We start from the raw sequence: 288,358 nt of genomic DNA on the forward strand, positions 1-288,358 counted from the left end.
CTTAGCAAAAGTGTATTGAATCTTTTTTATTGCTGACTTTTTAACTGCTTACTTTTTCAAAAGTCTTTTATTTATTACTAGCCGCCTGCGGCGACCAGCTGGTTCACCTTCTTACGCCATTCGCCTTTCTGTGCAAGCAGCCAGCTACAGCGGCTGTTTGGCTAACTTGTCATCTACCTTTTTACTTCGAGTTTGCCGCCTCTTCCTCGGCTGTTTAAATTAAGCAGCAGTATTAATCAATCCATCTCTATCTTTTTTTTGTGCCATTCACATTTTTACGCAAAGATTGCCGCCTTCAGCGGCTATCTACCTTTACGATCTATCTCTAAATTTTCTTATCCATCTCTACTTATTTTAACCTTCCGGCCATTTCCTAATAAAAACAAACATCACTCAAAAACCCGATTTTTTTTTTCATTTAAGTAGAACAAAAAAAAAAAAAAAACCCGTAGTGTGCAAAAAGTAGCGTTTGACAAAGATGAAAAAATCTCGCTGTTTTTATTGAATTAAATGCGCACAACTGTGAAATGTAACGTAATATAGATACAGCAAAAGGTCCAGCTTGTGGAGGGGGGGGGATGGAAAAGGAAATAAATGCAATCCCTAACTAAAACAAAAAAGGAAAGAAAAAAAAGCAAGCGCTGCTGGAAAAACACGTGGTCATCACGTCATAAAATGTAGAAGTAAGCTATATAGTAAAAAAAAAAAAAAAGATTAACATTGCTTTCGATTAAGATTCCATCGTAAATATCGAATCGAAATCCAAGTTGACGTCACAAGCATAAGAGATTGAAGAACGCTTTTTTTCGACCGATGCGTGAGGAGACATGATGTGTTCAGCATTAAAAAAATTGTAAAAAAAAAAAAAAACTATTGCGTATTTTTAAGAATTTTTTTCTTCTGAAGAGGGCGAAATGTTTTTACTATTACTAACTTACATTTTAGAAATGAGGCTTTAATACTTCTCGCAGGATGATATTAGAAAAAAATAAAACTCAGGAAAAACTGCAAATTAAAGGTTTTTTCAAAAATTCGTAAAAAATACAAAAAATTGCTCTGTCTTCAAATTTTTTTTCATTAATCATATTTAAAATTAAATTTCCTTCCCTACAGTACAAAAACTATTTGTGTGGTGCGATTGGTTTGGGGTCTGTGAGGTAAAAAGAACAAAAAAGTGCTAAAAATCACATAAAACATTAAATAACTTTTTTTCTAATCAAAATATCAAAAATCGAAGCCCGAGGTGCACATCTTCAGCAAAAACTACACCTGTATACCAAATTTCATCTTTCTAGGCGTTACCGTTTTCCCGGGATGCGCGCCACACACACACACACAAACATCTTATTTTATTATATGTATAGATTATTATTACTATTATTATTATACAGTCAAATCTCGATAACTCGAAGTCCCGAGAAACAGATTAAAACGTGTGAGTTATTTGTGGTTCGAGTTATAGGAAGTTTCCAAAACAGTTTCAAGAGTTTGAGACCCAATGAAAACTTTGAGATAAAAAAAATTCGAGTTATAATCTTCGAGCTATCGAGATCCGTTTGTATTTATTATTATTATTATTATTATTATTATTATTATCCGTATTATTACTTTTACTATAAATATTATTATTAAAAATAATATTTGATCTACAGAATTAAGTAAAGAATGTAATTACCCGGACATGAGAAGTAAAATGCCATCTGTGTATCGTATAAATTACAATATTATTTGCATATTTTAAAATAGGAGAGCAAGTATGTGTCAAAAGGAAAACTACACCTTCTGGAAATATTTAAGTCTTATACTATGAGGAATAATAAAGTTTTGCATCTTTAAACCAATTAGTGTCACTGCAGAAAATTCTACTTAAAATTTTTATTTCGTTATGAAATTTCTTTCCTGTCAAAGTTTTGGTCCTCTTTTGTAAGTGATTCAAAATTAATTATCTTCTATTGTGGCATGAATAACATTAATTTTGGCTTGCAACGCGACTCAAACAACATTTTTCCTTTAATACTTTTTTCAGAGGCACAGGGTAGAAGAAATATCTTTGCTCTTAGATATGCTATTTCACACGCCATAACTTTCTTTATTAATTATGTTACTTAGTGTTAATTAACTAAGATTCATTACATGCAATGTCACCTTTAAAAATACATCCTGTGTGTCGTCTTCAACCCTGGTTTTGTTTGTAATCTGCGAATGAAATAATGAATAAAAACTAGCGCGAAATTTTTATCTAGAAAATAATTTGAAGGATAAATAAGTTTTTCGCTTTCATCATAGGCTTAATTATATTTTATTTCATGTATGTGTTATTTTAATCACATATGCTCATATGTGTGCATGAAAAGTCAATTTTTGAAAACTTTAACTAAAAATGCTATGTTTATCTGAAACGTATACATCTGGTTTTATCTCACCAACTCTTAAAAAAAATCAAGCATTTATTTAAAAGCATTTTTATTTAATATATAACTTTTATGACATCATAAAAAAGAGAGTAGAAAAAATGTATACAAAGAAAGAATATGGGAATGTTTAACATCTTGAATTCAAATTATCTTTCTCCATGATGAACATGTGTGCAGCATATGAGTGTATATAGCGTGTGTGTAGACGTGTGTCTGTATATGTGGGTAGGTATGTATGTGTGTGCGTGTAGGTAGACGTGTATGTGTACGTATATGTGTGTAGGCATGAATCTGTGTGTATTTGTGCAGGCGTGTGTTTGTGTGCGTGTAGACGCGTGTGTGTGTATGTGTTTGTGCAGGTGTGTGTGTATGTGGGCGTGAGTATGTGTTTGTGCAGGCGTGCTTGTGCTTGTGCAGGTGTGTGTGTATGTGTGTAAGGATGTATGTTTGTGTAGCGCATAGACGCCTCAGCCCTGGTGTACTCTGGCTTGCGGAGGCCGATGAAAAGTGGGGTTCACAGAGTTAAGTTTCATGTACAGTTAAGTTACTATATTCAAGTGTATATTAATACTTGAACTAACGCAACCGCAGGGTAAAATTTGTCCTTAAAAATACAAAGACAAAATTTAAACTTATTCTTGTCGTCATGATAATCTCAAAAATGAGAGCAACATCAATATTTTGCAAGTGAGGATAATAAGCAATTCGTGATTGTTCAATACATTGAGGGCCCTATCGTTACAGTAAGGAAAACAAATTTTTACTCTGGTCACACAATGATTACTTTAAAAGTGTTATAAAGATGATTAAACTTAAGAAATATTTTAGCGCAAACTGCATATTGATGTGACTGATTTTATAGGAATTTTACATATGTATCAATGACTTTTTTGACACCATAGATTACTTTATTGGACTCTACTAGCTTTACTTAACATGTAAACTTATTTTTCCTTTCGAAAATAAATTAAGAACAAAATAATTGTGAGAAATGCATAAGTGAAACATTAATATATAATATTTTTCTTTGAAATAATAACCATGTTTATTTAGTCTAATTGACAGTATAAACACGTAATAACTGTTCGGTTTTTGATTTTTTTGATGAGGGACAAGATTAATTATTTTGCCTTACTACATCTTAAAAAGGAAAAAAGGTAATTGAATAAGTTCTGCACAATATTTCCCATACATCCTTTGCGTAAACATCTTAAACATGTCTTAAGTAAACTCTGATTTTAACCAGAACTTAATTTTAAACAAAACTACAGCAAAAAGCCTATAGCCCCTATAAAGCAGTTTAATGAGTAAATATTCTGAGTTCTAAGCAGTAAGTTTCCGCCTCCACTGCATGGTGTGGTACAACTCAAAAATGCAAGGCAAAGCTTGGGCATCAAGCACTAAGGTACCGCTCCTAAACCAGGGTTAAGGCAGAAATGCAATAGTCCGACTGCCCGGTTGATCCTTCCTGACGCTGCAGAACGTTTTTGCTGTGGAATAAGGAAAAAATTGCTTAAGAGGCAGATGTTATCTCATTGAAGCTGAGAGTACCCAGAAACTGGTCGGTAAAATAAATTTATCTCGCAAGTGAGAGTCCGCAGACGTGGTAAGGTTCAAGGCGTAAATTGAGGGAAAAGCCTGGGTATTACGCAGTGAGTTAGAACCTTTAAGTCAGGGTTAGGGCAAAACTACGTGCAATATGCAGACAGCCCGGTTGACCCTTCCAGACGCTGCAGAACGTCTTTGCTGTGGTGTACAGAAAAAATCGCTTAAGAGGCAGATGTTATCTCATTGAAGCTGAGAGTACCAACAAACTGGTGGGTAATATAAATTTATCTCACAAGTGAGAGTCCGCAGACGTGGTGAGGTTCAAGTCGTAAATTGAGAGAAAAGCCTAGGTATTACGCAGTGAGTTAGAGCTTTTAAGTCAGGGTTAGGGCAGAACTAAGTGCAGTAATCCGGCAGCCCGGTTATCCCAACCAGAGTCTGCAGTTTCGTCCACGTTATGGACTCATTAGAACGTAGTAGGGAATAACCAAGCCGGATATAGATGTAATCCGATTCAAGCTAAGAGTGCCAACGAACTGGAAGATAAAGTACATTTAACTCCCCATCCAGAGTCCGCAGACACGCGCATCACGTTTTTTCAATGTCTTATTCCGCATTTTCATCATTTATCTGCCATGAATGTATTTTCTGAAGTATTTAGATAGACTGCTTATCAATTTTGCAAGCCATATGCATTTTCTTCGTTGAAGAAAGAGTGATGTCGAAAGAGTATTGTTTGCTACTCATGGGAAAAAATATAAAAAATTCTGTGTCTGCTCAAGATTAATATTGCTTTAAACTTCCCCGAATACTTTAATATTTAAATGTTTTCAATTGTTTGTATTGAACTCTCGTATTTAAACATGTTTAATGTCAAGAGCTTTTTGCGATAAAGTTTGTTTAAAACTAAACCGCCTTTTGCTTTAGGATGTATGTTTGCTTTAAATTTTCCATAGGCGCTAATGTTGCTCTGTTTTGAAATGCTCAAATTTGAACTAGGAGCATGTCAAAGTCGTGAAATGAAACATTAAAAGAAAGTATCCATACCGATATTTTAAGTAATCTCTCTTTTGATCATAATTCCAAAGATATTTTCACCCATTCATTCCCAAAATATAACACAAAAAAGTTTGTTTGAACTACCTCCTCAAAAGTTATTACGCCCCACCCCCACAATAACTTTTGAATAATATAGGGACCGGGGATTAAAAAAAAAAACATACCGACAGACACATTTTTCTTATGTCAAAACTGTACTATCCTAACCTAACTTAATTCTGTGTCAAGAATGAGTGGTGAAGTCAAAACTTTCCTTAAAATTTTGTCTAGAGATTTATCATTAAAAGCAAAGTTTTTACTGTAATTTGTGTTAAATTTTAACATATATTTTTACGCTGATTACGCAGTGTGTCATATCTGGCAACATTGAATAGCACTCAACAGATAAAATGAAGAAGTGAACTGAATGAATCGGCCATGTTGAATCTCACTTGTGTACTTGTTGCGTGTCTTGTTCCAGGTTTCTTGTTCTTGTTAATGTTTTTATTTTAACTACCTTTGAGAATAAATGTAATGTTATAACCAAGTGTCACCTCTCTCTCCATACAAACTACAACATTGGCGACGAGTAAATTGGAAAATATTACAATAAGATGCCGAACACTGGTATTGCTCATTTGCAAAGTTTTGTCGAAGGGGACAACTTTGTGGAATATCTCATGAGAGCGGAATTTTTCTTCGAGGCCAACAAAATCACGTCCGACGACGAAAAGCGTGCCCTTTTGTTGACTGCAATTGGAAAGAAGACGTTCTCATTGCTTCGCAACTTACTTCAGCCGAAAGAAATAAAAGATGTAAAATATGCCGACATTGTGAAAGTTTTAACGGATTACTATTCCCCGGCTTCTTCAACCATTATGGAAAGGTTTCGCTTCTACAATCTCAAACAAGGTAATGAAGATATTTCAACATTCATTGTAAAAATAAAGGAACTCGCCAGCAAGTGCAACTTCGGTGCATTTCTAAACGACGCACTTCGAGATAAATTGGTTTGTGGATTACAGCCCGAACAAATTCAAAACAAATTACTCAGTGAAAAAGACGTTGATTTCGCTAAAGCTTCTGAACTGGCTCTTGCTATGGAAACAGCATCTAGAGAGACCAAGTCACTAAAAGAAGAAAATCAAACCGTCCTCAAAATTCATGAGTATAAGAAAGTAAAACCAAAAGATTCGACACGGAAGACTTTTGGAAAGCCAACATATCCTCATCAAATTATAAAAGTAATAAAATCGTGCAAGCACTGTGCTAAATTTCACAGAGGAGAGTGTAAATTCAAGAATGCTACGTGTTATCAATGTGGTGTAAAGGGTCACATTAAGCCTGCATGTAAAGCTTCAAATACGAATTTTCTTGAAGGTGCTGCAAATGTAAGTGATAAACCAGAACCTTATTTGAATAGCATTTTTTCTAAAAATTCGGGTAACGTAAGTGTGAGTGAACAATCAGAACATTTGAATAACATTGTTATGTCTAAGAATTTGGGTAGCGTTAACCCATACACTACTAATGTTCATATCAATGGGGTGAAAGTGAATATGCAAATTGACACTGGCAGTGAATATTCAATTATTTCGTTAAATAAATTTAAAAAATTGAAATTAAATTGCATAGAGTCAAAACCAGCCCCAATATTGAAATCTTACACTAACAATGATTTAAAAATTGTAGGAAATTATGATGTACCTGTAATTTATTTGAATAAGTGTTACAGTTTACCATTAATTGTGGTTGATTGTGATAATGATAATAAGCCTATTTTGTTAGGTAGAAAATGGATCAAAATATTGAAAATTAAGATTGATGATTGTATAAATATGGTATTTGATAAAAATGTATATTTTGATAATGTTTCTTCTACTGTTGAGTATTTTAAACATAAATATCCAAATTGTTTTAATTTAAATGATACAACTGATATTTTGGGTGTACCTATTAATATAGCAATGAAATCGGAAACTATTCCCATTTTTTGCAAAAGTAGACCAGTCCCTTATGCTTTAAGAAATCTTGTTGATAAGGAGTTGGATACTCTTATTAACAATGGTGTTTTGTACCCTGTTGGTCATTCCAAATGGGCAGCACCAATAGTTGCTGTTCCCAAACTTGATGGAAATGGTAGGGAAGCTGTTAGAATTTGCGGGGATTTTTCGCTTACTGTCAACAAGTTTTGTGAAACTCAATTTTATCCTCTACCATCTCAGGAAGAAATTATAACTAGTATGGGAAGTGGGAAATATTTTTCTAAAATAGACTTATCAAAAGCTTTCCATCAGATTCAAATTAGCCCTGAATCACAGGAATTGTTAACATTAAATACCCCCAGAGGTTTACTCAGGTATTCTAAACTTCCTTTTGGGATCAAATCAGCTTCTTTTCTTTTCCAACAAAAGATGGATGAAATATTGAAAGATTTTTCGTATACAAATTGTTACATAGATGATTTATTTATAAGGGCAAATACAAAAGAAGAATGTATAAAAAGAACTGAAATTGTTTTGGATAGGCTAAATTCTTACAATGTTAAGATAAATCTTTCTAAATGTGAATTCTTTAAAGACAGTATTAAAGTTCTAGGGCATAAGAAAGATTTCACCGGTGTCCATCCTTTAGATGAAAAGTGCAATGATATATATCAAGCTTCGGTGCCTACAAATTGTACTGAACTGAAAAGCTATCTTGGATTATTAGGGTATTATTCTCATTTTATTCCAAATTTATCTAATACTCTTCGTCCGCTTTATAAATTACTTGAAAAAGATGTTAAGTGGAAATTTGATAAAAATTGTGTAAAAGTTTTTGAACATAGCAAAACTTAGTTAAAAAAGCATAATATCTTGGTTCATTTTGATATGGCAAAACCAATAGTTTTGCAATGTGATGCATCAGACTATGGCGTGGGGGCTGTCTTGTGTCATGAATTTCCTGGCGGTGAGCTTCGACCAATTTTTTTCGCTTCCAAAACTTTGAGTAAAGCTGAAAGAAATTATGCTCAAGTGCATAAAGAGGCTTTGGTCATAATTTTTGGTATAAAAAAGTTCAATAAATTTTTACAAGGTCAAAAATTCACCATCGAGACAGACTCTAGGCCATTGTTAACATTATTTGGTCATAATAAACCTGTACCAACTATGGTTAACGCGAGAATGCAAAGATGGGCCATAATCCTTTCAAATTATGATTATGTAATAAGGCATAAAAAGGGTACAGAGTTGTTGCTCGCTGATGCACTATCTCGATTACCATGTAAAGATGATGAACCAATTGATGAGTTCACACATTTCATATGTTTCTTTTCTGATTTTGAAAATTTAAAGATTGATGATATTCAGAGAGCAACATCTCTTGATCCTTGTTTATCAAAAGTGTTGAATTACACTAAGTTTGGTTGGCCTACCGATGTTGAAGAAAATCTTAATGAATTCAAAAAGGTAAAGAATGAATTAAGTGTTGAAGGAAATTGTTTACTTCGAGCAAATAGGTTAGTGGTTCCTGAAATATGGCAAAAAAAAGTACTGGAGCTTCTTCACAATGAACATCCAGGTATTTTTAGAATGAAACAGTTGGCTAGAGCTTATTTTTGGTTCCCAAAAATTGATCAGTTTATTGAAAATTTTGTAAATAAATGTATACCTTGCCAACTCACAAGACCTTCAGCTCTAAAAGTAAAATCAAATTTTTGGCCTTTAACTGGCAAGCCTTTTGAAAGAATACACATAGACTTTGCGGAATTTGAGGGTAAAAATCTTTTAATTGTTAAAGATTCCTATTCGAAATGGATCGACGTATCTGTAGTAAATAGCATTGATTCAAAGTCGACAATAACTCAATTACGAAAATTATTTACTTGTTTTGGCTTACCAAGTGATGTAGTATCTGATAATGCTCAGCAATTTAAATCTGACTTAATTTTAAAGTTTTTTAAATCCAATGGGATTAATCCAGTAAATTCTCCACCATATCATCCAAATTCTAATGGTGCAACGGAAAATTCAGTGTCTATTGTTAAAAATATGTTGAAAAGAAACATTTTCTGATCGTAAATATGATAATTTTCAACATAGATTAGATTCGGCACTTTTTGCTTATAGGAATACTCCTTCATCAGTAACGCTAAAAACTCCTGCAGAGTTGATTTTTGGCTATTTGCCACAAACTGCTATTACGAAGGTTAGAAGTAATAATTTGTTAAAAGAAAAAAAGTATCAGGATTATCAAAAATCTTATTTCAATCGCAACGCTACTAAAAGAAATTTTGAAATAAATGAGAGGGTGTGAGTTAAATCAACTAGAGGTGATGTAATTAAATGGTTCCCTGGTAAAATTACTAAAGTTATAAGCCAGAATACATTTTTAGTTAAAGTTAATAACAAAACACGATATGTTCATTCTGATCATCTTAGAAAGTCTGCAATAGACGAAGAAAAATTTAGTTTTTCAAATTTAACTAATATGAACCGTGATGTTAATATACCATCCATTAGGAATGCTATTTTACCTGCATTAGATATTGCTAGCAAACCTAATGAAGAAAATGCTCAAAATAATTGTACAAATGAATCATTACCTAATGCAGAACCGTCAATAGTTAAGCCCGAAAATCCTCCGAATGCTGAATCTCAAAAATCACCGATACGTTCTACCAGACCAAAGCGAAACGTAAAACCCATTCAAAGATATGGCATTGATTCATGAATGTATATATTACTTTGTAATAATTTATTTTGTACATCATTGTGTATTTTTATTTGTTTACTAAATAACAAATAAGGAGGAGAGTGTCATATCTGGCAACATTGAATAGCACTCTACAGATAAAATGAAGAAGTGAACTGAATGAATCGGCCATGTTGAATCTCACTTGTGTACTTGTTGCGTGTCTTGTTCCAGGTTTCTTGTTAATGTTTTTATTTTAACTACCTTTGAGAATAAATGTAATGTTATAACCAAGTGTCACCTCTCTCTCCATACAAACTACAACACAGTGTAGTATATAAATTTATGTACATAAAATTAACTTACTGGTGGCGTTTCAAACCCTTTCATTAAATAATTTTAGAGCTTGGCTTATAATTTTGTGCCTCACTGTAGCAATGAAATCAGATGAACGGTCTTCCTTCTATCTCTAAAGAGAAATAAAAATATCTTCCCATTGACGTGAACATTTTTCACAAAGAGTACTTCTAAGCCTGACACCTCGAATAAAAATTTAGTGTCAAGGTTGAAATATAATGGAAAAAGGAAACATCTTGGATTTTAAACAACGATACAGGTTTTTCTAAGACAAGTTTTTAAAATACCCTGTGGAGTTTCAAGCAGAAATGAACATTCAGAGAAATTCAGTTGGAAAGCAAAAGCCAAACAAAGCTGAAATCCCATCAGACTTTGTATTCCTGCAGGATTTGGTGTGTCAGTCCCTGTGTCAGTCAATTCATCAGACGTCCCTCGGGCACATATATTTCTTTTTTGGCTTTCAAAGAACGAAAGACTCTTTATCAGAAAAACCACCTAACTTCTTTTCTTGAACGGTTAAGATTTTTATTTAGAGATTGCTTGTTTATTTAAGTGAAATACAGTAGCCAGTTCGAAACAGTTTTTAGTTTATGGTTAGTTTTTTTTTTTTTTTTTTTTTTTTTTTTAATATGTTTTTATGATTCTACATATTTAAAGTATTTGCGCGCTCTACTCTTTAGATCAACGAGACTTCAAGTTTAATTTTATACTACTATTAAAATTTAAAATTTATTTTCTCTTGAATTTTGGATCCAGTCACAATTTGATACACTCGTAACAGGAATTAAATTGATGTCCTAACTGTGTTTACTCGACACTCTACCGATTTTTCTAAACAAAACCGCTACTAAGATTGGCATATTGGGTAAAAACAATTGCAAGTAGCGTTTGAGCATGGATGCAACATTTCTCTAGATTTATCGACAGTTCGCTGTTTTACCACTGCAGACTAAAATACTAATGTACGTGAATGTACGTGACTAACTAATGTACGTGACTAAGGACGTATAAAAGTTTGACAGACTTGATCCATTAAGAGAGACGAATTAATAGTTCAAAAGTGTTGAGCCTCATTGAAGTGGGTGAAAACAACAAAAGAATGAAAGACGACTGCAGAACCGCGTAATCTGATAACTGTGTTATAGTGAAATTTATGATTTCGATCTAGGCATCGTAAACCTCGTTTTATACCTTATCGAAATTTAGTGTGAATATTAGAGTGGGTCGAAACATTTTTTTTCTGATATTGATGATATGAAGTGCGGGAAATATGTCATTAGTTGACTTTTTTTTCATAGTAAATAGCTGATTCAAAGATAGAGTAACTTTAACATGATTTAAAGGGGTCTGGGACACAAAAATCCTCAAACTTTGCAATTTTTTTATTATTTAAAAAACTTCTCCGTTTTTTTTCTGCTGAAAAGAACGCTTGCGTCTTGTTTCTATCTTAGTTAGGCAGAAAGATATAATTATTTTTGTTGCATGCATTTAAACATTATTATACTTAAATATAAAGTTTTAAACGCGTTTTTCTCCATGATGCAAATTTTTCCGATTTTTTGCATTCAAACTATCGAGAGCTCTGATACGTCGAGAACTGATAAATGGTATGACGCTATGAGAATATTTTTTTCAAACACTTTACTTTTTAATCGGAAAATTTGAAAAAAAAAAAAAAACAATTCTGTATAGGGAGATGAAATGATTTTAAAAAAAGTATCTTTGAACTTTTCGAAATTTTTCTTCAAATATTTTCTATTTTTATTGAAATAATATGGTTTAAATCGCCAAATAAAAATTAAAGCTTAACTTTTTGAAAAACATATTGAAAATTGACCAAGAATATTTTGAGTTTTAGCGATTTAAAGCAACCCGAATTTTTAACAAATTAAATTTAAATTAAAAAAAATATATATTAGTCACGGCATTGCTTATTACATAGATGGTAAACCAGTGCAAAAAATTTCAAAAACCTGAACTGTGTAATATTTTATTTTTTAAAAAACATTTGATTAGATCTATATTAGTTACAAAAAAAAACAGTGTTCTTTACTGAGAATAAATAATAAAAACAGTCTAAACAAAACCTTAAATTAATACAAAACTTAAATTAGACCATATGCCCAACTCATTCAAGAGTTTTGATCAATATCATAAACTGCACACTAATGCTGAAAATTTCCTGAGGCTGCATGAAGTTATAATGGATTTGAACACATTTTAGTGCTATTCACGCAAACATGGCGTCTACATGAAATCAATATTAGAAGTTGAAACTATGAAGCATTGGATTGTAAATTTGCGCTGAATACATTCCTCATTTAATAATATGATATATCTTATTCGATGACAGATTTAGTTAAAAATAATTTACACCTTAATTAAAAGCCGGTTTCAATTAAAGTAACATTAAAAGCAAAATATATGTACTGTAACTAAACAATAACTAAATTTAATTATTTAATGTTTTGAGAAAACGATATCATTGACTAAATACAAATGAAAAAAATGTAAATTTATTAAGGAGTACGAACCAATTATTTATTTATTTATATATTTATTTATTTATTGGACATATCTTTTTCATTCTCTTGGAAATGGCCTGTGGTGATTTGGATATGAAAATTTACTAAATGATATTAATGTGATTATAGGAAAACTATATATAATGTATTTTGCCATACAGTAAGTAAAAGAGGGGAATTTCGTTTCGAAACAAACGTGTTGAAGAATCTTCGGATGACAGTATTTAGGAAAACATTGAAATAAGAATAAAAATACCACTACTGTCTACCACTAGTAAATCCAGTGTGAAAGTAATTACCACGGCCATGATGTATTCAAATATTAGTATTTAACATGAATCTTTCACAAATGTTTATATTAAAAAAATTAAAAAAAACTTTGAAACTACGTTTCGGTGGCATGCGAACAACAAAACAAAAGGCAAGTGGTAACAAAGTTCGTACTATTGATTAAGAAAAAAAAAAATAAGCGCCTAGTATACTTAAATGAATTTTTCATTTTCTCCTCTTGTGTCTCTATTTTTTTTATAACTTTCAACACAAAAAATATGCATTCAGGGTTAAATTATTCTAAAATTTAATGTTTATATAATAAAATTAACAAATGAAAAATTATGTATTTGCATTTAATAACACAATTACCGTCCTAAACGCTATACGTAAAATTTGAATTCAATTAATGAAGTTCGTTGTCTCCCAAAACACGTCAAAGTGCTCTTATCATAATATTTAATTGCATCTAATGTTTACAAAGGGTTAATTTTGAGCGCTCGTGTAATGTTGAATTCTCTAAAGCAGATGACTTAGATGGCCATTGCGGTAAACTATCTACAAGGGAGTGCGTAATTACGTTGAATAGGTAAACACAAACTAATGATTGTGCAATCCAATCGTGAGCCGGAGCATGTACCTTTGTTAGACAACAGTCAGCTAAAACACATCATTTCTCCATTATTAATTATTGTTATTTCCAATAAAGCTCACTCCCCTAACGTTTGAATACTGACAGCAAAGTTGCTTTCAAATCCTCTTCAAGTCAGTCTACTCTCTATGCGGCTGCAGCTAAGGAACTTGTATTTGATTATCACCAGAATATTCAGCATAGCTTTATGCTAATTATAGATCATTTTCAAATGTTCTATTCCTTTGAATTGTTAGATTATTGATGTAGATTTAGCTATTTAAGACACAGATGCAACTCTACCTAAAGATGATGTTTCCTTAATTGGGTCGTAAGGAAGCTAAGGACAAGTTTCCAATATACGTGAATTCGGGAAAGTAGTTTATTTAAAAGTTTTAACCAGAGGAAAAAAATTTCGTTAAGTGTCAAACATGTAACTTTGAAAACAAATGTTGAAAAACATTTAAAATATTATTCAGTATGCCATTGGATTATTCTTCAAACAAGTTGAAATAAAAGACGACTTTTTGAAGAACTTCAAACATTTCAGATATTCTACCTTTATATATTTTTCTAAATTTTTGGCCTCAATTTCGGAAAAATATTACATACTAACAAATATTCAAGGAATAATAATCGAATGACTTTGCAATATTTTGTGCATAAGCATTCAAAATAGCTTAGTATAAACCGCTGAAAAAGTTCGAATTCGTGTTTTTTTTTTTTTTGAGCAATCACGATTGCTTATTGCTTTTATTTGACCGTTTTTGGCGTCCGTGCCTTTTTCAACTTGGACCAGAAGCCTTTGCAGCACCACCGCCCACCGTCCTCCGCTGGCGGCGCGGCGCGGCTGCTCCGGTTTTGAGCTATCCGCTTCTCCTGGTCGGAGGCGTCCATTTAGTACACACACGCACATTCACACACATACACACACACGACTTCACACACATACACTCACACGACTTCACACATATACACTCACACACGTAGGAGGAGTGGCAGGTTTGGGGGGGGGGGGACAGGAGCCGTTTCTAGAAACAATAACTCCAATGAGTAGGGTCCTGCCTCAGTTCGTGATTGCGAAAAATATAATTCAAATTCAAAATTTCAGAAATCAAATAAATTTTCTTTTTTTTTTTTTTTTTGAGGAGGGGCACTACAAAAAGCCTAACGAAGTAGAAACAGGGATTGTATTTATTTATTTAACAAATAAAAATTCATATACAGCTGATTAACGATTTTGGATTTCTTGTGTATGAAAACTCATAAGGATCTATTCTAGCCCAATATAAAGTATGTTTTAGTATGATATACTGCCACGGGGAGGTAGATGGCAATATCTGCAGAAATTGGCATTCGAGATATTTGTAGAGATTTGTGTTGGATTCAATAACAAACAATAGGGAAATATATAGGTTAAACGTTTGTTCGCGCCTTTTTTTTTTCAGCGGAAACCAAATAAACAAACTAGTACAATAAAGCTAGTATACAACCTATGAGGTAGTAAGAAAAAAAGGGATGCAAGTGACAAAATTTAAAAAATGGAGATAACTAGTACAAATGGTAGGTGAACCTCTCATCTGTCTTGGGACAAGATATGGTACTAGTAAGCCCTGGTAGGTGCTGATGTATAGCATGATTTTAAAATAAATTTAATGAAAGCCTACCTAGGATCGGATCTTTAAACGCGTTTTACTCGAAACTTAAAAAAAAAAAAAACCCATAAAATTTGCAGTTACTGCCTTTTTATCTGCCCATGGCAGTATGCATCTTGCAGCATAATGATGCCAGTTGCTTTTTGCAAGAAGAAGGATAAAGAGGCCATGAAAACTTGCAGAACAATATTAAAAAATGATTTTTTTTAGATGTTACAAAAAGCTTTCCTGAAATCGAATAGTAACCGAGTGGCTTTAACAGCTCTCCATTTTTCTTTACGTGCAAGGTTTAAATTATTCATTTCTGCCTTATTTATCGCCGTCTCTTAAATGTAAGATTTTTTTAAACGAAATATGGTTCTTATGATTTTTTTTTTTTTGAAAAACCTGCATTAAAACTTCACCTATATTACGCATATTTATATAAGATGGAAATTAAGATTGCGACTACTCTTTCTTCACTAGCTTAGCAGTAGAATAGCGCATTAAATAAATTCCATTACTTTCAAGTTAATAAGACTAATCAAAGTCAGCATTTACATAACAATTCTGAACAATTGACAGCAATTGCAATACAGACAATGCAGTCTTAACATAACAAATTTCTTAATAAAGAAACAGCATTCAAACTAAACAAAGGATTTAGTGGCAGCATTGCTTTAAGCAACAATACAGATTTTCAACCAATTCTTCAACAAACAACTATAACAATACATTTTCTAACATCTTCATTGTTATACCATAATAGCATTTCTTAGATTTAGTCAAATCAGATTCTCATTCTTACGAAAATCAAATACAAATGTCTCATACACATCCAAATTTTAATCACTTAGCTGTGGAATGGCATGCAAAGAAATGTGAACTGCGTTGATTTTAAAAATTAATGAATTGATCAATTAGAAAACAACAGAAATACGCAACTGTTAAGTTTAACTACAGATAATACCGTAACCAGGATCCCCCTTTTTTTGTATGATTGCTGATTTAATTAAATTGCGATTTTTAATACCAAACTTTTTCAATTCATTCAAATTCTCTTAATAGCTGTCCTTTCCTAAAAATACGTATTTGGAGGAAACATTAAGAGACAAGGATAATTTAAAACGACAACTGTAAAGAAAGTGAATTATATGGATTGAGATATTAATTATTTATAAACTCGCCAAGTGTAACGCTAAACAGTGTCGTACCGCCCGTCTTGAAGCAAATGATGCGTAGACATGGTTCAAGAAAAGCACATATAAGTAAAAATTCTGTGGTAATTCAAAAATCCGTTCGGCAAAAATCCGAAACTTCCGAATTCCGAACGCACTTCCATGAAGTCTTAATAAGTTTCCCTTTATGTTCATTAAAAGAGAGTTAATTTTTGTTTAAAATGCAATCACATATTGTATAGTATTAGCATTTTATTCTATGTTACAATAACACATATTGTATAACTACTTTATTTGATAAAATACAGACTATTTTTCTTAGCAGAATTTTCGTTGCTTTTTATCAAAATTCGAGCAGTTTGAAAAAACGAACTACCTATGGTACCAATTTCTTCGAGTTTTTGATGAATTAAAAAGTGATTTATCATTTTGCTAATAAAGCAACGATCTATTTTAATTTTGTAAAACCTTTATAAATTTCCATGTATTAGAAGTACTTTTTATTTTTAAGTATATTTGGCAGTTTTATATTTGATTTCATCATTCTGATGCATAACATGCTTGCTGTTAATGTAAATTTCTTAAAACAACGTTTACTTTTCTGTTGCGACAATGACTCCCCATACTACGTATGTCTTTTCGCTTTTAGTTCTGATTGTTTTTAAAACGTGACGTTGATAATTGGTTTAGTTGTAAACTTATTATATTTTTTAACACATCCTCAGTGAATGTTTTTATTGTTTCGATTGTTTGCAATTCTTACTTGCCCGAAACAAGGCCATGGTTTTAACTCAAATCTTCATAAGACAAGAAAGGCTACACATCATTAAGTCTTCAGTCTAGCTTATGAGCACTGATCCAATTGCAGCGTAAATTTTATTCTCCGTTGTGGCTACCTTCACTGTCACAGTTCGTTTTTACTGGACTACAAAATACAAACAAATCACAAAATAAAATGCAAACAAAAATACAATATCTTATTACACACTTACTTTACTTCGTACATTTAAACATGTAATCTTATCTTTTGCTGGATGACAAGAAGTATTTTAGACCCACATGAAACTCTATAACTTTAATACTAATGAAAATATTACGACCAAACTTCGAAATAAATATGGATACATTATTTCGTCTAATGTATTTACAAATGTTTAATGTGGCTATCTTTAGCCTTAACACAGGTAGTTATACATGTTACGAAATTTTCTTCTATGAGCTGCAACTCACTTACTGATGTTTTATACCAGGGTCATTCCGTGTCAAATCAACACAGTGATCAGACCTCACCCTCTCAGATTTTGATGAAATTTGGTACAGAGTTTGTCTTTATGTAGACATAATAAAATATAATTTTTTTTTTGAAAAATATTAAACGGATTTGAAGATACAGCGCTGTAAAGCTACCAAAAAGGGGTCGAAAAACGTGAAAGAACCAATTTTCAAAATGACCTAGAATCTTTTCTAATTAAGATAGAGAGTTGAAACAAGTTTCATTTGAAAGCATTTTTAATGACCTTTTCAATGATATGCAACATGATTAGGTCGAAGAAAAAAATATTTTAGTTAAATTTGAATTAAATTTTAAAATTTAAATTTCACAAAATGCGCGTCTTCAATTTTTTTCAAATTTTTTTAAAAAAATGCTTATACACTACTCAAATGGCTGTAGAAGTTTCAGGATGGGCTTATAATGGGTTCATGTTTAAAAAAATCATTGAATAAACAACTGTTGGATCTACAACACAATTATAACATATAATATAACATGGTTTTAGTTTTAATAAAATATTTATGCATAAAAAATAAATAAATTATTATAAATGTTTATTCAGTGCTGACTAAAATGTCTGAATGAATTTGAAAGTGGGCTTATAAGTGTTTCATATTAAAATAAATCATTGAATAAAGCAGTGATAGCACAAAATAGGTATTAGATAACATGCTTTAAGCTCTAAGAAATAGAAGGAACAAATTAATAAAACCTATTGTAATTATTTTTCTAGCAAATAATTTATTTTGTATTAATTTTAAATATAATTATTACCAGAGCATACCTTTACTTGAAAGTTTTGAATATTTCAATAACTTGTAGAGTTTCAATTTCTGGCAGTGTGTATGCTCTACCTGTTGGAGTCATTGGGTTTACTTTACATAATATTTGAGTGACTGATACCCATAGTGTATCTGGCTGTGTTGGAAAAGAAAAAGAAGATGAAGGTCCTGCTGGATGAAGGAAAGTTACTTTGACTTCATCAGTATCTTCATTTTTCTCAAGCACATATGCAAGCCACCAGTTATGTTCATATATTACACATACATAACCTTGTATTTCTGAAAGTTTGAGCCTATCTTCTGAAGAACTTACTCTCTCAATAACAAATTCTGCTGAATGAGAAAATGTTTTGACTTTGACTTTTGATGTACTAGACGCTACGGGAATAAATCCATGTAACTTCTGTGTTCCTTTAATGGTTATTGACTTATTGAAACGATTTACAAGGAATTTTTCAGTGTTCATGTATTCATTTGGAGTGACATAAACGAAATTGACAGATGGAACATTTTGTACAGCCCATTCATACAATTGTACTGGTGTTGTAATTTGATTATCATAAGGTCTCTGTAGACTTGCCTTTGCTGCTAACCTCTTTACTGTACCACCAATACCATCACATGGTCCCTTACCATGTGCAGTGGCTGAAAAGTGCCACTCAGCTTCTATATTAAAATCCTCTTTGTGGAAACACAGGTTGGTAAAGTTCTTCTTGTTTTTGTACTGAGCTGCTGAACCGTCTGAAAAGTAAAAAATCTTCCTAATCTTGTCATCAAATTTTCCTTTTAGAAAATCAATCAGCTTTTTCTGAAAGCAATACACTGTCACTGTATTATGTTCTAAACATTCAGTTATAACAACTAAACTAATGTGTTCAAGTTTTCCTGCACTAATATAATAAATTATGAATGGGTGAATTGTGGTTTGTTCACTTGCCCAGTGGTAACTTTGAGCTTCATCTTGTAGGACAAATTTATAGTTTTCAGAAAAGTCGCACATTACTATAAATTCTGCATCTACTAATTTACTCTTAATTTCATTCAAAAATGAACTTTGCTGCTTTGCAATAAAATCATGCCGAGCAAGAGCAAAAAGCTTTTCACAAAATAAATCTGTGAAGTCTGTTGCAGATTTCTCTATAGTTTCCAGGTTGCAACGATCAACTGATATCCATTGACGAAAAGTTATTTTTTTCTATCATGTTTTCATCAAACGAATATTCCAGCATATCTTTGATTTCTTTAGTTCCTGGACAAAAAGAGCATTTTCCCAAATAACATTCTATCGATGCAGGATTACATATAATTTTAGCTATGCAATGTTTATAAGTCTTCAGCTTACCATCAGTTAACAAATCAAGTTTTGCATTTTCAATCATCAGCTTTACGTTTTGATGGGTGGTGCATACACAAACCGTGTGAGTTCCACTCTGGCCAGCAAGTACACAATTTTTCGGCCTTAGTTCAGCAAATTTGGAGAAACTTATCTTAAAGTTGGGATATTTATCTTCATAAGATCTATACGCCTCCATCAAATTACAGAGAATCAACCGTTTGGATATTTTTGCTTTATCCCCATTTTCGGTGCGAATAGATATACAATCTTTCATTCCTGGTAATATTCTACTAATTTCATCACTTTCATAGAAAGCTCTTATATTATCTGCAACTTTAGGAGGAAGACTTTTCCCTGGTTTTTGATTCGGGCTGGCCAGAATACCTTTATCTTGTAAGAGTTTTTTTGATTTTCTTACCATGTAATTAGGAGCATTGAATTCCTGCATAATTTTTCGTATACTCCATGACTCAGGCAGGCAGGTAAGTATCATCAATTTGTTAACATTAGAAGAAGAATTTGTGAATTTAGTTTTCAAATTATTTAAAAGTGTTTCTTCAGCTGTTTCAGGCTCACTCTCAGAAGATGTTTCAATATTAGTAAACAGTTTGCATTTTAATGCAGTACTAATCTTTTTCATCTTATTTGCTGAATAACCTTTGTTTTCTGATTTCCTTTTATCAATCGGAGACTCTCCCAATTCTTGTAAAGACACATTTAAGGTTTCAACAATTTCTGACTTAGGGGCAAAATTTGGATCACAACTTTCAGAACATCCACTGTCTTCAATATGCTGGCCTGAGTCTTCATTTTTCCTTAAAAGAGACAATTCTTTTCTGCAAGTATGGCAAATTTTAGCATTTTCTGGAACTCCACTCAAGTATTCTGTCATCCAGCCTGCAACTTCACGTAATTTCTTTTTGTCTCTAACGCAGTGATTATCCTTTTTAAATGGATTAAAACACTGTGCAGTCAAGTATCTTTGATCAGCCATATCTTAAATTTTACATAATATTTACATTTTACCCTATATTTACAAAAACTTAATACTTAAACAACTTTTGTGATTACTAAATATATTAAATTTGGTATGTACAAAATAATAAGAATTTAAAAATAATAAGAATTTTAAACTAAAATTTCCTTGTATTCACTATAATACTGCAGTCACAACAAAAACTCAATATATTCCCTATCTCTTTAACACACTCCAATAAAACACACATCTGACTTGAGGCTGATCAGAATTGACACTGAGCTTAAAACAAGGAACTGTGGTGATATACAAAATCTATCCAGACATGCGCATTATAATGAAGCCCATATGTCAGACCTACATATGCCAGATGTAGCTTAATATAAACAAAGTTCTACTCCTTCTTGCTTGGTTATGCCTAATGAAACCTTATGGAGATCTGGTAACTAAATTTATTACTTTTTTCATCTTTCTTTCTCAACTATGTGAGGTCATCTTAATGACTACCAAATAGCTCACACACTCCCCCCCCCCCTTTTTTTAAATCTAGCAAGTTAACCATTCAAATAATTGATAACTTGGTTTTAATCAGTTGTATATATATTTTTTTAAATAATAAGCAAGCATGCCTCAAAATTAATTTCATTACATTTCATAAGGTTTATTTATATTTAAAAAAATTTAAAAGCATAAAAAATACTTAGAACAAAATATTTATTGTCTAAATTTCTTACATTCATTTATTTTAAAAAATGAAGTAATGATAGATTTAAAATTTGAGGTTATGCGACTGACAAACTTTTACCCACGTTTACCAGTTCAAGTATGTTTCAACAGGCAGTCCTGCCATTTAGGGAAGGTTGGAGCGGAGTGATATTCCTGAAATAGGAAGATTAACCAACTTATATGAAAATGGATGTGGTTTTTGCTGTTTCTTGGTGTAATTTACATTGAGTATCAAAATGAAGAACCTGACAAGTAAATAAATAAAAAAATACAATTAAATGGACTGCAAAAACCCTTAGAATCAGCTACTTGACATTTAACTAGCAAGTAAAACCAAATTAGTTTCATCCCTTTAATAAATATTTTCTGGTTCTAAAACCATGCTATATTATACGGTGTAATTGTGATGTAGATCCAGCAGCGGTTTATTCAAATATTTTTTTCAACATGAACCCATTGTAAGCCCATCTTGAAACTTCTACAGCCATTTGAGTAGTGTATAACCATTTTTTAAAAAATATTTGAAAAAAATTAAGGACGCGCATTTTGAGAAATTTAAATTTTAAATTTTAATTCAAATTTAATTAAAATAAATTTTTTTTAAACCTAACCATGTTGTATATCATTGAAAAGGTCATTAAAAGTGCTGTCAGATGAAACTTGCCACAACTCTTTATCTTAATTAGAAAAGATTCTAGGTCATTTTGAAAATTGGTTCTTTCACGTTTTTTGACCCCTTTTTGGTAGCTTTACAGCGCTGTATCTTCAAAACCGTTTAATATTTTTTTTAAAAAAAATTATATTTTATTATGTCTACATTAACACTACCTCTGTACCAAATTTCATCAAAATCTGAGAGGGTGAGGTAAAATTTTGTCAAAAATTGTGTTGATTTGATGTGGAATGACCCACCATTCATTCCACGAGGATTTCTTTTTGGATGGCACATTTTTATTGAAGTTTCACACACACCCTTGTCTCCAAGACCTTCTTGCATTGTTAAACGGTGTCGACGACCCCAAGCTGTAATGGTGTGAAGTGGAATATGTGCTAGAAAAGGAATATTTAAGATACGTATCACAAACTCATTTTGGAAGATAGTGTCTTACCTTGGTCACAAAAGCTCCTTGTAAACAAAAGATAGACCTTCCAACAGGATTTCATACCAGCACACAGAGCTAAAGGCATTTAAGATGAGTGCAAGGTTCATTTCCCGGACCACATTGACGCTCAAGAATGTCCACCGTATTCCCCAGATTTGAACCCGGCAGAATGATCTTCTTAGCCCATTTGGAAGACAAGGATGATGACTAAACCTCTTAAAAATTGGCATTCCTAAAGAAATCCTCATGCAAAGGGTGGAATGAAATATTAATAGTGAGTGCGGCCCATACCCGAGAATCTTGTGACATGTTTTAAGCTCTATATTAAGAATTAAGGTAGCCACTTTAAAAATTTGTAAATATATTAGACGAAATAGTGTACATTCATATTTATTTTGAAGTTTGGTCGCAATGTTTTCATTAGCATTAAAATTATATTGTATCATGTGTGTCCAAGTTTTTTGTTGTCACCCAGTAAAATCCAGATACATTATTGCGTTGATTATGATGAAGATAAAGCATGCAGTCACGCCTCAACACAATTCACTAATAAATTCTTGGAGAAATTTGTAGCGTCGTACGGGTATGAGGACCATTCGCTTCAGCAATATCTCAGCTAAATGTTCTGAAATATTGTGCTCAACTTTCCATTTATTTTGACTTTTAATTAAAATCACGTTATCTAGACGAAAACTTCGTAGACTGTGGGTTCATTGATTATCCTTAATTTTATGAGGTACGTCCATGAAACATGTACATCCTGAAGTGGGGTAGGACAAACTACTTGAGACGACTAAACATAATATTTTGTCTGTAGAAAACATTATAAAAACGGTAGTTAAAAATAATGTTTACCAAAGGAACAGTTTGTAATAGAATTTTTTTAGGCATACTACGTGTGTAATGAAAACTTACGTGAAGATCACATAAAAATATTGGTAAAGCCACTGTAATATGTGAGGTAGTTTATAAATATATTAATTTTCACAGGTTTTTATTATTATTTTTTTTCATTTTACTTCCATTTTGGGTCGGAGAGGGAAGGTGAAATTTAATTCAAACTTAATCTTAGTTTGATTTTTACAAAAAACTAATATTTGACTGTTACATTTTATAAGTTTGAGATCAATAGCAAATATAAATAAATAAATAAAAAATCTTGAGGTTTCAGATTTTTTTTTAAAATTATTTTTCCCTCTTTTGGAGATGGTAAGAGTAAAAAAATAATAGTGGATTGAAAAGTTATTTTAGTTAATAAATGCTTAGCACTAATAGCTTTTTTTTTAGGTGTTGATAATACTGAAAATCACACAAAATAGCCACAATTATATCATAATGTACATAATGTTTTAATATAAATAAGTTGTTGATAATTCAGAGATATTTAAATAAACGTAAAAATAAACTAATGTCAACAAAGTTTTGTCAATATGACCCACAACTGCATAATGTCGCACATAGCAGGGTGATGAGTTTTAAAAAAGTTAACAACTGACACATACAATTTACACGAGGTTTATAAAAGTAACAACCGTTTCGAAATAAAAAAGAACAAGTACAGATAGAGGAAAGGAATTTATTGAACAAAAATCAACCTGTCGTACGCTATTTTTCGACATTGCTACCTTGATTTTTCAAACCATAAAGTAAAATGTTCTCTGAGCTCATCATTCATGTTGTGCAATTGACTGCCAAGGAATGCTTTCGATGCCAAAACAAAGGAAAGTTGATGCAAGCGAAGTCGGGGCAGTTCGGAAAATATTCATAGACGTTCCACCCAAAGCCCTGTAAAAATCCTCATGTTTAACTACACAGGCGGCAACTTTCTGCAAATAGGTGTACTAAAACTTGTACAACGCTATGACAAATGCTCGGAAAATCACGAGAGCAATGTCAAAAAAAGCGTTAGGGTGGTAGATTTTTGTGCATTAAATTTCTTTGCTCTATCTGTTCTGGTTCGTTTTTTATTTCAAAATGATACTTACCTTAAAACATTCCTTGTATATCGTTTTTAATTGGTAAATACTTTGCTAGGTAAATTGTTGTTATAAAAAAAAGACTAGCTAATAGTGCATACATTTAGTTCAATTCAAAAACGTGTTCATTGCTTATTGCTCTATAGATGGGGCGAACCTAACCTGTTAACGTGTAACGCTGTGATTAGGCTCTACGTAGCCTTTACAAAGCGGTCAAGTTAGTTTTACCCAAACTATAATTGCAGAAGATTATGCAACAGTAGATAGCCTTTATCTACTTCTTCATAAGTACATATAATTTTTCTTGCGTAATAAAATTACTTTATCAATAATAAAAAAATGCTTAGCATTTTCAGTAACAACTTATGTTTACATATTGTGTTTCTGGTTGTTAAATTGAAATTTAAATGAGAAGTAGTGTCGTAAAACTGTATCAGAAACAATCTTACACTAAACCCGTATGTGCAATTGTGTGTGTGCACACAATAAATATCCCCCTATTGTTTTCCATAGTTCAATAAGTTTGTTTTAGCAATCACATTATATGTATTTAATGCTTGCATTATCAATGGTGCGAACAAAAATCCTAATTTGGTTAATGTTAAGTAAAGACATTCTGTTACAGCCATTAATCATTAATTACCGAAAGGATGACTGAGCATATCTCATCAATTTTGTGTGAGAGTTGTTCGACTAAGTAATGAGAATGACAGGTTATTAATGGCATTGTTAGATAATGGTTATTCAATAATGCGTTAACCTTGTGTTACTTCAAACGTTATTTTTAAATTTCGGTAACTTGATGCGGCAATTAAAAAGATGAAAAAATGCAAAGTTTTCACAAATTGCGAAACATTTTTGTCGTAATAAATGTGATGAAAGTTTTCGGAGTGGAAACTTATTTTAGCTAATATTTCACTTTTTTTAGCCATATAAATGTAAATGTCTACATTACTAACTTTTGTAATTTAGATAGATTTTGGATTACGAGGAATATTGTTACATGTTTAAAATTGCCGCAAATCATTTTTGAAACTTGTTAAATTCCTTGAATTTTAAAAGTATTCATGGTTTACATTTTATACTACTGAATTTCATGTAATGATTTATATTAATGATATGTGGTACATTAGACTCAAATAAGTTGAAGTACGAGCATTTAATTTAGTTGTAACACCGTTATAACTAATGCCTTATAAATGCGGTTTAGTTTTAGCTTATTATTTGTTGCTAAGAGCTATAATATGTGACTGGTAAGTAGACTTAGAAAACGCAATACACATTTCGAAGATACATTTTGCATTAAGAATTACAACACAAAAACATTTTCATCATACACCTTATCATACATTCTGCATTTTTTTAATTGTTATATTTCTATGCAGAAGACATATAGTATTTCAAAAATTAATTGTTTAAATAATTAAACTATTACGACTTTGCGTTTTAGTATTAAATAGTGAAGACCGGATACACAATTCGTGTATCGTAGTTGACAGGCATGTCGATTTGGAATGTATAGTTTAGAATCAGTAGACTTTTATTTTGCAATATGTTACGTCATAACTCATACTGAACCAGGTGAGCTTTTATTTCAAACAAATTACCTAAATTATTATGTTTACAATGGAAAAGACTTTCATACGCAGTTTATTGCATTGAAAATAACCAAATTGCCTTCGAAAATAAAGGAAAGACAAATGTACATTATTTGCTCTAATTTAAAAAAAAATCCCATAAAAATTTTCCTGTTCGATTCAGACACTTTTTGAGGAGTACTTACTTTACTATTTCTCGTTATAAAAAGAAGTTAATGCATAAAATGTTTCATTTTACAAGTGCTTTAATAGAAATAATGCACTGTGCTGTAAATTCAAAACAAATAAAAATGTAATATAACAATCGTACAAAAGGAATCTTAGTTAATATTTGCAATAAATAAAGATTAAGCAATTTACTTTGATTCATGCACATTCATCAAGCCGTATTCTTTATTTATTTGTCAAAATACACTTGTATATTTTAATTGATCATTTTATAGAAAGTGATTTGACAATTTTTTTTCATTACTAGCATGGAATCGAAAATAAACAGGTAAATAAGTAATAACTTTTAGCTAACTTGTACCATCAAGAAACATTTTTTCTTATCTTCTGTAAGTAATTAAAAATTGTCCATTAATGAAAAATTGAAAGTATATTTGATAACTTAGTTTTTTTCAACATAGTGCTCTTAGAGTAGAACAGTGTCTAAACACAAGTTATGACGCTATTCAAAATTTGAGCAACAATGCTAAATTCTTTTAATATCAACATAAATGAGTCTTTAAAAAGAAAAAGCTTAATGACAACTGCATTATATCTTGCTTAAAAGACAACTGCTTGATGTCTTTACTTGATCTTTGCCGTTGTTGATCTTTGAGCAAGCTTTATCGTATTTTAATGCTTAAAGTCATTCTTAGTATATGAAGCTTCAAGAAAAACTTTATGCTAAGTTTCAGTAAGTATGTGCTCCAATAAAAATTTTGTTAGAAGTTAAAAGCTCAAATTCTATGTGACTACTTAGTTTTTGAAATCTGGTGTTCTTGAAGTAGAAAAGAGTCTAAATACAAAGTATAATGTACTCCAAAAGTTACACAACAGTGGTAAAATCTTTTAATATCAATTTATATAGGAAATTTAAGAAAACAAAAAGGCTTAAAGACAACTGCATGATATCTTGCGTAAAGACAAGTACTTAAAGACATCTTTGAGCAAGCTTTATTATTTTTTGATGCTTAAAGACACATTTTAGCATATATGTACCTTCAAGAAACACTTTATGCTGAGTTTCAGTAAGTATGTGCTCCAATAATTTTTTTTTAAGTTTTTTTTTTTATTAGACACAAAAAGAAACTCCCTATGCACCACATAGTATCACATAGGGCCAGAAGGTAAGAGGCACAACAGTACAAAATACACAAAATAAAATGCAAACTCTATGTGACTACTTAGTTTTTGAAACATGGTGTTCTTGAAGTAGACTAGCGTCTAAATACAAAAGAAGGTAAGAGGCACAACAGTACAAAATACACAAAATAAAATGCAAACTCTATGTGACTACTTAGTTTTTGAAACATGGTGTTCTTAAAGTAGACTAGCGTCTAAATACAAAGTATAATGCGCTCCAAAAGTTACACAATAGTGCTAGAATCTTTTAATATCAATTTAGATAGATATTCTGAGAAAAAAATGCTTAAAGACAACTGCATGATATCTTGCGTAAAGACAACTGCATGCTCAAAAACATCTTTAAGCAAGCTTACTCATATTTTGATAATTAAAGACACCTTTTATCATACATGTACCTTCAATAATCACTTTATGCTGAGTTTCAGTAAGTATGTGCTCGAATAAAAAAATGTTAAAAATTAAAAGTTAAAATTTTTTGTGGCAACATGATGCGCTTGAAGTAGAATGGTGTCTAAATACTAAGTATGTTATGGTTCAAAAGTTACGCAACATTGCGAAACTCTTAAAAAAAAAAAAATACAGCATTATACTTAAGCACTAACATTTAACATGCATGCAAGGAAAAAAAAGTACAATTTCTTATTTTATTCATTTCAGGAGTTAAATCAGAAAGTATCCTCAGTGCTCCCGTATTTATTGAAGAACCACCCAATCGAGTTGACTTCTCCAACTCAAGTGGATCAGAAATAAACTGTAAAGCAGATGGGAGACCTCTCCCATCTGCACGATGGGTGAATCAAAATGGTGACGTTTTACAAGATCTTCCCAGGCTAAGATATACACGCCAAGATGGAACTCTTGTGTTTCACCCATTTGCTACGGAAGATTACAGAGCGGACATACATGCTGCTGTCTATAGATGTGTTGTGTCCAATGTTGTCGGAGTAATAGGAAGTAGAGATGTTCATGTCAGAGCAGGTAAGTTGAAACTTTTTTAATCAGTTTTGAATCAATAGTGAGTATTTAAATCAATTTTTCGTTCGAAACAAAGGCTTCCAGAGGAACAAAAACAGTTTCGATTACCGGCATCCTTTGGATGCTTAACATTTTCTCACGGCCATCATTGTTTATCTGTACTATATTCTCTCTTTTATCTTCTCTTAAAATTCATTTTCTTCTACATATGTATTTATTTTAAACGCAAAATAAACTTTCAGAAATTTGCAAGCTGAAAAATACAAGCAGTAAAGTAGGTAATTGGCGCTAAATATAATTTTTTTCTCTTTTGCAATATTTCAGTCTCTCACATATAGTTGTTAAAGATATGGGTTTTTTCAAGTTTAAGTTACATTTTTCATTTGAAATACAGTATTGTTTTATTATTCGTTTGCAAATGTTGATTTGTTAATAATTTTTGAAATCAGTACTTATTTAAATTTATTTGTATTGAAAAAATAATAAATTTAAATAATCAGTTTTTTGAAGAAAATTATAAATTTTAGTCTTCTTGCTAGACTCTTTTTTTGTTTTTTAATTTACCAAAAAAATATTTTTGTGGTACATGCGGGGGTGTAGAGCCAACGTTTTGTCAACATGAAATTTCGACCTTCCAAAAAAATCGATTTGACCTAGAATACAGTGCTGGTTTACACTTTAGGAGCAAGTCGACAGGGTTGACCTTGTTCAAATTATATGATTTTTTTAAGCAATTCGTTTGATTTAAAAGAAAAAATATAAGAGGGTGTGTGATTTGAAAACCGACTTTTATTTTTTTAGGACACCCTAATATACACTTATTTGCAGTATTCATCCCGAGCTCAAAAACGTTTTAATGTTAATGCTTACTTTATCATGAAGATTTTTATAAACATTTTTTAGTTGATTTGCTTTTTCTGGATGTAGCATTCTTTTTGTGAACGTCACAGTGTTTCGTAAATCTTATGCTTCAATCCACATTGATATATTTTGAGCTGTCAAATTTGACAACCTGTTTTGAAATAGTGAAACAAAAGTATAAATATTGACGTGTGGCGTCAGAACAAACTCAGAATGAATTTCCTTCACATAATGGATTTAAAACTGCAAAGGAGAACATATATATATATATATATATATATATATATATATATATATATATATATATATATATATATATATATATATATATATATATATATATATATATATATATATATATATATATATATATATATATATATATATATATTTCAATCATTCCCTTAAAAATATGTTCTTTATCACTATTAATTTGCATTTTTTTAAGTTCATCTGACTTAATCTATTGCATGCCCTTTTAATAATGCGATGTTTGAGCAGTTTTGAAGAAATTATATTCGGACGAAGTATATTCGGTCAAATCGCATAGCATGTGTGTCTAGTAGGTATGATTCCACCAGAATTTTTAATATAAAATCCTTTACGGTTAGTTAGACCTATAACAGTGCACGTAAACAAAGTTTTTAACTTTTATTAATGAAATAGCTAGCCGACCTTATAGCCAACTCACGTGTTTTTTGAATCCGCATAAGAGAGATGTAAATATAGATTCTCAAATACCATTTACTTTTTTTTAAAACAGTCCATTTATCATCAAAAGTAAGAACTCAGTTTGCATGCTCAAGTAAACAATGAATTATTGTCGTAAACTGAAAAACCCTACGTAACTAGTGGTCTAATTATAGCAACTAGTCTATTTTTATCGTCTTTCTCTTCTGGACGGTAGGATATCTCAAATATTCTATTGTTTATCTCGAAATTTTAGAAGACCCTTCTGTTTTCTGTAAATAATGTCATCATCAGATTCGAAAATGTAAAGAAGGGAACAGTGGAAAAATGTAATTAAAGCATTCTTTAAAGGAAATTAATTAATGCTGTATTGTGTTTACAAAATGCTTAAACTCGAAGCTGCCGTCCCTCTTGGATAATTTAATATAAGATATTTTAAGTAGCTTTATGGAAATAAATGAAATAAGTTTTTTTCGTAGCATTTTTGTAACATAACAATTTAATTAAATTCTAGATAAATATTTCAGTAATAAATTTCAAACATTCTATTTTACTTGGTTCTTAAACAAATGCTTCAACCTTTGACAAAAATGTGTTTATTGTTGAAAAATCTATATTTTTATTCATAAATACATTGTATGATAGTTATTACTTCCAAAATTGCTAAGAAATAAATATTATTCTCAAAAAAAAATAACTATAGCGTACTAACTAAAATGGTTCTTAATTAGATGAATAAAATATGTTTTCTTTCTTAAAAACTTTTGATTAACTGATAAGAAAATACGCTGACGTAAAATCATATACATCTTGTATATAATTCCATTGAAAATAAGATTGACGTTTGTAATTGTTGAAAATAGGATTGACGTAAATAAAACGTTTTGAAGCTTATTGTGAATGAATAATACTTAGTTAAAAATAAACAAATACATAAAAATTAGATGAATTTTATCCTTTTCTGTGAATTGTATTTGCACGAGGAGAAAATTTATTTGTTGCACGTTAAAATTTTGTTGCACGTTAAAAATAATTCCAAAATTGGCGACGGTGCACGTTTACGCATTTTCATCGAGGCACATTTACGCAAGTTCTTACCATTTCTTACTACCCAGTACTACTTTTAAACGAGTCCCGGACGCTTTTTTCACCCCGAAATGACTCAAAACATTTTAGTTTTTTAGGTTATTTAGTTTTGAAAAGCACCATTCATTTTTAATTAAGTAACATAATCGTATCTTATAGCTAACAAATACAAAGTGCGGTCTTCATGCCTGTTCAGCTTTAACTTTATACACTGTTCAGCCTGTAATACATTTTCTTCATTTTAAAGATGGAGAGACATTACGTTCAGAACACGGACAGAACCACGTAAGATGCCAAAATAATGAAAAGGCTTATCCATAATCCAAGTATTTCTCCCACTCAGGGGCGTGCACAGAAACGTTGGGACCCACCACTAATAAATTTTCCGAGCTCCCCTCCATATTGTTAACCCCTATATTTCACGCCTAGTTTTAAAGATATTTTACCCCTTTAGACTCGGGCCTAGGCGAACAGGTGTCCCTTCTCTCCTCCCCCCCCCCTCTGTGCAGAAAGGAAACTTTTGATAAGCAGCTTCTATTAGCAAAAAAAAAAAAAAAAGTTGTTTATCGCCATCTTAAACATGGGAAAAAAAAACTTAAAAAAAAAAAATATGTCTTCAGATCACGCATTGACAGCAAAGTTTGAAAAATAAGTAAAAAGTAGTCACTTTTCAAATATTTTTTTGAATCAAATTTTCAAAATTTTTGTTCCAATCCCGTTTAAATGTTTCTTTTTAATAGTCTTTAAAAATCTTTGAAAATATTTACGTTCCTTTACGGTTTTTAGTTCGTGCAAAGTTACGTGAAATCAACCAAAAAGCAACGTTTTTAGCTTATTTTGTATATAGCAGTATTTCTTCTTTTAAATCCCAGTTGTATATATTTTTGTACAGTAAATGTGCACTATACAGCTCTTTGCTGGATCTGCAGTTAAATTATAATGCATTAACAACCCAGAACCTACCCCAATTTGGTGGTTGCACTTGGTTTTCCACCTGCAGTTCCCAAGAAGAATGGTTATTGAAATGAATCATACATTTGTAAAGCAAACTTACAATAATAATAACTATTTGGTTTCAAACAAGTTTCTAAGTTTCGATCAAGGTTTGAAGTTGGAATTGTGACGCAATTTTTGCATTGAGGATCGCGAGCGTAAAGGTTTTCACATTGATCCATGCCTTGTAACATCCCAAAAACACCCTACCTACCAACTCACTAACCAGTTTAATAACCCATTTTACAGCCGGTTTGTAAAAGAAGAACATTTACTGATTTATGAGTAAACAATCAATTGTTTTTGTAAAATTAAACATTATTAACTTAGAAAGAACTTGGTCGAAAGAAATGGAAGTTTTGGAAACTGACTTAAAAAGCGAGCAAAAGTATTTGATGGATATTGTTATACAGAAAGGAAAATATGACTTTGATCTCGCTCCAAGAAATCTAAAACGTTTAGTAATTAGCTTTCGTTAGAGTGAGCTAACGGAGTGGGGGGCTGTATAATATTTAAACTAAACTACTAGTGGAATGAAGGCACTCGTGAATAATATCTTTAAAAATTAAGCTTCTATGGTTTAATATAATTAAAATTTTAAAGAAAAGACCAAACTTCCGTGAATCATGGACCTGTACACTTATTTAAAGTTACAAAATCTACAAGCCAGATGTGTGGTAATCTTCCATACATTGTGGATCCTGTGATTCAATGAAATGCTTACTTTGTTATTTTTGAGAAATTAGTATTGGTCATGGCAATGCACTAAAGCATAAATATAAAGGAGTTGGATTACAGTAGAATATCTATACAACGCAAAAAACTACCAATCAAGAAACACTTCAAAAGCAATAAGAGAATTTCTTACATCAATATTAAGATTTTAAAATTTGATCTACAGCAGTTAGTTGACAGGTCAAGGTGTTTACTTCCTCCGCTTCAGTGATGATGTGAAAAACAGGGATATTTTATCCTTTCTAGAAACCACACAAGGCAGTGGGATGTATTGTAGAACTGTTCAGTGAATCTGCGAAATTCATTTCAGGTATTAGACGAAAGAGATGGATTTATATGAAAACCTTTACATTTTTCAAGCATCAGTGCCAAAACTGAGTCGTAAGTCCAACTTCACACCTTGATCGAAAAGTAGAAAAGTGTTTAAAACCATAAAGTTATTATGAAAGTTTCTTTACAAATGTATAAGTCTTGTCAATAAGTCCAATCTTTTTGGGAATATCAGGGTGGAACACCACTTGCGCAAGTGCAACCACCAAGTGCATGAACACCAAGTGCAACTACCTACTTGGGGTGGGTTCTAGGTTGTTAATGCAAAACAATATAATTGCAGTTTCAGCAAAGAGCTGTATAGTGCGCATTTACTGCAAAAAATAGCTAACTGTGATTTAAAAGAAGAAATACTGCAATATACAAAATAAGCTAAAAACGTCTATTTTTAGTTAATTTCTCGTAACTTTACGGCTTATGCGCGAACTATAAACTGTAAAGGAATTAAACATCTTCAAAGATATATTAAAAGGCTATTAAAAGAAAGCATTTAAACGGGATTTGAACAATAATTTTAAGCAGTTGCAATTTTATAAAAATATTTGAAAATTGACCATTTTTTACCGTTTTTTTCAAATTTTGCTGCCAATGCGCGATCTTAAAACATAAATATTATTCTTTTAATTATTTTTCCCATGCTTAGGATTACAATACATAACTTTTTTTAGCTGTTAGAAGTTACTTCTCTAATCTCTATTCTTTTTTTGGCCCACCCTACTGTGCAGGACCCTGCTCTTAGTGAGTCTTTCACATCGTCACATATGGACTACCCCAACTGGGACCATTTGAAAACGTAGGATCAAAGCTTAGGGACCAGGAAAGGCAAAAAATGGGATGCTTGCAGTTCTAACAGATACTCCGGCCTCAGACAAGAGCAGTTAGAAGCTACAAAGAAAAGAACATAATCAGCAGAACAAAACAAAAAGGGTAAATTACTTAAACATTTACAAGTTTCTATTGAAGCAGAAATAGAAGATATCGAAAAAGAAAGTCTAAATCCAAAACCTGTGACAGAGAAAAAGTTAGTACGATATGTGAAAAGGAAATTAGCGAACGATTGTGTTTACGAAGTAGGAAATTGTGCTTGCATTTATTGTTTAAACGCGCACAATTCAATAAAAAAAGACAAACAGGGTTCAATGTCTTAGAAGTCAAAACGCAGAAGAGTGTGCGAAAAGAAATATTTTATTTTTGTTATTAACAGTGATGAGGAAGATATGACTAATCAGTTTCTGTTTTTAATTAGCAGTAAGCCTTATGATTTTAGCTTAGCCTATAAAATGCTCTTTAGTTAATTATTTGTGATTTTCTTATTTTTAAGCTGTTTTCAGATATCTAAAATATTTAAATTTGGTTAAATATATATTTTACATACTCCTTGGTTTCAATTATAATCTGCGTAAACGTGCCCCACTTGATACGTAAACTTGCCCCGAGTTCGGGGCAAGTTTACGCAACCGACTTGGACTCAAAAAACATTTTTTACTGTCAAAAAAACTGAGCAACAACTGAATATGTAATTTTTAACTTCATTAACTACTTCTTAAAACCACAGTGTCTAAAATTTCCTAGGTTAAAACACAAAAATTAGAAAAATCATTGCAAAAAAATCCACACAAACGTGCCCCGGTCTACCATATTAGTTATTTCGTACAAAAAATGTGCTTTTGTATTGGAGAAGAGTGAATACAGAAAGACGCAAAAATCCAATCACATTTTTTATTATGAAAAAACGTTGAAATCAATTTGTTTTAAATTCCATAACATGCGCTAGTGTAATAGGTGTTATAAAAGTTTGCTTAGAAAAATCTGCGAATTCACACTAAAGAAAAATAAAATAAAAACGCAATACAATTTTGTTTCACTGTTCCGTCAATGGGTGGGAACAGTAAGACTCTAGGAACAGTGAGATACACATTTATCGAGCTAGCGAACATTGAAAGCATCAAAATTGACCTGAAAAAATATGGATGCTTGTTGCCGTTTGGTTTTACTCTGGGTTACGGTCTTGATCAAGTCACATTTTAAACAAAAAAAGTCAGAATCGAGATTTTCGTTTATGGCTCCATTGCACATGATGAAATATGCGGATCTCATATGACCTCAGGGCCGTACGTTGACCAAACTTAGATAAAAAAGACACTCTCGATAAAACACCTTTCAAACAAAGAAAACATATCAAAACCGGTTCATCCGTTAGGTACCATTGGTTAAAATGAAATAAAATAAGATAGGGGCTGCGATACCAAACACTCACTGCTACAGTTACTTAATAAGCTTATATAGTGAAATCCTGTTACAACAAACCTCAATCGACCGATAAAAAATTTCGTTGTAACGCTATCGTCTGAAACCTTTCTATATTTATATAAATGTTTTAATTTTGCAAATATACACTCTAATATAATTAAACCTGCATTTTAATCGTTACTAATTATATAAAATATAATTAAACTCATTATTTATTCTGCAAAAACGAAGAAAAAAATATTGAGCACTGAACTTTTACTCATTTTCTTTTTTGCGAGAAATTTGATCCCAAAGAACATTACAAAAGATTTTAACTTATGGACGCATTTTATACTGACCACAAGAAAAGTTTAAATCTTGGTGCCTTAGGAATTTGCAAAGTACCTCACGTTAGGCGCGCAGAAATGACTGCGCACGGCTAGCCACTGGCTTTGGGTGTCTTACATCAACTTACGTTTCAGCATTAGTGGATTTTCACCTTAAATGGCTCTGTATCGAAGGTATACAAACGGTGATTCTTCGTTATGACTTGTGAAAATTGTTTTTAATGTCCGAAAGCAGCATCAAGTAAAAAATGCTCAAACTGACGCAGAGACAAAATTTCGTTGTAACAATTTTTGGAGGATTCGTTTCGTCAAAACGTTATTTTTATACATTATATTATTGGGTTTTAAAACGGGGCCGAGCGTTTGGTTCATTGTAACGATATTTTTTGTATTGTTTTGGTTACAGTGGAGTAGACACCCAAATGCATTAATAAAAGCATGCATACAATGTACAGAAACACATGAACATACAGGTATATACAGACTGACAACCATTTATGAAAATAAATGTGTGTTAACCCAGACCCATATTGATTTTTATGAATGTATTTTGATGAGTATCTCAACATATTGTTTTAATATTCCTACATGGTACAACACGGATGCATTATTTTCTCACACACACACATGATTTTAACTAGTATTTAAAATCATACTTTTAAGTTGTTAGGTCACTGAATCTAATTTTCATGCACTGCGCTCTAACTGTTGTTTACATGTACCATCAAAAACTTATGTATCTAAAAAGAGACAATAAAGAAAATAAAACGTCGAAATAAATTTGAAGTATGTATATGCAGTTTAAATTGGAAGAAGTTATTGCACGTCGTAAGTCAAAAAGGGGTGATATAAAAAGCCTCTGTCAAAAATTTCGAGAGTTGATTTCTTTGTTGCATGGACAATTTCCAATATATTTCTGGGATCCTTTTGAATATTTGATAAAACGAATGACTGGTTTATTTGTTGGAATGCATCTCGATTTTAACAACTGAATAAGTCATCATTTAAACTTTAGATTTGGGCTCGTTTTATATCTCTGAAGAATTAACCACCTGACAAATCATCCATTTTGTTTTTCAGAATACATGTGCATAGTAGGAGTTTTATAGAAATTTTAAATTGCGAAATCGACCTGTTTGTAAACCTTCTGCTAAAACAATAATTTTCATTATTTAAAACATGTTGAATTCTTGAATTTCATTACAAATTCGTAATTTCACGATACTTACTAACGCCAATTTGAAGATGTATTATGATCACTTTTTCTTTCAGTATTATGATCAATGCTTCAGCATTTTGTTCATTGCGCTCGATACTCCTCCTTAAAATTTTAAGAAGGCCCAAGGCCAAGAGAGTACACCCAACAGTTTAAAAAACGCTGTTGTAAGTACATTTGCAAGAGTAAATAATTTTGGGGAAACTTGGAAGAAAGTCTAGATGGTTAACGGAAAAATTGATTCTAAAAGAGATGTTTATCTATGCCTTTTTTAAATCAGGATTTAGATAACTGAAATGAATGGATATTTTTTGTAACTTTATTTTTCGTCTAAAATCTCTTTGACTGAGTTTTAATTATATAATATTGCGTGGCATAACGCGATTTAAACAGCGTGCAATTCCTGCTTAGTTTTATGAATTAGAAGTACGTTATATAATGTAATGCCGCATTGGCGGTTGGATAACGAAGGTTGGTATATTACGGAAGTTATCGAATTTTTGTGGAAAATGAAAACCTTACGTCATTTATGAACATTTTTAGAACAAAATGTTTGGGAAGCAAAGCCTTTTTTTTTTCAATTGTCTCATGATTTTGATTACAACTTTTACGGCCATTTTATATTTTTTTCTTATAATCATAAATTTTCAATCATCGCATAACCAGATATTTTCTTGTTTTACCCATAGTTAAAGGATATATCGCAACATTTTTTTGGAAGATGAGAAATTCTCAATTTATTGAAAGAAGTTCGGAATTTTACCGAATGATAAAAAAACATAACATGCATATAAAAGTACATTGTAAGAGAAGTGACAATCAATCCACTAAAATACTATTGCCATATTTTAATGTCTTCAAATTTTCCGAAATATTCGAAAAAAATTTGGAAAAGAAAAAAAAATTGGGAGATCACAATGTCCTCCCATGACCTCTCATTAGGTCTCTCTGGTAGCTGTGATTTTTTTAATTATAAATCGGGTTCTTAGATATGATGAAATTGTGGATTAGTGATAACCTGCGATCCGCCGAGTTCAGTAATTTAAAATGAAAGTTTGAATTGTTAATAACTATATACAAAAATAATGGTTGGTTGGTTTGTTTGTTTTTAATGGGTTTTTAAGAGACTTTGAGGGCTATACTGCGCCAAACGATTTTTTAGTACCAATTATATACATAAGTATAAAGTCAAGATATGTTAAAAGTAAAGCGTGTTTTGAGAAGAAAGGTATAAATATGAGTAGTTTAAAATAAGTAATCAAAACATGCAAACATTAAGATAACGTATGAAAAAATATGTTGACAAAAACTTTGAATAACAAGAAAAGGACAAAATCACATTTTGACGAAACCAACCAACGATGACCAACCAACAACCAACCAAATATAATGAACTTTTTTGTCTGCCCCTCAGATGAAACTATGATACTCTGCAGCAAGAATACAAGTTTGATTGGTTTACCAAAGAAAAACTGACCCGTACCACCGTCTTTGTGGAAAACACACTTCTCATACGAAAAAAGAAGCAGACTGGAATGTTAGACAGGCTTTATTTCTTACTTCTGACAATTAATTTTCTAACTCTAAAACATGAATGAAGTAATTTGTTTGTTTGGTGAGAAAATTCCTTCTTTTGGTGTACATTTATTATCCTCATTTAGATTGCTGAGTTCGATATTCAGATTCTCTCTCTGTTTTCATGCAGTTGATCAGATCAGTTGCGTTGAGAATTTTATCAAACAGAATTCGATGTAAAATGAGGGAAGTGAGGACCAGTTCAAATTCTCAAGTGGTTCTTAAGAATTTTTTTTCGATGTCAGGATTGAGATTTTTCTTGCAGATCACATTTTAGAGGTCGCTGCTAATTTATTAAGATAGAAACAAATGTTATGCTTCTTTGAGAAAACAGTGCTTGATAAATCGAAAGAAAGAACATGTTCTTTATTCGTACCCAAAAATATAAAATAAACAAACATTTGAGTTTTGATGACAATTTTAACGTTGCTTAAATTATGGCTAGGTAGGGGAAAAGGGGGTGCATGTAAAAATTTTTTTCATTTATTTACTTTTCACAAAATATTATCAATTTCGCTATGCAAAAGCGTCCCCATGATTGAATACACTTTTCTTAGTGTCATGATTTTTTTGGGGGATTAAAAAAAAATATTTCTTTCCTTTATGATATTAAAAAAAAAAGTCTGCAGTTGTTCACTTGTGCCTCTAGAGGGGGAAGCATGTGAATAGGCTTGGGGCACATATGAATACGGGTAAAAAATGCAGGAGAAGCATCATATTTTAAAGGAAAATTCTTCAATATGGAACATGTATCTAAATAATAAACACGTCGAAGGGTTTGTAACTTATACTGTGTCCATTTGAATTGTACGCAGTAATTGTTCCACTAAGAAAATATATTTTCCTGAACATATAAATGCTCATTGTCGAATTCTAAAGTCTGGTAGCCTATTCCGATCACTGAATATACTAGTAAAAACTTATATGACTACATAATACAAATAATGTTTAATTATGTAAGGGTTATTCAACATATATTTTGCTTTTAAGCTTCACACATTGTTTGATAATGTATTTTAAAATCATTTTGAGCTTCAGTTTTCAACTAACTTAAAATATTTTGTGTATTATTATGTTCTGTAAGAATTATATATAACTAAATTATTGATCAACTATTTAGTAATAAAGTAAATAAAAATAATAAGCATGAATAAATTAATATTTAATAATATTAATATTAATAACAATCAGTAATAAGCTTGCAGACTGATTATAGGAACGTAAAAATTATGAGTATTTACACATTTTTTAACACTCACAATATCCTATACTAATAATAATATTACGGAGAGCGGCTATGGGATATGTTTGTTCACATGTGCCCCTAGATGTTGTGTGTTCACAAGTGCCCAATCGTCTACATTAGAGCTAACTCGAAAAAATAAAAATAAAAATTATTTAATAAAAAAAAATAAACATTGTCCTAAATTTACTTGAGTGTTCATACATTGGTTCGTAATACTTAGATTTAGATTAACAGTTAGTTTAAAAAGTTATCACGTGAAGAAGACAGTGATAAAAATTTTTCAACACCTGCTAAAACAAAGAAATTGCCACTACATAAACATAAAATGGCGCACTGCTCTAATTGTTTGCCATAAGGTTCAACTACTCCTTATTTGAGAAATTTTCCAGATTTTTTGCATGAAGTGATCTTAGTAAAACATATTCCGTTCACATGTTCCCCGTGGTTATATGAGCCCCCTTTTCCCGAACATAATTTTTAGTTTTAACTCAGAGTTAAGGAAAAACAGTTTCAACAAGGTTGCTTTCTTTGTAACAAAAATGACGTTGTGTTTTAATCATGCGTGAAATACTTACATAGTTTGTGTCAACTTTTGTTAAAAGTAAAATATGTAACAAGGAGCTATTATTAAATGAAAATATTTATCTTAAAGGGGACTCAAGCGTATTATCAGTTTTCTCAAAAAATGTTAACCGAAAATGTAAGTTATTATTATAAGGAATAAAAATGAATACTGTTTGAAAAGGATGTACGTGTTTCTCCCACAATGAAACGCGGTTTAATTAAAATATTTTAATGATGAAAAATGTCTAAGACTCAACTTAAATTTTTCTTCTAAAAGTATATACAGCTCAACCTTCTATTCCTAAGATTATACTTTTTATTTAAAACTTTGCTTAAAAAAGGACCTTGTTATAGATATATCATTAAATTATCCAAACATCATTAAATTAAACCACATAATGAAAGGTCTTTAAATACGGACGGAAAAATGTAAGGCAAACATAATTTATTTTGAAAAATGGAGAAAAAATGATGTGTGTGGTGTGTGTCGTAATTGGAAGCATCCTTTTATCATTCAAAATTTCTATTCCGCGTCGTCAAAGAAAAAAACAAATCATTACTTTTTGTACCCGTTAAGTGGTTTTTCCGCATTCTTTGAATATCATTAAAACCATTTCTTGAGTATCCCTTGATTGATTTCTTTTAGAGATTTCATTTTCATTTCCTTTAAGAATTAAAAAAAAAAGTTCCTTAGCATCCTTGCATGAAGGATTTTGTTAAACACAAAATATTTATAGAATTTGTAATTTAGAATTTAATCTCTTTAATTTTACGAAAAATAATTTCAATGAAAATAATTTTCGTTTATGTTTTTTATTCATTTTATTGGAACTAAACGACATTTAGATTTGCAAAACTAGTTAAAGTTTTTTTCAAAAGACATGAACTTCAAAATAATAAGTTGAGGGAAACCATAATGTTCCTACCGACGAAAAGTAGGTTTACCGAACGAAGGGCAAATCGCGAAAGCTTAAAAGAAACTTTTGCAATATTTTAATTATCGCAGAACGTCTTTCATTATGTTTAATCCTGTTACTTTTTCTAACACAATAGAACAATGAACACTTTCGAGATTTCGTTGAGGAAATATTAGGGTGCACAGGCATTCTGTACGGCTTCAACTATAGTGTTAAGGCAAACCTCCCTGCAGCAATGTAAAATCTACACAGATTCTTATCACGGCGTTACAACGCTGCCAGGTTAGATTTGCTACAAATAGATATTACTTAGTTGTGGGAAATTTGTTTTCAACCATAGCTTCTCGAATTATTAAACCGTAGCTTCTTGAGTAGACAAATCTAAAAATAAATGGAAAGAAATTGTTTGTTCATTAAAATTTGTAAATAATATATCGGAATATGGAGGCACTAATGGAAGAATAGAATAAACATCTTACCAAAGACGAAGAACAAAAGCAGTACTTGTTGCTGATAGCGAAACAGTTCAGAAGCAAATATCCGGACTTAAAAAAAACACCTTACTGTCTTAAAAGCAATATGCTGTGATTTAATGTTTTTTTAATGTTAATTGAAAGAATTTCTAAAATCTTAATAGATATATTTATTTATAAATTGCAAGAGATGTTTAATAAATACTGTTGATTTAACTGAAAATACGAAATTTTGAAATTTTTTGTAAGAATTCAAAAGCTTCAACTGCAGTAGCGACCTCTAAAACTTGTCTTAAAAATCTCAAAAATTACCGTAATTATTATATATAAATATATATATAAATATATATATATATATATATATATATATATATATATATATATATATATATATATATATATATATATATATATATATATATATATATATATATATATATATATATATATATATATATATATATATAAATATATATATATATATATATATATATATATATATATATATATATATATATATATATATATATATATATATATATATATATATATATATATATATATATATATATATATAAATATATATATATATTATTTTTCTATATATTCTCAGCATCTTATGAAAATAAAAGAAAGAATACTTCTTTGTAAGAGAAAAATGCTACATCGTATTGAGGAATCCAATGTGGAATGTTTGTTTGAAAAATTCGCTTCGTTACGCAACGAAACATTCACGAGGAAAAAACTAAAATACAAGAAGAACAAATTCTGAAGGAACATTGGTGAATAAGTTGGAAGAGCACAAAAAAAGTATTGGAAAAAAAGACAAGAAAAGAAAAAGTTCTTTAGAACTTTTCGATCAATCAGTTTTTATCGAAAAACATGCATAAGACATATAAATATGTCAAAAATGCTAAAAGATTTATTTTCAAACTCTTACACTAAGCTGTTTAGGATTTGTCATTAAATCTGGCCCTTATTTTTGAGAGGTGGGGGGGGGGGGGCTCTAGCATATAAGATCAGTTTAACTAAGTCTCTGGTCATTTATTAAGAATTCTGTGCTATTTATTAGCGGCTATATGGCCATTAGGGTGTCCCAAAAAAATGAAAGTCGTTTTTTTTTAAACGCATACCCTCTTATTTTTTTCCTTTTACATCAAAACCGTTGTAAAAAAAGTTTCATGCAATTTGAAGCACGGTAACCCGTGCCGACTTGAGCCTAAAGGCCTAAACGTGTAAATAGTACGTGTTTTCATAAGCAAGCGAACGCTGGCGACGCGATACTTTGCGAAGCTCAAAACAGCTGTAAATAATGACAGAAAACAAATGAAAACAGAAAAAAAAAATATATGTGTGTGTGGGGGGGGGGGGGCTTATCCGTGGCAATTCGCAAACCGTCAAACGTGTCAGTACGAATACATTCCGGTCAGCGAGCGAAGTATAGTCGTTCCATAGGGAACGAAACATGGCAGTGGAATTCCAAAGTTCGAAAAAAGAGATATTTTTAATAGGAGTCGTGGAAAACACCAAATTACGGGCTTGAAACTTCCCTCTAACGGACAAGTTCTGTCTGTTTTGTTTTATGACATTCGAGAAATAAATTTAACTATCAGTGAAAGTGCAAATCTCGCTATTCAGGAATGCATCATCTTTTGGGAAAAGGCACGCATTCCCACCAAGTCGTTGCCAAATTGTGTGAATAAACTTAAAAACCTGTATCAAATTTGGAGAGACTTACAAAAAAAAAAAAAAAAAAAGCAAAAAAAACTGCAAGAAGTATTCAGGCAGTGCCAACAAGAATTTGAGAGTAATTTAAACAATTTATTCAATATTGCACATGCTGATGCACTTTGGTTAGTCAAAATAGAGGAAGATGGGATTTCCTTGTGACTCCAAAGAGAGCCCGGCCGATGTGGTCACTTTAGGTGGAGTGGATAAAAAACTGGCCGACAAAGAGGAAAGGGCTCGACTTTGAGCTGTCGAAGAAGAAAACAGGCGCATGAAATACGATTCCGCTTCAACATCCTCGGAATTGCATGAATCTGTACAAGAAAATTCCTCTTCGAGCTCTAGAGAAAATATTAATTCAGAAGATTTCCCTGAAACATATAAAGCAGTACCTGGAACAAGTTTATCAGAACCTGGAACAAGTATATTAGAACCTGGAACAAGTATATTAGAACCTGGAACAAGTATTCCAGAACCTGGAACAAGTATTCCAGAACCTGGAACAAGAATTATCAGAACCTGGAACAAGTAAATATGTAATGGGGAGCGATTTTATTACTTAAAAGTCAGTTGCTGCATTGGACAGGTGTCCAAGTATACGAGATTATGTGTTTATTTTTGAAGCTACTATTGACGCACTTGGGTGTAACATTGATGAATTTCCCATAGATATCTTCAATTCAAAGAATTTGAACCGAAAAGCGGAAGGAGCACGAGGAAAGAATAAAAATTGGTTTTCAGTGCAAGGTACCACATGTAGTGAATAAACTGTTGCCTGCTTTGAGTGCTCAAAAATCAAAAGAATATCACTTATTTATAGTTATTTCATAAGGATGTGACAATCAACTCATTGTCGAGTCTAAACTGGATAATTCTACAGGAAAAGAACAAACACAGGCTGTTTGAAAGGATGTTTTAGATTGGAATGTCGAAGACAAAGTACAAAACTCTTTGTTGTGATACTACAGCTTCCAAAACAGGTCCTTTAAGTGGCTCTTGCGCTATTCTTGAGCAAATATTTGATAGAGAAATGCTTTCCTTTGCTTGCCACCATCTTATATATGAACTGATCTATCCCACTAAAATACAATGCTATGCAGGAGCTGCGGAGTTGTTACAAACTGTAGCCTAACTTGGAATATTTACTTGACTTTTACCGTGCTGAACTCACTAATATTATGGTCAGGGATGACTATCAAGAGTTGATAGAACTGCCTATCATATTTGTAGGTGGAGATACAAAAAATGAATTTAAATTAAGACCATCGGGAGCCATGCACCAAGCTCGATGGACGGCTCGAGCGATTTACTCCCTAAAACTATTACTATTTAGTTCACAACTAAAATTAGATACGAAGGAAAATGAAACATTGTTTGATGTCTGCTTGTTTGTAGTAACAATATACTTGAAACCATGGCTTCAATGCATTTTGGCAGTCAAAGCACCCAACAAAGGTTTGTGCTTTTTGAAAAAGTGTACGAAAATGTGGACCCAATCATCTCAAAAGCTGCTCTACAAAAATTCATCCAGCTTTTATGGTATGATCAATAATATTTTATTCTTTGATGTGAAAAAGACTGTTTCAATGCTTAGAGCAGTAAACGATGCAGCTGAAAGAGCGGTAAAAATGATGCAAGATTTCCATGGTTTGCTTACAGCTGATGAGGAACAAAAACAATTTGTGTTCCGTTGCGTTCAAGAGCACCGGAAGCTCTATCCTGACTCCAAAGAGCAAACATAGAAATTAAAATATGTACAGTAATGTTTCTTGTAGTCTGATATTGTTGTAAATATCTGCTTTAAAAAAACTGATGTCACGTGTAGTAAGGAATTATACAGTTAGCAATCTTTCCACTGTAGTCGCAGTACAGGATTTCAGGTCCAACTTTGACCTCAAGTCGGCACGTGTTCCCGTTATTTTATTGCAATAAATTTTTTTTCTCATGTTTCTGAGGTGAAAAGGAAAAAAATTGGAGGGTACGCGTATTCGATTTCACAACTTTTTTTTTCGCAATTATATCTTGGGACACCCTAATGGCCATGTTCACACGTGCCCCCTTTTACCTATGTGTGTAGGGATTGTATGTTTACCTTATGTGTGTAGAGATGTATGTTAGAGATGTATGTGTGTAGGGATTGCAATACCGGACCAAAAATTCACTACCGGTATTCGGTATTTTTAAAACGTGATACCGGAATACCTGCATTAATACCAGGATTTGAAATTTCTCAAAAATTGCTTGAAAACATATTGTTTCGTTGCCACATTTCAGAATTTTGTACACAAATTGTATTATCATGCAAACGTATTGCAAACAATATGAAATGAAGGAACAAATGTCATAATAAAAAATAAATACTAGTAAAAAATATAATGCATCTATTGAATTGTCTCTAAGCCTGGAACTCATTTTAGTGCTCAACTTTCCTACAGTTGAAACTACTCTTTCTGAATTCACGCATGTCGATGGTACTCTTAACAATGCGTGATACATCTCTTCTAATGTAATTGCCTAAAAGTATTTTATCTTCAAAAAAAATTCGCTCTGTTGCATGTCATTTTTGGATAGTGTGTATGTTTGTTTCGTATTGTGTGTATTTTTATTATTTTTTTAATTTAAAGCTAGATGAAATTTCTTTCCTGAGAGACGATACTTTTCCAGTATTAACATTATTTTCTCTTGTTGTCTGTGTTTACTTTTTATTAGCTCTTTGAATTGAAATTTACGATAAACTTGACTAAATTTGATCTTGTTGATTTCTCTCATTCGTTTTAGCTTTCTTTTTAAAATTCTAAGCAATTATAATTATGTAAATATCTGAAAATAACTTTGAATTCGTGGAACATATTTATGCTTTTCCTCTATGCAAATTTTCAAGGCAATATAAATTTTTAAATACTATCTTGCCAAGTGTAAAGCCAAATAGCGAGACGGCACAACAAACCAATACTGGTGAGAACAAATTGCCAGTTGTAATGATAACAGGAAAAAGTTTTTGTCAAAATGTAGTACAGTTGAGACAAATATTTAAGAAAATAATAATCATAAAGCATTCCTGTAATTGACGGTTTGAATAAACTGTTCATCGAACGAAGAGGGGGGGGGGTTAAAAATTATCCTCGAAATTAACTTTTCCAAAAGGGAAAATAAGCGATCAGGTAAATAGAAAAAATAAATACATGGTGCACAAAATACTTTTGTTTAATGATGTTCCATTAGTTCATTCTTTTGAAGCTAAGTTTTTACATAAATAGATTGATTTCGGTTCTGTATCATGGGAAAAAAATGTTTATTTAAAATATAAGTAGATATTTAATAAGAGTTAAACTTAAAATTCTTTAATATTAAAACTATTTATTATTTTCATCTAATACCGAACATACCTGTATTTTCCTCAGCAAATACCTGTTTAACTAAATTGCTAAATTGCTCGAAATACCGGTATTTAGTTTACAGGTATACCGGCATTGCAATCCCTATTGTTAGCGATATTTCATTTTTTATCTGCAAAAAGTCCTTTCGCGTCCTAGCGTAATTGGGATACGTTTTTATCAGAAAATGCATTTGTTCTATTTCATTTATTTATCTTGCTTAATCGCTGTCTTAAGTCATGACTAAGGAAATAAAAGTTTTAAAAACAGAAAATTAGTTCTTTGAATACGTTTTTATGTATTTTTTAAAAAGTCTAAAAAGTCTCAGGTTTAGTTGGATTTGCCACATCTACATGTTGTGCAATCTAATAAATTTAAATCTCTTTACGGTAGTCGTACTCTTCCAGAATAAAATATTTCGCTTAAAATTTATCCCTCTATATAACAAACAATCGAACTCGCAAATTTATGCCCATGTTCAGAATGCGAAACACACATCCAAGAAATAAACAAGAATGATTCTATTCAATTTGTTTAATGTTATTATTGTTCGATTTTAACGTAGCATGGGTTCAAATCGAAATTCAAATTTTACTTTTCCCAATATGAAATTTTCCTTTGACTTTTGAGCACGTATTCCTAGAATTTATGTTTTCATTTTTACATATTCTACAAGCCTGAAAGTGCATATTCAAATAAACATTGCCAATATTTTCATTCATGCGTTCCCGAGCTCAAATTTCGATTTTGAATTTCATCGTAAAACTTCCGCAAGGATTTGAGTTTACATATTTTAAACTCAAAAGCTAGAGGAAAAAGGAATACCCAAGATTCTCGCATAAAGCTCCACACAAAGAGTTTAGTTTTACTTACCGCTTTTTATTGAAAAAGTTCAAATCTCTTGGGTTCCAAAAACATATAATCTGGTTTAAAGGTGTTTATCACAATTATACCGCATTATATAAATTAATTTAATTTTAATTGAGGAGGTGGAAACATATTGCTACTGAGACATCGTTTCGTTGATTTATACAAGATCGAGCAACAAGGAAGGCTATATAGAGAAAATGAAGAAAAAGTTATTGTATTAAAAAGTTGGTTACAAAAGGAAAATAACGTAATTTGTGAATATTGGGGGAGAAAATCGAATATATAAGGAGAGGAGGGGGGGTATTCCTTAAAATAAAATTGTTTTTAATGAAGAGTATAGTTTGACCAAAGGGCCAGAAATGCTGAAATGTTTTGAGGCATGGAGTCAAAACGGTTATTATTGAGGAAATCTTTCGATCTTCTAGAAACTCTTTTGAGGTACAGGAGAATGGGTGGGGTCGATCGGTAGCCCCAAAACTTCTACTTCACTAAAAGCATTTACTTTAAATGTAAAAAATAATTAATGTGCTCAAATGTTTTTTGTTACCTTCTTTAGTGTTCCAAACAAGTTAGAAGAAAATAGTTTAAATAAGTGTTACTTTTATTTTAGTCAATCTTTTCTTCAAATATAATTGCCAAAAAATGCATTTTTTTAAAAAAATACATTCCTTTAAATTAAAAAAAAATACTATGCGGCATAAAGTCCTAGAAGAAAACTTGAATAGTTCCAAGTTATATAAAACAGAAACATTTAAAGAAATTTGTTTTTGAATACAGTTGCCATTAGTGGTTTTGTGAAAAAGAAAAAAAAACAGACATTGATTCTTTTAATATGGGTTTATTAATGATACGTAAGAAAAAAAGCTATACCGCAATTTTAAACAGGATTATCATGTACTTATTTAAGAATGTCTTTTAAAAAGAGGATTAAAATAATCTCCTTTTATTGAGCTTTGTTGTCCACGAGGAATGTTCATTTTTGTATTGAAATCCCTTTTACTGCTGATTATTTTTATGTGGAATATTTTTTTTTTCATTTACTACCTTTATTTTAATCCGTGTTTTATGGCGGAGGAAGTTTTTGCTATGATTATTCGGCTTAGTGAATGGATTTTCAATTTCAAAGTATTTTTGTTTTTGTGCATGGAAGAGGAGTTCTTTTTATTTAAAACTAAATCAATATAAATGCTAAGCAAAGAGCATGCATGTGAAATGTTCTTTCAGACAAAGTTAAAATATATCACATTAAACAGTCTACTGAAAGCTAGATGCCACAAGATACACTAGGGTTCTCTTACATTACCTGGTTATTATGTTTCTCATTTTTACTTGTATTTAGTAATGCGAAAGCGGTTTTTTTCTGGTGGATTCCCAGTGCTCCGTTTAAAACCTTTCCATTAACTCTCAAACCTATTGTAAGAGATCACTGAGTATGGGAAAAAAGAGAACTATTTGCTGTGCCTGAGTGCACTCTAAAGTCTCAATGGATCTTGAGCCATGTTACCATCATTGGTACTGGAATGGCTGATAGGCTGACTAAGCAAAGGACAGTTCTTCCAGAACTCAAACAATCAAGCACTGTCAATTCAGTCAAGAATCAGCAAAAATCAGTTTAAAGGTAGAAATGTTAGCGGCTGGACAGGCTGTCCCGCAGCACGGATTGGTAGAGCTTTGTTTTCGAAGGACACTTTAGTTACAACCTACCCTGGGCGGTTAGCTAGGCAGTTTTCAGGATAAGGACATGAAATGATTATCTTTCTCCAAATTTCCACCTTATTAATGTCCTGCCATCACCCGAAGCCTGCTATGTGGCAACGAAACTATGAATGCTGTACACCTGAAGGCTTACTCTGCGGTGGGTCATAGTTAAAAAAATATCTAAATAAAATTTTCACGAAAGACCATCTTAACCAGTCAGTTCGTCACTAATGGTCAAAAGGTGGTGAATGTTAGTTGAGAAATCAGAAGAAAAACCCAACAATTTTCTAATCTGATTAAAAAAATCTGATTCTTATATCATCACATTTAAACTACCTCAATTTATTTACAATGCCTTCATAATGATGTTAAAAAATGGTTCATTACCTTAATATACCAATCCAAACTTTATACTATTCCGGGGGACTGTCAGACATATGACAATGTTCTGTGATGAATGTTTCCGAACTTGAAAAAGCAACCGAAATGTGCCAGAAAATATTTGACAGTTGCGAAAAAAATAAAATATCTCTTCAAAAGTGAATTTCATTGTTGTAAAAAAGTGCAGTTAAATATCAGTCTATGTGCAAACGTGCGAAGAATATTATGCTAAATGTTTAACTATTAAACATGCGCCAGTAATGAAGAAGTACATGTTTTGTGCAACTTATTTACACTATGGTATGTTAAAAGTTTACTTTTTTAGAGCTCAAAACTTTTTTTTTAAATTAAAGTACTATTGTACTTTTAAAAATCTTTCGTGTAGTTTAAATCATTTTATCGTCAAAAGATATAATCCAACCGATATGTATGAAAAATGTGTATGTAAATGAATTTAACAGCTTTACACCGCGTATATATAGTAATTACTTGCATACAACTTTTGAAAATAACTACGAATGTTTCAATAAACAAGGTAACACAAATTAATAAAGACATTTTAAACTAGCTTAATTAATTCTTCCGCTTTTAATGCACCTCTCTGATAAATTTACGTAATGTTAATAATAACTTTCTAACACTGAAATAACACAAAATCCAAAAAGGGGAAAAGCATTCATACATATTACGCAGATATTGTTTTATTTTAGTTTTAAAAGAATACCTTTTACCTCATTTCTTTTATTGCATTTTAAAATTTTAAATTGTATTGGCAGTGCGATTTTCATTCCAAACTAAATATTCACTGTGTTCTGTAAATCCTTCAAAGTGAGTTTAGTTTTTAGTAACTATCCAAACGGTGGAAGATCTGTGTCTGCAACGAAAATTGTAATCAATTGTTTTTCGGTAAATTAAGAAGACATAAGGTCATGTTTTAGGCAAAATAAATGCATGAGACCAATCTAATTCGCAACTTCAACAAACATTAGATGGCACTGCAGCCACCGTCTAATGGCGGATGAAAAAGTTAAACAAACGCACGCCGTAGCATAGAAATTGCTAATAAGCATAGTAATTTTTGTTTGTATGCATGACTTTTTTTTTCTTTTTGAATTAGTTTTTAAAGTATTGTGGATATTCTGGTCTCCGTAAAAAGGAATGAGAATTCAAGAAACATTACTAAACGTTAGAAATTATAGCAAATTTCGTAGTTCGTAGTTGTACTAAGCCATTTTCCGATGTTGAATTCGATATTTATCAATTCTGGATGAAACTACATTTTCATTGAGGCCATAAGAACACTAAAAATATTTCATGTAACAAAAACTTTGTTTACCAGTGTTAGAAAAAGAAGAAGATGATACTTGTTTGTCGTATTTGGCTCGCGCAAATTGTTTTACATTTGTAGCTGAGTTATTTCTGAAATTGCTGAATCGGTAAATTTTAATATTTTTTGTTTCGTACGTTTCTAATTTCTGAATTATGATTTAATTCTGTCATGCATCATCAATAAAATTCTCAAGGATACATGGTGGTAGTTTTCTTTTTTATTGATATTCCGATATTTCTATAAACTTATCGAATTCTGTAATTTTTCCACTATTTTAATTCACACGTGATAAAAAATAAAAATGGTTTACAACTGACGTGTGAAATCTCGCCAAGGGTTCTTTGTTCACACAATACTAAAACTATAACCCTAAACTATAATCGCACTATTTTGGCTATGAAAATTCTCAGCGTTAAACATTTCTAATTTTGTTCTACGAAAATATACTTTAAATAACAAAAAAAAAAAAAAATCAACGCACCAAGAAGCAATCTTCCGATTGCTTTGAAATGTCGTATGCATCAGTGTTTTCACCAGATTCATTACGAGCAATTGTCGGGTTATCATTGGACTGAAAGAGGCCAGTTGGACAAACCGGTGAATCGCTCGTCATTAAGTCGAAGCGATGTTGTGATTTGAAGATGCTGGCAAGGATGGGTGGAAAATGGCAGATTTCAGCGTCAGGATGGTAGTGGTCGACCTGGGCCACAACAGATTGTTAGAACATAGTGATTGTCCGATTAGCTGTCACAGAGCTTTATTCATCTCTATGAACCATCAGACGTTCAACCCACACACCTGTATCCATCATGACCATTTACATATGGTTGGGACAGCGAAATCTGCCCTCGCGCCGACCGTTACGACACCTGCCACTTACGCCTGCACACTCCCGAGCCAGATTACAGTGGTGCATAGCTCAATCAGGTTGGAATGATATCAACTTTGGAAGTATAGTCTTTAGCGACGAGTCCCACTTCCAACTGTGTCCTGACAATCACCGAAAACGTGTTTGGAGACACCCAGGGCATAGGGGGGATCCTGCTTTCACCATTGCACGCCACACCGGTCCTCAACAAGACATTATGGTATGTGGTGCCATTTCCTTTGATAGCTGGACCCCTTTGGTATTAATTATATGTACACTTACTGCACAGCGGAGCGTTGTCGACATCCTAATACCTGTTTTGCTACCGTTCCTTTTGCAGTAGCCTCGGCTGGTTTTTCAGCAGGACAATGCCAGACCACATACGGCACGTCTAAAAGTTTGTCAAACACTTCCTTGGCTTGCCAGATCGCCAGATCTCTCTCCCATCGAGCTTGTCTAGGATATGATGGGAAAGCGATTGCATCTGGGACAACATTTTTATGACCTCGTTCGACAATTGGAGTGAATTTCACAGGAAGTACTGCAGGACACCATCCAGGAGCTTTATTGGTCTATGCCACGCCGTGCTTCAGCTTGTATCCAGGCTAGAGGCGGGTCAACATCTTATTGAAGTTGTTACTGTAACTCTGAAATAAATTATGCAATTTTTCTAAGATTTTAATCATTTACTATTCTGTACATTTCCTTCCTGTCCACTAATTTTCGTCTCAATTGGACAACTTCTTCTTGGCGTGTCGATTTTTTTTTTTTTTTTTGTTATAGATTGTATTCAAGAAAATATTTTGCATACTGTCCATTCCAACCAAATGCTGCAGTAAAATAAGGTTAGTTGAATTAATTATTTTTAAACTAGGCGGAGATGAAAACCCTAATTATTCTGATTATGTTATCAAATTTTTCTTTCGAGCTTAATATTAAAAAATAAACCCATATTCTTATAAATTCTCACAAAACAATAAAACATTTACCTGGTATAGCGTTATCCTTTTTCAATAAATAAATAAATAAATAAAAATAAATGTATCTAGCAGACGAGCGTATTCGTTGTTAATTTCATGCCAATGCGAAGTTTTGTTAATCCAGAATCTCCTTGTGTTTACGCTTTCGCCACTTACGACATTCAACTCACTTTTTAGAGGGAAATAATGAAAACTAACATTATTTTGAGAAGATCGAGAATACCATTAGGGGACGAAACATTCTGTTGGTGAAAGCTATCTAAGACACATCGAGTGCGTTAATTAACAAACTGCCTATGTGTATCAACAAACACACGTGGAATACAATGGTTTACCTTTTTCTTTAATTCCATAAATCACCGCAAGGTATCGTATTCGAGCGCTGGAGTTAAGAATATCATTTTTTTATAGTGTGTATGAAAAACGTATTACATATAGCCGTGAGTCTAGATGACGACCTGTGTATTTTCATTAATATATAGTATAAGTTCTACCGATGAAGACAAAAATTCCTCTAAGATCAGCACTTATGGCTGGACAGTCAAGAACGGGGTTCAGTGTCAGTATTTAACGATATATTAAAATATTTTATCAGTTATAACTAAAAATTTATAACATTTATTTGTAAGCAATAACTTTTCTACTACTACTACTAATAATAATAAAGCTGAAAGTCTGGATGTCGGGATTTCTGTCTGGATCTCTGCTACGCACATAGCACCTAGGCTGCTTTTCATGAAATTCTGACCAATATTAATTTGTAGCATGGGGAAGGTTACGTGGAAGCGATTTTTCGAACATTTGATTGTTCTCTTTTTTAATTAGAGTTACAAGCTCATTTTTTACATAAATTTGGAAGTATGGGGGGGGGGATATTTTATTCACATTTTTAAATTTTAAGCCGTGCTAGAGCATAGAATTTTTTGCATAAGATGAAGTTTGTTCAAAGTTTCTAAGAACACTAAAAGTGTTCAAATCGTTCAAAGAAATAATTCAAAGAGAACCAAATACAAGACTTACCTTAAGCAAACCAACCGATTCTAAATGATTAAGCTCTAGAGTCAAGTCAATGATAAAGATAAATGAATTTTTTTTCGAAATGGAAATCAACTTTTCAACTTAATAATCAAGAACTTAAGAACGTTTCTGTTAGAGTCGCCCTTAAGCGGATGCTTTGTATTATTAGGTATATAACACTGGTCAATCACGATGTAATGGAGCGTCAATTTAGGCGTCTTCTTAGCAATTAGCATTTAAACTGAATCTAAATTTAGTTTCTTGACTTTTTAATTTCTTTTATCCAGTCCATCCGCTTATATTCATTACCCTATTGGCTCAACATATGATATCAAATCAGCATAGATATCAATGCTCGTCACATCCGTGACGTCACGTATATGTACAAAGATATGACGCGACACAAGAGTCACAATGTATCGCACTTGTGAAATATTTCAAGGGACTTCACTGTGATCACTTTAGCGCCTTTTTGCAACTTGGTCATGGATTGATATTATTTGTAAGTTGATTCATCCTGCATATGATTCAACAGTGACGTTTAGTGGCCGTCAAACAATGGGGATCCTTGTTTAGTGACCGTCACAAGACACTCACATAAAAGAGTCATTTTGTTAATTGATCTATTAGGACACTTACTTAGTTGCTGACGAAGACTAAAATGTACGCTTGTGTTATTTAGCATGAATCGTTTTAAGAAATTATAAGGACATCACTGCAACATCATTTTGCTACGTTGCCGCGGATTGACATTTGTTAATTGATACATCCTGCTGATGAATTAACAATGACTGTTAATGACCGTCAAACAACGAGATCCGCTTTTCTAATAAGCCTTGCAAATAAGTTTTTAAACCTTCGATTCAAAAATAAAGTAGTTTCGAGCACTAAAGTGTTCGAAAGCTTTCTAAGTGTTCGAAGAATCTTTGTATTTTTTTTTAATCCTTTGGATATAGTTAAATATTCATGTGTGCATTCAAAAATCAAAACGTTCCTTTAAACTGCTTTTGTACATTCTGAGATTAAAGCAGAATAAACCTATTTTCATTCAGCGATAAAAGATGCGCATTTTTCATTCTCTTTAAAATATTTTCAAAAATATAAAGCTTAATTTACGTTTGATCTTTAAAATGAAATTTTCAAACTGATATAAAAACATAAATAAAGAGATTACAGCTTCATATAAATTATGCTTTTGATCTATATACATCGAATTCCTTTGATCCAAACAAAATAAAATATTTAAAATGTTTTAAATCAAATCAATCAGCTAATTGCTTCTTTAATAAATGAATATTCATGACTAAACAACGTCAGTCTTGAGCGCGTCGCTGATTCATTTTATAAAGTGCCTCCCGATTTTTTTTCAGAAGATGTTTAGTTTTAAAAAACATGATGAATGAGATTTAGACAAGTACAGCTTCCAGAAATGTCATTGCCTTTTCATCTAGCTTTAAAAGGAAAAATCGCGTTGCAATAAATTAACTGTCATTCAAAATTTTTAAATATCATAAAGCATTTTGCATTGTAAATGGAATAAATGTTGATTGTTCTTAAATGCAGTTATCCTTTATAAAATAAAAAAAAATAGTAGAGCAGTGTATGTGGTACATTTCAAATGCTGCAAGTTTAGAATAATTTGCTATATGGGATAAACTCCACTTTGTATATAAAAGATCATGGGTTCGATTCCCACCGGCGCACAGTGGTCGATTTATTGAATCTAGCTGGACAAAAATCAAAATTGCATCTTTGTTATTTCGCGATAAGTAATATTTTATTAGAAACTTAAATACCTATAAATCAGGGAACCATGTCTAATTTGGACGGGAAGTTCCTGAATTTTTTCCTGTAATGGGTTAAAGTTCGCATTTAGCAAAAGTGCATTTTGTGGCCTTTACATGGAAGATAATCAATTATCGTTAAAATTTGTCTGCTTAATTTTAAATTATTTATGTTTATATATTGTCATTGTGTTATCCAATATTAATATTATTTATCAGTTTCATTAATTAAATACGAGTTTTAAATGAATTTTTTTCCAAGATAAAAAGTGACGAATAATACACCATTTCATCAAAAGTTATTAGAGCAGCAAAAAAATTCTCCACGAGCCTCCGCCTTCTAATTTACGTTTTTATGTACCTGGTATATCTAAAAACATCTGGGCAAAATACTATAGCCGGATCTATCCGGCCATACGAGTATTATCAATTTTCATGAATCATGGTGCCAAAAACTAAATTTCTATTCAATAAAGATGATCATTTTTTGATTTCCTTTTCCCTTCAGTAATGTTTTTTTAACTATCGTCTGCTGTTGAATGTCGTCTGCTGTTTATTTTTTAAACTTTTTTTTTTTTTTTTGCCTTTGGCAACTACAAGTAATTTTTATAACTATTCTAAAGTTTTTTTTTGGAATGCAGTGCAGATGGTAGGAATAACGTTCGTCTCTGCATATGTAAGTGAAACAAATATATTTTCCTATCATTAATTCATGTGACTTTATGCTGATTTAAACTTTTCATTAAAAAAGCAAACTCTTTTTGATGTTTGGCTTCTAAATAAGGACTCGAATAGTGTATATAGTTTTGTGATTGAAACTTTAAACTTGAATGACTGTAAGAATGATATTAAGCTAAGTGTTGTAAATACTGTAAATAATTTTTGTGTACATGTAAAAGACAAATGGAAGCGTTGCTCTTCCTCACAGAAAACTTTCTTGCGAAAACATTCTAATTGGTTGAAAAGTGATATTATATTTGATGAAAGAGTTGTTAAAGAAGCTGTCATAAGACTTCCAGGATCTTCAAAAATACAGCAAAATTTTGCAGCTCGCGGTCGACCAACAACAACTTTTGAAAATTCAAGCCTTAAAACTAAAAAACGCAAAGTCGCATCTGTTATTCAAGATAGTAGTCCAGAGCAATTAGTTTCTGCCGCTCAAATTAGTCTTCGTTCTTCAGGAAAACGAGATGCTGCAGAACTCTTACAACAAGTAAATGTGTCACCAAAAAGAGCTACTAGAATTAAAACGGCTTTAAAAAGAACCGTAACAAATAAAGTTGTGAAACTAACTCCTGACCAAGCTTTAGCCTACTATGTAAATACAAAACTGACAAAAAGTCAGTACATTGAAACACACAAATTAGCTAAAAATCAGAATGCAAATATATATCCATGTTATGAAAAAATATTAGAATCAAAGAAAAAATGTTATCCAGATGATATATATATAACTGACATTTCTGCCGAAATAAATCTTCAGTCGCGTACAAATCATACAATATTGCGGCTTTTTCAAAGTGAATGGGAAAAATTCGAGGAACTTTTAACGGTAGATACTTCTTCCATAAATATGATTTTTAAATGGGGATGTGACGGAGCTTCTGGTCAAAGCACTTATAAACAGCAATTCGAAAGCACTGAAGTCTCTTACGATGATTCATCTGTGTTTACTATTTCATTAGTACTACTTCAATTAAAAAGTCAAGAAAAGGAGCTCTGGAAAAATCCTCGGCCATCTTCAACCAGATATTGCAGACCAATAAAAGTAATTTTTGAAAAAGAGACTCCAACATTAATCAAGAAAGAAGTTGATAAAATAGAATCTCAAATAGCAAGCCTTTGTCCTTCAAAAATAAAAATTAATGATAGAGAATTTTTGGTGGGACAATCATTGGTAATGACTATGGTTGATGGGAAAATTTGTAGCATTCTAAATGAACAATCTAATCAAAAATGTTACATTTGCGGAGCCTGTCCTAAAGAAATGAATGCGCTTGAGAAACATACTCAAAAATCAATAGATCCTTCAAAATTCAGATTTGGATTATCAGGTTTACATGCTTGGATCAGATGCTTCGAGTGTCTTCTTCATTTGTCATATAAACTTGAAGTGAAAAAATGGCAAGTAAGAAATCAAGAAGATAAGGAAACGGTAAAAAGGCGTAAAAATTATATTCAAGACAGATTTAGAAAAGAAATGGGCCTTTTGGTAGATATGCCGAAACAAATTTCTGGAACAACAAATGACGGAAACACTGCTCGCAGATTTTTTGCTAATCCGACTTTGTCATCCGATATAACGGGATTAGACATTGAACTTATACAGCGTTTTTCAATAATTTTACAAGCTGTTTCTAGTGAACAAGAAATAAATGAAGACGAATTTGAAAAGTTTACTTTTGACACTGCGAAACTGTATGTTCAACTATATAACTGGTATTTTATGCCGGCTAGTGTACATAAGTTGTTAATTCATGGAAGACAAATTATTGAGCATGCCATTCTACCAATAGGACAACTTTCTGAAGAAGCGCAAGAGGCTCGAAATAAAGATTTCAAAACTTTTCGAGAATATTTCTCACGAAAATATTCAAGGCAAAAAACTTTGGAAGACATAATACATATGTTACTTATTACGTCTGACCCTTTAATTACAAAGCTGAGAAGCAACTCTAAAAAACATGAGAATTTACTATCTAAAGAAGCTGCATTGTTGTTGATAAACAATCAAAAGATAAACTACAGTTCCTCGGACAGTAGTTCTGCTGAAGATGACGAAAATTTTAGTTACTGACGCTTTTATTTTATGTAGTTTTATGTTTACTATCAATATAACGACCGAATTAAAACTTTTAACTCGGTTTGACAAACCAAAGTATTTTTGTCCAGCTAGATTTGTGAAATCGACCACTGTGCGGCGCTCTGGATGTTATTTCCGTCATTGTGTGTTGGAAATATGTGTTGTGTTGCGTTGTATTTAAATAAAAAAGTCCAAACTCTTCGGGAACTAAATCTCAATCTTTCCTTAGTAATTGCTAAACTAGGGACAGGTCATCAGCAACAGTTGCTCAAGTTTATTCCGAATTTATAGAAAATCACAATAGTTTGGCTTTTCTGTATACATGTTTTTTTCAGTATGATGGAAATAGTAAACTCTATAGTTTTTTGATATAGTTTTGAATGGAAGTAGCATTTATCTGCAGGTCTTTCACTTTGCATAGAAACACTAAATACATGGCCATATACCTCTAAATGAGTACATATCATGTAAAATATTATCATAATTTTTCAGCATTTTCGAAACGACATGCAAGTCTTCCACTACTTCATTTTTATTGATGAGATGTTTTTGTATGCAAATTTAAAGAACATGGCCAAATCACAGAGGATTTGATGTGAAAGTTCAAAGTTTTCTCCTCGACATCACAAAATATAAAAGGGCAAAATAATGCATAAATATTATAGCGATGCTCAAACTTTTGGCTGTTTGAATAGGCATCGAGAGCAGACTTATTTGAATACATAATTCGAAGCATTGTTGAAAATTTGAAAATAAAAATTTCAACCTTCTTGACTGCGTTAGAGAAAGTGAGCAAAAGAGTCATTCTGAATGGAGAAACTTTGAATTTCGATTGCTTGTCATAAGAGCGCTATAAATCGTGCCATAATAATGTGAGAAGTTGTAGATGACATGATTTCTCTGCATTCGATTCTTAAAAATCGTTCTTTAAAGACAGTCTATAGTTTTTTTTCGATAGAAATGCTGAAAAACCATGCATTTATAAATAATAATAATATTAACTTCCGACGCATGCTGAAGATTGTAATTTTGTTTAGTAGAACTTGTAAACGTGCACCATTTGAAAAAAAAACAAAAGGAAAAGTTTCTAAATTTCTAAGAAAAAAAAACATTTTTTTTTTTTTGAAAAACTGTATTACAGATACGAGCAGAATAGTTTTATTCCAATTTAGTATTGATACTCAAAAAGTTTATACTTGACTCATTATTTAAGTGAGAGTTTAAAAAAATGAATTTCAGCGTTTCTTGACTCTGTAAATATTGCTTAAGTTTGATTGGCAGATTCTTAAATGCTCCCTGCTTTATGATTTTTTAATGTGTTATATTTAGCGTACTTCAACTAGATAAGGTAATGAAACCAATCTTTTTAGTCAACTATCGATGAGAACATTTTAATTGCATTTTTAATGAAATGTCATGGAAAATACAAATATTAATTACCTTACCGAAAAAAGATAATAGCACATAATTTGCTAAAAAAGCATTTGACTGTGTTAAGCAGGTCATCATTTTTCATTTATTTTTTTCAGTTCATTCAACTAACTATTGGATGTCTTCAGATTTCTGTCCGTCTTTTAGCAAACTTTTTTAGTGTGTAAGTTTAAAATTCACCTCAAAATATTCCTGTAAATATTTTTCCTTAATTATATGTTTTTTAAACTAAAACATTTGCTTTTATTTCCATTTGAATTATTTCAATATTTTATAGCTAAATGGTTTGGGCAATCTGTTTTCAAATTGTGGACCGCTGGCTACATGAAGCTGTCAAACTTTTGTTAGTGATCATAGTCGGTAACGGGAGACAATATTTTAATGTTACCTCAGGGTTCCCCATAACAACCACTTATGGTTTACCAGTTTAATATGACCCTGAAGACATTTTCGCCATTTGACTATAGATACAAACATACAAACAATATACAAACACAAATGAACAAATACAGCTAAACAATGTAAAATATCAACATTATAAAATTTATTTAAAATTTCAGTTACCAGTTTACATTGACATTGTCTTCTTTATTAACAGGCATACCGATAAAAATGTTCATAATACGACTAAATTCAGAGAAATATTTCTTTTACGTGATAACTGCAATCGACATTGCCATTTTCTTTGCAGTTCAGACACGCATTGAAGGATCCTCTGCTGTAGCTAGAGCATTGGACTTAACATTTTATATTCAGCGAATCATCTTTGTAAAAAATGCAGGCTTCATTTTCGCGTTGATCAACAGCTGAGTTGTCACGTTCAGAGACGTTCGTGCAGGACATTTTGACTAAATAATCTTTGCTTTTAGCAATGCCTTCGATATGATTATTTTATTCATTTATTTATTTCATTTTGCTCTGCCTTTGTTTTTTTTTTCTAGTTTAATTTTTCTTTTATCTCTTTGCCTTATTTTCTTTTATCTTTTTTTCTTCTGTTCGACTTCCATTTTCAAATTTGAAGTTATGGTGTTAACACTGCAGTTTTCCCTGCTTTTAATCACATATCCTTTTTTTAAGCTGTGTAACTTTCTTAGAGCCGACAGAGTGGTGTAGTGGTTAGACGCTCGTCTCTTACGCCCAAAGGTACAGGTTCAGTCCTCGTTTGCCTTAAATTATTCTTGGCAAAATTAAACCCCTAGAGCAATTTCGCAGCAAATAGAGTCCAGGTGCATCCATCTGGTGGGAGCACTGGGCGTCAAAATTATCGAGGTAAAAGCATCCAACGGTAGTGGTGCTACATAAAAGAATGGCTGTTTTTTTTTTTTTCTTTTCTTTTCTTTTTTTTTTCTTCCCGGGAACGCTCTAGGTCTGCAAAAGGTAGTGCTCCAAACGCAGCCCCAAAGAGAAGAAAAATATCCTTAGTGAAAGCCCTCTAACTGTATTTGATGCGGTTTATTACAAATTTCACTTCTTATTATGATTTTTGTCTAGACTCTCAACGCTTGGTTTTGGAGTTAATAACAAGCATGCAGTTTCAACTGTGTTAAATAGTTTTTACCTCAATAGTTGATGTTGTTCTCTCCACAAATCAACAACACAAAAACGAGAAGATTTGTCTTGCTCCAAAATAAGAGTTGTGTTCCACTTCACCGTGAGGAGCGATAAATAATGACTTGGTGATAATAATTTTCCCTTTCAGATGAATTTCTCTCGATGACTCTAATCCAACATTTGAACATGAAGACACGTGAACACGTGAAAAACACTTGATTTTACTTAACAACGAAATCAGTTCTTTAATATAAAATCTACTTAAGTTAAGCCCTGAAAAAAATAAAATAAATAAAAACAAACCGCAAATCAATTTGAAACATAACGACAGAAGGGAGTCCCTCAAAATAAATATTAAAATCAAACAGATAGACTTAATCTCATCGTCGTGGTAATTTGAAAACCAAAGGAAGATCAACTTCGATAAGTAAGTTGTCGAAGTAAGGATAATAAGCAACTCATGATTTCTTAAACGTGTACTGTTCCTATTTTTTTAGTTTAAGAGTGATTCGATGAAATTGTTTTATCATCTAGTACATTTTACTTCAATTTTGATATAGGTATTTTTGCTTTTAATAATCTCGATGAAGAACAGTGCCATTTTTTTTAAAGGAGAAGAGGAGGGGGGGGGGTATAGACAACATTCAATCCCTAGAGGAGGGCGACGGATTTAAAAGTGTTGGGAAACACTTTATTAGGTGGACCGGAAGGTGGTGGTAGCAGATAATGGAACAATACCATAAGTTTTTGTACAAAGTAGTTCAAATTCATAAATGTACGTTGATCTGCTAACAATAATCTTCTATGATTCGGTTATGAAATTTGTTGTATATTTATTAATCGCTCATTGAAACTGGTATTTTTTCTGTGATAATGTGTTCCCCACCCCCTTTTTTGGTCACAAATTTAATTTATAATTTTCCTTTCCAAACGGTACCTTAAGAGCTTACACTTATAATGATAAAAGTAAAGGCCAACATTATTTTTTCGCACTTCCCCACGCATGCTCTAATAAAAAATAACTTTTCTTTAATATACTAAAGTGCACTATTTTATTTGTTGTCCAAATATGTCCAAGGCGCCCAGTTTTCTATAAATACTTTTAACAATTTAAACACGAATATGATAGCTGTGTTGTTTTTTTTCTTTTGTATTTCATGTCTCAAGAATTTGTAAAGCTATTATGCTGCTAAAAAAATAAGTCAGAACAACTTTCCGTTTTGAAAAGAACATGTTTTCTTCAATTTTGATTCTGCAATGACAAATAACGAACAAATCTAAAAACTTTCCCCAGCAAAATCTTCAAAAATCTGTCAATGCAAACATCACGAATGTAGGACATCAATTGAAAAGAATACAGACATTTGTAGGAGAGTTTTCCAGCGCCATTACGTATTCTAAACGCTCGCAGCAAAAAATTCGGAATTCGTTGTTTATTTGAACCATTCGCTTCGTTTCTCATTTCAAGTTCCGGCGGGAAGAAAACTCCTACATTCTAAGTCCGCTGAATACGTGACTAAGAATGTAAAAAGACTAAGCAAAAGTCTAAGAAATGATTGAGCAAGCAAAGTTTATTTTTGGTTTTAAAAAAGTTTGAAATTCAAGCAGATTGCAACGGAATTCGTTATTTATATTATAGAAATTCCCTTCGGTTGCCATGGGTACAACGGATGTGTTTCATGTAGCATTGTGATATGCCTGCGTCGGAGCTTCGAATCCGTACTTCATTTTAATGACTGTACTGCATTTTGTTAATTCTTAAGACTGTTCGGCATGGTGATGAAGTATTAGATAAAGTTGCATCACTGATGGAGTTTAAAGTTAACTACTATAAAAACAAATGCCATACTTCCACATGCAAAAAATGGAATAATTAACTAAAAGCAGCAAGATTCAAAATTTTATATATGAGGAAATATCAAGTTTTGAATTGCATTAGAAAACTAATTTTTGTTGAAAAAGCTAAATTTTCCACGGCCCTTGAACGTTCTAATCTTGAATGTGCGACTAGTCAGATATGTTAACATTTAAACGTCGTAAATAGATAAAACTACTAGTGTAACAAATGTTTATGTAACACCCATTATGATATTCAAAAATATGGCTAGTCATATATGATAATTTTTTTTTTACAAAATTAAACTTTCACACAAAATTATATTTACGTATGAATATGATTTAAGGTTTTGTATTTCAGGAACTAAATCATGTCCCATTTTAATAGAGAACATTGAACGCGTTTTGGGGATTATTTTTATGTTGATCTGGAGCTTGTTGAATACACACAGTTTATTTATTCGAAACGGCTAAATGTGTTTAAAAGTTTGTTTTCTCTGGTATTCTTTAACCACGGATTGTATGGAAAGGTAAACATCCGGTTTACACGCGGAAATGGAAGCATCTATTAGATTTTTAGGGATGTCAGAGTTTGCAGATGTATGTTAGTCTCTAAATTAAGCTGAGTCTTGTTCAAATGAGCGGAATACGCCCATAAAATTAATTATTTATTAATTAATTTATTAATAAATAATTAATTTATTTTTTCCCTCATTCAGATGGAGTCGCCCCAACTGGATGTTTGCCAATTCCATACAATCCGTGGTCAAGCAGCATAAAGGTTATTAATGAGACAAAAATTGGCAAAAGAGTCCCACGTGAAGAATATATTTCATTTCTTTATTTATAAATATATTTTCAATTTCTTAGAGAAAAAATGTCCCCATGATTAACTAGTGTTTTCTTTGTATCATAGGATGTTTTGAGATTCTTTTGTTACTTTTTTAAACTTAATGGTATTTTTAAAAATGTCTTCTACTGTTCATATTGTGTCCGTATAGGAAGGTACGCACATGTGAAAAAGCCTGAAACACACACACGAGGCAATGTGAGGCAAAGAGACGTGAGTGGACATTTTCAAGATTTGAATAAAATATGTATAAAGATAACGTCCGAGGTAGATTTTCAGTTATTTTTTTATCTTGATAATGTTGTGTAGCAGCACCTTAAAGGACTACTAACAGTATCCCTTGCCTCGGAACGGGAGATTCACCTAACATTTGTTCTGATTTTCTCCAATATTTTTACTTTCTTCTATATCTAATATAGAAGAAAGCATTGTATTCATGCAAATTTTCGAATTTCGACTTATTCGAACATTTTGAGGTGTGCTGAGTCCATTTCAACCATTTTTGGAAAATGTGTGTCTGTGTGTGTGTGTCTGTGTGTGTGCCCGTGTGTGTGTGTCTGTGTGTGTGTCCGTGTATGTGTCCGTGTGTGTGTCACGTATGCGTGTGACCAGTTTTTTGTGGTCGCTCTACAGCAAAAACTACCGCATGAAATCGAACGAAATTTGGTACACATATGTGCCCCTATGTAAACTTGTGCCCATTGGTTTTTGGCTATAATTCCTTCAAGGGGGGTAGTTTACTACGACGTTTCTTGAGTTATGCGAGCTCGCTTTTCCCCAGGAAGTAACTGGCGGAATCAAACAAAATTTGGCCCATATATTTTACCTAACATGTATAGGTGCTGATTAAATTTTAATGTGAATAGCTCAAACGGGGGTTGAGCTATAGAACGTTTCTTGCCGTTAACTGTGACTGCTGTATCTCAAGAAATAATGAATGGAATCAGACAAAATTTAACCCTTAGAGGGTATAAAAGATTATTCTATTTTGGCGTCAATAGCTAAAAAGGGGGTGGCGCAATCGAACGTTCTTATTTTTTCACTGTGAGTGCCAGATCTCAAGTAGTAATGTTTCGTTCAGAATGAAATTTGTAATAAATGTGAATCCACATGAAAACAGGCGTTGGTTCAATTTTGGCGCCAATCGCTCCATGGGGAATGATTTTTTTTTTTTTTTGTGAATAAAAATAGCTTTTTAAAAAAACAATAAGGAAGATAAATCGTAATGAACTGTCTTCTGCGTATTTCATGTGATTTTAATTGTTAAAAAATGACCAGAAAATTGCGGTAATTTAAACTTTTTAAACTGTTGCCATCTTGTGTTTGTTAGCAAATAATTGTTTGTAATTATTTTAAGTAAGGATTTTAAAATAATTGCCAATTTTCATTCTTTGCTTTGCTATTGAGATAAACCGGAAATGGGGATGGTCGTCAAGTTTTGGCGTATGTATTTTTTTTTTTTTGGGAATATTGCTTCCTCGTCAAGCATGAGGAGGGATCAGAATTATAAGAAATATATAGAAGAAAATTTCGTGATGGCCACAACATACTAGTTTATATTGGCTCTTACATCCACCTTTGCTTCTCACTGCCTCATATGGATACGATTTTAGAGTACAGGAGACGCATCATGTGCAATGAGCCCTTTAATACGAAACGTATGCGATTTTCACAATTGAATTGAAATGCTTGTAACCTATGCGGTTCCAGCTAAATTGTACAGCATATGTGTCACTAAGAAAATATTTTTTGCCAAATATATAACTCTGCTCAGTATCACATTTTAAAGTTTCGTAGCCTGTTTTGATCACAGGAGAGACAAGAAAAATTTTATAGCACCATCTAGTGCTAGGAATATTTTGTTATGTAAGGATTATTCATGTTATATATTGCTTTTAAGCTTCATACCGAGTATGGCATTGTGTTTAAAACTCATTGAAGTTTCAATTTTTAACTAAACGGAAATATTTTCTTTTTATTTCCTGTGAGTATTGTACAACACTAAATCTTTGATCAACTATTTCGAAACAAAAATAAATAAATAAATAAATAAATAAAACATAAAAAAAGGAAAAACAAATCTATAATTATATAATACATAACAGATATATTTATAGGAAAAAAAATATTTACACATCTTTAACATTTTGAATACCCTACTTTAATACGGAGAGGATATGGGAATTCTTTACGTGCCCCTAGATGTTGTGTTCAAATGCTGCATTCTCTAACTTAGAAGTAACTTGAAATTCTGCATCCTCTAACTTACAGAAGTGTGAAATTTATTAGACTCAAGGAGTAAAAAACGGGAAAATCGAGTATTCCGGTTAAAAAAAAACTCTAAATCCTCTCAGAGCCTAATCATGTATTTTTCAGAATATTCGAAGTACTATACTGCCGTGTGCAGGTAAACGGCAGTAACTGCAGATTTTTCGATTTTCATTGTTTTGCATTTTTGAAATCTTTATTACTATAGTTTTATGGTACAAACACTTTTATTTGGCTGCCGCAGAAAAAAAAAAAGCATTTTTTTTATCAGTGGTAATTAGCAGTAACTGCTTTTTTAGGAACATTTTGCGGGAAGTCGGCAGTATGTACTTACTGCTCTTTACCTGCCCACGGAAGAACGAAAACTTTCTTCCGTGGTCTGGTAAACGGCAGTAACTGCTTTTGTCGCTTCATTTTGCAGGTAATTGGCAGAATGCACTTACTGCTCTTTACCTGCACACGGAAGAACGGAAACGTTAGCGCTAAATAAAAGCATTTTTTTTATCAGTGATGATAAGCAGTAACTGATATTATCGCTACATTATGCGGGTAATCAGCAGTATGTACTTACTGCTCTATACCTGCCCATAACCATTGTCCGGAGAATGGAACATAAATGAAACTTGAACCAAGACGCATAAACGGTTTTCGTGATTTCTTTTTAGCTCAACTAAGCGCAAACAGTAACGCCCCGATAAGAGGTCATTGTGTGACCTCTCGAAAATGTCCCTGATTTGGCAAATCTAGAGAAAATATTGCATTTTTAAAAATGATTCCTAGTCGCTTCTCATTCGATGTAGGTATGCGTGCCAGGTCGTATTTTATCTTTCGGCAGAATTTGGGAATTACATCTCTCGTCCTTGAGCGAAAGAGATAATTAAGGGGGGGGGGATATACTTGGGAAAAATAACCATACTTTATTTCAAATAAAAACGAAGAAAACGTTTTGTAATTTCACAGCCCTCAAACATTTAAAAAAACAAATTTTGTTCTTCATATCCGTGTTCTAAAAACAATAAAACAAAACTATTTTTTACTAATGTACAGTTATAGAATATAACATACGAGTAAACACAAGTAATGCTTGGCAGACGATGAATAAACGTGTAGCAACAGAACGATTCTGTTCCATTTGTTTTGTTCTGTCGCAAACTTCATTTTTCACAATTTTTAATATATACTAGCCTGCGTGCCCGGCGTTGCACGACTACTTAAAAAATGAAAGAGCTGTTAAATTGATGTTTTTGTATTATTCTGACATCAGTTTCTAAAGCGCTAAGGAGTAAATAATTACGCGTAATGCAAGGTTTGCAAAACACCAGTAGAGAATATTTTTAGCAAAAATATCTTTAACGTTAATCATAGTTATCAATGATACAAGTTACGAGTATTTTCAATTAGCACAAAAGATGAAAATATATGCATTATCAACTATAATCTGTTCTCACGTTAAAATGAATTACATCTGATAGACTATATCTGAATTATTTACGTACAATTACAATAAGCTTTTTACATAGAATGACACATACTTTTTGGTTGATTACGTGAAACTAAAGCACCAAGACTAAATAACTACCAATAAGCATTAATTTAATACCAAGTGATCATTTCAATTTAGCTTTAGTTAAAATCCTTAAATACAATCTTTTTTGTTTAAATCTGTTTCACAAAGAAATCCAAAATATCTTAAGTTAACATGTTCTTTTAACGATATAAACTGTATTTAAAAAATAGAAACAGGAAGAAAAAAGAGTTATTACAATTCGAAAACTCACCCATGTGACGGGAAATGTCCAATAAAATAAACATAATTAGTCGTACATTCTAAGTGTACCAAAATATGAGGCCAGTGAATGATAAACTTACACTACAATCAATAAACATAGCTAAAGAAACAGCTTTCATATGCTGAAAAGAGTTAAGAACGTTGAATGTAAAAATAAAAAAGGACAGACGATAAAATAAAGGCTATGTCCGAATAGGACAATAAATTTTAAACTTATTTAAAATGAAATTCTAAATGGAAACGTTGTTTTAAGATTTGGACAGCAGCCAAAAAAATCTCTTAAAACAATTATTAGAATTTTATTTGCTCACGCATATGCAAAATGGCAACAGGAAAGAAATAAAAATTCCTGAATAACGTTATGTTAATTAACGTTTTGATTAATATCTCCGCTAATTAAAGTCGCACAATTACGAGATTGGTCCTATTGTTTTCTTTGGAAAATTTCGAATTGATCGGTATCTCGTTCGACTCTCGATTCGCAGCGGTTCTCGAGTAGATAGATCTTCAGACAGACAGACAGACAGACGCGAACAGATTTTAATATTATAGTGGACTAAGCTGCTGCACTTTTAGTGGTTCAATGAGAGCCATTGTTAACACTCGAAGCATTTCTGTCGCCTACGATTTCATGTATATTTATTACTTTATTGCAAAGTGCGGAACATCAAGCGATTTGTCGTAGTTTTAAAAATGCCTAAAGTATCTTCCAGTTGCCAAGCGACAACGCAGGAACCTTAAAGAGTTTTCGACAATGCCGTAAGCAATCAAAACATATGCCTTGTCGACTATTCGTTGTCAGTATTTGAATTTTGAGTAAATGTATTTGATTTTCATGATTTTGAACATGTTGTGACTTCCTCCAACAACAACAAATTGACTGTCATCAGCATGACTACAGATGACATCCGTGGTTTCCCTGCAGAACTATCTCAGTGGAAGCTGAAATCCTTGTCAAGACCGTACATAGAGGACACCGTCAAGGTTGAGTTTCGCCGAGGTTCCCGGAATATCTTTTATAAAATGGATCATGAAGATAATCATTTTAAGGAATTTTATTTCCTAAAAAATAATTTTCATCTGAACACTTCTATGTCTGATCCCCCCCCCCCCCTTCGTTCGCAATTTTTAGGTATTCCAATTAAGAAAAAACATGACAGAAGATTTAGTAGATGCGCAAAAAAAAAGAAAAAAATCTACTGAAGTTTTTTTCTATTCAGAGTTTTTAAAAAGGTAAAACGCAAAAATGAGTTCGTTGTAGCAAGAACTGTTTAAATCAGTAAGTATATCTGGTATCTGAGGAGGTACGTAAATGTGTTTTGAAATAAATTTATATCAAGTGGATGTAGGTCGATACCCTATTTAAATTATGTTCTCTTTAATAATAAATGTACAACCAACATATATATATATATATATATATATATATATATATATATATATATATATATATATATATATATATATATGCATGTATATTTTTTTATTTTATTTTTAAATTACATTTAATTTATTTATATTAAATTTATGTCAAGTGTATACACGGTATTTATTTATTTTTTAAAATAAAATATATTATTAACATTGCAATAAATATACTTCGTAATGACATATCTACTCCGTATTATGTTGAATTTATAATTATTGGTCATTCAATAGTACATTGTGCAGTTACTGCTGATTACCAGTAAAAATGCATAAAAATTACTACTGCGAAGAGCAGGTAAACGGCAGTATCTGCTTTTACTAAAATTTTGATTGCAAAATCAAAATGATACAAACTGCCCAAAAAATACTTCGATATAAACATATAGAATAGCCTAAAATCAAATTTCAATATTTTATTGATGTTTGTGGGAAATCAAAAACGCGTTTCTTCAATATCTCAAAAACTATTTTTTGTAGATACTGCCGTTTACCTGCACACGACAGTATACATTATCTCTCCTTAAAATTTCCTGTTTTACTTGAGTTCCCCTTCCCTGGTCCTATATGATGACATCCGCCATTATGTATGGCTGTTGTTTTCAAAACTGTTTCTGCAGCTGTGAGTGGCGAGAAGTTTTTTTTTCCATGTGTTTTTGCACTAGGACCATCAAAATAATAAGTTTATGAGTGATTTTGTGTCGCACATTTGTTTTCAGGAACATTTTTAGTGATCTTTTTACGTTTTCCCCGACGAAAATTGATTTTGGTGAATTTTGTGAAATGGATAAGCTGCCTGACCTCTCACCAAGCAAGAAAGCAGCATACTACGCCAAAATAACTTTTCACAAAGAGAAATTGCGAAAAAACTTAATATTTCCCGAAAAAACTCTCATCAGAATCAATTTTTCTGTCAAAAAAAACATACCAGTTGTCATACAAAGGGGCAGGAAAAATGTGGCAGAAAATGCAAAATGTTTTCAAGAATGGAAAGAAAACTTATTTGGATAATCAATGCCAACAGAAGAGCAACTAGTAAGGACTTGCAAACAGTCTGAAGCATTATGGTGCTACGGGCAAAGTCGTGCTGGTACCACTAGTAATTAATAATACTAAAGAAAAACGAACATAGTTGTTTTATTTTAGCTAAGGATTGCTTAAGTAGTAGCTAGCAATATCTTGATATTTTAGAAAATCGTAAATATATTTTATCGTGTTTTTATAAATTTGTATCGTAATTATATACTACGGGACGAAACATTTAGTGATTCAAGTATAGACTTTTTGGATACTTATGTGTGCAGAAACATGTTACATATCATTCGCAATTTATCTCATGTGGGTCAGGAATTTCATGAAATAGCGTATCTCTGACAAAAAAATGCCATAAGTCTTGATCAATCTTTATTCCTACCTAATGGAATTGTTTCCAACAGTCAAATGAACTACTTTTAGTCACAGAAGTTGATAGAATAAGGAAAAAAAATCTGGAGGAGGGACAACTTTTATTTTCAAAACGTTTAATTTTTAATTACTTTTTTAAGTGTCCGAATTTTCAAATAAGACTTGACGTCACAAGTGATTTATGACGTCACAAGTGATGAACTTTGGCACGCACTCCACTGGCACGCTTTATATTTATGCTTGCTGTCTAACGCGTTTCCCTTTAATGATAATTCAGAAGCGAATTAAGTGTTGCACTCTGCGCAAATGACATCAGTGAACGGCATTTCATCACTTGTGATGTCATGTGCAGAAGCGTAAAAAAGGAAAGTATCTTCGCACCGGTTAAAATATTTTTTTTAAATATTAATTTTTATCAAATTATTTTAAAAATTGTCAACTCCTATGCTTTTAAGCACGCTCTTTCATAAAAAATACTTTTAAATTTTCGAAAACGACCCCATTCTAATCTAAAATTATAATCTCTCCAGTATAAAAACTCAATTCCAAATTACTGAACTAAACAATAAAGAAAACACAGCTACTACTCGTATGAGACTAAGAATGAAAAATCATAAGAATTCTGCAAATGATATTAAAAAGTATGAACATTATAATCACTGCCAGACTGAGAAATAGTTGGTTCAGATTAAGGCAGTGGTGTTATATTTCCCAGTATATCTTTTCCGAATATGTAACGGACATTAAAAAATTACCTATTTTTCATCATAATTTATTTTATTTTATGGTCTACGACAACAACAACATATGATTCGCACATCAATAAAGGCGGTGAAAGCGTGTGTACAGACCGAGGTTTTTTTTTTCTTTTTTTAATCATTATTTTTTGTAAATTTAAATAAAAAAAAATAGCTGGAGTTCAGACGGTAATTTTTATAACTTCAAAGAAAACCGCATAAAATGCATGCAAAATATATACAAAAAGGATTTCCAGAAGTAGTTTTTCAAAGTCTGAGAAATTTAATTCCCGACTAACGCTCTTTTTTTAGAACAGAACATAACAAGATTAAGTCTCAAACCCATCCCTTTTCAATCATTCTTCTGCTTAAGAAAATAGGTTTAGCAAACTTATTAAACGAGTTACCTATGTTCCTGTCTTTATGCAGTATGTCTGGAACTGAATTAAACCGTTGTACTATTTTGCTCTTCTTTAATTATTTAGTGCAGTAGTTGTATTTTTTACTGGAATACAATGACGAAATAGGTTAAAATGAGTTTTTTTATTAACAAAGATGATGCTATGTCTTTATTAGTTTAAAGTCCCCCCCCCCTTTTTTTTGCCTTATTCCTTATTTAATCTTGAATTTTTTCTCACCCTAAGTTACTAAAAAAAAATCGAATTTTCAAAATTAATTTGAATTCTGAAATTTTGAATTCAAATTATGTTTTTCGCAATCAAGAGTAGCGACAGACTCATTGGTTATCATCCCTCTCGCTTGTTTCTTGAAACGGTTCCTGTCCCTCCTCTTGAGCGTTTATGTGTGAATAGTTGTGTATGTGTAGGCTTGTGTGTGTGCGTAAGCCTGTGTGTATGCACGTTGGCGTGTGTGTATGCGTGTGAAGGCACGTGTGTGCGTGTGTGTGAATGTGTATGAGCGTGCGTATGTCTAAGATATGGACGCCACCGACCAGGAACAGCGGCTACCGGGAGGAATCGCGCCTGCAGAGGACGGTGGGGTTGAAAAAGGAATCGGACATCAAGGACGGTCAAATGAAAATAATTAGCAGTCGTGATTACTTAAAAAAAACATCAGCAGTAGCAAAATCATTATTTAAATATATATTTGTTTTAATTTGCATAAATATTTTTAAAATTGTATCTCACGTGTAACTAAGCAAGTATGGTTGAATACCTTTTAACACTTATCAAAAAGGTAAAATAATACACCTTTGTGCGAATTAATGGAATCAAGTTCGGAATTTTTAATTTTCGATTTTTTTAGGTTGTTCAATCTTTGTTTATAACAGTGTTTAGCCTACCGGTTGATTAGGCGCTATAACCTCACGTTTTTCTTTTTGTCATAAATATTGTGTTTTGTTTAAGGGCATGTCTATGAAACTAGGGACATCACAGCAAAAAAAAAAAAAACTTCGTCGTATCAGTAATTTTTTTTTTTTTCGTATGAGGTAAAAAACTATGCAAAAAAGTTATAAACACATTTTTCGTAAGTTGCATAGGCAAATTTTGACAACACTACTCAGTAACCATGCGTCGTTGTATTGTGCCCAGTTGTATGCCCATGTGTCGTTGGTTCAAAAAGTATTTTTTTTTTACTTAGGAAATTAACTATTAGGTCTACAATCTTATTTTTCATTGCAATTTAGTTTACATATTGAGAGATTAGATCAACAAAGAAACTTTAAACTGTTATAATTGTCTTGTAACAATTGTTTTTAAACTAGACTTATACTAATGAAACATCAGTCACAAAATTGTACAGAAGTTTGCATTGCTTAAACAGAAATAAACATAAGTTTATAAAAAGTCATATTCTCTTCATTTAGGATGATATCTTTAATATTAATACCTTAAATATTTAGAAATTGTTGCATTTAATTATTTAAAATTTACTTAAAATATGTAACATCAGTCACAGTAACATCAGTCTCATTTCTCTCTTCGTTAAGAAATCTCAAACAAATTGCACAAAAGGCATTAACTGATTCAGAAACGCTAAAACGGAATCGAGATGAATTAAGAAAAAAAGGAAAACATAAAAATTACAAAGAGTGAAACATAGTAGAAGTTAAACAGAGCGGATGATAAGAAATAAATAAAATAATTCTAAAAAACTTAGGAAGATTACCAAACTTAGTTCAGAATAAAATTAAAAAGAGAAATTAGGTGAAGAAGTAGAACAAGAGTAGAACAAATTTAAAGTTTTGAAGTCCCAGGTTTAAATTAGCAGCTGCATTATCCCTCTTTGAAATAACAATATATTGGTAAAATCTGCTAGTCTTTTGTTACATCTTCACAAAAAAAAAATTGCAGTAAAAAGGTTTTCCAGCATGAAATTTGACAAACAGATACTCCTAGTTCTTCATAACATATGAATAAAAGTGCTACATCATCGATACAGAAATATTTCTAAATGTCACATCCTCATGTAAATTTCAGAGTTATCACCATCGGACTTGCAATCATGTTATAAGGAGTTACATTTGAGTAATACTTATTTTTAAATTCAGAAGCTGTAGCAAGTGTTTAGCAACAACCCTTCTTCTTTACAGTAAAGGAGGGAATCACTTCCAGCAGAACATGTTCCAAAATTGTTGACTGCAACTGGAGAACGGGATCTTGAAGAATATGACAAACAACTGCATCGCTACAAGTTAGATGCATTGAAATTGAAAACTAGGATTATTTAGTAATTTTCAAGATTCAAGCAGTAAAACAATGAAATAGTCTGTTAATATGAAATGAAATTTATTATTCACATGAGAACGGAATAAAATAATTAGTGCACTAGATGTAATAAATGCAAAAGGACTTTTTATTTTATGAAATACATCAAAAATATAACTTTTAAAACTTTATAAATGTACTTTTCTTGTAATTCAAATTCAATTTTAGTTTTACACAAAACATATGCTAGCTTTTTTTTCAAGGGGAAATATTTTATAATTGCAACAATTTATTGTAAATGTAACATCAGTCGCAAAATCTTTGTATCATCAGTCACAGGTGTTAAATAATTTTTATACTTCCAGTTTTTAAGTTTTTTTCCATAAAACAAAGTGTTTTCATCTAAAGTCTGTATTTTAAGGGAAATAAATCTGTTTTGATTTAACGTTATTATTTTGAAGAGAATTTCAAATCATACATAAGTCACTTTTTTCAATGTATCTTCTGTGTAATATCAGTCACGTTTTTTTACTCCCCTTAATTTCGTACAAAAAAGGCCTCAAGTCTGAAAACAAGTGTGGGGGCAGTGATGTACCGTATCATGATATTTTAGATCAATTTCAGAAGAAACAAAATTTAATTTCAAGACAGTGCTGAATTTATAAGTTAAAAATTGAGTCAAATAGTAACGTCAGTCACTGTGGACAGACCCTTAAGTGTTATAAATTTCTACATATTTTGCTGTTTTTCTCAATCCGGTCATATTTTTTATCTCTTTGTTATGCGTGGATATTTTTCCACGGAAGGGGCAGGCCGTTGTGATATTGAGTAAAAATCTGATTGCACAACAAAAGAAAAAATGATTTGTGCTTTGCGAAAAATATGGCTTAGAGATCAAGAACTCAGAGAAAAGTGCAAACTCTAGTTGAATCTCTGCCCAGTAGAGTGAAAATGCAACTACAGAAAAAGGAACGACTGCGTGCTAAGTGGTGATTTTGATTTTATAATTAAATGATTTAAATAAAAGTGATTTTGTAAAAAAAATAGCTTGATTCCATTAATTTGCACTAGGGTGTACATTAAAAGTCTGTTATTTTTTGTTTTTGACTTTCTTTTAATTATAGAAGTTTGTAGAACTGGAATTACTTGTAGGTATTTATAGGCTACTTAGTACTGGCATGATGTCATTTTTATAATGAAAACATTAAGTAATTTTTCATTGAAAAGTAAATTTAATTTACTAAATTTAACCTAAGTAGTGATATATATATATATATATATATATATATATATATATATATATATATATATATATATATATATATATATTAAATTATCATTTTACTCGTATTCTTGTAAATTACTACTTACCTGTAAGATGATTGCTCTTTCTGTCATAGATATACACACAATTCATAAAAGTTTGCATCATAATTAGTGGGAGAAAATTTCCAAGATATATAAATAAATGCCAACTGTTTTTCTTTTATTTTTTCATTTCAATATCTTTCCTGCTGAAACCTAAAGCAGTTTACTGTGTAATTCTATATCTTTAACAACAACTTTCTCATTTAAATTTATAATCTTAAGTTACGCATTTTCAGTAAATGCACAATTGTTTTAGAAAACATTATCTACTCATTACAACTTGCACTATATAATGAACTTTCCTAGTATTCAACTGAATACATTCACAAACAACATAAAACTTATCAGGAAAAATTCCCGAATTTTTACCAACAAAAAGGAACACCCAAAACACAGTAACTGGAAAAGGACATAGCATCTAAAAATAATGCAATGCCCTTTTGATGCTAAAAACAGATTTTACTTAGCTGCCAATTCCGTTGTGGCAGAAATCAATACTTGGTTAAACTATATCTTCGTACTCAATTTAAAACTCAATTTGCTGTTTTTAATGTTTGTTTCCCATTATTGAATTTAATTAAGCGTTGAAATCTAACCCACTTACCATATCTATCTACTACCACTGCTTCCAAACCTAAATATGCTATTTGCACCCTTTTATCTCAAAACACTGAGCAGCTCTATGTTTACTAATTTATCCCCACACTGCAAAAAAAAAGCTGTTTTTACAGTAAAATACTGGCAGCTCGCATTCCAAAGAAAAACTGCAAAAATTACAATTCTAAACTGTAAAATTTGCAGTAATATACTGTTTTATAACAGACTTTTACTGTGAAATTTACAGCGATAAACTGTAAAATTAGCAGTAATATACTGCTTTTTAATAGAACTGCCCTGTAAAACTTACAGTATCTAACTGTAAAATTAGCAGTAATATACTGTCTTTTAATGGAATTGCCCTGTTAAATTAACAATGATTAACTGCAAAATTAGCAGTAAAATACTGTTTTTTAATGGAACTGCCCTGTAAAGCTTACAGTATCTAACTGTAAAATTAGCAGTAATATACTGTTTTAGGAATGACTTAACCTGTAAATTTAACAGAGATAATACGTAAAATTAACAGTAATATACTGTTTTTTAACGGAATTGCCCAGCAAAATTAACAGTATGAAACTGTAAAGTTAGCAGTATTATGCTGCGGAATCAGCTAAATTGCGCCATAAAAGCAGCAGTAGTATACGGTTTAAAAAATGATTTGTACAGTAAAATTAACAGCAGTAAACCATAAAATAAATAGTTATCAATTTTTATGCAAAAGGGTTTTTTCACCCTATCATTGTTTCTTTTCATAGTCGAAATCACTGCTTTTACAGCTGAAGAACAATTTAGAAAAGTAAAGCAATTGATTTTGTATGTAAGTAGTAGAAATCAGCCTACATACGAAATCGGTTCCTTTTCTAAAGTTTTTCAACAAAAAAAAAATAATGTTTTAGGCTATGAAAAGCGACAAGTAAAGAAATATAAAAGCCTTTTACATAAAAATAATTAACTGCTGTTAAATATGTGTTTTATTGATATTTTCCTTGCACACAAAACAAATACCTGTTAAAGAAGAAAAAGTGGCGCATTTTCATTTATACAAAAAACTTTTAGCTCTATTGCAAACTTAAAAATTTACAAATAGAAGGAAATTGCAAAATATGGTCTGAAGCTTTATTTTCAGAACAGTTATAGCGTTTTCATAAAACAAACCTTTTTGATCCATGAAGGTATTAAAAATTAGAAAGTTTTTTATACATAACTGAAAATACTATACATCGTATCTTCACTAAAAGTACTTTTTTCACTTCCAGCATTGAGTTGCTGAAATGTGCAGCATAACGTGGGAAATGTTTTGCTGTATGCAATCCATTAAACTTTTAAGCTTATTTTAACTTTATACATGCAATTCAGTGCATTTATTTTTCTTTTTCTGGTAAAACAGAATATTTTTATGGTTTTCTTTTTTTAATGTTATAAGTTGCATATGGACCTACTGTATTTCAGAAATACTAGTAACAAATCAACTTCTTTTCACACCATATGTGCAGTATTGAGACTGCACAGAATGGTTTTTATTGTAAACTGATTATTATAAATTAGATAATACTTTATCCTATTAGCCTTTTAAAATTTTCATAGATGAAAACAAATATATGACGGTTCAAAATTCCAAAGCAGAACAAAACAGAAACAATTTTTCACTTAGTATAATAAAATCTGTCAGGTTTATCACTACTAGTATTAAGTTAAAAATTGGTTTTACTACTCCAAAAATTATATAACTTTATATTCTGTTATAATGTTTTCATGAGAAAAAACGAAACATTCACACCAATAAAAATTGCCAAATTATTTTATTTCGTATACATCACCTTTGAATATCGATTAGTAGTTTTTACAGTGAAATTGCAGAAATTCATTTAAAATCGAATGCTAATTTTTTCAAGGTCAGCGTTTTTACATCACAAACTTGCTTCTTCTTTGCGACACCTTAGCCGACTTCGGTGCCATCATTAGAACTTATATTATGAAAGCATCTGTCAAAATAAAAAATTGTTAGAATCTCATAAAACTTGTAGACATCAAAAAACATCCATGGAAAAATCAAATTACGTAGGTATAAAAATACGCCCTAAAATGATTAAAATTATGACTCTGAATGATCTGAAATTGCCTTGGGAGTTGCTTTTATTTTGAAACCTCTCAACATATACCTAAATTGTAATTGAACCTTTTATTTCAGGAACCAGTTAAGCACTTATGCTGTTTTAAGGAGAGAAAAAATTTTTTGGCAGCAATTTGCAAGCTAAGCATTTGTAACGGTGATTATTAATGTCTAATTAAAGTAGACTTAATCTGGATACTTTACATAAGAACTCAAAAAAGAAAGAAAATAATATCTTACAGTTTTTTTCTTCCATACAAAGAAACGCACTTGTACTGGTTTCTGAAGTACAATTTAAAGAAAAATCCTTTTAATTTTCGGCATTTTTGAAGGATTTTTAATTACATATGAGACTGTTGATTAAGAATAATGTTTATTTTATTTTTTTTTTTGATCGGCTAACTGAAGTGATCGGGAGAGTAACTCCTTCTATAAGTGAAGAATTAAAAAAAAAAGCAGCGGAAAGTTTTCCGAAATGGGACTAACATCTTGGCCTAAAGAAAAAATTAAAATGTTTTAAGGACGATACAACTTGAAACTAGTCTCTTCTTATAATAGGCTCCAGATTATCGAATTGCAATATGTTTACTTCAAAACGAAAATAAGGATAAGGTAGAGAAATATTTTTTTAGAAAATTTAGCAAGGTCGAAGTTTAGGACAACCAATTGGGAAATATTGGGGTATTCATTCAAAACAATGAATACTGTATCTAGCCTCTTTTAGTCCCCCCCCCCCCCAAGTTGCTACAGTAGCATTGAAAACCGTAGATGTTTTTACTTTCTTTTTTTTTTTTTTTTTTTTTTTGTAACCCATATTCCGTTCCAACACTTGTTAACAACTCGAGGTATGTTCAACTGATACCAGCTTCATTTTCTTTTTCTTTGACAGCTGCCCATTATTAGAAATTTAATTATATAAAAGAAATTTAATAGCATTTTAATCCATAATTGTGTTATTATATTGTTAAAATTTAATTTTTTGGAGATTTTTCCTTAAGTTCAAAGAAATCACATTGAAGAGTCATTTGAGTTGAAATAAAATAATATCGTAAGAACATTCTATCTTATATATGTCTTAATATTTAAGCATAATTTATGATGTTTCATGTATATTCTATGTCTTTCAAAATGGGGAAGCCCCCCGCCCCGACACCCGTTTTGAACAACTATCGATGTCCCCATTTAAGCCACCAGCGGCTTTTTTTTTAAGTGGCACTTTTTTTTGCGAGGATTTAGGCAATTTATCTTTAAGTTTTTCGGAATGTACCTGAAATCTGGAAGAAACAATTCTATATTCCCAAAATCAAAATGGCTTAGTTAAAGTAAATTCAGCAAAAAATGAAAATTCGGTCAGAAAAGTTTAAAGTTTTCAACAAAATAATAAATAGTCAAACATGTCAAAATAGAGTAAATCTGGTAGGGCCAGTTCTAATGATTAAGGAATTGCAAGTCCACATTTGGCCCACCGTCCTTGTTATAAACAATGCTATCCTTCTTGAAAATGCTTTGCCGGAAGATCGCACCACTTTTAACTGTAGATTTAAACATGTTCACATTTGCAAGTCTGAATATGCGAAGAAAGTTTCATACGCTGTAATACATCGTACTTTTAACATTCTGTTTTGGTTCCTTCGATTTTAATAACATGTAAAAACAAAGAATCAGTGTTCCAAAATTTACTGGAAAATTAAAAAAAAATAATAATGAAAGAAATTTACGTCTAATTTAGCTCTAGCAACAGAAATTTCTATATTCCGGTGATTCTTGAAGTGATAATATTCAATTACCCGTAAAATATAATATTGAATTACAAATTTAAAAAATTCAGAATTAAATAAATTGTATGACCGATCACATTTTAATCAAAACAAAATAAAATTGAGTTTAACTTCTTCCAAAAGATAGTTCTTGATTGTAACATAGAACCTGACAACGGGCCACAAAAATCAGCTTCAGGTGTCCAATATGGCACGCAGACCGTCGAATAGGCTTACGTGGCTAAGAACGCTTTAAAACTCAAAAGCATTGGTAATTACAAACTACATCCGAAAACACAAAAATATAAATGAAAAGAGATACTTATAAACTTTCGTTGCCGGCATTCATGTCACTAAGTGAATTATCGCACATCGTTCAGACTAGAGGCTTATTTGAAATTCCAAGCGGAGCACAACCGCGAACTGTTATCTTGATAAAATGAGACAACCATTATTCCATTCAGTTCTGGTCACAAGTTACGTAGTTCTTTACATTTGCATACCACTAAAAATAAAGAAATGATTTTGCATTAGTGAATAAATTTAAATGAAGTAAATTCAGGCGGCTAGAATGAAATTTATAGTTTAAATTTTTCCGAAATACCTAACCGCAACCATATCACCAGGCACAAATTCAAAATGAAATCAACTACAATTGTTTTTCCTTCGTGCGCTGGAGGGACAGTAACAAAATATTCGCTAGCAAATCTCCCCCTTCTTGGCACGCCAGCACACCGAAAAAAGGAAATACATTAAGACATGAATAAAAAATTAAAAAATATTATAGTCCATCCGTTTGTGTGCACAAATTATAGCTTAAACATAATGGAATAATTGAGACATTTCAAAAAAAAAACTCTAGAAAAATATGTCATTGCAATTCAAGCTTTACGTAAATTTTCAATACAGAAAGGTTTTGTGAAACAATCAGCTAAATTATTTTTAGTTTCTCAACAAAATTTATTCCAAATTCATTTTCATCAATCAAATTCCGTAGGAAATGGTACCCCACATCAATCTGCTTAGTTCTGCAATTTTTTCTTGCAGAACTAGAAAAATCGATCGCAACTAGATTAATAGCACTCTATACTGTGACAATCAGTCTAAAATACTGAATTCTTTTCGTGGCATTTAAAATTCTTTTTATTCACATAACTTCCTTAGATTGTTCACTAACTGAAATATACTCTGCTTCTATCGTTGAGAGTGCTACGTATTTTTGTTTGAATGTACACCATATTATTCGTACCCTATCCAAAAACATTACAAGCGCCCCTCCCCCCCCATTATATTCCAGTCGTCTTGATTTGAGGCGTAATCTGTATCAGAATAAAAATGATTTATTCAGTTTACGGACAAAATTTATATTTCAGGGACCGACAAACCCTTCAGGTTGTCTCACAAATCTCTTCTTTTAAATCCGCATATAGATACGCATTGCAGACATCTGCTCGGAAATGGACCCAATGTAACTTATACACAAAAATTGAAAAGAAAGCCTGAACCAAAGGAAAGGAAATTACTGAAGAGAACACTTGCGAAAAGTATCCCCCCCCCCCCAATAGCTGGTTGTTACCTAAAATTACCAGTCTGGCCTTGAAGCGAATTATTTCGTTCTGCTCATCTGTTCTGTTGCGTTTTGCCAATCTTCCCTTTCTGGCATTCTCAAACTTTGTTTCAAATTCGAAGGAATTACATCTTCGGAAATGTTAGTTTCTAGTTTACTTGAATTATCCCCCCTATCTTCATCAGAATCTGATACTTTTCTTGAATTATCATCAGAAATGAAATCAAAATATTTTGGATCATATTCAATGTTATTTTCAGAACAATTAACCTCGGTTTCACGATTCGGACTTTAGAATCGTCGTGTCAATATATGCTTTGCCTTGGTATTTCTTCAACCAATTTAATTCTCATAACATGCTATTTCATGATTTTCAGGATATTCTTCTTCTACTTCAGATTTACTCAGAAGTGAAATAAAACGGTATACCTCTGTTTCCCGTTCCTATTTTTTTCCCGCCCAGAATTTATTTTCATCGAATTTAACATTCAGCATTTCTGTCACTTCACTATTTTCGAGATCCCAAATTCTATAACCTTTCATATAAAACGCATATCCTACCATGACTCCCTGTTTAGCTTTCATATCCAATTTGCTTATTTTCTGTTTTAGAAGTGCAATATACGAAATACAGCCAAAAAACACGGGAGTGTTTAATAGATGGCTTTCTTCCCTCAAATAGTTTTAAAAAGGTTTTGGTTCTTCCTTTTAAAACCGCTCTAGTCCGTAAGTAGTGGAAGCACATAGCTGATTCGGCTCAAAACTGCTGAGGCAAACCCGATTCATTTAAAAGTGTTCTAATTCCATTCATTAATGTTTAGTTATAATGTTCTATGACGCTACTTTGTTAAATGGAGGATTTGTTGGTTTTTTTGATTCTTATGCTTTGGTCGCTAATTTAAATTTCAAACCGGGTGTTCAGAAGTTTCTTTTTGAAATCGAATCTTTCCCGTAATTTTCTCTGTTCTCTTTTGAAACCTGACAAAGTATTCGAAAACCTCACTTTTTTGAAAAATCGTCTATTATTGTGAAAATAATCCCCCCCCCCCTAAAGAACTCAACTGCTAAGGAACCCATCGCATTTAAATGCAAAAGATCTTACCCGGCTTTGGCTTGAATCTCCGTTACAGGTTTAAACGAAATTCTGCAATTTTTCTTTTTACGGGGATAACAATCTGACATATTTTTACTTTTTATATCCAGTGAAAGACAGTGAAGTACAGAATCACATTTTTCAGTATTTATAATATAGTTTTTGTCTTCATCATAAACGCATTGATACCAAACTTTAAGACTCAAAGGGTTCTTAAAGTTAAAACATAAGGAAACTGACGATTTCAAGGTTAAAAGAGTTTCAAATTCTACTGTAGTTCTAGGTATCTACTTTTCTAAATGAGCATGTCCTTCAAGGCGAAGAAAATATGACAAATCTCAATTTGTCGAACGGAACTTACATATTTGCCGATTAATAAAATACTGGTGCATGCACAAATTAAGTACGCACAATTAAGTACAATATCTAATGAAATTTGGACATTCGAGAATTCAAAAATTTGAATCGTTACAATTATGTCCCCAAATTTTCCGAATCGGCAGACAAAGTGTTCCCAATATGGCAGTTTTGGGGAGGTCATAGTGACTTCCCGTGACCTCCCATCGAGTGCCATTGAATATGGTTTCTAAAATTATTTTTAAGTTGACAAGTTTCAATGCTATTAGTGCATTTTTCCAGAAGTAAAACTTTAATTTCTTACTGACGCAAATATAAAACTTTTAAAACACAAGGGTTTCGTGTTTGTATCTAAAGATGCTTATTTTTATTTATTTATTTTTTTTTTTTTGGAGTGCTTCATTGATGATTATTTTTAATTATAATTATTTTAGTTTTGTTAGATAAGTATGAAAGCTGGCTCCAGATTTCAGAGAATTTTGAGTCTTTCAGAATGGCAAATTCTTCAACAAAAATATCATTAAACTTGATACAGTTTGCATGTCTCTCGGTCACGTTGTTATTTTATTTATTTACATTGCTATAACGTAAAGTTTATCAATAAAATGGTTAAATGCAAACTGTTAAAGAATTTAAAACTGAACATAAGAAAGAAAAAAAAACCAGAAGGAAGAAGTCAATCGCGATTCGCTAAAAATTTACTAGAAGACATAAGAATTTAAATTTTAAGTACTCACATGCTATATAACACAAAATATTATCGTAAACAAAATCTAATGTTCTAATAACTTTAAAAACGATAAAGAAAGGAACTGATTTATTTTTAAATCAAATTTGAGTTTCAGAAAATGTTTAAAAACTATCATATGGGCAGTAAAATATTCAGAATCACAACAACTACTCGGATTTTTGCTATAAAGCAATCGCTACAACTTAGCAACTAAAAGAAATTGCAAAGTCAACGTCAACGAATATTGGAATACGAATTATGATTTCAAAATAAATACTGTTATTTTACATACATTATCGATGATAAAAAAAACTACATTTTGAGAAAAGGGAATGAATAATATTACTAGCACTTACCTTTAACTTGGATTACAGCTGAGCAGTCCTGTCTCAGCACACCCGAAAAATAACTAACATGGCTGTCGATACTTTGAATTCATTAGTTTCTCGCCTTTTGCGCACCGTTTTGCGCAATCTAAAACAGTTTTACAGTTTTTTTCTGTTATTTAGAAGAGCAGTATTAAACTGTAGGAAAAAGCAGTATATTACTGTAAAAACAACAATTATTTTTTGCAGTGCATTGGTTGTACGGGTACCTGCAAATAATGTCGACAGAATCGAAGAGATGAATATTTGCTCTCTTCGAATGGTGTTTAGAGATTTTAAACTGATACTATAATGACAGAGCATTTTTCTATTTTGTCTCTTAGGAATATCTTTGCTTGATCAAATAATTCCTCAATTCGAAATTATTCTGAACAATTAATTTAAGACGCTTCTAATTATTCACTTGGACTAATCTACCGAAATTCCACGGGTTACTGACTCATAATCAAAGCAAAATAAGTAATTTGAAATATGCAGCACCTGAACTCAATATTTCAATAAAATTCCGAGAACAAAATTCAGATTATTCTCGAAAAAATATTACAAACAAGGTAATTGACTGACATGAATAACACCTATGTGAAAAGTTGTATCAATCAGAAATTCTTCTTAAATTCACTGTAAAAAAATTCCTATACGTTACTGAGTATTTCCATGTAACGTTTCAAGATTTTAATGGTTTTTATCCACCTTCTGAAAAAAATCAAGTACCATTGGCAAAAAGTTTCCTGAATTGCTACAAGTTGAACAAATGCAAACTTCTCACTGTTGTGAAAAATACTTATAACTCCCAGTTTAAAGGTTAACTGAGCGTATTTATAAAGTGTATCGTCTTCAGTCCGATTACGGACCGTTCAAACTGATTACGAATAAGTCCAAGGACTACGTATGTGTGCAAGAATTGCAGGCGATTAAAATTCTTGATACTTACTTACAATTCTGCCTTAGCTTTAGCCATGCTTACACAACTGCTTTCAGTGGAAAAAAATGAGTAACCATACTCTGTAAATACGGTGGCAGCATTCTGCACTTTGTGTAACCTAAATCTCAGCAAAAGCAACCTTGTTGTAAAAATTTCCCCGCCAAGAAAACCTTTAACTGTTCCCCACAAAAAATAAAGCCTTTATCCTAAACAATAAAAAAGAACTCAGCCTTAAAAAGTCATAATATCTAGTTTATCCGCCAAGTATCTGTCAAACTATCATCCTCCCTGTTCTCCTCTTTCATCACACCTACTTCAGTTAGATCCTCCTTCCACCTTCAACTCCTCAGAAATATGGATAGATCCTTTAAATAGTTTATCTTGTTTGGCGGGAAGCTTTTCTAGTTGAGGTGGTTGCTTGGTGAGTAAAAAGCTTCCCGCCAAACTAGATAAACAATTTAAAGGATCTATCCATATTTCTGAGGAGTTGAAGGTGGGAGAAGGATCTAACTGAAGTAGGTGTGCTGAAAGAGGAGAACAGGGAGGATGATAGTTTGGCAGATACTTGTCGGATAAACTAGATATCATGACTTTTTAGGGCTGAGGTTTTTTTTTTTTTGGTTTAGGATGAAGGCTTTATTTTTTGTGGGGAAGAGTTAAAGGTTTTCTTGGCGAGGAAATTTTTACAACAGGGTTGTTTTTGCTGAGATATCACATCTTTTTGCATTGATATTATTACTTTGTCTGTATTTTAGAATTCAGAATTTTAAGTCATAAATATTCAATTGAAACAACATTGTTTTGTGTTTTTAAGGAACAATAATGGCAAGCCTAATTTTACGTCATGTTATCTTCTGACCAGTAAGATTCAATGTTCGTTTGGTAAAAAATTGGGTCGTTTAAATTTTATTGCAATCCTTGTATCCTCTCTGCTGCAAAGAAAACTGATTGGATAATAAAATACTATATCTTTAATTATATTGTTTTCAAGTATTTTACAAGTACAAAAATTCTATTACAGTTTTTTTTATTTGGTGGATTATTCAACATTTTCATGAAGTTTTTTTTTTTTTTTTTTAATGTTTTACAACTTGCGGTTCATACCAATCTAGCTTTTATTTAATGACTTATTTTCTTAAATCGCGGATTATTTTACGTTTTATGGGATAATTTTAATTGTTGGGTAACTTATCTTCCTTTTGATGGAACTCTTTGTCTTGTTTAATACCTAGTTTTGTTTAGAAGTTAACTAAAAAGACAAAATAACGTACGTTACTACCAAGCCAAAAAATAAAACAAAACAATCAAGTCTTTAAATATTTTAAATTTGAATGAGTCAGAAGATGTATGCAACTGTACTCTACGTCAAATCGCGGATATCACAAATTTGCCACAGCGATTGCGCATGCGCGTGGACTTAGCTCACTTTAAAAGTCTTCTTAAATTAATTGCAAAAAATTTGTCTGTTAACAAATTACTGTAAAACACGGATATCCACACACATATATCATACATTTCAATTCATAATGTGTTATGTTTGTGAAAAATGCATTAGTTTAGAAAATAAGCAAACCAATAATTAAGTGCTAATTCTTCGCTCTCAATTATAAAGTTAGATGTATCATATACATATGCGTATAGTTACATATAATATGTCACGCAAAATATTTTCATGGTTTAGCACCACTTTCGCCGACATTTAAAATTTCTTCCCTCTTAAATATATCAAAACTAAAAAACAGGAAGAAAAGAAATTCCGTATCAGCGAAATTGGGGTTGGGGGGGGGGGGGACTGTATTTTAATCTTATTCTTTAATGTTTCTCCGCTTAAATATAAACAAACTACATAGAATCTTAAAACAGAAAGCCCATTAAGCTAAGTCTGCGCGCATGCGCAGTCGCTGTGGCAAATTTCTGATATCCGCGATCTAACGTCTAGGATGGATTGTGGATCCGTTTTATTAGTCTTGATTAAATTTCATTTCCAAAGACAACTTTTGAATAATCGTTAGATCTTAGATCTGTTCTAGCCTTGCAATTGCAGTCACACATTAACAAACCCTATAAGCTGAGGGTAAGTACATATGAATTTAGGGGAAATTAGTGATTTTCAAACTTTAAGTACTCCGGCCCATGATGTCCATGGGGTTCAAATTTTTGTATATGTCCTCAATGCCCCCCAAAGAATATGTATACAAAAAATCATTGCCATAGCCCCCCGGGGGCTGCTGCAGAACCCCGGGAAGGTGCGATTTGTGGGGTAAAAACGAGGGGGGAGGGGGAGGAGGTGAAATGACACAAAAGGCACATCAGTAGGGCACAAGGAATCTGTGTGCGAAATTTCAGCTTGATTCCTTTATTCGTCTGGGCTGTAGCCCTGCCAAAGAAAGTGAAAACTTTTTTGAACAGCTATTTTATAACTTTAATACCTCCTCCCCTTGATGATCCAGGGGATTGTATTTTGGTTTACGGCGTCAGGGGCCACTAGAGATTGAGTGTACCAAAAATCAACTCCGTGGGTCTTCATGGGGCTGAGATACAGAGGGGTGAAACCCCCCCCCCCAAAGAAAACCCCAACTGGTTCTGTCGTGTAAACTTGTTCTTGGTCGCTTTTATTTTCTTTCGTCTTTGGCGATGGATTTGCTACTGTTGGCTGCTGACGTTTGGTTCCCTTAGCGATGCGGAACGCTCCCGCGTCCCGTGATCCGGCGGCTAGCTTCCTATAGCAATTAAGTATTTTTTACAGTGTTTGGAACTTCCTTGATAAATCAGGAAGGTATCAAACTGTTATATTATACGTACCAAAGTTTACTCTTATGTTCCAGAGACACGACTGGCTTTAAACGGGAAGGTTACTGAATTTTGGCGGAAAACGTTCCTGATTTTTGCAAGATATGTTACTGGCAGAAACTTCCAGGAATTCTGAATCGATTTTACAGTGTTGAAAATATTACGGAAAGAGAATCAAGGAACATTAAATACCCTTGAGTTCGAAAATGATGCTACAATAAAGCACTATGGTAGTTTGACAGTTCAGTAAATGACTGACAGCAAGTAAATGACTGGTAATTTTAAATCACTTATTAATGCTTAAGGCAAAACATTCAGAAGTGATCAGTTTAACCTAAAAATGAGTGTTCTGTTCACAAAGGTGGAAATGAGAAGCAACGGCTATCATTAAATATTTTTTCCTAAGTAATGCAATATCGCAACACTTAACGGAACTACTTGAACCATCTCTTGCCACATAACAGAGGAAAGGTTCTCTTACCATTTGCACTGGTTAGCTCCATTTTCAAGGCCTGATTACCGCACAGGCCAACTAGGCCTGGGCCTGCGGTCTCACCTTCCTAAGTTGCCCCAAATTTTTTAAAAACTTATACATAGCATTAAAAAATCATGTATTTTTGTGAAAATAATAAACAGTAACGATTTATTAATTGAAAACATATCTCTTTTAAATAATGTTGAACATTATTTTACATTAACTTTAAAATAACAGAATAAAGAGAGGGGCCTCCAAAGCATTGTGGGCCTTGGGCCGGCCTCACTTTTAGTTAATCGGATCCTGTCCATTTTTTAAATGACTTTATTACTTACATCCTTGTGCTTCCCACTACCTTAATTTCAGAACTTTATTTGATATTAGGGTTAGACTACGGGATATCAGTTTAAAAGATAATATAAAATACAGAGCATTATAACAAAATATATCTCTAATTTGTTGAATATAATGAAAGAGCGGTAGATAAAAATAATAGTTGTGCTACTCACAAAATTAAAAAAAAAATTTGAATTCTTAAATTTTGAATTCAAATTATGTTTTCCGCAATCACGAGTTGCGACAGGACCCTACTCATTGGTTACTACTCTACTCACTTGTTTCTAGACACGGCTCTTGTCCCTCCAAGTCTACCCTCCTGTTGAACGGAGACGTGTGTATTAGTTGTGTATGTGTAGGCTTTTGTGTTTGCGTAGACCTGTGTGTATGCATGCTGGCGTGTGTGTATGTGTGTGAGTGCGTATGTGTATGAGCGTGCGTGTGTCTAGGACATGGATGCCACCGACCAGGAGCGGCTACCGGAGGACGGAGCCGTACTTGCGGGTGGCGGTGGTGGTTGAAAAAGGCACGGAACATCAAAGACGGTCAAATGAGAACAATAAGCAATCGTGATTGCTCAAAAAAAAATGTCGTGTTTGTGTCGTATGATAATTTGTTTAGATAGTAACTACTGTCAGTGTACTCTAGCTGTAGCAAATGAAACGACTAAAATTTATAAAATTATGCACCACACAAAATATATTTATTGAAAAAAAAAGAAAAAGGTTTTTCTTTTTTTTCTACTGGCGACTTTTTCTCAGAGATGTTTTCCCTAAAACTTTAACATTATTCCCCCCCCCCCAATAAATTAAAATGCACCACAGCCTTGTAAAATTATTGAGTAGTAAAATAAACTCGCTTTCTACTTCTTCTATTTCAGTATTCTTCAACCTGGATTCTGCAGAGACCTAGGTTGTGCTAGAAGTTCCTAAAGTCGGGTTGCCCTTAAAATCAAACGTAAACATTTTGTGGATAAGATAACATTTTTAAAATCTTAAAAATGCATTGAGATAAAGCACAATCAATGCCAATACTTTAAAAAATATATGATTTCTTATTATTATGCAGAATTAAAATTACTGTTGTTTTTGCTTATTATTCATAGGAGATTATAGATGACTAAAAAAAAGGATTCAATACTTACGTTAAATTTCATTTTCTTTTGTTTTTTGTAGTAGGGTTGACCGGGGCTCATTTACGCGGAATTCTTTCAATGAATTTTCTAATTTTAAGGTTTTAGCTTAGAAAATTTCAGACATTGCGGTTTTATGAAGTAGTTAATTGAGTCAAAATTGGTATATTCAGTTTCTGCTCAGTTTGTGTTCTTAACAGTTAAAAATATTATTTTTGAGTGCAAGTCGCTTGCGTAAACTTGCCCCGGACACAGGGCACGTTTGCGCGTATTTATTTTGACACCTCACGTGGTTTTGTTAGTGTTTTAAACATAATGTCTAACCATCGTTAAGTAAAAGCAAATTTATTACAGATTGAATAGGTATGCGAAAATTAAGGACGAGACGGTTTTTTCAATGTAACTTTGTACAAAAGCTTTCCAAATCAACACATTTAATACCGTAAGATCCCCAATACGTAAGGACATGTGTAATGTAAGCAACACTTACTAGAAGAGAAATCAGAGGGATAAAAAGAAGCTTTATTGAAAAAGTAGCATGGAGCGCAATGCGAATGAAGGCCGAAACATCCCTATGATTGGTGTCCAGCAAAAAAAATCCTGATCTCCCCGGACTGCTAGGCAGGTTTCACAGCGTCTGCCCATGCTGAAAATAAGGGTGTCAATGAGGCATTGCTGTTTATTCGTCTTGCAGCGCCAATTGAAGCTCCCGAATCGTTACTGGTGGTAAGGTACGAGCTGCCAAGCGTCTGCCTAGAAAATCCCATACATGCTCGATGGGATTGAGATCCGGAGATCGTGCCGACCAATCCATATGTTCAATATCTTCACTCTCTAAGAGCTGTTCGGCAGCTACTGTGCGATGAGATGGTGCATTGTCGTCCATGAAAAGGAACTGCAGACCCATAGCGCCTCTAAAAAGACGCACATATGGAAGAAGAATCTCGTTACAATAACGGGTCCCGTTGACTGAACCTGCGTCGAAGATGTGAAGGTCTGTACGACTACCACGCATGATGCCTCCCCAAACGAGAACACCGCGACCCCCATACCTGTCCCTTTCAATGATGTTCGAGGGATGATTGCGGCTTCCCCGCTCTCTCCAGATGAGTAAGCGATGAGAATCGCTACTCAGACTGAATCTGCTCTCATCTGTAAAGAGTACTCGTCCCCATTCATTGTCCCTCCAATGCCGGTGTTCCCGGCACCACAGAGAACGCCTTTCCGATGGACAGGCGTTAGAGGTACACACCGTATAGGGCGTCGTGCAAACAGACCACCACCGTGCAAGTCTTCTGGTCACGGTAAAACGCGATATCGGTCGTCCAGTCGCCTGTGTCTAGCGATTTCTTCCGCTGTCTGCCGCCTGTTTCTTCTGGCCTGTAAGACAATATACCAGTCATCTGAGGGTGGGGTTCCTCGTGGACGACCACTACTGAACCCCCGGATAGCTGTTCCTGTAGTTTGAAATTGTCTCCAAAGTCGTGAAATGATGCTGTGAGCAATTCCGAACTCTGCAGCCACACTTGTCACACTGCGGCCTTCCTCCAACTTCCCAATGATTCGACATCGAGTAAAAGCATCCAGATGTCGTCTAACAGATTGATTATTCGCCATTTCTCGCTGAGGCAACAACTCGGTGTGATTTTAACTGCTATACGGCGTGCAATCTCTTTGCCAGAAATACTGATCTTACACCGACATCATGCTTTATACTACTCAGACACTCCCCCATTACGTCTGCCTGCATATCTGCGCATGTGCTACCGTACATCACCTTACTTAATCTCCTGATTGGTCTTTCTGTCTGCTCTGCCTCTTCGTTCAGCTGATATGCTAATTTTTCGACTTCGTCCTTAATTTTTGCACACCAGTGTATAAAGTTAAAGCTGAAGGGGCATGAAGACAGCACTACATAATTGTATGCTTTAAGATAAGAATGTGTAACATAATTTAAAATTAAATGGTAATTTTTTTAACTAAATAGCCGGAAAATACTAAAAAGGTTCGAGACAGTTTGAAGTGAAAAAAAGTGTCAGGGGCACGTTTAAGTAAGACACAGAAGGAACGTGCATAAAGGTACTCCGACATCATCCTGCCCCGTCGCCAGGTTTGGATTTTTTTTTTTTTTAACGTGCAGAAAAAAGTAATAATATTTCAGTTAATACAATTACAATACTAAAAAAAGTATAAAATTCTACTAATTTTTATTTATTTTTTTCTCTTTAAACTAAGTATTATTCGTTCAGAGAGCATCAAAACGTTCAACACAAAATATACTCAACTTGTTAGAAAACAGTTTATTCTTCCTGCATACTAGCCCGATGCCCGACTGATGCTCATAAACTTGTAAGAATATTTGCTAGCATAAATCTGTTATGGATGTTGGTTCTCCAGTTATAATTTGTTTTGAAAAAAAGGCACTGGGTAAGCGTGCCCCGGTCTACCCGACTAAGCATTTACTACGAAATTATGACCTACCCTGGTCTACCCTATGTGAAGCAAAGATGCAAAAGTATTTTTGTAAGTTTCAAAACAAGATAACAGCGATATCTTTTAAGATAACAGTAATCTCAAAGCTCTTATTGAAGTGTAAAATGTTAAATACTTTTGTCCTGCATCATTAAATGTCTGCCAGTTATGGCTAACCAAGTAGTTTTTTGAATAATATCAGATTTACAATTTTCCCCATTATGATATTTCATTATTCCTTCAAAACATTGTGAATTGCCGAAAATTTAAAAGAAAATATTTCTTTACTAACAGCCACTTCCCATAATTCTGCATTTTTTCCTTGAAAGTTGAAATTTGTATTTTTTTAGTCTAACTATAGAAACTCTGTATATTAACTGTTAAAAATGTTCTTTTGCTGCTTTAAAATGATCCGTTTTTCGAATGTTAATGGTGGCTCAAACATCAATAAATAAAATAAAAAATACTGGAGGATAAAAATCTGCTTTAAAAAATGTTATCTTTCTTGAAAATTAAAAGGATTCGTATAGTTTATAATACACATAAAATTAAAACTAAAATATTTTTCAAGTGAAAGTATTAGAAATAAATTGCATTTATTTTAGAGCTAAACAGAATGTCAGTCAGTTACCGAGGAGTTTTGTGTGTTCCAGATGCAACTTTCAAAATCAACCCATTTAGTGTTTAAATACTGTTGAAGTAGGCAGAAAACATGAATTTTTGACAGTTTTCACGAAAACTTTTCTCGGCTTTTCCCGTCGTAAATTTTAGGATGACTGTGGTGCAGTTAACTTAAGTTAGTTTGAAACAACATACAAGTAACTTTTCATAAAAGTTGATGCATAATTGAGAAAAAATGAATCCCTTTGAAAAAAGTAGATATTATTTTTAAGTTCAAATGTATGCATTGCTGGTTTTGTTGCAGTTTCTTTGTTGACAAAAAAAAATTTAAAAAAAATCATTAACTCGAAACTGCGTTAGGATTACGTGTAATAATGATTTTTTTTTCTTGCGTCTTAATAAATAAGTTCACAGTTAGACATACTCTTAAGCCGTTAAGTAAATGATTTCAGTACATCATCATAATTGGTACTAGAGATAAAACCATTTTAGGGTTGTAACTGGTAGCTTTTTCAAATATTAAAAATGTAATAACCAAGAGAAATGTGTGGCTAACATTCTTCACGCATATTGTGCCGAAGTTCAAAAACGAAAAATATGTAAAGGTTCTGTGGGACGAAAAAATCAAATATTACTTTCTATAAATCATGTTCATTCAGCTGAAGTGAAAAATACTTCGTTTTTTTGCAGAAGTCATTCTTGTTCATATATCAGGATATAAAGAACAGAAAACACTTTCCTATATTGTCAAAAGGCATGTGATGAAAAATAAGGGTACATCAATATGAGACGAAATTTCATTTCAAAATTCCAGAAACTTTCTTCTGAAACAGCGCTGGATTGGAACATAGTATCTGTTATCTTTTGATATATTTTGTCTCGTTTATATATATTTATATACTAATACTCTATTATTTAAAGAAATAATAATTTAAAGGAAATATATGACATGTTTGTTACTTTAAAAGCTGTATCTTCTAGGATTCAACAAAATAGTAATTATAGGGAATAACGGATTCGTGGGTGGAGATAAAACAAGTTTTTCAATGTAGTTTGTTTAAAAATATCTATAAAAATAAACGCATTTTTTTTTCTCTGTTACAAAAATATATCTGTAATATGTTCGTATGATTTTTCCCAACTAGTAATCACTTCGATATTTTTCTTTTAACTCAAAAATACTTGTATCAATTTTATTTAACGCATTGTGTGTAAGCTAAGCAAACCATAAAAAATAGTATGAGAAAAAGGGGTTCATTGATTACGGGGCACATCTGAATATGTTGAGTTTTACTAAGATCGCTTCAAGCAAAAAATCTGGAACATTTCTCAAACAAGGACAGTAGCAGTTGTACTTCTTGGACAAACATTTAGAGCAATGAGCCATTTCAAGTGCCTGTGATGACAATTTCTTTGTTTTAGAGGGTTTTGAAAAAAAAAAAAAAATAACTGTTTTTTCAGATGAAAACAGTTTTAAAACTAACTGCGATGCCTAAAGTACTGACACTGCCACCAGCACTGCCTAAGTATTATGAACCATTGTATGAACATTCAAGTAAACTTATGACACTGTTTTTTTTTTTTTTTATTAAATTAAAAATTCTTTATTTTTGCGAGTTCGCTCTGAAGTAGACGATGGGGCACTTGTGAACACAACATCTAGTGGCACAAGTGAACAGTTCTCATAGCCGCTCTCAGTAATGTTATTGTTAGTGCAGGTTACTGTAAGTGTCAAAAAGTGTGTAAATATATATACTTATTATTTTTTTATAATTAGTTTGTAAATTTATTGTTTACTGTTATAAATATTATTAAGTATCTGTTTATTTATGTTTATTATTTTTATTTTTAAATTTTTTTATTACTAAAGTAATTAATTAACTTACTTTTTATTTAAGTCAATAATTTAAAGTTATATAATATTTGTACAAAATAAAAAGAAACAAAATATTTTCATTTAACTAAAAACTGAAGTTCAAAATCATCTTAAATACTTTATCAAACAATGTATGAAGTTCAAAAGCAAAAATTTTATAAAATAGCTCTTACATAATAAAAAGTTATTTGTATTAAGTAGTCATATTAATTTTTTTCTAGTCTATTCAGTGATCAGAACAGGGTACGAGGCTTTCGAATTTGACAGTGAGCAGTTATATATTCTGGGGGGGGGGGGAATTTAGTGGAATAATCACTGTACAAATGAAACTGACGCAGCATAGTTTACAAACCCATGAATGTATATTTTTCTATATTTGGTATATGTTTCCTATTGAAGAATTTTCCTTTAAAATGTTATGCTTCTCCTGCATTTTTTTACCCGTGGTTCATTTGTGCCCCCCACGCCCTTTTCTCATGTGCCCCTCCATAGGGACACATGTGAACAACTGAAGACGATTCTTAAAATACCATAAATTATAGAAATATGTATATTTTTTTAAATCGCAAAAAAATCCATGAGACAAAGAAAAGTCTATTCAATTATAAGGACACTTTTGCGTTGCGAAAGCAATAATATGTTTTGAAAAATAAAGAACTCAAAAAAAAAGTGTTCACATGTGCCTGCCCTCCTTTTCCCCTATTTGTTTAGGGTTAATTTCTTAAATCGGGCTTGGCATGTGCTGAGACTCTGCGCATACGTGACAATGACTAACAGGGTTTTAAAACATGATCTCCTTACTAGAAGTTAGGGGAGTAATGTCTACAATAATGTAGTGTATAAAGGAGATATCCAACAAGCTATACAGAAGTTTCAGCATCTGCCAAAATGTTGTTGTGTAGAATCACATATATAGATGAGGCATTCACAAGCACATTGGATAAGATGACAAAATAACAATCTTCTAGTCATTTTAATACCTTTCATGCCATTCGTCATCGCACTCCACCGCCTCCGTTTTAGTTGTGAGTTTTACTTATCCGTACCGTAATCGTATTGTGAGCAACCAATACGGTACATGGTTCTTTACATAACGATAAACTGTTTTGCAAATAACGAATGTAAAACGCAAAACGATCTTACCGATGTTGAGTAATTCTTTACGTTGCTAAAGTCGCAAAATTAAGCACTGCAAAACCTAAAATGTTATTGGTGGTCACGGTTAGTAATACAATCTCCTGGAACATCTCTTCAATGCAATCAAAAAAACAAAAAACGTATCTAGAAACAATAGGCAGCTAGTTTGTTTAATATCTGTCAATAACATATATTGCATCAGATATTGCTGTAAGTAACATATAACAGTTTCTCGCTAAAAGTTGGATATAATATGTAAATAGAATAATTTTAGACTAGAGGAGTTGAAGAACATTAAAAGTTATGTGTTAAAACTGAAAAGAAACAATGGATTTTTTTTTGTTTTTATTTGCAGAAACATATTTATATTAATTATTATAACTTCATCGTTCGTTTTTTATTAACTCATGTAAGTATTGTCAAATAAATGAACTTCTAAAATATTTTAATACATTTTTTGTCAGTACTCTTTTAAGATAGTAACTCCTACCTGTTTTTATATATATTCTAGAGATACAGGTATATGTGAAACATAAATTTCCTTCCCCATGCGGTTTAAAGTAAGCATATAACCGTAATGCATACAATAATTTTAGAGACTTAAAGAATACAATATAAGTCCTTAAAAACATATTGTAATTCACTTTAAAATAAAAATAGGAAGATTACAATGTCTTTTAACAACCATTTACTTTAAAAGCAATTTACTTCAATCATTGATATTTATTGAAAACATTTATTGTCTCCCTGCATCCCTTGTTCCTAATAATAGATATAAAAAAAATCAAATTACTTTAATTGCTTAATGTATCACTAGGAGAAACAAATTAACTATCTTTTCAATGTGAATTCGCTAGTCCATTTAAGAATTACGCGAGCATAATCGTTAAGATTTACAAAAAAGATACACGCATTTAGTTTTATTTAGAAAAAAAAAACTTTAAAACAGATTGTTTAATTTAATAGAGCAAATTTTGAGCTTTTACCAAAAGTCGAAACAGGGAGAAATGATTGATTTTAGTAAAGCATTTTATGATTTAGCATTTTTTTTTTAAAAAACTAAACACACGGCATACTAGTCAAACTCTTTTCTATGGGCATTAGCATATAACTAAACAAAGACACCACGACACTTATTAATGATTAATTATATACCAGTTGTTAAGTAATAGCTAAGTATGATAGAATCCAGTTGAGTAACACTTTTGCCTGTCAGGTTTTGTCAGCTAAAAAGCCTACTTACCTTTGTCATTGTTTTTTAATCCATTGATTAAGACATATTATAAAAGAGTATACTGTTGCTATTGGAGTTGAAAGAAACGCCGTCTACACTGTAAAAAAAAAAAAAAAAAAAAAAGTAAAGTTACCAGTTTTGATAGGTGTAACGTTACACGAATTCAGAAGAGTGTAGTACCATTGTTTTAAAAACTCACATTGTTGGAAGAACCTTGCACTATGGTTTGAAGAAATTCAAAGCGCATGCGTAAATATAAGAATCGGTGCAGATCATGTTAACTCTTATTAGCGAAACGAAACCTGGTCTTTGTGGCAGAGCGGCGAAAGCTCTTATTTGCAACCTGTCTGGGAGACTCGCTCTGCGCATTCTGGACACCACTCAGGACATTCCTTCTTTTTTTTGTATAAAAATGTCTTGTGTGGGAATTAAATGAAATAAATATTTGGTGTATATTGGTTGCGTAAAAGCATGCACTTGATAAATACTGAAGAAACAAATAATTAAAAGTAAAAAAAATGTAAATAAGTATGGTGCTTTATAGTATTATAATCTACTAATTAAATTTTGTACTTTCATTTTAAAACGTGTAGAAAGAAATTATTTCTTGATCATTTAATATATATGGATAATCAAATGGTTAATTTAGAGTCCTATTGCAATAAGCAATGCGCTCCTGTTCAAGAAAGTCAGATAAATGCTTATTTTTTTGCTAATGTGTAATTTTTCAAGCAATTTATCTGTAAGCATACAGAAAATCCTGGTGTAACTTTACGTAAAAATTAGTGAGACGTTACGCTACAGTTACATTACCATGGCGTAACCTTCCACAAGCGCTGTGTAACTTTGCACTAGTTATATCAGTTAAAGTACTTAAGTGCAGTGGAGGGAGCTAAGCTGCCACCGCTTTTATGGAGTTCGGTTACACAATTTTCTTTACAATGTAAATACCATATGGACCAACATTCAATTGAAGAAAACGGTACCAATTTCTTACGTTCACGTTAAATCACAAGACTATGCCTAAAATTGTTCCATAAGGTAGGGTAGAATGGGGCACATTCACGCGTAGGGCACAATTACGCAGTGCCGTTTTTTCAAAAAGAATTATAGCTGGAGATGAAACAGTCATAACATATTGATAATGCTCCTTAGCAAATGTTCTCACAAGTTTTTGAGCATCAGTCGAACTTTGGTCTATTATGAAGAAAGAATAATCTGTTTTCTATACAAGTCGAGTAAATTTTGAGTTGAACTTTTTGAAGCCTATTGTGAATAAAGAATACTTAGTTAAGAAAGAACAAATATATAAAAAAATAGCAGAATTTTAGCCTTTTTTGAAAATGAAAGGAAATGTAATTGATATTTTTGCAGGTTAAAAATAAATCTAAACTTAGCGATGGGGCAAGTTTACGCGTTGACTTCGGAGCACCTTTATGCACGTTCTTACTGTGTCTTACTTGAACGTGCCCCTGATACTTTTTCGCTCCAAACTGTCTCAAACCCTTTTTGGTATTTTTTGGCTATTTAGTTTTGAAAACTACCATTTAATTTTTATCGAAGTTACACATTCGTATCTTATAGCTTACAATCATATAGTGCTGCCTTCATGCCCCATTCAGCTTTAACTTTGCACACTATTCAGTCTGAAAAAAATTTGCTTTATGTTAACGATGGTAGGACATTATGTTCAAACACTAATAGAACCACGTTAGGGATCAAAATAAATATGCGTATATGTGCTCTGTGTATGGGGTAAGTTTGCGCAACCGACTTGGACTCAAAAAAAAATTTTTTTTAACGGTTAAAAACACAAACTGAGCAACAACTGAATATACCAATTTTGACTCCATTAACTGCTTCATAAAACAGCAATGTCTAAAACTTCCTAATTTAAAACAAGAAAATTAGAAAACTCAGTGAAAACAATTCGCGCAAACGTGTCCCGGTCTGACCTATATGTTATTATTGTTTTTTAAAACCAATCGCATTAATTTTTAAAAGCTATTTCATTTCCATACTGATATTAGTTTCATTCCCCACTTATGAGCTTAAATGATTAAAGCGACTAGATTAAAAGAAGCATTGATTCTACAGGGTTCAAAAACAAGTAAGTATATATGCGTTATACTAAAAGAGTGGATAAAAATGTTTATTGATTTTTTAAACTTCATTTCGTGAAAATATAATCTTAATGTAAGGACCTCAGTTGTAAAAGCATGGGAAACGTACAAGATAAAACAATTATGTGTGAAAAACCAAACCCAAGGAGTACCGGTTTAATCATACAATGGGAGATAACCACCAATATTTACTTTACGACGAGGGATTGATACGGTTAACTATATGATGAGGAATTATTCGACGTATAACCATTTAGGTGTCTATTACATGTAATGCACGCTTAGAGATGATGCGGTTAAATTGTTAAAGACGTTTTACTAAAATGCTTTTCAATCTCAAACAATCTCTTATTCGTAAATAAGAAAAATAGGAGAACTCATCCTTATTTTGTAAGCTGCACTACCTGAGACAATCCAGACTCCCATGCAGTTGAGTCTTGGAAAAGCAAACGTTCTTTTTTCAAAGAACACACGGTTACATTAAAAGTCCTGTGTGATTATTTTAGTAGCATGCTTTGTAAGAACCATCTTGTTTGAAATTTCTAGAAATATTTTTAACATGTTATAATCCGTTGCATCGTTCCTTTGAACATGGGGGAATATATTTGGATGATTTGGTTCAAAAACGTTAGTGCATCTAAGTACATAATTTCTTTTTTTATGTTTCCATAATGATAAATATAGTGCAAATATCATTTAAAAAACGGGTAGATAATCCGGTGTTTTGTTTGCTCTGTCTAAATGAGATGCAACATTATCTGGTGATCATTATATTTTAAGGTTTAATCTTTTTTGACAAGAACTTTTTACAGATTATCTGGGAGCATTTTTCAAAAGAGCGAGTTTAGAAATGGCATCTTTTTTAACACTAAAAACTGAATTAGAAAATAAGAAGGCGTAACTGAGTTGATCAGATTGAAGAAGAATGTTTAGCAAACATTATTTACACTAACGGACTATGCTGCTTAGCTCTTAAAGCACATAGGCGTAAAAAATTTGCTTAATTGTTTATAATCAAAAATATGTATCTACGTAAATCCTGAAAAATCCTTAAAACATTTGCTGACTATTTATTTATTTAAAAAGGGCATTCCTCCCCCCAAAGAAAAAATATTCCTCCTAATATTTTTTCTCTACCAAAAAAAAAAAAAAAGGTTCTAGTACTGTGTACTGATCATACCTACTTAATGTACTAATATGTATTTAAGGAAAGCAATATTTTCTACGAAAGATATTTATGTGCATTGATTCAAAATAATTTTCTTTGGGGTCTTTTTTCTTTAATTAATGAGTCAAGACGAATAAAAATAAAAACGAAACTAAAAAAAAATTGTAACACCTTTTTTACTTCTAAATAATAAAAGTTCCTTTCAAACCTAATTTATTGTTATTAATTTTATTTTATGCAAGTTATTTTCATTTCTACTTCTTTTACACAATCAATAAAAGAGCTTACTGAACAGGTTTAATTGCCTAATTTATCACCATAAGAGAATAATTTAGAAGAAGCAAAATCTGAGAGAAAGCAGTTAATGTACCTTTTTTTGCTTGAAAATTTATTCTCATGTTAGGACCGAAGTTTCTTAAACGTAAATGTTTTTAAGACATTATCTGGAAAACATTTGTACTCCACTGCTAGAATTAAAAAAAAAAAAAAAGATTTATGTTATGCAATAAAGAAGAGGAAAAATAATCCAAATACGTTCTAAACATGCATACATTTTTATGACTTCTTTTGAACAGCATAAACACTTTTCTTGATTTTGAAATATGTTCTCTATCGAAAAATTGACTATCTTAAGTTGTACTACATTTTGAACACCATTTTAGACTTGCATTATGATTGCGTGCCTGATTTTGCAAATACTACCTACTTTTAAAATAATTTATAATTAAAAGCATTGTACACAATCTAGAGACAATTACTATAGATATGGACGCCAAACAAGTAATGAGTATGTTTGTTTAGTTTTTTCAGTATGCAGTTTGCACTCGATATTCCAAGAACAAAATCAGAGGATTCTCAAAATAGAATCGTTTAAGAACACCTATATATTTTTTTCGAAACATAAATTTATTCCTTGAGTTTAGAAAGATAACGCTTTTCAGAGAGCAATAGTAAATTTTCTTTGCATGTAAGTGTTTGAAGGTTTCATTATTAAGGACCTGAGATTACTGTTTTTTTTAATTACAATTTTATTATTTTTATTTTTTAAATCAGATCACAATTTTATTACTACGTGCTCATTCTTTAGATTTTTATTCTATCATATACATATGATTTTGCCAAAAAACCATGAGACATAATATTTTCTGAAGCTAATTTTTCCATAACTAGTCAGTTAAAAGTTAGTACTTTAGTTATGGGTACATACAACCATACATTTCCCCCCCCCCATTCTTACTAAAAACTATTTTTTTAGAGTTAAGCATAAGTAGTCGACCCGTGCGGAACTCTGCACTGTGCTTCGAATCGTTTCATGTGGCATTTCGCTGTTTAAAATTTTCGAAGAAAGAACATTATAAAAAAGAATCGAAAAAGTAAACGGATTAAAGTAAACAGAAAAAAGTAAACGTACAAAAGAAGGCGTGTAATTCGAAGAGATTAGCAACAAAATCTCGTTAAATACAAGGTTGTGATAATGTGATCATTGCTCACATTTTGGTTGCACGTATTTTCAATACAAACATAAATATCATTAAAAGTGTGACTGAGTGACTCGTGAAAAAGCAGTAATTGTGCATGCGGAAAAACGGTTGTGAAAGATACAGTCCTACCCATGTGAGCATCGGACGAAAAAAAAAAGAAACATTAACCATATATTTTTGGGCACAGATTCGAACTGGCGCCATTCTAATTAACAGCACCACACTCCAACCAACCCAGCAGTTACGCCTTCGATTTCAAATAGCCAGCATGATAATCTTGAAAATTATTCGTAAAACACGGGATTTGATTAAGGAATGAGGAAGATCTCGCGTAGCGATTGAAACAAACATTTTTGAGAAATAATAAATTAGATTGAAAATAAGTGTTTTTACGTTTGAAAATTGATGCAACTTCCCATAGCAATTTGCTTTGACCGCTACGGCTTGAATTCCAATACATGTTTTCCTTTTAATCGAATACTTAAAATTCAAAGCCAAAACCAGTTGAACAATTACCCGAACAATTAAGTCCAGTGCTTTTAAACTTTATTTAAGAAAAAAATCAGATTAACTGTAATTTTTTTTTTAGCCGAAAGTGACGCAAAATTTGAAAAATTGTATTAGAATTTTGCTTTAAAAAAAACAATTCTACAGGCTGCATCAAGGTTTTGCAACAGCAAAGGGCGTTTCCGAAAACTTGACCTTAAGACTGTAAGTCTATTTTTCGTCATTAGCTGGCCCGATAAGCTTTAAAATGGGGGGGGGGGGTTCTTCAAGAAATAAGAAAGATCTCGCATACTGACCGAAAAATAATGCACATAAATAATATATAAGATAAGATATTGAAGAGAAGTGTTTTTATTTTTGAAAATATATAAAATTTGTTATCGCAGGCAGCTTGAACTGTTATGGCTTCGATGGCAGCATTTTTTAAGGCTAGCTTTTCGAATGTATTAAACATGTGACTGGCTATTTCCTTTTTTCCGTGGAAGGAAAAAAATGATATTTTACCCATCAAATTGTTAGTAATTTTTATGTTTTACTTCGTATTTTAATAAATATTAATAGTTTAACTAAATGAAATTTTGGGTAGTTATTTATTTATTTATTTTTATTACTACTATTTTTTCTTTTGTACAAAGGGTCAAAAACTGTCATTAGAAAAATCTACATTTAAGTATATGATTTATTTATTTATTTATTTTTATTTTTTTTTTCTGAAGAAAAAATTATTCCATTATAGTCTGAAATCTGAAACCTCATACTTTTACTTTCGTTTACATTGTGCTTTAGTTTTCTGACCAGAGCCAAAGCTTTAAAAACAAAGAAAAAAAAACTTACAATTAAGAATCAATTTAGCTACATGTTGCATCAAGTTTCCGTAACAGCAAGGAGTGTTTCCATCTTATTCATTTTATTACCTCACTTGTGTTATTTATTGCAATTAAGTGGGGGGTCATGTAATGGGTGATATTTGTCTAATTTTTTGATGCATATCGTCCGGGTTGGGCCCAAACACACGTTATTCTGGTTACCAGTCGAAGGCTCTGCGGATCGAGCTATCAGCTCTGATGGTCACAGCGCAAGTTAAACTTATAAAAATAACCGAAAACCTCAGTCCGGTGGTTTAAAACAGATTTTTTGACAGGGAAAAAAAAAACAATTTTTAGACCATGGGTCTATGTTTCGTCATTAGCCTGCGCGATAAGCATTAAAATGAGGAGTACATCAAAGGAATCGATCAAGAAACGAAGAAAATCTCGCGTAGCGACAAAAAACAGGCTTCGGAAATATTATACGAGTATGCGTCAGCTAAATAAATAAAAAAAGGCAGCTGTAGAATAATTCTTATGAAACATTTTTTTTTTAATTCATGTGTTGTTATTCTGACGAACCTTTAAAAAACGATTTATCAGTTTTCATTTTTTTTTTTTAAATCTTGCACGAGTTAAGTCAAGATAGCCTCGTTTAAAAAAGTCTTCATTCACTTCAACGAAAATCAGACATTAGGAAAAAAACAAAAGCATACACACAAACTTATATATATATATATATATATATATATATATATATATATATATATATATATATATATATATATATATATATATATATATATATATATATATATATATATATATATATATATATATATATATATATATATATATATATATATATATATATATATATATATATATATATATATATATATATATATATATATATATATATATATATATATATATATATATATATATATATATATATGCGAGCGTCGTATTTACTCGAATGCCCCCCGAGTTTCAATCACTCACAGCGAAACAGCAGTGAAGCGGCATGGCGTATCAATGCTTAAAATAAGAAAAATGATACATGTTTAAAAAAACTGATTTTAACTTGTGATTAGTCAAAGACCATTTTTTTCTTAAATATCAATCATATTATGCTATTCTGACACCATCCACCTACAAACTACGGTGGTCATTTTGTTTGTTTCTTTTTAAATTTATAATTGTGATTATTGAAATGAAAATCGTGCCTTCGGGCAAAACAGGTAGGGCAAAGCAGGTAAAAATTTTAATCATATATTTAATGATAATTTTTTGACACATGTGCTGACTTATATTTTCTATTTCAGTAGGATAAGTAGAACTTTAAAGTATTATTTTTAATGACATCAATTAGTTAGTCTATTAATTTAATCAGTTATTTCTCTATGTTTTATGCATAATTGAGCTAACCTGGATTTTCAGTTTAAATTCGATAAGTATCATTTTTTTTATATTGTATTTTTATAATGGCAGTTCGCTAGTAAATTCATTTAATCATTTATAACTTCATATTTGATTGGCAAATGTACCAAACCACAATTAGTTAAGCTTACCCGCTTTATCCTTACCAGCTTTAGGTCCCGTGGTAAGGCAAAGCGGATTTTTCAAGTGTTTATAATATTTGATAATAAATAAACATTGGGTTTGAAATATAACTAAAATCCATTTTATTTTTAAAGTTCACAATCCCTGCTAGGAAATAAAACAAACATTTTTTTCGATAAAAAGCCAAAACTACAACTTTCGGCAAAAATGAAGAAATGCATGTCATCATTCTTGACCATCTCTGAGTTTCTGACACATGCAGTACTCCACTGGCAAATCTATTTAGTTATAAGTCTTACTTTTATCCCCTGCAAGTGACAAAAAGATAAAAATGTCGTTGGCATAAAGAGCAGAAAGAAATTTAATTTCTTCTACATTTTGCAAACTCAATTTATGTTTGAACCGAAGTTTTTTGTTTTGCATTAACTGATTGAAAATGCTTAACTGGAAAATTGCATTTTTATTGTTTTATTCTTTTAATACCGGGATTGACTTGGTGACATGCAAAATTCAAGACTACAAACTGAGAATTACTTTGAAAAGAAATTACTTTTCCGTAAAGTAAGCGAATTATACTGTTTTTTATTTCTTTACAAAATTGTATAAATTAAAGCTTTCGCAGTAATTTAATTAAGATTTAATTTTATCTTCAAATGATAATCCTATTTAAAAAATAATTTCTCATAGGTTTTAACGTATAAATATTGTTGTAGAATTTTTTTTTTCAACTAAAATAATGTAAACAACGCAGGAGCATCATTTTTAAAAAATTATAATAGTTTGTATTCAGTTTAAGGAAGTTTGTTTAGTTAGAAAGTAGTGTTAATTATGTTAATGTAAATTAAACATTATAAAACACGCTCTGTGCTAAAATATGCTTTTAACGTTTCAAAAATAAATTAATGGATAATTAAATGAAGCAGGAAACAGGACCGCAATTAGCTTATCTAAGGTTATTTAAAGACTCCATATAGTGTTTAACTTTTTTCAAAAAGTCGATACTGAACCTCTACGAACAAATAGTCGTGCTTAGTCACAAGCTTCTTCGTGCGTATTGAGCACTTTTAGCACTGATGACGAAGCATCATTGTGTTCTAAAAAAAATAGTATCAAACATTCAAGCTCCAATATCGTGTTTCCCGTAGAGGTTATTTAATTTTTCTTTTGAAAATAAGACATCAAATAAAGAAAAAGTGAGACAATTTTCACCATGAAACAAGTAGTAATTATTACCATCTAATTTCAAAACTATTGTTGGTAATGCACTTGAGCAGTAGTATCCAATAAAATATAAATTAATGTTATTTCAACAGATTTGACACATATTGTGTTCTTATTCTTTAATGAAATACTAGGAATTACTTCATTTTTCGTATAAATCAATGTCGCACTTTATGGTTAAAATACATTATTATTCGGTACATTTCATATTCCACGCATTACTCAATCAGTGATAAAGGAATATGTATTGCTTATCATTTTACCAGCTTTGCTAAATGTTTCTGGGTATTAAATATAATAAGTAAAAAAAACCGCTGATGAGGGTTTAATCCGCTAATATACTAAATTTTTGGCTATTTTTTTCAGACTTTACGCCAAAAGGAACGATAATTACAATATTCTGTATTTGTTATACAATATAAACATATTAGTTGAAAACTATATCAGTCACAAATGCACTGATACATTAATACTGCGAAAATATACACATCACTAGCTTAAAAAAAGTCTCTATAAGTTAGAATTTTGTAATCTGTTCATTATAGTAAACGTAAACGATACACAACCTTTTAGCCGCATGAGATTTTCAGCCACACTTATCAAACTGACCACGATTTTAACATGTCACCAGTTTGGCGATTTTTACCACATAACGTGCGGTTCTGATTTTCGTTTAGAGGATTTTTGCTGTATTTCTGGCCTACTAATAACAATGACTAAAAATTTAAAATCTTAAAGGAATCCAAAGAGCTATAACTTTTAATTTCATGGCCTCCGTCACCCAAGGCAACTTAGTTGAATCAACTTTCGAACGCGTGGATATCGGGAAGTGTAACCAGGTAGAAGAGGTAGAAGTGAACAAATCGTCCGGCATCCTTTCCGCGGCAGTCAAGTCGTCAGGCACATACGCCGCTACCAGTCTCATCCAAATAAGTTGAGCCCATTGAAAAGGAATAAAAGGTGGATAATTTTAAATTTTCAAATCTTGAAGCAAGGATCTCAAGTTACGTGATGTATTTGAAAGTTAATGATTGGAAAAAATCAGGTTTCTTTCACGCATTTCACGTAAAACGAGTCTTCCATTCCTCGTAGTCCAATCATGTGACTGTCAATCTTTGCCTCAGTCAATGATCGAAATTGCTCCCTCCTAACACTGATTCCAGCTCTTGAACTGCTTAAGAGGATAGTGCCGGGAACGAGTGAAAAAGTTAAATCAACTCGGTTCATTTTTAAACACGTTGTTTAGCAGCTGCTTGAATCAAGTCGGCTAAGTCCAGTGGTGTGGGAAGTGAAATATTTATTTATTTATTTATTTTTTATGTGCCCATTTCTTCTGAGAAGAAAAGATTATTTCACAAAGTTGCCTAGTGTAAACAGAACATACGCAGTTTTTTTGAAAAATAAAAATAACTCACCGCCTCGTGTGTTGTTATAAAAATGCTTTTTTTCTACTCGTCGATGCAATACTTTATATTATTCTTTTTTCTTTTATTTGAGTGTGATTGTTGAACATCGTCCCTAGACAGAACTCTTATTTTCGAGGTAGACCATGCAACGCCGGGCAACGGAGCTGGATAACTATAAAACTAAATCTTTTGTGGCAATTTTAAACGAAATATGTTCATTGGTCTTTCTTTTAGCATACTGAACTGAAATTAGGAGCCAGAAGTTCTTCTGACGTACCATTTTTGGAAATTGTTTTCTATATCTTTATTTATAAAAATTTCGTGTCACGATGTATGTTCAGGATAAACTCCGGAACCATTAAACCAATGTCAATGGAACTACTTGTAAATCCGTCCAATCTAAAAGATAGAATTGTTTTTTTATCATTTGTAATTTTAAATTAAGTGTTTAGTTTGCAATAATAGTGTGTACTGATTGTTTAGTTTTAAGAATTCCAAATAGATGGTGGTGTATGTCAATTCATCGATACAACCCTAACATCGTTTGACATTTAGGCGCGGAGACATTCAGCACATGGCTTTGTGTTCCGATTTCTAGATCACTCATTCTATTCCACGTCATATTTGCTTATGTTAATAATTTTTTTTTGTATTTTTTTTAATCTACTAATTGTTAATTAAACCATTCACAAATTTTTGTCTATTTTTTTCATTTTAATAATAAACATTTTGAGAAAATCAACTTTTAAATTCTCTTGATATAGTAGAAATGCCACCACACAATATCCAGTTGAAAATTGGTTCACCATATTCTGTTTCGTAATTTAAACTCAGTGAGATAATGCAACGATACACGCTTAGTCATCAAAAGGATCAACGGAAATGTTCTCGAAGCAATTTTTTGACGGAAAAGTTTAAAGAAGAAATCGTCCTTCAGACGCGTGGTAAATTAGTAGCGTCAGAATCTCCAATAACGTTTAGAAAGCTTTAATTTCCATTTCGTTTAGCTTTGGCGATGACCAGAAATATATCTCAAGGTAACAATTGCGATTTGTACTCGGAAAGTACGTGTTTTTCCAATAAGGAAAATTTGTGTCGCCGTCTCAAGTTTGGGAAAATCTTAAATCTATTCGTGGAAGCAAAAGGCAAATTATCAAAAATATTGTAAATAAATTAATGATTAGACAATTTTTAATGTTAATAACTTAAAGTAATAAAATTAATAGCTGGAAATCAATGATGAATTGAATCAATCTACCTAATTTTTAAAACGTTCTCTTTACATTTAAAAAAAGTAAAAAGATGAGATGAATAAAATGCACATTCAAAAAGTGTATGTTTTTTGTGCTTCAATCCAAAATTTCGATACCTTACCTATCACTTTTAAAATGATGTGCATGTGCATGTTTGGCCGAACTGAGTACTAACTAAATTTATTAGCATGAATATATTAAGTAATGATTTTGGTATAGAAAACTTAATAAGCACTTACTAAATTTAATAATTCCTTACGTTAGCCGATCTCGCCCATTTTCAATTTAAAAATAACTAAACTAATTTCAGTTTTATTGAAAATATTAATTGCATAGTATCAAAACGATGAGTAAAACTTTCATTCAATCTATTATACCTTCTGAGCACATGCAGCGCGTGACTGGGTCAGCTAGTAGAGAAAAAAATCTAAAGAAGATTTGAAAAATATAATAAGGAAATGTAAATGGATGGTTAAATATATATAGATAGTATATTATAGATGCACACAAATATATTTATAAATATATTTTAGATGCAAACAAATGCACATACATGCACACAAATACGGATATTGATTTTAAAACACACAGACACACGCACACGCACTATATATTATCGTTGCTAAAATTTAAAAAAAAAAAAAGTTATTTTTCTCTTAAGTGTACTTACAATTTTTAATACTGATTTTTAACATTGTTGTTTCATAAACATTTTAAAATGAGCCGTTGTTTAAAAATTGTTTCTTGCAATTCAAAATATCGATCACGTTTTATGAACGACAAAATTGCTCTGACAATTTTTATTTTCTTTGGAGGATTATGTCATACATGCTTCATTGGAGGTGGTTTGAAAAGCCAATAAAAATATGTCGTGTTTTTATGATGCACAAAGGTCTCATCTTTCTTCCAATAACCGATATATCGCGCAATGACAATGACGCTTTTATGAGATATATTTATAGTATGCGTCGGAATAGCGGCCTGAAGTCGTGCTATTTCTTTTTACATCAAATATATCGGTCATTGCTTTGCACGAGGTTTTTTTTTTTTTTTTTTCAACAAAGAATTAATAATTTAGGAATGTTTGCTGAAAGAAATAAAACGCACCACTTGCTCTCCAGAAATGTAGTTTTTCCAAACGTTGAAGGGAATTGAGTTGTAACGAAATGGGAGAATTTGTATAATAAAAATAAAATGTTACCACAATAACAAAGTTGTGGGAAGAAAAAATGTACCTGCCTTTTTAACTATATGACCTATCTATTTCTTTATTTTTTTAATGTGAAAAAGGTATATATTATGTAACGTAAGGCGAATATTTTTTTTTTAATTTTTACTATATTAACTTGGCCACAAATTTGGCGATTTTTTTTGAAAATCTGGTTTCAATTTGGCAATTGTTGGTGATATTTAGAGAGTAAGCTACTGAATTACATTAAAATTACCAATGATGGGAAAATGACATAAAATTGGAGTAAAAGGAAGTCATGTGAGGCACACATAAGCTCGTTATTAATGTGAATTAAGTAATTTATACAGTTGGCTCTCTGTTTAACGACGCTCTATTTATTGATTTTCTCTACTTAAAGACGGTTTTTCCAGGTCCCGGATGCACCACTGTAGTTCTAAAAGCATTCTATTTAAGGACGACTTTTTGTGGTCCCTTAAAAGTCGTTAAACAGAGAGTCAACTGTATGTTATTTTTATTTTTGTACTAGAGTTTTACATATGGACATCCATTTTTGATTCAAAGTTGCTTTTGTTTTTAAAATGATAGGTTTTTTGATCTACAGTTAAATCCAGCGGAGAATTTATGGGGGAACCCAGTACGAAATGGATATTATCCCTTTCATAATTTATTTTCCCACACATCCCCAAGTGCAAAAGAAGTTGAACGCGACATACCCTTCAAAGAGCAAAATAAATAAATAAATAAATAAATAAATATAAATAAAATTAAAAACTATAAAAAATAAATAAAATTGTCCCTAGTGGTAATGCAGATAAGCTTTAGTATTTTTGACGGAGTCTCGTACTTTTGATATGACATATATGTAATTAAAAAACAATAACACTGATATTTCTAACTGTGTTCTTCAACTTTAAATAAATTAAAAAAAAAAAAAAACTTTGAAATTATGCGACACCTTTTTTTAAAATTGAATTTAGCATTTGTAGTTTTTCTGTCTAGTCAACTTACCTAAACTTGCATTTCATGTACCGTCAATAATTATATACCTACGAAAAAAGAATCATGCCTTTCTTAGTATTATCATAAATGGTATTTCAAGCTTTTTACATTATTTTCGGCACATACTGCACAGACATTCTTTCTTGATAAACTAAATGGAATGTTCTCCACTTTTATAGAACATGATACAGTTCAAGGCTTCATATAAGGTTATGCTAGCAAAAATGAAGGTTTACTATGTAAGATTTCAGTTTTCATAACATTTAAAATACTATTTTCTATTAAATAATGCAAAATGTGTTTGCTTTCAATTGATTTTTAATATCACTTCTATCTTTTTAAATAAATTTCGAACTGAGTATACGTATTTCTAAGAAAGAAATCACCAAGCATATATTTTATGAAATGATTAGGAACATTTTTGTGGAAAATACTCCACAAAAACGATCCATTTGAAATGAATGGTTTCTTTAATTAAAAGTTGCATTTTTTATAGAAAATTCATTACTTTTAGTGAGAAATATTCTACAGTGCGTAAGTAGTTTTTGGCATCGGAAAAACGTCCATTGTGTTTCAAAAACTAATCTTCTCTGAAATATTTTCGTGACAATTAATATCTCAGAGAAAAGATTAAACGACATAAAAACTAGACACAAGAACTGTTATTTTTAGAAAATGGATCAATTTAAAAATGCGATTCGCATTAATGATGAAAATTTTGCGTGTGTTTCCGAACCAATTAAATGAATTTTTTATATTCTTATTAAAACACATTACAAGAAAATGTAATGAAAAACTAGTTTTTCTGTTAAATCATTTAATTGGATTTGTGAAGAGGAAGCGACGCATATAGTTCAAGCAAAAAACAACAACGATTTGATATTCTTGGTTTACATAAATAAAGATTAAATTTAGAAAGTTTCTGAAAGTTCTTTTTATCTTTGCGTCATCATGTGTTAGTTCAAAATTTTAGTTATTAGAAAAACTTACAAATCATGTTTTGCATGAAGATATAATTAAGAAATGCAATATTAGAACAAAATATAAAAACCTAAAGGAGAAAACGAAATAAACTAACTATTGTTTTTCAGTGTCAATAATAATAATAATAATAATAATACATAAAAGTACGTAAAAACAACAATTTAAATGTTTTGGTTCCTTTAATAAATTGAAAATTTTTGTTGTGACAAATTTGGGTTTTTTTGACCCAAATTTGTTTTAATTGCCTTCCAATGTATTTTCTATTTCCACAATGTCATAAATGCTTGAAACGTCTAGTTGAATGTAAGTATGATCGATTATTTTCTACTATTATTCCTGCATTTATAGTTTTATGTTCCTTTCTATCTGCAATTTGTTTATAATCATCCAATAGAAATAAAACTTAGTTAAACAATGTTACATGAAAAATATATTTTCCAAATGTAGTTGACCGAAGTTTTGTTAATAGAAAGCAATTTAGCACCACATACAATTTTTAAAGAACAGATCGAACCTGAACTAATAACAGTAGTAAACAATTAGAAAAATCTGGATAACTTGAAAAAAATATGGCACTGATCAAAGTTTATTCAGTGCCAAAAACATGATTATATTGCATAACATCAAAATCAAACTTACGTTTTACTTCAAATTCAATCTTGTGATACCCCGTTACAACGTACTTCAAAGGGAGGCAAATTTTATTCGTGGTAACTGAACTTTCATTGCAAGGAAATTAAAACAATGTAATAGCAAGTAAACTAAGACTAAAAATTAATTTCACTGAAACAAAAATTTCGTTGTTTTCTTTATCCTTGTAACGTTATTTCACTTTTTTTCCCAGTTGTGTTGCAACACTACGATATTCGTCTCTCAGATGAGTTTGTTCTCAGAGGCAATATGGGTGTGCTTCGATGTCCTGTTCCGAGCTTCATTAGTGATCACGTAGAAGTTATATCATGGGAAAGAATTGACGGATTCCTTATAACTCCAGGGATCATTAGCGGTAAGTACACGTAATGATAACGAGACTTAGAGTAGTTGCAATGTAATCATATCGATACATATTATTTTTTAAATTTATCTTAGCTCGTATTACCCTGACCATCCCCCATAAAAAGGCGCGCATGCAAACAATGCATTATATGTGCGAGTCCTAAATTGTTTTGAGGCATCTAACATGCTTTTACATTTTATAGTGTCATTACTTAATTATATGCTTTCTACTCTTGTCTCAATTATGGACTTTTTCTTTGTATTGTTTTCAATCATGACGTTGTTTTCCAATGTAATAGTTACTGAAAGAAAATAAAATTAAATTTATAATTGTCTATAAATTTGGTGTGAACATGGATTCATCAACAAAATATAGAAAAAACGTAGGACCAAGTCATTTTTTCCTTTCTTCTTTTCTAAACGGTTTTTAATGAGTACATTGCTTTTAATATACTCAGGTACTATATGCTAAATAATATACTCAGGTACTTACGCTGAATGTACAACAGTTTATAATTAAGCAGGTAGAAAAGCTTAGAAAAAATATTGCCAGAAATACCAACTATTAAAAATAAAGATGGGTAGCACGTGACACGATGGAAACCAAATAAACACATTCAAACATTTACCAACATTATGAAATTCCTAAAAATTTTTTAGAAGTACAAGTTGAGTCACATTGTGCTTATAAAAATGTTATTACTTTCCAGCGAAGTATGGAATGCTTGAAAGTGGAGATCTTTACATAAGGGACACAAATGAGCATGATGGATCTTACAGTTTTCGATGTCATACTGAAAATGTTGTATCGAAAGAGAAGAAAGTTAGCACAAACTATTCTAAAATTATTGTCACAGGTAAGGAATACCAAAATAACAAGATATTGTATTGGTTATAATTTGATTTTTTTCTCAGTATATTAAATAAAACACACTATCATTCAAAATTTTGCAACTGAAACACATTGGAATACCACTGCAGTTTATGAAATAGAAAAACTAATGTCTGCTGCTTTACTTTTGAACTTAACTTTATACATTTTATTTTTCAAAAAGCGATGAAAAATTATAAACCACGATTTTCCTTTATAAAGTTTATTTTTATTCAACGACTTTTCGAAATTTTTATCGCATCTTTTAGTAGCTTACATTAAAATAGGCTTGTACTTAGTATGATGAAATAAACCAAGCATGCGTGATTTTTTTTTTTTTTTTTTTTTTGAGTTTTAATTTTATTAACCAAGTAACACCTTTGACAAGAAAGGAATACGCTGTAAAATAAACTCCAACCACTTGTAGACACTTGTAAAATTCGTTATCATCTAGTTTGGCGTTTTTCATAAATCAAGAACAGAAAACTGTGATATTTCAAATATACTGATAGCTTAACTGTTACTGTAAGTTGTATTAGAAGACTACTGCGGCTGTTTTATGGTTTTTAGCACTAACTTTTGAGAAAAAAATGTAATGAAGGGCCTATTTACAGCATTTATTATAATGACGCTGTTCCAAAATGTTCTTTATATCCATTACACAAACGCATTTCAGGTATTTCTTTATTTTATTTTTAGAGCCACATCACAAACAGCCACCGAGAATAATAAAGAGATTGACTCGTATATCTGTCCCTGTGGGTGGCAGAGCAACATTGCCATGCATTGCTCAAGCGTTTCCTGTTCCAATTTATCGGTGGTTTAGAAGTAGAGATCAAAGACACTTGCCGGACCATACCATCTCTGTTAGTCAAGAGGGAGGAATTCTCATATTTCATAAGGTAGTGCCGAGCGACAGTGGACGATATGTGTGTCATGTGACTAATATTATGGGAGAAGATAAGCTAGAGACGGAGCTTATTGTTGAAGGTATTTATCGATGTAGATATCGTATTTCAGTGAAAACAAAGTGAAAGTTCTTTACTTATTTTCCAGATATTCTGGCATAGCCTGAGTATTAACTTTAAAATGGTGATTATTTTGAAATTCATTCATAGTTCACTGACATCACATGTTAAAATAATGTTAAAATTATAAATGAAGATTTCATTTTTCCTAAGAAACTACTTGGAGTTGTCATGGGGAAGATTGTATGTCACAAAGAGCATCCCGCTTAATATAATGCATTTACAATGTACCAAACGAATGTAATGTGCTATTTTAATCGTGGTTAATGGAATATCCCGCTTATTAGAATATTTTTTCGCGGCAAAATGGCTCTTCTAATATTAAACCGTTTTTCTTGAGTTTCTTTGCTTCTAAGGACGTGTAAAGCTTTTCCTTTAATACATGTTTATTCTTGCTAAACTACACAATATTAAAAAACAGCAAAAGGCTACTAAAAAGTTAAAAGAATTAAAAAGGTTGAAAAGTAACATTTCAAAAAGCTCGCTGTCGAGCGAAGACCACGCTGCACGTAAGCTCCAAGAGAATCTCGCTTCCGACAGAGCGCACGTGTGTTTTTTCTGCTCCTTCTCCGTTGAGCCAAGTTGAGTAGCTCACGGCCCCTTTCTGCGGATCACCGATGATTATGTGGAGTTGCGATAGACAGGAATGATGTTCGCATATTGGTTCCTGGAGTCCCCACACTTTTTTTTTCTCTTATATGAAATGAAATATAATGGAAATTTTACTACATTAGGGTTGCGTACGAATGCAATTTTGTTATCATTTCACGTAATAAATTTGTTTCAGCTTTTTTATCGCACGTAGGCAATAAATTTGTGTCTGGTCACACAGTTTGAGCAGTGTGTCAACAATAATATTTTTGAAACATTTCATTTTTACCATTTTTGTGCTTAAACTTCCTTCATCATAAATGTATATACATTTTTTTAATTCACTTTTTTTCTAAATAGTAAAAGACTAAAAACTAAATTGACAACTAAACAAATGGCAAATAAGGTAACGCAAGTAGTAAATGCACAAATGTATAAAATTTTATTTTGTCTTTAACATCTTACGTCCCGTAAGTATTTACACCATATTCATAAGCCTTATTTACAGGTCACTGACATAATGCAGACATAGGTAGGTAAAGTGCATAAAATCAACTTCAGACACTTGTACTCTACTTCTATATTGTTTTATGTCATAGTTATACATCAGTTTAATATTACAAATAAGTTTATATGCGAAAAAAAGCTCAATTTACATTTTATACATTTACGAATTGACGTAAACGCCTCATTCCAAAATGCATTAAAATTTGGGATCGCATAATGTACAAGTTATTTTTTTTCTGAAGATCAATGTGCGATATGGCAAGTTTTATATTTTATCTTTCATGATAATATTTTATTGATACGATGCGGCATGGCCGCTTGAAAATATATATCTGATGTTTATATTGAAACATGTTTCTGATATTTCATAAGAAGGTGAACTTCGATATTGGACTTATTCCTGCTACCGATTTGAGAAACATGACATATGCTTACAAATTTGAAATGAAATTCATATGAGATATGTGGAATTTTCCAGGAAATAAAAACAACATTTTGAATAAAGATTGTAAATAAGTAACAAAAAAAGTTATTTGCTTTGTTTTTACGATATTAACTATTTAATTTTCTACCTAAGATTGTATTTGAATTTTTTCTATATCAAAAACATTTTGCGAGTAAAAAATTTCATTGATATTATTTATCAGAAATCTAATTCAGTAATAAACCAAACGACAATTTTTGTTTGCACCTTTACTACATTTAGATTTAAAACTAATGGATATAGAACTAGTTACCGATTATGACTTCGTATTTTCCTCCGTGACTTTAAAATTAACTTTAAAAAGTTTTACCCATTATTTTTTAAAAAATTCCAGAAAATAATGTGACTGCTAATGAATAATTTTCTGGTTATTTAGTATAAAATGCACTATTACTCTTTGTATACGATATTTTGATAATTTCAGCCTCTGCATTTGGTGATACGATTACCTTGACGTATTTTCGGAGTGAGCGTATCCATTTATTATAGGCACCCCCTTCCCACATCCACAAAAGAAAAAAAATGCTCATGTAAAATAATAATGTAAATGTTGCTATTATTATATTATGTTATTTTTACATTATTATATTTTTAAGGAGGGTGGGAGAGTTCTTAAGAATGTTTGTTATACGCACATGTCTTTAGGCAGTGTAAAGAGCGGATAACATTAGTTAAAATACTTATTGGAATTATTATATTAGTTTAATTAAATAAATATTTTTTCATATTTAAGCAAAGACTATAAAACTTAGGCAAAAAAATGGAATTTTTTTAGGAGTTTCTTCTCAAAATACGTCTGTTAAATTATCCACATTAACAAATTATCATCAAATGCAAGGGCTGACAGCTATTGCAATTCGATGTGATATGCTTTTAACTTTTCGCGCACTATAGAAAGCATGCCACGTGTCATCGACATTAAAAGTATGGGAAATGTAATTATAATTTTAATCATTGAAATTTACCTGGCAGAATGTCTGGTTTGTTTCATGCAAAAATCAGCAATAACATTAGAATCATTATATTTGTGAAAAGCTCGTTTAGGCTGCGTGGGAATTGTGCCGTTTGACATTAAAGGTTGATAATTCGACGAACGCATATTTATTTTTAGACTGTCGTACGAATTTTAAATACCTTTTCCAGTTATGATGCTTCAAAAGAAAGATCACACGAACTTTAGCGCTTGAAACTCAATTGATTAAAACAATATTTATTATTTATTTTTGAATAACATATCAGTTATTTACATCAAACTCGTTGTAGCTTACTACGATAATTTACAAATGTTTCGGAGGGCGAGGACAGTAGAAATGTTTTTTTTTTTTTTTTTAATGAACAAATTGAAAATTGGTTTTGACAATTGTTGCACATAAAGAAAAAACAGCGTATTTTAGAATATAATTTGCATTGAAAAATTATTTGTCTTTTTTGATGGTAAATTTGTAGGTTAAATTAGGAAACCTTTCGATTTTTTTCCTCATGGGACAAATTGAAAAAAATGATCAAATAAATGAGTAAATAAAAAGTGAGTTCATAATGAAACAATAAACACATATATTTATTATTTTTTAATTTACAAAAAAAATGAATAAATGGGAGAAAAAATAGTGAATGATTAAGAAAATATGTGAATGAATGAATGAATAAGTGAACTATATAATGAAGAAATGCAAGTAAAAAATTAATTAATAATGTACTTGACTAAGGGCCGCATGCACTTGACTAATTGTTGACAAAATATCTAAAATAAAAATCCAAATAAATATAGAAATACTGTACTGATTATTAGTATGTCGCAATTAATGATTTTAGTATTAACAACACTAACTTCATCATTGTATTGTAACGAAATTAATGCTTGAGTTACAGCATAATATTACAATATCAGTCCTTTATTTTATTTTTTTTAATGCTTGTATTATCATATGCTTGATCTGGAGAGATAACTTTTTCCTGACTGAGATGTACAACGTGTATTACTACATAATAAAAAACGACCAGGTGGAGGCACTGAAACAGTGTAAATATTTCACTATTTCAATTTGCACACATGCCCCTACAATTTTTTAATTTGAATTGTTATTTGACCTAAAATTCTTTCGAAGTACTATTTACAACTAAATTTTCTTTATTCATTTATTTATCTCTTTCATTTTCCGTTATTTTTTTTGTTCGAGTTAACAAAATATAACTTTATATGTAGCGGATATCAATCTTACTGCACTAAAAAGCTCAACATTTTTCAAAAGTAAAATAAAAAATATCGAAAAATAAGTTTTAGAGAAAATCGAACTTGCGGAAAAAGCATTTTTTTTATTTTTTAAACTCCTTTCCAATAAGATCTTCAAGTACTCAAGCTGTGCAGCATTTTGGCAGCGCTCCATGAAAACTTACTTTAATTTTGGTTATAATGCAAGAGCACGCGTCGCTGATTCAATTCTCTCTGAAAGTATGCTGCAGACAAATCTCTTGAAAGCCTTTGTTAGTCATTTACTTTGTAATTTTTCGCTGAATGATTGATGGCTCAGCTACATTTTGTACTTTTCTTTGCAGAAGCAGTAGAAATAGTGTGAAGCTGTTAAAAATTCATTCACTTCTCGCTTCTGAGCGGAAAAAAAAATGAAAATTATACCTCTGTGTATTTATAACCGAGAGAGCATGAAATTTTAAAAGGGTGATGTGGTGTAAAATATGTAATGATAAAGATTTAACTCTGCGGAATGTATATCTCATTTTTCGTAAAAGAGCACTTTATTTCCAGATTTATTATGTACTAGAACAATTGCTGGGACATTAGGGCAGTGTTTATGAATGCCGTTTTTAAAAGGAGAATAAATTCCAGAATATTATCAAACAAATAATTTTAATGCTAAGTACAATGTTTAAATATTCCTGGATTATTTAGTATTCATTGCTTATAGAGCAGTTCTAAACGCAATGACCTTTCGCATAGTAAAATTTGAATCAAATAACTACGGAAATATTGTTTCCCGAAAATAAAGTGTTCAAAAAGGAGTATTTTTTAAAGATTTTTTTAAAAATGGTTTAGAATTTCTGCAAAAAAAGGTATATACTTTCATAAGCCGCAAAATGTTAGTTTCGGTGGTTTAAATTAAGTTCTGCTGAAGAGGTGTTTATGGTATTTTGGGACCATTAGTCATGGTATTTACAGTCTAAAAAAGAAAGAGAAGGCGTTTCTAGTGAAAAATAGTTTCGCGAGGTTTTTCTTCAATCAGAGTTTTGTTATGTCTTCCTAAATAATAAAGACATAACAAAGAAAAACCCCTGACTATATTTTTTACGCTTCTCCCCTCCCCCCCCTGTTTTTCGGGAAAATATGAAAAAGGGGAAAGCTTTTATATTTATATGTAGGCAAATAAGGCATTATTTCAAACGTATTTGTTTACAAAGAATTAAATATGATATTAATTCATTTGCTATAAAAAATTAGGAGTCAATTAATAATTTTACATGTAAAACCGCAAAGTATTACATAATGATCCCAAAAACATAATATAAAATAAGAGGTCATTGTGGAAAAAACACAGCATTCAAAAACATAAAACCAATGGTTTTGGTACGGACATAAATGATTTTTAATGTACATGATTCGCAAAATGTCTATCGTTGCCGATTTTAGTGTATAATGCCCGTTGCGAAATTTTGTCGTAACATGCCAGAGTGTGTTGAAATCAAGAGTTTCAATGTCCCTTCTAATGGCCGGTTTCAGGTCCTTCAGCGATTTTAGGGATTTCCTATAGACTCAATCTTCGATACAGCTCCGCAAGAAGAATTTACATCGATTTAGTTCCATACTAAATGGGAGTCACTATACCTTGAACCCCATGAATTTATCTGCACATTCAGTACAATAAAACTCTCCACACGTCGTTTTATGTCATTGTTGAGGAGGCCCGCTTCAGTGCCAAATGAATAGATATATTTCGCGAATGTTACCCCACTGCTGTCTTTAGCCTTTGTAAGTACACTTTGGGTATGCTAAATTTGTTGGAGCACGTGTTGGGTAGAGGTTTCTGACTATCTATCTAAAAACAATATAAATTATTGCAAGATTAGGACCAGAACATCAGCCATATGATAGCGACAAAATGATTGACTTTAGATTGCAAAAACTCTACCTCTGCAACCGCTAGTATTTTGATGCATACTTCTAGTTAAAGACGCAGAGTAGAGATATTAAAATTTCAAAGCAAAAAGACAAATAGTAAATAAGTGCGAAATTTAATTTTTTATACCGCTTCCATGCCCTCTGCACTGCATTCTGAGAGCTATTTCCCACTGGAAAAAAAAACATTGCTATTATATAATAAATACAAATTTTGTGCTATGAAGCGCATAAACACTTATGCGCACAAAATACTGCACAATTAAAAAAAAATAACAAAAAGCTCTATGCAAAAATATAAACTTAAACACTTTAAAAATAATTACTTAAAGAGTTGTGAACAAATTAGTTACAGCACTTTTTAAATTGTTCAGTTACTTTCATTTTCTTTGTCAAATCTATCTAAATCCGTTTTTAGAAATACTCCATCAACGTTGCAACCATAAGCAATATCATAGACTTTTGAAGACATATACAAATGTCTGGCAAGATAAGAACTTATCAAAACTTATGAACGACTGCTAAAATGATGCGATCATAAGCTTGTTCCATTACGCATATAATTGTTATTATTATTTTATGTGTTTTGTCATTTATGTTTCCTAAATAAGAAGTTAAACGATAATGTTTTCTTTTTTTTTTAAATTATTTTTTTACTTTTTAATCAGATCCACTTTTTACATTTGAAGAGAAATACACAATGATTTTGCACAAATACGTGAATGTAAAATACGCCGAGAGACTGATTAAAATGCTTCAGAAAAAATAGTTCGCTTTCACTTCCATCTTCGTACACATAATAGTTTTCATTAAGTATATTTTAAGCAGTGTAAACTTTGAACTCAATTTAATAACTTATTTAGTTTGAATCATACGATTAAATATGGTGTCCATATAAGCAAAAAATTCACAGAAGAGATTCAGGCAGAAACTTAAATATCAATATAACATTTTATATTAATGAAAGTACTTCATCTAAGAGTTCCTTTATATCTTCAGACGTGTACCTTCAGGTACAAATATATTTTTTGTGTGACATAATGCCAGCTTTCACTTATATGAAACTGGAGTTGTCATTAAAGAGAGAAAGGTAAAAGAAAAAAATAAGTAAATACATTTTCTTTCGTAGTTTATTGGCGGAGAAAAAATGAACTAGTATGCTTTTAGAAAAAACAGCTCCTAGAGCTGAATCATCAGAATTTTAGCTTCGGGAAAATGGTCTTTCTTACGTTACAAAGTTATGTGTGTTAAAAAAAGTTGTGAACATTTACAACCTGTAGTGATCGATATTTATTTGTCAGGAACAATCTATATTGTTATATATAAATTGCAATAATTTGTTTGTCTGAATTTCGATGATTCAACTCAAAAAGTTGGTCTCGAGCTTTTTATTTTATTTTGTGATCAACAGCTTTGCTCCTACCTGTTTTATATGCACAATAATATAACATCGCTTATAAAAAAAACTGATAATTTAATAACGCTACTACTAATTTTGTTACAACTCATATTCAAAAGTATCCATTCATGGAATGCAGTCTTGTTGCCAATCGCTATTATAAAAAGTCATGTTGCCGAAACATGCTAATATATTACATTATTCCTCCCTTCGAAGTTCCAAACAAAAGTACTATAATTTATTTTTATGTATAATATGTGTCAGTAAACCAGTCTGTCTGGTGCTTGTCGTATTCTACGAGGGTGCTTGTAAGCACTACTATTGTTGTTGATTTCCTGAGATGTCACGTTTTGATTTTCTGTACTATTTTCTTTAGGGTTTTCTTCTACTGTTCTAATATTTTCATTCTTTAGCTGCCCTTCGTTCGCTTCTTCTCTAGATCTTAGATCTTAGATCTTAGACGTCCCAGATACGTTATTTCTGGGACATATGGTTAAATTTCTTGTGATTCCAACGTTTTGCTATCATGATTACTACGATAACTATTGTCTTTGTCTTCCAATTCTTTCACTTGATCATATACTCATTATGACAGCTCCATATTTAATCAATATGCCTCTTCCATACTACACCAGTTTCTTTTATTTTGCACACATATACACTGTAACCTATTTTATCAAGTACCACTGCTTCAACCCATTTGTCATTTCGATCACGGTAGTTTCTGACCATAACATTTTCCCCAATCCCAAAACCTTTCCTAGATTTTCCTCTGTAATTCCTTTCTTGGTCAGTTTGGTGGTTTTACACTCGTTCTTCTAAACTAGGCATCAACATATCTAATCGGGAACGTAAAGCTCTACCAAACATCAATTTTGCAGGAGTTTCGCCTGTAGTAGTATGAGGTGTTATCCTATAATCAAACAAGGATTTATGTATTTTATCTTGAACAGAAAACATATTAGTGCTCTGTCGTTCACATTTAGAAGTGACTGCTTTTACAATCCAGCTTTTCACAGTTTTCACTAAATTCTCTGCGGCACCATTACTCTGGGGGTGATATGGTGGAGTAGGAATATGATTTACACCATTATTTGCTGTAAACCGCCTGAATTCTTCTGAATCAAAAGATGGTCCATTATCCGAAACCAGAGTATGTGGTAATCCAAAACAAGCGAATATTCCTCGCAGTTTTTCTATAGTGTTTTGTGCAGTCGTATTCGACATAGGAGCAACCTCAGCCCATTTGCTATGTGCGTCAATCAAAACCATGTACATTTTTACATACACAGGTCCAAATAAATCGACATGAATTCTTTCCCATGGTTTCTTTGGCCAATCCCAAGGTGTGAGCTTATTTCTGGGGGGCATGGTTTGTGTCTTCGAACAGCCATTGCAAGTTTTAACCAATTTCTTAATTTCTTGATTTAACAAAGGTCACCAAAAAATTGATCTTGCTCTAGATTTCATTTTAACTATCCCCATATGGCTGCCATGTAGTTCTTCTAATATCCTTCTTCTTAATTGAACCGGAATAACTACGCGGTAACCCCACAATAAACAACCTTGCTCACAAGTCAGTTAATTTCTACGATACCAATATGGTTTAATCTCGTTCTATACAGTTGATTCATCTACCTGAGGCCATCCACGTAATACGTAGTCCAATACGCTACTTAAAATTTTATCTCGACATGATTCAAGAGCCACTTGGTTAAAATCAACTGGTATTTCGCTATTCATTGCCATAAAATTACAAATAGACCATTCTTCTTCTTCCACTGATTCGATCTTTAATAGTAACCTGGATAAGGCAATGAGTTTTTCTTGCCCATTTGGAAAAACATGAGAAATTACTGCTCCCAGACCCAGACCATAAGCAGAGGCATCACAAGCAAGTTTAACTGGGATCGCAGGATCATGATGCACTAAAACTCTTGCAGAACACAAACAAACTTTTACTTTCTGAAATGCTTGCTCACAGTATTTATCCCAAATCCAATGGGCATTTTTGTGCAGTAATTGATGTAATGGATGCAGAATATTTGCAAGGTTTGGAATAAACGCTCCGTAGTAGTTTATCATACCAATAAAAGCTTTTTACTGTCCTGTATTCTGAGGTCTCGGGACGTTCTGAATAGCTTCAATTCTGTCTGTTAAAACATTTAAACCTTCACTGCTTATCTTATACCCCAAATACTCAACAGACTTTTAAAAGAACATACACTTTGCTTTATTAACTTTAAGTCCACTTTCTGCTAGCCTGCTCAAAACTTTTTCTAATCTTCTCAAATGTTCATTTCTATTTTTTCCTGTAATTATAATATCATCTAAGAAACATCCTAAGCCATCTAAGCCTTGTAATAATTGGTCCATTAATCTTTGGAACATTGATGGTGCAGAAGAGACTCCGTAAGGTACTCTGTGATACCGAAATAGCCCTTTGTGAGTACTTATTGTTACCAATTTTTGAGACTCATCATCTAGCAGAACTTGTTGATACGCTTGCGACAAATCCAGCTTAGTAAATTCTTCACTTCCTTCCAGTTTATTAAATAACTTTTCAATACGAGGCAAAGGGTATCTGTCGATTTCTAAAACTGGGTTTAACGTTACTTTATACTCCCCACATATTCTTACAGTATTGTCGGTCTTAATAACTGCCACAATAGGTGTTTCCCACTCACTGAATTCCACAGGAGATAAAACTCCTAACTGGAGCAGTCTATCTAACTCAGTTTAGAATTTTTTCCCTCAGGGCAAAAGGCACTTCTCTAGACTTACAAATTATAGGTTTTGCTTGCTCTTTTAAGTTCAGTTTGAAACAATCTTTCGTAAACGTGACAAGATTCCCATCAAATACCCCGCTAGCATATTTTTCTATCAAATCCTTTAAAGAGTAATTCACATTAATGCAATTAAATGATGGAAATTGCACTTTTAATGTAGCAATCCAGTCTCTTCCCATCAAAGGAGTACCTCCATTGGGAAAAACATATAAAGTTAAATCATGATTTTGATAATGGTAATTCACATTTACTTTGGCTGTACCCGAAGACCTGATAGGATCACCTGTATATATCACCTCTATATCACCTGCTTTGGTCAACGGTACGTGAGATAAGTGTTTGTTATACACATTTTCAGAAATTGCCGAGATTCCAGCATCTGTGTCAATTTCCATGATTATTGGAACATTCTCAATTAAAACTGTTTCAGTAAAAGGTTGTGTGAAACTTGTACATTTTATATTAAACATTTGATCATTAAACTTTTCTGAATCCCTAAAGTTAAGAAAAGTTTTATTTTTAATATTATCCGTAAATTGTTCTTCGCTAACGTTTCCCTTAAAGACATTAAGTGATTGCGCATGATTGTTATCAAAATTATCACCAACATAACTGTTACCAAAATGATGTGCGGGTCCGGTATTATCCTTAAACTTATTACTCTTTTTGTACACATTTTACTCAAATGGCCTTTAATTCCACAGTTGTGGCATTTATATGAGCGAAAACAGCATCTGTTTATATTATGGTTCAATTTACCACAGCATCGACATGTTTTGGATTTATTTTCAGATACCTGATGATGGTGGAACTTGTTCGAAATTTCATCAACTCCTTGAATTCTGTGAAATCCATTAGATTGTTGTTTGTCCTCTCTCACTTCAGCTGAGTGTAAACGAGCAGCCTCCATAGTTGTAGCGATCTCTACTGACTTTTGAAAAGTAATACTTTCGGATTCATAAAATAGTCTGTCTAAAATTGGGCCACTACGGAGACCAACTATAAAACGATCTCTTAAAACTTCATCTAAAATGCCTTCAAACTTGCAATATTTTGCCAGTTCTTTCAATTTTTCACTCCAGTTGGCGTTATTTTCATTTTCACGTTGGAATGCTCGATGAAACTAATACCGTTCAGTAAATACCGATCTTTTTGGCGCTACATGATCACTTAATTTTTCAACAAATTCATCGAATTCCAAATCTTTGAGTTGTTTGGGTACACATAAATTTTGTAACAGTTTATATGTCTCTTCCCCTACTAAACACAGCAATATACTGGCTTTCTTTTTCTCATCCGTAATTCCGTTGGCGATGAACATCTGCTCCAACATTTCATGGTAAACGGCCCAACCATCTTTTGATGGGTCAAATTCTTTCAAGTTTCCAATCAAACTCATTTTCACTGGTGAATGGATGAATTTATTTTTCTCTCGTCACCACTGTTTTATATGCACAATAATATAACATCGCTTATAAAAAACTGACCATTTAATAATGCTACTACTAATTTTGTTACAACCCATATTTAAAAGTATCAATTCATGGAATGCAGTCTTGTTGCCAATCGCTATTATAAAAAGTCGTGTTGCCGAAACATGCTAATATATTACACTACCTACATTAAATATGCAAAGAAATACAAGACATAATATGAAACTGTTTTTTTTTTTTTTTTGAAGTAGTTTAAATCGGTTTTTGAATCAAACGTTTTTTTTTCTTCTGAAAGTTTTATTAATATGTATTATTGAATCCATTTTCAATGCAGAATGTTTGTTTTTAACTTGCTGCCAGAATGAAATCTAAGTGAAATAACGATATGTAAAGGAATTAAATGATATGTGAAATAATACTAACTCAAGGAATTAAATGATGACGAGTGAATAAAAGAGGTAATCAAATAATGATCAGTAAAAGTTTCAATAATTTAACTTTATAAAATTTATGATCTGATGCACGAGTCCTCTAATTTACACAGTAATTAGATTTATACATTTTTGTAGAACACAATAAATGATACAATGACGAACATGTAATTTCCTTTTTCTCTTTTAGAGCCTTATCGGGTAACAATTACACCTTCAGAAATTCGATCTGACGTAGGTAAATCTGCAACATTTAACTGCTCGGTTCTTGGAAGTGCATTCGAGAAAATACTGTGGAGGAAAGATATGGTAATCCTTCACTCAAGTTCAGTGGTATCTTTTCCAAATCCGTTTTTGCTACAAATCAGAAAAATTAACCGACATGACTCTGGAATGTATCAGTGCTTTGTTGAAAGGGAGTATCATTCTGCTCAAGCATCAGCCAGGCTAATAATTGGAGGTAAGAAGCATTCAGAAACGTAAGACTACAGTATATTTTAATCATTAAATGCACTCTGTATATCTTATTTTTACTGTACTGAACCAGAGAATAGTTTAACAAGTGAATGAGGAATACTATCAGTTTTTTTTAAATAAATGTAAGTTTTTCAACGATTTGTTTCGTAATTGAGTTATGTTGTACACATTTTTACCGGTAATGGCTGATTGTATATTCTGCCATGCTAAAAAAGAAGTATTATCTGCATATTTTTTCAAAATTAAGTTATTGTCATCGGGTGGTCATTAGTAATTTAGGTTACCTAAAACTCAAGTTTTTTGGCAATTTGTGAATGCAAAATATTAAAAAATGATATAGCGAAAAAGTGGTATCTGCATTTTCTGCGTATTTTGCTACAGCAATTAGAACGTAAGTGGCAAATATTAAGCCCTTAAAGTGGTGTCTGAGCAGTTACCTTTTTTTTTTCCTCAGTAATTATGTAGATAAAACTTTTATGCCTTAGTAACGCAGCATATTTAATAATGTAGCAGTTTTCTGTATAGTTTACCTTTGAATAGTTGATACAGGTCGATAATAAAACTAATACAACTTTGCATAAATGTTCAAGTAAATATCCAGCTTTTTCTGCTTGTTTTTTTATTTGAAAAGCAAAGTCTTGAATTTGAAATGCATGCAAAATATTTACATATAATTCTTTTACGCAAAAAAAAAGCATTTCCTTCTACGACCAGTTATATTTTTGTTTAAGTATCGTTTGTTGTCAAAATTATATTCATGCTATTAAAATTGAATCTAGAAATTAAAGCATTATGATTGATAGCATCAGCATTACTTTGAATATAAAAAACATAAAATTATAATGGTTTACAATTTAAAACGTCCAAAATTTAGAAAATGGTATTTTTCAGAAGGCAGATTCTGTTAGATTTATGTTAACAAAATAAAGTGACAGCCAAATCAAAATAAAGCAGAGGTTTTTTTCGAAATAATTTAATTAAACATTAAACGCATTTTACCTAAGCGATTTTTTTTGTCGTATCTGTGCAGATACCCCTAAATATGACTAGTAATTGTCACTTACGGTGAAATTAACCTAGTATATGAAAAGGTGTCCTAGTACAGAAAATTTGTCGTAGCTATGTGTATAACCTTTACAAAAAACACGCTCCTATGTAGATTAAATAAGTTATTTACGAAACAACTAATACGAGTAGATCATTCAATTAAGTCAAAAATGAAAGAATCGACTTGTAAAACTTTAAATAATCAATTTCTCATTTCGAGCTCTTTTGCAGATACTACATCTGTTCTTAGCACGGCAGTGTCACCCCCCCCCCCAAGAATAATTTTTAAATATGTCTATAATATTTAACTAACATTATTTTTCTGATAACCTTTAACTGATTGAGCAATACAGATTCAGCGTTATTGGAATTTTCTTATGAAAATCAAATTAGTTTCTTACTTAGATAGAAAAAACCACTTTGACTGAACTAAAATGCACTCCTGCAACTATAATGTTTAAGACTTCAAACTCAAACGTTCTTTTCAGCATTACAAATCGTACAGTTCGTTAGAACCATTAAGATGCACTTTATTTTATTTTTATTATTTGTTTTTTCAAAAAAATGAGGTAGTAGCACATGAGAAGAAGGGGGAAAAAAGGTTCATGTTTTAGATCCCTCTACTTTTTAATACGTTATTTGTTTTACCTTAAACGTCCTAAAGCTAAATTGTGTCATTGATAATCGAAAAAACTAATAGTTTGGATTTTACAAGTTTTTGCACCTTCACTGCAGTTCATTTTTTTCCAATCGTTCAAGTGTAAGAAATCGATAGACGGGGATGGAAAAAGATTACGTAAAAGTTTGTAAAAACTTCACTTCAATTTATTATTGATTTAAATAAATGAACATAACTCCATTTGTTGGAGTTATGTTCTATTAGTTAGTTGCTGTTTTCGAATCTCAACCCCATGGAACCTTTGGTTTTTCAATATACTGTAAATGCCAATTCGGCAATTTATATCCAAATAAGGACTATTCTCGCCAAACTTTCATATCTCACAAATTAAATTCTGGCTGTGTTAGTTTCTGGCGCTATGTGGAAAGTCGCTTAAACCTTCTAGGAATTCCGAAAGGAGTATTAACGTTGTGAAAAAACTTTTTAAGATAATGACTTATAAAAAAAAAAAAAAATCTAAATCTAAAGTAATTTTTAATGTCTTTTTGTAGCAGTGCAAGATAGTCACATACAGTAATGTACATGTAAACGGTAGGTTTAATCTTAATTGCAGGATCAAACTTTAGGATGCTGAGAAACGGTATTTTTTGAAAAAAAAAAAGTTTTTTTTTAACAATAAAAAAGTATTTCAAAAATGTTTATCATTTTATAAAAAAAAACCTTGTTAATAACAACAAGATTCAAATTGACTTTTTGAAGCAAGCAGCTAAGACTTTTATTACAGTAGCACTTTCCCAACCATATATTTAATAACAAAGACTCTTGAAGCATTTTTACTTCAAAGTAAACAAGAATTTCCCTATGAATTTATATAAACTTTTGAGTGGAAAATTACAGGATAATAAATTTTATTTAATGACTTAGAGGGGGGAAATACACTTTTCGAAGTTTTTTAATGCTAATTTTAGATCACAAACTGACTTTCTTTATCTCAATAATAAAGTAGAAAAACAAATTTCCTTTAATACAAAAACTATTCAGTCTTTTATAATCAGTCTTAAACGGGCAAGCCGTTTTTTTTTAGTTGTGCGGTTTCTATAATAATGAGCTAGAAATTTGTTCTCATTTTATCGCTTTATTACTTCTTTCGCAACCCAAAGTTGCCTTTTCTTTTCTGATATCTGAGAAAGAAATTTTTTTTCAAGCAACAAAAGAAGTTGGATTTGGAATTCAATTTTCTGAATCAGTGACCTGTTAAGTAGTTTCCAAAAACATTACCTGCCTTTACTGCTCTTTCTTTGAAATTTTTATTTTGTTCCGAGATTGTTCCTAATAAAAGCTTTTCCACCCCCGACCCAACTCCAGTTGGAGTTAGTATTTACCATTTTTATGCCACTATAAAATTTTTATTTACATGTTCATGTACAATATAAACTCACCTAAATTTTGAACTTAATTTCAGGCAAAGAAAACTGTTTTCAATGAATCTTGTGATGGCGTAGTAAATTTCCCCGTTTCGAGTAATAAATGTAACATTGTAAGCAAAAGTTAAAAAAAATTCAAATGCTTTACATTCATAAATACCAAAACTGCACGGTTCGAAAATGATTTTGTATAAAAAATTTTACAATATTTGATTTTTATCGTTATCCCTACATGATACTAGGATATTTTAAAGAGATCAATTTCAGAAATATTTAGTAAACGGATATACGTCACATCCGATTAATGGCTCCATGTAAGTTCATATTTGGTTTTATAAAATTCAGATTTAGTGGATCCTGAATTATATAACAGAGGGCTGGTATCACATACGACTTGCTACAAAATTAAAACTAATAAGAGTTTAACCCTAACGCGCTTCGGTCGATTCCCCGCCCGTTGACAGATATTTCGCTCTATTCCACCACCCCTTATTCTAATAATGGGGCCCAGCTGTGTAGCTGACTCTCCCCAGCCCACACACTTAGTTCTGAAAATTTTCTTCGGTATTTCAAGATTGCATAGCTTTTCGAAATGTATGTTGATCATTTTGACCGATAGCGCGCCATCCTAGTCAGGTGTCATTCTTCCCGGCACTTCCTTTCTTCTGCTTTCGTCTCACGGATCGCTACGGCGGGGAAAAGACCGAAGCGCGAGCACTAGAGTAACAAAAAGAAACACGACTTCTCTAAGGTTAAAAATTGTACATGTAAATTTAAATAGCAGTGAGAGAAAAAAGTTATGCTGGTTCAACAACAAAACGTACATCGCTATACTGCCGTGCCAAGTGCGAAAGTCGTATCTGCAGCCGAGTTCAAGATAAGAAATTGCCATTTAAAGTTGTGTGCCTCCATGTATTTGATTTAAATACCACTTCTTAAGATTTTTTAATAGACATTTCACATTGACAAACAACCACAAAACAGGAGAAATGTGTGATAAAGAACCACTCTGTGACCGTAACTCAATTTTGATAAAAAGTGCAAATACGACTTTTGTGTTTATCACGGTAGTATGATTTTTAAATCTATTGTACGATAACAACATAATAGATTATTTATTTCCGTCGTTTACATCTGTTACCAACTATATTTTTGTAGCTATCATGATTTCGGTTTGTAATTTTGTGATTGAAACTACACGAGTATTTATGGTTAGAAAAAGATCGTTGGAGAAGATGTAATGTTAAGCACTCTCAATCACTCCCCCCCCCCCCCAAAAAACAAGTATGTTCTTTTAGGAAGAAAATGGTACTCGATTATCATAATTGACCAACATTTTGTCGATAGAACCTGAAATATAATATTTAAAATATAGTTTTAAATTCGTCGGTTGGATACCTTATTTCTATTAAATTATTATTATTTTTTTTTGTCAAAGGTAAAATGTATTTTGTATAACTTTATCTTTACATGAAAATTAACTATTTTTTTTAAGAATAAAAAAGCAGTTAGTTCCTAATGTTTAACTCATTTATTAACTGAAGTGCACAAGAAAAACAAAGTTGCGCAAATCAGGTAATGACTACATACCCCCCCCCCCAAAAAAAAAAAAAAAAGTTGCTGTGTAAGAGAAAGAAAACTAAATTAGTATCGTGGTATACAACGACACTAAGGGTACACTCAAATCTGTTTTTGTGTGATTTTTGGTGGGTTTTTTTTCGTATTTATTATTATTATTATTTATTTATTTTATTTTTACTTTTTTTTTTTTTTTGTACTTTTACTAGTACTTTTAGTAGTTTTGTTACAAAATTTTTTTTACAGCTCCTCGAGAAGTTTTGACTGATTTGTTATTGCTATTTTTTCATGCGGTCCCTACACACAGCTTAAAAATCGGTTTGAGTAAACATATATGTTTATATTCAAATACACTATAAATGTTTTTTTTTAGTACCACTACTTACATAGTCAGCTGATAGTATACAGATAAAGCAGGGGCGGCAAATAGGGGGGTCAAGAGGGGGCGGTTGCACCCCCAAATTTTTTGAGCAGAATGATAGAAAATGGATGAATTCAATTTATGTAAGTCGGAAATAAATGTTCACTAAAGGAAATCTCGCTGGTTCTCAGCAACTGTTTGATGAGACTCGACACATTCTCAGACTAAAAGAAGTGTTTTTCGTTAGTTGGATGATGACTTAGAAATTCATGAAGTATTTTCGGCTTTTTCAGAACATAAAAAACTGATAGAAAACCACGGTTAATTTTAACTAAAGATGACATTGCCTCATATAGGCTAAATATTTCACACTTGTGTGCCCAGTGTTACGATGGTATGTGCAATACGAGAGGCTCGTGAAAAGTGGTATGGCAGCATGGTTTTCACAAGAAAATTCCTTGATATTTTACATTCACTTTTACGCTCATTTTTTAAGTTTATATTTATTTAATGAGTATTCATTGCTTTCTTCTGCTAGAAACACGTTTCAGCTGCTCAATACACTATAATGCTTTGATAAAAACTTCTTCAAAATGCATGTGATTATTAAAAAAAAAAAAAGACATATTAACCAAGTACCTTTTATGGGACTCTATAATTATGCAATCGCGGAGTGACACAAGATAATCTTCAAGAGTTAAAACGATAAAACCATTTCTCTATAACTTCAAAGCAGTGATTTGACGACTGGAAGAATTATTGCAAAACGATTCTTTCAATGGTGAAAAAGCTCATGCCCTTTAACATGTATGACTTCGTTTGAATTTTTATCCATTTTGTTTGCATCGAGAAAAGGTTTTTGAAAAATGCTTTACTTTATCAAAATATATCTTCAATCCGCTACTCGACTATTCAAACCACAGTTCAATCTGCAATTGATCTGTGTGTACATTTCAATCAATCGTGAAATTTTTCAAAACAAAAAAAAAAGTTCTTCCTCCTAGCCAATTTTAAAGAGGCGAAAAAAAAAAGTGACAAAAATCCACATGATAATGTGAAGTCAAACATTAATTTTTGAATATTTTGTATGAAGTAATAGATTCAGTTTCGAATGAAATTAACACAAAATTTGATGATAATTATTTTTCTATATGGTTGGCTGGGATTATGGTTATTTGGATTGGATTTTGAAAACGAAAAATAAAATGTTTCAACTGTGAGTAAAATTTTTAGCATGAGGAAAGAACAATTACAAGCAATATACCGACAGAATGATTTTCACATCCAGAGACTTCAGTTTCGTCCTTATTATGGGCTCATCAGTCTGGAATAGTGAATAACAGAGCTGGAGGCAGATGATATCTCATTGAAGCCGCGAGCACCGACAAGACTAGATTATTCAATGATGATAAGTTTAAGCCCCTCACAGTTTTTGAAGTAGCATGAGTGATTATGAAGAGCAAGATATAAAAAGTGTTTTTATACATAACTTTGTGTTACTTCAATTATTTTTTAACTATTACAATCGGTTCAGCTATTAGAGAAAGATGTTTTTTGTGTCTCAGGAGGTTAGAGAAATATTTTCGAAGCACAAAGGGGAAAAAAATACCTTTTCTATGTAGCTGAACTGGCAAAACAGCAGGACATTGGGCACTGATAGTATTAGTAACACGATTCCCTGCTCTTCCGAATTCGAAAAATCATGCATTATAACTTTTCCAAAAGGTATAAAATCTTTAGCAGCGAGATGTTTTGTATGATAAATTTTTAGTCAATGAATCAAAATTTTAATTGTTTCTAAACACTAATTTTATTCATACTAAACCGATTTTATGACAACTTCTTGTTAGCTAATGTGTGTTAGGTTTGGCTTTGGGGTTATACATATTTAAGAAATTCGACCCCCCAGATGAAATGGTGAAATGCCGCCCCTGAGATAAAGAGTGCGCTTCTAACACGTGGCAAGTACAGGATGTCCAGGAAATGACTCAATAATTTCAAAATTAAATATCTTGAAAGCAAAAGCCGATATTGGAATAAAATGATCGGTATGCCTATGGTTAAACCCATAAAAATCATGTTCAGAAACTTGGAAATTAGTTACAAAAATTGCCAACAAAGGGCACTGCACGTTGTAATTGCAATAGAAATCCTCATGAAAAGTGCTGCGAAAGGGGTTAGGACTGTAATGACGATTAGTCTGCCTCGCAAAATAACTATGTATGGTATAACACCCACACATCACGTGTGCACCACATGTACACCACGCACTGTGCACGTGGACACTAGCCAATGGATAGTGTCCAAAGCTTGCCCTTCCCAAGGGTAAGGACCCTTTACCATTCAGTTCAATCTCTGACTCCAGATCAGAAGGTTGCATGCCAACCTCTGTGCGTTTTCTATTATGCATAAACCTTAATCGTATATGTTTTTATGTCTTAATGCTGTAGAATAAATATTTTGTTTATGCTAGATAACGTGTATAACTTTAATCAAGGGTAACAACAGGCGCTTCAGTAGTAGTTTTGCCTCTCAGAGGTACCTACATTGACGCTTGAAATTATCGTCAAACCCCTTCAGCCAATTTCAAGTACGCGTCTGCACTCAAATATGTTAAAGCGACAAAGCGGTGTGCATATAGCAAATACGACTACACCTTAAATATATTACACTTTCTCACAAATGATTGTAAGCGTCTAAAAGACTTTAAGAGCAGACTAAATGTTCTCTAAGTAACAAAAATATTATTTTTGAAATGGGATAAGGAATGTTTCGAAAAGAACACGACTTGATCAGTAAATTCCAAAAATACAATTGTCATCTGCATCGTGTTCTATTTTTTTATAGTTGCAAGTCTTTTTTCAGTGATAAGGAAATATTCATATTTTACCTATGCGGTTTATCTTAAACTTTTCACAGTTATCATTTAGGCACCAAAAAAAATTCTATTACCTAAGATGCCAGAAAAATGTCAAAATGAAATGTGTTTTAGGGGACACGGACATGCATTTAGTAACGATGATTGGTTGCAGACAAGAATTCCAATGTTTAATGTTTTTTTTTTCTTTTTTGAATGAGCCAAGGAGCGAAGACAATGAGAAAGCATTAGATAAAAATTACTGGTTTCTTTATTGCAACAAAAAGATCTGAAACACAATTAAGTATCTTGATAAAAATAATACAAATAGTTTTTAACCACTTGTACGAAATTCCGAAACTCCCAATACGGACAATTAGTTTTGGATGAAGAGAAACGCGCACATAAATTTTTACTCTAAGGTAGTTTTCGAAAAAAAGTCATTTCTCGATTTCAAAGGAGCCTGATGCGAGATGCAAAGGAATTACTAAAAAGCTTGTCAAGAAAATACTTTCTTTGATGCTTTTTAAATGAAAAAAAAATCTTTTTTGACGATGTAACTAAGAGAGAATAGAGTGCCGCTTTTGAGAATAAGGAAAGTTTTAGTTGGAGAGCAGTATTCAGTTTAAAAGACGACTTTTCAGTATGTATTTTATTTTACATAGACAAAAGGATCTTAAGGTTATTTTTTGAATGGAAGTTTTAAAGAATGCAAAGCTGAATTTCGACATTGTGTAATTATTTTTATTAAGTAGAGAAATGTAGGGCAAAGAGAAATGGTTAACTATTTCCTCTGTTTTTAACGCCATTTATTTGGTAATATTTTAATTATGTAGTAGTTCATGAATTCTATTCCAGTCAGGAAAAAAATTACTGCCGAAGATTAAAAAACATGATAACACAGGCAGTTTACAAAATTTGATACACGTACTGTAATATTTTGCTGAAAGTCAAAAATTATTTTTGATATTATAAAATGCTATAGTTATTGTTATTAACATTTAAAGTATTAATTAAAACTTTCTAAGATTCGGTATAGTATTTATTTATTTAATATTAAGCTTATTAGTATTTTAACTATTTTTTACTATTACTCAAGTGCATGCGGGGCAAAGTGGATGAAGCGAAGTGAAATAGTTTAATTCGTTTACCCACCCATTCAATTACAAAATTACTTCCGTATTCATTATTTATTTATTAATTAATTTACATAACTTCATGGTGTAGTTCACTTTTTTATTCATTCCTTCGTTTATTTTCTTATTCATTCTCTCTTTCACTCAATCATTTTTCTTCATATTTATTAATTAATTTATTAATTAATTTATTTATTCAATTTTTCGTTTTTATTAACTTTGAAAAGTTTTATTACATTTTATCATTTTTATTACATTTATATATTTATTATCTTTTTATTTATTCATTTAACCTTTTATTTTCTGATTCACTGGATCAAAAACATTTTCAACAATCAAATAGAAAATATTTTATTTGAGAATTATTTTATTTTTCACTTTTCCCCATAAAAAAAAAGTGAAAAGTTTCCACTTTTTTTTTTCTTTTTGAAGATGCAAATTTACTGCCACAAATTAAAAATAATGTTTCAAATGGTGTTTTATTACGAAATACATTGTTCTTTCTTTATACTAATTAATTTTTAATACAAAGTTCTAATTTGTTCATTTTGGAAAAGTTCAGTCACCTTAGCAGCTATTTAACTTTGCCCCACATTCCCCTATATTTTGATCTAAGGAGTGAGCCCTAGAGAGTATCAAACAGCAAAGTTATCTGTGTTTCAAAACAAAAAAAAAAAAAAAAAAAACAGTAATAACAATAAAAAATAAACTGGAGTTTTCTGCAATAAAGTTTGATTATGAAATTGCGAAATAATTAATTGATGATGTCACACTATGGGACATAGCAGCTGAAATAAAGTTATTTCAAACAGCAGCATTATTGTTTTTTTATTATTGAAATAAATCATGTATATAGAGATTTTTTACATTATCTTTTAGATTTACATCCCAACTTCAAATCTGTATTTCCATTTTTTTTTTTTTTTTACATTATCTTTTAGATTTACATCCCACCCTAAAATCCGTATTTCCAAGCAAAATTGTCAGATCAGGGAGATATATCTCCCTCACCTGCACAGCGGCTGGTCATCCCGATCCAATAATTCGTTGGAGTTTGGACAGAATCTGGCCGTTATCAACGAGACATGGCGTCTTCATAAGCTCATACCAAACGAGCAATGGCGACACAGTCAGCTCCGTCAATTTCACCTCAGTGGATGTCACGGATAGTGGTGTTTATTCCTGCGAGGCATCTAACGAGGCCGGAATGGTTATTTACTCTAACAGACTGAATGTCTTTGGGCCATTATTCATCAGAGCAGCTGATAACCTGACAGCTATTTCTGGTGAGACGTTTACAGTTTCCTGCCCGTTTGGAGGATATCCTTATGATAAAGTTTTGTGGAAGAAGAGTAAGTATTTTTCTACGTCTGAAAATGTTTGCTGTCTCTAGTTTTTCGAAAGACATTACTATATTTCTCATAAAACGCTGAAAGAAAGTGAGATATTTAGTTTGAAGTTATTATTTTCAAAAGGTGTTGGCATTTGTGTCTCTTAAAATTAATCAGCCTATATGACTTCCTACAAAATACCACTGTTATAATTTTATACTTCAGAACCAGAACAACGGAAGTCACATAATCAGTTCTTTATAGGAAAGAGGAAAAACGTTTGTCAGGCGAATGTTTGGTTTTTTTTTTTAGAATTACTATTACATAGCTCAATATACGAAATTGGCACCGATAAAGGCAAGAAACGTGAACAACAAGAGAAGAGGGTAATCAAACAGGAGGCTTTATACTTCAATCTTTTTTTCTACATGAGTGATAAGTGTAATATGAACACATACATGCTGAATAATATTTTCTTCTTTGTTTATGTTCTCCGTTTTAGTAACAATGTTTATTTGTGAAATACAGGAAAAGATGACATAACGAAAAGACATCAAATACGTCTGGTATACTTCTTTCAACGAACACACACACAAAAAAAGTATCCAAAAAATTAAATATAAAAATATAAATACCAAGTGATATATATATATATATATATATATATATATATATATATATATATATATATATATATATATATATATATATATATATATATATATATATATATATATATATATATATATATATATATATATATATATATATATATATATATATATATATATATATATATATATATATATATATATATATATATATATATATATATTATAACAATGTATCTGCATAAGGAATAAACAAGCAGTAAAAAGAGGGAAGAAAATAGTTTCGAGAAATGTTTCTATTTTTTTCGTATCTCATCTCTTAAAGAAATTGTTTTTTCCTTAAAAATATTTTCACAGAGAATGAAAAGTTTTGCTACAACTGCAGACATGCTGTTAAGTATCTGCAAAAAGTTCTTCGAAAGCTTCAGATTTTTAATTTGACTTTAGGAAACTCCGAAAATGGGGTGTCATTAAAATTCCGGATCTCTGCAGGGAGCAATCTCCTTTGTTCTGTGACATCATTATCACACCCGTGGTGTCATAACACTCTCTCAACATTTCCCCTTTCTCTCTTCCCGTGAATATTTTCGTTTTTTGAAACAATGCTTGTAGGATAAGCGTCTTGTTTAACTTGGGATGTTTCCGACAGATTAAAAAATATTACGGCTTTAAAACTGTCTTTTGGAAATGACAGTTTTTTTTTTTTTTTTTTTTTTTTTTTTTTGTTTCGCTAGAAACACTTGTGCTAATTGACTTTTAGAAAAATATTCCTCTAAACTTGGTTGTGATATTTTTCATGTTTTATGTGTTGCTACTACGTTGCTTTCTTCTGTTTATTCAAAATGTGTGGTTAACTTATTTTGTTTTATTTCATTATTAGCCATTAAACTTGTGGTTAGTGATAAATTTTAGCGGTGGTTATCACTTGCCAATAAATTATTTTAAAAAAGGGGTATGTCTATCAACAAATTGGTGGAAATTGTAGAGCAAAGCACTTCTTAGCTCCATCCGTAAAGGTCCTGAATAAAATAACATAAATAAAATAATAACTAACATATATGATTCTGGTTAACACCTTGAAATAGTGTCACTTTGACGGCTACAAAAGCTGGTAATTTGTTTATTTACTTTAACATACTTTTGTGTAAGTTAAGCAACTAAGTGTCAAAATATAGTAAAAATCAAGTTCTATATTTTGTAGCAAGCAAATTGTCCATGTGTTACGCAACATGCCACCCCCTTTTAGCGTGTATTATTTTATGTACGATGCTGCACAACGTTTTTAATATTGCTGTTTAAACAATATTAGTTTGTTGTGGCTCATCCTGATGAAATAAATCTAAATGACTGAAAAGATAAAGGGGGATACAGTAGATTTGGGAATATATATCTTACTAATATTATATATGCGAAAGTTTGTCTGTATGGATGTATGGATGGATGTATGGATGTTTGTTACTCTTTCACGCAAAAACTACTGAACGGATTTTGATGAAACTTTACAATAATATAGCTTATGCATCAGAATAACACATAGGGTAGTTTTCGTCCCGTTATGGGGGGCAAAACCCCCTTAGGGGGGCAATAAAACACAATTTTTGCATAAATTCTCTAATATTGGGATGAAAAAATACGTGCACATATTTACATTATATGTCCATCGAAAGCTCTGATTTTTCTGCTGAAGATGGCAACTGTTCGAAATTTCTAAGTAGAATAAAAAACGAGTTATGAGCTTTTTAGATCCATGTTCGAAGGCTTTCCTCAACTCAATACAGTATTTAGTGTATCATCTCAACTCCCTGTCGATAGCGACAATTGTTGTATTGTTGACTTTCTTTGCTTTTCGTGATTGTTCAAGGCTTTTCTCAAGTCAAATCTTGAAGTAAGATTTTTGCACAAGATTGGCAAATAATACATGATTTGGCTGATGATTTTCCATTTAAACGGAACTTTAATGTAATTAATGGTTTTTATTATTATTTATGCTAATTGAACACTTACTCATTATCCAAACAACCAGCAGATCGCCAAAATTTTTGCAGAAAGATTTCCGTAGCTGATGCATTTGGCAGTTTTTTCAACGTTGCTGTTTTCGAAGCCGAAGACTACGTCATAATGTTTCTCAGCTTTCACCATGTAAACAAAATATCGCCAATCAAAGAATTTTTAAAAGACTTTTTTTACTGTGTTAAATAATCCAGCAACTAAATTAGGCAAATCCGTACTTTATTTAATTTATTGTTTATAACAGCACAAAAACTTCCATTAATTTTCCTTTTTGCACAATTTCAAACAATCACCAAATTTTATTACTTATTTTGGTAACATTTCGGATGAAACTGTTTAGCGCCATTTTATGGTGACCAAAAATATCTCAGCATCTGGCGACGATATCTCTGTAACGAAAATTAATATCATATCGTTTTACAAAGTAAGCAAAGAATGGGGGAGCATCATCGAAGGTACCTCGAAACGACTATCGCAAATTCGGTAAAATCGCACCAAGAGCCACAATGATTGAAATTTCCCGAAATAACTAAAGCAAGTATAAGGGGATTACGAGCGCAGCTACTTTTTTTTAATCACTTCGTACTTAATTAGCCATACAGAGAAGGTTTTAGACTCCATGTTAAAAAAAAAGTATCAACAGATTAATCTTTTTAAACATGAGAAGATTAATTTCATGTTTTTTAAATTTGTATATGCTTAAATATAGTGCTTTCGTTTCTAAATCAATACTACTTTGTTCTTTATACTTATTGCTATTTTAGTTTTATGGGTAAGGAAGAAACACGATTTTTAATCACGTCAAAAAGATGTGTTTTAAATTTTTTTACTTAAAACAAAAAACAAAAGCAAGTAACGATTTTTTCTAATAATTATTACTGACCCAGGCAACGCCGGGTATTTTTGCTAGTGTTAGTATATTTAGATAATTTTCTTAATTTTCACATTATGTTAAATTTCTAATTGAAAACATTGGAATGTTGACAGCGTCATTTTTGTGGGAGACCTTTAAAATAATTCAGCCAAACTTAGTACATGCTTTTAAGTCTTCAAAGATTTTTTCATATATTGCTTTTTTCAGTACCTTAACTATTTTAGTATAATACGTAGGCTGCCTTTTAAGTTTTTACAAAAAGTAAGAAGGAAAGCAAAATTTCGGAAACAAGGTGTTTTATTGCGTTTCGAAGTATTCACCTTTAAGAGAGATTTATGCACTTTTTCATACGTTGGAACCAAGTATTAAAAAAATTTTGCCCAATTTCAAGTTGATATTTCAAAAACATGATTCTGAAAGGAATCAACATCTTCTTGCGGTGATGAAAATCGCTGCCCGAGCATTTGTTGTTTGATATAGGGGAACAAGAAAAAGTCTTTAGGCTATAAATCAGGTGAATATGGGCAATGCGAAATTATTTCGGCACTTTAAGCCTTCAAATAATCTTTTGTTTCAAATGCTGTGTTGAACTGGCGTCGTCTTGATGAAGAATGATAGGGCGATTTTTGTTGCTCATTCTGATTTCTTTGATGGCTTTTGGCAAAGAAATTTCTGTACACCATTTAGTATTAATAGTTCTCTGATCCTCTAAAGGAATGGTTGCAATGAGTCTTGTAAGGCCGAAGAAACAGGCAATCATCTTTTTGGAAGTGCTTCGTGAACGTACAATTTTCGTTAGATTGGCTTCATTTGGAAACACCCAAACAGTGGATTGTGGTTTAGCTTCCGGGTCGTACGAATATATTCTAGCTTCGTCACCTGTAATGATGTTGTATATAGATTTTGCAATTTCCAATTATATAATTTTTGTCGCATTTCTTTACACCAATTTGCACGAGCTTCTTTTTGGGTCTGTGACAACTTGTACGGTACTATCCATCTGGGACAAACATCTTTTTCACAGATATATGTTCGTGCATAGTCGATTGTATTGCAGTCTTTGATATGCCACGAGATGCTTCTGTCTTACGATAAGTCACATACCTATCTTCATTAACCATCTGGTACACAGCATTGATGTTCTTTGTATTCACTACCGATTTACCGATTTTGGTCGTCCTTCGCGAGATTCGTCACTGACGGATTCACAACCACGGCGAAATTCTGCAAACTCATTGTAAATAGTCTTTCCAGATGGTACATCATTACAATTTCAGATGGTGCATCATGATTTCATTTACATTATTCGATACATCGTGTACGAATGCACGAAGCGATTCGAAGCATTCCTGTAGAGTTAGCTCTTTTTTTAATTATAAAAAATCTTCCAACGAAAACCTTCTCGATTTATTTCCATTTTACCACTTACTTTATTCATTTTAACTATCACTGTTCCGATTCAACGTATCCCAAGATAAAGAAAAAAAAAACGGGAATTGAACGAATATTTTGAAGAAAAAAATCTTTAGCGTCTCCTAATGGTCGTTTGTAAAAAATTAAACGACAACCCTCGTACGGTTAATGTCACGAGTTCTATCAAGGAGAAAATCTCGAAAAACGTTTAGTGGATAAACACTTAGAAGTTTCAATGTTAACAAACACTATATTAGGAGTTCATAGTGGTGTGCAATCCGATGATCGTGACTCCATTTTCGATCACTCGCAGCTACAATGTGATTATTTTAAAAAATTTTATTCCATTTTTTATTTATGTTTTTAGTGTACAAGATTAAAAATCTGTGGAATAAACCACCGGTTTGAAGTTTAAAGTAATAACAAGGCATATAAGAGACAAAATTATCAGTAAAAAATTCTTAAAGAAAACTTAACGAAATAAACTTGTACATGTAAGGCAGAAATACAGACATTTTGGTGATAATTTCTGAATTAAAGTTATTCATGGCATAACGTCGATTTTATAAGAAACACTTTGACATCTGATTCAACTCTTAAAGAACAAGAAAACTTAGAAAATTTAACACTCGCGAGACTTTTGCACTGAATACAAAGAAGTTGTTGAAAGAATAACCCAGCTTAGAAGAAAGGACAAAACCTTTACAACGATTTTTAAAAAATGAAAAGCCTCGCATAGTTCATTTCTAACCTCTGTTTCTTGCTCCGGTACAAAAAAGCAGAAATACTGAAGAAAAAAAAAAGGTTTATCGTGGTGAAACAAGAACCGAAATTGAAATCATTACAATGCTTTTTTTTTTTTTTTTGACTTTCAAATCAGCACGGGATCAAGGGCGTGAACTGCTTTAGTCGTTCGTACGCAAAGAGCAGCACCATTTTGCTAACAAAAAAATGCTTTAAAAGAGAAGGAATGAAGAAATGAAGTTTATGAAAATTAAGCACTAAAACCCGTTGACCGATGATCTTTTGGACGATTGCATCAGGCGGAATTTGAAATTTTATTCAAAAGGCATAAAAAAAGTTAGCTCATGTTGCAAAAAAAAAATATCATTAATTGTGCGCTTAGTTTAAAAAAAATAACTCTGTCATGGCATTGAAACAATATAATTCGTTAAAATTAAATAAAAAAACTATTACTGTTCGAAATTACTATATTGAAGTGAGTTGCAATAACGTTTTACCAATTTTAAAACAAGTGTTTAATCATCATAAAAACCTGTTTTTATACGACTTAACCTTTAATTCCAACAAGACGCAGTGACAATTCAATCGTGTATTTCTTAATTGGGCTTGCATTCCCCTCGCCTCTGAGTCGATCTTGGTGTTCAGCGAACTTTGAGAATCTTCAGCCAACTGCGGCTACCAACAACTTGTATATACGGAACCTTGTTCGAATTATTTTCCTAAAGTAACGTTTTTCAAGATAACAATGAATTAAAGTTCAAGGTGATGTGACTTGCCTATATGAATCACGTTAAAATCATTCAAAACGAACGTTTAATTTTTTCCTACTATGTTTTAATAATGAAAACACGATCTTAATTGCTATATTTTGTCGTAATTATTGAATTTTGTCGATTCATGCCATTTCTGATTGCTGTTCTATAACAGTGTGTTTCAAATGTTTGCGTTTTTTTTTTTAATTTTACTTTTAATGTGTTGCAACATAATGCATATTCTTACACATAAACTTAAAACATGCGTACTCATTCACTGCAAAGCATTTTTAACAGCATTAACAAGGAGCTATTCTGTCTATTTTTTTCTAAGTCAAATGAAGTATAAAATTCATGTATAATTATTGCGATGAGAATTATGTGCGTCTTGAGACCCCTCTTTACATTATTTCATTTCATTTTGCTTTTGTGGTGTTTTTTTTTTTTTTTTTTAACATCTATCTTCATTAACATTGGCAAAGTCATTTAACCAGCCGCTCAAAAAAGGAACAGAGGTATTATCCAGCTCTAGGAATGTATACTTCATCGCATGCGTGAAAAAATAATAATGTGTGTGTATTTTAAAGCTGCTTACGAATGAAAAACTGAAAAAGAAAGAAAAATTAGAAAAAATTATCTTTTTTATCTCCGTTGCTGAAAATTTGATTAAAACAGAGTTAATAAAGAGCATCATTTACAAAAAGTAACATACGAGCTGTTTCTTAAAAAAAAAGTTAAATCAAAGTCAGTTTGTGAGAAGAAAAAAAAAATAGTACACGATTATGTTCAAATGAGTTTAACTGTGTGGCATCATATCTCCGTGAATTTTCCTCCAACGTTTGTTTGTTTTCTAAACTATAACATTTTAAATTAAATTATACCTTTTTGCAATAAAGTCCCTGTAAGCTAATTTTAAAAGTATAATAAAGCACTAAGGAAAAAATTATCTAAAAGACATTTCCTGCTTGTTATTTCTACACAATAATTTGAAAAGCATTAATTTTATTTAGATATAGTGTTAAATACCTAAACAAAGCCTGAATATTTACCCGATTTTTTAACTGTTGTAAAAAAAACATAGTAATAGTAAAAAAAATCATAATAATAATTCTTATTACTATTATCCCCCTTCGACACACACACACACATAAATATTGTTGACTTTGCTATTTAATTGATGCAAAAAAAAAAAAAACTTTAACTTCTCTGATCATAACAATTTTTGATGATGTTTATAATTTTCATCACAATATGTAAAAGTTTGTTGAATGAATGAGATAGCAAAATATACATAATTGATTTATTTAATAAATATTTTTAATCCGCATCTCCCTTTTTTTTCAACTCTTCCATTAGTACAAACATGTTCCATATTTAAGAGACATTGCTGTTCCTAATTACGCTTTAGCCCCAAATTGAATTTGCTCATCATCATGTGCCTAAGTGATGCTTCATGCTCCAAGGGATCGCTTACACGCTTGGCTTCTTCCATCTCAAAAATTTGACACGTCTATTAATTCCAGCGTTCTCGGGGCCTGACAACGTGCATGCACGACATGTAGGTGATGTCAAATTATTGTCAGCTTAGAGATAAGCATTACGAACTTGTCATAAATGTCCCGCATAACAAAAACCGAAAAAACTTCATGACTCCTGATGAATACGGAGCGTAATAAATAAATAATTAATAATCAATGCAGATTTCAACGTTTAAAAACTTTCGAACTGAGTAACATGTTTTTCTTGTTTATTTATTTATTTGAAGATGTTATCTAATATTTTTGAAATGTTTTCTTTTCCCCATTAGTGACACATAAGTGATTTTCGGCATATACATCACTCCTTTCATGTTTTGGCATAAAAATATACTTGTCCTTATTTCACCGTATACTTATCCGTATAGATCAAGCTAGAAAATGTTATTGAAAATGCTTTTAAAATTAAATTAACCAGCTTCCGTGTTAGTCTTGGGAACAGCTGAAGACAAAATGCAATTATTTTCAGCTTGTATATTTTTACTACACAAAAAGCACTTAAAATAGTCACAATGGGGTTGCTTTCGCGAATTTTAAAAGTATTTTTTCCTGACTGAGCCTGCTTGAAAACATGGGATTCAACCATTTTTCAAACAATTTGACGAAGTTCAATATTTTGTAACAATTATTTTAATCGTTGCGCAGAGTGAAATTCATTTTTTACGCTTCTGCACATGACGTCACAAGTGATGAAATGTCATTCACTGATGCCACTGACGTAGAACTCAAATTATCATAATCTAGCTACGCGGTTGACTGAAAAGCGTAAACATTTAATGCGGCAATGGAGTAGCGCGCCATAGTGTATCACTTGTGACGTCATAAAAGCCACGCCTTACTTCCAAAACCGCACATTAAAAAAATATTAATTGAAAAATAACTGTTGGGGAAAATTTAAAAAAAACTCTGGCTCCTTGCTTTTTTTTTTTTTTTTTTTTGCTTATTCTATCAATTGCCTAAAAGTTGTACTTTTGACTGAAGGAAACAACCTTAATGTCAAATAATGGTCAATAAAAATATCTATTTAATTAATTAATTAGTTTCGTTGATGGATTCAGTGCAAATAATTTATTGAAAAATATTGCCTATAACTATGTATCCTTTGTTTTCTAGAACAATAAAAAATCAATGTATATACTTCTCGCGTTTATATTTATTTGTTTTCATTTCAGATTATATGCACTTATTTTCTAAATTCAACTCCGTTTTTGTGCATTACTTCGCTGAACTGCAAAAGTTCGCAAAAAACTTTATTTTTTCTTCAGTTTTTCATGGTCCGTAAAAAGGGTATAGTAATGAACTTGAATCAAGCTAGGCAATCCAATATAAGTATTTAAAAATCACTTTGTTTATTTCATTTTAACTTTAGGTGATCGTATACTTCCTGCAAACCAACGACAAACTGTTTTTCCTAACGGTACGCTAATTATTACCGAAATGCAGCCAGGTGTTGATGACGGCATTTATTCTTGCGAAGTCAGTTCCGAACAAGGAGGCAATCCAGTATCACGATCATTCCGCTTTGTTATTAGAAGTATGTATTTTTTTAATCTATTTTACTTCTGACTTTTTCTTAAATAATCAATGAACTATTTCGTTAAAATATATGCATGTTTTGATTACATTCTAATGATTTTTTTTTACTATGTACAAAAATTTGGATTAAAACTACTCCAGAAGAATTATTAGGAGCACAGTGGAAAATAATTAATTGTTTTAATAGCTGGGATAATTCAACAAGTGTATTTTGAAACTAGAACAACTCTAAGTGTCCTGTCAATTCACCTTTGTGTCTTACATTATTGAAATATATAAGAATAGTCATAAAAAACGTTAAATTAAAATAACGTGAAATACAGAATTGGCTAAATGCATTTATTGCTTAATGAGTTACAAGGATATTGCGTTGGAAAAAGTCTCACTTTTTTTCCTATTTGTTTCAACGTTCTTTTTTTCCCTAAAAAATAATAGCATTTTTTTTAAGGATAAAGCACTGCAATAATATGATACAGTGCAGTAGCGAAAATTACACTTCTGTGTTAGTTTATCTTTTTTTTTTTTTTTGCTTAGAGTGACCACCTTGGAAACATGCATGTGATCACCATTTGCACAACGGAAAATATTAATTCTCTAAAATTTATTAAAGTTAAAGTAATATACAGTGAATGTGGGAGAAGTGAGAGAAAAAAAAAACAATCTACGAGAAAACGTATATTAACAAAGTTCTCAAAAATTTATCACATATGAATTTAAATATATTAATACATTCAAATTATTAATATTTCGCCTCGAAAGGGATCAAAAAAGAATTAAATGCAAGCAATGGCCACCTATCAATGTAATATCTTCAACTCCAGCCATTTGCACCGCAGATAAGGGTGTATCAAAAAAAAAAAAAACACTTTATTTGACAATTCAAATGCTTCAGTTGATAAAAAGCTACCCCTACATATCCACATGGTTCCAAAAGTTTTTTTTTTTAAATTAAAAAAATATTTTGATATGATGCACGAGGCCTATTATTATCCTCCATATATATATATATATATATATATATATATATATATATATATATATATATATATATATATATATATATATATATATATATATATATATATATATATATATATATATATATATATATATATATATATATATATATATATATATATATATAAATTAAGTATATTTTTAGAAAAAAAAATCATGCGACTGATACAAACAGTTTATATTTAAAAAAAAGAAAAGCTCTTATCCATGCTATTGTCTGTTATGTAACATTTAAGTATTCCACATATTGCTCAAAAATAAGGATTTCTGAAAATAAGTGTTAACTTTTTCATTTATGAATAGATTAATTACATTGGGAGGGGAAACAATGCTGACAGTATTCCTGCCGATTCCTATGTAAAATGAGCTGCTAAATCCAAATATGGCCACCTTTTTTTCTCCACCATCCACTTTTTTTTTTTTAAGTAAGGAACTTTTTTTTTTAATTTTAATACCTCGAAAAGAAAGAATGAAAAATTAAGTTAAAAGTTACCGATATTAACTTTTATTCTTCAGAATAATTTTCTTCATAATAAATTAATAGGGAAAAAACATAATTAAATATAGTACGGTCGAAATGTTTACCATTTCTTTATATTCAAAAACAAATTGTATTACCTCATATATTTGTACTAATTACACATAACTGTACTTAGAAACTATTTTAAAATCTTCTAAATAAAAAAAAATAGAGAAAATACTGATGAAATATTAGAAAAAAATTAGGTGCACAAAAGGTAGCTAGCTTTTCTTAGGCAGACCACCACCAAAATTTAGAACAAATTTTATTCTTTCCCCAAAGATTTTTTCCCCGGGGCTAGAGAAATGCAAAAATGAAAAGCTCAAGATCATAAAAGTTTGCGACAAGGGGGGGGGGATATTACTCCCTAAAATATTTAGAAAATTATTAGGAAGCGCCGCACTTGCCTGAGATTCGCAGCACCGAAGTTTATTACTAAAACTTACCTCCACAGACGTAATTAAGATTTAAAATACAATAAAATGAGTTTATAATATAGTATTCATACATTTATATTTTTATATTTATGATTCTTATGTGGAGTGTTCAAACCTTGTAATAATATACTGCTACGAAAAAAAAAACCTTACAATACACCCAAAACTGTTTTTGTGCGGTCTTTTTTTTCTCTTTTTTTGAGCAATCACGATTGCTTATTGTTCTCATTTGACCGTTTTTGGTGTCCGTGCCTTTTTCAACTTGAAGCAGAAACCTCTGCAGCACCACCGCCCACCGTCCTCTGCTGGCACCGCGGCGCGGCTGCTCCGGTTTTGAGCTATCTGCTTCTCCTGGTTGGAGGCGTCCATGTCCTACACACACGCACGTTCACACACATACACTCACACACGCCTTCGTGCATACACACAGGTCTACGCACACACACAACTATGCACACGTAACCGCCCAGGAGGAGAGGCAGGCTTGGGGGTGACAGGAGCCGTTTCTAGAAACAATAACTCCAATGAGTAGGGTCCTGTCTCAGTTCGTGATTGCGAAAAACATAATTTGAATTCAAAATTTCAAAATTCATTTTTTTTTTGCGGTATACAGAAATTTCAATCACATTGGACTCTATTAGCGAAATTATTTATAAAACGAGTGCAAGGTAGCATCTTCAAGTGACGACAGGGGCATTCCGACGGGAAGTCACTGTGACCTCCCAAAAATTTAATGATTCGGGAAAATTCGTCCGACTATTTGGCAAAAATTATCATCACTTGGCTTATTTTGATTGCGTTTAAATTGCATTGCTTTTCGGGTTATTTTCTACGTAAGACTTTTTTTTTATGCGGTCCCTTTCCACAGCATAAAAAAAAATAACTGTGTTGCGAAAACAACTTTTTATAGCTACTCGTGAAGTTTCGAACTATTTTTTCACGCGATTTTTTATGCGGTCCCTATACACCGCATAAAAACAGGTTTCTGTATACAATGAAAAGCAAATCCAAATAGTATTTATTCATAACGGAACTTAGAAGATAGAGTTTTGAAAAAAAATATTGTGCACCTACTCTATTTTTTAAAAAAAATATTGCATCAGTATTTTCTCTATTTTTCTTAGTTTTAAGTGATTTCAAAATAGATACAACAATAGATACAATAAGATAATACAATTCGTTTTTGAATTTAAAGAAATGCTCAATATTTAAACCGTACTATATTGAATTACGATTTTTCTTCCTTTTAATTTATTTGCAGTTGATACCGGTATTTTTTCCCCTTCATCTTTCATTCTTTTATCAGACCTTGTTTGTTGCTCCAACTGTTTTCATTCATATCCCATTCAACGAAAATGCCAATAAATATTTAATGTTGTTTATTTATCTGTTTATAATCTGTTGTTTTACAAGTTTTTTTCCGCATTTTTTTTTTTTTTTTTTTTGCCAAAATATAGTCTTTTATATACATTTCGGTTCCAAAAAATTTATATGTTTTGCATGTTTTCAGTTTTGATATCTATCTATATTTTTTATTTCTCAGAATTTATCGGCAAAATCATTAATAAAAATACGAAAATAGAGAAAACAATTATATGAAGTAACCATTATAAATTGTATATTTCCGCACCGAATGTTTTTCTTTACACTGCAATTTGCTTTAATAATGTTTTTTTTTTAATTGCAGCCAAGCCGAAGGTTTCAAGATTTAACTTTCAAGATAATCTCCATGAAGGAATGAGGACAGCTGTAACTTGTATAGTTGTAGCCGGGGATGGTCCTTTGACAACGAGGTGGCTAAAAGACGGATTCCCATTGGATGCTAAGTACTTAGACGCAACGGTAATCCCTGCTGAAGAAGGATTTGTGTCTACAGTCACAATAAGGTCACTGGGGAGTAAGCACAACGGAAATTATACCTGCCTCGCAACAAATGATGTTGCTACCAGTTCATATAGTGCAGTATTAACCGTTAAAGGTAAAAATTGGCATTTGCTTACGAAAAAAAAATACAATAAGAATAATTGTTGAAAAATAACATATTAATTTTGAATTGAAAATACTATCAGTATCGTGCTAGATCTGTAAGAAATAAATGCTAGTTTAATGTACATAATGTGATTTAACATTTACTTAAATGAAGTTGCCAACATTTTATTTTTAAAGAGTGATTTAATTTAGTTGTAACGAAACATGTTGAGTCAAAACTCTTAATGGAAACTTTAAGTGGTGTTAGAGGGGGCGATAAAAAGCAAGACATATAGTCGCAAATGCAATACTGACGTGCTACATGCACACAAATCCAGAAATATATGGGTGTAAAAAAGGTCACATATTTGTTAAAAGACGATTTTACACAATATTTTAATTTTTAAGAGGCTTTAGAGCCATTGTTAAAAGTTACGATCTGTAGTAGTTATTATAACACACGCGTCGAAACTCGCAACAAATTCGTCAAATTGGCTTGTTATTCCAACGGTGCATTCGTCACTGCAACGCATGTATTGCAGCTACAGGTCGCACATTTCAACAATTGGTTTAATCCTTTCTTAAAAACTAAAATGTTGTGCAAAATCGTCTTTGTGTAGTAAATTAATAATCTATTTTGCATCCATCAGTTTCTGACTTTGTGTGCATGTAGCGCGTCAGAATTGTGTTTGTGACCCTATGTCTCAATATGATTCTTAAATATCGTCCTTCCCTGTAACACCCTTAAAGTTTGCCCTAGAGTTTAGAATCACTCTGTATAGCTTTCCATACGTGTTGGATATGTTTCTATGTGAATATCATCTGAAAAATTTGCGTTTAAATCATTCTCTGATTAGCTTTTATCGTTAAGTAATGACTTAAAACGCGTTGTTTATAGTTTGAATGTTTTTTGGGTTTTTTTTTAGTGTTCAGAATACTTAAGGTATAAAGAAAAAATATTTTTATAAAACAACGGGGGAGGGGGGTCAACAGAACAATTCGAGAAACGTGAACGTGAGTCCAAAAAAATAACCAATGTTTTTTACTTCTTTTACACTCTAAAATGCTGCTATACTTCCAGCGTTTTGTATCGCAAATTTACTTTGCTATGTTGATAATTTTTATAAGGGTCGTCAGTGTCAGCATTTACAAATAAAAGTTTATTTACGATACTTAACTTTCAAAGTTTAACTCCACAATTATTTACTACACAAAAAAAAAAAAAAAAAGACGTTGACACGATATGTAAAGTAACATAAACTGTAGATATGCAGACGTTAAAAAGCACTTGGGTGGGAGCTTTTAGTGATTTGTTATGAACCGTAATATGTTATTCTGAACATAGTAATATTTTTATGTAAACAGTGACTCTATATTATTTTCTGAATACAGTTAGTTTATTTTTCTGGATAAGTAAAACAAAATAAGGGCACAACTATATCCATTATGTAATTATCCTTTATGTTGGAACAGTTCCACCCCGTTGGATTCTAGAACCTAGTGACACGTCTGCGGTGGCGGGTCGATCAGCGACAATTGATTGCCAAGCGGAAGGAGTGCCACAACCACACGTGCGTTGGAAATTAGCTACAGGTATACAGACTGGTCCTTGTGTTACTCACACTGAGCATGACAAATTGCAATGTACTTATATTTATATCTTGGTATAACACTTATTTATTGATGGTATGGGTAAATTATTAAGTTATCTACCATAGTTAGCAATCTATTTTTTCCGAATGAGTAAATAAGTAATATAAGTATAAAATGAAATATCTATGTATCAGTTGACTTCCTGAAAATAGTCATAATTTAGTTCAGTGTTTTTTAAATTTATTTTATCATTTTTGAAAACTGGCTTCAATTTCTGAATTTTTAGCGATTCTTCGCTTGTGTATGCGTTACCAGTTGTTAATATTTTGTATTCTGAAGCATGAAGAATTTAAAAATAGCTAAGCTACTCTTCTACTCGTGATATAATTAAAAAAAGCATGGCAACAGAGTACGCTGCTACACATTTGATAAATTGTCCAAGTCATTAAAAAAAACGGTACAGTTACAAAACTTATGTTACTTGACGCAATAATACTTGAAATTTCTGAAAGAAATTTCAAAAAAAAAAATAAATAAATAAAAAAAATGATGATACCAAATTAAAAATAAAACCATAATAAATGGTTAAGACTCACTTTCTTTAATGTCTGTTGAACGCAAAGTTGATGACTTAACACATCAGTTAGATTATGTGATCTCAAAAAATAGCTCCAATATCAAGGCAATTGTTTTATTTTTCGAACGGCTATAAGAGAGTGACAAAATGTTTTCTTATTAAAAACAAATGATTTCTATTATAATTTAATTACCTTACCGACGGAGCTATGTTAGTTGTCATAATTATTATAAGTATCATTATTATGGTCATCATCAGCATAATTATTACTTTTTTTTCATCATCATCGTCGTCATCATCATCATTAGCGTTATTAATGTTTCATGTCAATCTCCTTTTCTACTTTTTCGCGTTCTTCATCTTTTCCTTTTTATTATTTATTAATACTGTCGTAATGATCAGATTATCGCTGCAATAGAATCAATAGAATCATATTTTTCCTTTTAGATCATCCATCTGACAAGTTTAAGACAATTGTAAGTAGTTCTCACGTTCATATTCTTGTAAATGGATCACTTCACTTTCGCAGTGTGGAAAATGCAGATTCTGGCTACTATTTGTGTGAAGCAAACAACGGAGTAGGATCTGGTGTTAGTTCTGTTGTCCGACTAACAGTCTATAGTAAGAAATGATATTTATATACGTTCATTTTCAAAGTGAATTATCATGATTTCGCAACTAAGGAGAAAAATATCGAATCATGTTTAACGTTTTGCGTATTTAGTAACGTCAACTATTTGAAATAATATTAATATACTTGATAATCCGTTCTGCATTAAAATTTCCGTTAAATATGAATGAAAGTAAAATAGAAACAAGGAAATGAAATACCAAAAAAAAAAAAAGATTACTTTAACCAGTTTATTATTAATTATCTAGAAAAAAAATATAAACGAGCAATTATTGTTCGCAGACAGAGATCTATGGCTGAGAATGCTAAACATCTTTTTAAGTTTTGCTGTGAGATACGCGGTAATAAAAGCGAAAACATTCATATAATTTGAACATACTATGTTGTTTGCTCTTTGTTACGTAAAGAATCCATTGTAAAGTGAAAAATTGTTCCGGCAATTGTCGCAGATAAACTCGAGACCATTGTGTGCTTGACCTGTGATCGATATGGCGTCGGATTCATAACTGATGGGTTCCGAGTTCGATTCCAGCCGGTTGGAGGTCCTCTGTATTCAGTAATAGTGTCTGGAGCACGTGAAATATGTCGTGGTCACAAATCCTCCAAGTAAATTAATACCTTTTGGGGTGCTAGACCAGGGAATGCTCAGCTTCTGGTCTGGATCAAAAAATCAGAGTTGTCTTCAGGGTTCCAACCAACCGGTTAAACAACAAATAATGGTAGGTATGGCACATCCCGAAGTGTAGTGTGATAGGGTTCACGCCTGCTATAACGCATTGGAAAATGCTTTACTGAAAAGCATGATATAAGCAGTGTCAATTTTAACATTTTATTAAATTAATTAGGTAAGCATGAATAAAAAAATATTCAATTTCGTTGCGTTTTTTAACGTTTCTATTTACACTGGTTCTTCACAAAATTCACCCAATGAAGATAATTCAGAGTGTATGCGATAATTACTTAAATTAATACTACGAAACGAAATTGAACATATGTCTTACTTATTTTTTTAATGCTGTTTTTATCGCTTAGGTGAAAGAATAGAGATAGAAAAAATAAATTGAAAGTTGACTCAAGTTGAAATACTTTCAGAATAAAATTTACTTCTTTGTTTTCGCAGTGTAGATGGAATCGTACGTAAAGTAAATAAAAGAAAAGCGGTGTAGGTGTAAAATGCTATTGGAAGTTTTGTTCTATAATGTTAAAAAAAAAAAAAAACACTTTAGTTCTTTGAAAATAAAATGTTCGAGTTTCTATAAAAAAGGGTATTTCATCTACATGTTTCTTTTCTTAACGTATTTAGACTAAATAACGTTTGCAGCGAACGCCGTCGCTATAGCCTTAAATTTCAAAAGAAATTTAGATAATAATGAACATTAAGATGTGTATTTGAAGTGGGCCAACTTAAATATTTAGATGGTTGTCATCTAAGTTGTTAGCACCGTATTATATTTATAATTGAGTAAACTGGTTAAATTTTAAGCGCTTGTGTTTCCTTGTCCATATAATACACACTGTCGTGTGTACTAGAGTAGGTTTTATCCATTTGCGTAAAATGTCAGCGCAATGGGATGAGTCTTCTCAACTCTTGAGCAGTAACTCTGCTCAGTAACAATTTGTAATACATTTACGTATTACTAGCTGGATTATATGCTTTTGTAAGTAAACTATCTAACGTTCAGCATACAATATAAAAATACTTTATCGAATTTAACATAAAAAATAATAGTAAGAATAATAACAATAAAGCTAGCAATAATGAAAATTTTAAAAGTAAAATCAAAAAGATTAAACAAGCATAAATATGCAAAAAGATGCTAACACACCAAAGCTGTTTGGAAATAGATAGATGCTTTCATCGTTTTTCAATGAATAAGCTTGTAACAAAGAAGCATATTTGTGTTTATTTGGCAAAGCTTACTTTTAACTTTTAAACGCAAATATTATGTTGTTCTAATTTCTTAATAATGACTGTGCTGTGCAAAACATCCAGGATCCCGGCATTTAAAGTGACACAAATCGAAAAATTTAAAATTTTTTATTAATTGTTGATGTAAAGTATAAATTAATTTCACTTTTTACCACAAAAATTACAAAGTTAGTTTATAAGTAAACGGTGTTTGGTAGCGTATAAAAGATATCGTTGAGTCGGATCGTTTAATAGGATATCTTATCGTTGCTCTCAGGCTTATTTTACTTAATGTTGCTTAAAGCCACGATATAGTTACGCGGGGCTTTACTTAGGGCTTACTACCAAACAACTGTCATAATATCAAATATGGTTTGGCTTATTGACGATAGCTCAGTTAAAAGTGCTCTTGGGGACAAAACCTATATTTTCTCTATTTTTTTTCTGAGGTGCTTCTCTTTTCATGGCGCAATACATTTCAAATACTATAAGGGCTTGAATCTTACTAATATTATATATGCGAAAGTTTATCTGTATGGATGTATGGATGTATGGATGTATGGATGGATGTTTGTTACTCTTTCACGCAAAAACTACTGAACGAATTTTGATGAAACTTTACAATAATATAGCTTATGCATCAGACTAACACATAGGGTAGTTTTCGTCCCGTTATGGGGGGCAAAACCCCCTTAGGGGGGCAATAAAACACAGATTTTGTATAAATTCTCTAATATTGGGATGAAAAAATACTTGCACATATTTACATTATATGTCCATCGAAAGCTCTGATTTTTCTTGTGAAGATGGCACCTGTTCAAAATTTCTAAGTAGAATAAAAAACGAGTAATGAGCTTTTTAGATCCATGTTCGAAGGCTTTCCTCAACTCAATACAGTATTTAGTGTATCATCTCAACTCCCTGTCGATAGCGACAATTGTTGTATTGTTGACTTTCTTTGCTTTTCGTGATTGTTCAAGGCTTTTCTCAAGTCAAATCTTGAAGTAAGATTTTTGCACAAGATTGGCAAATACATGATTTGGCTGATGATTTTCCATTTAAACGGAACTTTAATGTAATTAATGGCTTTTATTATTATTTATGCTGATTGAACACTTACTCATTATCCAAACAACCAGCAGATCGCCAAAATTTTTGCAGAAATATTTCCGTAGCTGATGCATTTGGCAGTTTTTTCAACGTTGCTGTTTTTGAAGCCGAAGACTACGTCATAATGTTTCTCAGCTTTCACCATGTAAACAAAATATCGCCAATCAAAGAATTTTCAAAATACTTTTTTTACTGTGTTAAATAATCCAGCATCTAAATTAGGCAAATCCATAAACAGCACAAAAACTTCCATTAATTTTCCTTTTTGCACAATTTCAAACAATCACCAAATTTTATTACTTATTTTGGTAACTTTTCGGATGAAACTGTTTAGCGCCATTTTATGGTGACCAAAAATATCTCAGCATCCTGCGACGATATCTCTGTAACGAAAATTAATATCATATCGTTTTATAAAAGTAAGGAAAGAATGGGGGAGCATCATCGAAGGTACCCCGAAACGACTTTCGCAAATTCGGTAAAATCGCACCAAGAGCCCACAATGATTGAAATTTCCCGAAATAACTAAAGCAAGTAAAATGGGATTACGAGCGCAGCTACTTTTTTTTAATCACTTCGTACTTCATTAGCCATACAGAGAAGGTTTTAGACTCCATGTTAAAAAAAAAAGTATCAACAGATTAATCTTTTTAAACATGAGATGATTAATTTCATGTTTTTTTAAATTTGTGTATGCTTAAATATAGTGCTTTCGTTTCTAAATCAATACTACTTTGTTCTTTATACTTATTGCTATTTTAGTTTTATGGGTAAGGAAGAAACTCGATTTTTAATCACGTCAAAAAGATGTGTTTTAAATTCTTTCACTTAAAACAGAAAACAAAAGCAAGTAACGATTTTTTCTAATAATTATTACTGACCCAGGCAACGCCGGGTATTTTTGCTAGTGGAAAATAATTGCATAAATTAAGAACTCTCACAACCTCCCCTCCCTACTTGAAAATAGGAAGCTGAATATTATTGTTGTTATTATTGTTATTATAATTTTATAACTACTACATAAATCCGTTACTGTCACTAAAAAACGTTTGAAGAATGAAATTAGGCTTAAAAAGTGTTACAGAGATTAATAATGATAATCGACAGATTTTATAAAGGTTAGAGCATGAACATCGTTAATAGTTTAGGAAAACATTTTTTTTTTTTTTTTCAGTTTGAGTAACTTTCCATTGACTTTATTTTTTTCGTTTGTCCTAATTATGTCATTTCAGTCTAATTTAAGAAGTATTTCTTTTGCAATGTATAACTTCAAACGTATTTATTTCTTTAATTATTGTGATAGTGTTACAAAATGTTTTAGTACTTTTTTTATTTGGTTTTAGGTTCACCGCACTTTCATTCGAAGTTCATTGTTTTAAGTAATAGACGAGGTGAAAAGGCTTCTATTGACTGTTCTCCACAGGGCGACAGACCATTAAAAATTTTATGGGCGAAAAATGGTCAAACATTAGACATGGAAAACGATCCAAGGTATGTGTTTTGAATCAAAATGCCGGTGCCTAAAATGTTTAAAACATGTTATTTATTCAAAATCGATTTAAATTTATCCATGCATACTTATATACAAAGAAATATTCTTTGATAAAACAAATAATCTATCCCATAATGCGTTTTTTAGGTAAAAATGTATGTATGGGATGAAATATTCGTATTATTATTTCCAGGCAGAACCATAACAACAACGCATAAAAAATGTGGGCTCTTTAAACAAAGCCAATCGAAAAAAAAAACAGTATATTCCTAGACATTCAATCATGAAACTTATATGCAAATAATTACTTTGCCACTGCAAGTAACTGAGATACAAGTATTTGACATTTACCAAAAACTCGATTTAGGTAAAAAGCTTAAAAAATATATTATGACATTTTATATGTTAATGAAACAGCTTACATGCAACTCTTTTTAAAATTGATTGCGTTTTATCTCAAGAATTTCAATGTAAAAAGAAAAAAGTATCATATCTTTTTGACGGGAAATTTGACAGTTTTTTAAAATCTAATTGAAGCCCGATATTTGAGCATGCGTCACTCGACATAACTTTTATTTTCGAGGTAGACCGTGCAAAGCCGGGCAATGCAGCAAGTAGTAAATAAAAGTAAGGTTTTAAAGAAATTCTGGAAGGAAGTCTGCGGCGGGCCTGCATCCAGGAGACCCAATAGCATCTACAGCCTTGAAGTTTTACAAAATTACTTTGAGCCCGGTGGTTTGCACCTGGGGTTCTGTTTTTTAAAATTCGAATTTTTGGTAATTAATTTTTCAAGCTCAAATTTTTGCGTAAATTGCCTATTATTGCTTATTAAAAAGGGTGAAAAATTACTTGCACATATTAACATTATATATCGTTGGAAAGGGTAGAATGTTTAGCGTTCTACGCAATTTGTTTCAATGCTCTAAATTAAATACGGCGGGAGTTATTTGATTTTTAGCTCGAACGTTTTTAGGCTTAGCTAAAATTTAGGCCCTGTTTTCTTCATTAAATCCATCAATAAAAAGCGAGGGAATTGTCCCCACAGTTTTCCTTTTGACACCACTAGAGATAAAGGCTTTTTTTTACTCCAGATCTAACTCGACCCATGGTCGAAAAACTAAACTTCTATCTCCAAAGGAAAAAAAAGTTACAAGCCGTTAAAAAATCAAGTCCGAATAATCTCATCTCCATTTAAATTATTGATGTCTTATTTGGTGTTGCCATTGTTACGTCTTCTCGATTTGCTGTTTCTTCTTTCTTATTCACAAACTTTAAGGGTTTTGATTTTAACGGAAAATCTTAGGCTCAACTCAGTTCAAGCCCCGAGCTAAAGAGCAAAATATATTGAAAAAGACCATGAATATGAAAGCGACTTTTCAAACGTACACAGGTGCAGTTTTGCAATGCTCCGGAGCCCTTACCGCTCTGCAAGTTGGTACACATTATTTTGAAACGATTTAAATCTTTGCGAATCAAATAAGATTGCGAAGCAATCTTCGGGGGTTGGTGAGCGGTAGAAAGAAGGGGGCATACCCCTTGGTGGCATATAAACTAGCATTGTGTAACATTGTTTTATTTATTTATGATTTGCTTTTTATATTTTTTTGGAGATTTTTATATTTACAGAAATGATTTTGGTCAAGTAATTGAAAAAATGTAAAATAACTAAATTTTATAGTAGAATATAGTAGTCGTTAAGATCTACAAACATGAATGAACAAACTTTTTTTTTTTCATAATTTCTTTTTAGTTCACAAATTTCAGTTTCCCCCCCCCCTTTTTTTTGTCTCTTTTGAGCATTTTCCGTGCATATGTGCAGCATAAGCAGTCCAGGATTATATCCTCCCCTGAACCTCTAGAGTCATAAAACTGACATTGGTGTGCTATTATGGTGGACCATAGTCTTATTGGACTAGGTTATCAAATTACAAGAAAAATAAAAGTATGCGATGATAGTTTTCTTTCCCAATTCATTAACTACTTCAATTAAGCGTCCAGAACAATAAATATTTTTCTTACGCCAGTACTCACCGGGATTCCCGCTTTCAGTTGAGCTCCCAAATGAAACATCTGCCTTGTCTTTTCAAGTCCTCGGTCACGAAAACTGAAAGGGAAACATCGGCCTTGACTCTCATGGGCTGTTTTTCGCCACTGCGTGAAGTTTTAACTAGAGTAAATCGACAATGCACAAAACTTTCTGTTAAATAAGGTCAGGTAGTTTGTACATCCCTCTTCTATAATAACTACTGATTCCTGGTGATAACAGAATGCTTGTTTATAACGCTTTATCATCAACTAAGCTTTCTGATGAAAATTAAGTCATACAGCGAACTTTTGTTACACACATTGTACACGTTAACATGACACATGACCATTGTTCCACCTTATAAAACACTGAATCGTACGTTTGATTTTTCTTTCGGACAACTTTCTTATCCTAAAACTATGGTCTCCACTTTTGCTTGCTTCTCTGTTCAAACTCCATTAACCACATACGGCTGCACGCATACCATCCCGCCCTTGACGGGCTGGAATACACCTTCAAAATCGGCGTATTGGTGCCGTAAAACTCGAAAGTTTAAAATAATCTTAATTGATGTCTTACTCAACATATCTGCGAATTTAAGCCTAACAAATGTCAGACAAGGGTAATAAGTTTATCGTTCGAAATGATTAGTTCCTAGTGAAACTCACTACTGATAGTGGTTCTCGGGGATATAAGACTTTAGACAGACGCACAGATGGTTGCAGGTTTTTTTAAAGTAGACGAACACCATATTTTAAAAAAAAAGTCGATAATGAGATTTTCAATAAATTTATAGTGCCTTAATGATTTTCATTCTATATACTTAATTTAAATTTAATGATAATTGAGAAAAGTAGAAGAAATTTGCTGAGCTCAATTGCATTGCTTTTAATTGAAATTTATTATTTTTATTTCTTGATTTTCTCCTAACCACGTTTCACAAGTTTTATCTACGCCAATAGCTCTAGCGAAAAAAAACTAATTACTCTATGCATTTAAAGCTCTGCAAAAATGGTAATTTAACGTATTATTGTAATATAAATCTCAAAAAGCTAATGCAAATGCAATATGTGGTTTTGAAATATTCTTTAATTAAAGTTAGGAGGCAAAAACGACGTTATTCAGGGGAATTTTTCAAACATATATCAATAAAATATGTTTTTAGTTATTTATTTCCAAGTTGGATATCAAGTGTAAAAGAAACTTATTTTTTTTTATTTTTTTTTTTTTTTGCAAAAAAATTTTTTTTCAACAAATACATTGTCAAAATCTGTTTTTAGGTCATATTTAATAATTGTTTTGAAGTTTTAGAAAGGAGCAATGAATATTTAAGGGAAAAAAATTGGTATTCGTCTACCTCAATCATACAGATATAACTCTAAAACATGTGTCTTTTATTTTTCTTATTAAGCTGCCATGTTCTTTTTAGGTATATGGAAAATACACAGGAGTTAGAAGAAACAGGACTTAAAGCTACGTTATTTATCGATAAAGTAGAAAGAAAGGACTCGGCTCTTTTCACGTGTACAGCCTCAAATGAATTTGGTGAAGACACGTTAAGTATACAGCTTACTGTGAAAGGTATCTCGTTAAATTATGACTGTGAAAAGATTTAATTTTTCTCATTTTTAACTGCAAAAAAGTTTAAATTATGGTCTGATTTAATCGTTTTCCAGTAAAACTGTTAACATTATCGTAATCATCATCGTCAACGTTGTTGACGACGACGACGGCTGGTGTCGTTGTTAATGACGACGACACCAGCATCTTCGTTATCGTCATCGTTCGAGTTCGTATTATTATCACGATCGTTTTATTGCTATTATCGTTATTATTACTATCAACTTCATAGTTTTGACTGCCGAAAAGTATAAGAGTTGAATTTTTTATTATTAAAAAACTCAGAAATTGATTTCTTACAAATGATGCAATACATGAAAAATAAATGCCGAATGAAAAATAAAAACGAAAGACAAGTTTGTCTCACTGATAGCCGAGCAAGTAGGAACAACGAGACTTAAAATAAGAATAAGCAGCGTCAAATAGCATAGGTTTCAGATTACGAAAGACATGTGTTTCAACGTAATAAGGAACGCCGCTTTCTATTCAAAAGAATTGAGCTTATGGATGAAAAGACATCAGACAAAAACTTTTGTAAAGTATTTGGCGGTAATATAGTACTAATAACACCAGTCTGTAAGCTGTGTTCAACAGTTTAGAAACAGAGCAAAAAGCAATGAAGATACAGTCAAGCCACTTCAATGGAATAGCCAATTCACCACGTAAAATTATTCTTATCAGCGGGGTATTCCATAATTCCATTATTCGGGATCAACATAACAAATAACAACGGTTTGGGGCTTGGAAAATGTATTACATTAAACGGGATATACTTTTAACAAGTATTCTAATAAAAAGGCTTGACTATTTTGCTTTGGTGGGTTCAAAGTATGATGACATGGTTATTTTTCTTGCATGATACTTGAAATCTTTTTTCCATAACAGTGTTCACAGTTGTTGACTTGACTTTTCAAAACTTTTACCCAGCTGAAAATATCCTAACATGAATAAATAGCTGTTGTCTCACTGTTATCCCTGCCTCACTTACCCACTGCTCTCCTATATCATCTGCATTAAATTATGGTGATCCACCGATTAAATTAGATAATTTAAAGTTTATTTATCAATTGCTTGTAAATTAACTAACTGAAATGCATGTTAAAAAAGAACCTTCATTCTAATGAGATGATGTCTTGGTTGAGATCTTTAAAAGCAATCAAGTTAAAAATATTAGTAATTAAAGGGATAACACATGAATTACTAACCGATGCTTGTTATAAGTACTTTCATCTTTTGCTTGATTTTTATCGACATTTTATAGGACGGTTATGTTATCTCTTACGCTTTACTTGGTTAACATTATTTATTTTCGTGCACTAATTTGTATGCCTTGTTTTCTTAATTTCATTTTTTACTTAAAACTTGTATTAAAAAAATTACATTTTTTTATATTTTAGGACATTAAACTGCATTTGTTTTATATAGTTGGTTTTAGTGAAACTTTTTGTTTTTGTAAAAAAAGTAGAAAAAACTTTTATTATCCTTTCTTTGTAAAATGTCACTTTTTTCTGATAACTTATACCTTAAATAGGGATTGCATAATGTATTAAACGAATAATAAATATGATTTACTATTATTTGCAATTAAAAGAATATTAGTTTATGATATATTATTAAATCTTTATAGAATTAGTTTTAACAACTAAATTTTGATTCTGGTTATTTCAGAGAAAATGTTGTGAATTTATTCATATTAATTAAACAATATAATAAAACAATTTAATAATCCAATTACCTTTCAACAGATATACCCGATGCTCCACAAAATTTAGAAGTCCATGACGTGACCAGCAGAACGGTCAGATTAACCTGGGATCGACCATTTGACGGAAATTCGCCGATCACTCAGTATATTGTGATGTGGAGGCAAACAGAAGGTCAGTCATATATATTGACATATTGGATGAGTCAGCTTTTGGGGCAAAGTAAATATCACTACTAATGAAATGAGAGCCGTTAGTGAAGACAAAATGAATTGTGTGCCACTCAGATATAAATAGTCATCTTCGGATGTCGCTTCAAACTTTATCTTATTTGGAAAAGTTGATGTCGATATCAGTTCATAAGAGGAAAACAACGCCTTTTCGCTTTATATTAAAGAAATATTTTATTTAAATGAATTTTCCTTCACTTAGTTATATTCTTAGAAATGTTTTTACAGTTTATTTTTTTCTTATTAGATTTATGCTGTATTATAACTAAGTAATTTCCTGCTAAATGCTTCACATTGAAGCAAACTAACATGTTCTACAAATTGTTTATTAATATCATAAAACGTGCTTTGTAGAGTTACGTAACTAAGATAATGTTTCCTAATGTGCAAGATTATATTTACAAGAGTAGTTGTATCTTTAACAATATCCTTTAATTTCATTATTTTATGACAAGTCGTTTACTTCTTGTAATAGTGATATACAATGGATACTGTTGACGGTGTGTCCCCAGAACTATAAATACTAGTTAACGCTATATTATAACAGTACTTAATTTATATTCTGAACTGTGAGTGTAACTGGAATAAACATAAATTATTCGGATAGATGTCTTACTAAAAATAAGCAATGGTACTTGTATGTAACATGTCATGCTAGATTTTTTATCTTTTTAAACTTACTATGTGGTTTTTTTTAGGACAATGGAATAGGTTCGATTTTCAGATTTTACACAGAAAAATAAGTTAAAATTTATATACATAAAAAAATCGCGGCATTAAAATCAATTTATAGTATGATTTTAAAAATATATCTTAGGAGGGAATGCCCTCCTGAGTCTTTCAACTTGCTACAAATGTTCATGCTTTTGATCTTTTCAAATCTCTAGCTTCTCAAAATATTGCTAATAGTTAATATAGACTTCTCTGCACGCAAATGAATATAATGTCTATGAAGCGGTCGAAAACTGAAAACAATTAATAGGCACTACCTAAAGCGGTGAGCGATGAGGGAAAACGGTGGTAATATTTCAATTCAGGGGACCATTTCACAGAAAAATCAACAATAATGGCTTTACAATAGTTCAGATAGTTTTATTATTATTATTATTATTATTATTATTATTAGTATTGTTTTTTTCCCGAGTAATGTATTTTTTGGGACGATAAATTCTTAAATCTCCATAAATGCTCGAACAGAAATTTATCCTTGTTCAAAGTTTTGTAACACCCTCATTATGAGAAAAGATCGCTTTTTATGTTCCCGTTTCTTATCTGCTATCAAATTAAACTTTTTTTAGCCTACCTTTGTTTTCATAAGATTTTTACATGAACGGAATAGAAAGTATCAATTTTCAAATAATTTATTCAAATCACCCTTATTGTTTTTAGCTAACAACACCTAAAGTAAATTTATCATATCAATTTATTGCAATATGTTGAAAAATTTTGAAGACAGAAAACTGAAACGTTTTTGAGGGAATCCATCATCTTTTTAATGGATACAACATTTATTTGCTTAATGTATCAACACATTTAACTTTAAGTAACTTAAAGTTATTCGCTTCAACTATGTTACGCGTAAGGTAAATGAGTCACGGGCTGTCATAGTTGAGTGTCAACGATTTGTCATCATTTTTGTTCGGATGTATTTGGCTGAATGTTTTTGAGTTGAATTCAACATTTATTTGTAACGCATATCAAGACTTTTTTTTTCTTTTGAGAAAGAAGTAAAATATTTTCCTAATATCTATTTAGAAGTGTACTTTTTGTTCCACCGTTGGAGAATAGAGCTCCAAAAGACACCCATGTTTTGAAATAACTTTTAAAATGGTTTAAAAGAAAATATTGGCCAATTTTGTTTTTATCAAAATTAGATTAAACAAGTTTTTGGTCCTGCGCTGTCAAGATTTCATTTATTATGTTTTTTTTCCATTGATGGCAGAAAAACGTGCAATGTTAAAAAACGCAAAATGATTCTTACGTTAAAGTAACTAATTATATTGAATAATGTAATTGCAGTTAAAGAGAGAGAAATTTTCTTTCAGAAAAATTATCTTAACTTAAAGAATCTATTACACATGTAAATAAAAATGCATCTATACCGGAAAATCAAGAACTACATCTACTCAAAAGTGAAACTACTGCATGCCAATCGTAAGCTATCTAATAGGGGAATATGGGGCAAAGTGAAATGCCGGGGCAAAGAGAAGAGGTGAAATATTTACTCTGAGTTTAGCACCACCTATCTGGTAATATTTTAACAATGTAGTTGCACATAAAGTCTATGCCAGTCAGAAAAAAAATACCGCCGAAGATTGAAGTTTATTATAATACTGGCAATTTTCAAAAATTAGTACATTTATTGTAATATTTGTTGCAAGTCAAAAATTATATTTGATATTATAAAATAATAAAGTTTTTGTTAATAACATTTCAAATATGAAGTGGGACTTTCTAATATGCAGAGCAATATTTATTTAGTTGGGCAATTAGCTTATTTGTATTTAAAATATTTTTTTTAAGTAGTCGAGTTGATGCGATACAAAGTTGAATAGCTCTTTTCATTTACCCACTCAAACATTTACTAAAATACTTACGCATTCATTTATTAATTAATTCACTTACATTCCTTCCTTCAGAAATTCACTTATTTATTCATTATTTCACTTAATTTTTATATTCATTCACTTTTTTACTCACTTATTTGTTTTTCTTCATGCATTAATTAATTAATTAGTTTAATTATTCGTTTATTGTTCCAGTTCATTTTCATTTATTCATTCAAAAATTTACTTACAGATTCATTTGATCAAAAACACTTTTTTTATCAAATAGAAAATATTTCATTACGCAAATATTTCATTTTTCACTTTGCCCCATGAAAAAAAAAAGTAATAATTTTACGCTTTCTTTTACAGGCTCAAAATTACTGCCAGACTAAAAAATAATGTTTTAAAACAAGTTTTGTTTTAAATACAATGTTTTTTCCTTTTGTGCCGTAATTTTCAGAATAAATTTCCAATAGGTTCATTTTTAAAAAGCTCACTCATCTTAGTCATTTCACTTTTGCCCACATTCCCCTACTATTTTTAAACTATATACATGTTTAACAGCGCAGTTCCAAAGAAAATATACTATTGTTTCATAAAAAATAAAGCAAAATCTTTTTCAGAGGAGGGGGGGAGAAGGAGATCCTTAAGGATCACTGTTAACCTTTGACTCACCCACCTTACACACAAACATGCACAATACCACTCTCTTTTTATCAAATTTCGATGGTAATATTGTAGTTATGTTTAAAAAAGGGTAAATATTCTTTAATGCAAAAAAATTGTAAGATGCATTAAAATAGGCAGAGTTCCGTTTCACAGTGGATGCTCTCTTATTTATTTACTAGTGGTACTCGCACGGCTTTGCCCGTAGTAGAAAATTAAAAGATCATTTAGTTCGCCTGTATAGTTACAAATAATGGATGATGAATTTCTCGCCAACTGGCTACGTTCATTCGCTCTCCCATTCCACGCCATGATAATTTCGTAATTTACTCGTCCATCTTATGATAATTTTACTCCGGAAAGTGTTCTTTAAATTGAAATTGAAAAATAACAAAATCGAATTTTCGAAAAATCGCTTCGAGGTTGTACCCTACCATGCTACAATCTAACTTTGTGCCAAATTTCATGAAAATTGACCGAATGGTCTAGGCGCTATGCACGTCACAGAGGTCCAGACATCCAGACGGAGAGACTTTCAGCTTTATTATTAGTAAAGATCATCAGAAAAGACAGGACAGCAAAAGGCACTGAAACAGAATCTCAAACGATAAATAACGTTTGGAAAACATCTTGCTTTCAGGTGGTACACTTCGCAATCTGAGGAGCAATTTATAATTGTCATATTTTTCGATTTAATTACACATATTTAAGTACATTTCAAAGAGTTTAAATGTTCAAATGATGTTTAGCCCAAATTTTACTTTTATATTTTTTCCATTGAATTTGATTAACAACATCGTGGTAAAAAATTGTTTTGTTTTTTGAAAATGTCACTCCAACGATTGCTAGAGATAAGGAATAGCATTTTCTAATAATTGGTCATTCTTCTTCTTTTTCTTCTGTTTTTTTTTTTTTTTTTTTTGTTAAAAAAATGTGGATTCAACATGACTATTTAAAATAAATATTAAAGACAATATTAAAAAAAATATTGGGAAACTCAATCGTGAGTAATGCACAAATCAAATTAATGCGTATTTATTTACTATTGCGCGCGCGCAACTGTTCTATCATTTCGGAAATTCCCTTTTTCTGGAAAAAGGAATCAAATAAAAATTGCCGAAAAATGAATCCTAAAAATTAATTAGCAATTTTCGGATGGTTCGATTATAAAAACGAATGAAAAGCTCTATTTTCTGAGTGAAAAAATGATTGAAAAACAATTAACCCATTAAACAGAATAATCACGCAGTTCTTAATATTCGCATAAAAATAAAAGGAGATAATTGTGTTTTAACCGAATCAAGCAGAATTTTTCTATATGCTTAGAGCTTTTTAAAAAGAAAGATCAAAAGGAGATAAAAATCTTCATAAAACCTTTGGAAAAATTAAAATAAAACTTACAGTAGAAAAAATAATAAATTAAAAATGAACTTGCATCTCTCCAGTAATTATAATATCAACAGCAGCAAAAAATACCTTCATTGTGCACTTATTATCAAGACAATGAATGGATTATGAAAAAAAGCGGAAGAATTTTAAATCTTGCGTAGCTTGAAATTATTGGAATCTCGATTTTTGAAATTATAATTTTTTTGAAGAATTAATGTATTACAGCTTCTTAAAGAATTGAAAAGTATCAAACGTTATTGAATTAGATGCATTTTACCTTTAGTTTGTTGGTTGTAGTTTAAAGTAAAAATTCACTGTGCACTATATTGAAACCCTGGTCTTTGCACTAGGACTGTTTAGTAAATATCACACTGAATTGCGCAAAAATAATTTTCCTATTTCAAAACACAATAAAACCCATGTTATGAATCAGAATATTTTTATTTTTTAACAATGTAGGTACATATATAAAAGTTTTGTTTTACACGGTTTTAAAAACTATATTAGGTGGATGTATCCTCCTACTCCACCTCTATTGCCCTTACTCTGAAAGAGTCTTAAATCTTTACATCAGAGCCAGACTAGCCTAAGTCTAAAAACTGCAATTTTCCGTTTATTAAATGCATTGTGTGTAGAATCATATTCCACATCGAGTCATGTAAGCGTAATTTAAAAAAAAAAAATCGTTTGTAATTTTTACTAGTGTTAAAAAAGTGCACGCCCCATCCTTTGCATGCAGCAGATAAGCGTCTTTTATCTCTCCTGCAAAGTAGCGATTGTGTGACTTACGTTGTTCTGGATCTGACGCACGGAAATATCCCTTAATAAAAGTCTGAAAATGTTCAAACTGAAAGGGGCAGCAATTGTTGCTTTTGCGGGAAACTTTACGGGATTTCTTATCTGAGAAAGAGCAGGTTTGGAGTGCCCATCATCTGGCTAGACCACTTACAGTTTTGGTACAGAATTTTGAAATCCCGTAATTAACCATACAAGAACCCAACAAGATTTGAAGATCAAATTTTGGGCAGAAATTGACAGCATAATCGCTTCTATGGTAGTAGGAGTAATGAAAAGCACCAGAGAGAGAGAGAGAGAGCAATCAGCGCATTAAATGTATGAATAATGGAGTGACGTCATCAACCTAATGTGATGTTTAAAACTGTAAAATGAATCCTCGTATATGTGCGTACGTACGTTTAAATAATGTAAATAATTCCGACTCAAAACTGGGTTTTATTAAAATTTGAAATACGAATGGTACGCTCCCGGACTCTGTAATATATGTTACATAGATGTTACGATCATTGATAATTTTTGTCTCGATCTTTAAATGTTAAGTATCTAAATTTATTCAAATGAGGCAGTGAGAAGCAAAGGAATGGAAGTAGACTATTTAAAGTTTCGAGAAAATCTCGTTTAAAGTTCAGATCCTAGGTAGGCTTTCATTATAAACAATTCTAAATCATGCTGTACAACAGCAGCTAAAAGGGCTATTAATACTCTTTCTTACCCCAAAGCACAGGAGATGTTCATCTACCATTTGTACTGGTTATCTCCAATTTTTAAATTTTGTCACTTATATCCATTTGCTTCTCACTGCAAGAAGTGTAAATTTAAAGAAACGTTTAACAATTGTACTTTTCACCTCAGGAAATGTAATAGGAGGTCCTCTCAACATTCACGGAAGTGAAAGTGCCATCATTGTTCGTGGTTTAAGGGCAAACACCAGGTATTTCTTCAGAGTAAAGTGCCGAAACATATTAGGAGAAAGCCAGTTTGGTGCTGAAGTAGCTGTAACCACTTTGGAAGAACGTAGGTATTGAGACTTAGGTCTTCTTTAGAGGAATGGGAAATTTAATTTAATCAAATGATTCATATCACTTAAATAAAGTGCTTGTCAGTATATAGTCAAAGCATATTTGTAACTCACTTTTTGTAATAGTTACCAAAGCTAGAGCTTAAATAATAAATAAATAAATAAATAAATATATATATATATATATATATATATATATATATATATATATATATATATATATATATATATATATATATATATATATATATATATATATATATATATATATATATATATATATATATATATATATATATATATATATATATATAATCCTATATATATATATATAAAGATGATTTTTATCATCATGAGTAAAGTATAAATACATCCCGATGTTCTATACCTGCGATACAGGCGGGATGAGGGGGTGTCTCATTACTCTTTCATTCAATTTGCTCAAAAAAAAATGTAATCGGTTCTTAGTCCTTCGCACTTTTTAAGGTATTTAATTTAGACATTTTCAAGTGCGTCATTAAATTAAGTAACTTGAATAATCATTGTAACTTTGAAGCTTTAACGTTATGTAAGCGTAATAAATATAACATGTATTACCTTAACGGAAGAAACTTGATGTCCAATTGGATAAAAATAAAATTTGCAAAGACGTGTTCTCTGAGCTACTAAGTCACGTAGAAAGGAATTCGAAAAGCATTTTTTTCAAAACAAAGGAAAGAAGGATGCGTCTCAAAAATAACCATTTGTGCCATTCGACTACCAGATTATTTTTATAAATAATGGGTCAAAAAAAAAAAAAAAAAAAAAAAAAAAAAAAAAACACTTTGGGTAAAATTGTGTAAAAAACACATGTGTAATTTTAATGCATCTTATAGCATGTTTTACGTAGTAGTATTACTTGAAAATTTAGTGTACATAAATATAAAAACGTAGGAAATTTATTAAAGACTCCTTGTATCGACTAATACTGTATCACGAAAAATATGAAATACAACCTCCTCAAACATAATATTTTTCAACTATTACGTTGCTTTTATTATCATCTTTTAAGTTTTATGTGGATAAATTGTTTTATTAAAAAATATGATAACAGACATGCATTAATTATTGGATTAAAATTTTACGCATATTGCATTTAGTGCCACTAACTGTTTTCTGCTTTGCAAAATAGATGGGATTTGGACAGCGTCTCATCCAGGAATGGGGTTTGGAGAGTAATATTCTGTCTAAACCCTTGATTTTATCACATTGTTTGTATTCTTATATGGTTGCTTATATACAGATAGATATCAAAATAATGGAAACACTTGGGGAAAAAAATATCGGAATCGCTACTCTGCCGTGAATGTTCTGTTTATAAAGAAGCCCTTCTAACTAAAATCACTCACACTAGTGAACCCAGACCGTAATTGAGCTCTGTGGTCAGCTTTGCTGCTTTGGTTCTGTTGCTGCTGTTGTTCACTTTTTAGACACTACAATCCACTTCAGCACCCGTTGGTTTCTTTCAGTGAGCTTCTCTTTCCTTCCACTGTTTTGCGTAGCCAAGCTTTTCTTACCGCAATGTGCGTATTCTAGCATGATTTTAGATAATGTACCTCTAGAAACGCCAAAAAGTTCAGATGTTTCAGTTACGTTTGCTCCAGCTAGACGCGCTTCAACAATTTGGCCTCTTTAAAAATTTGAGTGGTCCGACATTTCACGCGCTTGAAAAAAATTCAAGCCTTCCAGAACTTCAATTAAGCCACCACATACAATCAGAAGGTATTCATTGCTCTTTATGAAAAAATCAGACACCTAGTTTTATTCTTTATTGTTTACGAAGCGCATTCAAAAATGTCACTTTTATTCACAGGTGTTTCCATTATTTTGATTACTACCTGTACATAAATGGGTGGTTTTGACTAAACCCGACCAAAAAGGTAATCTTACTACGGGCAATCTTATTACGCTACTGGTTTTGGACAATTAAATATTGCATCATGTTTTGTCTAATAATTTCCAAATCAGTATTTAAAATGTATATCACCATTTATTACAGCGCCACGATATCCTCCGAGATTTTTGGAAGTGATACCAATGTCTTCAAAAAGTGTGAACATCACCTGGCAGGTTAGAATGCTTCAAATTTTATCTCAAAACAAATTTGTCTCAAAATTATTTAAGTTAAAAATTTAAATGTATTGTACTATTTGGAGTTATTACTTTTTTACTTAGCTGAAACATATTTCAGCTAAGGGGCTATCCACAAATGATGTCATGCTTTGATTCTTACTTTATTTTTTAAAATAAATAATCTTTCGTTCGATTTTGAAGAGATAAAAAATTAGCACCTTTGGGGAAATTTGAGGCAAATATACATCCCGACCTTAAAGGAGGATTTGTTTAACACAAACTTTGTTGGAAAACCTTCTTAATGAAGAACATGTTTGTAAAACATTTTTTTTTCTACTTTAAGGATATTTTTTAACAATTAATTTTTTTTATACAATAACGTTTACAGGAGAATTTTGAACATTTTTATCTAAGACACCAAAAACAATGAAAATTATTTTGTAATATCAAATAATGATTAGTTTTTAATTTTTGGTTTAATAAACGTGAAAACAGATTTTAACAAAAATTTAAATACAATCTCTCGTGCATGAAAGCAAATTTTAGACAAAAGCGACTGAATTAAGTAAAATTAATTTAAAGCAGAGTTTTTACGCTGTAAAATAATGTGTGTTCATACAGTTAATTTTAATTTTTATTCTAAAGTTTTATTTATTTTTCAGGAACAGAAAATAAGGAAACTTTGACGGCTTTATTTTTTAACAGAACACAGCTGAAAATGATTTAATTTTTGAACAATATTATTTAAGAGTGCTTTTTATTTATTTTTCCATCCTTTTCATTCATATGTATCATATTTAGATAATTATTTTCATTTGATTATTTAGTTATTTATTTTTTGCAAAGGGGTGGATATGAAATTCCCAGGCGCTTTTTCTACTTATTTTATGTGCATTTTGTTTACTTTTATTTCAACGATAAAATTATTTTGTGGGGGAATAACTAATATTTTACCCTTTTTTGTATTGTTTAAAAATACTGCTACTTTAATTGCCTTTTTATATTTTTAACGTATATATTTCACACGTTTTTAAAATGAAATGCAATTTGTTTTCTGAAATCAGCATTAAATGTTAAATAGGTATTATGACCTAATTTACAATCTAAGCTAACTGAGCAAGAATTCATCTTGTGCAAGATTTTAAATGTTGAAACACGAGAAAGTGTTCGTTTGTTTCGTTCTGAACGGAACTTCTTGTTACATTTATATTGTTTGATAAGTCTAATAGTCATTGGATAGAAAGTACATATTAATGCTACTTTGCGGAAATCACATTTTCAAAAATTGCTAATGTCTATCATTTTCGTACTAAACACAGAGTGTAATACATTTCATTTAGTTTCAACAGCAGTCATTAAGTATACACAAAATCACATAATACTTTGAAATTGTCAAACTTTCTGAACAATGACAATGAACTCAGTGTTAGTTTGACAAAATTAACCATCCGATTCACATACAATGTGTCTAAATTAATTTGAATGTCAACTGCCCGTCATGTATGTTAGTTTAAGGCTAAAATACATCTCAAACAAGATGAAATATTCTAAATACCTGTGATATACGCTTTGGTAGTTAACTTTGGATAACCATATGTCAAATCTTTCAAACTCATCAGGTTTGTTATATGTAAAATGAAATAAACAATATGAGTCAAGCTTGCCACTCGAAAATATACATTTCAGTTTACATTTGATTCTTTTTTTCATTATTTATTTTACTTATTCACGTTTTACATTTCAAACTTGTTTCAAATCCGAGTTTCCGTCTAAGAATTTACAGTTCTTATAACGATATGTTTTCTAAAATGTGTTACATTCGTATAGCTAACTTATTGTAAAACTCATTAAAATGAATACAGTAAATTAAAAGAAAAAAAAACGTTCGTTTTCCCTCTGTTGTTAAAAAAAAATAATTAAAAACGAAAAACTGCACTTTCAAAAATAAATAAAGAACATCAAACTGTCAACTTAATGAAACAATTTTTACAATAACAAAAAATAGCATGCGCATACATTTATGAAGAAACATAATGTACATAAACTGAATACATAAATTAGAACTATAGAGTGAAAATAAAAAAAAAATCAACAATATTTTTTAACACCAAAAACCACTGCTGCAGTTAATCTTATTCTTTAGAGCATATCTTTAGGGTAAAAGAGTCAGAGTCGAAGATATTTTATTCAAAGTCTCGGAATCGGTCATTTTCCCTTAAAGTTCCAAACTATGCCAAGCTTTGTGGAGTCAGAATCATACTCTTTTTGGGATAAAGAAGTTGGAGTCGGAGTTATACTTATTTTGGGATAAAGAAGTCGGAGTCGAAGACTCTGAATTTAAAATTTCAAGTGTCGGAGTCCGTCATTTTACCTTCGTGTTTAAATTTTTGTTAAAAATACGGAGTCATAGTCGGAGTTATTGACAACTTTTTAGGTACAGGAGTCGGTGTCGGAAGTTTGGTCATCAAGAGGTATTTCCAACAAAGTTTGAGTGAAGCAAAAATAGCTTTAAGTTCGGAGTATATATTTAGTTTTGGTTTCCCCGTAGGATCTAATGCTATGGGGTTTGAGCTGTTCAAAATTAAACGAAAAATTGTTCAAATCAAAAAGATATTTTCTCTACGGTGTTTTTTATCAAGAGCGTTTACCAACAAACATGTTTGAAGCAAATTTGCCTCGAAGTGCATGATTTGTATTTGCCTTAAATTGTCCCGTAGGCGCTAATGTTAAGTTTTTTAAAACTAAATACTGTTTGAGGCTTTCACGATCGGCGTCAATATGGGGAGATAACATTTCCGGGCTTATTGGCCGTGGTCTAATTGGAGTAGAAATTCCAGACGTTTCGGCTTGCTTTGCTGCAGCCATCATCAGTGGTTTGAGTTTGGTGAAACTGATTGCCATGCCATGTCATGTAATAGCTAACAGGCCTGAGGGAAACCCCCATTTACCTGACTTGGTGAAGGGTAGAGAGCAGGATAAACGTGCCGGAGCACACTTGCTGGAAAAAAGAAGGGGGGAGGAGCAAGCTTAAGGCCTCGCTAGGGCTGCGAGGCCGCTTGTGAGGGCGTCAATCAGTTTCTGTTTGGCCTGGAGCTGGGAGAGAACCTGGGTGAGTAGGGCCAACACCTGGCTTGAATGAGGAGTGGAGAGCTGCTATATTGCAAGCGGTCTCGGTAAGAAGTCCGTTGCGGTCGTGGGGGCAGTTCGTTGAGTCCTTCTTGTACAGGCGTTTCCTTTTTGGACGGGGAAGGGCCGGGGGGTGCTTGGGCTGTCGGGGCCTTGGTCGTTCCGGGCAGATGGGAGCTTTTGCGGTGTGGGCGCCTCCGCAAAGGGCACAGCAGGCTGCTGATGACTTGTCCTTTTAGCATTCGTAAGAGCGGTGCTATTGAGCGCACTTCAGACAACGTGCAGCTCGAAAACACTTTGCAGCGGTGTGGCCGAAGCGATGGCAACGGTAGCATTATACAGGTGTCCACTTTGGGTGGAGACGCTCGACAGAGATGCGAAGGTATCCGATATGACTAACTTCGAAAATATCCTCAGCTTTTTCAGTACAGCTATGTAGAGGGGAAGTGGTTTTCTTTCAGGGCCGTCCTGCATCTGGAGAACTTTGGTGACTTCAAAACCGAGTCCTTTTAGATCATCTTGGATCTCGTTTGTTGGGTAGGACAGGGGAAGACCCCTGATAACCACCTTGAGGGGTCTTTTGCTCGGGAGGACGCAGCTGTGAAATTGCATTCTGTGCTCTTGGAGATAGCGCTCGACTAGATTGATGTCCTCGGTGAGCGAGGGGAAGACTTGGAGGTCATCGCCGATGAGCTCCCCTTGTATGGATCCTGCACAAAGCTAGTCGAGTTCAGCAAGTAGTTTTACCCGGTCAGGAGCATTGGCGATCGTTATGGGTGGCGGTCTGGTCCTTGCTGTACTAGGGTTGGCAGTAGGAAGTATGGGGGCTGTACTTGCTTCAGTTTGAACATCTTCGTGAGCATCCTTGTCATCCACATGAAGGGGAGAGAACTTGTTCCGTAAAGGCAGTTCGGGTTTTGCGGGAACGGGAGGAAGTTAAACTTGTGGGCTTTGGTTGGCGTCTTCGTCGTCCATTTCATCACGGGAGGAGTAGTCAAAAGGGGGATCTGGTTTGTATCTTGCAAAAGCTCCCATCTTGATGTCGACGATTTCCTGGCGGAGCCTTCGATGAGTGGCTGTCCAGGATCTATGGTCGATTCTATCCAGACTGCGTAGTAAGCATCCAGCATAGTTTAACATTCCTGCAATAGCGGCTTGGTCGATGCAAGCTTCTAGGTCTTTTCTAACTTGGGTGCTGTCGTATTGATATTTCTCCAGAACTTGATCAGCAGTCTTTCGCTTTTTGCCTGACGAGTTGCTCCGAGAGGAGGTCGTAGAGGCAAGGGAGCGGGGAGAAGCGGGGGCGCTAGACCGGGGGACGGTTTCAGTGACGGGGCAAACCCCGCCGGCCCTGACAAGGGCGTCTACGCCGTTATACCCGGGAGCGGCCGCCTTCTTCCGCGGTGGTTGCTTGGACATCGGTTGCGAGCGAGCGAGAGAAAAACACGTCCGACCGGATCGAACGCTCGACGTCGAAAATGAATCCACTGATTCCTGGCTTCGATGATCCCTATTTAAACAAACTGCTGCCGGGCTGCTGGTCCTGATTGGGAGGCGTTCTCAAGCCTCTGGTGGAATAAGGTTCCTGATTGGATGAGATTCAAGCCGCTATGTGATCCTGGCACCTGATTGGATGGGATTCACAAGCCGTGGTGGCTACCGGTTTCTGATTAGATGGGACCACAGTATGTTTTAGACTGTTGTGGCGAGCGGATCTAAGGGCAGGGTGCCATGTTTTTAGTAAATTGAAATTTTCCTCTTTTCTGTTGAAATAAAAGGGATGTTTGAAAATTTCTATAGCTTCACGATGAAGACGGGCAAAGTAATAGAAATTTCCAAACACCCCTTTAATTTCAACAGAAAAGAGGATAATTTCAATTTACCAAAAACATGGCACCCTGCCCTTAGATCCGTTCGAAACAACAGTCTAAAACATACTGTGGTCCCATCCAATCAGAAACCGGTAGCCCCCACGGCTTGTGAATCCCATCCAATCAGGTGCCAGGATCACCCAGTGACTTGAATCTCATCCAATCAGGAACCTTATTCCACCAGCGCCTTGAGAACGCCTCTCAATCAGGACCAGCAACCCAGCAGCAGTTCGCTTAAATACCGGAGCCATCGAAGCCAGGAATTAGTCTCACCAAACTCAAACCACTGTTGATGGCTGCAGCAAAGCAAGCCGAAACGTCTGGATTTTTTTTAAACTGTTCAAAATTGAACGAAAAATTGTTCGAATCAAAAAATGAAATAGGAAAACATGTGTCCATGCCAAGACTTAAAAAATGTTTGCTCGAATCGAACTAATTCCTCAAAAATTTATAGAAGGGGGGGGGGGGCAGCCTTGTAAGGATATCAAAGGCAGGAGAATGTATAACGTCAGGGTGACTCGTTTCTTTGAAATGGAACATTGAATTTTATTCAAATCTCCACTAGGTAAAATAATTTTAAGTTTCTTCCAAAATGACTTAAAATAGAATCTATAACGCTTTTTTTTCTCTCTGTTTAACACTTGAAACATGATATTGGGTAACGAATAAATACCTTTGTGCTGAAAATTCACAAATCAGTAATCCAACGTTATAAAGCACAAAAATTGCAAAATATTGCAGACACGTGTTTCGGTGTTACAAAGAACAGAAAAACATCCGAGAAAAGCGGATGACTTTTCATACAGAAGGCTCACACTTCTTTGCATTGAAAAAGGTGTTCCTTGTAACACCGAAACACGTGTCTGCAATATTTTGCGATTTTTGTGCTTTATAACGTTGGGTTACTGATTTTTGAATGATATTGGGTATTTTGCAGTAGGTTACCGCCCTAAGCCGCGGCTAAGTCAGAAATACATTCAAATGTATTTTGCCAATTTGTATGTATATACATACAAATGTTATTTGTACTGTGTACAAATGTAATTTTGTGTAGTATATGATATTGTGTAGTTTTCCAAAAATATGAAGATGTACCATATATTCTTTAAAATGTAAGCTAGATCAGCTTACTAAGTAATGTTTTTGAAATTTACAGCTAGTTTAATAATTCCGTTTTGTAAAGATTTTTAAGTTCTTTTAAAATTTTAAACTAAGGTTAGTGAGCCAAAGAAGGACATAGTAAATCATTGACAATTTTCTTGAAATTTTGTGGTTACGGGTATTTAGCTAAATTTTCTTTATTTGGAATTTAACGCTTATGTGTATGCGTATATCAAGTGTACTTTTTTGTAAGATATAATGTAACTATGATTATAATACACTTTTAATATTGTAGCTTGTGAGCTCCTTTTTGGGCATAGTGCAGCAAAATCTGCCCCTATACTGAATATTGAATTGTAAAATGTGAAAAAACAAAACAGGCTAACTGTTTTTACTTCCAGAACAGTAATAAAATGCTTATTTAAAATAGAAAAAAATGACGGAAATTACGAAAGAATTACAATAAATGTTTTTTAGATCAACTTGTCCTGGATTTTTTTTCATAAATGATAGCAGAACAATGAGTACGTAATGTTGAGAAATATATGAAAACCGCGGAAAACAGAAAATCCCTTACTGCATTACTTTAATAAGAGTACTTAAGATGACCACCTAACATAAATATATTCACCATTTTCACAACATAAAATTATGAATCTGCTAAACTTGTATAGAATCAAATTAATGGTTGTTAAAGAAAAAGAAAAACTATTTCAGAAATTGCATCTTAACTGAAAATTCAAGGAGTTTAAACGCATTTAAATCGAAATACGTTCTAATCTGGAAGTTATAACTATATCTTCTTGAAATTGAAATAGTTTCATACAATAGCGACCGACCATGGTAACATCTTCAAATTTCGTCATTTGCCCTGCTGTTACACATTTTACACTGCTGTATCACCGTTTAGTGCTAAAAAAAGTATAATTTGATTCTACTTTTCGGAGTCGGTTTGCGTTAGGAATATTGTTCATCTTTGGTTCAACTACCTGTCTCGATTATTTCACACTGACACAAATTGTTTAACTTTATAATTGCCTTCAATCAATTGCATAACTACAATTTCATACATTCTTACGTTTTACAGCAACCAATGTCAGAAGAAAATGAATCATCGGTCATTGAAGGATATTACGTTGGATACAAACTTGCCTCAAGTACCGATCCATACACGTTCATAGCAGTTCAATTAAACAGCCCTCAAAAGGGATTACAGTTTCACGAGCTTTATAATCTCTACAGGTTTACCGAATACAGTTTTGTTGTTCAAGCATTCAACAAGCGAGGAGCTGGACCACCCTCCCAGTCCGTAAATATCCGAACTTTAGAATATGGTAAGAATTAAACACGTTATTCACTAATGTAAATGCATTTACGTATTTACGAGTATTACAATTTGTATGATTCTTTTCAATTATTAGTAAAAAAATAAACTTTAACATAGATCTCTAAAATACGTTTGATCTGCAATTGTGTGATTTACAGTGCTGGCCAAATGATTAGACTAAAGAGTTTTTTTTTGTTTTTGTTTTTTTGTACACTATTTGTACTAAAATGCTATTTATTTTACTGTTAAAATACAGTACATACTGTACGCTGATTATTACGTTATTTTAGCATAATTTAATGTTTGCAGGTGGCAGCACTGTCTACTTTGTTTATGTTCTTTGTTTATCTACCTACCAGGAACATAACCTCAATTAACTTAAACAGTTCACTAGTTATTTTTATTAGTGTGTTCTGTTATATATTTAAAGTTAGTTTTAGGTAATTAGTGAGTATGTGTATATGAGTATATATAATGGTGAGTATAAACAATGTTTTATCTCCTTTTTTAAAAAGTTAAGAAATGGTGTAAACCTTGTGAAAAGTATTCCAAAAAGACTTAAAATGCTCTTCAAGAACAAGGGAATGCATACTAAATATTAAATAATTATTTCACTGGTCGTTAATGTGTCTATAGTTATGTAATCAATAAAGAATTTGCTTTTAAAACATTCTTAATCTAATAATTTGGCCAGCACTGCATTGCAATTTTAAAGGTAAACATATCAAATATTTTCAACTGACTCCAATAATGTCTTATAATATGGTTTTACCAAGTAAAGTTTGCTTAATTTTACTAAGAAAGTATGAGGAAACTTGCTACTAACTATATTTCATTTGCAAAATATAAGCTAACATTGAAGCTATGAGAAGCTAAAGGATGTCAGTGGACGGTTTAAAGTTTTGAGTAAAACACATTTGAAGCTCAAACGCTAGATATGCTTTCATTGATTCTTTTTCTAAATCATGCTGTATTTACTAGCTTTGTAAATCACTTACAAGGGCTACATGTACTAATTATTTCCCCTTATCAGATTAGTGGTACTATCATTTGTACAGGTTATCAGCATATTTTTAAATTAATCAATTTGACCCTTTACTTCTCACTGCCTTATTTGTAATTTGCAATATAGATAAAAACTATTTTCTGAATGAAGTTATTTGTATTTTCATTTTTCACGTTTCTACTTAGATCTACCGACTCCACCTTTTATTAAATCCTACTATGCAACATCAACATCCATTAAAGTGGTTTGGGAAACGCAAGTCTCACCAAATGCTCCTGTAACTGGTGCGTATAATTAGTTTTTTTTTTTTTTTTAATTTTAAACGAGTATTAAAATGCAACTGAAAATATATAAAATTCTGAATTTATTAGGAAAACAGACCAAACTTACATGGATCATTATGAAAGCAATGCGCATTTTCTGGGAAAAATAGATTTATTGATCGTACTTGTATAAATATTTAAATTTCTTCAAAATACTGTCCTCCTGCATCAATAGACTTAGAGCGGGCGCTGTATGGAGTTGAGTATGCAAAATATGAGGAGCGCATTCTGTAAATTGTTTTGAACTCAGAAAAGTTTGCACATTACGATTCTGGATGTTGCCAGGAGGCTTGTTGGTCCATTAATTTTTTATACTCCGCTCCCTTAGGTACTAAGTAAATGAATTGAGCAAACTCATCTGAATCATTTTAATGATCGTAATAGTTTCAATGTACTGTTGTTTTTTGAAAGTTAAGATATTTAACGCTAGGTCATTTAAAATAAAACAAAAAAATACAAATTAAAAGAATAATTTTTGTTGAAAAACATTATTTAATACCAAAAAACAAATTTTTACATTGGTCTTCAAGAGCCACATATAAAAATCTTTTTTTTTTTTTTTTGACAATCATTAATAATGCATTTGCTAAATACTTGTCTCAAAGAAATAAGAGAGAATACAGTTGATAAAGATCATGCAGGCCTAATTGAAAAATATAATCAATGTAATAGAGTAATTGTAGATATTTTGATGAGTTATCTAAATTTTTTACACGCCAAGAGCACTGAATACGAAATATTTAAATATTTGAACAGCTATTGTGAAATGGTTGAAGTTTTGTTAAGTTTAGTTACGGCTGATAGAAGTAATAATTTTGAACTGCATTTGTTAACAACTAGACAAATGTTACCTTTTCTCCACGAATCACACAAATTACATTCGTGGGGGGACTCTTTATTTACAAGATATGATAAAACTACCTTTAGAAGTTGTAAATGATATGAAGAGAGGAATGCTGTCCGTCAAACGAACGAAAGGTAGATTTAATGTAGTAAGCCCCGATTTAGCATTAGAGCAGTCTCAGAATCGATCTTTAGCAGCGACTAGAGGTTTGATTGGTATTATAAAAAAAATGAAGATGCGATGCAAAGATGGCTACTTCTTTATCCGTTTAAAAGCAGCATACACGAGACTTTTTCTTTATATATCGGAACATAAACAGACTCTACAAGTGTCATTAATTACCATAATGAATGGACGCAATCAAGGATCAATAAAGACGGAAAAGATATTCAAAGTATCGTCAAATATTGCAGAGATTGCATTACCTAAGTAGGTACGAAAAATAGCGGTTTGTTCTAAAAAGTAAAAAGTTATTCGATCGTATTAAAACAAATAAATTTGACAACTTTGTGACTACATATGAAAAAGGAAGAAAAACTACGTGCAAGAAACAAAGTTACAAGATGCAACAGGTATACGTATTTTTCAAAAAACATTCATGTTGGCTGATCAACGAGGATTTGACTCACAAATTTTAGCAGCTCATGAAAGTTTGGATTACTGCAAGTACCTTTTTGACGCAGAAGGATTTTATAGGAAATCTCCAAAATCGGAACTCGCTCTTGAAATTGAAAGTCATAAAAAGTGCGGTGCAAACGCGCGGATGGAGATTTTCAATTTATGAAATTCTAAACTTTTTATTGTTGATGGTAAGGCACTTGTTCACAGAATTCCATTAAAAAATTTCAACAGCTTTGGCGACTTTGCTGAGGCATTTTTCAAAAGAATCGACGATTTTTTCTTGTAGCCAAATGTAAAACGAGTGTACATACTATTTGACAGGTATGATGATCTTTGGATCAAATGTTTAGAGTCAGCTTTACAGAGTAAGGGTCAAATAGTTTAAAATGTTATAATTTCAAATGATAGTACATAGTCCCACATAATTGCAAGAATTTCTTTTCCAGCACTGAAAATAAGTTACAGCTCGTTCAATTTCTCTGTACTCCTGCTACGAGATATTCACAAATAAATTAAGATTGCGAGTTATATATTTGTGGAAGATTTGATGATCCATCAAAATGTTTTAAATTACAAAGCTCTTTATTTTTTTGAAGAACCTGAATTAAATTCCAACCACTTAGAAACCGATTCTAGGATGTTTTGTCATATATTTTACGCTGCAAAAACCATAACTACCCGTATTATAATAATTAGCGCAGATACAGATGTTTTCATCTTGGACTTTATTTTTGGAATAAGCCAGCACGTCTTGGTTATTTGGTCTATGGTTTGACGGTTCGCACAAGAAGAAATTCATTTCAGGATGCCATTTGGCAGCTCATTCACTAGGCAAAAACATTTATCAGAAAAAAAAGTCGTATAGAGCCTAGTCGGGACTGTAAAGGCGTTGGTGAACCGGCGGGGTGTTGCTCCGGCCAAGAAAATGGTTTCCATCAACACTTTCGGCAGAAGCTTCGCGCACAACCTTGCGCATTTGCAGATACTCGGTCATTATTCCATGTACTGCAAATGGGGATATGTGTGTAGTCTGAGGGGGGGGGGGCTCGATCAACGATCAGAACGCAAAACTTCACGCACACGATCCACATTCTCGTCTGTTCTGGCGGTTGTTGGGCGTCCAGAACCGGGTACGTCGGCGACCTCCTCCGGTCCCCCTTGAACGCCCCGTGCCGCCTCCCGGGCTATAACCTTTTAATGCAATCGCCCTTGAAGGCCTTGCAATTTTTCTGTTGCATTGTTTCGAAGTTTCACATAAAACGTTATGGCGCTTTCCGCTCACACTTCTCGGAGCAAACTGACGACCAGCTGCGTGCAAAGAACACCCCCCCCCCCACATTTCCCTCCTGTTTCACCGCGCTGCCATCGATCATCTCGTCACAATAAAATCATGCGCGTTACTTTCATAATGAGCCATGTATGAAAATCAATGTACCTTGTAATGCTTATGAGTGGGTACTAGTTAACTCATCAAGTTACACATCATATTATTAAAATTCCTAAAATGCTATCTTTATAAACATAATACTTTGGAAAATCTAGTGAAACTGTAATTACGGCAATTCAAACCTTAAAATACATGACATGTTTAATACGTTCAATATTTACCTTGAAAATTTATTCTATCTGTGCTATATTTAGAATTTGTATTCGTATAAAAATGACTTTGAACAAAATAATTGTTTATTCGATTAGTTTTTATATTTATTATTTGGGCAGAAGAATTACATTTGTAAGCATAATAGTGCGTAAATAATAAAATCGGGTTGCTCCTAGACTAATCACAAAACTTTATTTAAAAATTTATATTATTTAAGGCAGTTCAATTGTTTTTTGGAAAAGGTTTAGGTTAGTTACTCGTAACAAGTATAACTCAAATATATGCACTTATTGTTCTGCTTATTTAGATCATTTTAAAACATGTCTTCTTACACAAAAGTTATACTTCCATTTAAAATATATCTTTAAAATATTTAATAACTATACGCACTATTAACAATTTACCTAGGTTTTGTCTTGAGTCACAGGACAGACGAAGAATCCTGGCAAGAAACTCATATAGGAGGAGATAAGTCGATGCATGTACTTCATGACCTAGTATGCGGCATCAAGTACTATATGCATCTAGCAGCTGTAAATATTGTTGGTCGAGGAAATAGAAGTGAAACAATATCTCTTAAAACTACTGGAAGTGGTAAGATTTTTTTTAAAAATACCTTTATGGATTTTCGCTTAGATGGTCATGAAAGTATGAAATGCAGCAAATTTCATGATTACCACGTTTTCAGGATATTTAACAAGATCCGAAAGCAACGTATTCTTTACTGTTTTGTTTGTTTATGGTTAGCGGTGAACTTACTTACTTCACAGCAAATAAGGAACTTAAAGCAGATTGTGTGGCTAACTGAGCAACTTCGATACATTTTTTACAGGGTGAAATCTTTAACGGCAAGTACTTTCGTCATAAATGTAGCAAGAGCCTAATGTTGTGCGAGGGTCATGGTGGCCTAATCTGCAAAGCGTCGGACTAGTAACTTCGAAGTCCCGGGTTTAATCCCAGCCGGTTAAAGATCATATGAGGCATTGAGAAGCAAAGGGATGTAAGTGGACATTTTCAAGTTTTGAGTAAAACGCGTTTAAAAATAAAATCCTAGGTAGGCTTTCATTAATTTTTTTTAATAAATTATGTAGTATAGCAGCAACTACCGGGGCTACTAATACCATATCCTTGCCCCAAGAGAGAAGAGAGGTTCACCTACCATGTGTACTGGTTATCTCCAAATTTTTAATTTTGCTACTTGCATCCCTTTGCTTCTCACTGCCTCATATGTACTCGTTATTGGTGATTGGGGCATGCTATGTATGTTCAAAGGCCTCCAAGTTCCCATATAAATCCGTACCCCTGGAGATGCAGGAATGGGTGTTGCTAGGCTCCTGGTTTGCGTTGAAAAACAAAGCGGTTAAACCAGATACGGGGGACCCAAGAATGAAATGTAACGTTATACAGTACTTCATAAACTAAATATCTTTATTATGTATATTTATATATATTTTTTTTAATTTTAAACGTTTAAAGCAATTCCGTGACATATAAAGATATAAAAAGCATTCTTATAACAGGGATCGTCTTCAGAATTCATGGTAGATAAGATTTTGTCCAGGTACACTTTTTGTTTTGAATAAAATAAAGTTTTGTCCTTCTTTATTCCTGGTGATGGTCAGATAATTTTAAAAATATATAATAACCTGCAAAAAAGGAAAGAAAGAAAGAAAGAAAGAAGAACTGCCACACAAACTCGGTAGTTCATTACCAGCAGAAATAATGTTTGCATCATCAGCAATTACGCCAGACCCAGCGAAATGAGACCCCATTAAAGAAAAAAAAAAAAACTGCAGGTCTGAAAAAAGGTTGCACTTAATAAGAGATTCTTTGAGAAGGGAGGGTCATAGTACGAAAGAGTATTGATATATGTTTTTTTTTAAATGAGCTCGTCAGAGAACTGAAATTCTTCAACACACATAGTAAGAGAAAATGTGTGAGGGTGATAATTTTTAATTTTAAGAAAAAAAACACGTTATCATCGAGTAACTAACCCTGATCAAAATATTCACAAAGAAATATGAATCATTTTAGCATTGAGCAATAGAAAATAAAACTGACTGGTTCAAACTGGAAATTGAAATTGAAAATTCTACTTGGGGTATCAACTAGTGTACAATGTTAAAACTGCAGGTTGCATATAGCACATTTTAATATGAAACGCTGGAGCACAAGGAACACACCTTTTAGGGTGCCATTTTACAACCGGAAACCCTAACAGAACCAAATGGTACTCTCAAGGGCGTGTCATTAGTGCTACAACGTTTTACCTTCAAAGGTGCAGTCTGCAGTTTAACAACAGGGTATGACTGTCGCGTTTGAGAGACCACAGAAACGTTTGAAAAACACCGAAGCAGTTCTTATAAAAATAAAAGTGCATTTTACGTAATGGTGGGGGGGGGGCTGCTTCAGCTTCTATTTGCACCATATTGCGACTGTCTGATCACTACTTTTAACTTTTTTTTCTAAAAGAGATTGAAAAAGCAGGAAAGCTATATACAGAATACTTAAAATTCTTATCTGCTGTCAATTTCTACATACAATTACAGAAATTTGTTTTTACTACACAATGAAACTAACAGTGACAACAAATAACATTGGAAAAGAATAATAAATATGACAAGAAGAACGACAAATGTCAAGAATTGGATGCTGAATTACCCTCTATATGCGCAATGATTTTGATATGAAGAAACACTTCAAACTTTTTTCGAAGAAAAAAACGGTGTGGCCCTAATTTCGTTAACACGAAATCCCCCCCTGTAAACCGAAAAAATACATAAATAAATAAGCAAGAATGAATGTTTTTTTTTTTTCTAACGAACACATTTCTAACGGGTACTCGGATCCAGCGAGCAAATGTAAAGGTCCCTCCACGCTTTTCATAAGCTAATTTCAACTGAAACATATACTTTTGGATATCCACTTGTACCCTCCCCCCCCCCCCGAACAAGCTTAACACAGGAAGTTGGGTGGCTAAAGATATGCGATGCAACTCTTATGGCACTTGCAATGCTTCCAAAAAATGCTATATTAAAAATTGGTTACAACAGGAAGATATTTTCAGACATGGAAATTATACGAGTAAAGACGACATTCCGACTTTTCACCGAAATAGTAGTAAAAAAGAAATCGGTTTTTACTGGCTATGAAAACTCAAAAAAGGTGAAGAAGATATCTCGAAAAATGGTGGAGGATGGGTAATCGGTTGTTTTAGTTATATTCTTGTAGGCAATTTGCATGACAATCAAAAGGAAGATCGTCAGAAGCATTTTTCATGCCACGCAGTGTCAATATAAGCTGTGCAAGTAAGTTTATAGAAATGCTTTCCCTGCACTTAAACGCTTATAGTTGATTATTTGCGACTTCAATTTTATTGAATTCAATTTTCAAATCAGCAATAAGTTTAGCATTTTCTTAAATATTTAACAATTTGTAAATAGTCCACACTTCACAAAAAAAGGACACATTTTAAAATGCATGTAATTATTTTACTCATGAATTTGTAAGCATAAATGCTGCTCTTGTGGGAAAGCTGCTTAGTGGTTAATTCAAACAGCAGAGGCTCATGTTTTGAATTTAGATGTGTGTATTAGCTTAACAATAGTTTCAAACAAGCTAGAGATGTAAATCGGCATTTGGAGTTTATACGGGATTAACTGCGCTTACGTTGAAATGTATACACATTACCACCAAAATGCACGGTATTAACGGCAATCTCGACAATTTATCCATCACAATGCGAGTTTAAAGCATGAATTTTAGAAACATCATTTCTATGTTATGAAATAAATATCGAGAATTGTTCGAGTTTGCAACCCCTCAATGATGCTATTTGGAATACGTAACACGTAGATCTGGAATCAGTAAAATGACGGTTTGAACATTGAAGTGATTAACATACTAAGTATAAATAATACAACGAAATGTAGCTAGTGTGACACAGTAAATAAAAATATTTATATCTGAACTTTTAGCATAGAATACAGATGCACTTTATTAATGTTTTAAAGGTAATAAATATCCAAATATCACTGTACAATTTTAGAGTTTACTTAACAATACTATTTTAACTAAACATGTAGTTAAGGTGAAAAATATGCCAAACTAAGGTTAGTTGAGCTGTGACCTCGACTTTGTTTACCTGTTTTAGGGGAATTTAGTGAAAAATTAGACGTGTTATTGACTCAATTTTAGTTGCAACATTTTTGAAAAGCTACTAAGAAAGTTTCTCAACTTAACTTAGCGCCAATTACCCCTCCCTATTTTCCGAAACTGAGGTAAACATTGTCAGAGTCGGAACTCAACTTCTCAGAGCCTGACAATACAATTATTCATATGGCATAAAACACCGCCTGAAGTTTTGAGCCTTATTATCATTCGGCTAACTTTAGCTTACTCCATACAGTAATAATTCAGTATATCCGTCGTCATTTATCAACTTCACATAAAGGTGAGAAAGTTATGTCCCACGTTTGAACAACACTTATTCACTTTCATTTAGTTATTTATTTATTTTCATTTGTGTATCTATTTTACTTAGCTTACCCATTTATTTTTTATTTCCATTTATGTATCTATTTTGCTAAATTTACTTATTTATTTGTTTACTAGTGGTATCCGCACGGCTTGCCCCATAATAGAAAAATTAAAAGGTCTTTTGGTTCGCCTGTATATTTACAAATAATGTATGGTGAATTTTCTCGCCAATTGGCTTGTACCCATGTTAAGGTTCCACGTTATGATGATTTCGTATCTCACCAATTGGCTTGTTAACATGTTACGGTTCCACGTTATGATAATTTCGTAATTTACTCGTCCATCTTATGATATTTTCGTTTTTAAAATTGGAATAGAAAAAGAACCACATCGAATTTTCGAAAAATCACTTCAAGGTGCAACACCCCATGCTACAAACTAACTTTGTGCCAAATTTCATGAACATCGGCCGAACGGTCTAGGCGCTATGCGCGTCACAGACATCCAGACAGAGAGACTTTCAGCTTTATTATTAGTACAGATTTTCGCATCAGATGTTTGGAATTAAATATGCAAATCGTTTTTTTTATGTGAGCCCCTAGAATATACATTGAAATTCAATTTCTTAAATGGTAAGACCTATTTACTGTACTCAAAACAATACATTTTTTGTTATACTTCTGCAAGAAACCCAAAATTGTTCAGCCTTATTTAAGGTTTCAAACTAAAAGCTAATTTCGTAACTTTTTTAAGATTTCTGCAGATATCTTATAAACACTTAATTAAAAGTAATAATCTCCGTACTCGGCCATAAAGGCTGTTGAATATTTAACGATGAAGTATGTATCTCCTGAAATTTTCCTTTTTATTATTTTCCATAATTACTTTTTAATATATTAGAGAATACGATTTACTAGGAAGGATATCTTACAGTCTAATTTGGGACACACATTTAAATTTTCCTGACTACGTCTCGAAAAAAAAAAGAAAAACTTTTTTTTTCATTTTGCTATCTATTGTACGTTAGCTTTATTGTACGAGCTGGCCTATTTGGTTTTCGTTGGGGAAAAAAATGAATTTTTGGCATTTTGAATTCAAATTATGTTTTTCGCAATCAGGAGCGCGTGTGTGTATGTATGCGCGTGTGTGTTTGTGTAGGCTCATGTGTGTGGGTGCGTACGTGTGTGTGTATGTATGCATGTGTGTGCATGTTGTGTATGCAGTGCTGTGTGTGTGTAGGCGTTCGTGTGTGTGTGCATGTTGTGTATGCAGTGCTGTGTGTGAACGCGCGTGTTATGTGTGTGTGTAGGAGTGTGTGTATGTGTGCGTAGGTGTGTGAGTTTGTATGTGCGTGCGTGTATGCGTGTGTGTGTGCAACCTGGAGACGGTTTTCGCTAGAGGAGCAGCATTGTGAGGAGCCGGTCGATGGTGATGCTTCAGTGGGTGGTGCTGGTGGGAAAATAAAATAATAGCACGCCAAAACAGTCAAATGAGAACAATAAGCAATCGTGATTGCTCAAAAAAACGTGAAAAATACGTCTCTATAGAAATAACGTCAACATTTCCCTTTGTTGTCACAAACTAGTTTCTTCAAAGCAGGATTTCTACTTTTTTAAAGGAAGATTTTTTTTTTAAATTTATTATTATTGTTTTAATTTTATATTTGCTTACTATAACGAATCGTACATAAGTAAAATGAACGCATACGAAAAAAAAATGCAAATGCACGTGCATGTATATGGAGTAAATTTCATTTATTAGTTAAGAACACATCGATTTTTATTCATATATGCTTTTAACATATACAGATGTTCTAATTTTTTATAGCACCTTTAGCTCCAGACAAGAGACATCTATTATCAGTCAACTCAACTACCGCCATCATCAACCTCAATGCGTGGCACAGTGGCGGATGCCCAATGCGTTTCTTCATCATACAATATAAACTCAGTGGACATCAAGAATGGAAGCTTGTTAGCAACAATATTAACCCAGAACAGCAGGTTGTGACACTTGCTGATTTGATTCCAGGAACTTGGTACTCTCTTTTGATGACAGCTCGAAATGATGCTGGATCGACAGACGCAGAATATGTTTTTGCTACGTTAACAGCTACAGGAGGTAAGCATAGATTGGTTTCTTTCTTGTTCTTAGTATTTTCTATCGCTTAGTATGCGTCATATCAATCTAAATAATTGCTTGCCATGTTCGTCGTTAGAGGTACAGATAAATCCGATATTTATTGCACGAAATACAAATTCATATTTTACTTTGCTCTGTAGGGTTTGACAAAATAAAATCCGATAGTTATATTTTAATGTTTAGTTTCTACTGTTTTTCCGTAATTTTAAACAGTGTGCATAAGTCTTAACAGTCACATATGACTTTTCATTGTATTTTTAAATAATAGTTATTTACAGGATTTTGATGCAGAATTTAATCAGAAAATATTTTTCAAAAAAAGTCTCACCCAATATCTTAAGATATATGCTTATTTTGTAGTAAGTTACCGCCCTAAAGCCAGAGCTAAGGCAGTAATACTTAAAATACACCACCAGCTATTTCATCCGAGGACTGCAGTTTCATGCTTTTTAGCACTCATCAGCCCGGAATAGGAATCACATAAGCTGGAGGCGTAAAACCTCTTAAGGGAGCCAAGAGAGCCAAACAAACTGGTAGCTAAGGCAGAATTAGCAAACCAGATGAGCAACCGCCGCAATGGTGCGGTTCAACTCAAAGATTGATGGCAAAGCATGGTATTTTGTAGTAAGTTACCGCCCTAAAGCCAGGGCTAAGGCAGAAATACTTAAAATACACCGCCAGCTCAGTTACTTCATCCGAGGACTGCAGTTTAGTGCTTTTTAGCACTCATCAGCCCGAAATAGGAATCACATGAGCTGGAGGCGAAATTTCTTATGTATTTCTGCCTTAGCCCTGGCTTTAGGGCGGTAACTTACTACAAAATACCATGCTTTGCCATCAATCTTTGAGTTGAACCGCACCATTGCTGCGGTCGCTCATCTGGTTTACTAATTCTGCATTAGCTATCAGTTTGTTTGGTTCTCTTGACTCCCTTAAGAGGTTCTTCGCCTCCAGCTCATGTGATTCCTATTCCGGGTTGATGAGTGCTAGAAAAGCATGAAACTGCAGTTCTCGGATGGAATAACTGAGCTGGCGGTGTACTTTAAGTATATATGCTTATTTGTTTCGAAAAAATTGAAATAAAAATGCACGAAAAAGCATTGGTTAAGCTAGAAATGCTGCTAATTTTTCTTAATTAAAACAAGATTTTTTATTTTGATTACAAAATGTTTTAAATATCTTTAAAAATACTTTAAGCATACTTAAAATATTTCTTTTTAAACATTTTTCATTATATTTAATCGAAATATTGGTCCAATTTTCCATTTCCTTAATTCACGTAAATATCGCGTCCCTCTTATTAACAAAAGGTAAAATTACTTCTAAAACTCTATAACGGCATATTTTGTACACTTGCAAATATTCAAGTGTTTCAAAAATCAGAAAATGTTTGCCATGGTAGCCGTAGTTTTTACGAATCATTCATTTATCAGCTTAGCCTTTTTTTGGTTCATACAACTATTTCCGCTTATTTATTAAAGATCAGAGGCTTACAACTTGCACATAGTTACATATGCCGCCACACATGACAACTTGGAAAAGTTAGGACTACAGAAATAAATAAAAAATTAGCTTCCAAGAAACTGTTGAATAAGTTTATTTCTATAGTTTGTTCTTAAGATGTAGGGGAATGGGGGCAAATTGAAATAGCGGGGCAAATTGAAATGGGAAAATATTTACTCTGCTTTTCGCGCTACCTAACTACTAATATTTTAAGTATTTAGTACGACATGTTGTCTATTCCAGTCAGGATTCCAGTCTGAAAATTAAAGCATATAATACAGGATTTTTTCAAAAATTCATACCCTTATTGTAATATTTGTTGTAAGTAAAAAAAAATTTTTTGTATAATAAAATGTTACAGTTCTTATTATGACACCTATTTATTGACACCTTTAAATATTATGTGCTGTAGGGATTTAATTAGTATTAATTGCATTTGTATTTTCAATATTTTGTACATTTAGTCTAATAGGGGAGTATGAGACAAAGTGTAATAGCTGGGCAAAGTGAAATGGAGAAATATTTACTCTGCTTTTAGCGTCACGAATCTAGTAATATTTTAACTATATAGTACCACATATTATCTATTCCAGTCAGTAAAAAAATACTACTTAGCGTTAAAGCATTTAATAAACGGGCACTTTTCAAAAATTGATACTCATATTGTAATATTTTGTTGTAAGTCAAAAATTATTTTAGTTATTATAAAATGATAAATTTCTTGTTATTATCACTAAATATTAATATAGACCTTCCAATACTCTGTGAAATATTTATTTAGTTAATATTAGGCTCATTTGTATTTTAAATAATTTTCTACAATCAGTCAAGTACATGCTGGGCAAAGTAAAATAGTTTAATTTGTTTTCTCACTCATTCTTGTACTAAACCAATTACGTATTTATTTATCAATTCATTGATTTACATTCTTCCATTTACTAATGCACTGATTCATTTATTCATTCACTTATTTTATTATTCATTCACTCTTTTACTAGTTCATTTATTTTTCATTACATATTAATTAATTAACTAATTTAATTTTCAGTTCATTGTTTTTGTGTTTTTTCATTTACTCTTTGAACCTTTTATTAACTGATTAATTTCATCAAAAATGTTTTTTTTAAAGAGTTTAATTGAAAAAGGTTTCATAGAAAAATATTACAAGTTTCACTTTGCCCCAAGGAAAAAATAATAAAATTTTCCAATTTTTTTGAAGGCACAAATTTACTGCCAAAAATAAGAAATAATGTTTTAATGTAAGTTTTACTTTTTAAATAGATTGTTCTTTCTTTATGTGCAGTAATTTTCAAAATAAATTTCCAATTTGTTCATTTTGAAAAAGCTATCTTAACCATTTCACTTTGCCCCACATTCCTCTACTTGCAAAGCTAAGTGGATGGGGCAAAGGGAACTAAATTGTTTTATTTACTCACTTAATTATTTATTAAATCACTTAAATAATAATTTAGTAATTAATTCATTTACATTACTTTTATTATTCATTCATTCACTTATTTTCTTATTCATTCACTCTTTTACTTACTCATTTATTTGTCTTCACATAATAGTTAATTTATTTGTTCGTTAATAATTTCCCTATTTTTTTCATTTTTTCATTCAACCTGTTATTTTATGTCTCATTTAAAGAAAAATATTTTTCTATACTCAAATTGAAAAATTTTAACTTAAAAAAATATTTTATTTTTCGCTTAGCCCCATGAATTTTTGAAACGAAAACTTTCCACTTTTTTTTTAATGTTATACAATTTACGGCCAAAAATACAAAAAAAAAAATTTTCTATGCAAGTTTTTCAAAAAATACAATGTTCTTACTTTATGTACTGCGATTTTCAAAACGAATTTCCAATGTGTTCATTTTGAAAAAGCTTAGTCATCTTAACCATTTCACATTCCCACCTCTTTATTCACATCTAAATAGTCTTAAAGTTAATTTAAACTTTTTTTATATATCTGTTTCCCGATTTTTTCACTGTTAACCAATTTTTGGTTTTACTGCTTGTTTAAACTTAATTTCTTTTGTTTTTCTTAATCGCAATATTTTCTGTTTTTCTGTTTATGATTACTGAAAATACTAATTTATTTTATTTCTTACAGAGCTTCCACTTCGACCATCAGAGCACAGTGATGTGGGGTCCTCCTTATACAAACATCTAACAATCACTATTCCACTTGTTTGCTCATCAGTCGTTTTGGTCGTCGTAATATGTATACTGCTCATAGTCACGAAACGAAGAAGTTCAACTCCACGTCTCCGAAATCCCGATGGTAGTATTTTCTACTTTCCTTAGTACATGCTGTACCTTTTGTCTACAGCATGCTTTTCATTTTATTGTATTTTTCATAATAAGGTTTTGAACAGCAAAAATGGTGAAAGAGGCACTAAACGTCGCGGCAGAGATATCCCCTCACAACACAAAAAAAAAAAAAAAAATAAATAAATAAAAATAAGTAAATAGATTGAAAAAGTAAAAAATAATAAATAAACGTAAAATAAATAAATAAATAAATAAATAAAAATAAACAAAATATGTATAAGAAATATAAAACAATTAAAATGATATCACAACAAGTTCTTAGGATGGATATTTTGCGGCTGTTTGATTCCTTTTCGATTCAAGCTTTTGCCTCACTTGCGTTTACAATACTTCCAGGGTCAGATAAGGGGCCATTCATTAAATACGTAAGGATGATTTTCGCAATTCATGACCCCCTCACCCCATGTAAGGGTAGGTAATATTTTTCACCCCCTCCCCCCTATTCTTACGTAAGATTCCATTTTGTTTTTCAATATAATAAAATAACGAATGTTGAAATCGTTACATCACTGGGAACGTTATTAAATTCACTATTTTTAAATTAAATCTTTTTGTGTAAAGAAATATTTACTGACTAGACTGAAAGTTTTTTCGATTTTTTTTGATGCAATATTAATTAAAAATAAAAAATGCCTTACACAGTACGACTTTTTTAGTATATTTTACACTATTCATTTTGCTCACCTTGTCTAGTGGTCAAAGAAGTCTGACTGCGACAGAAAGGTACGGGTTCGAATCCCGGCTCGGGCATGTTACTTTCTCTCTACCGTCCTTGTCCTTTCTTTGTATGAATGTGTTGTTATGCTGTGAATGGTTGTCTACCCTATAAACGGGTCCTTATGGCATGTGTGTACTGTGTAGAAGTCGGACTTCACACCAAATTACGGTACAGTTGGAGAAGTGAGGTAAATTGTTAGCAATTGTAGCGATTCATTATTCGTAAAGGAAAATAAAGTAGCTCATCCTAACACGTTTCTTACCTTCCAGACACAAATGAAATATAATCTCTGCCAAATCACTTGAACACGTAATTTCCAATTTAAAATATCGACTTGGAAAATATTACGTAAGAATGGGTTTGACCTCCCCCCCCCCAAATTTATGTAGAGATTTTTCCAACCCCCTATCCCCCTCCGGACCCTTACATAATTAATGAATTGCCCTTAAACGGCAGTATCAACAAAATTGAGTGTTTGAGTTACTTGAAGAAATGTGCTTTTGATTCCACATAAAAAATAGTAACATGTTGGAATTGGACGTTCTTCTCGTGCTTTATTTTCAGCAAAAACCAACTAAGCAAGCTTCTAACTCCGCATCTAAAGTAGAATAGATTAATGACAAAAATGCAAAAATCCGAAAAGGAAAAAAGAAAAATTTGTAGATTGATACTGCTACTACTATTAGCACTAATATGCTGTCTACCTTTCAGAAGAGATTAATACCGAGATATTTACGACTTATTTGTGACATCTTTATTTTTTATTTTTCTCGCAGTTTCACTTTATAATTTGCTACGTTTATTCCAGCAGATAGATTTTTTCCCCCTTTGGGCCTTTTTAGTGCTTTGGGCTATTAAAAACGGAATTTGAATCAACGTCCAAGCTAAACACAGGTTTTTTCATAACTCTAATTTATTGCAAAATGCTAAGGCGAAACAAACGCGAGTGAGCAATTGCACTAGTCCGATGACGTCACAGGCAAAAACAAATATGGTACATGCGCGTAGTTCGGCTATGGTGAAAATATTTTGCCCTTAGACGATCTATTTTATGTTTTTGTTGATACAGGAGAAGCTTTTATATTGGAACAGCACTCGATAATAGCCATCGACCACGAAAACTGACTTACTTCTCCTCTATTTAACAATTAGAATCTCTTAAGTATCATCTTGTTGGAAGACAACAGAGCCATGTTATACAGATAGAATAGCTAATATATCTATTATGGGCTCAACGTTATCAACTTATTATGAATATGGTAGTTATTATCTTAAAAATAAATAAACGACTTTACCTTAAAAAAATATATGTATAAAAATATAAACAGTAGTACCTTAAGTTTAGTGTTTCAGACTAATAAATAAATTTAATATTCGTTTATTTTATTTATCGATCTTCTATTTAAATGTGAGTATGGATATCTATGTGTATACATCTACATTAGTATGTTCCTGAATGTAGTTCTCAAATCTATATTACAAAAAAATACGCAATGGGGTTGTTTCCTTCAGTCGAAAGTAATACGTTTAGTCACTGAAATTGGTAGAATAAGCAAAAATAATAACATTGATCCAGGAAAAACTTTTATTTTCCAAGCAGTTATTTTTCATTAGATCTTTTAAATGTCCGATTTTGGAAATAAAGCGTGGTCTTTGTGACGTCACAAGTAATGTACTTTGGCGCGCTATTCCATTGCCGCGCTAAATATTTACGCTTTGCTTTCAACCACATTGCCATTTTATGACGTTATGATAGCTTGCACTGTTTACTAATGGCATCCGTGAATGGCATTTCATCACTTGTGATGTCACGTGCAGAAGCGTAAAAAATGAATTTCAATCAGCGTACGGATTAAAATAAGTGTTAAAAATATTAAACTTTGTCAAATTATTTAAAAAATGGTTAAATTCTAAATTTTTAAGCATGGTCTTTCAGAAAAAAATACTTTTAAAATTTTGGAAACAACCCCATTGCTCCACTTAAACAAATTTATTTTCAGGAGCAGAAAATAGTGACAGTATCAAACAAGACAGTATTGCATTGACAGCCCCTTATGATATACGACAGGAGCCCGCCTATTTTTCTTCTCACTATTCAACAGGCAGAGGTCAAAGTTACGAGAGAAATATTGGCATGCATCCGAATGTACGAAATGTTCCCAACACTGGTACTTTTGGCAGTACGAGGAACTATTCCTGTGATACACCAAGAAAGGTATGAGCCTACGTAAAACTATGTTTAAGTGCATGCACCAGTTGTGCTGCAAAAGTTGACTTTTTTTTAATTTATAGGAGCATATCAAAGGTGAATAGAAGTTGAGACGTTACTTCATTCATATATTTATCGAAAACTGTTTTATCTTTTAAGATAGGCGAACACCCTAAATATTTTTTTTCTTCAATATTCAATGCACCTTTCTAAATCTTTATACGATTATTAAATATGACATAAATAACACTTTTGACTACTTATTTGTTGAAAAAAAAATTGATAGTTTTTTTTTTAAATATAAAAGCCATATATTTAGCAAAAAACTACCATTACCTTAACACTACCAGTGCATTTTACTTTTTCATTATTTTAAAACCTTTTTGTGTCAGTCTCTTCGTGAGATATCAGAGAGTGATACGACCCTCCAATTTAGAAGTGAAGAAGTAATTAACTAAAAACAGGTTTTATGGGTAAATGTTCGAAAAATTTCCCCGAAAAACGTGTTTTTTGCCGTCTAAGTTTAATTGATCATTATTTAAAAACCACATATTGCATGCACATTAACTTTTTAAGGTTTATATCACAGTAATGTGGTCAATTACCATGTTTACAAAATTTCAAATCTTTAGAGTTAATATTTTTTCGATAGAGTTGTTCGCGTATATAAAAACTTGAAAACGTGATTATGAGAAAAAAAAAAGTAAATTTCAGTTATAAGATATGCAATTGAGTTTAGTAAATTACATCTAGTATTCTCCATAATTTACCGATTTAAAAAACAATTGCAGATTTAGGAAGAAGAACACTGGGGTTTTCTAAATTTTTCAAAATCTCAAAATCGATTTTTTTTTTCGAAAATAAAGGTGTTCGCCTACCTTAAATATCTTCATTAATGATTCTGAAAACACTGTTGCGTGTTCTAAATACCATCATCATTAAAATGTATTGTTTGACAACATTTTTGTACATTTTCCTTAAAGTTTTCTCTTAACAGGCAAAACAGTCACAAATTTCTTTTCTTTAAAAACATAGTTTAGTGTGCGTGCAATTTTTCGATATTCCGGTTATCACATCCAGAGACTGCAGTTTCGTAACGGTTACGGACTGATCCGTCTGGAATAGTGAATCACTGAGATCGAGATGTCACCTCATTCAAGCTGAATGTGCCATCTACCTCGTAGACAAATTAAATTTATTTCATCAGCGAGAGTCTGCAACAAGAATGAAACAGCAGTCTCTGGATGTGATAACCAGGCTGACGGTACATTGCATGTAGTTCTGTCTTAGTCATTCCTTAAGAACAGAAACGTACTGCTTAAGGCGATAAACGGGTTTCAATTTTTTTAAAGTAATTTTCAGTGAATTTCTTTAAAATGTTCAGCATGGTTACATGATGCTAATACCAACTCAAATAAAATTTTATTTAATTATCAAAAGAATTATTTTTTAAATTTAAATTTTGATTTTTTAACGCTTTGTTTATATTGCTCCTAGCATATGAAATTTCATCAAAATTAAAAAAAAAAAATACTGGCTAAATAAGATACGTAAAACAACCAAAAATAGAACATTGGAATTACTTTTTCCGAATTTTTTGAAAAAGATAAATAATGGAAAAAAGCTGAAAACCTGACGTTTTCGGAAAACTATGTCCATATGTCCATAAAATATAGCAAATATATTGCCCAAAGCTAACCAAACAGAATTTTTTTCCCCCCAAAAAAATGTTAACAAACCTCTTAAATACTTGTTATACAATTTTCAGCAATTTAAATAATAACTCGATTCTTTGGAACGGTTTGAACTTTATAATGTTGTTGAAAGTTAGGTTTTGAAAAAATCAAAATTTTCTGTTTTACTGTTGTAAATTTCATTATTGAATAAACAATTTAGTTTTTAAACAAATTCACCACAAATAAGGTTTTATGAATCATTTATTAAATTTTAAATCAAGTATTAAAAATTAAGGTGGAGTATTAAGGGGTCAAGTATCAAAATTGGAGTCAAGTATTGAAAATGTGGAGAAATAATATGCATTGCACCTTACTTTTGATAGTAAACAAATACGGGATTAAAATGCAGGCCTCGTTTGCTCCACACGCACACGTTGGTCATTGGCACTGAGACTAAATATGGATCATTTCTGACGGCCACATGCATCGAATAATTTGCGATCCAGCTTGCATAAGTTCTGCAAAAATTGCATTGACGCTGCTTCGTATACCGACTTTAGCCAATCACCCCCCCCCCCCCCCCAATGCTTTTCCGTTACATCAGCGGAAATAAGAAAGGTGATGAATAGCGTGAAATCGATTTTCCCGCAATGATTGTTGATTCCACTTCAATTCAATCAGTATTTTTTAAAAATTATTACTGTCATTAAATCAATAACGAAATGTATATCTTAAGTAAAATTATTGATCTGGTTAATTATAAACTATAAACTCAGATCTGAAAGAATAAATGTACGTTATTTTTTTTCCAGTGCCAAAAAGGTGAACCTATCTATGAAACACCTACAATATATTTTTCTGCTTGCCATCAAACAAGTAAGTAACGTTATTTCTTATTTATTGTCAGTAATTTAACTTTGCATTCTTATGTTGAAAAATCATATATATGTAGGATTAAAATACGTTCGGATTTTGTCTGGACAGTCCGTGTTTCAAATTCCCTTCCGGATTAAAGTCCTGACTTGAATTCTATAGACCAAAAATGGGAAATCATAAATCCAGCTTTCTTTTACTCTTTAAGCTTCAGCTTGCATTAGGGTCGCGAGGTGAAAAGTTATGGAACTATTCAAAAACATTCAACTCTGTGACAATTGTATCAGCAACAAAATATGTTTAGTGCCATCAATTGTAATCATTCCAAGGCTTTTTGCACCTGCATTTCATTTTAATGTGCTAATGTATGATTAAATAATTTTAAGAAAAAAAAATCGGCATTTTATTACCTTTAATTGTCCATTTAATATCTTTAGTCAACAAGGTTCCATATTATTTGGTACTAATTAGATATATGATGTTTGCTAACTCCATCCACCTTTTTTGTATCGAAACCAAGTTTAATGTTTGCTTATTCAATGTACAGAAGCACAATTCATATTGATATTTAAAATTAGAATCTTTCATAGAGTGTAGGAAAACATTTACTAAACAAATATGGCTATAGTTGGAGGAAACCTTAGCCGACAGCGAACCAATGCTGTGATTGCTATCTGAGTAGCCATCACAATGCAACTAGTTAGGTTTGCCTCAACTGCAGTGTGTAACGGATGTGTCTGCTGGATATTGAAAAACAAAGATCTTAAAGCTAAGGAACAAGCTGTCTATGCCCCGTACCAATACCTGAATTATAGTCATGTGTTATGGAATTCGTAGTGCATCGATGCAGGAAATCGTATGATAGTGTAATAAGAGAAAAAACCTAAACGAGTATTAATCAAAAGATCGGAGTAAAACATCTTTTTGAATGCATAAATATTTTTCGCTCGTTTCTCTGTTTTTGAGGTGTGAAGCCTTAGATTTTGCGGAAATCATAAGAAAACTCGCTAAATTTTGCTAGTTTCGGGGATTAATTGAAGGCATCTCACATCTTTCACCCACTTTGTCGATTCATATGTCCTGCTACATGCAGACAGTGAAATTAAGCGGTGCCGCAATATCTCGCCAAGGTTTTAAATTTGGCGCTTTTCTTGCTTAAAGTGCGGTTAACTTTAAGCTTTAATAATTCGATAACAGGTGAGTTATGCTAAAAAAAATCGTCAAAAAATGTCTTAATATTCTCTTTTGATTGCTAAAGGATGTTTTTTTTAGAGGTATAGCACTTTAAGTCGGGCACACTGTTTGATTTGTGGGCCATTTTGATAGTGGTCACTTGTTTTATGTTTAGTTTGGTTTGCCATTTCATCATGAATAGACAACAGGACGGTGCAACATGCCACATAGCGCGTGTCACAATTGATTTATTGAAAGAAACTTTCGGTGAACGAATAATTTCGCTTAATGAACCCGTGAATTGACCTGCAAGATCATGCGATTTAACTACGCTGGACTGTTTTTTGTGGGACTTTTTGAAGGCTCAAGTCTACACCGATAAGTCACACACGATTGACGCCTTGGACAAGAACATTCGCCACATATCACTCACATAGGGCCCCCATTGCTGCAAAAAGTGATAGAAAATTGGACTTCCCGATTAGACGTTCTCCAAGTGAGCCACAAGTGACCACATACCAGAAGTCACATTTAAATGAAAATGACAAAGAATCATCTTTCAAATAAAGTCAAATTCATGGCGATTTACATCATTTAACGGTGTTTTATTTGAACCTATACCTCTAAAAAAACACCCTTACATATTTAACTTTTTTTCATTGTTACTCAACTCGTGTGGCTCTCCGACAGGTATCATTTTTTTCTTCTTACGCGAACATATAAAGCCGGAGATATATCAAGCGAAACGCTACGCTTATACAATTAAAAGATTACGGGCTGCAGTGCCGTTGTCCGAATGTTCTAACTCCATGCGTTTCGACTACATCTGCGGCGGTAGTCTTCAGTGGCGGCGAGGACGAATCTTCCAGGGAAACGACGTCTCGCCAGCTGACGCATATGTCAAAGTGTTGCCTGTATTTATAGGGACAACGCTATATTTGCTTGCAACTTAAGTTGACAATGACAACACGGCGCGCAGAAGAAAAACCGAGTTAACAGATAAAACGTCATACCTATCCTGCCTACTTTGTGAGTAAGAGGAGATTGCTACCTGTCTATGAGCTGCTATTGCCTGTCCAGTTTGATTCAAATGGATAAAATGCTTCGATGTAAAAATTGAAATATTTAACGATTGACAGAAATTGTGACAAAAAAAGGTTGCATGTACGTGGGTTTAAATAACTAATCCGATTTCTAAAGTGAAGAGCGTAATGTCACCCAAATATAATAGAAGGGGCTTGGAGCTAGTTCCTTTTCTTATCCTCAGCTTATTTCTCTATTGTCAAGTTCACTTGCAGCCGAGTATAGCACCTTCTTCGTTCGGGTCGGGGATTGGCTGACGGACGTCAGTCCTGGTTTCTGATTGGAGGAGGGAGGGGATTTCTGGTTTGGAGTGGATACACTCGCACCACGGCATAACAGCTCGGAATCTTTCAATTATATTGACTCTGGCCGTGAAAGTATCATTCTTACATTACCTGCGTATATAGTTCGGAATATTAGCCCTTTTATTGTACTTTTATGATCTGAAATGCATTATAACCTACAAAACTTAATAAACTTGTAAAACTATTTTTTTTTTTTTTTAATTTTCTATAGGTAATGGATTGCGCTCATGTCATGATATAGACATTTACGAAATTCCAGATAGAAGTAGGATGAACCTATACGATGAAAAATTTCACAGAGAAGCTGCTGACGGGTAAAAATATAGATCATTTCAATATTTTATAATATTAATTTTAAGGGGCCACAGTACCTTTCAAACTTTTTTTTTTAAATTTAAGTAAATTTTATATTTCTTTGAAACCATAACATGCATACTTCTTTCGTAATCCATAATTTATTTTCGAAATGTAAAAATATTGCCTACTTTTTTTAAAAAATTAAAAAAATTTAGGAAAATTTCAATTTCTTAAAATCTCTAAGGCTTTTTTATTTTTGCACTAATTAAAAAAAAAAAATTGCTAAACGATCACTATAATCATCACTAAAAATCTGTGCATTCATTTGCTTATGAGAATATTAGAACATTTTCTGTGATTAATTATGTAAAAAATCAACGTTTTTTTTTTCTAAATTTGATTTTTAAAGGATAAACATGCTCTAAACATTTGAGTAATTTATAAAATGCTTATCCAATGCACAGTTTTGTCAAATATGTTATCCCAATTCCAAAAAGTATTACTTTAAAGCTGTATCTTTAATAGAAAAAAATCTTTAGCGATTTTAATGACATGAAAACACAAAAACCATCATCGAGAAAAAGCAATTTAAAGGTTTTTTTTTTTTTTTGCATAAGAACACATAGCGAGCATGGCATAAAATCACTCATAACTTTTTAAATATTTGAATTAAATCAATGAAACTTTTCCCCTGTGTTCAGAATAGTTTTTGGTTTTGAAACAAGCAATAAAAGTTTTTTTGATCGTTTAATCATTTTTGAGGTACTGTAACCCCTTAACTGCTTAAACACGTTTCGACAGTAAATGAGGTGGGTATTTTGACACAAATTCCATTTTTGTAGCAATTCTAGCACTGAATCGGATAATGAAGAATTATTGTGCACTTTACTATCAACAGATGACGTCCTTCCACGAGAAGATGCCAGAGAATCAGAAACTGAATGTGATCGCTTATGTAAGAGTTTCATGTTTATTACATATTAATAAAATATATGCAAGTATTTAAATACATGATTATTCCTAAGAAAAATAACGTGAAATTCTGTAACAAGGAACTTCATTGGATTGCAAAGTTTGTTCGTCATAATCGAATTTTCGTAGTAACATGATTTAAGCAATATAAGTGAAATTAAAAATGAATTGCAATTTCGCTGAAACGGAAGTTTTATTGAAATGATTCGTAGGAATGAAATTTCACTCTAAATATGTTTTTCTGAGGCTGATTACGTTTATTCACTCTTGAAATAAGTCCCCATTGCCAAAACTTTATTTGCGACAGTTGCTAAAAAAGTAAGTTTTGCAGTAGAATTGAATACAAATTGTACGAAAGATAATCTGACTCAGTATTTCCATGCTATAAACTATTTTCTATAATAATATTTTTTAGCGGGAAAGCAAATGTAACCAATTATATACTATATAGTGTAGCTGAAGAACTCTCTTAATCATAAGTCATAACTTAAAAACTGATCCATAGATTGTTCCGAAATCATTGAAAGTCGATCCTTTAATTTAACTTATGAGCTATATTTTGGTCCTTCAAATTGCAATGTTTTACTGAAATATTAATTACGGTAATTTAAAATCCGCCAAAGTCACGAAAATAATTTTAATGACAAAACAAATAATAATAACAGTAAATAAAAATGAAAATATAGATGAAAACCCCTAAAACGGGTAAAACGGCAAATATTGATACATTTATAGTCAGGAAGTAATTAAAGAAGTTAGCCCTGAACTTAACGGGCATAATTTTTTCTACATCGTCATTCATTTTCTATCATCATGTATGCATCCTTCTCAAGCACTTCATTCCTCAATTTGTTTCAAGTACTACGCATACTGAGCATTGCACAAACTTTTATTTAAAAAGATAAAAAAAGAGTGTTTCTGTTTTGTAAAAATATAATTTTTAATATTATACGATTGAAAGTTCGTTCTCCAAAACTCTGCATAGCGCAACATTACGTAAATTTTTAACTACACTAGTCAACAAAAAATATCTTTTTTTTTTTGCATCCTGACTTTAAATAGTAAATCCCTACTAATTTTGGATCGAGAAAAACGAATATGGTAGTGGATTTGTTATATTAGCTCTTGTTTTCAAGATACATAAAAGTCCACTGGAGAACGATGCACAACAACCACGCATTTATTTGAAAGTAATGTTAAAAATGAAAAAAAAAAAAAAATCCTGTGCAATAAATGTTATTAAACAGTCCTCATTTATTAAACAACGCTCTTTTTTCCGAAAGCAGTGGTTGGCTTATTGCTGTAAATGCTTCATTTTCGTTTGTTTTTTGTACGTCAAACAAGAATATCTCTTGTAATAGTTCAGCAGCATTTGGTGAGCATTAACTCAGCCCAATGACCTTGATATCTGCGTTCCAGTATAAAGATATCTTGCTAATACCTTTTCTCATGCTCACTGCTCATGGCTTTAGTTTTAAAATAAAATATCCAGGAAGAAGTAAACAAAATAGAGTTTCATAGACACATCATTCAACAATGGTCACAGAACTTCCGTAGGGATTGTTTGACCGACTAACAGACGAGTATTTGAGTCAAAAAGCTGCCCAAAAATCGATATTTTCAACTTTACTGGTCATTGTCGGTCCTAAGTATCAAAACAGGTGAATAAACATGGCAGTATGTGAAAGCGTTCTTTTTTGATTGAAACTAACCATTAAAGTTATCAGCAGTCAGAACTTAACACTTTTATGATTCAGTTGTCCTGGTTTGGGACATCCAAGTTTTTCCACAAACCTTCATTGTTTTATTTTTTATGTTAAAGGTGAGGCTAGACGAAATATTTATTATGGAAGGGCTCGAGCAAGGTTTGTACTCTATTATTCATCAATTTATATACACACATTTTTATTTTTTTCCTTTAATGCCTTTCTTCAAGCCTCACAAAGACGCGTCCCTCTCATTTTTTTTCTTGTAAGACAATGTTCTTAAATATTCTGTTCTCCTTTGTACTACTTCCTATAATACTGTTAATTTTGACAATCAGAAAAATAATAAAGCTAAAAATAGAGTAGTCGATTCATTTCATAAATTTTTCTTTTTTCGGTTACTTTTGGGTTTCCAAGTTTTAGACTGGTACATAAGTTGAAAAGAAGTACAGGATATTATAAATTAGACTATAGAAAGACGGTTTGATACTACGGACTGACTTCGAAGTGGGACCAAGATATAAAACAGGGGGATATTTTTCAATTTCGATATTTTCAAGAGAAATCCCTAATTTTTGCTAGTCCGGTTTCTACTTGCTTGAACTTTGCATCAAATAGCCCTTATGTACTGTATTTATAATATTGTGTAATTGCTTTTCAGTTGTACTCATGACTGAAGCCAAAGAACCTAAAAGTAATCGAAAAAGCTCAAAATTGTGGAACTCAATACACAGCTTTATTATTTTTCCGGGAAAACTTTTACTGCAGATTATTGCTTTAATGAGTAGTCATTATTTGATATACACTCCTGTTTGTGAAAATTGCAACACCATGAAGGAAGCATCATAGTTGAATGAAATTTAATACACAGTTAAATGGTAATAGTGTAAATAAATGATTACATTTTCAAACCAAACAACCAGTAAAAAGAGATAGAAATTAGTCTTTTGTGTGGCAACCACGTGCCACAATGAGCTGCTACACGACGGAGTGAAACAAAGTTTGAATATCTGCCTGCGGAAGAGTATTCTGTATTGTTCGCATGCGCAACCAAAGTTCGTCTGTCGAAGCAACAGGACGAGGATCACGAGAAAGACGCCGCCCAACGAAATCCCACACATGTTCAACCGGTGACATATCCAGGGTATATGCAAGTCAAGGAAGACGTTGTACCTGCGGCGAATCAAGGTAGGATTTGACATTCTGGGCGACATGTGGACAGGAATTATCCTGATGGAATACAGCCCCTGGCAATCCTTGCAGGAAAGGAATAACTTACTGCTGTAAAACTTCGTTTATGTTTCGGGTACTGTTCAAATTGCCCACAATTCGTTGCAATTGTGATCGTCCATGATATGCTATGACACCCCAGACCATAACTCCGGGTGTTCGTCCACTGCGGCGTTCGATAATGCACTCCGGAATGTGTCGTTCACCGGCATAGCGCCGGACACGAATTCGGCCATCATGGTGCCACAAATTGAAGCGGGATTCGCGAGAAAAGACGACCTGCTGCCAATCATCACGCCAGCGTCTATGCACATTGTTCCATTGTAGCAGCAGGCGTCGACGGTTTGGCGTGAGAGGAATCGTGTATAAAAAAATACTTGCGCTTAGCCCACGCTGCAGCAGACGTCTTCGAATTGATGAAGCACACAATGAAAGACCTGTAGCTGTTGACCACTGTGCTGCCAATTGCCTAGAAGAAGCTGTGCGGTCCGTCAGCGCCATACGCAATAGGTGTTTGGCACCGTGAGCTGACGTCACATTTCGGGGTCCAACTCCCCGATTTCCGAGCTGTCCGACCCTTGTCCGTCCACTGCTTCCAATCATGCATGATTGTGCTGCTGTTATGCTGCACACGAGAGGCTTCTTCACGATAAGACAATCCAGCTTCACGAAATTTGACGATTCTGCCCGTTCAAACTCCGAAATTTGCTCAAATTTCGCTTTCTTTCGTCGAAGAGGCATAGTGAAGACTCAGTTTACGTTTACTTTAGCATATAACCACCGATATTCATGCACGCCTCGCTACAGCCGTCTATTTATATTCGGTTCGATCCGTCGTTCAGAGGGCGCTGTTCAGCATACGCATGCGCTACCGGTCTGCAATTCTAATCATTTGCATATCATGCCCTACTTTACATTTCCTGCAATTTTCAGCTCACTCGCGTAAGTCCTTCTTGGTGTTGCAATTTTTACAAACAGGAGTGTAAAAAACCACACATAATGAATACTTCGAAATGTTTCCTTGCTGCCCGGTTGTAACTCATGAGCCCAAAATAAGGGCAAAAGTTCAATTTCGGTATAATGCAACTGAGCTCTTTGGCATGTATTTAAAGTCTACCTTCGTTTCAGGTGTAGAACGATAATTTGTAGCTGAATGCCGATGTGTTTATCTTTACTTTTTCGAGTTGGAACTGTACTAAGTTTCAACACTTTCCGCCGTAATTAAAGAAAAAAAAAGTACCAATCAGTGTTGCAAGTATTATTTGCACTAAAAACAATTAATTTGCCTGAAGCTCTGAAAGGACTCTTGCAGACGGATGAGTCCAAAAAAAAAAAAAAAGAAAAAAAAAAACTGCAATCTAGGAATGTTGTAACTGAGCTGATTGTTATTTGATTTTAATTATGCCTTAGCTCCAGCTATGAAGCAATACTTTGCAGCTTTAACCCAAGTATTATTATCTGAAGAAACTTGAATGATATTTAGCGTTGTCACATACACTCTTAATTCAAAAGAGCGAAAAAATAACTCTTAAAAAGAGTGAAATCTATTGCGGGTGCATTCATTCTTTCTGAGTGCTAGCTTTATCGAAAAAAGACGCTTTACGAAAAAACCAAGACTAAAACTTTTCTTTATTCGCGTGAAATTCGAAAACACTCCGTTGATGAGCGAAATATAAAAACATTCTTTAAAAGAAGGACTCAAAAACATTTTCATTGGTTCGATTCTGTCACGTGATTTTGTTTAGGGAGAATCTTCTATACCTCCACGTTAGACTTACCCAACGTTGGTCGCGAGTAACAAGTGGATGTCGCATTCTAAATGTCTTCATTTAATGAATTTAAACAATATTTGTTGCCGAATGAGGTTTCTGAAGGAAGTGCTCAAAAACTGCATGGTAAGTGCGAAGAATTTTCTTTTTTATTAAAACTTGTAACTGTCAATATTTCTTGAACTGCTCGTATATCATTACAAATCATCCACGTGCAATGTTACGGCGAACTTTTTGTAACTTTTTCTTCCAAATGAATGAAACTTTCATCAACAATTTTATTTCGATCATCGAATCAAAAATATGACATTTGAAACAGTCGTTACCATCTTTGGTGAGTGTGTACTGTATATATATTTTAGGCAGGTGTTACAGACCCGACCATGCGCAAATCTATAGGTCGGATACCGAATCCGCTCCCGATGGTCGGAGCTCCAATCACTGCGTATATTTTAAATTAATCAAACATTGTTTTTGTGCATATTAAACTTTAAAGAGTATCATAAACTTTGTATAATACACTCATTCATATGTGTAACGGGCCATTCATTAATTCAGGGTCCTGAGGGGGAGGGGGTGGAAAATTCTCTACATACCCTTGCTTGGAGAGGGGGGAGGGGGGGGGGGTAGATCCATTCTTACGTAATATTTTCCAAGCCGATATTTTATATTAGAAATCCGCGGTCAAGTGGTTTGGCAAATATTATATTTCATTTGCTTCAGGAAGGTAAAAGTATGTATTATAGGATGAGCTGTTTTTTACTTTTGTTTCAAAGAATGAAACGTGTAAAATATAATAAAAGAATCGCACTGTGTTTTGCATGTCTTATTTTTAATTATTATCGCATCATATACAAAAATTATTTGTCAAAAAACATTCGGTCTAGATTCCTTAAAAAAATTTTAAAAAAAATGATAGTTAATTTAAGAACGATCCCAGTGATGTAATATTTGTTATTTTATTATTGTGAAAGAATCTTACCTAAGATGGGGGGGGGGGGGAGTCTTACATACCCTTACATAGGGGGAAGGGAAGGTCAAAAATTGCCAAAATTGTCCTTACGTAATTAATGAATGGCCTCGAAGAAACAAAATTGAATTCAAACGTATCTTGTCACAATTTATGAGTGACTTTTTAAATTAATTTGAACTGATGTAACTTTTAAAACATTATTAATGTTAAAAGGCACACCGAGAATATCAATATAGTGTTTCAAAATTTTAAATCTATTTATTTGGAACTGTGTGGGTTTTTTAGTTTTATTTTAATCTTTAAATTCGGAAATGTACGTAATATTGCACGTGGGTGATTTGTAACGATGTACCAGTAGTTCAAGAAATATTACCAGTTAAAGTTTTAATAAAAAAGAAAATTCTTCGTATTTGCCATACAGTTCTTGTGCGTCCTCTTCGGAAACACTAAAAACATTTTTTTTTTTCATTTTTTAATTTAAAAAACTAATTTTTTTTTCAAATGAAATAAGTTTTAAAAACAGTTTTAAATTCAAATACACAGCATAAGCACATGAAAACACGTTTAAAAAACAATTTCACCAAAGGAGAGTGAAATGATTTTACCTATTTTATTCTAAAAAAAGAGTGAAATAGCGGCTTTCCAAAACAGAAAGCAACCACTCATTTAAGATATTAATTTAGTCTTAAAAAGAGTGAAAAACACTTATCAAAAGGGAGTGAAATAAGCTTATCCAAAAGGAGTGAAAATAACCGCTCCGCAAAAGGAATGAAATTCACTCCTATAAGGAAAATGCGTTTTCGACACTGGAAAGGAGTGAAAATTTACTCAGTCTGAGTTAAAATCGCTGGAATTTTTTAAGAGAGTAAGATGTTTTTTTTAAAGGTCGTAAATCTTTTTTTTTTTTTAATCTTCATATTGAAAGTATCATTGTGCAAAAATAAGTAGGGGAATGCGGATTAAAGTGAATGGTACAATATTTTCAGTTTGTATTGCCTCCTATATAGCAATGCTTAACCTATATACTTAACATATGTCGATTCTGGTCAAGAAATAAATTGACCCTTAGATCAAGGAATACAAGTCAATTCCAAAATATGGTACCTATACTGCGGTATGCTGTAGTTATAAAAAATGTAAAATTTTGTTTTTGTTAAGTGATATCTTTTTGTAATAAACATTTCAAATATTAGTTGAGGTCTACTAATAAACAGTACAAAACTTATTTAGTTAAACTTTTGTGTTGTTTTTATTTTAAATCTTTAATGCCATTTTTTAAAGCTCGCAGGGTAAAGTAAAAATAAGTCATTTTATTTAATTATTCATACATTAACTTATGTTAATATTTTTAATTATTTCATTTACGTTGCATAATTTATTAATTCACATAGTTATTCATTCATCCACTTATTTTTTCACTCATTTTTTATTGACTCTTAATTTTTAATTATTTATGTATATTAATCGATTAATGCATTTTTTGTTCGTTTGTTGCTTTTGCTTTTATTAATTTAGTTAATCATTTGTTAATTTATTAATGCGTTTGAAGGAAAATATTTTTCATTATCAAATAAAAAATATTTTTTGTTCAAGCAGTATTTGATTTTTTTCTTTGCGCCATTTAAAAAGGAAAAGAAATGAGAGAAAATTAAAAGTTTTCGCTTTTTTCTTGGAAGACACAAACGTATTGCCAAAAATGGAAAATACTACTTAAATGCAAGTTTTGCATAAAATGAATTAATTTTTCTTTATGTATTTTAATGTTTTTTTAAAAACTTTTTGTAATTACAAAAAAAAGGTAAATTATCTTAATTGTCTCCCTTTGCGCCAAATTCAACTATTTAAAACTCAAAAAATGGAAATATCATTTATACAATATATCTTGATTATCTCCATTTGAAGATCGAACAGTTTTATGATAAATTTTCTTTCATTACCCAAACATTAACACTTTCCATCTATAAACAGACTTGATTATAAAACCGACTGTACTATCAATATCTAAACCATGTATTTTTTTTTTCAGGGAAATCATACGAGTTACGGAATTGTCAAGACATAAGTAAATGGTCGGCCGAACTACAAGTTTCGTGAAAAGGATCTTATAGGACATAAAACAAACACTCTCAAAGTTTTTACGAAAACTGTTGGCAAGAGAAGATAAACTTATAGGCACTTCTTCCTACATAAACGAGCTTTTTTGAACGATGAGAAAATGTCCAGCATTTGATGTGTCAATAAGTTATTAGCATACAATTCCCTCTATGAACGCCATGTAGTGCGTAGAAGAAAAAAAAAACTTTTAATATTGTCCGCAAATACATTTTGTGAAATATGATGTGATGTAAATATATAATTTAGCTCAATTCAGAATTTAAATATTTAGTTTACAGTACGATTTAAGTTTTTCATTACTCCGTAAGCGTACAAAAATCGTACATTGTGATAAAGCATGTAGCGGACAAAAATGTAGCGGACCCCATGAAATCCAACCAGTATTATTCGATTAACGAATTCAATTGTAGTTTTTATTCTTCGACTTAACAAAGAAACAAAAAACAATCATGAAACCTATTTTCAATAGAGCATAAAATACGCATACATTTTGACTTTGTTTTAGTTGAAACTAAGCTGTCCAAATTTGTAGGGCTAGTTAAAATATTGAAAACATGATTTTATTATTTCATATTTGGAACGCCCTTCTTTAAATTGATGGAAGAGTTTGTGGAGTAAATCAAGCACCATACTGCCTTGAAGTAATTGCTCTGATCAAGTTGACTTAATGACTAATTTCTTACGAAAAAAATCATGCTTACACTGTGCAGCGGTATGGTTTTTTACGACATACAATGCATTTTCATATTATTCACCATGTATTTTTTATAGGTAACACCAATAAAACATCTTAATTATAGGAAAAATACGTATTTATTAAAGTTTGAACAAAAATAAAGAACATTTAGTAAACAGTTAATATTTTGTTGAGCTGCCTTTACCCGCTATGAGAGTTTTAATTCTGCGCGGTATGCTATCAATGCAAGACTGTACTGTCTCATGCATTTGAGGATGATGATTCCACACATTGATGATCTCTTCTAAACGTTCGGTTTTGTTTGTAATCACGTCTTTAGCCACTTCCCTTTTCATCAGCTCCCACACGTTTTCAATTGAGTTTATATCGAGGCTATTATGCGGTCAATCTAACACATTTTAAAAATAACAATACTGCACATAAACTCGTCCAAAACATTGTTTTTATTAAAAAGCAACGGTGCGTCTAATAATTTGGCCAGGGACTGTAGCATGTTTAGATCTACTCCGGAAACTAAGGGGGCAATCTGAAAATGATTTTCGGAATCATGATGATGATGATGTAACCAGAGAACAGCAATACACACAGTCCGTTAAGAATATGAAGTTATACATCGAAGAAACCCAAACTACATCTTTGCATATGTAATTTAAAATCTTGAAAAAGAAAAATCAATGAAAATTGTGAGACATTTATGTGTCAGCACAAAATATTTTTTCTCAAAATTATACATTCCTTTAAATATAAAAATAAATAAGAAAAAAAAATGGAGAACCACAAAAATAGTTGTTTTTATTTTCTTCACAGTACATTGTGCATGGAGTTAAATGAAACCACCTAAATTAGACGTAAAAAGCAGCGATGTTGAAATTCAAAACCAAATGTTTTTAGAAGCCTTCCACATGTTAAATAAAACAGTTGAAGCTAGCTGCATCACATTTTTGTAGAGAGGAGAACATTGCTATGGGGCTGTCCACAAATGACGTCACGCTGTGAGGGAAGGATTTGTGAAATCTTGTGACTAGGAGGACAAGGAGGATGGATACAACAAGAAGAACACCACACGTGTTGTGTTAGTTTGTTTTTTATTTTTAAATCAACTGAACTTAATCAAATCTTAAACAAATCTTTAAAAAATATTCAGATTAAATTTTTAGTAAGAGCGTCTACCATTGCTAATTTGCTTACACGAGGTAAAAAATATTTTTTCTTAATGGAAGCATTTACTAACAAATGTAAAGTTGGAACTTAAATTATCTTATTATTATATTATTATTATTAATTAATTATATCTATTATACATTGATGTATTGAAGAAAATCATTGTTGCAATAATCATATTATTAGCAATTAAGAAAACAGAAAAGTCAAAGCAATTAAATTGTGCTATCAAATTTATATTATATGTATATATATTCAAGCAATTCAGAAATTTTACTCATGTTTTGTATGTACAGTAAATAAAGAAGCTTTTCATACACCAGAGTTTGTCAATAATTTTTGTTCGATTATATTGCATTTTTAAGCGAGGTGTATACTAAATGTTTTGTACTGAAATTATATTTAGCAATCAATAAGTATGAATTCCATTTGCTGCAGTCGCAATAACGTGACGAAGTCAGCATTGTCTTGTGTTGTGGAGGAGTATATTCGTAATAGTCGTTCCTTAAGTACCGTTGGGCGCTTACAACGACATGTCATTTCTACACGCCTTCTCAAATGCTGACTTCAGTTAACTACGAGGATAATAAATAGGCACCTTGTTTCGCTTATCTGCTTTTACATTCACTTTTGCACTCGTTATTTTTGAACTCTAAGCACTGTAGTTTTAAAGTCATAATGCGGTCTTTTGCAGTCTCAGTAAGCATTTTGCGTTTGGTTCCAGCTTGGTCGACATGACTCTGTTTTGCTAGAAAAATCAGTGCAATGTGTATCGAAATGGCGGAATTTAAAAAAAAAACCCGCTGCTATAGACTGTATGGACCTGCTCTGTAACGGTATATATTACATTCGCTATTTGTTCTGTTTGGCACAAAATATAATTATCAAGTTACGTAAAACTTGCAAAATTAAAATTTTTTTATTGTCTCCTCTAAGTTTGCATCATACAACTAAGACCAAAACAGACCGCATAATTTGCGTTTTAAATTATATGAGTAAACTATTTTTGGAGCACCATATTGGTATGATAAGGACTTTTGCATAAACTTCTCAATGCTGCCAGGTTCGGCTTTCCCACCTAAAGGCACTATGCATATGAAGAAAAATATTTTTTTATGCTTGATTTGATAACAGAAAAGATAAACTATTGAAAAAAAACTAAACCGCGTAAGGAAATCTAACAAAATGAAAAATAAGACAAAAAAGGCAAATAAGAAAAAAATATATGTTTATCAAAAAAATGTAATGTTATTCATTTTCCTTAAATTTATTATTTTATTTCATTTTATTACTTTTGTATGGGTATATTTGTTAATATTATTTCTATATCAAAAATATAATACTAAATAAATAAGGTCATTTATAATAATGCGCCGTCGGATGAAATTCTACTTTACTTTCATTACACATTCCGCTATGCAGTTGAAAACGAGATAAATCACTGCTTCATTCAATTTCCTGTTTCGACTATTTTCTATATTCCAGAGAATAATCGATAGTTCATTAGAACAACTAACGATCTTCTTAACTCATTCCCTCTTATCACGTTTTGCTACTCACGAAAGCTATATTTCAATGGACTGGTGTAAAGAAAAAGTAATTTATATTATTTCTTGATTAGAACGGAAAAGAAGAATAGTCTTTTTTAACTAAATCGAAAGAAAAAACGCTACGTCATAAATCTACCGCTACATTATTAATGAACCAGTTTCTTTCTAAAATTACAACCTGTATCAATATCATCTTTTATGAAGGAAGAAAAAAAAAACAAAGAAGCAAAGAGAGATAGATAGATAGATAGATAGATAGATAGAGATTGGAAATTTGATCTAACGTATTTTAGTGTCCTTTTTCTTAGAGTGCATGTACCTAAAAAAAGTAAAAAAATGTAAGGTTGAAATTGGAAATCGAATTTTGATGGGAAATAGATGCTACTTTGGCTTAAAGAGCCAATTAAAATCTAAGCTCCTTTCCATTAACACAAAAATTAACCTATACAAAACCCTCATAAGACAGACAATTTTATACGGTAGTGAGACATGGGCAATTAATAAAACAGAGGAAAACAGACTTCTCATTTTTGAAAGAAAGATCCTTCAGGCAATTTTTGGAGCAGTAAAAGAAAACGACGATTGGATAAGTTTATATAACTTTGAAGTAAACCGTAAATGCAGACAACCCAACATCTTAAGAGTAATTAAAGCCAATAGAATCAGATGGTTGGGGCACGTATTTAGGCGTGCAAATCTGGATCCGATTAAAAAGCTAACTTTTTCGAAGATTGAGGGTACAAGGACAAAGGGAAGACCAGCAACAAGGTGGCTGGATAGTGTTGAGAAGGACCTTAAAATTTTGGGAGTGAACAGGTGGAGAAACCTGGCAACGTGTCGTACCGCCTGGAGGAAGCAGACGGAGAAAGCCTTGGCCTGCACCAACTGTTGTGCTGATGAAGAAGAAGAAGCATATACCTAAACATTGTTATGACGGAAGTGATTCAAGCGTACACAATAAGAGTTGGTAGTTTTTCATTTTAAACTTTTAATACTTAATGGGTATTTTATGCTCTCAGTTGAGACTTAAATCATTTTTATAGATATTTGTTTCGCGCAACTTAAAATGTGAATCTATCTGTTGCACCTTATACAGATTATAATAACATCATTCTTTGTGATTTTTATGCACCTTGTTACGAGTTATATTTTTAGTTTTAACCAAAAATAGTTGTTTTTAATTGTGAATGTACTGTGTTTTTTTAAACTTCACATTGTTCGCAATAAAGGGAAAATACCATGTAACAGATAATAGAAGTTTATATTTAGTAAGAAAATAATCTGGATATAGAATAAAATGTGATAAGAATTGATATTTATGACGAAAATAATCTGAATATAGGATAAAAAGCGATAGGAATTTATATTCATGAGGAAAGACATCTGAAGAGCAGTTTAAAAATGATAAAGTATATTCAGCAAGAAACGAACTGCGCAAATCTCATGATTTTATGTTGACGTGCATTACGATATTGAACTATTAAAATAAAAAGTACATTTTAGATCCACATTCAAGTGTTTTGGTAGGATACCACTACAAGATCCCGCGCTGGTAGACTGCGTCAATGGCACTTAGATACGGCGTTTTAAGTGCAGTTGCTTTCAGGCATGTCTCGTACTGCTATGATTAAACACATTTGATCCCCCAAAGACCCTTACACCTAAGGATGGAGAGAAAATCATAAATCCCAAAGCTTAGTAAGCAAAATTGAATGCGAAACCCACTATAAATCTGAAATATCATCTGGATACTTTGATTTTTTTTCCTCCTACGGCTGCATGTAAATTCAAGATTTTGGAAACAATGGGCTATTCTTCTAAAAGATTTGTTCTGTAGTTTTTTAACTTGTTGATAATATGTCTCTAGGATTTTCTTGTAACATGGTTTTAAAATAATAATTTTTAATATTTTTGTAATATTTTTTCTTTAAATTGTAACTAAATGGCAAGAATTTTCTGAAACAAATTGTTTGGATTAATAAATGGAATGTTTGGTCCATAACTGAACTCGCCTATTTTCCCGTTGAATAAATTTATTTTTCAAACAAAATTTAAATATATATCCTTCAGTATAATAGGGAAAATGCAACCTATTAAATGTTCATATTTTGACTATTGGATATTGTTAATTGACCCTCAAAACTAAAAAATTCACCATCGCCGAATTTAAAAACACCGTGATTGATTTTTAATGAATTTTTAAAAATCCACGTGCAAAAGTGCGTTTTTCTGAAACGTCACGAGCTTACGTCACAGGGCACTAATGAGCAGCCTTCCGCCGAAGATCCCTTGTTTTCGCTATGGACATTTTGAGCGCGCTTATATTTTTATTTTTTAGAAATTCAATAATCCTTTTGAACACACTATGGAAGACGGATTCGTTACAGCAAAATCTAATAATCTTCCACCAGTAACATCAATGATGGTATTCGAATATTTCCGAGAGGATGAGAGGGTTAATGTTCCAGAAACGCGAGGAGGTAAGCCTTACGTTCCGTCTTCGAAGCTAACTGCACGTCCTTCAGCTTCTCCCGCGACGGAAGAGCGCATGACGTCACTTCCTGTGCCATTTGACGTCACAATCGCTTGAACTTTCAAAATTAATCAAAAAAAAAAAAAAAACTTATCGTATTGAAAAAATTTTTCATCTATGATGTTCATACTTGTTACTCCTGTCATATAAAAATAAAATTGAAAAATGGAAAACTTCCCTATTATGCTTCAAATTAAACGTTATTTTTATTACGTTTGAAGAAGAATGTCTAATATTGAAATGTGCCTCATTGAAGAAAAAGAAAATAATTAAATCCTTGCAACCATATTGGAATAGTTATGTTTTCCCCTATTTGACAGCATCTCACTCGTCAATGCCAAATTGGAGATTTTTGTTGAACTTCATATGTAAATCTTTGGAATACATTTTTTTTTTTTTTTTTTTTTGACTAAGATGAGTCGAGAAAGCTGCAAAACTTTGTGATGTATTTTTTGACCATTTGGCGATATCTCGCTTCACTTTGGTACAAAAAATGGAATGAAATATCTAATTTCAGCTTGGCTACAATTTGAGGAGTCTCTAAGGAGGAGAGGAGTCCCATTTTAACCACTGCTTAGTAATTCTTATTGGAAATCTATGTAAAAGATTTTCTTTCCAAGATTAGTCTAAAACTTACTATGCTTGGTGACATATTTGACAATGCATTGCTGGATTCGGTGACCATTTAATTTTATTTCGAAGAACTTTGCTCCAAAAGTGATATTTCTCCGCAAGTTATATTTGATAATGTTAATAATGTCCGGCGAAGTTGGAATGGGTCCCCTGTGTAACCCATACTCGAAAATGCCTTACAAATATTTGCTTTAAGTTTTATATATCAAGAACAATCGAAGAACGTCTTGGCTTGAAGGTGGATTTGACGCTTATTTGGCGATACATTATCATCTTTGGTTTGAAACACGAGATTATAATCCCAACACTTGGTGACATTTAGCAAAATTTCATGCTAAAAATTTGGTGGTATTTCTGATCAACACATACTAAGTCAATTGCTATTTATTATAAAGTTTGTTTTAACGCTAGAACGACTGACATTTTATGTATACCTAGAAAGACTGAAGGGGCCAGTGTGGTCCCTACCCATTTTTGGAGTGAATTCTTTTAAAAATTCTTCCTGAGGGAGTCCACATGCCTGATACACCTTCTTTCATGACTAAATAAAAATGTAGTACTTAATTATTTTTAGTTTTTCTCTCTATACTGGGCAAAAGGTTGAATTAGTTTTCCTTTCTAAGAGCAATGGCCACCGTTAGGATGGTAAGCAGTCGGTACTGTTTATAGCATTTGGATATCCAATCGGTTGCATAAAGAGGAAGTTACAAGTTAAACTAGAGTGAATGGCATTTTTTTTTTATGCTACAACAATTAGGAGAAAGGAAAAAAATAATTTTTTTAATTGTCAAAATGCTTAGGGACCACTGTGGCCCTCCCGTCTTTCTAGGTATAAGTATCAATATTAACAGTACTATGAGGCGAATGATTAAATGATTAAACAAGCATTCAAATAGTGTCATATAATGAAAAGTCAGAAAATTCCATTAAGTTCCGTTGGATATTATCCGAGTTACTAAACAACAAACTACGCGAGGGACCACACAGGCCCCTCCGTCTTTCTAGTGTTAATCAAAGTTACCCTTCAGATAAAGAATTGTGTGTGTTCTGTCAAATAAATTCTTCAAAGATTACAGTCAAAAGATGCTTTTTTTTTGTTCTGTTCATGAATAGTATTAGCTTTAATTTTTCCATAGGATCTCATACTAAGATTCTTAAACTATTTAAAATAGCGATTTTCAAAAACTTAAGTCGAGCAATCTTTTTTTTTTTTTTTTTTGTAATTCTTAAAAGCTAATCCACTTTTTATCTATGTTTCCGTGGGAACTAATGTTATTTTTTAAATTTTTCAACACGTAATGCAAAAATGCTTAAATCGAAACAGAATGAGGTCGATATGCTTAAAAATTCTATCATCGCTGAACATTTTTGTTAACTGAAAGTAATTTTTACGTTATATATTTTCAAGAAAACCAGTTTCAAATCACTGAGTATGCATAAGCCATAGTCCAGAATTAACATTTTTTGAGACTGCATCAAATACATTACTGCATAACAAAATATTTTCTGCAACGAGACTGCCTTTAATCGCTAGTGACAGCGAAATAATTGTTTAAAAAGAATCTTATGTACAACATGTAATCATATTTTAGAATTTTTTATACTATAACAACTGAACTGCAAGATATCTTGTTCATGAAGCTGCTAATCGTTTCAACATTTACGTTAAACATTAAGAATTAATGGATACTGCAAATGAGCTAATTGAATTGTGTTAAATTAGGGGACCGTTTTCAAAGCTTTCCTAGAATTCCAGTGCAATTAATGAACTAATTACTAGGTAGTACTGCATCTAAACCCTAATTAAATTATAGAGACTTACCTGTACACATTTCGTTCTACTAATGATTCAGAAAGATTTCCTATTTTACATTATAGCTCATTTAAAATGTAATAAGTATTTAAAAAAAAATATTTAACTGTTGAAAAAATAAATAAATGTGTAAAAACATAGGAAAACAAGCTAAAAGAAGATGTCACTATCTAATTATTTAATAGGTTGACGGTTATATATCAACAGCTAAATTGGATTTTGATATAAACTATGATTGCGGGATAAATGACTGCATTCTTTTAATGGGTAAACGAAGTTATAGACATCTTAGACATTTTAAATATTGTAAAGAGTTCGTGATACAACTTCAAACTTTCTGGAAATGACGACACAGTTTTTGAGAAAACACAGGAGATTTATTTACACTATGTACAAGAAAGATCGTTAACAACTGCTAAATTAACCATAGAAATTAGGCAAATATAAATTAACACCGTAAACTCAACGGTTGCACACGTATTTACATCCAAATACGCAAAACAACACAGCGATTTGCCTTGCAATAAACAGAGCTAATACCCTCTCAGTACAACTTCTCAATCGAGACTGACGTTTTATCATGCGGCACGGCTATTTATAGACATCGAAAGAGAGCTTCTCAACTATTCCAGAAATACCTACACCGTCCGACAAATTTCTTATTTCTTTCCATTCACAAATTTTATCATTCAGATTACGACAAATTAATCACAAAAATAATTACTATTTACAGAATTTGTAACAATATATTCAAAGCGTGGTTTTTCGCACAGTTGTTACTCATGAACTTTAATTTTAAACACGCATATTACTTACACAAACAATGTATTTAGAATAAGGGAAACTAGTATAAAGTTGCAAAATATTCTTTTAAGAAAGCAAAAGTATCTCTTAGTTAAAGCTGAAAAAATACTATCAGTCATACTAAAAATTAAAATTAAAAAAATAAATAAATAAATAAAATAAGCATTGCAAACCATGCACAACAAACCATGCAAAATCATCTGACTGTTTACATTAAGCACTCAACACAGAAATATATTAAAATACCCACAGCTGATCAAATTACAAGGAAAAATTCATGACGTTTCGGAGCTAGTATACACTTTTAACCAAATTACTCTTCCAAACTCTGACCTGCCTCTGATTGTGTTTTTCCTCCTTTAGAAAATGCACAGAAAAGACCCCACTTTTAAACAAAACATATTTTCAGGTATTTTTATTGATTAGATAAATCTTAAGAGCTTCCTTTTTTTTTTTTTTTTTTGCTTTACAAGTACTAGAATAAACATTTTAATTCCTAAAATGTATAAATTTTTACTATAAGCTCAAATCATACTTTACACGATAATGGAAACTTGTAGTAGCTTCCAGGATGAAACGTCATGAAAGTCACTATGTCTTCCTAAAATTTAATATCACAACAGTTTTATAAATTATATTAATATTAAAAGTCTTTCTTTGTTTAAAAAGTAACATTAGAAACATTTTAGTGACTCTTTAAATGCATTAATTATTACTATAATCTTTAATGACACTTTACACAAAAATATAAAACTGTAGTCGCCTCCTGGATGCAAAGTCACGAAACCCATGATGCCTACCGATATTTTAATATCGACGGAAAAATACACGGGAAATTGCACGACAAGATGAAAGGAGAGTTACTGAAAATCCCTCCTGATCGATTATCCTAGGCTTCTATTCAATCCCATTTAAAGATGTATTCCTTGATAAATCTCATAATGACAGCTGACTTTCCGCCATAGCTTCCTTTGAGAATAAGTTCTAGCTTTTCGGACTATTTTCATTCTGCGTTTCTATACAGGTATAAGGAAATTGGTAAACTTGGGAAATGGGAAATATTAACTGAAGCAAACATGTTGAGCTGAATAAAGTATTTACGTAGTTTGTTTGAATTATTTGAGTTTATTTTATTGAATTTGGTAACGAAGCAATAGCGATAAAAATGTATTTTAATTTTTTTTTCTCGTTTCATAAAAATGTGTTTTAAAAACATTTTCTTTGATTTTCAGTTAAGTTTGTATTTAATCTGATTTTAGATATTGTATTTTAAAAAGTTTCAGCAAGACTCCGTGCTCATACAGATTGAAAAATATTTGTTTTAATTCAAATGCCATTCTTCTTATATTTAATCTTCATATTAGTCATATCTCAGAGTGCTATTTGCAAAGGAATGCGCTTAACAATATTAATAATAATAATAATAATAATAATTACCTGGTAGATACAATTCATTAAATTATGATCATCATTTTGAAATTAGAAGATAATTAAATAATATATGATTCCTACGCAGTTTATAGAAAAAAATATAGTAACATAAATAAAGTAAAACATTAACACTCAGAATCTTCCTTTGGTTTCGTTTGTTCACTAATCGTTAGTTTAATTCCAAAAACAGCGCAATTAGGGTAAAAGTTTGTATCCATTTCTCCATTATTTACCTCATAGGAAGTGGCATAAGAATGTTCTAGCGATTGCTGAATTTACATTCAAATAAAATTCCCTTTTCTTCTTCAGAAAAGAATGAATACAACCAGACATGCTTTAACGTAAATTTTGAACTAATTACATTCCTATGAATTTATTTTATCGCACGAAAAGAGACACATGAAAAAACAAATTCCTTTTTCTACAATAAAAGTTTAATGTTATTGTTTTTTTTTCATTAATAATGTTGAAATCATTCCCACATGCGTTAGTGTTACATTTTTTGTAACTGTTCAAATATGCCATTGCAGTTTAAAAGAAAAATAATAACAATATTTCGATTTCACTGTTATAATTAATTCTAATTTTTATTGTTGGAAATATTTTATTTTGAAAAGAGCTATGAACCTTTATTTGGAGTTTCTTTAGCATTTAAAAAGTAAAATATTTCTTGCATTTTATAGTCAATATTCTAATGTTAACAATTCGACTTTCGAAGAATGCAGTGACGTTTATTTACTTTTAAAAAAGTCTCCAAAAGCAGAAAATTATGCATATTTAAAAATATTAATAACATACAGAAACCAGATCATAAAATCAAAAACATTTCAATAAACGAAATATGTCACTACAACAGGGTTGGAGTTACTTGTGTACCGTGAACTGGGGCTACTTGGACCCAAAAATTCATGCTTTTTGCGAGTTTTACACTGAATGCTTTGTTAAACCCATAATGTGAAATGATATCGTTGTTTTTACCACTTTTCAGACGTTCTACTACCACCTTAAGCCGTTTTTTTAAACAACAATTTTAAGTCTTTATATATATATTTTTTTATGTTTTTAAAAATTGGGTTCAAGTAGCACCGCACTGTGGCTTATTGAACCTACTCAGCAAATCCATTAGATAAAGCTGTAAAATTGGTGGTGGTATGAAGAAGGACCAATGATTTTGAAAAATAAACTCAAAACGTACATTCTGGAGAGAAAACTGTTTATATAAATTGCAAATTATTTATATAAATTAATATAAAATCAACGTATACATAAAAACATATTTTTAGGCAAACATAATTTCTCAAATAGAAACATAATCTAACTACAGCTAAATCCAATTGAAATAGGATTATTTAATACCTGCTCTTTCTAACTACTAAATACTACAGGATGCCCAGGCTTGTTTTGTGAACGATCTTTAAATTTTCATTTTAGATTTGATGTACATACTTAAGTCAAAATGAGCTGGTGCCACTCTCTAAGACATTTCTCCGAAATTAGTTGAAATTGAACGCAATTGTAATTTTTCTCCAAATAATCCACATTATTTCATATTTCAAGGGGTTCTCTTTTACTTTCGGACCCTATTTATCCCCAGATCTGCAAAAAACAAGTATAAAAACGGGTATTTTGACCTTGATGATATCAGATGTTTCCATGAACTTACAAGTGACAGTTTGCAGACACAAAAAACAACTGTTTCGACGACTTGCAATCATAACCTCAATTAGAAAAAGGCGAGAATAGCAGAAACTTTGTTTCATGGGTCAGCCTCTACCTAGTACTGATATCTGTCATGGGGAAAGTTTTTTAAGTCTATACATTGAGTTACATAGGGCCAGGACGGATTTGAAACACTTTTTTCTCAAGGGTTCAAGTAGCCCATGGAGGCTCAAGTAGCCCCATTTTACGGTAGGTTAAATTTGCTTACTAGTTAATGATAAAACCTTAATGACCCTTAAATATTCAATCTTTTTAGCATTTATTATAACTGCGTATGTTCATGTACCAAAACTAAATATTTGAATTTCCGAGAAAGTCACTGTTGTCAGACTTGTAGTATTTTAAGTTTAGCAATTAATTAATTAACTGAAAGAAAAATGTTTCAAGAGTGAATTCAAAAACCTAATTATTCAGGCCAAGCTGCTATGATATAATAAAATATAGTAACGCGAGTTTATTTAATAATGATTACTTCTTCGCACTGTCGAGTTCTAGCTATAGGTTTCAATCACATTCTTAATTTTTAAATTTAAGAGCCTTTTATTTTAGTTTTAAAACTTGAGGAGCTGACGGATTCTTCGGCGCTACTAATTTAAAGGGGGTTTAGCTCTGACGGAAGGTGAGCAGAGATTCAAATTTTGGTAGTAAAACAGTGTTCTTAATAAAGACAGTCATGATATGAATAATTCCAAACTTTTTGCCAACAGATTTCCCATTAAATAGTAAGTCCTGTAAAGCTATCGAAGCGATTTAATGGCAAATGCTAAACAGAAATAAGTTCTTCATGTGAATGGTCTAAAAAACCATTTTTTTTCTTTTAAAACACTTCATTGATTTTAAATAAAAGTAAGTCAGGTGTAACAGGAAACAATTCCGATTGCGTCATTCCTAATTCCTTAGATTGGTTGCAACCAAAAATAAATCAGAATGTGTTACAATAGAGCAAAAGGTTTTTTTAAAGCCTCGCACATGTTTTTTTTTTTTTTTGTCACATATTAATTATGTTTAATGAGAAAAAACATAGATTGAGCCATAAGGATGAAAATACTAAAGCAGAAATTTAATTTGAGCCTACACCTGCTTCATTAGTATATCAGTTGTTATTTGAATCTTTGCATCATTTGCCGACGTATAGCAGTAACGCATTACGAGAAAAACGTTAGATTGTGTCGCACCCTTGGAAAACGTGTCCACACCGTTTTTCTTCAGGATCTTGTTTTAAACCAATTTCGTTCAATTCATTGCAATATATTTTGAACTATAACGTACCAAAAACGTGTCATTCACATATATCACACATATGCACATATGCACGCTGAAACACACAACTGACGAAAATATCAAATGTGTTTCCTGCAATTCCATACATTTTCAGGCTGGTCTTATATTTTCTTAGGAGACAGATTTAAAAAAAAGTAGTATGGTTTTTTTTTTTACTGTAATGTAAATTATTTTACTCGTAATGTGTTAGAAAATTAAAATTCAAATAAATTTCTTAGTAAACATTTATGTTCTATTGCGTAAAGTTTTCAAAAAGCATACTTTTAACAAATTTATTTTACTTTTCCGAAGTGCTTTGAAATAAAGAAAACATCAGTTAAAAGTGCTTCTATTAGCTGAAGGAGCAATCCGTGAACATAATAACAAATGGATATGCTTTGGCTAGCGGTCCAACAAAGAGGAAATCGTATCTTGACCTAATATATCTAATATCCGATTTGTTTCACTCACTTGTTGAATTTAGCCTTAGAGAAAGGAAATGAAAGCTCGATACCAAATAATGGGGATAAAAGATTAATGTGCTAATCATTTTACTGCTAGGAGCAACAATTAAAATACTGGCTGCGAAAGCGACTGACCACCGGAATCTACAGAAAGTGATGTAAGGCATAGAAATAGCAAAATATACGGTAATATTACATGTACACAACAACTTGAATCGTTATTTAATAATACATTTTAAAATATTAATATCATAAACGTTATTTTGAAAAACATCTTACATGAAGTCGCAGATTTAAACATCCAATTTGCCTATTTGGAAAAGTAATGAAGTTTGTTTATTTCACAGGTTGGCAAGAAATAACTCGGACACACATGATGTAATATAATTTTAATGAAAATGAAAATCTTACGATCAAACGTTATTTCGTCTAATGTATTTACACATTTTCAAAAAGGCTACATTTAGCCTTAACAAAGAGTTTTAAATGTCTCTCAAAAGTTTCGGCTCTGGGGCGTAACTTACACACTGATATTTTACCCCACCCTTTTCATAAGGATTTCTTTCGGGAAGCCAAAGTTATCTGAGGTTTAGCACTCACCCTTCTCTCCAAGATGGACCAAACATAATATTCCATTTATTCAAATCTGAGGAATATGGTGGCCATTCTTGAACTCCAGTGATGTCCAGAAGATCTGTTTTGCACAATATTGAGTGTTTTTATCTCTGGGTGCAGGTACGGAATCCTGTTGCTTCTAACAGGATTCCGAATCTGTACTTTGTTCATCTTATGTTTCCAAAGAACTTTTGCGACCAAGGTAAGATACCATCTTCCAAAATCATGTTGTGATATGTTTCTTGATTAATATGTATTTCTTGATCAACAAAAACAAGTGATGTTTCTCTATTAGCTCATATTCCACCCCAAACAATTACAGATTGGGGTCGTTGACGACGTTCAACAACTCAAGGAGGTCTTGGAGACAAGGGTTTGTGCTAAACCTCATAAAGCATTTGTGTCTCTAATGAAATCCTTTTGGATGAAATGTGATAAAACTAAGTTGCGGTCCCTAGCCAAAACTTCTGTGACACGTTTAAAAGTCTTGATTATGACTTAAAGTAGCCACCACTTTGAAAATTTGTAAACATATAAGACGAAATAATGTAATTACATTTGAGGTAGTGAGAAGCAAAAGGATGCAAGCGACAAAATAAGAAATTTGGAGCTTACCAGTACAAATGGTAGGCGAACCCCTCCTCTGTCTTGGAAGAGTGATATGTACTAGTAGCCCTGGTACGTGCTGCTGTTGAGCATGATTTAGAAAAAAAATCAATGAAAGCCTACCTAGGACGTAATTTTAATACGTGTTTTACTCAAAACTTGAAAAGTTACATTTACATCCCTTTGTTTCTTACTGCCTCATTTCATGACGTTCTGTCTTAATATTTTCATTAGCATTAACGTTATAATGTATCATGGGTGTCCAAGTTATTTCCTGTCACGCCATGCAGCGAAATTTTATCAATAGGAAATACTGATATGTTTAATCGCACAAATCTACCGAGATTTCTCCACAAAAATATTGCTTATAGATATTGCACAAGTTTTCTTTTTACTTGATCAATTAATAATAGTAGTCAAAGTCATTCCTTGAAACTTGAAAAGTAAATCAAAGGCAAAAAGAGAAACGCAAATCAAAGAAACAAGGAGTGAAACTTTGATCTCAAACTTTTCAGAGCCCTACTGCAGATACGACATTTGCGTTTAGTTCGACAGAGTAGTAAATAGCATAGGGTAGACATACGAGTAAATAAAATTAATATTAAAAAGGTGTCGCTGAGTCGGAACTTTTTTAGAAAAAATGATAAAATGAAGCCAATTTAAACAATTAGATATCTTTATTAAACACGTGAAGCATCTTCTTTAGAACAACAGTAGTTTGGAAAACTACGAAACCCTATACATTGCTCATTGTGTAGACAAAAGAAGGCTTCGTTAATTTAATAATATTCCACTGGAGATGTGTACATAATTATCGCCACATCATTAAACATAGTATTAATTTTGCGTCCAAAAGATCATTCGGGTATCTGCCATTCAAGTGTCAAACACCAGCATAGTAATTAGTTTTCTGAAAGTTATTTTAATGAAGTCATGTGATTGTGCAGTGTATAACATGCATGCTTTGTCAGCGTCAGAACTTTCGGTTATCAAAGGTAAAAGTTATGCATTCAATGGTTAATAATACTATTGAACACATGAATGGAAAAGGAACGTTAAACTTTGACTATGACTCTTCAGTTTGATGTGTTAAAAGGATGAAAAATAATGTTAGACAATGTTGATAATATTCTGGCTTGTATTTCCTCAGAAATATTCATGACTTTTCTTAGTTTTCATATTTTAACAATACTTATTTCAGTACAAAAACATTTTACAAGCTATGAACTCACGTTTGCAACAGCATTTTACAAGGTTTCTATATTTATTACTAGCAGAACCCGCACGGCGATGCCCGTGTTAAAAATTTAAAGGAAGTCCGTTGAATAAAAAAACAATGAGCCCCACCTCCTTCTGATGTGAAATTATCATTTTTCTTTAACTAAAATGCGTACACATTTTTTCAAAAACACCTATTCAAGTTTATTTGGAATTTAAAACTATTCGCTAAAACATTAAATTATAGTTACTGTTGCTTTCAAACTTTTTAGCGAGTGAGACGGTTTCTACAGCAATTTAATTTTTTTTGCCAAATAAACAAAAAATACATCAAATAGTATATCTCCAATGTAAAATAATTATGCAACTCTATTGTTTATTGCCAAACTCGATTAGCAACCACGCTACCTTAACCCAATTGTAAGCGTGCGAAGCGAACTACGATTAATTAGCTATCCCATCCGTCTAACACAAGAAAAAAAATCCCGTGGGACATTCGAAAATCATCATCTAAAAAAAGAAAAAATATCGTATATTTCATTCGGTTAAAAAAAAATCTAAAGTTTCTATGGTATCCAAAACAATTCGCCAAAACATTGGATTACGTTTACGGTTGCTTTAAAACAATAATCCTAGACTGAATTATTCGGCCCCTAATGCACCAAGTGACCGCGCAAAAGGAACATAGTCCCTTTGCGAGTGAAGCAGATGTTTTTTACTTCGGAAATAATAGATGTTTCGCCAAACAAACAAAAATAGTATAAAATCACATTAACAGTGGCTTTGTAATGTAAAGAATCCCGAAAAGCTATTGTTTATTGCCAAACTCGCCAAGCGACCGCGCTACAGTAATCCGCAATAACCCACTCAATTAGAGAGAGAAGGGAAGTTCGGCCGATAAGCGATCCAATCTTTCTAATAAAAAAGTTAATAAAACAAAAATTAACCAGCAGAAAAACAACGTAATTTATAAAAACTGTTTGAAAAAAAAAATCAACTTTCAAATTGCTCTATAAAGTGGAAAATATTTTTTTTCCTTTAAATACAATCAACAATATTTTTAAACAAAATTTTTGGTTGACGCAAAAACAAAAGTAAAATCCAATGTAACTATATACTTCGTTCATCTTTTTTCAGAAAATCATCCAAAGTTAGGGACAAAACATTTATATCGTTACTCAAATATGCTGTTATCAATGCATAATATGTGAGGTAGAGAACAAACAGGGCCTGTAAAGTAAGACAAAAACAACGTTAGAAGAAAGACATCCGACAAAAGCTTTTGCTTTTGTCATCCGACAAAAGCAAAAGCTTTTGTCGGATGTCTTTTCATCCATAAGCTCATTATTTTTTGCATTGAAAAAGGCGTTCCCTGCAACGCCGAAACACGTGTCTGCTGTAATTTGCAAATTTGTGCTTCTTCTAATGTTGTTTTTGTCTTACTTTACTGTTCAGCACAAAGGTATTTATTTATCTTAAACAGGGCCTGGTTAAATTTATGGTTGTAGTTGAATTTTGGCTGTCAATGATTTTATCTGTCGTTTTTATGCCAACTTCAAAAATTATGTTAAAAAGTATCGTCAATGGTGTTTAAAGAATAAATTATTTTTCACTTTTTAAAGTATTTTTGAAGTTAGTTCCATTTTTTTTACAAACATTTGTATTTCATTCTTTTTTAGTGTAAATGCATTTCAGAAACGGTAAGAAGTTACCATCACGAAACTTTACCTTATTTTTTCATAAAAATGCTCCATACTAAAAAAAACTATAAAAACACCTTAAACTTTAAGCGATTGACACTAAAAGTTGATCTCTGTTCCTCTCTGGAATTCATATGTGCGTGTTTATTTTATAATAACCATTTAAACATTACGTTTTCCCTAACTAATTTACATTTCACAGCATACAAGTCACGGAATATGAAATTGTCGTGTTTGTGGCAACTGGAGTGGAGCCCTGAACGCATTTGCGTGCTATAATTTGTTCAAATTTCCCTGAAGGCATGCATAGCTGTGTTTGGTCGGAGTGAAAGCCGATCGAGAGATCCTGGAGGTGCCCACGGGTAAACAGCTAAGGGACACATATGCATGTGAAAGAGGGCTGAAAAAAGTACTTGAAAATGGGAAAGGAAAAACAGACAAATTAGTAAAGTTACTAAAAACTTGGACTATGGAGGATAATTTTTCTAAGAAATTGCCTTGACTTTTTTTTAGAATAGGGTGGATTGACTTGAGAGTCGAAATGAGTTTATTGATGCTTGAAATTTTATTGTTTTCCTGGACAATTGAGAATAAATCAGTGAAATTTTGTCAGCGTAGTTATTAAAAGGGGGATCATTTTCAGTGGCAGGAATGCCTTGAGTGGTATTAGAGTAAGAGCTGCGCGGGTCAACGCGGGCAGTATCCCGTTTAAAGTAGCACCGGTTGCCTAAATTGATTTCGGGCTTTCGGAAGGCCTAACAGCCCCTATAAGAAGCTGCATAGTTCTCCCCGCAATTCTCCCCGCAGATTTTTCCTGATTTTGCCTGGTAGGGCAATCTGCCTCAACAGCATACAAGTTGCTTGTGATGCAATCCTGTATTTCCTTATTAAGCCCCGATCATCTGTTATTGGCATAAATGATAACGATAAAAATACTACTATAGTTAAGGCAAACTTAACCTGGTAGCATTGGGAAGCCTAAGCAGATCATAATCACTGCATTATCTCGCTTAAATTTACCCCCACTATAGGGCAATGGCACTGAAGAAACTTGATGCTTGCTTCAGAGAAGCCTTCATTCAAAATTATCAGTACAATTAATATTAATATTACTTTTGTACGGCACCAAATTTTTGTACCAATGTGTTTTTTATTTGATCATTTTATTGGGAAATTGCATGACATTTACCGTCTTTTTTGGCCATAACTTTTTTTCTAAGGAACAAATATGGTCGAACAAAGCAATGGAACCTAAGTTGAACCATCCCCAATCATTTCAAAAACTAATCATCATAATCGGTTCACTAAGTGAGACGCTGTGAGTGGACAAACAATAAAAAAATAAAATAAAAAAACAAACATACTTCGGTATGAACGGATAACCGCCCTTTTTGAAGTCGGTTAAAAAGCATGGTACATTTAGGACAAAAAGGAAATCCCGTACCCTGCATGAAAAAGGGTTTATCTATCGAAAATCTATCGTTTGAGAAAAGAGGAATAAACCCTCTCGGACTCCCCCCCCCCAACCTTCTGATACCAAATAATCAGTAATCATATTCTTTAACTAAAATGAGTCAACACCCTTTGAAAACCTAAATACAATCCAATGCAATTCAAAATATTTTGCCAAATAAACAAAAAATACATCCAAATTACATTAGCAGTAGCTTTCAAATGTAAAATAGTTTAGCAACGTCATAATTCATCATTCATAAGAAATATGGGAACTTTCCCCAAAATGTCTAATAATCGATTTTTTAAAAAAAATACTAAGCACTTTTATAATTCACTCAAAAAGACAAAATAACTTTCCTGGGTCAGCAAGAACAATTTAAGTATTCCTGTAGTTTTCAATGATTCCAAGAAACTGATACTTCAAACGAAGAAAAGTGCGGCTCAAGTCATGTAGATTATTCCTTATCATTATCTAGCTTTCAATCATAAATTTGACTGTTGAAACATGCATATTAAAGCTTGGTTTGAAATGACTTTTAACGTATTTTACAGTAAACTACTGCCCTTAACTTAGGGCCATGGCAGAACTTAATGCAACAGCCTGGAGCAATATATCATCCAGAGACTAAAGTTTCGGCCTTGTTGTGGACACCAACCGTTACTGCGTACTCTCGCTGGTACGCTAAATTTACTTTAGTTACCAGTTTATTGGTACTTTCAGTTTTAATAAAATGACATATTCTTCCAGCATGGCTACTGTCGTTTATAGACCAATAAGTCCATAACAACGTCAGAAATGCAGTCTCTGAATGTCATAATTGTAGGTATATAGCAATATAGCATGTATATTTGCCAGATATTGACAACCTGGTTATCACATTCAGAGGGTTTCGGACGATGACTCTGGAACAGAGAATAGTCGAGCTGGAGGACTTTTTTTTTTTTTGACCGATCTGAAGGACTATACTTTTTAGAATAATGAGTCCATAATGACGACAAAGTGAAGTATCATGATATCATAGCTTTTGGTATATTGCATGTTTATTTGTGTATTATGAGTCTGGAATAGTGAATCACTGAGTTGGAGGATTTGCTTTTGGCCGAACTGGATGACTATACCAGTTAGACTAATCACTTCTTAACAACGATAAAACTGCAGTCTCTGGATGTCATAGTTGTGGGTGTATTGTATGTATATTTGAGTATAAAGAAGTTAGTTACCGCCTTTACGCCATGGTAGATGCAGAACTACGTGCAAGACACTAACAGCCCGGTTATCACATTCAGAGGGTTTCGAATTGATGAGTCTGGAATAGTTAATAGCCGAGCAGGAGGCAGATGCCATCTAAATGAAGCTGAGAGGGCCAACAACTGTTAATTATTTTTTTTTCAGCTACCATGTTAACAGCTTTAGTGGTGTGAATTCAGCTCGGTTATTCACTATCCCAGACTGATGAGTCTAAAATAAGGACGAAACTGCAGTCTCTGGATGGGATAACCGGGTGGTTGGCATATTGCATCTATGTATGCATACCTAGCAGAGAGTAAAATGGAAACATTTTAATGCAATTTGAAAAAAACACAACTTGTCTGTCGTATTACCTTGAACCCGTGCATGTTACTAAATTGGGATAACCATTTGCCACCGATCTATGCTTAACGATTCTGAGTGGTCCCAGAAATTCTTCCTAGCATTAAAAGAGCTCAAACTTAAAGGTTTGAGCTTACACTTTGCAATTACTTCTCCTAAAAGTTTTGGTTTGCAGGATTAATTACAGATGACATTTATTTTAATTGATTACATATTTACTTTATGAGCTACATTTAAAATTACTTGTCAATTTCACATTTCAATAGAGTAGAATTAATTACCAGTTAAATGTGTATTTCTTTAAAACGTACGTATGTTCAAATGTTTTTTGCAAACACTTGTTTTCACTACAACAATAGTTACTGGTAAGTATAAGCAATTGGTAAGCATGGTAATAACTATTTGTCATTGGATCAGTAAGTTATCGCTCATAAGTGTGGGTTACGGTAGAACTACACGCAATGTAACAAATGTCCGGTAGTAACACAACAAAGATGAAACTGCAGTTTCCCCTTGATTCATGACCAGGTTGTCGGTAAATTGATGTTATTCTCAGTGATAATTTAATTTTTGGTTATTTTTTTAATTTTTAATTTAAATACTGTGCCTTAATTTCAAACAATATGTCAGGCTTGCAAAGGCTAAGTAGATTCTTATCGCAGCATTACGATGCTGCCTGGTCAGGTTAACTATAGGTGACTTTATATAATACTCGATTTTACAATAGCTGGCGCGTACGACAAAGCTGATATCAAATTGTTAAATCCCATTCTCTTCTTCGATTTGAAATAATTTAAGGCGTTTCCCTTAGGTAAGAACAATACCGTTTTGTATGTGTTAACACCATTTTTCTTAGAACCGCATGAGTTTCAGTTTTACAAATATGTAATCTTTTGACATACGTCATTACGCCTAAAAGAGTCATTGATAATTTTAAAACGCTCTCAAAGAATGAAAACATAGCACTAGTTGTTGTGTTTTAAAGCTGTTAGTTTCAATGCACTAATTTACATTATGTTTAAAGCAGAAGAAAACAATCCGTAATGTATGGATTAATATTTTAGTATCTTTTAAATCAAATAAACATGCGTGAGAGACAAATTACTTTCAAGCGTTGTTTTCAACTTTCTTTCTTGCTGATCAACCTGCAGAAATGGTTTTTATTTAAATTCCCGTAGTAGGTGTGAAGCATCTTAAATGAATTTTTATTTTGAGCCAGACATTAATCCCATTACAAAAACAATTAAATTACAGTTTAAGAAACATAAGCACATTAAACTAATTACAGAAGTATTTCTGTTGAAATTAAATAAACACAAATTAATTTTGAGAAAATTAAAGGCTTTAGCGAGGACACCATTCTTAATCAAGCAAATATAAATTAATTAAGCGAACATTTTAGGTATCATAATTAAAGTTCATGAGCTAATTAATTATTTTCAACTGCAAAGATATGCTGAAATAATTATATAAATATCATTGTTTATTCAAATAATAAGTAAAACAAATCACGCACTATATTTTCATTCCTTACAAAATAGTTGTTTGAACTTATTTTGAAAGGCTACCTCAAACAAAATTACGCTAGAAATCTTTAATTATAAGTAATGATTTGCTATTTTATTTTTTGTTTAGTGACATTAATTATATATCATTACTATTCATTTTGCCACTGCATTGTAATTTTTATAGAGGGGACAAAAATAATTGAATTTTTCGCTTAAATAACATACAACAAACCTACTAGTTACGGAATTATTTAATTATTTATAATTCTAATTACATGTCTTTACCACTGATATTCATAAATATCATAAGTTAACCGTAAACTTTCGTTAAAGGTGAGATGCGATAATAACCTAATGAGAGTTACAAACAACCGTCAGTTACTAAGAAGCGTGAAAAAAAAACTTCGTTATTAATGTGTGGGTAGAAAAGCAAACATTATTATCAATATATATATATATATATATATATATATATATATATATATATATATATTTTAATAATACTGTTTGCTAGATTACCACGGATTGTATGGAAAAAGACAAACATCCGTTTTACAGCCGGAAATGACGCATCTATTATTTTTTAGCGATGTCAGCTTCACATTCAAATTAGAGTCGTTTGAATATTCCATACAATCCATGGTTGGACAGTGTAAAAGACTCGGATAATTTTTATTATTAAAATCTTTAGAACAAGTGCACAGGAAGTAACTGCGTTAATAATAAAAGCTGAAGTTAAGGACAAAACACCCAGAACGAAAGATTCTAAAGATTCAAAGTGGATTTTAATTAAAAGAAGTTGAGCGTATTGGCGGCACATTTTACCTTATCTATAATGTTATGTATGACTTAGTGTAGGAAATAGAATAGAAAAATCTCTCTCTTTTGTTTTATGAAGTTCTGAATGATCTTTCCCTTTAAACATGATGAACTTTAACAGTATACACAGGATAAGATGCGCTTAAAATATCGTATTTTTGCATAGTAGAAAGTTGGCAATCAATTTCTCAAGAACAAGCCAAACATGAAATCAAATCTATTTTCATGATAAAAAAAAAAATTAAACGTTCAATGCGCATAATGGTTGGCGTTAGACTTATACTAACTCGAAATAACGAAAGTTTATTGATTAAATTTAACATATTTCAAAGAAATGTACATTAACAGCTCATGTAATAAATAATGCGCTGCAGAATAACATTTTGTAAAGTATTATAATATTTTCTTTTAACTCATAATTTACCTTGAGCATTTTAATTTAAACTTGTATACTTATCATATGGATTTACTTTAACAAATACTGTAAATGTAAATTCGACTTTCTTAAGATGACCATCTTTTCCATGTATATAATTAGTCCTTTGTTATATATACCAACCTATATAAATTTGACAATGAAGTACTGCATGTTTCACAACATTATATTGTTATAACATTCGTTTTTATTTTGAAATCATTTTTTACAATTTGTTCAATTAACAACGATTGAAAAATTCGATTCTTCATTAATACATAATACTGTCATTCAATAAAAAGAATATTTTGAGTTTCAACTAATAATTCAAAGATTAACCTTTTGGCAATATCACTTTTAATACAAAAAAACGTGCATTCAATTTAATTTTAAAGTATCTCTTGCAAAAACAAAAGTGTTCCTTTCGCATACGCTTTCAGAATTTAAATCCTGAGGGAGTAATAGAATTAAAATCATTTTCCGTATAAAAGTACAATGTCGTTAGTATTCAGCAGTACTTTTTAAATTGAATTGTTATTCATTTTGCATTTTCATTTGGATTGAAAAACAGAACAGTCAATGAAACTAATGGACCATTTTAAAATAACATATTTTCTCTAACCAAACATTAATCTTTTATCTCGTAGGAATACAGTCTCCAATGCGTAATTACAAATTCGCGTTTAGTCTTTGTTTTAGAAAAGCTGCATTTTTAAGAAAATCATCAGCAAAGTGTATGGTATATTTCTTCTAATTTTTTGGAAACGAAAACTCCAAATTTAAAATTTTCGGTTGCGTTTAAAGAAATATAGCTTTTTGAAATATAAGGATTAAATATTAAATGAATTTATATAGTATAGTTGAATATTTGAATTTTACCAATTACTTCATTCAATTTAATTGTAAAAGAAATAACAATTCATATTATAAATTAGAAAAATGATTTTAAACTCTAAAGCTCAGGAGTCGTATATATACTTCAAATGTTCCTTACAAAAGTTATTTTTAAAAACAGGCTTTGTTGCAGCGAAAAATGAAAATGATAAATGTAATCGGGGGAAATCTTAGGAGGTAACAGTTTTAAAATCAAACTCACCTAACTTTACAATTAAATAATCGGTAATTATTTTCATTATTGTACGACTTTTATGAAACTTTAGCAGATGAGTAATTTTTTATCAGCTAAACAAAACTTGATGGAAATATCAAAGCGCTACGAACGATTTTGAAGCACAGTTATTGTAGTTCAAAAGTACTTTTGTATAAGTATAAACAAATTATAATACGTTGTAGGAAATTTTGAAAGATATCAATATTACTAATGTTTTTTAGCAAACGTATATTTTTGCTGTTATAAAAATTAAAGAAAAAATAATAAACAAGCAAAAAAAAAGTAATTCTGAACAAAAGCGATGCTTAATATGCAAACAGTGTAAACTTGGTTCTTTTAAACTGTTAGGTAATTTGTTTCAGTATCCGTTAATGTATTTTTTATGTATGTGAAATAAGAACATGACACAATCAAACACGTTTTTCCTCCCTGTATAAGCATACAAAAGTAAGAGAAACAAATTATATAATAGAGATACAATATAGATATTTAATACAAAAAATCAAACCTTTTAGCGTAATTATTTTTAAGCAAGTAATGAAATATTTATAAAAAATGTATAGAAACACTTAATAAAGGGACTGTATTTTTTCTCGGTTATTTAAAATATTTTCTACAACACTACGAAGTCTGCATCCATAAAGTGCGTAGCAAATCAGAAAACCTTGTTTTCACAAGAAACTGGTGAAAACTGAATAATCATTTACGCATTGGAATTTTCTTTCAGTCTAAGAATAGCTTTTCACAAACGGTGATTGTTTTGTCTAAGAGTTTTATTAAAATTTGTCCAGCATGTGGCTTTGTATAGTAATCATACGTCAGTGCGTAAGTAGATAAATGCATGCATACACATGTACAAATTCAATTTTATAGATACAATAGCATTTGGCAAAAGTGTAATAACAACTCGGATATATAGTCATTAACTTTTGGTAACTTCAAATGGCTAAAATCGTCAATGTTGAAAGAACCGTGTCCAAAATTATAACTTCGGTTTGAAATTCAAAATTATTCCCACCACAAGTTTATTTTGTTATTTATTGCTCAGTTTAATTTATTCTTTCAAGGTGAAATTCTTGAAGAATACTATGGAGGTTTTACTGCCAATTTTACTACAATGTTATGTTTAATTTAATTGATTACGACAAGAACGAAGAATCATAAATGTTGTTTCGGCATTGATGGAACATCACGCACTGTCTAGATTTCATTTTGATTTTGCAAATGCAACCCGAATAACTCAAAGGAATGCACCTTTTGGGTCCTCCATAAGTGTATAGCGGACATCGTCTTTCACACGATAATTGATTCAGCTTTTCAACTCTAAAATATGTTTTATTTGTATTTCTTGGATAACCTTGGATAAGCCGAAGTAACAAATGATTGGCATATACCTGTTTTTTTATTGGGGGGGGGGGGGGTCTCTTCAAAGAGTGTTCGTGCTGAAAGAGGGAGGGTATTCCGTTTTAGGGGGATTTTCACCTCACTGAAATTCCGGGAAGGTAAGGGAAGGCTAGAAAACTTAAGGAAAAACAAAACGGAAAGTGTGTTAACGTAGCCCTTCCAGAAGCAATAAAATATATTCCTCGCAAATCATACAACTTGTTTCTGTGCCAAACATATGACGACAGTCTTCTAAAGCGTTATAAATATACTGTTAGTGTTGCAAATGGTCTTAACAAAAGCCCTAAATAGTGGAATAAGCGGCGACAAGTCCGCCATCTTGTGGGCAAAATGTCGTTTTATTTCCATGTCTGCTGCAAGGAAGTCGCTGGCTTTGCTTCTTGAATGCGATTCTTCTTGATTGGGGATTGACATGGAGTTACTAAGAAAACACAATTAAGAAGCAAAACGCGCTACATCACCAACGCAAACATAGGAAGAAAGCATTTTTTGCCCCAAGATGTCGGACGTTTCGCTACTTATTCGTCTTCGCTACTTGACAATGCCCTCCCCCCCTCGTACCCAAATGTTGATATAAGTTGGTATGTAATTCCACTTTTTCTTGTTCTAAAAGTATAACATCACTCGGCTAAAGCGTTATAAATATTCTAGTAGCGTTGTAAATAGTTTTGACAAAACACACACACTTAAATGTTTGTTCAAAGTTAAACCACTTCCTTAACCCATTACATTGTTTAATGGTGTAAACATTTCATGACTGCGAATTTTTAAAAGGAAACTGAAATAAACTTCTTATATCCGGCTGATCTTGTATCCAGATTCTATTTTCCTTATTACTTTTTTCTCTTAGAAAGGAAGTATTATATCAGTCTTAGAGGTTTCATAGCGAGGATTTTCTTCTTAAAAGATAAAAGCAAGGACGCTGATTGGAGATTACAAGGGAAACAACGAACAATAAAGAAAACTGAAGGCAATTGTGACAGTTCAAAGAGAGCTCTTAAGATAAACAAACAAATAGCATTTGTTTTACAATGTCTCAGAAAAAAAAAAAAAACATACTGAGAGAAAATTCTGAAATGAATCTCCGGATATTTTTAATTTAGGTACATTATATAAAATTTTAGGCCACAAGTTATTTAATTGTTTTTTTTTTTTTTTTTTTTTTTGCATAAGATCCACTTGACGAATGGATGATTTATTGTGCAAGATTTGATTACGGTTGAGGAACAATAAAAAAATTCAATAATTTGTCATGTACATTTTACATTATTAGTGATTGTTTTCCGTAACAATTAAAGTTGTTGAACAGCGATTTTAATGATTTCAACTAGAAAAAATACATTTTTGTTTTTTCTTCAAAAAAGTTGACCCTTAGAATTGGTTTATGTATTTGTTATCATTATTATTATTTTCTTTCTTTTTTTCATTTTGAGAAAAAATCTCATTATACGGGAAAAGTACCACGATATGTAATTAAGAAATTTCGTTCTTGTGCATCATTTTCAGGATAACTTGCTATAAGAGGCATTGTGTTTATTTTAATTAACATGATTATTGTCTATAATGAAAAGTTATAAATGCAATAACTGTGTTTTCAGCCTATTTTATACAATTACTACTCCAAGTAAACCTGTAATGCTAGTAAATGATTACATCCTCTTAGGAAGACAGTAATTTCATTTACAAACATGTGCAAGGTGTTGTGTACAGTTGTTTTACTACATGTATCAAATGTCGTTAAACAGCATAAACACAGCACTTGCAAATATAATCGAAACACAATCATACAGCTACAAAACAAAGCTCTCAACCGCCAACTTGCAACTGACTCTTGATACACATCAGACCTTATTTGGTATGATCTAGAATGGGAAATCATTAGAAATTTTTGAAAAGATCTACAATGATCAATAAAGTTTGAAACGCCGCCAAATTTCGCCAAAGCATGGCAGCATTTGGAAATTTCTCACCGAATTTGAAGCCAAAAATAAGTTGCCAAAAATGATGCCAACTTAGCGATAGCTTATTTATTTCTCATTTAATCCATTGACTTCATTGTTATATACACACAACGCTTGTTAAATTGGTAACAATTAGGGCATCATAAACGAAAATAATTTTGAATGAAAATTAACGGAATGAACGCTAAATAAAGCAAATATACAACAAAATAATCATATAAAAACATGGAAATGATAACTTTTTACAACATTTGTAATTATAGTACCTATGAAGAAAATAAGTTAGATTCTCAAAGCTACTCGTAAATATAAATAAATCCCTGCATAAGATACATAGAGTTCGTGAAACAATTCCGCTGTCCATGAAAGCTTCAACGTTTCGTCATGCTAAGAGGGCTACATATCCACATGCGCTAATTTAACTTGATTGCTAAAAGGGCTAACGACATTCATTTCCTTGCTCCCTTCCTGAGAGGAGCTATTTACGATGCAAATTAAATCTTTGTACACTGATTCATGAGTGTCTTGTCTCTTTGGCGACTTCTGAATGGAGGCCGTCTTCAGGAGAGAAATCCGTCCTGAAGTGCATGTTCTCAGAACTGATTCGGACGTTAATTATATTTCTTAAATTGGATTGTTCTCCTAAAACTGTAAAGCGAATACGAGGCTTATCGGTTGTTCCTGTAAGTAATGCATATTTTAGGAAACTTTAAATGAGCTTCATATTGTATGTTTTATCCAATGCAATTTGGTGTGATGTTTTACAAAATATCAACTACAACATATCGTTGTGTGAGAACTTACACATCATTTGCGAGGGCTCACACATTTCCAGGGGCCATTTGATCGATTGATTTTAAGAAAATGTTCTCCCTAAACTTCAGAAGCAAGTTTTGCTTCTCTCATTTTTTTTCGGTTTTTTATCATTTGACACGCTATCTACAATGATTAAAATATAATACGCTTTTTTGAGCAAAACATACATATTAAATAAGTATAAATGATAGTTTTTGACGAAAGAATATGAAATATATTTATAAGATCATTTAACTTATACTTGAATAGTCCAAACTATCAAGGTCCTTAATAGTGGTTAGTACGGAATGTTAGTATTTTTTATGAACAAATAGCAAATGAAAAGATTGTGTGTATTGTATGTTTGTCACAAACGTATAATCAGTACCGGAATGACACTTTAGAGCAAAAATAAAAATTCAAGTGCCTATCGTCAAATCTTAAAAAAGTTTTTTTTTCCCTTTTCTAGCATTTAAATAATAATAATAAAAAAATGCTGAAAGAAAGCTTTGTTAATAAAATGTCAGTATTTTCTTTCGTTTTTGCATACGTTTGATTATGTGACACAATCATACATTTTTCACGAATCTCAACACATTACAACTGTTAAAAAAAAAATGGAAAAAAAAAATTAGTAATCATATCAAAAGTATTTTCATAAGCAGTTATCTATACAGGGTGTTCCGTTTTAACCTGCAAGACCTCTATTTTCCAAACCGTTAGTCTTAGATGCATACTTCCAATTGCAAAAAGGTTCAAAGTCAGATGCAGAGTAAAGATACTGAAAGTCTGAAGCGAAAATAAAGATGAGTTAGAAAAGGCAAAATTAGACTTTTTAGACGGGCCCTAGGTCCTCTAACTTATATTCAGGGAAATAATATACATTGAAAACTATTACTGACACAAACACTTTTGATATTTGTGCGACTAAAACACAAGGAGATATAAAACGCAGCGCTTTGTGAATTGCAACACTTTACACTCGCCGTCAATTACGCATTTTGGGGGAAAATATAGCAGTTTACAAAGGTTTAAAATCATACGTGTGCATAGAGTGGGTTTTTCAAATTGATTGAGGTTTTGCAGTGTTTTTGTGTATCATATGTCATAACATTTGCGTATATTTCTGAATAGCAATGAAAAACATAAATATTTTTTTTTCTTTTTTTTTTTGCTTCGACAACCTGTCATTCTTCTGAAAGAGCTATAAGTTCCTTTCTCATCTTTCATATGGTCCCTTAAAACTTTAAACTCGAATATCTCCTTGAGTTTTGGTCGCACAAATGTCAAATTTTTATGTTAGTAATATCTTTTAATGGAGACTATTACCCTAAACATAAGTTAGGGGACCTAGGGCCCGTATATATATATTTTTTTAATTTTTTGACTCATTTTTATTTTTGCTTCAAACTTTTAATATCTTAACGTTTTTTCTGCGTCTGATTTTAAACATTTTTGCAATTGGAAATATGCATCTAGGACTAACGGTTGCGAAAATAGAGGTCTTGCAGGTTAAAACGGAACACCCTGCATATCACTTATAATGAAATGAAAAGGAGAAATAGAAGTAATGTAAAGAGCATTATTTCACTGCAAGCTTTTAAACTTCAATATTTTAAATTTGAAGAATCAATTTTTCACGTATGAAACATTCCAGAGCATTTTTTGTTGATGATAACAGAAATTTAAATTTTCCAAGAAAGGATGCTGAAAGCGATAATACACAAAATACGTAAATTAAAGAGCGGTTGCTTTATTTTTTGGTGGTTGCGTTACTTAAAGTGCATGAAGAAGAATAAGGGGGATGCGCTCCCTACTTGCTTCACTTCCCAAGTCTCGTTTGCTTAATACTGATGGTGGCTTAAAGCAGCCTGCGACGGCGGACAATGAATGACTTTAATCCCTTTGACCCATAGATGCCCGGACACTTAAGTTTCAAAGGTGTGTTATTAGATGGAATGGCACTCCTTAGATATCCCGCATCCAACGGTACTAGTATCAATCTCACACGCACAGACAAGTTGCTCACATAAATAAAAAATAATTCCAGTTTTAATCAACATTTTTGTATACATTATCCGATATAAGGACGAAAGTTTTCTCTCACTAAGAATATGATTTCAAACTAATTATTTAAAAAAAATGCATTAATATAAATTTAACCATATGGTGTCATTAATCATGCAATTAAAACTTTTTCACGCGTGTCCAACTCTCAGAAAACGAGAAAACTTTTCGGTTGAATTCGTCATCTTATAAATGAAGATATCATTAGTCTACATGCTAAATTAGGGTAATCAACAACCGTCCTAAGCTCATGAATATTAATGTCTGCTTATTAAAATAATACGTAAGTTCTGCATCGCTTGTTAAATTTATCCCATTTAATTCATGCTCTGAGTTTGCATTAATTAACTGCGACTAACAGTCTAATTCAAAACAATTACGACGAACTTTTGTGATCTTGGAATTTTGAGGTTTTAGCAATTTGCATAATCACTACAAAGGCAAAATGGTGTTAATTCTATAATGAAAATGCAGATTTTGTGGTAAAATAATTCCAAATTTCGGAACAATTATTATTACATGATATACATGTTTCTTAATGACATAAATAAGCAAAATAGTTAAGCATTATAAAATACTTTAAATGTTGGCTGACATTTTTGTTTTTCAAAAGCAAGCATAGGTAAGTCGTGAATCAATAAAAGGAAAAATACGTTAACCAGTACATATAGTTTGAACAACAGTAGCTAAATGTAACGAAAATATTTATGAACAACGAAAAGTTTAAGCAATTGAAATAACAGTTCAATTAGGCCTCATTTTTCTAACGATAAACTGCAAATTCATTTTAACGAGTATATAGTTATCAAGTTAAAATCATATTCAGAGTAAAATAAACTTTCCGAACCCTTTCCTTCAATTGATGCAATAATCAATTACACATCGAAAAACATTCAAAGAAATATTTATTTCTTAAGATGTACGAGGGCAGTTCGATAAGTAATAAGACATAAAAAGAAAAAAAAATCATAATACCTTTAGCTGTCATTAGTTCATTTTTCAAAATAAATTTCAAGGCATGTAATGTATTTTTGCCAACGTTTTTTCACTTTTTAAACACATGTAAAAGTTTGTTTTGTGGGAGCTTTTTCAAAACCAGCTCCGTAGACTTTGCACGTGATTTGTTGCTTGTAAAATGTTTGCTTCATTTGTTTCTTACTTTGAGGAAACAGCCAGGAATTGCATACAGAGATTAGGTTTCTATGGAGAGTGCTATAGAATTTCAACGTTGTTCTGCTGCAAAACAGGCAGTACGCAAGAAGCAAAAGCCATTTCGTAGCAATGATGTTTTCTTTCAATTTTATGTAACATTCATGAAATACACCGCCAACTCAGACAATCCATCCGAAGGCTGCAGTTTCGTGCTTATTAGCACTTATCAGCCTGGAATAGGAAACGCCTGAGCTGGAGGTGGAAAACCTATTTCGGAAGTCAAGAGTGCCAAACAAATCTGGTAGCTAGCATAGAATAACACTGACCAGATGAGTGATCGAAGCAATGGCTCGTTTCAACTGGTTTAACTGGACCAGCTTTTCCACCTCCAGCTCAGGCACTTCCTGTTCCTGGCTGATGAGTGCTAATAAGCACGAAACTGGAGTCCTCGGCTGGAATGACTGAGCTGGTTGTGTATTTCATGTATTTCTACCTTAGCCCTGGCTATTGAGTGGTAACTTACATAAAAATAAGTTATGTAACATTGTTAAAAATCATTGTTTCCATTGTGGACGCTTTAGGTCGATAATCACGCTCAAAATCCCCCACATTTTTCCTGCCTTCCTTAAAAGCTTTATAGCGGCGGAAAGTAATTTCCCCTGACATTGCGTCATTTTTGAAAGCTTTACGTATTATATCAAAGGTCTCCGATGCTGATTTTTTTAGAAGAGCACAAAATTTGTAGGAAAAAATTTGTGTGTCCAACGACGCTGACGCTTCCATTTTGATAACTGGTCGCGTTTACTAGGTGCCACATACATACTTTAGTTTAATCACGCGATATCCAGACTCATGAATCTGCACACGCTACCAATCGGTAGCTTTTGTTTACAGACCACATTTTTTTTTTTTTTTTGCCACAGAAATTGACATCTCGATTAGTGGTTTTACGACAGTAAAACTAGTCTCATTACTTACTAAAAGGCCTAAGTTTGTTTTGAGTACTTTTCGATGCCGTATTCAGGATATAAATTGTATTAATAATATATACTTCTAACGTGGAAAACAGCTGTACTAGTTTATAACTGAAGTGATCAATACATTTTTTAACCGCTATTGTTTGGATAAAAGGCAATTTATTTTATGTCCAGGTTCTGAACAGAATATAGAGTTCTTTTGAAAGCCACACTAATAATAAGCATTAAAAAAAAATCTATTTTCGAACACACAATAAATTAAATACAGTAGACCCTCGTTTTACCCGGGAGTTACGTTCCATTGAAATGCCGAGTAAATCGAGACCTAATACTAGTGTTAAAATAGTTGTTTGGGTCCGTCCATAACAAAATACTTTATTCTAGTGATGACTAATTGTGTAATAAGTTTAATTTGTATTAATATAGACTTTTATGTACATCATGCATAAAAAAAAAACAAATTAATTTTATGTCCTGTTTATAAAGAGGAGGTGACTATGATGGTATTTTGGCAGTCATTACGATTTTTTCTGTAATTCTTTGCAGAACATTAAGGCATCCATGATCACTTGTGTCACATCCATGATAGAATCTTTCTTCACTAAAAAATCAGAAAGATCATTTCTGTTGCCTAGGAATGGCTCAAAATGATCAATGTGAACGTTTATTGTTGTGCGTCACCGCCGTCGGTATCTTCGTTGGTTTTGGCCTCCTTTGTCACTCCTAAAAGCTCTTCTTCTGATGAGTTTCAGAACTCACTGGAAGAAGTGAGTTCTGAAACTCACTGTGGGAGTTCAGAACTCACTTCTTCACTGTGTGAGTTGACTTTACTTGTGGAAAGAGCTCTGTAACCAATCGCATAAAATGTGTCCAGTGGCCCAAGTTCGATTATTAGTTGGTTACGCGAAATCTATGATCTTTGGACTTTGGATTTTAAAAGAGGGGAAAATTTTAAGAGTTTGCATTGCTGCATCCGCGTAAAACCGAAACTCAGCCGCGTAAAATAAAATAATGGCGTCACATCTTAAACCATAAGGCGGTTTAAGATTTGACACCTTATATTATGTGTGTATTAGGCGTATAATCGAAACCGCGTAAAACGAGGATCTATTGTATACATTTATATCTTGTAATCTAAACACTTTACGCAGAAACTTAACATGTCACTATTTTTGTCCATACAGCTATCTTAATACAAAGTTTTTGTATGCAACAAACGATTAAAATAACAGGATGTTTTTTTTAAAAAAAATAGGTATATGTGTGACAAAAAATACAAATATGGAAAAGCAAATGCCATGCTTCCTTATTTTTCATAAAGTTCACCACAAAAAGAAAAAGAAAAACACTTTATATTAGATACAGCCGTCTTTATATATAGGTTATAGTAGCACAGGTTAAAGTCAGATGCGCATGTACATGGAAATATTTGAATTTTCAGCTGTTATTACCTTTGCATTGTATTAAAGCAGTACGTGAATATCAATTTCCTAAGTAAGCTAAAACTGTAATTTTAGAAATCAGTCAAGTTGTGTTCATTTGATAAAACAACGTGCAATGTGTTTATTGGGTCATAAACTGTTTACCATCGTGTAAATTGCAAGCAATTATACATGTTATAGCGCATCCCCCTGCAGTAGATGTGAAGTAAAGTTTTGCATTTTATTGACTTTCTGCTTCGCGCGATATTTCTGTTGCCAGTATCCTATGAGCTCGTTTAGTTGAATAAGGAATAATCCAAATGGAGTCACTATTAAGACACAAAATTTGCTTTATTTCTCGACTTTAGATAAGTTCAGATCATGTAGCAGAAAAAGGGAGTTAATCCAACCGGCACAAGGTGCGTATAAATTGTCAATAGCTGTTTTAAGGGGAAAAAATACATTATGCACAATTAAGAAATAAAGTTAATGTTAAAGTAATTTTAAATTAAATTCCTTTTTAATGTTATTTTTATTTACTTTATGATTATTTTATTCCCTTAGGAAATTTTTGATTCATTAACTAAACTTAAGCAATACTAGAGTATTCATAAAAACTTGAGGGGTTACATATATGTTGGGTTAAATATTTAAAACAATGAAATATCTTCTAGATAGTATAAATAGTTTTGTCTTAATTTGTTATTGAATATTTCTTGTTTAAGTTGTTCGAGGGATGACGCATATATTTCTGAGCTAATTTTATGTCTTTTAAATTTAGCAATTTTAAGTCTGATTGTATTTTTTGCGTGATTAGGAAACTAAAAAGAACTTTTAAAGTTTAAAGAAAAAAGTTCTTACACTTACTCTTACGATAAAACTTTATGCAAATAATTGGAAAGATAAGAATAAAACATGCTATTTCTTAAATAATAACATCCCTTGATAATATATTTTATTTCTTTTCGCGAACTTAAAAGTTGCAAATAGTTCTTAAAGCGCTGATTTGTTTTTTAACTTATAGGCAAGTTTTTGCCAAAGTGCGGTGATTTTGGTTTTTATTCTCTTTAACATATTCAATACTTAAAAATACGGAAAAGTGGAATGTTTTGATTTTTTTAGAAAAACTTTTGAGAAAACTTCGACTGACTCTACAATTTTCTTATTTTGATGTTTGCATTCTCTCAGAATACTTCTAAAATTAATAATAAAGAAATGTCATGTACTTTGATGAAAATGTTGGGAAAAAATGAAATAAAAATCACTTTTTGTTAATTATATTTTATTACGATAGTACTTATAATAAACTTGTCTTTTATTACCTCAATTTTTTACAACTGAAAATCAGTAGCTTTGAAAATAAGATCTTTTATTTTGTTCGGTTTCAGGTTATATAAATGTATGTTAAAGTAGCACAAGTTACATAAATACATAATGGTACCTTGAGCCACTGTGTTGTAGTATACCATGGAGGAAATGCAGTGTACAATGGGAGTAGTTCAAAACAAAGTCTCCAAAGATCATTAAAATGAGTAAAATCTTCACAGAGTAAAATACAATCATATGTAATTGACAAAACATGTTATCTTCATTTCGAGTTGTTTAGAAATGGTATGTGGAATTTACAGACCTTGGTGATGTTGTAAAAACAAAAATTTCTCATTGAACATGGAAAACTGATAAATACACGGCAACTGTGGTGATACATGCCTTTCTAGAAGTATGTAGTTTAATTGTGTTTTAATTTAAGAAATCAATAACTGCATTCGGTCCTTTTTTCTTGTTATACTGACTACTAGCAATTAGTTGAAGTGTTGGAGCTTTTCTCTTTGGAAATCGCTTTAATTATACTTAAATGGCATATTAGTAAATATTTTTTGAAATTGCAAAATTCAATGCACAAATTTATACATAACAAAAGGAACTAAAATCAAAATAAATAATAAATAAAACTGAATTAAAAACCGTAATATTACGTTAAGAGTTTTTTTTTTTTTAAGTATATTTTTCAAAGATATTTTTTTAAAGCATCTTAAACTTTATTCGAATGTATTTAAAAGAACATGATACCATTATTTATTGTTCTGCTTAGTTTTCATATTAACTTTTATCTTAAATAAGGTCTAAGTAATGAACATTTAAAATATGTTTTTCGTAATGTTAAATATAAATTTTCAGACACCAAACTATTAGTTCCGCTTTAATGAAGTTTTCTTAACGTTCGTTGTTTGTAGTGCTGCATATTCAAACATTGAAAACACAAGGAATTTTTTCCCCTGAATTGAACGGCAACCCTATCATGTTTGCATTAAAAGGAGCATTGGAAGGAAATATGTATGAATTATGAATTAACAAACGTACGTTGTACTTCCCCACAGTTAGCATTGGAAAAGAGGTACGTTTTAAAAACTTGATAAGGTAATAAAAGTTTCTCCATATGACTAGTGAAATTTCTTATAATAAAAAAGACCAAACAGAAAAAAATGACATATGCTGTCTGACCATATTACGTGTTTTAAACTGGCAATTAGCCAGTAAAGACGAAGATAGATGAATCAGCCCAATAAGAACATAAGATGCTCGCAGCTTATTTAATACGATATTTAGGCTGTATATTTATAAAAATAATAACATTGATGGAACTTCTAAGAAAAGAAAAACGTACTGTAGCACGTTATGAGCGTTTAACTTTAAGTATGATTAGCAGGAACAAGCAGGTCTCCTTAGTTAGCTGACGAACACATCTGACTCCACTTGGAAACATGTACCGTAAAATCTGTACAGTTGACGACCCTTGTAAGTTTACAACCTCTATAAGTTGATCTATTTTTTAGGGTACAAAATTACACCTACAACGCATATATATATATATATATATATATATATATATATATATATATATATATATCAACCTCTATAAGTTGAACTCTTCTGTATGGTACAAAAGTTGTCCTATATCGTATATGAACCTATATTCATTAACCACCTGTACAACTTGAGAACTAAAATCCTGAACCACAAGTGGTCAATTTACACAAAATTCACTGTAATTAACGTTCCACCAAATTGTTGGTATACGAATAGATTAATTAAAAACGCGAATTCAAGAAATGTCAGTCGCATCTTTATATAAGGTCATATCATCATCAAACTTTGAAAATAAGCGTTGAAACTATACTATTTTAATCACACAAAATTGAAGACAAGGTCAACTGTTATATGCTAAAATGACTTCGACTGCCGAGTAATATGATTTGAATTTTACACTGATTCAAAAATAACAGTAAGCAATAAAGGATCTTTAACTTAAAGGAGAAAATTTCGTGTATTTTTACTTAGATGAAAGATATTTCTACTACTATCATATATTACTCAGAACGAGAAAAATGCACGATTCGCACACAATCTACCATGGTAGTTAATGTACACTGCTTGACAATTGCTAAGGAACAATTACGTTTTTTGGAATAGTTAAGAATAGATAATGATTAAAGAAACAGAACGAACTATATAGTTAGTAGGGAGGATGTGCCTTTATTATAAGTACAAAATAATACAGATATTACTGTATCAATGAAGTAAAAACTTAAAAATAAAAAAATAATCCTACTTAGATGATTTTCATGCAACCACAAAAAAATGATCTATGTCAGAATTATGGAGACATGAGTACCTTAATATGATATATGATTACCAGGGACACTGATGCACAATTTACATCTGTTTTCCATAGTCCCCACTAATTATTGAGGAGTGCTTGGGGGATGTTTTCCCACTCCTCTCTCAATGCGGATTTGAGTTCTTGTACTGTTCTGGGAGGGACGGTTTTTCGCGCAACACGTCTGCCAAGAGCCTCTCAGGCAAGTTCAATTGGATTTAAGTCGGGAAAGTAAGCAGGCCACTGTATACGGAGAATGTTTTCACTTTGCTGTGTATCTGACACTTCAATGCTCCAGTGTGACTGTGTATCGTCGTCCGTAAAGAGAAAGTCTGGACCTACAGCCCCCCTAAAAAGACGAACATGGTCCAGCATAACATATCTGCTATACATTTGCGACGTATCGCTTTCTTATTCAAAAATGTAAATCAGTGTTCTGCCATTGTGCATGATGCCTGCCCACACCATGACGCCTGGGCCGTACTGATCACGTTCGCTGACAAATTTTTGTGCATAATGTTCCACGCTCTCTCCAAAGTAGTTGGTGACCAGAATCACTTGTCACACTGAAACGAGATTCGTCAGAGAACATCACTCTAGACCAATTTTGATGATCCCACCAACATGTTCCTTACACCAGCGTAATTTCTCTCGACGATGGTGTGGTTGAACTTGGATGCAAGGTACGGGCTTCCTTGCATACAAACCGACATTATTTACTCGCCGTGAGATGGTTCTTGCAGAAAAATGCGTACCGGTAGCGGTTGTTAGATTTGCAGCTATTTGTCCAAGAGTGAAATTTCGGTTCCTATTTACCACAAGGGCTACATAGCGGTCCTCTGAAGGTGTGGTGCTCCTACCACGATCCCCGGCACGCTTTTGCAAAACATTTCCACCTTCAGCGGACTTCTTTAATCGGGAGATGGCACTTTTTATACACCCATTGATGCAGCCACAGTGGTGACACTTCCAGTCGTCCAACCGCTCGTCCACGCACTGTTAAAAATGGGTATTCAAAAATAATGAAAATTTACTCATTTTTGAATACTTTCATTACTCAATATAGCTCCGAATCAATAAGGTTCAATTTTGAGAAACACATGTACTCATTTCATGACTCGTATTTCTCGTATGTTTGTATTTGATGCCACATTTACTCATTTTTGAATCAATTGTATTCAAAAAAAATGAATACATTCAGAGTTTCATTTTTGAATACATTTTTTTTAACAGTGCGATTGTAGATACTCAAATGATGTCTTGCTGACATTTTACTCTTAAGTATTTCAAGAACCAAACAGAATTTCAGAGAAAATCCTTTTTTGACATCCAGCACAATTTTTGTTAAAAACCAAACAGTGTGAATTTTCGTGCGAATCTTGAGCGTGTATGCACTGTCTTTTATACAGATAACGAGTCTTGGTCTACCACGCCATCTGAACTTGAATTTATTTCTATTGGCCATTTGGTTGAGATTAAAATTTGCATAACTCACTTGTTCCTTAGTAATTGTCAAGCAGTGTAGGGGAAACCCGGACAACGTGATTACCTTAAGCTTTTCTTGATTATTGTCGTTTAGTTATAACTTAAGAAAATGAAACAAATGTTCATAAACAGTCTGTATTTATGGAACTTGCATAATACAATAACAGTTTTCCTTAATATTAATTACACTATTAGATATAAGGCCAGTTTTCAACAATGGCATGAATATCCACTTTGCCCAACACCCCGGGTAAAGTGGATTCATTACTAGGGCAAAGTGAACAGCAACATTATTTGTCATGAATTTAAACATTAAAAATAAAATAACTATCGAAAATTAACAGAACATTAACGAAAAACATTTTTTTGCTACAATGGTAATTATTGTAGTTATTGCAAACAAAGAAATTAAACTAAAAAATAAAATAAACATTGAAAATAAAAGGAACACATTTAAAAACATTTTTTGCTGCAGTGCTATTTATTGTTGTTAATGCAAACAAAGAATCTGAACTTAAGAATAAAATAAGCATCGAAAATTAAAGGCTCATATTAAAAAGCAATTTTCTACAATATTAATTATTGCAGTAATTGTTGTAACAAGCAAAGAGTTTGTTTTAAAAAATTCAACATCCAAAATTTAGGAGCATATAAAAAAACATATTTCTTCTATACTACTAATCATTGCAGTTATCACAAACAAAATAATTACCATATTCGAATGCTGAACAGTCTTTATGACACCACTGAGTACAAATACGACATTGTATCTTGTTTTCCATTGGCTGATCATCTTCTTCAATGAAGATTTCATCACAGAAAATGCAACTTAGATCATCAAATTTCTTACCTTCATTCTTCTTATCATTCTCTTATACAGTCCTATCTTTTGTAGCAGAGATTTTTGATTACTCTTTTTGGTATTTGGTCTTTTTAATAGTCTTAAGAGAAGCTTTAGTCGAAACATCATCTAGTTACTTCATGACAGTCTTTTTTGATTTTTCAAATTTTTGTCTCTGACTGTCTTTTACTGGAGTATTTGTCTGGAGTGTAGATATCTGTAGTTTTTGTTTACGTGTTATTATTGGTTTAACAGGCTGAGGAATAGGCAGTAGAACTGAAGGACTGTAGTAGTTCGTAGAACATCCAAGTTTGGGTGAAGCGGCGGGAACATCATTTCCTTGGATTTATTCTGTTGTTTCAGATCCCATGGAAGTATAAGGACGGTCTTCAATGTTAGTATTGTCTTTAGATCTTAATATTGAGGGACTTCCAGGTTCGGATGAAGTCACATGTCATGATCGGGCAAAGTGAATATGGTATTCACTTTGCCCAATCCGCTTTGCCCTTCAGGTACATTTTTGAGTTTACTAAAAATTACTAAAAAACCAAAGCATCTAAACTCGTTGTATGCGGATAGTTGAAAGCTACATAATCGTACATCAAATCCTACTCATAACAAAGAACATGTTCCAAAAAGTATTAAAGTTATAAATGAAACACTAACCTCTGTAAAATAATATTGCTTTCCCCAAAACATACTTTGTTTGATCACTGGCGTCGCGTGAGGGGAACTTGTCCCGACGTGTTTGCTCCACACGGAGCGGCAACAGGCGACCATTGCTATGACATCGCGGCTGCCGGCCAACTAATTATTTGGGAGTTATAGGCGAAATTCGCTTTGCCCTGGGTATTCACTATAGGCGGGTTTCCCTATGTGTCTGAAGCAGGAGATTAAATGTATAAAACATTTTTCATAACAGCTAAATATAACTCTCGTCGTTCTCTTACATAGGAATATTTGCAATAAAGCTTGGTCACTGAGATGGTTATACACTCATTCAGAAGTAATTACCAAAGGAAATTGTATACTGCAGTTTCATTTCTCTCTATTTTTTAACTAAAATTAAAAATTTGAATTAAAAAAACAATACGATCCCTGAAAAATAAATTGTAGGAGCCTTTGTCCATAGTTCCATAGTTGCATGCGAAATGATTTTGTAATTTGAAGCTTTTAAAACGCCCTTTCAAGTAATTTATCAAACAACTAGTGGCACCCGCACGGCTTTGCCCGTAGTAGAAAATAACAGATTTTTTTAAAAAATACTAAGCACTTTTCATAATGCATTCAAAATGACAAATAGCTTTTCTGGGTCAGAAAGGACAATTTAAGTATTACTGTAGTTTTCAATTATTCCAAGAAAAAGACATCTCAACAAAGAAAAGTGCGGCTCAAGTCATGTAGAGAATGATTTATCATTATCTAGCTTACAAACATAAAGTTGAACATTGAAACATGCATATTTTTCTTAATGGGAAAGTTTGGTTTGAAATGACTTGAACGCACTTTTCTTCGTTTGAGAAATCTTTTTCTTGGAATAATTGAAAAGTACAGGAATACTTAAATTGTCCTTTCTGACCCACAAAAGGTATTTTATCATTTTGAGTGCATTATGAAAAATGCTTAGTATTTTAAAGTTTTCAACCAAAACGTTTTTAACGTTTTCAAACAAACTTTTTATGTCCAGAGAAACCTTGATTTAAAATGTTCATTATGGTTACTTTTTATATTACTGTCGAAAGACAACAAAATTTGTAACAATGAGTTTTATGTTTAAACATTTAATGGAGAAATTAAATGAAATTTGCTGTTTTCCATCCTAACCGAAATAATGATTTTGTTTCAGAATTTAATTTTTCAGCGTTAAGTTGTACCTTATGATTAAGCAAATCATTTAGTGAAATCCCGAAGTCTCTAAGTAGTCTAGTTGCTGAGATTTAAGCAAAACAAGGCCTCAGATTACTTCGTGACAAAGAGGCGCAGTACAATAAAAGTGCTTCATTAAAAGGTCATTTAGTTCTCCTGTATATTAACAAATAATGGATGATGAATCTCTCGCCAATTTCGCTATGTTAAATGGCTCGCCCATGTTACGGTTCCACGTTATGATCATTTCGTACGTTACTATTCCACGTTGTGATAATTTGTTCGGAAATTTTTTCCTAAAATTGGTATAGAAAAAGAACAAAATCGAATTTTCGAAAAATCTCTTCGAGGTGCACATCCCATGCTACAAAATAACTTTGCGCCAAATTTCATGAAAATGGGCGGAACGGTCTTTGCGCTATGCGCGTCACAGAGATCTTGACAGACAGAGAGAGATCCGGACAGAGAAACTTTCAGCTTTATTATTAGTAGAAATTTTTCAAACTATTTCTTATTTTTTTCATAACATATTTTGTGTTCTTTTTTCATCCTATTGGCATTCAATAAGTAAATAATTTCGTTTTTTAAGTTTTAATTTCTTATGCAAAGTACAAAAATATCCGTATTCACGAAAAACATATCGATCGACATTCGACACATGCAAGTTTCTTATTGCAAAAGTGTCGCGCAGTTTAATTTTCAAATTCCGTAAGCTATTAAATATGAAAAATCAAGAAGTATCAAAAGTACGTATTAAATTTATCTATATCTATTTAACATAAAAATTCTAAAGCAAATAATCCTATATTTTTAAATGATTAATAATAATAAAAAAAAAAACTAATGACCCATTATAACAGTTCTTACGACTTAAATTTCTTTACTCTTAATTCTGAAAGGAAAACTGAGTAAATAAATGGTAATAGAAAAAGTTTTGAATAAATTGATTTAATTTTCAGTCGCATAGAAAAACATTCAAGTATTCATACATTCCTTTATTACCCGCATTTCCGGAATTCTACTGAACTTAGTAAATTCAATTACCTTCTGAATTGAGTGATTAATCAGTTCTCATGAAAAATCTTTTTCTTAAGACTAATAAATTGCATTTAGCAGAATTAGTTCATTTATTTCACATTTAGTTACCTTAGAAATACTTAAAAGCTTCCTTTCAATTACCGACTAATGAAAAAAATACAGCTTTTATCCTCAGTTATATCTGGAAATAAACAAGAAGGGGAGGTTTTGCATTTTATAATTATTCAAGCATATTTTCTTTTTAAACGAAATATTACATAAGTAAAGTTTATTTATGTTGATTTTTTTGAACTGTTTGGACACACAGATTAGAAAAATAACAGAAAACTGAATTCATATTTGAATTAATTGTGTCGATTTCAAAATTTAAAAGCAAAAATAAACAGAGAAGAAAAAACTACATATAGCAGTACACTAACTGTAATGTTTTTATTTTGGATTTATTGCTAAACCAAACAGATTGATTATCTCTCTCTCCCCCAATTCCAATTAGTTAGCCACCTTTATTACATCTGAAGTTAAAAAATAGCATTTTTATGAATAACTCGATCATTATTAGGAAGAGTTTTATAATTTTGAAGGAAATGTATTTTGTGAGTTGGATGTTTGCGTAAAAGAGCATTTAAATGTTTTTACATCTAGTGAGCGTTCTCCGTCCTTACACATTGAATAATATCAAAGGAAAACTAATATATTTTTAAACCACTGATTTAGTTGGCCGGCACACTGTTATTAGTAAGCGATGACCTCCTCTATTAGCTGTAGTAGTCCTTCATATTTAAATTTTATATCTGTTCCGTTCTAGTTTTGAATACGTCATTTTGTGTGTGTATTTTTTTTTTTTTTTTTTGCATTATATGTAGTTATTTTCATTTATTTATTTATTTATTTATTTTTAATGTCACTAATGGCTTATTGTTCTCACTTGACTGTTGAATGACGTCCAAAACTTGGCTGTTGAATGACGTTTCAAAAATAGCCTAATTTACCGACGTTTTTATAGGCAAAACCTTTCTAAACATCTTCATAAAACTTTTAAATTACTATACTTTGGAATTATTTTTTCTACAGTGAACGCAATTACAAATTTTATTGGTTATTTGTTTTTCAACTGCAGCCCATAACGTTATTTGGTAATTCATCAATTTAACAATATGAACGGTACTTCGAATATTTTTAATATTTGAAGCTAGTTTATTATACGAAAATCCAGTGGCTCAGTGACAGCGCTTCGCGCTGCCACGCCACAGGCCCTCGTTCTACTCCTGGGTTGGGCATGGTTGACCCAGCGGTTCATCCCTTCATTACGTCGATAAAATGAGTACCAAACGTACTTGGGAACCAAACACTGGAGGTTCCGCGTGAGGCGTTTAGACGTTCCACCTAACCGGAACGTCTGCCTTGCACCCTAGAGCCCCTGGTCGGGAAACTGAATTAGGCACAGTATAGCCTTGGCCCCGCACGAGCTGTCTTGCCACAGGGTCTGGTTTTAGTTTAGGATACGAGGTTTTAATATATAAATATTTTTAAAAAATTCTTCGTTGGTATGAACAGTTCATATGTGCATACATTAAGAAATGAAATAACAAAACTAGCGTTATATACATAATAATTTACCAAATAGGTAATAAATTTAGACAAAATTCACAGCTACTTTTGAATGAATGAAATTGCATTTATCCCTTTGTATTCTACAAGAGCATTCAATTTTCTTAATGATAATTCCACTGTAATTCTCGTACTCAGTTTTATCTGGAGAAGAGTTTTAGGAGATTTGTTACTCAAAGTGCATGAAACAATTGCATATTAAACAGTTTATATGTACAGCGTTAATGGATTCATGATACTTTGAAAGCGCCACGTTCTTTGGCTTTTTGTAAGGTTTTGAATTCCTGTTTCTGAATTGCTGCGGTGTTATAGAATGATAAGTTGGTCAGCATAGTTTAGAATACAAATGAGATTTTTTCTTTCAAAAAATAAGCAGCAGCGGCACTGCATGCCAAATAAGTAATATACAAAGAAGGTAATGCGCATCATATTTAAATAATCTTTATCGTACAAAACTTTCAATTTCGTTAATGTATCTTATTAAGTCAAATACACTGGATTTTATTTTTCTTTTTATAGATAGAGATGCTACATTAAAAAAAAATAAAACAAGACCTACAAATCGTTTATTTTAGATTATGTTAAAACAAAATGAGATAGTTTATTTCATTTATTTTTTTGCTTATACATGTATTTTTAAGACTTTGCGGTTACTTTCTTTGTTTGGAGTCAGGCTGAAAAAATGCTAAATTGTAATAATAATAATAATAATAATAATAATTAACATTTATGAATATTGAGTATAAGTTGCGATTTCATATCAAAATAAAAAATTACTATGAAATTGAGAGGACTGCCAACAGTAAACATATGATTAAAAAAAATAGTCTTTACGATTTTCTTGGCATACTTAAAACGAAAAAAATATAAATTAAACTTTGGGTAAAGTATTTTACGTTACACAAGGTGTGTTTTTTTCTCATGATTTTCTAATAAGCGTAGTTTTTGCATTATAAAGAAAAAATAAAGACAATTTTTTTTTCTTCTATAAAAAAAAGATGTGTATACAATATTATTATTTTTTCTGGTTGAAGAAACATACTTCTTTTTATTTAATGAAACGTGTTTTTTACTTAATTATATGGAGACGAAAATATATCTTTCGAATATACCTGAACTTGTTTAACCACGTGCAATGAAGTGGTTAAATTGCATATGCAACATTTGAAAAACGGTGTAAAACGTTCAATTAACTGTAAAAACACCACAACGGTGCCTTGGAGAAAGTAATACGAAGAAAACTTCGAATTATCTTTATTTTGACTCAAAAATAATTTAATGAAGGAAAAAAAGAACCAAGAGAAGAACTGACACCAAACAATTAACGCGCACATTCTATATCTTCTAAATACCAAAGATCAAACTGCTATTGATGACCGTTTATGAATTCTGCAAGATGGGCATTAAAATACATAGATGCGTATTGGTGCTCAGACTAAAAAGGGGTGTCTACAATTGAATTTTGTAAGCTTTCTACAACTAATTAGTTGTACGTTATGCAAGGTGCAAAACGCCGGCTAATACGACCCATTGAAATATGTCTAATAAAATTGGAAATCGTAAGAATTATTTTTTGGGCGAAAACACGACCGTACGCACATTAAAAGATACAACTTTAGTAAAATACTAAGGAAAAAGTGAGGGATGCAAAAAGTATAACTTTCGGTTGAAATTTTAAACTTCTTTCAAACACTTTAAAACTACATTTTTGCATTGATTTTCTGAGCGTAAGCTATTGCAAATAAATATTTCGAGAAATTATAAGTTTTAAAATTGGACGTATTGCGTGAATGTAGGAAAAGCAGTTAATTTTACCCATCTTCGAATTTTGTGTTCTTAGTCCCCCTTCCAACAGCAACAAGAAATACATTTTTGAGTTAACCTAATCTTAAGCATGCACTATAAAGCTATCTATAGGAAAATGGGTAAATTTCAGATGCATTTAATCTAAAATTGCATTATGTCCATGTAATAAAGGCCATGACTATCCCCCTCCATCTTGAAAGATCAATTCCAGCTACACTACTATGAACAAAAATGATTATTTCGCAATTCATTTGCCGTATTAGTATATTTACCCCAGATCTTGAATAACCTGGAGCGATTTCTGTTAAACGTAGTTGAATCGAATTAGATAAATCCTGGAATAGTATAAAGATTATATACACATTGCATATTGATTTGTTTAAGGATAATACAATATTAAATTAAATTTCTATTACAAGGATGTCGTTTTAATAAAGTTTAGTACTCTAATGCTAAAATTGTTGAATATTGTACTTCGATAACGAATGCATTATTAATACCTATCTTATTTTGGTATTTTCTGTGCTGTTCATGCAGAAAATACTGATCAATAATCTCGTTTATTGTTACGGTAGTTTTGCTTGGAAACTTATTAGCGAAAGGTAAGCAAGCAAGTTAAGTGGAACCGACGGTGACTTCAGTGCATCCCTGTGTCTTTGCAGGGTGCAATTCAAGAAACATTGAACATCAGCATTTTTTTTTCGTTCGGCTTTCTTGCGAAACATGCTTTACGTTTGTCGCTAATCCACATTAAAGGCCACTGTTAAGTATACTTTCTATGTTGATTGCATTTAAAACATCTCCTGGTGATTATATGTTGCTGAGCATTTTCATTTGCTCTGAACCAAGGTTCACAAATTTATCGTTTACAATTAATCTTTGAAGCGACTTTCTTTTGAGCATTTTTACAGGCTTTTCATTTAGACCAAATTCATAACATATTCAGTAAATTACCGCCCAATAGCCAGGGCTAAAGCAGAAATACATCGCCAGCTCAGTGACTGAGCTGGCGATGCAAATTCATTACAATATGAAAATTTGTTATACCGAAAACGGCCCTGTTATGATTAAAAATATAAACGTTAACCTCTTTGGATTTTTTTAAATTCCAAAATTCCAAAAAACCAGCCTATATAAATTCTTGAGCAATAATTTACCTCTGTACCGAATGTAGAAGAAATCCGACCAAAACTGGATTTGTATAAGGAACATACACACACAACCCCCCCCCCACAAACATACATATATATATATATATATATATATATATATATATATATATATATATATATATATATATATATATATATATATATATATATATATATATATATTATTTTTTTAAAGATATATTTTGTTGACGTGTCTTGATATTTTTCCCTATGATCATAAGAAGTAGTGTTAAGAGAAAATACATTACTATGCAACAAAGAATAAGACTACAAACCGAAATTCTTGTTAAATTAAAATATTAAGCATTGGTGTAGCAATACTTTCAAGGTCTCTACACTTAACTTAAGGAAAAGTAAGATTTTTGTCGTTAAAGGCTTTTTTTTCCTTAGAAAAAATCTATAATTTCGTTATTCCGTTAACATTCTGCTATTTTTCTTGTTTCTTTCTTTTTTTTTTCTTTTTCATTCAAAATGTATAGATCTTTGAAAAAAAATCAGTTTCTGCTGAGAAAAGTGTTCTTTCCTTTTCTTTCTTAAATTATTAATAAAATTCTATCCTCTGAAGACCCAAGCAAAAAGCTTTATTTTTTAGCAATATGAAACACAATTTTTGCGACAGTGTCTTCAATCGGAAATCATTTCCTATTTTTTCTATTCCTCTCCCCCCCCCCCCCCGTGTTGAATTTTTCACATGGAGATAAAAGTTTAAAGCTTGAGGCTTGATCTTATAAAAAAAATGTTACTTGTGTTGGAATAACATAAAATATGATCTTTTAAATAATAAAAAGAATACTTTCCTTTACTAGCTTAAAAGAAAATAAAGAGAAATGGATGACTAGGCTTGTAACACGTTACTAGTCTTATGTATTTAGTGCATGACACTTTTAGATAGCGTTATACATTTTGAACTTTTTTCCCCTTAACAAACATTAAAGATGTAATTTTAAAGAGTAACTCTACAGTATTATAATACATATAATCTTGAAAACTAGTGTACTAACATTGATAAAGATAGACCTGTAGTCGTATAACAACATTGGTTATAGCACTGCGAAATCTTAGCACAATTGGCAGCCGTTTGGAGAATTTTAGCTCCGGAAAAGTGATCCAGTTGTCTGAATATTTAGGAACTTTAACAAGAATCGTTTTCACAAATATGAATATCTCTATATATAATCTAAAAACAAAATATATTACTATAGACCATGAATTTGAAAGCAAATTTTCAAGCATCCAAAACTGCAGTTTTGCAAAGCTCAGGAGGCAGGAGGCCCGAAGCATCTATAGCTGCACATGTTATTTTTGTCTTTTGGTGGGAGTGGAATTATGTTCTCATTATGAGCTCTTTACTTGAATTCCATTTTCTACTTGAAGAGAGAGGGGGGTTTTCTTTCTGTTTTAAACGGAACTCGTAACGCGTTTTTTTAAATCTGTTTCTTTTTAACAGACTAGCGAATGAATCTGGGCGAATGAAATAAGATTGTGCAGCAATCATAGGGGGTTGGTGAGTGCCAGCAGGGGCGGAACGCTCTATTTCTGTTACAAAAATTTAAATTTTAGAAAGTAAAATAAAGACACTCTAACATTTCAAAAATATATAAAATTGATGGTAGTTATTACTCCACTAATTTTCAGAATCATTCCAATAGGAAAAAAATGTCCCGTCCTTCCCGTACAAAAGGAAGGCTGGGACACGTTTGAAAATTAAAGTGCATACAAAACTTTTTAAAATATAAAAGAAGAGAAAAACTTGTTCAAGAAACGATTGATGATGGATTTAGTACTGATTTCACCCACATTTTAACTGTACAAACCAGGATGCATAAAAAGGTGATGAAATATTCATAAAAGTTATCTGTGAGAAAGGTTTAGCAATGTGTTTACAATATTTTATAAACAGTAATAAGTGCATCTCACTATGGTATTTTAATTAGTATTCAAAATCTGTGTTCTTTGTTTTACTTCATATTTGAGTAAATATTTGTATTCTTTTGTTATTATTGTTAAAGGCATATTATTAGAACTGAAATATTATCCGCTGATATTGTCAATTATATTTTTGCATTAATTTGGAATGACAAATCAATTTAAGTAATTTGGTTATAAATTTGTGTTATCTAACAACAAAAAATTTAAACATTTGTCGATTAGTATTTTCCAATATTTTAAAATTTATCAACATGCAAACATTTAAATATCTCGCAGGAACAAAAAATGAACTTATCTACTTTTAAAGCAAGCGACTAAGAAAAAAAGGTTACAAATTTCGAAATACTTACTTCATTTTTTATTCGCTAGTAAAAACGAGTTAAATTATAAGCAATTAAAATGACATTGATATTTTTATTCCACATCTAAAAACATACTTGCTGAAAATAATTCTTTTCTGCCCGACGAAGTCCCAAAGCATTTCAATTATCAATTTTGAAAATTTAAGCTGTAATTTTAACTTAAAAAAACGGTTTTTTTTACTTCCTTTTATTAAAAAGGAAGTATTGTATTAACAAAAAAAATTCACTCAAAAATTGGCCTTAATTTCCATTTTGCTCGCCCCTGAATGAATATTGAGGTTTTTTTTCAAATCTACCACACGTGGATATATGCCTAGGAACCTACAGACACCCGAATCATCCATTTTGACGACCCCCGAGTTAATTACAACGAATTTTCTAATGACGTCTGTATATACGTATGTATGTGCGTATGTGCGGATATGTGTATGTGCGGATATGTGTATGTGCGGATATGTGCGTATGTATCTCGCATAACTCAAAAACGGTATGTCTAGAAAGATGAAATTTGGTACGTTGACGCCTAGTGGGGTCTAGTTGTGCACCTCCCCTTTTTGATGCATTCGGGTGTTTCTAAAGGGGTTTTTTGCCTTTTTTTTGGGGGGGGGGGGAATCATTGTTAATTTCGATGTACACTCAAGTGGTGTTACAATTTGGCTTACACTTGGCGAATTATCGCCAGTCTTTTAGTCGCCAAGTTTTGTCGTCAACTTGGTGACAAACTTGGAGATTTTTTTTTTGGAAAATTCGGTTTTAATTTGGCCACTGGTGGTGATATTTAGAGAGTAAACAATTGAATCACATTAAAATTGCCAGTAATGGGAAAATGACATTAAATTGGAGTGAAAGGAAGTCATGTGATGACACATCAGCTCGTTTTGAAAGGAATTTCAAGACGAAAAAAAAGTGTGCATAAACTAGCAATTCAACTAGTATTTTATGCGAAAAAAAATGCTGTACTGTTACTAAGAATTCATTCAAAGTTGTTAGAATGCTCTAAAACTATGTTACTGCTGTCTGCCATAAAAAAAAAAAGTAGATAGATTTCCGAAAAGGAAGTTTTAGCACTCAAAGGAATTGAATGTAGGCGTGCTCAATAACATGGATGAGCGAAACTTACAGAGAAACAATTCTTGTAACTTCGTATTACTCATTGAGCCCTCTGGAGGTAGAAATAAAAATACTGTAAAGCGTGAAAAACATAGTTACAACATTCAAACGTGCGAGATTTATAAAGTTCCCTGTTTCTTCTCTTTTTGTACTTAACAAACATACAGACTTTCTTGTTATTAACTGGGTTGATTTGAATCTTATTTTACTTTAAGTTTTTGTTGGGAAAAAGTTATTTTTAAAATATTTGCGAAAACAGCGGAAAAAATTTAAAATAAATATTTTTAAAGAATGTCTTAATATCCTTACTAATATTTTTAATGTAAAAGTGATTTTATTTATTTCTTTGATTGTTTAGTGAATCAATACTTCTAGGGGTACTGGATCAGGGGTTGCTCGGCACCTGGTCCAGTTTAAAAAAAGGTGAAACGTCTCCAGGGCCCTATCTTCCTGGTTTAACCACGCTTAGTGGTAGGTACGGAGGACCCTGGAGCTTTATGGAATGTTTATTTGTTTGTTTGTTACCTTTTCACACCTTAAGTACTCAACCGAACATCATGAAATTTTGTGTACACGTTTTCAGAGATACCGGGGGTGGATATACGGTAGTTTTTAATTCCCCCCAGAGAGGAAAAAACATGACTTTTATTTCAAATTTAAAGAAAGTTGCAAATTTGTGTGTAACTCAGCGAAAAAAGGTCATATTTGCTCTATTTTTTAATCATGTTAAAGCCCATAAAATACTGCAAATGATGAACTTTCCAGACGTTCGAGAAACGACTAGAATATCCTTTAATGTGTCATTTTAGGTTGTTTTCACGCGAGGTTTATTTTGATTTCAAAAGACTTATGCCAAAAGGTTAGCTCAGATCTCGGCCACATTTATCATGGAGGCACTTTTGCACTTAGGGTCATAGAATAGTTTTCAGACAGCACAAAATTACCGAAACGTTCGAATTTTAATTTTTGGGACACAAAAAATTGCTTAATATGGATCTTTTCAACTGCAATAGTTTTACGGCTGGCTCAATTTTAGTCTCATTCGGAAGTTCGCAAAAATAGTAAATTGAAGGATTGCCTTAAAAACCCTAAAACTGCATAGAAAAAGGTTATACGCATTTGTCAGTTCGAGAAAATCAACTTTCAATTGGGTATTTTTTGTATGCCGTGAGCTCAGTTTTAATTAGCTTGAGGATTAATCCACGTAAAATGATTCAGGACACAGCATTCGCTATCTTCGATTTTATTCAAATTTGGGGTACATGTAGATTTTTTGAAGCTGGTTATGAAAATATAAATTATACTGCGATTAGTGAAGAGTTTGAAAGACAAAAACATTCAAGTTGATTTCTCCGTCGCCATTTTGAATGACACATAAAGGGTATAAATCGTAAGAACTCTCTGAAAAAAAAAAAGTTTCACAGAGCATTATTATTTTTTATAAATTTATTTATTTTTAATTTTTTTTCATAATAATGAAAGCTTGATTTTAAACTGGGCTTAACCTGTGTATTACTCTTTTTTATCCTGCAATGGTTAACTTATAAATCATTGACTCAAACGCGGAGAAACTTTGACAGAAAATTTCTCACAAAAGGTCCTTTTCAATTTTAACTAAATTTTATGCATTTGTACCTTTGAGTGAGTTTAAACACCTGCCAAAAAAATCCTGCTAAAATGTAAAAAAAAAAAGAAACTACTTTCAAATTCAACGTTTATTATAAACGTTATATTTGACAAAACAAAACGACAGCCAACACATATAAAAGAAATAACGCTAATAATAAATGTCTTGTAAATTAATTTCAACTACAAATTTAGGTAGTTATGATTATTGGTCGACAAAGACATTTGCATTATATTTTTCCGTGCGAGTGATTCACTTCTCCCCCCCCCCCCACCCCAAACATTGGTCAAGTAGGAAGAAAGGAAAGAAAGAAAAGTAAGAGCTTTCAATTAGTTCACATGCAGCTGACGCCCTTTTGATGAGGCAAAATCGTAAATATTTTTCGGCGATGTATAGAGTTTGTATCTTGTTCTGCATTTTAAAAAATTGCAAAAAAAAAAAAACGCTTATATTTGGAAAAAAAAAGAAAAAAACTGAAAAGGGTGAAATGTTGCCTCTATTACATATTGAAGCGTCAGAAAATATGTGTTTTATACTTGTCGCTGGATGAGTTTCGAAAAAAAAAAAAAAAAAACCGAGGATAATATGAAAAATGAAGATTTTAAAAAATATTTAAAAAAAACTTAATTTTCGATTTTTTTTCCAAAGTGATTGAAATAAAATGTCCTCGGTTGTACATAAGATTTAAATTTTCTTGTACCTACCTTTCTCCCCGGAAGCGTTCTACAAATATACAAACATCTTATTTTAATTTTCCTTCAACTACTACATCAAGTGTCAACTGCTAGTTGCAGTGTCAAGTACTGATGATATTACCTCATATTTACAGAAGATAAATTTTGAGCATTAGGTTGGAAATGTATGTGATTAATTTTTTTTTGAATGTTTAAAATCTTTAATTTTACATCGAAAACACTGTAACCACAACTATTCCTATTGTAATAAAATTAGAATGAAATGAAAAGCGTTTTTTTTCCCTCTGTCATTTCTGACGGTTTCTATATCATCATTTATAAAGTGTTTCCAGAAACAACAAGTTATCTATTTATAACATTTTAAGTATTTAATATCACAGTTGATAAGCTTTGTAGTATATTCCTACTGACTCCTTAGATAAGACACATGCAATGACCCATAATAATATTATTCAGCTTCAGAATGAGTATTTGAAAGAATTAGAGAAATTAATATGCTTTCAGACAATTTATATAATATACAATATAATATTCATTGCAGTACTGTATGCTTCTGATAATTAGAAATTTGCTCTCATCTAATATAAGGAAAACGTATGGTGCTTATCATAATTTAATGTAATTAAGAAACTTTCAAGCAAATACAGTTATTCTAATATCCATACACACTAAATATTTCACTATTATCATTTAAATAATTAACTAGCTAATATCATTCCTAGTGCGTCTGTTTCTACGGTGTGACTACATAACATTGAATGCACTTTGATTAATAGCTTCATGCATGCAAAGTAGAGTGTCTTAATGTTTTTTTTTTTCTTTTTGTAAAGAAAATCATATCTGAAATATGCATTAGATATGCAATAAGTGTATCCACTAATGTTGGTAATTACAATCCGGTAGATATTTCTTTTTAGAAACTAGACCTTATGGTTCCAAAAAAAAAGTGTACTTCATGTTTCTATTGAAAAAAGTAACATATTAAATAAAACTCTAATAATAATAATAATAATAATAATAATAATAATAATAATAATAATAATAATAATAATAATAATAATAATAATAATAATAATAATGCGGTAAACGTACTGATTCAGACAAAAGTTGCAACTCCGCAAACAGTTTAGAATCTTTCAATAATACCGGTGAAAGAAGAAGTGTGCAGTTACACATGGTTATTTAAAAGGTAATGCACAAACTGATAAGTTAAAAAAATGGCCCAATAAGTTACAAAAAAAACTATCAAGCTATAAACAAGGGGTAAATTATGCAATCAATTAGTTACTCCAGCAAAGAGAATATTTTATTTCAACTGCAGTTGAACAAAAGTATTAGGCAAATGACTATTCAAATCAAGCAGTAATTGAAACAGAGATTTTTTTTCTAACTACACTGTTAAAAATTTTCCGGAAAATTTACGGTAATTGTTACTGGCATCCATGTTGCCAGTAACTATTACCGTAAAAATCAAATGTTACTGCAAAATTTTACGGTTTCCTTGGTAGACCGCAGTAACCAATTGGCGCTGGGATCGCTTATTTCTCCGGTAAAAATTACCGTAAAAATCGGCGATGCGTTAGCCCGCCATTTTACAGTAACAATTACCAGAAAATCTTCATGAATTTTTAACAGTGTACGCAGTTAGTACTTATGGGTGATTCTCCAAAATCCTAACAATATTATGTCCCAGTAGCCTAACAAAAAAATTGTTTAACCCAGAAAGTGTTTTTATTTTTTTTTTTCGATAGTTAGAAATAATTTATCAGATGTTATTCTACTCTCATTAAAATAATAACTCATTTAGTTTTTTTTTCTACAAAAATGTTTGAAGAACCAGAAAGTCACTATTTTGGTGTGTCCTCATCCGTTTTTCAAATGGATTTAAATTATTTAAAAAGTTTATATCAACATTTCAATTTTTTAAGCTCAAAAATCGCGTAAATTGCCAATTATTGCCTATTAAAGGGGTGAATAATTACTTGCACATATTAATATTACATATCGCCAGAAAGGGTAGAATTTTCTGCGTTCTACGCAATTTATTTCAATGCTCTAACTTAAGTACCGCTGGAGTTATTTGCGTGTTTAGCTCGAACGGTTTTAGGCTTAGTTAAACTTAGACACTACTTCCTTTAATAAATCTATCAGTAAAAAGCGAAGGAATTTTCCCAGTTTTCTTTTTGACACCACTGGAAAGAGCGGTTTTTTTAACTCCAGATCTAACTCGACCTATGGTCGAAAAACTAAGATTCTATCTCCAAAGGAAAAAAAGTTACAAGCCTTTAAAAATAAAGTTTGAATAATCTCACATTCATTAAAAGTATTAATGTTTTATTTAGCGTTGCCATAGTTGTGTCTTTTCGATTCGCATGCTTCTTTCTTATTCACAAACTTAAAGGTTTTCTAATTTAACCCATTAAGCTCCAAATCTCACCTTTTTGGAACTTTCAATTAATATTTTTTTCTTCATCAAGTAATTAAGATATCATTTTGATTTTTTTTTAAATGAATGACAGAAAAGCAATCTTTATAGTTTTTTTTTTTCAAAAAGGTTTGGAATGTAAATTCTTTTTAAAAAAATAATAATTTTTCAAAAAATTTATGTTTTTTCATTACACGGTAAAAAAAAATAATTAATGTGAATGCAGGAAATTAGAAACATGAAACATGAAGCTCTTTTTTTTTCAAATCACAACAAACAAGGGCAAAGAAAAATAATTTGAAAGAAAGTTTTATAGGACTTTATTTACTGAAGTCCCAAAATGGGAGACTTGGCATGTTCTGATTAGCAGAGCTAGTCATTCCTAGTACAAATGGTCTTAACCCATTTTCATGAATGAACTCTCCTTTTTTTTTCCTGTTGAAGCCACAGCCCCTTTATATTTTTTCATTTTAAACACTCTTATGTTTCTCAAGGTCAAGAGCAGGTGCTTTTATCAAAACGAACGACATTCCATTCGTTTAGAAAAAAGTTCTGGAAAAACAGGGGTGCCAATCCTCCCTAAGGAGGATGACGCATCTCTCTGAATTTCTACAGAGCACGAAAGAGATTCCCGTAAAGGGAGATCAAAATTCCCTTTAAAACTATTCCTCCCCCCATAAAAATATTTTTCCTCCCCTCCCCCTTCAAAAAGGGAGGTTGAATTTCAATAGAGAAATTTCTTCACTTTTTTTTTTTTTTTTTTTTTTTTTGAAATCAAAAATGTCGTTAGAATTTTCGACTTTGCTACGAGCTTCATACAACATTAAAATAATATATTTAAGCTTAAAACAAGAAGATAAGTGCAAAATCACTTGTTTGCGAATTGCCAAATTTTCTGTTTAGATAGTTGAGAAAAAAAAAACTTTAATGGAAATCGCTTAAATCATAGTTAATGCGATAACTGTCTGAATTTACAATTTTACAATTTATCGTAATTTTTTGGATGAAATCGGATAATCTATAACCGTTGCTAATTCTACAATGTGAAGCATGCTGGACATTTATCTCTAAAAACATTATTATGATGCATAAATCTTGTCATCAAACATGTTATGAAGCAACCTAAATGTTGAGTGTAAAGAAACCTTTGCCTATAATGACACAAATACACTGTCAGGGAGCGCAAAAATATATTAGTTCCATTTTAAAAGATTCACTTTATATAGAGCTTCGGGTCGTTGCCATTTACCGTTGCTCGATCCCCGACATGGTTAATAAAAAAAAAAAAACCTACCGCTTCTCTTTTTGTGTATGAAAATCCTAAGGCTTTTTGCTAAAAGCTAGTAAAATGTGTGGAAAAAGTTCCGTTTTGTATAAAAATGTATAAGAAGAAGGAATGAAACAAGAATGAAAAGCAGACCTGGAGTGTTATAAGGGCAGAGCGGGGGAGGGGGGAGACTCCTTAAGGGGCTCAACGGCTCAAGAAACGTAAAATAACTAGCATACGAATACTTATTAACGTTGCAAAAATACACTGCTAGCCTCTGGGGCTGGCCTACACGGTTTTTTTGCAAGGGGCCCCAAAATTTACAGTTTTGGGTCTCGTGAAAATTTAAAAGTTCTACATTTCAAAGCTTGAATATGTTAAATATGTACTTAAAGTACCAATAACCAGCTTTATTAATTACATAAAAATGGTTTTAGGGCTTCCTAATTGGATTTAGCCAGAAATTATTCAAGTATCAACACAGTGGCAGGAATATGTATGTTATCCTGATTAACGCCAAGTCTCCCATTTTGAGACCATACCATATCTTCTAATCTAATAAATATTTTAACGAAATTTCAGCTACATATGATTAGAGATGTGTATTGAACATCAAAACATATGAAACATAAGTATTTTCAATGTGGTTCATATAGCGACGCTTAAGGGGTTAACGGAAAATCTTAGGCTCAACGCAATTCAAGCATTGAGTTAAAGAGCAAAATATATTACTAGAGACCACAAATATGAAGGCGAATTTTCAAACGTACAAAACTGCAGTTTTCCAATGCTCAGAAGCCCATTAGCCCTTACTGATCTGCAAGTTGGTACAAGTTATTTTGAAACCCGGGAAAGGGGTGCTTTTTGATCCAAAGGGAGCTCGGAATGCGTTTTCAATCTGTTTCTTTTTAATTGACGATTTAAATCTTTGCGAATCAAATGAAATTGCGAAGAAATCTTCGGGGGTTGGTGAGTGTTAACGAGCAGGGGACAGAGAAACTATTAAATCTAATTATTCTTCTATTTGATAAAAAAAGAAACCTACATAAAGATGATGATTTAGAAAAGATGGAAATTTTGAGTACCTACTGCTGTTTGTAAATTTATCTCCTGCTGTGTTATATTTTTGATTTTGCTATTTAGTATCGTCACCAATGCTTACTATCATTTTATTTATTATAATCTGCACAATGTTTCGTATTATTATTATTTTTTATCTGCCCCCTTTTTTTTTGTAATGACAACAGAAAAAGAAATGACACAGGACAATTTAGCTATCATGATGGAATGATAAATGTGTTTTTTGCTCGCCCTAGATTGGCAGATAACATAATTTATACTGTTTAAATAGTTTTGTAATTAAAAGTTTGCTATTATAAAAGGTAAGAATTTGATTTATCTATTGAAGTGCAGAAAAATCTTTTTTTCTTGTGAAGTTTTTTTTTCTGTAGTAAAAAGTAGGAAACATATTGTCTCGCTTCTACCTTTTCACTTTATTTAAAATAAAATTTGTGTGTGTAACAGATTTTTCTTAAACTTCATTTTTATTAAATTTTCTTATTTCTACCTTTTTTCTCTCCCCCCCCCCCTCCACCTTAATTTTTTGCAATACATGTGGTCGGGAAAAAAACTTGCTTTATAATACATTGTGAAATCTAAGATTAAAAATTATTGACTAGAAAATTGACAAGAAAATTCCATTATCTAAAATCGATACTGTCACCACATTAGAACCCCATTACTGATAAGGTTGAATAGAATGTTTCAAGTTTCGCACGTGAAAAGAGATGAAGTTCATTACAGATAATGCTACCAATTTGTTAACGGAAATGAAAGAATGAGATGGAGTGAAAGCTTCAATGAAAGCGATATCTATCGCATTAATCTTCTTAAAAGAAATATGCTTTATACTTAATCAATATTTTTCATTTTACAACGTTGGAAAATATCGGATGAGAATGTTCTAACAAAAAAAAAATATTGAGAAAACTTGATACTGATTGCAGAAACTAAAGTTTAAATATGTAGAGGAAAATCACTTAATTAGTACGTATTTCAGTTACCACGCATCTCATTTTTAAAATAACTTTATATGTTCTCCAAATTAAGAAAACGCTATGCAAAGAATATTATTTCAGTCTTATGAATTGTTATAAAATAATATCGCCTTGTAAATAAAAAAAAGTATGTGTTGGACAAAAAAAAAAAAAAAAAAAGCAGAACCTTCAACATTCAAAGTTTAGAATTATACTAATCTATCGGAAAGTATAAGCAAATTTCATGATATTTAAGTATTGTACCGTAATAAACAAAGACATTATCGGAAAATGGGTTTTATTTGTTTTTTTTTTTTTTTAGTACCTAGTTACAGATGTGAACAACAGACGAGCTTGCCTAAAAAACGTGGTAGATCTAAATTTAGAAGCCCGCATTAAAGTAAAAAATAGCAAATCACCTTTTATTTATTTATATATAAATATTAAATTATAACTTCTCATGTGCTATATGATAAGCGAAAGGATGTAAATATTAAAATGTAAAAAATAAAAAAAGTGAATTGTCTTTTCAAGCTCTCCTGCAGTCATAAAAATATGAAATTAGGCATACCGCCTTTTTCAGCAAGCCTTTCCATTGGTAGATTAATGGAAGAGTAAATAAAATCACTAATGAATCGTATAAAAAAGCGACTTGTTCGACCATCCGTAATTTTTAACACCCCCACCCATGAAAAACAATTTAAAAAAAATGTGTACTAAGATGCGCCGTTTTTAAATAATCTATATAAATAAAACAAAGAATGTGTGTACATATGTATGTTCCCTATACAAATCTACTGTTTTCGTCGGATCTGGACCAAATTTGATAGGGAGGTACTTGGGTACACGAGAAGGAACGTAGAGTGGCTTTCAGTCGCCAAAAAAGAACCAAACCGTTTGAATTTTAATTTTAAAACCCGAAAATGGCATTAAATTTCTCTTTCTACCCGAAAAAATTATCCGATATCTCTCTAGTTCAGGTCCCATTCGAAAGACCGCGAAAAACACCCATAGAGTTCATTCATTTCCTTCGAATTTCAAAAAAGAAAAAAAAAAGGCTGTAAAATCACCGGGAAAAAATTAAAATGCACTGCTAATTCTAATGGAACATAAATTTTAAATCGGAAAATTTTCGTTTGAGCGATCTCATTTTAAAATAGCGTTCATAAGGTTGCCACTTTTTTTTTTCTCGGCTGTGACTAAATAAAATTTTATTCTTGTTTTGATGTAAAAATTACCCCTTTTGATTATTATTTGGCAATTTATCTTCTTCATTTTTTTAGGATTTTAGTTGTATTTATGAAGTGTTGCGTTTAATTTTTTCGGGAATTTTTGATTTACTATTTTCTTTCTTTGAGAATGATTATTTTGACGGGAAATTTGACAGTTTTTTGAAATCTAATTGAAGCCTGATTGTTGAACATGCGTTACTTGACAAAATTTTTACTTTCGAGGTAGACCGTGCAAAACTGGGCAATGCAGCTAGTAATAAATAAAAATAGTGGCCACCTGATGAAACAGAAGTGAAGGGCATTGTTATGATATTCGCAAGTGAAATAAGCAAATCAGTGACTTGAACTGTGGAGAATATTTCAAACTCTATCCAAAACATCCATAAACTAATCCTAATTAACTTAGAGGCTCATTACTAAGGTCCTCTTTAACAGAAAAGTCCAATCTTTCAATTGGTGTCAAAATTTGAAATACATGTGTTTACACTCAAAAAACTTCGAAAAGAGAGTTCATTTTCTTTTACTCAACATCAACTTTTCCTGTCCTATAAAAAAGAGACCGCTCCAAATCAGTTCCTTAAGATTGTATACAATCATACATATTTGTTAATTTTAAAGTATCATGTTATACGTATCTTACGTTATTATATAGTAAATTATATTGCCACAGGCTACATCATAGTGAAATTACGAAGTTATTTCTGTAGTTTAATCAATTAAATATCTCCAAATCGGAACCTTTCTTCAAAAGCTAGGCAGAAAAATGCTTTCTGTGATACATACTGTTTTTTTTCCTTTATTGATGTTAAATTATTTTTGTCAGACGAAATGTTTCTAAGGTTCAACTTTTTCTTAAAGTCAGCTGGCTCCTACAATTTATTTATACATTTTTTTTGACATTTTATTTTTTGTAAGAATGGACATAAATCAGTATCGTACGAAGAAGACACTGATCGTTTCTTTACTTTTAATAGCGTAAAAAAATATTTCAAATGTACATTACTTTCTTTAGGGTTTTTAGCATCAAAAAATTCAATTTTATTTATGATTTTTTTTTAGAAAATGGTTTTATTAAAACATTTTGCGATTTATTATGTAGGGGATTGTGGCCCAAAGCGGCTAGGTTTTCGAAGAATGCTCAAAAATTGTAGTTTTTGGATTTTGATCGCAAACATTTCGGATTTATTTCCTGGCAGGGTTCTTGAACTTCAAAATTGAAAGTGAATTTTGTATTATTTCAAACCCAATATTTATTTTCTATCAAATTTAATAAACATGTGAAAAACTCGCTTTGCCCTACCAATGAACCCAAAGCGGATGAGCTTAACTAATTCTAGTTTGGTACATTTGCCAATTTTTTAAAGTCAGTACATTAGTTTATAAAACGTAAAGAAAAAACTGAGTTAATTAGTAAACTAATTAATTGCGATCCTAAGAAATATTTTTTTTAAAGTTATACTTATCCTGTTGAAAGAGAAAATCTAAGTCAACACACGAGTCAAGAAATTATAAATAAGTATATGGTTAAATTCTATATCTGCTTTGCCCAAAGACACGTTTTTTATTGCAATAATTATAACTTTAAATTAATAATTCAAAAAAAAAAAAAAAAAGAAAAGAATAAAACGGAATGACTACCGTAGTTTATAGGTGGATAGTGTCAGAATAAGTTAATATTATTGACAATAAAAAAATAGCTGATCTTCGACTAATCACAAGTTACAAAACTTCATTTTTTAAAAAATGTATCATTTTCTTTTATTATTTTAAGCCTGGTTGCGCCTTGCTGCTTCACTGCTGCTTCGCTGGGAAAGATGGGGGGAAAAACTCGGGGATGTTCGGGTAAACACGACATACATATTCATCGCCGCTAACACACCATTGCGGGGGCATACGAAGGTCTACTCACTTTGGGCCACCCTCTAATATAGTTTTAAGAATATTCTACACATTTTTGATCAAAAAATATCCACAGACAATCCAGTAACAGAGATTTTCTCAAAACACCTTTGGAAAAAGATGATTTGCGGTGTTCTTTGCATGTCAGCCGACACTTATCTGAAACCATATTCCATTTAAATTTAGTCAAAATAATAATTAATCCACACTCCTAAGTTCTCAGATTTCTTTGTTTGACTTTAAAACTTTTGACGGTCACTTGAAGTTAAAAGTGATATTTTTTCTGATAAAATAGTTTTGTTACTAAAAAGCCCAATAAAAATTAGAAAATAATTCAAACTCAATGTAGGGGGAAAGTTTTTTATGTGCAGAATATGTGTATTAAGTTAGAAATGAATCGGTCAATTGGTTTAAAAATTTGAGTGAACAGACTTTTAAAAAGTGGTTTTGAGAAAAACGCGATTAAAGTTTGTGATGCTAAAAAGCATTTCCAGCAGTTCCGGCTCCATAGAGTACAGTTCCTGTAGCAGCTTCAATATCTTGAGCCTGTTATTTTTTTCTTTATTTATTTATATTATGTTTTAAATTTTTTTGAGAATCTTGTTCGACATGACTTGAAATTATGGGAACATATTTTTTGAAATGTTTAACTGGAAGACGAAACAGAAAAAAATGACTTTTTGAAACGGCAAAACCGTACCCTACGTCCGCCTCCCTTAAATTTTAAGGAACTTAAAAATAACAATTTTTTTTAACGATTTAAGGGTTCACATTACCTTTCCAACATTTTGTCTTATATTTTTAGTAAATTATGTTTTTTTTTTGAAACCTTATCATGCACACTTAATTAGCAATCAATAATATATTTTCGAAACTTAAAAATATTGACCACTAATTTAAAAATTCAAAATTTCATTTTTAAAAAAAATCTAAGGCTTCTATGTTTTTGCACTTATTTAATTTTTTTTTCGCTAAACAGCTTTTTTTGCTCACAATAATCTTTTCTAAAAATCAGTGCATTCATTTGCTTATATAGGGGAGGGTGGCCCAAAGTGGGTTGGATTTCGAAGAAAGCTCGAAAATTATAGTTTCTGAACTTTATTGCAACAATTTCGTTTACTCTCCTAGCACGGTTCTTGAACTTCAAAATAAAAATTGATTTTTGTATTTTTTCAATCCCAATACTTATTTATAATCAAATTTTAAACATTTGAAAAACCCGCTTTGCCATACCAGGGAGCTCAAAGCTGTAAGCTTAACTAATTGTGTTTTGGTACATTTGTCAATCCCTGTCTGTACAATCCCCTGTCAATCCCTTTGGTACATTTGTCACCTGTTTATATATATATATATATATAAACAGGTGTATTTGTCCAATTTAAAGTCAGCACGTTTGTTTGCAAAACACGAAGAAATAATCAAATTAATAGACCAATTAATTGCCATCCTAAAAAATAACTTTTTAAAGTTATACTTACCCTATTGAAATATCAAATGAAATAGGAAATTTTTAAGTCCGCACACGACTCAAGAAATCATAAATATATGATTAAATTCTATACCCACCTTTGCCTGAAGGCACGTTTTTCATTTCAATAATTAGAACCTTAAACGTAAAAATAGAAACAAACGAAATGACTATCGTAGTTTGTTGTGGATGGTGTTAGAATAACGTAATATTACTGACAATAAAAAAAAAGCTGGTCTTCAACTAACCACAAGTTACAAAACTTCATTTTTTTAGAAATGTATCATTATTTGTATTTTATGCCTGGTTGCGCCAAGCCACTTCACTGTTGCTTCGCTGGGACTGATTAAAACTTAGGGGTGTTCGTGTAAACATGACATCCGTATGCATCGCCACTTACATGCCATGGGGTGGGGGCATACGAAGGCCTACCAGCTTTGGGCGACCTACCCGGTTTGGACCACCCTCCCCTATTTATTAGGAAATGTTCTGCGGTTAATTATGGACGAAATCGTAAACATTTTTCTATTTTTTTTAAAGGTATAACATGCTCTAAACATTTTAGTAATTTATAAATTCCTTATCCAATGCACTATTTTGTTAATTACGCCATATTATCCTGACACCAACAAGTATTACTTTAAAGATTTATCTTTAATAGAAAACAATCCCTAGGGATTCCTTTCCCACAGAATCATCATCTAGAAAAAAACAGTTTAAAGTTTTTCGTTTTCCTAAGACCATGTCTTAAAACCATTCGTAACTTTTTAAATTTTTGAACTAAAGCTTTGAAACTTTTCCAAAGTGTTTGTAGTACATTTTAGTTTTGAAATAAGCAATAAAAAATGTTTTGATGGTTTGGTCATTTTTGAGGTACTGTAACACATTAGCGTCTTAATTTATAAATATGCTGCGTCATGTTTCAAACTTTCGGCTAATTTTCGTTCGAAAAATCAATTGCTGAATTTGCGATAGAAAAAATACTCCATATGCATACATAAATTAAAAGACTCATACAATTAAATGCGATATGGTTCTCCAATTGCGAAATAGAAAAATTAACCAACTTTAATTTTCTAAAGGAATTATTTCAAAAACGTTAATAAATAAAGTGAAATAATCCTTAATCCCGAACATTTAATCAAGTTTTAGTGCCAATAAATTTTACCTATAAAAGTTCAAAAGTTTTCCCCACATTAAAACTAATCACACGCAAGGAGCAAAATATAGTACGCATTCAAAATTTCGAACAATGCAGTTTTATGACTTAGTTTTTTTTTTTCTCTTTTCAGTAATAGAGGTCAAACAATCGATAGAGAACCTAACACCTTAGTTAAGTAAAAGATTTTATTTTTGTATATTTTAAATGTGTGTTTTATCAACGGAAAAAAATATTATTATACATTTTTTCATATTTCAATGGATTAGAACTTTTATTAATTTTGTATATCTATGTTTTATTTGTTGTTAATGTACTGTAAATACATACTAAAAAGCGTAGGTAATTGATCAAACCATTTACTGTAAGCAGTGTTCTGAAATTGAAAAGCATTAACACGATTTCTATGCAAAATTTAAAAAAGTCACTAGACCATGATTTTAATGTGATCAGTAAGCCTAGCAGATGACAAAGATTTTTTAACAAGCAGTTTGTTATATACTGGCAAAAATATAGCAACAGTTATTTCAAAAGTGATCAAACTTGCTTGCTCCTATTTTAGATCAAATTTTTCTTTGTCATGGTTCAGTGCAGTGTACTAATAGTTTAAAAAAAGTTCCTATTTGTTCTGTTAGCCTAATTTATGTTGTTTGTGAATTCAACAACAACAAAATAAAAGTCACTGTGTGCTGTAATTTCTTGTGATTTGATAACCCCAGAAAAGTAGACTGTAGCCGAATCAATTTTGATATTTTTAGGACTTCGGCATCCTTATCAAGACACCGTAATATAATCATGTGCTGCATATTCTGCACATATGTGCGTGATCTGCACTAAGCAGTGTCCGACCCCCCCCCCCAGATCTTTCTTCTTTCTGTTAAATTAAATATACAAAGTGTTCCGTTTTAACCTGCAAGACCTCTATTTTCCAAACCGTTTGTCCTAGATGCATACTTCCAACTGCAAAAACCTCCAAAATCAGATTCGGAGTTAAGATATTGACTGTTTGAAGCAGAAATATAAATGAGTCAAACAATAAAAAAATCATTTTTTTATACGGGCCCTAGGTCGCCTAACTTATATTTAGAGAAATAATCTTCATTGAAAACTATTCCTGACACAAAAAAAAAGACATTTATGCGACCAAACTTCCAGGAGATATTTCAGTTCAAAATTTTAAGGGACCATACAGAATACTAGATTGGAATTTATCGCCATTTCATAAAAATGACAATTGTCACAGTAAAAAAAAAATCATGCAAATGTCATGCTGGGATTCGCAGAAACACACTGAAAAACTTCGAACAATTTGAAAAACAACACTCTGCACGCACATAATTTTAAACATTTGTTAACTGCAATAATTTCCCCCAAAACGGGAGTGTAAAGAGGTTTAAGTCACAAAACGCTGCGTTTTATATCTCTCTGAATATTGGTCGTACTAATTTCAAACTTTTTGTATTGGAATTTTTTTTTTCAATACAGATTATTTCCCTAAATATAAGTTAGGGGACCTGGGGCCCGTGAAAAAAGTTAAATTTTGTATTTTTTTACTCATCTTTATTTTTGCCTGAAACTTTCAATATCTTAACCCTACATCTGATTTTGAACATATTTGCAATAGGAAGTGTGCAACTAGGACTAACGGTTGCGAAAATAGAGGTATTGCAGGTTAAAATGGAACACCCTGTATATTTTGTATAATTTTTTTTGCTTACTAAATGTAGTTTAATTTTTCTTTATAATCTTATATTCAAAATGCAGATTTTTAGTTATTATTTTTTTATTGTTAAAGCTTGATAATAGAGCAGTTGTAGGTGGGGTTTTTTTTTCTAGAGTTTGCTCCTTATGAGACTCTGACGTTGATAGTCTACTTTCTGTTAAATTGCTGACTAACATATGCAAATAATATATATTTTTTGTGTATAGGATGATTTTTTTTCTTATTTTTCATGAGTCAATTGATAAAGGTACAAAATTCGGAGCCAATTGAATCAAAAATGAGTGAGATAGGCGATCTTGAACCTTCGGTTGGCATGATTACGCCACTTACTTTATATTTTTGCTCTTCGAAAGTTGAATTATTTTTAAATGAAAATAACCATAGGTTTTTTTATTGTGAAATTTTAAGCATTAATCACGCTTGTTGTGTTGCTTATTTTACTGAAAGTAATTAATATTAAATTAACATAATCATTATTTTTTTATCTTTTTAACTAAATTAATGATTATTGTATTTTTTGGTAAATGGATAAAAATATCTTTAGAGCAAGGAAAAAAACTGTAAAAAATAACGTTTGCAGACAAAAATGATAACAGCTTTTGTTTAACCATAGACATTACCAGCAAAGCGTTGTCCATTGGAGAAAATATAAATACCAGTCGTTTTGCTTCTATTATGCTGGTAACGTTCGTTATGTGTATATTAATAATATTTTTTAAACATTTTTAATGTTTCGGAGAAATTGTAAGATTTCGTAAACGATGTATGTACATAAGTGCAACTCATGTTTTTGTAAAAATAATGCAAAATAAAGCAAAACTTACACCTACTGCGTGCCAAAGAACCGCTACCTTACGATTGTTTTCTAGGCAAGATTTTGCTAAATTATAAGACAGTAATTGTTCTGAACCATTTTTTTTAGTTTTCTAAACGCATTATAAATTTGCGCATGTGTGTGTGTGTGTGTGTGTGTCTAAAGCATTCCATAAAGATTTACTATACGGAATAATATGCTTCATAAACTTTAAATTATATGTCGTGATACGAATTAGATACATCGAATTTGAAAACTGCACATTCAATTAGTCCATGCCTAAGATGATTTGAGAATTTGCATTAAACAATTATTTATTTATTGGATTTCCACCACAGTTAATATCGCATTTGTTCTAAAACTGTTGAATATTTTCCCGTGTCGCGACAAACCACATCCACTACATTTGTGAAGAAAACACAAGCTAAAGAATGTGTGTGTGTAATATTTCTGAAAATTTATTAATAACTACGAACAGCTTCGTTAGTATTCATGAGATGCGACGTTCAGAACTGCAGAGATAGCATTAGATAATCGAAAATTTTCCGTTGAAGATGAGATAAGTATGCTTAATGATCATTTGTATTCATACAACACATAAAATTCCAGTCTTTAATTATTGCTTGCTTTCTCTGCGCAGATGAATTTTAATCTTGTGAGCTGGTAATTACTTCCAACTTCCACACCTTCCATTAGAAAATAATTTTTGCTTAATGTATAGAAGTTTTATACTTTCATTCTATGAGAACAAAATGTGTTGTTCTAAAAACGTAAGCACCATTCAACCTAGTTTTAAAATGTGTAGATATCATGTAGCAATGAAATTTATGATGATTTGGATAGTTTTCGTCACTCTAAATCGGAAAAAAATTCATTGTATTACCTAAAGCATTTTTTAATGTTTTCACGTATCATAAAACTAAAGTGTTTATGGTACGCATAAATGTTATAAAATGTTAAATTTAAAATAACATAAAACGTTTAAAGTTAAAGTAAATGTAAGCTATAATTACAAAATGATGGACTATTATTATGAACAGTTCAAGAACTGTTAGTAATTAAAAGTTAAGTTTTAAGAAGTATGTGTTTACTTCCTTTTGCGGAAACAAATTCTGCGTAAAACACGTTTTATGACATTCAAGACTGCGTTATTTCTATATTAGCCAAATTTTAATCCTGTTATAACGCAAATGTATATGTTTCTGAAATTGGTATGAATTTCATGTTTACATAAAGCGTTAAAAATTTTATTTTTATTTTTTGCGGAGGGGGAGACACTACAAATTACCTCCACTCGTAAAAACCATGCTTGGTACGCAACTGAGCTGTCATTTTTATATTCTCATCTTATGTATTATTAAGGAATACATTAGGTATAATTAGTGATTGCAATACCGGTATACCTAATTAGTGTGCTGTCCAGTCTCGCTATTGAGCTGTATACTTGGCGAGATAACACGATAACACTGAGCAATTATATTGTACCTTAAAAATGTACATAGAGGAAAGGCATAATCACCTGAAACATGTTTTCGGATAATTACACACCTGTAAATAATTTTGAAATAAAAACGAAAAGAGAGAAACAAACAAAAAAGAACAAGTTTAGTGAAGTTCATCATAAATTTCAAACCAAAGGGTTAATAAAACACAAACATAAGCCTGTCCTGATTAAGAGAAAGTTGTTGAAGATAATGTTAATATTAGAAAATAATTGTCTCTCAAAGAGCAATTATAACTGTGTGTATTAATAATAATAATAATGATAAAATACTGCACACACTAGAAAAGAAACACGTGAGTTATTAACAGTACAACCAACCAGCAGGAATTCAGAAAGAGTATTTTCAACTACAGAAAATCCGTACACTAAAACGAGTTCCAGGCTTACTGACAGTTTAATATGTGTATTAAGTTTCTTGTGCTTATTGATTTCTTATTATAACATTTGTTCCTCTATTTTATGTTTGTTCAACATAAATTTCCTTAAATAATGCACTTTATGCAGAAAATTATGAAAAAGGGAAATAAACAATTTTTTTGATAGTTTATTGAGAAATTCTAAATACTCGTACTAATACCGGTATTTCGGTATCACGTTTTAAAAATACCGAATACCGGTATTGCATATCTGGTCCGGTATTACAATTCCTAGGCACAATATGTTGACAGTTTAGATCTGTACTGATATTTAAAAAAACAGTCACTAGTGAACGAATGGATATTTCCACTTAAGAAGGAATTTGAATGGATCTTCTGATTTAATTAGAACTAAATGTATGAAACAAGCAGTATACCGAAATCCCTGTTATGGCATCCAATTACTGCAATTTCATTTTTGCCATGGACTAAATCAGTGAGGAAAAGTCAATCACTGAACAGGATTCTAATGTCCTTTGATTGAAGCTGAGAATACCTCCAATCTGGTATCTAAAACTAATTTACCAAAATAGCGAGAATCCCCAAGCAGTTGTGCAAAATGAAGGTAAAAACGTAGGTGACAAGCAGAACTGCTTGTTGCTTAAGTTACTGGCAATAAGCAACACTAATTTTATTAATTAAATGCACGACGACTCGACTCTTGATCAGGCAGCCAACTCACCGGTTGATGCCGTCTACAACTGATATGCAGGCTTCAATCTATGGTTTTGGTGTCAAACCGAAGTCTATTCCAGGTACTTGTGTAATTTTGACTGCCTATTGCCTTTTTACTAAAAAAGACCAAGCAATTCGCGACTATTTCTGCCAGTTGATGGTTTTTATTTTATCCATTGCGATTTTTCTTTAGTAAGAAAGTGAATCATATCATTATTTTTCTCGCATTTTCTGTGATTTTACAGCAACCATAACATTTAAAAAAATTCTTTAAACTGTTGTTTCTGTTTTCATGACTTCATTAATAAACAAAATAATAAAGTCAGGAAGTATTAGTAGAGTATATTATTAAACAAAATAGTAATATACAAAAGACAACATTTTTTTCCTTGAACTTTAATGGGAGAATTTATTACTGCTCTTATTCTGATTGATATGTTTAATATCATTGTTAATATTATTGAGGAATCAATATTCCTACGCTTGAATGAATTTTACGGTCATTTGAATGTACATTTTCTAGGGTTGTTCTCTCTATTTGGATGAACCTTCAAGTGGGTCTGTTGTCAATATTTGGGAAGTATTCGTTTTTTCGTCATTATGTAAAGTCTATTTTGGGATTTTTTTTCGTGGTCACTATGGAGGATTTTGGTGTTATTTGAAAGCTTGCATTATCAGGATTTTCTTGCAACTAATATCTTTAATCTCATGTAAATTTTATCATTCCATTTTTTCTTCATTTAATTTATTCAAAATTTTAGTTTTTCTTTAAAATATATGTTTAGTTCTATATTGAAAGTGTGAACATTTATTTAATTAATTTTAAAGAGTTTACCTTTAACAAACATGTCTGGTAGAAAGATACAAATTTCAGCATGTTTAATGCGAAAAAAATTGTTAAATTTAACATTTACTGAAATCAATATAATTTAAATTACCTGCAGTGTGATTAATTTAAAAATAGCAATATTATCTATGCAACACCTTTAAGACACATAGTAAAGACAGTTACTTGCTACAAACGATTTTAAAGTAGGTACTAACATTATTTTTAATTGCAATTATAGAAAATATCCTAAGAGAAAGTTTTCGTTAAAGACATTTGTAACGTTCTCCACTTTGATTTCATTAGAGCTTTTTAAAAATATTTTACTATTAATAATTAGTTTTCTGTGTCCGTGTTAAAATACAGAAATGTTACTCCGCTGTGGAATTCATTGCAATTTATTATGCATGCACTTTGTCGATTGAAAGTTTAGTTCCCGAAAACCCCCATTTATTGACTGGGTTTGCGCTCAACGGAGCGTTTAATGAACCTGTCTTCAAATAATGATACAGTTAGAAATATTTTCAATGTATTTATCGTATTTCAAATTTAAAGGCGTAAGCTTGAAATTCCAGTAACAAGATATTTATTTAAAAAAAAAAACATTAAATAATCAAAATGTTTTTGGGCATTTCAAAACTAAACAGCGATTTCATTTTTTAAAAGTTTTAGTGTAAAACTTTGCGTTAATTAAAAATATAAATATAGAAGTTCGAAAAAGGAAAATTAAAATTGTTTTTGATTGTATTATGTTTAACAACAAGCTGAAATAATATATCAAATTGAAAAGAAAAGATCAAATGCATAATTATGAATAAGAATGTATTGTGTGATCAACGAAGTTTATTTTTAAAATCGAAAAACTTTAAAAGCTTAAGAACTTTAATTTAAAGAAAGCTCTTTTCTTCATGGTATTTCCTGCAAGCTTTGAATAGACCTAAAAACAATAACAAAGAAATTAAATCTAAGGAAGCAATACAACTTTTGAAAAAAATACGGAAAATCGATTGTAAACAATAATACTTCAACAACTATTCCTCCTCATATTAATATTAATAAGCAGAAGCAAAACTTATCACAAGCAGCCATCTTTGCAAACAGAAATAGACAAGAATTTAATAAAAACCAATGTCAGAACCATAATTCAATAGTGTTTCGTTCATACAGGGCAATTTCTGAAAACAAACAATTGTTGTGTACTCTCCTCACCCCATAGAAATAAAAAGACGTGAATAGAACAAGAAAAGACCCATAAGGACCGGGACAAAATCCATAAAAATTGAATACCTTTAAAATCGATTCAATTCCTTGTTCGGGAGGACCACAAAATATTTCAAGACAAATCTGTTTTAAGTCCTACTTTAAAATAAGGCTTGAACACAAATACTTAAAACATATTGAAGAGTTGTGGATTTGATATCAAACAAAATCTCTAGAGATGTCAAGTACTTCGCATTAATAACAGTTCATAGATTTTATTTAAATTAAATTATATTTTATTTTTATTATGTTTAAAAAAATCCTTTTTTCAAATCAAAAGCATTAACCCAAGTTTCAAAACACCTAAAAAGTTATTGTGTAGAAAAGCCAGTGTCTTAAAACAAGTTATATTTACAAGTTAAGTTAAAAATATCATTACATGCATTATATATTATCTTAATTAATTTTTGTGAAAAACAATTTTTTATGTAAAAAGGGCCAGCGTGCAAATTATCTGAATTACTAATTTCGAAGTAAATTAATTAAAACAAATGTTTAGTGAAAACAGTAGAAATAATAGCGACACTAAGGGATGAAAGATGACATTTAATAATGATTAAGTAACAGTTCAGAGACGACATTTAACCAAATACCTCTCCCAAACCGGTAGTTTTTCTCATATTAGTAAATTGTCGTCAAGGACTACGTGTAATATAATTATTATGATTATTATCTAAATATTACTACTTGTTGCACCTAATTACTACAATAGGGCCATTCCACAGTACTTAAATGTGAAATATCCTGTAAGTGACGCTCATTCTCGAAAATTTTATCATTATTCCCTTTAAAAGTACATATAAAAAAATTGTCTATTGTTTTTAACTCTCATTTGTAATTTTACATGAGAAAAATGTTTCAAAATTTAGTGTTACACACGGGACGCTTCACAACCAAATACTATCAAAGGATCTAATTGAAAAATGTTAATTAATGTTTTGTTTCTATTTAAAATAAATTTAGTTAAAAATATTTCCAGAGTACAATCGGCATTGTTCGACATGTGATTTAAACCTAAAAGGCACCTGAACATTTGATTAAAATTGTGAAGGGGAATAATAATGTGACGTTTTGGAGAACACTTTTATTTTTTAAAAATGAAAAGAGAAGTAATTATTTTTTTCTCGCGTAATTTCATATTTTTTTAAATTAAAAATTCAGGACAAAACTAAATTATACAACTTCGTGGAACGTATTGAAATGGTCAAATATTAAATTATTCAAAATTGCGCAATATAATCTCTGTTAATTGCAAACCAAATTTTAAAAATTATACTTTCTTAAAGTTTGCGGAAAAATTAAAAACTACTGGACTAAAAAACAAACATTTGGCCCTGATATGTTTAACAGCTATTACTCTATTCCAGTAAAAAAAATATAACACCCAATTAAAGATTGAAGCCTTTTAATTAATTTCCATCATGAATAGCTGAATCACACTCGTGACTCTTAAATCAGCAAAAACTAAAGCCGCTAGGAATTAACATATTTCAAGGAAACTGATTGTTCATCTTCGAGAAAAAACCTCACATTTTAAAACATTAAATGCTACAAGTTGTGAATTCACAAGAAATAATTATCCAAAAAATATATATTTGCCCAATTATCTGCTCTCAGATCTAACATAGTTTTTGAAATAAAAGGGTTTAATTTTCTTAGGATTACAATTTATTTTTCTAAAAGACAAAGACTTACATAAAAAATTACATTGCCAGATTTGAGCTCACCCTCATCGATTTATTTTTTGAACAATTTTGTTGAATGGTGGATTTTCTGTTTACGTGCTTCCATTTTATGATCGGGGCAAAGGAATGAAAATTCAAAGTAAGGGGAGAGCAAAAGAATCGAAATATATTGTTTAGTTATACACGGCAGAGGAACAATGTACATTGATAAAAATTGCTGTTTTGAAATCTACGGAAAGAATACTCATTTAACTTTTTTTTGTCTGCATTTCGTCGTTTTATTAAAGCCATTGCTTGAATAGCATGTCTTCTCATCGCAATTCAAACGATAAATTTATGTATAGAAATACATTGATTAAAGAAATAATGGGAATGATGTAAAAGCGCGTGTGAGTATTTATTTTGTTTTACTTGCTATTCCTTTGTAATAATATTTAATAATAATTTTAGGGCTTTCAATTAAAATTGCAGTAATATGGTCCTTGTGTATATTTTTCCCTAAGCATGTAGGGGAAAAAGGGGGAACACATGTGAACAATTTTTTTCCTATCTTTATTTTCCAAAAGATAATATCGATTTCTCAACGCAAAAGTGCCTCCATGATTGAATAGACTTCTCTATGTGTTATGAATAGTTTGGGGATTTTCAATCGAATACATTTTGCGCACTCTTGAAATAAGAAATAAAATTATTATTTACATACGCAAACATGACCTTTTTTCCGGATAATTTACAAGCTTCAATTCCGTTTTCCGTTTGCTCTAATTGTTACCAATTGAATATAATTTCAGTGTTAAAAAGCTGTTTTAGAATAATATGACAATAGAAACCTATTATTTAGTGGTAATAAATATTTTATGGTATTAGAAACCTATTATTTATTATATTATTAAACGTAGGTGTGGAAGGGATTATTTATTCATGATTACAAATAAAGAAAGCTTATTTTAGAGGTATAGAACTTTCAGTAGGTAACACTGTTTGATATGTACGCCATTTTGATAGCTGTCACTTGTTTTGTGTTTAGTTTGGTTTGTCATTTCATCATGAATAGAATGACGCCTACAAATTGGCCAGATTTTTTACGAAAAACATGCTTTAGCTAGAGAAACTCTTCGTGCTCTTCCTCCATTTTACGGTGAACGAATAAATTCACGTATTCGACCTGTCAATTGGAATACAAGATCATGCGATTTAACACCGGTGAAATCTGTGATCTACACCGATAAGCCACAGCCGATTGACGCCTTGGAAGAGAACATTCACCACGTTATCACTGACATACGGCCTCTACTGCTGCAAAAAAAAAGAGGAAATGGGAATTCAAGATTGGACTTTCTCCGAGCCAGCCGAGGTGACCATATTCCGGAAATCCAATTTAAATAAAAATGGCAAATAACAATATTTTGAATAAAGCCAAATTCATGGCAATTAACACCATTTAACAGCATTTTGCAGTAAGTAACCGCCCTAAGCCAGGACTGAGGCAGAAATACATAAAATACACCACGAGCTCAGTTATTCTCTCCGATTACAATAGTGTCGTTCTTTTTAGCACTCATCAGCCCGGAATAGGAAGTAACTGAGCTGGAAGGAGAAAACATTTTAAAGGAGCCAAGAGTGCTAATGTAGCTACTGGTAGCTAATGTAGAATTAGCAAACCAGAAAAGGTGTGAGCCAAGATTTTCCGCCTCTAGCTCAGTTACTTCCTATTCCTGGCTGATGAGTGCTAAAAATCACGAAACTGCAGATGGAATAACTGAGTTGGCGGTGTATTTTATTTACCATTTAACTGTGTTTTATTTGAGTTTTAAAGTTCTATACCTCTAAAAAAAATACCCTTTATTTGACGAAGAAATACATTGCAGAAAGAAAGATAGAGAGTAATTTAAAGAAAAAAAATGTTATCTATTGCCCATCATATCGTCGAATCTTGACAAAATGATTTAAGCATACCCAATTTTGCATTCTTTTCATATTTTTCAATAATACCAAAACTAGTCAACATACATTTCCTAAAAATAAGAAATTCTGAATTTCAGTGGAATTCACCGTTTCTCTTTTCTAACTTCTCAAAGCGTTCTTAACATTT

At 31.7% G+C, this 288,358-nt stretch overlaps 2 protein-coding genes across 2 annotated transcripts; both read left to right on the forward strand.

The window, feature by feature from the left end:
• The first annotated feature begins 5,614 nt into the window (after nt 1–5,614).
• LOC129222551 (uncharacterized protein K02A2.6-like) lies at nt 5,615–7,840 on the forward strand. The gene has a single exon (XM_054857063.1). The coding sequence runs from the start codon at nt 5,615–5,617 to the stop codon at nt 7,838–7,840; it is 2,226 nt and encodes a 741-aa protein (XP_054713038.1).
• An 18,118-nt stretch (nt 7,841–25,958) lies between these two features.
• Nucleotides 25,959–208,415, forward strand: LOC129222552 (cell adhesion molecule Dscam2-like). Its single transcript, XM_054857065.1, is given in 27 exon segments — nt 25,959–26,025; nt 28,053–28,373; nt 112,939–113,100; nt 113,801–113,947; nt 114,661–114,951; nt 126,940–127,209; nt 137,190–137,600; nt 146,888–147,052; nt 150,716–151,006; nt 152,470–152,589; nt 153,614–153,787; nt 158,160–158,332; nt 161,783–161,915; nt 163,700–163,831; nt 170,142–170,303; nt 172,346–172,416; nt 179,605–179,851; nt 181,036–181,134; nt 184,647–184,832; nt 190,545–190,838; nt 194,481–194,651; nt 197,420–197,634; nt 200,117–200,180; nt 202,950–203,052; nt 203,878–203,990; nt 206,375–206,407; nt 208,354–208,415. Coding segments are annotated over 27 exon segments (4,677 nt in total).
• The last annotated feature ends 79,943 nt before the right edge of the window (nt 208,416–288,358 follow it).

Source organism: Uloborus diversus, chromosome 5 (genome assembly GCF_026930045.1).
Source record: "Uloborus diversus isolate 005 chromosome 5, Udiv.v.3.1, whole genome shotgun sequence".
Classification (NCBI taxonomy): Eukaryota; Metazoa; Arthropoda; class Arachnida; order Araneae; family Uloboridae; genus Uloborus; species Uloborus diversus.

Coding starts and splice junctions, on each gene's coding strand:
- LOC129222551 (XM_054857063.1), top strand. CDS start 5,615: ATGCCGAACACTGGTATTGCTCATTTGCAAAGTTTTGTCGAAGGGGAC.